At 40.0% G+C, this 288,358-nt stretch overlaps 4 protein-coding genes across 10 annotated transcripts; 1 reads left to right on the top strand and 3 right to left on the bottom strand.

The window, feature by feature from the left end:
- Nucleotides 1-7,725: 7,725 nt before the first annotated feature.
- ACSL4 (acyl-CoA synthetase long chain family member 4) lies at nucleotides 7,726-44,665 on the bottom strand. 7 transcript variants are annotated; one of them, XM_082289194.1, is made up of 17 exons: nucleotides 40,680-40,704; nucleotides 32,120-32,221; nucleotides 25,422-25,468; nucleotides 22,644-22,883; nucleotides 22,160-22,337; nucleotides 20,318-20,427; nucleotides 20,095-20,233; nucleotides 18,567-18,717; nucleotides 17,313-17,436; nucleotides 16,479-16,550; nucleotides 14,723-14,862; nucleotides 14,119-14,291; nucleotides 13,855-13,929; nucleotides 13,435-13,626; nucleotides 12,821-12,935; nucleotides 11,976-12,133; nucleotides 7,726-10,157 (listed from the first exon to the last, which is right to left on the bottom strand). In XM_082289194.1, exons 2-17 carry the CDS (start codon nucleotides 32,145-32,147, stop codon nucleotides 10,000-10,002), a joined length of 2,100 nt encoding a protein of 699 aa, XP_082145320.1. In that variant the 5' UTR covers nucleotides 32,148-32,221; nucleotides 40,680-40,704; the 3' UTR covers nucleotides 7,726-9,999. The 7 variants fall into 7 exon arrangements, with proteins under 7 accessions (XP_082145320.1, XP_082145321.1, XP_082145325.1 ...); XM_082289195.1 differs by having other exon boundaries at nucleotides 22,644-22,880; XM_082289199.1 differs by lacking the exons at nucleotides 32,120-32,221; nucleotides 40,680-40,704 and adding an exon at nucleotides 44,573-44,665.
- Nucleotides 44,666-65,852: 21,187 nt separating this feature from the next.
- On the top strand, nucleotides 65,853-98,242 carry TMEM164 (transmembrane protein 164). Its single transcript, XM_082289638.1, has 7 exons — nucleotides 65,853-66,000; nucleotides 66,225-66,799; nucleotides 80,118-80,167; nucleotides 81,798-81,864; nucleotides 87,688-87,766; nucleotides 96,827-96,927; nucleotides 97,343-98,242. The coding sequence occupies exons 2-7, from the start codon at nucleotides 66,353-66,355 to the stop codon at nucleotides 97,547-97,549; spliced, it is 951 nt and encodes a 316-aa protein (XP_082145764.1). The 5' UTR covers nucleotides 65,853-66,000; nucleotides 66,225-66,352; the 3' UTR covers nucleotides 97,550-98,242.
- A 6,726-nt stretch (nucleotides 98,243-104,968) lies between these two features.
- On the bottom strand, nucleotides 104,969-180,451 carry AMMECR1 (AMMECR nuclear protein 1; the record flags this gene model as incomplete). Its single annotated transcript, XM_082289220.1, has 6 exons — nucleotides 104,969-109,296; nucleotides 112,169-112,265; nucleotides 113,918-114,008; nucleotides 121,305-121,419; nucleotides 146,212-146,322; nucleotides 179,991-180,451. 6 exons carry the CDS (start codon nucleotides 180,449-180,451, stop codon nucleotides 109,182-109,184), a joined length of 990 nt encoding a protein of 329 aa, XP_082145346.1. The 3' UTR covers nucleotides 104,969-109,181.
- Nucleotides 180,452-243,563: 63,112 nt separating this feature from the next.
- CHRDL1 (chordin like 1) lies at nucleotides 243,564-276,182 on the bottom strand. Its single transcript, XM_082289353.1, has 11 exons — nucleotides 276,065-276,182; nucleotides 274,238-274,350; nucleotides 270,240-270,333; nucleotides 255,377-255,522; nucleotides 254,528-254,621; nucleotides 252,375-252,442; nucleotides 251,481-251,655; nucleotides 248,079-248,273; nucleotides 246,219-246,386; nucleotides 245,007-245,096; nucleotides 243,564-243,747 (listed from the first exon to the last, which is right to left on the bottom strand). Exons 1-11 carry the CDS (start codon nucleotides 276,159-276,161, stop codon nucleotides 243,617-243,619), a joined length of 1,371 nt encoding a protein of 456 aa, XP_082145479.1. The 5' UTR covers nucleotides 276,162-276,182; the 3' UTR covers nucleotides 243,564-243,616.
- Nucleotides 276,183-288,358: the final 12,176 nt, after the last annotated feature.

The raw sequence follows: 288,358 nt of genomic DNA, 5'->3' as shown, positions 1-288,358 counted from the left end.
TAGATGTTTAGTTACTTGGCAGGAGGTCTTGTGCTTTCCTTATTTGTGAACTGTGTCATGCGGGGCAAACTTTTTCACATGGGCAGCCCTTGGTTTTAGGTAGGCTCTAAATACAGCATGTTGCACGTACTTTGCAATTTGAGGGAGTAAGAGAAATGGATTATGAAGATAGTGGAAAATCTGTTGAAGGAATCAGTGGTGCTTGGAGGGACTGCCACAATCTTCCTTTAGATTTGTCTATGGGATGAAGCAGTGGAAAGCAGGTAGTAACCAGCTGATATTAAATAAAATGTGTTAAGCACACACATTTTAGTGTCCAGTGCATTGAAACTTCAATGTGTGCAGATCTCTCCTACTCAGAAAACTCTAACGGTCCTTCCCCTATTTGTGTCTAATGTAGCTGAGTTCAGTGGTCCTGAGTACTTCCTAAGCTATTAGCCTCTAAGACCCCTCTCAGAGTCCTGCTCATGGACAGTGGTCAGGTAGAAAAAGAGAAGTTAATCACTGAGATAGAATAAATAAAAGGTTTGGGATATGCATAACGATCCCCTTATACTTACAGGGGGAAACTTTGGTCATAGCATAATTCTGATTGTACTGAAAGGAATCCTCACAGAATCTGCTAATGGGACTGATACATTGTTTTAGTTACTCCAGTGTGAAAGTTCATTAGACAGTCGACTTCTGCAGCTGTAAATATTTAAAAAAAAACAAAAAACAAACAAAACATATATATATATATATATATATAGCTTATGACTCTTCAAGAAGTCCAGGTTGAAGTTAGCACTTCCATTTTCCAGAGATACTGTTGGAGTCCTGGCAGATGGAAATAGCTGACTAGAACTTCTGCTGTTGTCTTAACTGCTTGACAGGAGATTTTAAGAATAGTGTTTGTTGGTTTCTCTGACATCCTTTTCCCACATGATACTACTACATTTTCTTTGCTGAACTAAAGACTTCGCATATGTGTACAGATACAATGCTGGCAGTAGTACTATGGCATATACTCCCATTGAAATAGTTTCTGCAACTTGAATTTTTTCTCTGTCCCATACTTTTTGATTATTAGAAAGTCTGGGTATATAGACTGGGTATTTAGACGCAGTTTGGTATTTAAGGATATTTTGTAATTTGGTCTGTGAACATTGCAGTGTTTTTCTGCAGTGACAGCATTGACTTGGTAACTGTCACTCCTTCCCAGGATTTTTTTTTAAAACTCATCACTTCAGGTATTCAGCTTACAATGATGCCACACAAAGTCAGAGATAGCAAGATGCAATTGTTGCCAAATACAAGACAACTGTTCTTCTGTTGGAAAAAAATATTCACGAGTGTTTGGAAATTTAAGTGGATTAAAAAAATCTCCCCTCCTTTGAAGTTAATGTCAAAGCTGCTTTTCTTAGCAGTGTGGTTTGGATAAAATCCAAATGGTAATTTGTATTGTGTAGTGCAGAATTCCTAGTGACAGCATTTGTTTCTTGGAATTGTTCATTAATCTTTATCTGAAAAAACCTCACTCCAAACCCAAACCAAGAAGGCACAGACTACTGACATGGCTAAACATGAACATCTAAAACAACCTCTGCCAGCCCCACTTTTTCTGTAGAAAGCATATGCTGTACATTGGTTTAATTGCAAGGTTTAACTTGTACAAAGGTACTCTTGGAATCACACATTTCTCTGTGTGTAAGGATGTTTTTGATGGCTTTAGAAGTTTCCATGTATCATCAAAGCCACAGTACTGGTGCTTTTTTCTAAGCTCTTTTTGTTTCAAGAAATGCTTCCATGTAAGCCAAACCCATCTTACTTTAACAGAACGAGACCTCACCCTTTCCAACCCATGACACAGCTGTCAATGCTCCAGAGTGACAGAAAGGAGCATCCTACAACAATGGACCTGCTCGTAATTCCATGAAATGCTGCCCCAACCAACAGCATTGAGGTCAGATAACAAGGTGTAATAAAAACAGATTTTAAAGGAAAAGGTGTTAAACTAAGACCTAAAGATGATTGATGAGAGAGGTCTCTGTGCATAAGTAATCATAGAATGGTTTTTGTTGGAAGGCACCTCAAAGTTCATCTAGTTCCAGCCCCCTGCCATGGGCAGGGATGCCACCCATTAGATCAGGTTGTCCAGGACCCCATCCTTGAACACTTCCAGGGATGGGGCATTCAAAACCTCTCAGGGCAACCTGTTCTAGTGCTTCACCATGCTCACATTAAAGAATTTCTTCCTAACAAACAGTTAAACTAAATTTCTCCTCTTTCAGTTTAAAACCGTTCCTCTTTGACCTATCACCTTCCCGTGAAAAAACTCACTGTCCCTCCTTTTTATAATCCCCACTGTAAGTACTGAAAGGCCGCAGTATGTAATGCAGGTATTTATTGCAGAAGAGCAATACAAATGGATCCAAAGAGTTGAAGAATAGCTCTCACCGCATGACAAGTCTTGAGCGCCGTACAAGCCACTGTACAAGAACAGAACAATTTCTCATCCACCGCAGTCGCTCGCTGTCCGCAGTCCCCAGGTGGGAGGGCAGCAGAAGCGCTGCCGCAGCCGGACGGACCCTTCCTGTGCCGGGCTGCGGGGCCGCAGTCCCGCTCCGTGTACAGGTGGGACGGGTCGTGCTTGGACTCCAGCTTCCGCGAGAGGGTCTCCGCCGGGATGAGCGCCCCGGCCCGGCAGCCGTAGAAGATGATGATGAGCAGGATGTAGAGCGAGCCGTCCGCCCCCGCGCTGGTGTTGCCGGCGCGCCGCAGCTCCCGCAGCACCGCCCCGAGCAGCGCCGGCAGCCGCCGCGCCCCGCTGCGCTTCACGGTGGCACCGGCACCGCGCGGCGGAGCCACCCGGGCACAGCCCCGACAGCGCCGAGGCTCCCGCTGCCAGGGAGCGGACAAGAGCTGAGGAGAACCTCCACGGCGCTCAGAGCGGTGCGACCTGACATCGCTTGTCAGGCTCCTTGAATGAGAGATGCGACATATTTAATGCTTAGGAAAATGCAGCTCTACCAAAATAAAGGCAGGAAGGAGCTGGTTCTAGTCACAGAATCACAGAATGGTTTGGGTTGGAAGGGACCTTAAAGCTCATCTCCTTCCAACCCCTTGCCATGGGCAGGGGCACCTTCCACTAGACAAGATTGCTCCAAGCCCCACCCAAACTGGCCTTGAACACTTCAGGGATGGGGCATCCACAGCTTCTCTGGCCAAGCTGTGCCAAGGCCTCACCACCCTCCCAGTAATTAATTTCTTCCTAATATCTAATCCAAATCTCTCCTGCAGGAGAACAGCACCCAGCTGAGAAAACGAGAGCAGTGAATAGCAAAGGCCCTGGGCAGGCTCCCGGAGTAGGTTTGCTGTTGAGGAGCACATAGAGAAAAGCAAGGAGGTTTGGAAGGAACCGTGGTGGGGTATTGGAGCTGGAGCAGCAGCAGCTGTGGTGGTCAGATACCCAGAGGCAGAATTAATTGGGGTCACTAAAACAATTGGTAACCAATCGGCTGCAGAGGGTCTTTTCCTTAATCAGAAAGGCCTGGAAAGACCAGAATGTTACCAGGTGAGTTCTGGGTGGTTCTCAGTCTGGCTGTGCTGGAGAGGGTCCTGAGGCTGCAACAGACAGGTGAGTTTTCTTCATATTTTTTTTCCCCGGACAAAGCTCTGCCCCCATAGTTAAGGGTTTTTTGAAATCCTGTGAATGCTCTGAGGGTCTCAGATTTTTCCCTGCTCCCAGGTTGTTTATCTGGTAACTCTAATTTCAGCTGTCATTATTCATATGGGTGAGTGTGGCAGTTGCATGTGTTAGAGATTCACAATCTTGCCAGCATTTAGAGTTTTTATCTTGCGCAGCTTCCTTGCTCCTTCCCAGGAGGTGGCTGGGGCTGATCATTGTAGTCTATTCTATTTTCCTCTCATTTTTTTCAGGGGAAAAGATATGTTTTAACAGCAGACCAGAATGAGTACCCATTTGGAAAGGCAAAATGCTGCCCCACAACCACGGCACAGTGGAATTTACACTCTCTAGGACATGAGTGAGAGGTTGCTGTCTAGTCAGGAAGACATGGGGGTTTTGGGCATATAGGTGGTGTTTTTCACTTGAGTCCTACAATTCATGTCTCTTAAGTGAAGTTTTTGACTCTGATACATTGCAGACATCTTGCATTTTCCTTGTCTACAGGTGACCTTAAGAAAGCGTACTGGTGGCTGGACATGGAAATAAAATAGAAAGTACAACAGATCATAGTTTTTACCACAGTTAGAAGGGCTGAATATCGATTTAAAATCTCAAGAGAGCCAAACCCCAGAGTCTGATGAATATCTCTTCACTCCGGACTGTTTTAGTTTGCTTTTCTGTGGTATGTTTTTTGTTGGCATGAACAATTTTCTTGGTATCTTTCCTCTGAAAGTAAGGAATCTGCTTGCCAGCAAATGCTCAGAATGAGCTGCATGTAGGTTAAAACTGATCCAGACTGACTCATTAGAAATTCAGCTTGCGTTGAGGGGTAGTGTTTGTTTGCAGAGCTCCTGGAGAAGTCACTGTCATCACCTGTGCATTTCCCCTCCTCACAGCAATATAGTTCTTGTGCTACTGCAAGTGTTCAGAGCTGAGGTCCAGGTTTTAAAAATAACAAGAGGAAAAAAAGTCCCAAGGTGAGAGTTGTCCCATTACATAAGAGGCAGGGATGCTCTGGGCTGGAGGTAAGGGCTTTGGGAAGTTATTGCCATAAGCTGTGTAGGGAGGTGGGACAGGTGTTCTGTTTTGAACACAGGGGCAGAGGGGCCCTGGTTTAATGAGCCTGATTAAATGCCATAGAAATGGGCTCTTTGGGAGAGGTTGTGTTTGCTTTGACGTGAAAGACACAAAGTAAAGCAGGGCAGGCAAGTATAGAGAACAGTGATCCATTCTTCATGTTCACTCCCTGGGGGAGTACCATAAGTAATAAGCTGATTTATATCTAGCAGGAAAAGTTTAGGTTCGTTGTTTAAAACAATTAAAAACCCCAGAAACAACTTCCAGGGCTGGAACAACATGTGGCCTGAAGTCATAATTTCAATTGATCTGTTAGAAGTAGTCCAGTACTGTTTCAAATTGAAGTATCTTTTCTGTGTTTTAAAAAAGTAAAACTTATATGACACCTTCTTGCTTTAGCATTTTAATGATAGGAGGTCATGTCTTGGGGTGATGGGCATTCCTGCTCAGGGTCTGGATGCTCAGAAATAACACAGATAACACAGAGGTGGTGGGCAAACCTCTGTATTTGGAGAAATGTAAGGGTAAATCCAGAAATAAGCAGGTGTAGCAAACACGTAGTGACCTGTAGCATCTCTGGTAGTGTTCATCACTAACCAGGTTACTGGGGTTTCAAAATCGGAGAATAAGGGGAAAACTCAACAGTTTGTGGCATGTTTTTGGTTGTGGTTACATTTTTTGTTTGGTTTTTGTGCTTTAAAAGAGTACATGAAGTCTGTGAGGATCAGACACTGTGCCCAGAGCTCTGTTTGTTCAAATTAATTAGCACTGGTCTAATGTCAAGGCTACATACTTCCAACCAAAGACAATTTTGGGTAAATTACCTGTGATAATCAGCTTCATTAGAACACTTTATCAATATAGAATGGGTTTCGTTTTCTTCAAAACGTGTCTCTCCCCAATAAAGGTGTAGCAAGTAGCAAAGCAATAGTGCAAACATCACCCCATTTCTGTTAGAACTCATTCCATTTAAATTATGTGAAAATGATGGGCTAAGTACAAATGTACATTTAGTGTAGTCAACCCAGGTCCTCGATGGCTGATGTACTCCTATCATACTATAAAGCAATCACTAATCTATTTTGCAGCAGCACTGAGTTCGCTGGAAATGTGTTTTATTAATCCAGGTAAGTTCACACAGTTTTACTCTGTATAGTTTGCAATTCCATGTAACCAGTGACTGCAAGTTTTGCTGATTGCATGTTGTAGCTCACCTTTGTACTGTCTTAGGCAAAAAAAGCACCAGATTTGTTTAAGTTTCAAGTGTATAAATTTTAGCCTTCAAAAAGGAAATTGATTTACTATTGTGTAAATAAAGCTTAGCCATTGGGTAGGCTCAGTAAGAACCAAAAAAAAAAAACCCCACCACAAACAAAAATAACCAAAAGGAAAAAAAGCCAAGGTACAAACAAAAACTCCAAAACACCAAACCCAAATACATAATGAGAATTTATTGCAGACCAACACTAATTTATTGTTAGAATACAACATAGTTAGTTGAAGCTATTGTTCTGAGATGGGGGAGATTGGCCTTTTTTTTTTTTTTTTTTGCTAGTGAAAATGAGTGACCCACATTCTGAACTGGTGCTCTGTTCCTTTTATAGCTTGCCAGTGTGCTGGGAATTACAGCTCGTGCTGGGGGAGCTGGCAGGCAGCGCCCTGCGTGTTGGGCTCTGAGTGTTGTCGAGGGCACTGCGACTGCATGGGGTGGTCAAACATCACCTCAGCTGCGCCTAAGGGAGTAACTCCTTCCTCTCCCTGTTTAGACTCTTTTTTTCCCCTTTCAAGCCATTTAATGACATCTGCCTGTTACTGGCAGCATTCCTGTTGTATTATGTGCAGGACCAGTCCCTGCCTGCCCCACCCACAGCTCTGGGCCAAGGCTGTTCCTCAAAGGCTTTGCTGAACTGTCATTGACTCTCAGGCTCTGAAGACTTTTCAGTGGCAGAGATCTTGGGCAACTACTTCAGTATTTAGTAAGGAATTGCTTTAAAATCCTGTGTTTCTTTTAAAATACCATATCATCCACGTCACTTTATGCAAACTTAGACCCTGTTCTTCCTCCTTCCCTGTGGCCTTTCTTTGTGCCATTTTAAGGGTAACTGTGCATGGAGTTGAAGGTTAATCATCTCGAGGCATGTGCCATTCCTCCTCAGGCCAGCTGAACAACTCTGATCTTCCTTCACAGCTGAAGCTTTCTCCTCCCACTGTTGTGGTAGTTACACTCTGTATTTAGGCCCCCTACCTCAAAAGACATGGTCTGTCTGAAGAAAGCCAATCTTGCACCAGGGTATGCCCAAACTGGATTTTGTTTCTCTTTGAACTTGTTTCTCAGTCTTAACAAGGATGATTTAAAATTCTCAACCTGCTTTTTGAAGAACTTGTATCTACTTTGAGCATTCTAGAACCCTCAGCAGTACCTGAACCTCTCCCTCACACTTTAATCCCATACTGTATGGCCGTTCAGCCCAGCACAAGATAAAAGCATCTGTAATATCTGTACCTATCACATAATGATTTTGAAGTGATTTACTATCCCTTCATCTGCATCGTCATTCCTTCTTTGTAATGGCAAGAATTAAACATTCTTGCTCATTCTGTTTCTCCTCCACAAGCTCTGTCACAAAAAGGGTTTAGAATTCTTTAAAACAAAGGATAAAGTTCTTACCCAACTGCAAGGTATTTGCAAACAATACCCACAGCTGAAGGCAGCCTGATGTAATCCTTCCCCTTCTCCAAAAATGCTTGAAAAGCTGATGATGTAGCAAATTCTTTTGTAGTACATCCAGCTTTAGTTCATTCCTTACAAGAAGGACCAGGCCCACTGGAGGGTTGGTTTTTATTACCTGTAGCACAGACTCATTGCTGCTGCTTTGGAGCAGTCCTTGTAAGGTAGGCTCAGTTTCAGACAGAATGTGAGGCACAGAACAGGAATGAGAGACAGCTTGTGCAATATAAAGACCTTCCAAAACACAAACTTGTTGAACCATTTAAGTTGTATTCTACTTTTGAAATGTTAATATTGTGGATGTGTGTATATATATTTTGAAAATAGCGATCCTCAGTCAACCAAGACACGGAAGATAAAATACATTTCATATAAATACATTCATGGCTTAAAAAAAATAGTCTTATAAACTGCTGACAGACTTAAGTGTATCTTTCCTACACGTATTTCACTTTTGTGATGCTAACAGGCTGACTAAAGGCTATTTAATAGCGACCAGTTTTAAAACATGGAAGAATTGGTAACATGGCTCCAGGACCAAGGAATTTTAAAAGTTGCTACTGATACAGGAAGTAGTCCCTGTTGTCAAAAAACAACTGTATGTATCTTAAAAAAAACCCAAACCAATTTGTTTAGAAAAGCTATTTCCTTGTTTCTTTTCAGTGACTCTTGTAGTTCCATGCACAACTAGATACCATCACCTTTATATACCATATTTTCTTTCTCTCTTTCCCCTCAGGGTTCTTGGAAGGTGAGCTAGCAGTGTTCTGGACTAGCCAGAGAAAGTTATGCACGGTGAAGTTTGAAGTTGGTCCCCAGGAGAAGGGATGGTTTACTTGAAGAGTGTAGAGCCATGATTTATTTTTGCCAAAGTCTACTTTAACTGGAAAATAAAAATACATATACATGCAGAAAAGGAAAAACTTGTCCTGAAATTGCAAGCTCGTGTGTTCAAGAGAGGCAATGTACAAAATCTTTTACTTTCTGTACAGTGACAATACCAAATATTTTTTAACCATCATATACACAACACAAATATTATGAATAGAAATCTATAAATACTTTCAGATGAATTTGCAATATAGAGCAGTTGAGGGTCACAGCTGTACAAAATGTAAGCAACATATATAAAATGATTAAGAAAGTGCAAAGTAGAACAGTATCAAGAGCCTCCACTTTTTACAGCACTTATGGTTCAAGTGTGAAGAGCTGGCAGGGATGCAGGAGCTCAGTTACAATTCAAAAGAAGACAGTACAGGATTCAGCACACAAAATGATGAACTATTATTAAATTATATCTTCCTCCTTCTTCACATCTATGACTTCCAGTTAATAAGAGAACATTTTTATAATGAATTTCTGTAAAGAGTGATTTGTCCCTTTTTGTAAGTTTTCAGGAAACAAAGATTCCCTGGCCACAGACTACTTTTCTGTAAGTAAACCAAGACTAGACAGCGAACCTCCTATTGGTTTCTGGTTGCCTTGTCATGCTCACCACAGTTATAAGGTGAACGGAAATACCTTCCACAAAGGAATGCAGACATTTAAAACCTGATCCTCTACATTACATCCAGGTACTGTGCCAGTACTCACGTGTATGTGAAGGTCTAGAGAATCAGTGCCTTAAAAACACCACCACCTCTCAAAAAAACCCACCAAAACTGCTCTGAGTTTCAAATCTGTTTAGAGACCACTGCACAATAGTTTCACAGTTGTTTGCCAGTCCAGATGCAAGTTCTGCATTCGGGCACTGATTTCTCATCAGCGTCCCTGGAGCAGTGCAAGTCTTTCTTTTCTTTTACACTGTGTCCAGTGGAAAGCTCTGCTTGAATTAAAATGCAGTGGCAATTAAAAACCTATTTGGTGAGCTGGAAGTTGAAATAGTTAATTCAATGCTCGAGTGAAATTTCTTATAACTTGTTTTTAGAAAGCTTTTCAGTTCACCTTTATTTCAGTAAGTGTACTTTCTATTCTTTTGTAGGCACTGTAAATATTCAAGATATTGATGTGCAGAAGAATCCATCCATTCTCAAGCAGTGCATTATTAATGATCTCTAGCAAGTTCTTGACTACTGCTGTCTTGTTTTTAAATGGAGAAGGGTAGACATTAGATACTCCTTTTCCCTCCTTACTAAATGTCTCATTATGTAGAAGAATCATCACATTATTTTTTCCTCTTTGAAATACAGGCCAGACTTCAGCATAAGTTAAAGAGAAGTTGTGAGCAGTCTGAATATGCTAGAGAAACAATAATAAAATTACCTGGTCATACTGCTTCACATAATGATGACTGTCTCAAAACTGAAGATGATCACACAAAACTCTATGAAGACCATCAGTGTCTAATCTGCTAAAAATTAAAAATTTGGACTCTAAGATATTCTGTTTCACTTGATAGAGATTACAGAAACAGTCATCCATTTGGTGTGTTTTTTGAATGTGTGATATCTACAGCATACACAGACATCCAAAGCTGAGGCATGAGAAGGAACCACCTGCACAGCTGCCTGGTCAGCAGAGCTGTTTATTTGCCTCCATACATTCTTTCAATGTCGTTGAGGTAATGGTTTTTCAGTTCTTTCCTTTTCAGCTTAAAAGCATCTGTTACCAGCCCGGTCTCCGGGGTCCACGGTTCAGGGCTTAACCGGACCTTGATGGGTATTTCAAACCTTTCTAATTTCACTGCAGGGACAAGAACAAAGAACAGCATGACTGTCATTACAAAGCCAAATGAAACATTCATTCATGCTCCCTAAAAATCTGGTCAGCACCCTGTAGCTTGTATAATATGGTGTCCTACTTAATGAAATAACCTTACAGAAGGGCCACAGGCAAATTTCATCCTGTCCCAACACTGAGTGCTGGTTAGTGTGCAAATACTCTAATAACACTCTGTGCTTACAGCTTGTATTGGATGTGACAATGCAAAATCTAAAGCTTGAAACAAATGACTGAGTAGCCTGAAGCTCTGAAACTACTGCCACAATCTACACTGAAAATCTACAGTTGCACTGAAATCTACAGTTTTATCTTTGTTACAGGAATGGAGTGATAATTAGGTTAACTCAGACTCACTGGACATGCTTCATATTGAAATGATAATGAAGTACACTTTCCCAGGTTGAATGTTTCTTTCCTGTATTTTTCCTTCCTAAAATTCTGTTTAGAGTTCAAAACAAAGGGATTTCTCTGTATTTTTGTTACATTAGCCACTTATTTTCCCTTCAGCTGGAAGCAGTGGCTTGGCACATACACAGCCTCACTGCAACCAAGGCTGCTTCTCTCTCTTGCCCAGGAGGGGTGAGCAAGGGAGGAGACATGGAAATGCTTCAGGGAGAAGGGCAGGAGCAGCAGGAACAGCACAGGGAGCTGCTGCATGTGCCCAGTACTGGATGGAGTTTGCTACCAGCTCCTGCACGTTGGCTGGGAATGGGATCCACAGACATGGACTTGTAGCTGAATTCCAGCACAGCCTCTGGGGGGGCAGCAGAAGTGGGACCCAGCAGCTCCTCTCTGCCTGACTTCAGCTCTGTCAGGATGTGCTGCTGCCTCTCACTCAGATGCGTGCCTGCTCATGATGAGGGTGCATCATGCTCTGCTAACAATGAGAACTACCTCTTTAAAATAGTTTTGAAAAAATATCACATTAATTAGTTGTATCTCAATAGTAGATTACTATCTAAAAGACAGAAAGAATGTATAAGCAAAGGTTTTAAGTACACAAAGCTATATGGATAGTAATTTGCCCAATTCATGATAAAAAACCCCAGGGATTAAAGTGTTTAAATGCAAGCCTAAAACCTATGGATTGATTTACTTTTTTCAAGACAAGACTTAATAGTGCCTTTCATTCTTGTTTTCTCATTTTCCAAAGGCAGATTCTCCTCTCTGTAGTTCAAGAGAAAGTGCTTAGTGTGTGCTTAAGTCCAGATTTTACAGCTTCCTTGTATGAGGTGCAACTGCTTTAGAGACTTTTCTTCCCCTGTGAGTTTGTTCATTTTTTTGCCCCATAAAGGATTGATGATACTTTTGATCATTCAGTACCACAGCACAGAGTAGCAGGCTTTTAAGCCTCTACAACCACAAGGACCGTGGTTGTTCAAAGCTGTAGGGAAAAAAGCTGTATGGGGAAAAAATGCTTTGAAATCTCTTGCTTAACCAGTTTCCTTACCAGCAAATGTCTTGCAACTTTTCTTCCAAACTGACAGCTCTTTTGGACCTTATTTTAACCATATTAGACAAGCAACTTGTCTCTAGAATTTAGTTGAAAAAAACCTTCAGATCTTTTTAAAAAAATACAAGCAGTATAGTAATTAATACAACCAATATTATGTAAATTCCTGGGATAATACGCAACAATTTCATGTGGTCTTTGCCTTGATCCAAGTATTAAGCCTGGCAGATACAGAGAAACTGGAAGAAGGAGGAGCAGTTAGTGAGGAGAACTGAGTTTTTGCTGGATAAATCCCCATGGCCAGCAGGATGTGCTGTGGTACTTACTCTTGTTTGCAACTTCTTTAATCTCTTGCAGTATTTCTGCTTCCATTGTAGGATTGTTACAAATGTCCACCCAGCTTCCACTGATGCCTTTCTGCTCAGCCAATGCTGTCAGCTTCTTCTGGTTAGGGACCACAAAACTGATCACGTAGGACTGGTCACTACACAGGGTGGCAAGAGAAGGAAGGAAAAAGGGTCTAGCCAAGACTTTCATTTCAGGGTGTAAATTACCTGCTGTTGGACCCACAAATGCCCAGGCCTTTCCAAACTGGAGTTATTCCACCATACAGAATCCTTCTATGCATTAAGTCTTCACACATCTGATGGCTTATCGAGAAGCTATTCAAAGATGGTTTACAACATCAGGTCTGACAAGAATCTGGCTTTGCTGTCATTTCACTCATGCACATCTCAATTTAGCTCCCCAGCTAGAACTGGGGTTTAGCCAGTTCTCTGCAGTTCCCCCTCACAGAGGGAGAGAGAGGAAAGATTGGGACTATTTCCAAAACTCACTGGAAAGCTTTGGATCAGGTGCAAAGTGTCCAGATTAACTTTTCACTGGTATTCTGACAGAAAGCCAAAACACATCTAATGTAATGATACCCATTTAGAGAAGGGATGGGATGGAACAGAAGTGTATCTGGATAGGAGGAATGCCAACAGAAAAACAGCCCATTTCTTCAGCTTTTAGGGAATCTGGGAACCTGTGCTACTTCAGACATGCTGTTTGTAACTTGTGCCCTGGTGGAGGGGGTTATTAGAAGGAAACCCTGGAAAACTATAGCTGGATCAGAGCCTGTACTTCATGTTTACTCTAAACAGAGTTTCTAAATTAATACCACTCTTACCTTTTGGCATAAGCACAGATATTGTCAATTAATGGGCAGTTCTTCAGTGCTGCCTCTACTTTCCCCAGAGATACATATTCTCCTGCTTGTAGCTTTACCAAGTCCTTCTTACGATCTACAAGTCAGGAGAAGGGAAAAAAGGAAAACCTTGTTTCATTTAAACCTTAGCATTTCCACAGACTGATTTGCATACATACCATGTATGTATTTTGTGCTACACCAGATTCTTAATAGACAAGTTCTAAGGCAGCTAACAGCTCCCCAATTTATAAAGACTTCTGTAAAAGAGTGTTACAGCACTGTACTTGTCAACCAGCTTGTAGGAAAGGACTCTGATTTTAAAGCTTTGTAATTAATACAAAAGTTAATCTTGTATTTATTCTTTAAAGTCCATGTGCTAAATTTAGATGATGGTAATGTCACAGGAAATGGCATCACTTCCAAAATTTTACTACAGCTATGAGGACTTTTGGAAGTGTGTTTTACACTGATTCTGTAAGCAGGTAACCTTAAGCAGATTAGCCCAGGCAAAGCCAACGGTTTTAGTAACACGTTTATAATTATGGTTAGTCAGTGTCTTCTAATATATTAAGGTATCAAAAACTGAGGCCTACCTATGATCTGCAGACACCCATCTGGATGAAATTCCCCAATATCTCCTGTACAGAACCATCTCTGACCATTCTCATCAGTGGAAAATTCTTCTGTTGTCTTCTCTTCATTTTTAAAATATCCCATGGAGACGTTGGGTCCGCCAATTATAATTTCTCCTCTAGGATTAGGCTTGTCTTTATTAGTATATCCCCCTGAAAACAACATAGTCCCAAGCAATTATTTTTAAGTCTAAGTATCCTTCTGACAAGAAAATACTTTGAAACTTCAGCTTGAAGTTAAAGCACACTAACTGATGACTACTCATAAAGATAAAGAACAATTACTTCATATGCTACACCTAGCTAAGCAGATAGGCAAAGATATCGGCTAGGCAGGAGCTAAATTAATTACTCTGAAGTCAAAACAATTACTACTCTCACCTTCTTGCCAGTCTCTCAGTTTTATTTCACAACAAATAAGAGGAGCTCCAACTCTGCCAGTGCTGTAATCAGCAACTTAGGGAGAGAACAAGAAAGAAAAGGAAGATATTTTGTTATTTGAAGTATGAATAGGGTGTATCTTATCTCAAGTTACTTTACTGTGGAACTACAGTTATTTTGACTTGTTTTTTAAAAAAAATTAAATATCACCAAGCCTCCATACATATCTATATCCCAGCTTATTTCCACCAGTGTTTTAACTACCTTCTGTAATGGTTCCAGCTCCACACGTTTCTGTCAGTCCATAGCCTTGACCAACAGGACAGCAAAAACAGATGTTCATGAATCTTTGTGTTTGAGGTGAGAGTGGTGCTCCTCCAGAAAGCATCATACGGACATTCCCTCCCAGCAGGGCCTTTACTTTTTTAAACAGCAGTCTTGAAAGAAGGCAAAAAGCATTAAAAATTATTCACTTAGCTCATTCTTATATAAAGACACAAACCTTCCTTCCTTCCTATGTGGAACACCTTAAAAATTAACTTATTCACAGATTTTAGTACACAGCAGGGCTAATCCAAACCTGTTGCCTCTTGTGTAACATTTGAAGAGGCAGACTTCCTGTAGCTTAACAAACATTCCAATTTTATCACTTAAAAAAAGCAATGCAATGAAAATGGACCAGTCAGCTGTTTGGAAGATTAGTCATTACCATGAAATATCTTACCCGTTTCCAGTAAGAGCTTGGACTACTTCAGTTACTCATTAAGTGTTATTTGCATGTCAGATGAGAACTCATAGCTCAGAGGATCATTCTTTTCCACTGTCCTAACAGATCCCAAGGCACACTTGGCCCATGAACTCTACTTACATGTTACACAGAGGTGCATCATATCCTCTCTTGATCTGTTCCAATTTGTAGTCATAGCCTATCTTGAACAGAGTTCTCTGAATATAGTTCATCTCTTGAACTTTACTCATGACATTTTTATAAATTCTGTCCATTATTTCCTACAAAGTATTGAAAAAAGGAAAATTACCACATGGGATAGATCAGCACGTGTAAATTAAATTCCATGTTCTAAGTACCACCCCCCTGCCCTTTATTCTCCCTTTAAAATGGATAATAAGAGTGTGAATCTTTGCATTGTGGGGTTAGGCAGTGCTTCAGTGCTGTGCTTTTACCGTGTGATCAGTGAGCCAATTTATAGACCATTATAGCTTGGAGCTATTTGCACCTCAACCTGTACTTAAACAGGTGACAAACTGATTTAGAAAATTTTAAATTCAAGTTTAACTCAATCTCTTTGCTAAAGGTTGGTATATGCCCCTCAAGATATGTCATGCTTGGGAGTGCTGATGCTGCACTTATCCACAGCAACTGGTAAGTGCAAGGGAATGAACCGAGAGAATTCATTTCACCATTTCCTTTTCCAAGAGTTCTTCAACTTTCAAAGCAACATGGCTGCAGTAGCCCTAATTATCTGACAAAAAGCCACAATTCTGTCACAGACCAGAGATTAATTTCCATTAAAATAATAAGCTTATGGTCACCCAAATACACAGAACCTAAAATACTGTTCAGACTGGTGAAGTATTTAACAGAAGTTTAAAGACTGGCTCCTTCAAGTTTGTTTTGGAGCACAATGCTTTGAAGTATTTATGTGCTTTCTCTCCATGAAATACATTTAAATGGGTATTTTCCAAAAGGTTGGAGCTCTCAGACATATTAATTATCAGACTGTTAATTATTAAGAAGATGACCAAGCCTCTATATGTGCTTATGATTTTATAAAACAAAAGAATGCAAGTGACTAAACTGATTTTAGAATTCTTAGCTATTCTAAGATTGTGCAGAACAACCAAATCCAACCAAAACTTACTGTTCCTAAATTTGATTAAATCTTCCTACTCACTCCCTACCACCATGTGGCACCACCTGGTGCTACCAGTTCTATGAGCCACAGATGTGACAGGATCCTAAAGCAGCACCTGTGAAGGCAGCACATGTGGGGAGGGCCTTGGCATCAGAAAGACACAAACATTTGTGGAGTGTGTGGATAGCACCACAGCCTTGTGGAGTGCAGGAGCCTGGTCACTCACAGAGCACTGTAAGCTGCAGAAGCAAGAGGAGTTACAGTCTCCTGAACACTCTTTCCTCTGAGAGGAGGCTAAGCCTGGCCTGCTAACCCTGAGAACAGCAAGAGAGACTCAGCTTCAATGTTACCTTGACTTGCTAAGTCTGTGACTGAGCCAAATGCCCATATCCTTAACGTATCCCTCTTGGCCAAAGCCACCCTGCTTTGTCCCTGTGCACAAAGGAGTTTCCAGACTGTGACTGTGTCCTATTGCTGTGTCAGTAGCCCAGTAAAACACCACTTGTAACTACTGAAGCATTTATAGGTTTGGATCAAAAAGGATCTTGGCTTTGGTACAGGCAGACTCTTGTGCTCATCTGCAGCATCAGTACTCAGTTTAATCAATAGCTGGACTGTCTGTATTTGCTCTTTTCCTATTAGTGACAGTTACTTACATGTGAAGAGAAAAATCTGTTAATAAATACATTTTTCTAACATGAAAAAGACAAAACATTTTTTTGCTGGACATATCTGCTTCTGCATACTTACAGGCACAGCTGCCATCAGTGTAGGCTTAAGTACAGTACAGTCTCCTTTGCTTCCCTTCTTAATTTTACTTGACTGTAATATGGAAAAAACATCAAGTTATGAAGCTGAAAACCAAACAGCTCTTGAAAACTAAAGGACTAACAAAAGAAGGAGATATATTAGCACGTAACTTGTTCAAGTATCTTCCCCTGTTCCTGTGTCATTTTCCCCCCATTGTTATGGAAAGGGTAATGATTAGCAACTATTTCAACCAAAATACTCAATCTTTTACAAGTTCACTTTGTTTATCTTTCTCTTACTTCCTCCCTCTAGTACTTGCTTTCTCCTTCATCTTCCTCTGGGAACTTGTTTTGCTTGATGCAAATCTCTCTACCAGCAAAACATGCAGACATATCTATTATGGCTTAATTTACTCTTATTTATCTGAATTGTTACATGGAAAAAGGCAAAGGACTAAATAGAAGATCTGCAATGACTGGATAAAGAACTGATAAAGAGAGATCAAAACTTAAAACCACTTTAAACAGTTCAGTTGATCTATTAAGAACTGTTCTTACCCTATTATCCAGGGGATAATGCTATAGGCATTTATTAGGATTGCTTTTAGATTTCCTAAGTATCATAAAAGCAAAGGTTTTAATACAATTTATATGGTACAACCCACTGCTGCTATTCACCAGTAATGTTAATTTGCATCATTTTCTGAAAAAAATTTACATTTCTGAAGTGTGCCATATACATCAGCATTTCTTTACTGAAGGAGGAAACTGAGCAATGAGAGCACAGGCTACAAAAGCTGAAGTTTGCTCCCCACCTTGCTCTGCCAGCCCTCACCTGATCTGAGAGAGTGAGAGGAGAGGAGTAACCAATCCTGCAGCCGTAAGTGATGCAGGAAACTTCTGCTGTCAGTTCTAACACATGGGCCAGAGGTAAATAACCAATGTAAGTGTCCTTGGGTCTGGGAAAAAATAATTAATTAACCATGAGTCACAGGTGGACTGAAAATACCGTACTTAGTTATTACTTTTTGATTGACCCGGATCACAAGTGAGCTTACTCTCCTACACACAAGACAGGGGTGATTTCAACCACAGTATATCAACAAAATGGAGAAAATCTGACCTTACTGATACCAGTATGAATTACAGGATTTGCCTTGTTTTCTTGGAAATTCAGATTCCTTAGTCCTTTACTGCTATTTCTATAGCAGTATATACTATATTATATACTGCTATATCTCTTTGTGGGAGGTTTCATTCCAGTTATGAAATCAAGGATGAAATCACTACACTTTGAAATAATGATCAGTGATTTACAAAGCCCTGTCAGTCATCTTCTTCTAGGATACATTACTAGAAAGAGAGCTGATCACTGAAGTACTGATGCTTGTTTCAGGAAGTAATTGCTCAGAGATTTCTCAGCAAGGACCTCAGAGCTGTCACTGAACAGCAGCTTTCAGCACCCAGCCAAAACTGGGTTTATATCCTCTCACAAGAGGAGTCTGGCAACAGGGCTTATTTCAGCTACTGAACCCTTTGTGAATGCAGGGACAAATACACTTACATGAAAAATTTCCTCAAAACGTTAACATGAGGGAATTTGCAGTTGGTTTTACTGTTGTCAACACAATATATTACTTTTCTGCTCCTTCAGTGAATTGTACTTGAGCAGATTCTGCAGCATGTGCACCCAAGAGTGATGTCTCCAGGTCATTTAAGTGCTAGGCTCAGACATCTGTGCTTCCTAAACTGATTCTAGCTGCCTGAAAATGTCTAAAAACATTTCCCAAGAGGAATCTCTTATCTAGTAGTATCCTCTGATACCACTCAAAAGTGCAAAAATCCATCACAGACCTGGAGCTAATAATAATAAAAAAAGCAACAGCATGTGAGAAAAGAGCTAGAAGGGCCTATTTTTCAAACAGGGTAAGTTCACACACACAAGACATATTTCTTATAAATTAAAGAGTAGTGGCCTCACAATAACATGAAGAAACTTATAACACAATGCCAGCAGCAGACTCTATAAATGTGCACACTTTTGGAGGTTGTTTTAACTCTGTACATGAGACAACAAAGTGTTTCTTACCCCAGTCCAGGTATTCTCTCACACTGTCCTGTCATTCCAGCTATTAAGTTTTTATGCATCATCATCACTCCTTTGGGTCTCCCAGTAGAGCCACTGGTGTACATTACTAAAGCCAAGTCTGTAGGAACAGGTCTGCTTGGCAGAATGCTTGCTACAAAATTCAGGAGAAAAACTGTTATTTATTCTTATCTTCTGTAATTCATCAGTGTGAAAATGTCTGCAATCAGTGTGAAACAGGTGCTTCATGGAAGGCCAGCACAGTGAGCTGCTGCATGGTCAGTGCTGGAGACAGTTTTAAGAGGAAGAGGGAAGGCCAATTTTGAAAGGAATTATGAGTATCTGAGCATCTACACAATCTGGGTGACACTTTTGTCATTGTGGTTTATAGCTGACTGAAGGAGCCTTCTGAAGACCAAATAAAACTGTCAAAGGCAGCAAAGGGGAGAAATACAGTACTGATGTGTCTTGGGGTGACGTACCGGTACATGATGATAAACAGCAAATCGAGTAAAAAACACCAAAAAACCAACACCCCAAAAAGCTGCAAGTCAGCTTTTCTGTCCATCAGTCTTTCAAAGCCAGGGTTGTAGAGGTAAGATTCCTTTTTTTAACTCCTCCCCCCTCTTTTTTTTTTTTAATTTTTAAATAAACCTTCCTAAGGCAAGCCACAGGTCTAGTAAAAAAGCCGTAAGCTTAGAACACTTGACTTCTGATTTTTGTTTTAATCCTCTTTACTCTTAGGATGAAAATCATCCATTTTCGTGGCTTCCACAGTGTCTGCAAAGTAAGCAGGTTTTTTAGGGACAAAGCCCAAGAAAAAACACCTATCAGGGTCACTGCTGGTCTGTGTCAGCACCTCAGGCTGATCAGATAAGCAGCTGTGATAGATGTGTGTTTCCCAAAGCTCCTTTACCAGTTTATCTCCTTCTTTATTCCAGAGAGAGGAGATGTGACTAATTACAGACTGCTGATGTAAGGAGAATCGATCATCAGGGTTGGGTTTTCCTTCCTTAAAGCAGATGTTTAGATCACTTCTGGTTGCCCAGTGGAGCAAGGAATGTAACTGTTATTCCTGTAGCCTTAAGTGCTTTTCAGCTACAGCTAGGTTAAGATAATGAACATTTCCAAGCAGAAAAAAAAAAGCTTTAAGTGCTTTCTCCTCTTCTTAGAAAAAATAGTGACAATAAGATAAATTAAAGGTAAGAGTAGCAGAAAATGAAACATTACACCAGCTTCTATTTCATTTCCTAAAAAAGATGGAGTATTAAATTATTCTGGTTATGGTTTAGGTTATGGTTTGGAAGTTAAAAACAAGGTTTTATCCTGACATACATGACACATGAACAAAAGATATAAAACAATTTCTTTGTTTATTTAAAGGGAGCTAGAAGATGAACTGTCAACCTGCCACTCCCTTTGTTGGCAACCTGCACGGGTGGGGGGTTTTCTGCTACACATCCCTCTTAACCCAGGTCTGATTTCACTGCTAACACTGCTTCATTAGTCCTCCGTGAAGTGATTCACTTACAGTTTTCTGGTTTGGCTCCCAGCTCTTCTACTGTCTGCATACTATGAATCTCCATGTTTTCAGGGTATTCTGATTTATTAACCGTCTTCTTGTCCACATAAATTATATGTTTCAGACAGGAGACTTGTGGCAGTGCAGTCTACAGAAGAGAAATGAAATTTTTAGCAGAGTACCGACTGAACTGTAGGGTTGCTTATAGCAGGTGAAGCTGATACTGAATTACCTTAAGTTTGCTCTCAAGGAGTTCCACACTCGTGACCAGATATGCTGCTCCACACTCGTTGAGACCATAGGTCACTGCCTCTTCACCCAGGGTGGCATACAGAGTGACAACTGTCACAGGGAGGGGAGAGGACACAAAAGAAGGGTTAAAGTAATATTAAATGCAAAAGCTCTTTTTTTAGCTTACTGGAAAGCACTCAATTGGAAAATTTCCAATTTGGAAATAAAACAGCTTTTAATTTTTCCACATCAGAAATTTTATGGCACAAGAGACCTCTGGAACAAGGAGGACAGCTGGACAGGAGGCATGTCTTTACTAAGAGCATGGTCAAACACTGGAATAGGGTTCCTAGAGAGGTGGTTGATGCCACGAGACTGTCATTGTTTAGGAGGCCTTTGAACAATGCTCTAAATAACAGGCTGTAACCTTTAGTCTGCCCTGAAGGGGACAGGCAGTTGGAAGGAACCTAGGTGGTCATGTAAGTCCTCCTGAAATAATCTATTCTGTTCTATAGCAGGAAAGAAACTATCAGAACAAAGAGATGCACCAAAACCCAACAATAATGCACAAAGCAATCCCAGAGTAAGCAACTGAGAGCAGGTGTTCTGCCCCTGAGCTCTCTGCAACCACAACTCGGATGGAGAGGTGACACTCAGACATTGCAGGGCACCAGCTTACAGCTGGGCACGGCTACAGGCAGCTCTTTCCACACTGTCAGCTACTTTCCTTGCTCCCAGGAAATTAGTGATGGGGGGGGGCAAGGCAGAGAATCAGGCTAAGGAATCAGACTGTTTTTCATGCTGCTAGATTATTTTTAACCCAGAATGGCTACAGGAATGCCATTAAGTGCCTCCCAGGCACAATGGAGTTCACCTCTCCCCATCATCTCTCTACTGAAAAAAACCCTTCCTTTAGTATCATTCGCTATCTCAAACTGGAACCTCCAAAGACCATTGAAGGAATTTAATAGTGCTGTGAAAGAGGGTTCATGCAGAAGAGGCAAAAAGAGTAATGTTACACAACTATTTCTTACTGCCTTTTAAAGTATAGGGATTCAGACCAAATTAACCATCCTCTCCTACTTCAGTAGCAAGATCATCTCTCTTCCACTACTGCCCCTGAACACCCTGCACACTCTGCCGGATGAGCTGCTCCTCGTACAGGCAGCTCCTGCTGGTGCTGGGAGAAAAAGAGACAGCCCAGTGCAAGCAGAAACACAAGACAGCAAAAAAAATGGGCTGTGGGTCACAATGTGTTGTGTGCAAAATGGGCACTGGAGTGCTCAGTAACCTCTGCAGCTCACCAAGGAGTCTGCATGAAATCCCATTAGAGATTTCTGACAGCTTGAAGAAAGAAAAACCATACATAATTGTAATGAACTTGAGCAGCTTACAAATGTCACCAAAACAGACTATCTCATGATTTTGTTTACCATTCTTCTCATAACCATTTCATCTTTTGGATGTATAAGTCAGGATACAGTCAGAAAATACTATAAAAACATCCCACATTTTGGGGGGAGAAATGCAACTACTGACATCTTCAGAGTATTTAAAATGACCTGAATAGTAAGTGTACTATTCTGCCATGTTAACATCTAGAACATTACTACTATAAAATCTTAAAAAACAGTTTCATAAATATGAGCAAGTTAATTCTAGGGATCTCCACAATGCCTAGAACAGATTGAAAACTTCTAAGAATCAGACAATCAGCAGAGAAAGTTTATGAAATTCTTACACCTCCAATGACAAGACTGGCAGAGTCAAAATACTTAACAGCCAAATCTGTGCTGAGAAATGGTTCCAAAATACACTAGAAGTAACAAAGTTGAGCACTCACGAGGGAAGTTGTACTTAAAGCAGGTTAGAGCTACAATCATCCATTCAGCTCGGGTCTCACAGAATATGACAACAGTACTTTTCGGGGTTAGTCCCAGGGCAGTCAGTCCATTCCCCAAGCGAGTAATTTTCTCATTTACTTCTTCATAGGATAACCATCTGTAAGTTCCTAAAATTAACTGGAGAGGAAAAACAATGAATTTTCATGAGAAAGAAGCTTCTGGTACAGCTCTACCAGCTGATGTGAGTTGGTGCATAACAGCATAAGCATGCACACTGCCATTCATTAAAAAATTGCTTTCATTTTTTGAAGTAGAATAAATAGAGCATCCTGTATATTCTGTTGCTCCTGAACTACCATAAAATGAATGGTTTATTAGATGATTACTGAGGAAGAGCTCTAAAGGGACGTGCATTGTTGAGGTAAAATACAAAGCAGCTCAAAACCAAGTATTAAGAGTTAAATAAAAATTTGTAAGTTTTACCTTTTTGAATACTTTTCCATTTGGTTGCATTTCATTTTCTTCACTCAGTATTTCCCTAGTTCCAAGACAATCCTTCTTCCCAAACTTTGCTAAAGCATGGTCAAAGAGCTTGTCCAGTGTGTCAGCTCCAGGGATGTTTATGTTTGCTAGAGAGTCCAGGTGAGTGACAGAGCGGTAGGGGCTCCCAGGCTTGTCCGAGATGGGTTTAGCTTTTAACCGCTTTGCCATAGCCTTTTTCTTCTTGGCATTGGTAAGAAAATACCAGGGAATAAATACCAGCACACTGTACAACCAGATCAACAAGTACACAGGCAGCAAGAGAATGGCACACACTTCTAGCCTAAGTTTCATTGTGGGTATTTAAAAAAGAACCTCTCTCATGGAGTTCTGAAGCAGCAAGAGCAAAGCAGCAGCACAGAGTGGTATAGGGAGAAGCAGCAGTAGGTGAAGCTTAGGTAGTGCTGATTCAGAGCAGCTGCAAAATTTTAATAACCTTTGAGAGCCAACAGTGGACACCTGCGGGCGAAGACCAGTGCCAAGCAGAGAGCAGGAAAAAAAAAAAAAAAAGAAAAAATAATTAGATTAGTAATATTACAGTCAGTGCATTAGTTTTAGTCTTTCTAAGAGCTCACTTCAAAAGCATCACTGCACAATAGAGCAGTGAACTGCTCTGGGGATGAAAGAGGATGAATCTTTTCCATACTTGTTTCTTGCATCCACAAATATTTACTTTTCACAGACTTTTCCCCGCTATCTCTGTTTGGATAGTTCAGGGCTGTTGAGATGAAGTCTGTCCTTCACAACATAATATTGTGTTTAAGCTACTTGAGTAATGACACAATTGTGTAATTATGGGAAAGGTCAATGCTTGTTTTCCCACTAAATATTTGTCCTACAGAGAAAAGGTACAGCAGATTGCTTTACTGCTTTTCAGAATATTCTATCAACTTCTATTCAGATTAAAAATGTATCTTGATATACTCAAAAATAGTATATAGACTCAAAGTCTACATGCTGTAATCTAAAACTATATGATATTCCAAAACTGCTTTATTAACTTTGCCCCAGTAACTGCACTTTTAATCTTCTACGTCTCAACTACAAATGTCAGACTCTTGGAAAGGGATTATGCAGATCTGCTTTTCCCATTTCAAAAACTACTTCAATATATGTATTTCCAACTCCAAGTATGGAAAACTGAATAAAATTGGACCAATTTAAGTCAATTTAAAATAAAGCACAATTTGGCAAGATTTTGTCAGAATGTCAGAGATCTTTTCTCATTAAGGAGAACTGGGCCTGAATAAGGACTCATGGTGAGTGGGAGAAAAACAAAACCATCATAGCGAACCCCACTTATGGCCAGCCCACTGGCCTGGGACCAGTCTGCACTCACATGTGAGAGACATGGGTGGTTATCTTTACCTGGCTGCTGTGCAAACACAGCTTAACACATCACCCATGCTGCCACAGTGGGAAAAATAAAAGGCAGAGGTGCATTAACCAAGAGCAGAACCTCAGACAGGCAGGGGAGCCAGTGATGCTGACACTCATCAGAGCCCAGGCTGTCATGGACACAGTCTGACAAACACAATGGATGAGAATAGGGAAATCCTAAGGGCTTCATCAAGAATTAAAAGAATGTGGGCACACCTCAAAATACATCTTTATTAATATATTTACCACCCTCAGGTGATGAAGGAGGCTACAATTAACATTTCAGGTTAAACAAGACAGCTGCTACTAACAGCATAACAGGTTGGTGGGTTTTTTAATGAGAATTCCAACATATGCAGTTGTGTTGTAGCCAGTATCAACAGCTTTAATGTATGTAAGACTGAGAGATCTGCAGATATTTAAAACAACATGACCACCACATTAATTTCTGTAATTACAACTACACAATAAAATTACTATTGAATGATAGTATAATAAACTAAACTAAACTCAGACTTGTATGGATGAAAGTATTCTGCATATTTCTTTATATAAAAAAAATGAATGCTGCATTCTTTTCAAAATGTACATGTTTATTCTGCTCTGGTGAACCTCACCATCATCAACCTCAGCAGAAAAGAGATCAGTTTACTTCCCAAAGCTCCAGTTCTCTAAAATCAAAGATTATTAGTTTATAATAAATCTTGTATGACACTTTCATTCCAGTTAATTCAGTGCTCCAAACACAGCAGTTGAGCTTGTATTTCAAACACAAGCCAGCCATGGCTCTAAGACACTGTAAAGAAACATCAGGGCACACCCATGGTTCCATAAAATGCTACAGGTTAAAATAAACCCCAGGGTTTATAAAATAAACCCTCTGGCTGCTCCTCACCTTCCAACAATGAGCATATGACCAGGCACAGTGACTTGGATAAAAAGCAGAGTTGTTGGACTACAGCAAACTATTTAACATAATGAGACAGTACCACAGCTTTTCTGTGGGCTGAGTAGGAGCTTGTTCAGAAGTGGTCCTACTGTGAAACACTACAAGTCTAATAATCAAGGGAGGAGAGGAAGGTTGCCTTTCTTTCATTTTGGAATTTCAGGTTAATTTGAAATACTTTAAAAAGTGCTTATAAAAACAGAACACTTAGCTAATTTGTACATATTTGTAGTAATTTAAAAGAGAATCACATTTCTATCCTAAAAAAAAATCAGTTGCAATTCTTAAAAGACATCAGTTGGAAAAACTTAGTGAGTCCCAAAAAGACAACCTTGGCTTTTTCCTTTGAACATGCTCATGCAAAACCTGACACACGCACACACAGAGGTACTTACAAGGGATCTGACAGTGACGACTGAGGTTTTTTCAGTGTTGATGAGATCTATAGTGAAACAGAAAAAAGAACATATTGGAGTTTGGGATGTTTTTTGCCTGGCAGAAAGGAGCAATCTTTAGAACTTCCGCCCTACTGCTCCTAAAAAGCACAGGCTATGAATTCAGACAGAGGTGCAACACAACCCATACAAGGGAGAGCAATTACATTACTGGAAAAGATTAAGCTTCCAAACTACACTGGACAGACAAGACATGAAGCCACCAAAAAGGAGCTTAATTTTTATGTGATACTACTCCCTCCCTTCTCTATTTAAACATGTTCTGAATAAAATTATGAACAGAAGCTTAATGTATTTTAATTACCAAAAAACCCCAAAAAGACAAGGAAGACTTTCACATTGCATATAGTCCATTCTTCTAACTCAAGGCAGAAACAAGAAGCCCTCTGTCACTCTTGATAGATGAGTATCAGTAGAAACACAAACTCAGGACTACCCATGGCACACACTACCCCAGAGAACATGAAGTGGATATGGGGTATTGAGGTAAGAGACGAGTTTCCAGAACAAAAGCATGTTTATAGAAGCAGTGAGGTCTCACTGATCCCATGACCAGTGCAACAGAAGATGGCTCTGTGTAACTGCAGAGATAAGGCTCCAAGAAGTCTACTGCAGAAAACTTTAACTGACATTTAACCTAGTTATATTTTAATACCCTTCCCCATAAGTCTAAGATTTTAATCAGTTTTTACAGACTGAAACCAAGTTAGATGTCCCTTGCAAAATTCTCCTACAAGGATTTTCTCTTGAAATATAAAGAAGAGGTGCTAGAATGTTTTTAGTGTTACTGGCACTTGCATGTGGCTGTATAAGATTTTGATCCATTGCAGGATCAACCCAAACTTGTGCTAAATAAATATTTATCATATCTTAAATATACTGCATATAACAGACTGACCTACTCAACATGCAAAAGTACCTCCACACCAGTTGTATTCAGTCAGAAGCCAAACTTAGCTATTCAAATGAAACCTTATGCCTTCAACCTCCTACTTAATTAGACTTTAAGAGAAAGCATAAGATGCAATGTTCACATCAATGCACCATCAAGGACACTTCAAGGTAAGACAACTACATATTACTAAGTGTTAACAGTTACGTTTTCCATAAATTTCCTCATTCCCTACAAATAAAATTTAGCACTCATGAAAAATTTCACAGTAACAAGATAAAACTGTTATTTAACACCGGAATATTTAGAATATATATTATTTTCTATTGGTTTACAAAGCTCATTATTTCTCTATTTTAGAAACAGCAGAGCTTCCAGTTCTTGATGCAGGTAATGCATGTTCCCAGAAAGAGCAGTGTGCATCAGGGATGACTACAAGAAAAAACCAAACCAAACAAAAATAATGTTGTTTCTCTCCTAGATAGCTGGTTTTCAGCATCTCCAAAGGATTTTCTTCAAGTGAAGCAGTTTCTATCAATTTTGAAATGGTCTGGAGTTCATTTAACATTTGCAGTGACATGTTCCAGTGTTCATACTAGAAACCTCACTCATGAGGTAATGTTTTCCTTACAGCTGTTATATGCTGGGGGTTTACAAAAATTCTATAGTCCAAGCTTACTCCTGACTGACACTGTACTTTATGGGCTGCCACAGATGGAAGAGATGTTATCTGAGTATAATCTTTTATATCCTTAATTGAAAGTTTCAGACAGATATACAACACTCTACTCCTGGCCTGTAGCCAGGGCCACAGAACAGAGTCTGAAATCAAAGCACACATTCTAGAACAGAAGGGAAATTCCTCTCTTCCTAATTTAACCCAAATCTAAGAAACAACTGGCAATTATATTTTTTTAATATTGAAAAATAGCTTTTAAATAGTCACTAACACTTATGGGAGTAAGTAAGAGCAAAGTGTGTATGGGGAACAGAGAGAGGGTTTATGCCTCTGGAAGTGACTATTCTTAGAGGAGGAAATGCCCTAATCTTCTCTGCATTTGACTCTCCAAACTGAACAGAATCAACTTACTCAGCATTTACACACACCACTAGAATTTTTAAGTGTAACTCAAAATCTAAAGAGGTACCTGTAGCTAGAAATTTTATTCTATGCAGTTTAATGTTAATAAGGCACCAAATTATGATCTTCACTAGGAAAGGCTTTAATTAGCCCAAGCCCAAAACATTCCAAAGGCTTAATAGTGAAAGTATATGAACAACACTGTTTATTACCCTTCTTCTGGTGTTAAAAAGCTTGCCAGGGATCAAATTTACTACAGAATAACATGATTAGAAGAAAACACAACTTCTTTTTCTGTCTGCTCCAAACACTGTGCTAGGAAAGTCATTTAGTAAGAAAGATGACATTAGAGAGGAAAAGGGTTGTGTTCTAGTTTGTGAAGAAAACTGGAATCTGCAAAGCAAGTTGTTTTTAGTTTAAAAGCAACACCAAAGGAAGTCTGGTTCCTCTGCACCAGAGCCCTTGCCAACTTCAAATGGAGACACAATTCTGGCTTTAGTGTAAGTGCTCAGGCCTGACTCTTGTCAGGAAGTTCTGAAATCTTCCAAAACAACCCAGTATGAGTAAGTAGCAACTGTCTCTAGAATTTCTCAAGCATGCAGGCAGATCCAAACATTTTGGAAACCCCAGTGAGCATTCAGGATTTGTAACTGGAAAAGTGGTTTTACGCAGTAAAAAAAAAAAATTGAGTTGACCTGAGTAAGTATGTGGGTGTTCAGTTAGTCAGTTTTCAGAAGGCTACTTAGTCAGTATTTAGCTGTCCTTAATTTGTTCCAGTACAGGACAGAACAAGGCTGGGATTTCAAAAAGAGATTACACAAAGTCTAAGAAATACCACATTGCCAGGAAGATGCAGCACAATAAACAGATGAGTGCATACTGTCAGACTCTCTACAAGTTTTGATCTTCCAGATTTATACCTAACACACACAATAATGAGAGAACATTTCTACAGCTGAGAAGACTGTGATGAAATGCAGTAAAAGTTAGAAGAATCTGGTGGCTAATTACAACTTAATTTGGGTTAGAAAGATTGAAGGAAAAGAAACTGAAGGAAATTATTCAGTTTTTACATCATGTTGGTGTTTTTATAAAAAAAACCAAAACTCCAGCAGTATTAATGCAAGTTACTCATGGCAGAAAAAAAGTTCATGAGGTCTCATTTTTCTTTCCTTCTCACAGGCACATTTCTACATACTTTCCTCTTGCACATTTTGGTACATCACAAACCACAGTGAAAATTCAGAGAAAGACTAACCAAACCTAACCACTTTTCAGAAGTACTTCTGTGCTCTGGCAATGCAATAGAAGCTCAAAGCCTAAGAGTTTGAGAGCTCCCTGTACTATGCCCATACAGGGTAAATACTGGTACCTATGTCCTAACAAACAGGAAGAGGGGAAATCAGTTGTTCCTGATACAAGTTTAAATATATACATTCTATTTGAAATAGCAAGATCTCAAGTGGTGCTAGGAAACGGTTTCTCTTACTGCTGCTTAAAAAATAGTTAACACAATAGTTTACTTAGCTAATAGCAAAGGTAACATTTATTTTTGGTTTCAAGAAAAATATTATTGTTGTCCTTTATATTCATTGCTTCTGCTTACTATCTCAGAACATATATGCATTTAAAGTCAATCAGAAAAAAACCCCCATCAGTTTGTAAGTGTCAAACATCTATTGCTGCAGTAAGTACTGTAGTGGAAGCCAATTATCTAAGAGCCAGGGGAGAAACTGTCTCCTAATTTGTAACATGAGGGCAAGCAAATATTTGGTGAAAGGGCAAGAGCTGTTTGCATGCCCCAAAGGTAGAAAATGTTAAAGGCCTAGGCAAGATTCCACAACTGAAAACTGTCCATTGAGACTACACTGAATTGGGGAAGTACTTCCTCTGACCCCCCTGTTCCTTTGTCTCATTAAATTCTATCCAGAACCTGCCTGTGAGTACCTGGGGCTCTCTCGCTGCAGCACTGCCTCTCCCACAGGCCGCACCCAGCCTGGCCTGGCTGTGCTGTGTTCTGGCCACAGCCTGGGCTGCAAAGGCTGTCAAGTCACAGAACCACAGAATCATAGAATATTAAGTGGTTGGACTGGACCTCAAAGCTCATTTCGTTCCATCCCCCTGCCCTGGGACACCTTCCACCAGAACAGGTTGCTCAGGGCCCCAGCCAGCCTGGCCTTGAACATTTCCAGGTGTGGAGCATCCACAGCCTCTCTGGGCAAACTGTGCCAGGGCCTCACCACCCTCACAGTAAAGAATTTCTTCCTATTATCTAACCTAAATTTTCCCTCTTTCAGTTTGCAGCCATTCCCCCTTATCCTGCCACTATGATTCCTCACGATGAGGTCCTCTCTGGCTCCCTTGAAGGCCCCTTCAGGTAGCAGAAGGGGCAGTGGGGTCTCCACACAATCTTGTCTTCTCCCAGCTGAACAGCCCAGACTTTCTCAGCCACAGGGGAGGTGCTCCAGTCCTCTTGGCAACTCATGGCCTCCTCTGGACTTGCTCCAACAGCTCCATATCCTTCTTATGTTGGACACACCAAAACTGTATGCTACTCCAGGCTGGGTCTCACAAGAGCAGGGCAGAGGGGAGAATCACCAAGTCAGTCTGAGTTACACACAGCTCTGTGAATGCACTCACTGTGACTGATGGCAAACAGCTGTTTCAGTATCTTTTTTTGTGGTAAGGGAAGTGAGAGGCATCTTTTTGTTTCACTGGCATTTTAGTTAATGACTGGGCTAAAAACCAGTAGCTTGGACAGAAAGTATTCCAGAAGAGGATGGAAAAGGAGAAAATGTGCAACTGAAAAATACTGTTATTACCAACAGCTACAAAATATACTTGGACTACAGGGAAAAAAAAAAATCAAAAAGAAAATGCATATTCTATACTAATAAAGAAGTATTTCAGTCTGATCCCCCAACATACACCCCTATCTCATCAGGCATTAAGGCAAATGTTACTCTGATGTTCCAACAGCAGAGGTAAATGTACTGTTTCAACCCAACTTTTTAAAACATGGACACAAAAAGACACAGTACGAACAAGGACAAATTTCAGAGGACATGTGGCCATGGAAGACTCCAGCAAAAGCTCCGTAAACAGCCAAATAAGAACTGATAATCTTCCCTTCCACACACAATAAATACACAAGGGACAGACTAGCTAGTTCTGTGTTTAGCTGCACAACCATTTTGCAGTGGAAAGGTTGTGACTTTTGTGGCTCTGATGATCCAGCTAGTGAGATTTAAGTCATCATCATCTTTTACTTTCTGATTCTTTCTCAATAGCAAACTGCTTCACAAAGAGTGGCCTCTCCTAAGACTGGTGCATTGCACAGTGTAGAAGATCAAACCAATTTGAGACTCACAGATGTAAAGCCCTATTTCCAACATCTTCCCCTGTGTTTCAGGGCACACTAAAAGTAAGTAACTGATGTACAGTGTTTACAGTCTTCAAAGCCAGATGTAATATTCCTGTTTCTAGAATAGTACTGGATACTGCAGCTTCAAGTTACATTCATACTTTCCAACTAATTTTTTGCTTCTAATTGCTAGGTGCTTCCCTGGGCCTGGTGATAATCATTTTTATCTGTTTTCAGATATTGTCAGCATTAGAAACATAAGCATTGATGAAGATTGTTTAAGAATTAGGGTGCTCATCTCCCCTCTTATGCTTCCGATGATCATTTCAACAATAGCCTTTGACAATGTAAGGAAATTAGGGTGCCAGGTGCTTTTTGTTTTGCAAATAAAGATGGAGAAAACAATCTTCCTGGGTGTTTTTCAGAATGTGATTCACAGAAAACATATTTATGCTTGTCCCAGTTGGATACAGCTGTTTCACTGACTCATGGGGTGCATGCATTCAAGTTCAGACCCTGATGAAGTTACAGTATTAGAGTTGGGTAGATGTTAATGATATTTTCCTCAACAAGCCAAAAAACTCATTAATGAGGTTACCCTAGTTGCACAAATATTAACACATTTCCTGGCCCTGAATCTGGTGTGTCACCAAACATCTGTCAGCACAGCCTAAGAAGAATTCTATGTACCCTTGTTATGACACAATAAAAGACTTAAAATGGCATTTTCCAACATACAACAAAATAGTAACATAAGTCTCTCCTAACTCTTGCTCTTACATAGTAAGAAAGTAAACACTGAACCATTCTCTTTTAAATAGCATTTAGGTAATAGATTTGTCTGACCAAAGCTTACATACATGAACTCAAGAGAGGCAGTCATCAAAAGCCACTTCCTTTATTTACAGGTTTCCTGCAATCTAGCAGCATGGCTCTGTATTAACCTTTCTGTGAAAGGAGCAATTCAAGCAGTCAAATATTGACGTGCACGAGCCCAAGTGCAGTCTGGCAGGGAAGCAGGCAGTGTAATGACAGTGTAATGACAGGGATCATCCCACTGAGAGTCCGGCAGCATTAACCTGTGCTCTGCTGCAACCCGGGCACAGCAATGGACTGCAGCAGCTTCTCCTTTCGCTGCACTTACTCTGATTATGAAATTCTCTTTAAATGTCTTATCAACAGCAACTGTTGTGCAATTTAACAGACTGAAGTTCTAAACACATTCTTTATTCCTTCTGTGAGCCTGACTGGCTTTCAGCTTTCACTTTTGCAAGAAATGCTACCATTGATTTTACATTTACCTTCCTTGCTTTTCAGAAACTCCATCATCTCTCATCATTCACATCAGGGTGCCTTCTTCTCAGACATGAGTCATAATTTAGGTAGTGAAATTAATTACATACCTAAAAATGAAGGGGACAGAGTAAATGTTCCTCCTTGTGTACTGCACTAGTAGTCTTTCATCTACCAAAAAGTGTACTGCAGGCTGGGAGAGACTTTCCTAAGGTTTGTACGGGTTTTTCAAAATTCTGGGGGGACAGTCAACAAGAAAAGCACTAGAGCTGGAAGACACACCTTCCTTTTTCTCTTGGGAGCTCACATTCAAATATAAATTATTCCCTTTTTTGACTAAGCAAAAAAAAAAAAAAAAAAATTAGGCTTTCTTATTTACATTTTGAAGGAATTCTCTCCTTGCAGACATTCTGATATACAGATGACTGGATATGCACTTAAAAAAAAAACACAAGTTAAAGAAAGCTGCCCCCACCCATGGTCATTTGAGATGGTAGCCCCTGAGATTTCAAGCATGAGTCATCTCTATTTTTCATTTTCATTGTGTAATAAAAATGCTTTGAGGGTCAATAAACAGTAGGAACTTTGGGAGCAAGCATAGTTTAATCTTTTGCACAGATTTACAGTATCTTCCAGTGAAAAAGAGATTATGTTTTTTGTATGTTTAGATTTTACTGTAGTCTTAATGCAAAACTTCAGCAGTCTATCGCTTGGTTCATGTTGAACCTACCCCATTAGTTTCTAGCTAAACATACGTAGATTAATTTCTAAGTATTCATCATCTGTAGATCTACACGTGGAATTCCCAAGTTGTAACAAGACAGGACTACATACTGCAACTTTTTGCTTGAACTGACTTTAAACTTTTTGTGACTGAACTTGCTTTCTGCTACTTTCATGTGCTTTATGGTAGACTGAGATATCCTTAGGGTACATTTCTGTTAATAACATTATTTGGCATTTTCTATCAAGGAAGGCAATTTTACTGCCTTACTGTGTCATAACAGTTCTTTGATTTTTATCTGCACTTCAAAGAGGAAGTGATGTGACCAAACAAATCCCACTACATTTTCTCCTACAAGGCAAAGTGCACATACAAGTTTTTAGACTTAACAGCTCGAAACACTATCTTGTTCAAAAGTACTCTGAACATAAACATTCATACTAAGACAGGAGAACACAGCAGAAACAAGCACAATTCTTCAAGACTTCTAAAAAAAAATACGCAGGAAAAAAATACCTCTGAAACAGTTTTGAACACCAAAGTTTTGAACTTAACCACCCCCCAATAAACGTACAGACACATTTATTACGCTTATTTACAGACATGAAAGTATTTAAGGTGTACAGTTTCAGAGGCAGAAGTATTTGATGTTCTTAGTCCAGAATACCCAAGTAGCTTTTGCAAAGCAGCAGAGGGGTAGAGGATCACACATTCCAGGCCTGAGCTGGAACCGGGTCTGGCCAAGGAGCTGTGTAACCACATTATAGTGGTACTACCACGCCCTACCCCTCAGCAAAACATCCTGCACAGGACAGCTGGGCGCTAGCACAGCCACAGAGCTTCCTGAAAGGAATTTGTTCAGATCCTGACAGTCTGGAAGAAAAAAAAAGTGTGTGACTATTTGCAGCAAAGCACACAGCTTTGATGGCATGACTTTTTATTTAGCTAACTGGATAATTCTGAGTATGAATAAAGCAGCAATCACAGTAGCAACTGCAGAAGAAAAACTCTGCAGCCCTAGACTAAACAGACAGTAAAGTGGTCTCAGACAAATTCTGAAGGAAGTTTCAAGAGGAAACTGATGTTGTTGACCATTCTTTCAACTTATTTTTAGGAACTTTTTGTTCTGAAAAAGGGACAGAAAAATCCTTAGCATGACACAGCATATTGCAACAACAATTCATGCTAGTAATTAAAAAACCCTAGTAATTTAGTTTAATAACAAATGCAACAATACTCAAAAAGCTAACATTGTCAGAAAATGTTTCTAATTCAACTTAAAAATACACAGTCCCCACTTCAAGTCTATTAGATTGATCCTTACAGTGATAGGAGGACAAAGTTCCCTGTTGGAAGTTTTGAGTAAGGGTTATTTAAGTGCCCACTCTCCAGTTATTGTCAATCTTGCTGCTCACTAGCAGACACAAAAAACAAGTCACTTTACTTTGAACACAACTGCAATTCAAATGTTTCTAGGTAAGCAGGTTGATAAACTCACAAAAAATCTAAAAAACCCCCACATTAAATAGTGAAAGTGCTAGGCCCTCTAAGTTACAAACAGACCACTCAATCCAAAACTCTCCTGGCTCGGTAATATGAGCTTTGTCAGCTGTTGGTTGTCAATGCCATTCGTACAATTGCAAAACACTACCTGCTCCTTGAAAACATGGAACAGGGCATTCAGATGCTGTACTTTAGGTCAGGGGATACCACTAGAAGTTACATTATCATTTTCAATTTTCACCTCAGTTTTATGTTCTGAGTACCTTCAGGAGTTTGAATGATGTAACATGCCACCAAAAGCATGCCAGACAAAAAGTTTTCATGTGTACTCTTGGTTAAATCTGGGATCAGACTGCTTTTAACAGCCTCAACTGTAAAACTTCAGCAACCAAATATTCAAAGCTTACCTTTCTGAAAGATAAATCTAGTTAATGCTATGCAAGTTACCAATGTATTTCTCATTTTCAGGTACCTAGGAAAACTATAAACTAAAAGGGGTAATACATTACAAATTTATCCAACTGTTTGCTCTGTCTGAGGAACACCAATGAATCAACTTACAGAAACAGGCAACAGAAACCTTATCCACCATGGCCTTTCAAGGAATAATACATCCTCCCTTTACCTTTTCATCCAATGTCTGAACACAGACCATGACCCAGAAAGGTGGGAAAACAGCTGGTGTAATAACATGATCAGGACAGAGTCTTACACAGAACAGTCAAAAATAATTGTATGTGATTATCATTGATCAAACCACCTTTGAGCATTCAAATAACCCGAACTCATTCAAGGCTGGAATGAGGTTCTTTCTTCAGTTATGCCTGACAGAAACTGCCAGGTGTTTATCCTCTCTGCTCCTAGTCAAGTTTATGGAACACTCCACAATCACCATAAAGCATTCTGCATAGCTACTGTTATTGAAAGACATGCAAGAAAAACAGGCCTGAAAGACCAGCCAGATGGAGAACTGGCAATCCCAGAATGGCAAAAAGTAGTATACAAGGAGGAAAAAACTATGCTCTGCATAGTTTTCTAAGGCATAACCTTGCTCTGAGGCCTGTTCCAGCTCCCACAATCTCACCCTGCTTTTTACTTAAGCACAGCAAACGTAGTTTCACCTTCCAGTTGTTCCTCTTGCCTGTGGCAATACATTTCATAAGGAAAGCACTTTTGACCATGTTGTTCAAACAGAGGAGCTCATAAAAATGCAGAAGTATTTGCATGCTTATGAAATAAGCAGATAATCCATTTTCATAATGAAAATTAAACACACCTATCAAACAAAGGCACAAAATCAAGGCTATCAAGTTCAGTATTGATTTACTCTAAGTAAATACACAATATGAATAAGCAGCACATAAAATTGCCTTCATGGAAAGTAATGTGCAAAATGACAAACTAATGGGATATTGTGAGCAGATAGAAACTACTCCATCCTTCCTACTTCTACATCTGGTGCAAAAAGACCACGGACACCACAAACAAAGATCTCTTCCTTCTTTTTAATTTTTCTTTATATTTTTGTATCACTTTGCTGTTAGTTGACGTTACCACTAACTGCTTACTCTTCTACATAACATTCAAAGCTATAGAAAATACTGTTGTAAAACTACATTTTACCTATACAGTATTGCAATTCTTTTAGTATCTGCATTTTCATTGTGTAAGAAAACCACAACAAAAAGTGCCATATTAGGAATAGAAAAGAGGTTAGAAAGGTTAGTATTCGAAGCAATTTTTAGGACACAACAGAACTTCAACAAATTACTTCACTGATTTGACATAAACATGACCTCAGTGTAAGTGAGACTCCAAATGAGAAGTGAACAGGGCAACAAGGGGGTTGGTTCCCTGAGTCTTCAAGTTTAGGCTCATGGCAGGTGACTGAATGCAGATCTGGACTGTGGTGATCTCACCTGGGCTGCACTGGCTGTTCCCCTGGGCTGCAGAGTCTGCAGGCAGCCGGTCACACACAACCTGTAGCTGCACAGGCTGTCTGACACCGCTCCCGATTCAGTGCCACAAAGTACCACTGCCAGGAGGAAGTGGTCGCCTTGGTTTAGTTCTGCTGACACACAGTTCTGTTCTTTGCAAGAACTTCAAGTAAGCCTGAAAACAGAACTACAGCACAAAAAGGAGCTACTGCTGAACAAAGTAGCCTCTACCTATTTGTTGCTGCCCCAAGCTGTCCCCTCCTTTTGCCAGGAGCCAGAGTGAGAGTGCTGGCTGCAGCCTTTGCAAGCTTAGTGTGTCCATGGAAGTGTATTAATGGGGAAAAAAAAGGCAACCAGCAGCTGTACCATGGTATATAACCTCCTTTTATCTTTACCAAAAGCCAAAAAAACCCCAACCCAAGCCCAACCCCCATACCTAGACACTTTTAAAAATTTTATTGCAGATTAATTTTATACACTCCAAAATACTTTTAATAGTCATAAATTTTTACTCGTGGAAGGTCAGGAGTTTGTAATCTTCCTAATCCAAAGTGGCTGTATGGTAGCTGGCTGCCAAGTTGTCAGCTTAAGCTATGAAACAAACGCCCTCATTCATAAATTTTTGGGATTTTGCTGTGAGCCAACCAACATTCAGCTGTGATACGCTCTGTCCAGCTCCTCACACTGAACGGGTATATTTGAAATAGTGACATTTCATAGGCTGCTCAACTCCTCTGGCTACCAAGACAAATAAGAGAATGACTCACTGTGTATTCTACTTATCATGTGCTTTAGGTAAACTGAACTTAATATTATATTTTCCAAAACTATTGCACATATGACTGCTGGGGAGGAAACAACAAAGTACTCACTGGATCACTTAGACAAGGTGAAGAGTTTCAGTAAATCTGATCAGTTACATCAATCTGCCTTTTTTTTTTTCAGACAGATACTTGCACCCTCTTACCAGCAAGGACCACACAGGTTCCATGTATTCTTACCAGCTTCCTTCAGCCCTACCCACTCAACAGGACACTGATGTCAGCACACATTTAAATATGCAAAGACTCCTTCTGCTATATGTGCTACCTGCCATAAATATGTGCAATAAAATGGTGAACTACAACACAGGGTGAAGTTAGAGCAAACACTCTGTAGTACCTGCCTAACTTGACAGCAGTGAGTGCTCTTTGTATTTCACTGTGAGGAACTGACAGTCCTCGTTATTTACAGTCTAATGTTTCTCTAAATACATCCTTCTTAGCGTTCTTTTTGGTTCCAGTTTACAGTGGCTCCTAGTGCACAGAAACAGACCTAATAAATAAATTACTTTTTTGTAAATTATAACATCTCCAATCAAGACTTGTAGCAAGATAAGCAATCACTATATGAACACGAAAACGTATTTACTTTGAGAAAGTTCTTATATTAGCAAACACTGTGGAATAGGAGGCTTGCTATTGAGCTGAGTAAGCTGGATGTAGAACAGGCAACTCAGCTGCTCAGTCTCCAAAAACACAGCACACCTTTAGCTTTTCACTTTGTTTCAGGCTATTCAGTGCATTTTATCCTGAACCACAAGAGATATCTCTTATGTTACACCTCCTATAAAAAATTCAAGCACAGGAATTAACAGGTGTGTGTGGAGAACAGAGAGATGATGGAATGAAGGACACCAGGCTCCTCCAGTGGCTACAGCAGGCTCGTGGTGAGAGCTGCCTGCACTGGGCATAGAGTCCAAGGGTCTGTAGCCAGGGGCCTTTGGGTGCCACAGTAGAACATGGACATGCTGGAAAACAATCACAGGAGAAGCTATCAGATATATCAGCACAGCAGTGTTTCTGTCTGTAAAAGCATCTGTGCAACTGAGGATAGTAAAAATTCACTTGCACTAGCACACTGTTGAAGCAAACCTAACACAAGTGTTAAGGCTGTTCTTCCTGTGATACATGACAACGATTTTCTGGCAGCTGTGAAGGAAGTGCCTTAGGGCACACAGGTGCTCCACAGAAATCAGTTATTTGCTTTGTATTTCTTTTCCAAGAACCTGAACTGGGAAAAACAAAATAAACATGCTTAAAAACTACCAACAAAGAGGAGAATTTCTCTTTGTGGTATTACATACTTAGTATTATAATGTATTCAGTTCCTCTCTATGCCAATATTTTTCTTCTCTGAGCAGGATTTCTGCAATTAAGGCCCTTAAAAAGGCTTTAGGGTCACTTACCAAGAAGGACAGTTACACAGCTGTTTTAGGGGCTACTCTGACAATGAGCTGAGTAGGTGGATACAAGGGATGTATCAGTTACAGCAGTGCCAAGGTGAGCAGAGGCATGGCTAAAAATACAACTATTTGGGGATGGGAGGAAATACTTCATGAAATCATCATCAGCATGTGGGTTATTGACTTTTTTTTTTTTTTTAATCGTGATGTTTAAAGGTCAAAAATTTCAGCACAGAAATTAAAGTGTTCAAGCTCTCACTCCCCAGTAACCCCCACCCCAGTGATGCCAAACCACACGTGGGTGTGTAATGGGCACTGCTGACAGCACCAGAGCCCAGCCATGCACCCACAGCACACTCACAGACTGCCATAGAAAAGCAGCAGTCAGTGAGAACCTTAGCTAAAGGCACTACTGCCACTCCAGTTACTTCTCTAAAGTTACATAGTAAACAGCCAAACAAGCAGCTGTATAAACTGGATATTGAATTGCTGAAACTGAGCCACTGCATGTACAAAGGAAAATGTCAGTGAAGGTGTGGTGCAGGATGCCACCCTTTCACATTACTTCAATCCACTTCCGTGTCCCCCAGCATATAAGTGAATTATGCTTAATGAATGTGAAATTTAAAATGCTATGCAATTGGGTGAAGTGCATTGCCAAGTGGAAAAAAGATCAGAATACACTATACTACTACTACTTTCCCTTTAAAATGCGTTGCACTGTCTTGTAAAATAGCTTAAAAACACCCAAACAAAAACCAGGTCTGCTGTACAGATCTAACAAGTACTTTTGCCAAACACAACCATTAACTAAATGTCAAAACTTTTACATGTTGAACAGGCTTATACTACAGCAAAGGAAGGGGGTAGGGTAAATGTGTCATCAACAGGTATTTTAAAAATAAAGCATTCATTTAAGTTTAAATCATTTTTTAAAAAGAAATCATCTGAACACAAGCATTTCTGTAACTGTCTTGGTATTGCTCACTTACAATATTACTTTCTGTAGTAAGGGGAGTTAGAACAGAACACCACTTCAGTGTCATTAAAATGATAATTCAAACATCTCTTAATTAGTACAAGCTGTAAGAGAACAAGTACTGGGATGTAATGTGCTATTTTAAGTCTGTCCTTGCAATGTTAACTTGTTTCTAATTTCAGAGTCTTTCAAGCATAGGTTATTTTTTAAATTGATATCTATATCAATATTCTACCTGCCATCATACAACTATGCTATAAAACATTCCTGATTATCAGTGTTTAGAAATAAGGGCATTTTCCCTGTACACTAACAAAAGTGATGAGCAAAAATCATGAGATGAGCTGCAGCATCATTACAGTTTCAAGTAAAACAGATGTGCATACAGGTCTTCTGCTCTGGGTTTTGACACTTAACAGCTGCCATTGCCAGACCAATGAATTTATAATAAGAACTTAAAAAGAAATATAAACCTGTAAGGAAAGTTACAGGTATGCTTTTAAAAAAAGATGCTCTACTGATGAAGCAGTAATGTACTATAAGGAATCAATAGTCACATCAATATACTTTGAAGGAAATCCCAGAAATCCTAGTTCATTAGTTTTGTCCTCACTGAGCAACAGTGGTATTCAAGTATAACAGATTTAAGTCTCGGATTTAAAGTGCTAACTAAGGATCCACCTTGGATCACTTTAAATCCGAGACTCTTAATTCTGTGATAATTGGTGGATCACTTTATCTCTGCCTTGGAGATAAAGATATCTCACCTTGAAGCCTGGTGAACTCCCAGATGTACAATATCCCTTGATTAACTGTACTATAAAACCCATGCAAAAATTTATTTTTTAAAAAATAATTTCTCAATATCTAGGATTCCTTAAAATCACTTTACTGAGATGAAAAGTACCCTTCGATTTCAGGGGCAAGTTCAAGAGCTTAGTTCTATCTGAAGCAAAAAAAAGAAAAAAGGAAAACAATTCCTCACATCCTTCACATTACACGGCTGTTACTCCAAATGGAAAGCAAATAAAATGCACACTGACTTTTTGAAGCGGCAGCATTTGCTCCAACCTCACATCCATCCTAAGCAATTCATGCACTCAAACTTTAAAAATCATCCATTATACAAACTGATTATCTGACAACATAATGGCTAAAGGAAAACACTTCCCATCCCTCCCAGTCCCATGCCCACAATCACCTTTCCTTGCTTGTTCTGTCCCTCCATTTCCCAACACTGCCCGTGCTATTTATTTCCTTACTTAAAAATGGTTCAATGTGCCTTTGAGGTTTCTGCTATATTTGGGATCATCTTAAATAACTCTCCAGACAATTGTACCATCAGGCCTTGCACTCAGACACTCCATGTATCGCAGCTCTGCAGGCTCATGGCCTTAACCAACCTGGTTCTGGACATTGCCAGGGTTGGGGCATCCACAGCCCTCCTGGGCAGCCTGGGCCAGTGTCTCACCACCCTCACAGTAAACAAGAAGTTGATGCCAGCCCCAGCTCAGTCCTGACTCAGAAGCTACTCTGGGCTGTGGTGGCACAGGTCAGCAGCAGCACAGTAACCTGAACAGGAGACAGGCTCCCTATCTAGGGCAACAACAACAGCATGAGGAATTTCCACCCCCACCACTCATTCCTAACCTCTGTCTCACGCACTTGGTCAGGTAAATAATGTTATGCACACCTGGCACACAGTCGAAGCTGTATCTTGATTATGACTGCACTTCATATGCAGTACTAGGTAGGAACTGATAGCCCTGATAAAAGTGGGGCAGGGAAAGCAGAGCTGCTGTAGTTTATTTAAGTTCTGCCCAACCACTTTTGTTGATCCCAGTGCAGATCACACTAGGTACTTTCTGCAGAGAAGGAAACAGACAGCAGCTCCTAGGCAATACTGGCCACTGGCCAAATCATCTTCCATGCAGTATCTTTTTAGCTCATGTCCATATAAAACAAGCAAAACCAACTCTCAGCTCCAGCATGTCCAGGATTAAGGCAAGGTCCTCCCCATGCACCACTCAGACCACAAAGAGTGGTGTGAGAAAGGGCCTTGGTGCTGTCAGGCTCCACAGGCACCAGAGATCATTGGAGAAACCCGTCACACCACTTCAGTGTGTGCTCTACTTCCAGTGCAATGCAGGTTACCCCTAGTGAGTGGCCACAGAAAGAGTAACCAGTGCTGCACTCAGCATTCACGTGCATGTGCCTACCTACAGAGCTCAACATTTTGAAGAAACATACAGCTTCTAGGAGTGCCAGCAGACTATGGGCAATCCGAATTTCCCTCCCCCACCAGCAGCAAAAACAATAATGAAACAAAAGCAACAGCAAAGTACTAATAATCCCTATCCACTGCAAACATAGCTCTACCAGCAGAGGAGGAATACTTTCTTAAGCTTCCCTTCTGTACAGCTAGCCTATTCCAAATAGAAATGTGAAGGGCAGCAATCCCAGTTACAGGGAGAAGAGGAGGAGACTTTAGAACAAAGATGAACACCAAAGCAGTCACTCTGCAGCTGCTCCAGAAGGTAGGAAAATTAAACAGCGTGGACAGCTTTTGAGATAGGCCTTCCACAAAAAAGGTTGAAGACATTGCACCATCTAAACAACAATCCAATCTATGAACAAATGGAACAAAACCATAAATTTTGTTTCTCAGGAAATTGCTTTGCTCCTTCCATGCAACTTCCCTCTCTCCTGAGAAAACAAATGCCCTGAAGCACAGTGACCACATGCTTATTTGAGTATACAATGAGATTTCCCTTAATGATTAACTCCAACTCTTTTTTAGTTTAAGTAATGCCTTACTCAGAAGGGTTTTCTTATAAATGAGCACTCATTCATTTGTCATGTTAACTACCTAACTCTATTTATCATTAACTTCAATATATTTTGCATGTTTACTTCACTCAAGCTGCTGTTTGGTATTTAATTTGAGTATTAACTTCATTTACAACAGTGTAAAAGACTGCACCTATTTTATATATATAGATATATACCGTTACATCACCTGGCATATGTTTGTAACCAAAGCCTTGCCATAGTAGGTTGTTCCAAAGTGGTTCCTCTGGTTTTATAGAAGGGCTGAGGCATCGCCCTTGTGTTAGGAGATGTTGTCACCTGCTGAACTCTGCTAATTTATTATGCTGAAAATTTATAGCTGCTGCTGTTGGATTATTCAATGAGCAGCCAATGGGCAGTGCCATTGCTGGTGGTGCATGTTCCAGACGGCATTAAAGGTAACACACGAGCGAAGTATGCATGAGATGCAAACATGTAAATAATGAACACCTCCTGAAACCCCCACCATAGCAGGCTCTGGGGGGACATCGTCTGTTTCAAGTTTATACAGTTCTTTAGTTTAAGACGACAATGAAGGGGAACTGGTAAATACAAAGAAACGAGAGCTATGTTATAAATGCATTAAGTATTTTCCAAAATAACTTTTATGTGGAAATATTTAAGGCTTCTGTAGAATTGTATTAAAACACAAAATTTTTATGCATGCACAAAGAGCAGAAGAAATAAAACATGAAATCGAACGTCCTTTCAGAGACTGTGGAACTTCACAGTTAGTCTGAGATGATAAATTCCAAAGATTCACTTAAAGTATCACTTAAGTATCACTTAAAGAAAAAAACCCATATGTTTCTAAGGTCTATCTGCAGCTTTATTTGCTCATCTTTGCACTTGAAATTAGCAAGGCTACAATTGCAAGGTCGTCTATAATAGTAAATGACAACACCAATCATATTCTTATTTCTATGCTGCAACACTCCAAGATGCAAAACATAACCAAGCAAGGACCAACATTATCCTTACCCTGACAATCATCTTTTACCACCATCAGGGACTTCAACCATCCATTTACTTTCTATAAAACATTCCTTGACACCAAATTTCTCTGTAACCTCCATCTATATTTACTGAGCATCCTCACTGAACTATTTTGTACTATCACTCCTTTTTTCCCTAACATAAATGTTTCACATTTAATTTTTTTTCCCAAATGCTATACACTATAAAGCTAAATGCTACAATTATTTCATTAAGGGACTGGGCAAAGGGCAGCACTGAATCAGGAGAGGTCTGTGCAGTCAGGGTGGGGGAGCCAGGCAGTGCACATACACTTGCTTTTCAAATAAGCTTCAAAAATCCACAAAAGGGATGTTCTAGAACACCAAAAAGCAAAATATATCACAGAGGAACACGACAACAAAAATATTCAGCCAGTTTCTTGCTTTCCTTTAACAGGTGCTTTTGTGACGTCGAGCAGAGAAGCATGCGCTGAGCAGTGAATCACCTCTCCTGATCAGCATCAGCCCATCTCCCGAGCCCAGCCTCCTCCCCTGCATCCGGGCGGGGGGTGGGGGGGCTCTGGGGGCCGGAGAGCTCCGAGGGAGGCCAGAGCCCCGCCGAGGCACCGGGCAGGGCACCGGGCAGGGCCCCGGGCAGGCCCAGGGAGCGGCCGGGGATGAGTTCCCGCCCGGCGCGGAGCGGGAAAGTGGCGGGCGGCAGGTCCGGCTGCCGGCGGCAGCGACCGCGCTCGGCCCCTCGGACTGCGGGCGGAACGGGGAACGGCGAGAGGCGCCGGCGCTGCCCGGGAGCTGCGGGGAAGCCCTGGAGAGGAGCCCCAGCTCGGGGCGGCGCTGGGGCGGGCAGGGGCGCTCCCGCCCGGCTTCACCCCGGGCCGCCAGCACGACCCCCGCGCGGCACTTCCAGGCGGCCTTTCCCCGCCGCCACCTGCTCCGGGCAGCGGCCGGGCCAGCTCCTGCCCAGCCGTACCGGGGCGCCGAACCCCGGCGCATCCTCTCGGCCCGTCCCCCACCGAGCCACGGCCCCGGGGACGGACCTGACCCCGTGTAACCCCCACTCTTTCCCCGGCTGACCCGGCCGCCTCGGCCCCTCCGGAAGCCCCGCGGGCCCCCCTCGTGCGCGGGGCGACCCTCCCGCCCCTCGCCGCTCCCCAGATGCTGCGAAGGGGAAGCAAGGGGAGCGGACCGGCTCTGCCCCATCCCATCGCACCCCACTCCATCCCATCCCGTCCCCTCCCCAGCCTTCCCGCCGCGCAGAGCCCGCACTCACCGCGCCCAGCTCCGGCGCTGCCGGCAGAGATCACAACGGTACCGGCCACGGTACCGGCTGCTAAAATGGCTGAGGGCGCGGGGGAGGAGCGAGCCCCGCGCCGCCGCCGCCAGGGCCGCCCAATCCTCCCTCCCTCACTCCGCCACCGTGACGCCACCGGGGAAGGGGCGGGGGCGGCCGCGGACCCGGGCCCTGGTCAGTGCTGCCGGCGCGTCCCGAGGTGACCCCGGCGTTCGCAGGCTCATGAGGGAGTGACACGGGACCCTGGCCTGCGGGCAGAGCTCGGTTAGCGCGGCCCCGCTGGGGGCTTGTTACGGTTTCGAGGCTCACGGAACAGGCCGCGGGGCAGGCGGACCTACGGGCGCACGGCAAAAGCTACTCCAGGAACCCCAGCCCCGACCCCTGGGCACAGCCTCCCGGGCAGGCTCCAGCTGGAAGCAGCAAGGCCGCCAGCCCGGATCTTTCAGGCTGGAACAGAGGTTTGTAACCCAGTTTTGCCTCCTGACAGTCTGGAGACCACCAGGCCCAGTCGGAGGCCCCTTTGGTCTTTACTCAGAACACAAGAAACGGGTTTCAGCAGCAGTGCTGACGAGAGCAACTGGGATTACTCACAGTGCGGTTCAAAAAGCCAGAGGCTACAAATATCCCCATGATTCATGCAAGAGTTTGCCAGATGGTTTTAGCTGTTTTCGAGTCTAAGGCTTCTTCAGCAAAGAAGAAAATAACGTGCTTCTGACAACACCACTTCTTAATAAGAAGTGTAAGGGAAGAGGAAACATGCTATGCTCCATCTATGCCGAGCAGAAGTCCAGCAGGATCCTCCCCCGCCCCATATGGAGTGGGACCGAGTGTAAAAAACGAAATTGGCATACATTACTTAGTCATTGCTATATTTGGTAACAAGTTTGCTTCCATAAAAGACAACACCTTGCAGGAGTCGAAAATGTTCTGGCAACAACTGCATATGCAATGTGGATGTAATATTTAATAATTCTCAGAGAAGCAAAAAGCACATCACTTCCTTGGATAGAGGCTGAGCTGAATCACTGTGTGGGTTTTGCTGTTTGGACTTTATGACACTTGGGGCAGTCTGTTATACTCTCACTTTGTTTTAATTTGTTTCAAACCCCATTGTTTTTCTTAATGTTACGTCATCACTAATGAGAGAACCTGGATTGCACAAGATGCCCCAAGCCATATCTGTTTCATGCAGATTACCTTTTTGATCTAAACTCCCTAAATACTTAGAAAAGGTTGGGCAAACCAACTTGCCACAACTTTTTTTTTTCCAACTAGAGCACTGACACAGCCTATTTTCTAAATCTTTGTCATAAACAACAAATGGGCAAGAAAACCTACTTGTAATTTATTCCAGCTATTTTGTACTTCTTATAGTCTTAGATTTTGAATTAAGTGAGTATGTGGGTAAGGAAGCATGTCTTGTGCCTAAGCCAGCTGAAGCACTGGAATGGCCACACTGGATAATGCTGTTCCCAATGAGGACTTCTGCAGCTTAGAGACCTTTAGCTAGAAGTAGCCTATTTCTGCTCTTGATAAACAATGGAAAAGAAATCCATTCTCTTTCTTAGTCCTATAAGCTTCCAGCATCTACAGCTTGATGTCATTACACAGTCTTAACTTCTTGCTGGGTGGAAATCACTTCTGTATGTTCCGTGCAATCCGCCTGGTATTTCCGTATGATGTTCCCTGACTTTTGCATTTGTTAACCATTCTCTCTTCTCTCTCTATGCCACTCCTTGTTTTGCAACACAGATTTGCAACACAGATTCCTTGCATTACTACTGTATTCATCTCTCTTCTAGGCTGACAAGTCTCACATTTTCCAGGTGCAGTTTCACAGTACCTCCAACAAGTCGGAGCTTCCATCTCTCTGCTGCAGACTGAATGTCCTTGCTCCCACATGGATTTCAGGTGCTTCAGGTTGTGCACTTCTGCTGAGTGTAACTCTCCCTTGCCTCTCCCTTTATGCCCTACCTGCTGGAGATCTCACCAAGCCATGGGACTGCCTCATCAACCTCTTCTTGGCCCTGGGCAAGCTGGCCCTGTGTGCCACAGGAAGAAGCTCTGTGGGGAACCCCAATGCCTGCACTTTTTCTTGTCTGCTCCTGTCCCCAGGCCAGGCACCACTGACTGATATCCAGGCCTCAGTGGTGTTGTTGGGGATGCTCCACAAAATACTTTATCTGTTTCAGAAGGATGAACATCTAGGTCAAACTAATAATTTCAGCAAAGTTGGAAACAAATTTTGATTAATTACAATTAAGGAAAAAATATAACCTGCCATGTTATCATTAGAAGAATGAGTCCAAAAATTATACTTACTACAGACAGGGTGTCCAGGTGAAGAGTCAAATACGCCTTGTTTTGTTTTGTGGAGGATTTAGAAAGAGGACCATGGGAAACCTTTCCTGCAGCTACAGGTATGCAAATGCCTGCCTGATTTTCATAGGATTTACTGATGTAGAATATGCTCTTTTGTTTGTCATAAGATACATTTTCATTTAAACCAGTTCTTTGAAAGACACCAAACATTCTGTTTTGAAAGCAAAGCAGAAACAGATTTACTTGCTCTTTATAAATAAAGCTATGGTTAACTAGTAATTCCCTGAGGATGTATAATACTTCCAAAGGCTTTAAAACAGGAAGTTAAGACAAGGAAGTCTATGGTCAGGAAGCCGACATTCACTACAAGATGTGTAAAATGTCTTTGCAAACTTTAGGAGGAGTCTTCAAACAAAAATTAAAATGATCTTTGTATAACAAAATGTCACAGTATCCTCAAAACCAAATCTGACTGAAAGGATTCTCGTTGTCTCTCGTGTTGCAACTCCTTTGTATCATTCCAGTAAGAAACATCCACCGAAGATCTCTGTGGGATGTGATGAGTGTAGCAGCACTTCCCAGACAGTGAAGTCATTCTGTACTGATGCTGATTTTCAGCCTTATCACAGAGGTCAAAAGAAGAGAAAGGAATCTTGAGGAGAGGCTGAAGCCAAGGCCTAGAAGGTTTCTGTTTTTCACCCACAATTCAGTGCAAGCTTGAAAAGAGTAAAGAGCTTCTCACCTTGTTCCTGATATCAGGAAAGGGATTGCATAATCTTAGCACTTCTAATCTAAGTAATAAATCAATATCTGGAGCCTTGTGGGTTGTTTATTTATATTAGGAGCAGTGACTGATAAAATCAACTATTTCCTAAATACAATCCTGTTTTTCTTCACAGACTGTACAGTTAGAATCAAAACAACAGAAAACAAAATTTGTACACAAAGTGGGCTATTTTGGAGCAAGCAGTCTCTCAGAAAAGTTACCTGAATTTCGTCTCAGGCTGGTAAAGTTCTAGTGTTCCCCTTTCTGCACATTGGACCTCCACATGAACTCTGCCCGTCGGGAGTAACACACTTTTGTGCACTCCAGACCTTTTTAAACTGACTCTTGTGTTTTAAAAGAAAACAAAACCAACATAGCAGTCAGTCATACACATTTGGTGACACAAAGGCTTACTGATATCTCCAAGTAAGTGCATTCCAAGGAGGAATTTCCAGTGGGGGGAACTGAGGGATGGTTGTGAATAAAGAGCAGCATTTTAAGAAAAGGGACTGCTACCAAACGTATGAATTGGTTTTTGGTGCTTTTTGTTCAAACTAGTTCTGTTCTTCCCTTAGTCTTATACAGGAAACCAGATTCAAAAATTATCTACAAATCTGTTTATAACAGTTGTCAAAGAATAAAAATTTCTATATTTTTACATGAAAAATAAAAACCCCTTTGTTGTATCTCCATAATACTGGGCCTTTGGGGGAAGCAGCAGGGGGAATGTAGAGACAAAGTCTGATAGGTTCTCTGAACAAAAAACCTGCAATCAGTTTTGTTCCCCTGATGTACCCAAATATGACTTCTCACTTTGAGTCATTGTGTAGAAAAATGAACCGCAGCTTGCGAGCACTGAACATATACTTGCATGACATGATTAAATCATTGGTTTAAGCCCTATTCCGTGTGTGAAACAGAAACACGTACCTGCTTGCAGACATAGCATTTGTATTTTGCAAAACCATCAGCTTCATTACCTGCTCAGATGTGCGCAGAGGTTGGAGCTACTTTGCTTTCCAGAAGTAATGCCTGACAGTAACACTCTGCCTGCTTAGGCTTCAAGACATCAGAGCAATGAGAGCACACATTTTCTGGTTTTCTCTTTTCCCTGATTCTTTCCTCCAAGTGGGCACTTAGTTATTTACTGATCTTGGGTCAAATCAGCACTCACAGGCAGTTCCAGTGAGAGTGGTAGGGCTGCACACTACCCGAAGCCAAAAGAGAATGTAGTTCTCTTACTGTCCGGTTTATGACAAAACTGAAAAGCCCCACCTGAAGCAGGGCCTTAAAGTATTAGATCACAAATAGGATGCAGTTTGGACCAGGAATTCCTGACTGAAGAGTATACATTTTAAGGAAGGAAAGCAGTATTGACAGATTTCTGCTATGTACCACAATAAATCTAGGGAAAGATGTGGAACTCTAAATTAAATTTTGTTGGTGCCAATAGTTACATGTCTTATCAGCAGAACAATCAGTAGATCACCATAGAAAACAAAATACCTGAAAACAGAACAGACTTCAGAGGAAACTTTGAACAGCCATTGCAAAGAAGACTGAATAGTTAGCACAAAATGAAATATGTTCTATGCCGCTTAGAGACATTCAAAAGAAAGAAAATGAAGTGCTATGGAAATGAAATGTTTCATTTAATTTTTCACAAAATCCAGTCTAAAGTGCATAACCACAGCTAACAGTAGTCAGACATACTACAAAGAGTCCATGAGATTAGGATACATCATGGCTAAAAATATGGCTAAAAATTGTCTTCTTTCAGCATGTTCCATACTCTTCTCACCAGGATCTCTTGAGTCTTACAGTTTCCTTTAAAGGAGTCATAACATTTTAAATATGGTGCCCTAATTTAGTATGAAACTGTTTGGGGAATTCATTAGAGAAAAGACTAGACTTCAGTGAGGACCTTGACCTCAATAGTTTTTCTGTTTACATATGTGATGGCAAAAGTTTTTGACAGGAACAGCAAGGTCAGCTCCTGATACTTTTTTCCGCAATTATTTTTTTCCATTTAGAGCCTAGACAGAAAAAGAAATTACTTGTTCCCCTTAACTTTGTTCAGATTTTTCATTTGAGCTCAATTTTTATAAAAATACGATACTCTTTTTAAAAAAGTAGCAGTAGTCCTAAGCATGTATGTTTGTGGGCTGGGTGCTGCTTCAGCTGCATTTCTGAGGAACATGGAACAGGGAAGAACAACCAATATCCTCTGTGGTGCTCCTGTACATGTTGTTCTCACAGGGAGCATTTGCATGTGCACGTATTCCTCTGGATTTGCACAATGAGAAGTAATGTCGGTAAGGTTAGAATGACTCAATTTACTGCTTATCTGTTTGTAGCCATTCCTGTAAGCCTTGGGGGCAAATACACATCAGTAGATTGCGTGAAGGACAGACATCATCTTGTGTCCAAACCATATTTTGGTGCAGAAAGGAGTACTAAACTCATTTTAGAGTAACTGTCTTCCTGTATAACAATTCACCTATTACACAAAGATTAAATGGTGTGTTTCTTCGGGTTTTGATAGTTTATTTCTTAGAGCAAAAAACCAAATCAACACATAGTCCTTAACACTGACAGACAGAGCTCTTTTCTATACTTAATAATATAAAAACACAGCTGAGAGAAATTCCTAAAACTTATTTGGTGATAGACTGGCAATCTGCTTATATGCAAGCCTTATAAAGTCATCTTGTTATTGTGAACTGTGTTGTGTGATTTTTGGAACATCTGTTTCTGTGGTTGTAAATGCCTATAAAAATCAGTACAAACTAATCCTGCTTTCATCAGATATACTTTCTTTTTGTTTCAGAGATTGCTGTGCCCGGAGGGTAAAATTATGGAGTCACAACAGAGAACTCTAGCCCAAGGACAGAAGTATTGCATATGCTTTAAAGCAAGTAGGTAGCCTTCAAGTACTAAAAATATTCTGTGCATCCTGTCTCAATTCCAGCAAGCCGCCAGTCTGCCCTGACTTGCTCCAGGAGTTCTGCTTCAGCTTGTTCCTGAACTTGTAAGGGAGTCCTTCTACGACAGACTTGCAGCTTCCATTCTTTCATGATTTATGAGACACTGCACCTCTAAAAATCTCATTTACCCAGCTTGTCAAAAAGTCGGGATTTAGCTGGAATTCAAATTATATTCTTTTAATTCTGTCTTTGTGGCAAAGCTTCGAGTCATACCTTGTTTTTTCTAGCACAACCCCTTTCTTCAGAGGCTGATAGATCACTGCACTGTTTCCCATCAGCCCAACACAGTTACTTCCATAGCACTGTGGAACATTGAAAAAGGAACACAAATTCCAGGAGAAATGTCTTTTAAAATGTTATTTATGGACAGTTTGCAGTAGTGGTACAGACTTCTTCAGCAATTTCGACTATTACACTGAACAGTGTAGGAAACGTATATGATTATTTTTCAGCTGGTCACCTTTTTCAGACCCTTTAGGAGTCACCACAAAACATTCCCCACATACACTTTTACCTCTCCCATCCACTTAGATCTGTATAAGCTCTTGCTTACACGAACAAAGATGCCAGAATAACAAGTTCCTACATTTTTAATAGCATTTTTCAGTCAACAGGTCAACATTTCCTTTTCACAGTAACTTCATTGCCAAAATCTTTTGGGTCTAAATTGATCTGTTTCCATTCATAATATTTGTAGAACACAAAACATTTGTGCAAGAAAAAAACAGAAATGTCATATAAAGATGGGAAATGCAGCTTAATGTAAAAAAAAAGTATTTGAAATCTTACTTTAAAAAGTGCTTCCTGTGAGATGAAGGATTTGACTTAGCACTCAGATCTGTAAAGTAAAAGCATTTTTAATGAAGAGTCCAGGTGAAAGTCAGTCTATAATGCTGTGTTAAAGTTAACAAACAAACTCTTAAATGCTTGCACTTGTAACACTGACCTCCCTTTTAGCATCCAAACAGAAGAGAATTCTACTTGCACAATCAGTTTGTCATATCAGTGGCTGCTACCTACTTGTACATGTTGTTCCTCGGGTTTACAATTAACGTCATGTATGCAAGAAATATTAATGGAATATGCTTCATTTGCACAATACTTCTAATGACTGTGCTTTTGTTTCTGTCAGTAGTTCTACTACAGGTTAATTCCTGGAGTCAGTTATTTAATGTATTCACATGACACTATATATGCAAATTGTTTGCAAAAAATACTTGTTATTGTTGTAGTAGCTACAGAAGAAGTAAATGCTTGTGAATGAAGCTGAGTTCTGAAATTCACAGGCCCTGGGGCTGGGGAGGGGAATGGTTGCATTGTAAGGTGTTCTCTGCCCCTGCTACTCTGGTACTCAGAGTCCAACACTTCCCAAAAGCAGACCTCCCTGTTATCTGCCATGATATCTGGCTCCACCGGCCAGCCCAGGTATCAGTATCAGACAGCTGACAAGTACCCTGATAACAGTTTCTTCTTGTTCAGATGAATAGTATCATTTACAGACCTATTTTCTTACCGGACAATGATACTTAAGAAAGATAATGCTAGGGAGTTTCAGCTTTAGCCTGTGCTACCTAGATAATTTAACTCCTTCATTGGTATTCAATGGAAGCATCCTCACATAAAAGACTTGTAGCAGCTTGAGAAAATGAGAAGGCAGTGCAAAAATAGGCAGGGTAACAAAAGGTACATTATATCCACTGGACAAGCAGCCTGAGCAGCTCCATCTCTTTCCAAGTTTTAGAATATTATTTTTCATTACTTCATCCGCCTGTATTATCAGACCTAACAAGAGATGCCTTGCTTATCTCCTCATTATCAAGGATACAAACAGCACTAGGGCTGGTTTTCCTTTAGATGTTATTGATTAGCATTGACAGTAACACCCTTCAGGAGAAAAGGAAGGAGCAGCCCAAGTGTCAGCCCAGGACACCAGAGCACAGCAGTGGCAGCACCTTTTCTCCTCTCACGCACAAGTGAGGGTCAGTTCTGCCTGCAGAGGCTGCTCAGCAAACAGGTCATGTGCAGAGTGTGTAGCACAGGACCAGTGCTAGTTCTCAGAATTTAAAGAGTTGCTTAAAGCAAAGCAGTTACTTCTGTCTTTCTAAGACGTTTTCACACTGGACTTACACATGTTATGGTAAGATCTGAACTCCCCAAATACCAGCTACATGTTGGGCTGGCATAGTAAGTTCATTCCTTCTTATAAGCACACTTCTCATATTATAAGGAATTCTGTAATTTGGAGACAAAGCACATAATAGAACATAATTTTACTCTTTCCCCTTTTTATCTCTGCTGTCTATCAAAGTCTGTTTTATGCTGAGCATTTGACACAAACCTGCTGTGTCTGGAGAATTAAATGTTACACTGACGTTCACTTCCCTTCCCAGAAATGGCTGGCCACAGGAGAAAAGGCCTTTAGACTGAAATATTGCTGTGCAGAGTAAACCAGAATTCCTACGAGCAGCAGAGCTGACAAAACCTTCCAGGTTTTTCATAGACTTGAATCCCTAGCTCTTTTTCTTCCATGTATTCCCTGTTTCATAAGGATAACTTCACATTGCTCAACTAATGCTGTTACTATAAAAGATCATTCAACATTATTCACCATTTCCATGCTAAACCAGGTTGCCATGTGACTGCACATGAAAATCCTGTGTGTCTACAACTTTGACCCAATATCAAATTCTTATCAAAAAAGCAAATTTATAAGGTGAGACGCCCTTTCCTCATAGAGCTTTCATTGTCAAGACTTGAGTCTGTCCTAGTTATCCTGTGAAAGCAGCTTTGTCCAATGCCTCAGGTAGGAATTTCAGATAACAAAACTCACCAACTTGTTCAAGTTTACTCACAAAATTAGATTTGTAAGCAATGCTACTTTTTCATCCTTCTCTGTATTTTGTATAATAATCTCAAATGTTACACACTTTCATACTCTTCTGCAAAGTGCTACAACAGCACTTGAAATGCATGGAGTCCTTGCAGTGAAAATGAAGCACTACAGACAGAAATTACACCCTAATTTCTAAGCATCTCCTTTTACTTTTGCTACTCATTTAATGCTAAAACTATAAATTAATTTCTGAGACTTGTTTCCAGTTTTCACTTTTTTTTACATAGCAAACCCAGCAAATGCTCAATGCTCAATGCAATTTCCATTACCTTACATCCCATGCACAAAATTTAGGACCTTTCAGAATTTATCTTGCAAATAGACATAATTATCTGGGGAAGTTATCACACAAAGCAAAGGAACAAGAATAGGTATTTCCACAGAAAAAAAGACTCCATGAGAACTGCAACAGGCATTTAATGAGCTTCCACTGACTTCAGCAGCACAGGGCTCTGTGCTTACTTGGAGGGAATCAATTTAGATGACTGAAATATTGTGAAATTAATCTCCAGTATGACCCCACTGACTTCTCTGGTGCTACACTGGGCACAAGGCTGGCTCACATGCTATAAAAAGTGTTGGCATAAGCACAAGGGAGTTCAGCAAAAATGTTAGAGGATTTGTGATGAACAGGAGGCTTAAACAGTTTTAAACGAACAACGCAAGATTTAACTTTAGACTTATTATTTTTCCGTGGTGTAACTTAATGGCAATTCCTGCTAATACTGGATTAAAAAGTTTAAAATAAGCCATAATAAGCCATATTCAATATCACAGAAGGTCTACAGTAATAATACCAATTAAGCCTAATAATGATCTTAGTCTGTAGGTCTAAGACATTCCCCTGGGTGTTATGTGATACTTCAGCCAAATACTGAAATGTCCCATTCAGGCAAATAAATAGTTTTAGCAAATCAAGCATAAAATGCCTGCCACTAACCCAAAATAATGATAAGTAAATGCGGTCAGGTTTTTATCTCATGATCAACATATTCCCAGAAGGATTCCTGCTTTTTTTTCCCCACAGGCCAGGTGAGGAAATGGAACAAGGATGTGTAATATTCAATGACATCATGGTTTTTAGGCCTGTCTGAAGACAGAATTGGTGCAAATCCATCTGGAGCTGGTAAGAGGGCTTTCTGAGAGTTATTATTCGTGGTATCTCAAAGCAAACTGCCCCATTTGCAGAGAAGCTATGAACCCCCTCCTCCTCCTTTCCCTAACACACCTTTTAAGATTCAGAGAAGAGAGGAAGGGGTAAGAATTACATTTCAGGAATTAAATTTCAGAATCTGCTAGAGAATTTTACATCATTGGTTCTACAAACTTTAGACTACTACACTCTACTCCTTACAATTTAGCCAAAATATTTCAGATTATTCAGGCCATTCAATATCCAAAAATGCATTGTGGGAGCCTCTTGCTTCTGCTAACAGGCAGATGTATTGGGGTGGCTGTGGAGCATTACTCAGGCAGGATTATCAAGAGTTTGATTACTTATTTTATTTTGCTTATTTTGATATTGTATTGACTCAACTTGAATCTACACCACAGGTTCCAAATTGCTAGTGAGTTTCCTCATTTTATTTTCAGATTATCTTCCCTTGAACTGCTCTGCCTTTGTAGTATGGCAGTGACCAATGGCACAGGTAATCTCCACTTCTTTGCTAAAAATCACCTGCTTCCAAGAAAGGAAAGGACAGCTGTTTAATAGCAGTAACCACTCCAGTTCTGGAAGCCTGACTTTTCCTCCGAGGTGCAAACCAGGCTAAAGCCAAGCAGGACCAGGGCTGCCACCTGCTGTGCAAGTTAATTTTTGTTCTCCATTTCAAAAGCGAGTAATTTTGTAACAAAAGGTAAATTGAAGATGCAGATGTCTAGCCTGATTTCCTTCATTAAATTGTCCTCTAGAGGAGAGGAATTTGACACGTGGCAATAGGGAAAATAACGTCTTGAAGCACAGGCGTGTTCACTGGTGCACACTCCTAGGGTCTGCAGGTAAGATCACAGGGGTAGGTGCCTCACCTGAGAAGGTCACACACACCTGCTCTGTGACCTTAGTTCATGTGGGTACTGTCTACATGTGTACAACCCAATGTACTCCAACGTCTACAAAAGAAATAGCTCAAAATACCAACTCCTGGGGACATTTGAACTATTTGATACAGCATGTGAATGAATGCATAAGAACTATCTGCAGCCCTACAGATAATACAAACTTTCTGCTAAATGTTCACCAAATTGCACTTGTCTTCTTGACTGATGCTTTCTTTCCTGCTGGTTTGGGCTTTGTTTTGTTTTTTTTAAAGAAAAGCAGATTTTATATAGATACCAAGTATTTTTAAAATATCCTTGTTTCACTTACATCATTTGCAGATCAGAGAATCTCACTGCACTACAGAAATAGGAGAAGGCCTGCACTAGTATTGTGGTGAAGACTTTAAAGAATCTTTTAATGAGAAAACTGTACCTTATTCTGCTTGTGTGGCTGAACCTCTAGAATTTTCTTTGCTTATCTAGTGGCCATTTGTGCTTTTTGGACTTAATAAAACAGCAGCAAGCAGATCTGAAAAACAGGAATAACATGAAATGTTTCAAGCTGGAATGTAAGGATTTTTGTTCTTCTTTCCCCCTTCTTTGTATAATTTTTTCAATGACATGCTCCTGGAGCTCCTTTGAGCTGATGTGCCCACACTACAGTTTCAGCTTATCCCCTTTTCTCTGCTTTTTGTAAAGAAGGCTTTATAGAAATAATTTGGGCACATTTGTTCACCATTACTTAGAGTTCTAAACAGAAAAATCTGTTGCTGAGCACATATCATCTGCTGGGTAACAACCTGTACTGAGTACCATAGCACTGACCTCCCATCTGGGCAAGAAGGTATTGTGTCAGGGTTGGGACTGTGGAAGAAATCTTCCCAGTAATCAGCCAGAGGAGAAAACTCAGCCCCCAGCTCTGAAGCATGTGAATACCATCAGCCAAGCTGTGAAAACACTCACATGTACACAAGCCATGAATCCTGATAAATATAGGAAGTTCTGTGGTAAATATTTTCAAGATTTATGAAAAAGTCTAAGAGGGGCTGAGCTATCTGTAAATCACAGACCTGAAAAACGTTTGCATCCCCTGTTCTATTACGGGAAACTGTTAGCAACCATCCACTGATGTGGGATGAATAAAGGAGCCAATGACTACATGATTCATCTGGATATCAAGATGAGAACATAAGCTGAGACATTAAATCTGCACGAGATGCACATTTTCTTATTTCCTTCAAACACTGCACTACATTGGCCTCAGCAAATAATACAGCCCCCCCCGCCCCCCTTATATTTAAGCACCACCTCCTTTACAAAAAATGCAATCCTTACATATTTCAAGAAACCTTAGTTCAAGTTATTTATCAGTAAATTTCAGTCCAGTGATTGCTGCAGTTTAGAGCTAGTTCCTTTCTACCCATCTCATCTGAGAACTACAAAACCTATTTCACTCTTTCAGCTCTAACATGAGAACAGAATTCCTGCCTTCCTTCCTGCAAATGCTGACACCTTTTCCCAACCTCTGTTCTATCAAAATACTTTGTGTGCCTAGGCTCCTGCCAAGCTCTCAGTGACCACATGGCCATCATCCCTTTTGCAGAAAGAGGCACATATTCTTGGAATTTAAAACAAATCTCCCTTATAGAAGAGTATTGTGTCTCATTCAGGTGCAGCATGTATTGTTAGAATAAAACTAGTTCAATTCATAGAATAATAGAAACATAGAATCATAGAATGGCCAGGGTTGGAATCTTACTCCTTCCACTAGACCAGACTGCTCCATCCTCACAGGAAGAATTTCGACCTAATATCTAATCTAAACCAGTGCTTTATCAATTTAAAGCCCTTCTTCCTTGTCCTGTCACTCCATGCCCTTGTCAAAACTCCCTCTCCACCTCTCTTGGAGCACCTTTAGGCATTGAAAGGTGCTCTAAGGCCTCCCTGGAGCCTTCTCTTCTTCAGCCTGAACGGTCCCAACTCTCTCAGCCAGATTAATAATAGTAATTGTTACTATTTCATTTCCTCTGTGTAGAAAAGTAGTCATAGCAACATTCTCAAGGGGTAATACAACCAAACTTGTACTGCTACTGAAAGTAAAGTGTGTGTGTGTGGGGGGGGTTATTTTATTAGTTAGCGTTGGAATGAGAATTTCAGGGGGTGACCAACCACCAGAGGGCTCGCGGCTCCTCCCAGGCTGTTCAACGAAATGGTTAAATAAACCTTCTATCACAAAGCACTTAAACATGACCTGTATCCCGTGTGAGGCTCCTACTCTTTGTGAAATGCAGTAGCTTGCACAGAAAACATGCCAGTATACTCATTTTTTCTGCAATAACTCATTAAGACACACTAGGACATGCCTCACCATGGTCCTTAACACAGGCTGCAGGGGAATTTCTGCTCCAGCACCTCCTTCTTCACTGACCTTGGTGTCTGCAGCTGTTTCTCTCACATATTCTCACTCTTTTCTTCCACTGCAGTTGCACGGGGGTTATTTCCCCTTCTGAAATCTGTTACCCCAGAGCTGTTGTCTCCGTTGCTGCTGGGCACAGCCTTGTCCAGAAGCAGGTCTGTGCTGGAGCCAGCCAGCCTTGGCTCTGTTGGACATCAGGGAAGCTTCTGGCAGCTTCAGAAATCACCCTTCTAGCCCCCTCGGCTACCAAAACCTTGCCATACAAAGGTATAAGAGCAGCCTTTTGGTATTTTAAAGCATCTAATTTCATGGGTTATGTTCACAGAAATGTTCAAATGTGTGACTGATATCTGTGCATGCTAATAAATGATGAGAAGGTTTAACAGAACCCAGGTTTGGCTCAGAAATCTTTGTGGAAAATGGACACTGCTTGATCACTGAGGTATCCAACACCTCCTTCCCAAATATCACAAGACATAAAAATACACAGTGATAACACAATTATATGACATAATAGACCTGATCACATAATATTCCATGATAGAATGAAATGACACAAATTCCACACAACTTAATTAACCAGAGATTACATCATGTCATAGTTCTCCTTCCCACCTTTTGTGTTGTTTCTGAGACTGGCATTACATTTGTTTTACATTATGTTAAATATAGCAGTTCCCTGACTTTGAACACCAAATGTCACTGTGGTATTAATAACAAAGTCAAATTCCACACAGAAGGTTAGGGAAGACACAGTGTTCTGAATCTCTCAGGTTGAGGTTCACAAGCAGTGACAGTGTCTCATCATCTGAAGTTAATTCTTAGTTTTAAAACTAAGAACTCAGTTGTAGCCAAAAGGGTTTTCAGTAAGTCATCATGGATGTCAGTGTGCTCAATAAACTATAGCAAAACAGAACAAAAATAGAAAGCACACGTTCTTCTCTCTGCATATCTATGTAGATGTAGAGTGTGCCTCCTACGTATACCAGTCACAGCTTAAATCAACTCAACAAACAATTAGAGACTGAGAAAAGTGCTGTTAAGGCTCAGCTTCCAAGAGAAAGAGTTTGGATGGTTCTTTGTAAAATGCCTTTTATTATTACTTAGCAATAATATGGGGCTAGTACTGGACATGAAACAAAGCAAATGCCTTGAAAACTGAAGAATGGCTAAACAACACAGGACACAAACACAAAAGGGAGTGCTCTGAGGCATAAATGTTTGGTTGCTGATGTGTGAAAAGAGCAGTCATCTTTTTGTTAGTTCTCAAGATACTTCAAATTTAAGGAGAACATCTGGATGGAATCTTTAATTTTCTTAAGAACTCATGTGTTTTTTAGCAGATCCATTTTTTCCACACTCAACAAAAATATTTTTCCCCAAGCTCTAAACAACTTCAGAGAATGTGTTTACTCAGTGTATGAAACTACAAAGAAATATTCCCATTTTTCAGTTTCCTCCTCCACCCATATTGCAGACTGACTGTACTGTTTGACCTCTTAACTTCAACACAGGCGAAGTAATCAGTGTGCAGATAAACTGTCAACTATGATTGTCTCAGGGCAAACTTTGCTCATTTATGGTAGTTCTGTAGTTTCCCCTGCTTTTACCATCGCCCGGTTTTTGTGTCTATTAATACGGCAGCATTTTATGTATGGGAGAAACTAAGTCAAATAGTGCAAACGTGACAGAAATGTGAATCAGTGAGAAGCTGGTTCATGCAGTTGTCATCTAGCAAGTTTCTGTTGGTGCTTTATATTATTTTCAGTCCATCAGGTTAAAAAACATGACAATGTGATACGCTTTTTAAACTTCTATTTTGAATGTTTCTAGTTGACATTTACTTATTTTTTGGTATTGTCTAGCATATGTTCTAGCTAAATTAGCTGACAGGGAGAGATATGATAAATGCAACGGCCTTTCATCTTTCTCTCAAGAAAATTCCTTGAGAGGAAATCAGCAATTACACTACCACAAGCCTTTCTTTAAATTCATAAAAAATGCATGTGAGCAACTGACTCAATAGAAAGAAGTCAGAATAACTGATGGAAGAATCTCTATGAACCTAGATTTGTAGCAAGAAGAAAAAAACCAACAAAACAGAAAAAATAAAAACCAACAAAGCCACCCTGTAGGGAGTGGCTTGCTGTAAGTATTGCAGCCCCTGAGACCACTGAGGTGTCCTGCATGGCAGCTCGTAGTGATGATCTCCCTGTGGCAGGGACACCTCTCAGAGTGCCCCTCAAGGCTGGGAGAGCCCTTACCCAGTATCTCACATCTGCAGCAAGGTAGGAATGTTTGATGTCACATCTAAACGTGCATTATATGCTCCTGACATGGATCTATACCAGCTACAGCTTCACTATGAGGAGGGCAGCCAGCAGCAAGTGTTCGACTGCCAGCAGACAATCATTGTCTATTTCCCACGTTCAAAGCAAGTAATCAGCCCTTGACACAGCCAGTAAAGCATTGCTTTTGGTCCCACTGCTTTCACAAGTGATCCTCGGTTTGATTACTTTCTGAAAAGTGGATAAAATGAGAAGAATTTTCTTAAGACTATAAAAGCACTTCAGGAGTTAGTAGAACTCAGCCTGGGGTGTCAAAGCCATCCTAACAACAAAAAACCACATTGAAAATAAGGTCAGAGGAAGGATGTACATGTATAGACTTCTGAAGATTCAACCTCAGTAGGGGAGCAATTGTCCTAATTTGTGAAGGGAAAGTACAGTTGATTTAATTCCTGGGCTACAAGGAATGAAGCAAGAAGGCCAAGTGAAAAGTGAAAAGAGGTAGGATGTAAGTAGGAAGCCAAAGAGACTGTAACTTCTGTTTTGTACAGAAACAGCCCTTCTGGTTTACAAGTGTTGTTGCTTTCTGTATACATGACTTGAATATATCCATGCCCATAGTCTGCAAGTGCTGCCCAGAGGCTGTTCTAAGTCTCATTTTGACTGCTCAAAGCATTTTCAGACTGCAACTCTGTGCCCAGTACTGTTCTTCATAAAACAAAAAATTAAAAGCAAGGAAGACCTGTGAATATTGATATTCATCAGAAACATTGCAGAACTTAAAATATAATTTGCCTCGTTGCTCATTTAGCTTGTGGGTTTTTGTTGTTTTGGTTTTTTTCATAACACCTCCTATACAAGGGCATGAAGTGTCTAGTACACCTACAGGTGTAACTACATACTGATGTGTACAATCACATTTCTAAAGTACAGCAGCAGAGCTTGGTGCTGAGGAAAGGTCTCAATCTATATAATTAAATTCAAAGTATTTGAGGACAGGCTTAAGCTAAGCATGTGCTTAAATGCTCTCTTAAATAGGAATTAAGGTCTTTTAGTCCTTCTGCTTTGAAGTCCAACTTGTGATGCTTGTTGATGATATCTACCTCATGCAAGATTTCAGGCCTTGCCTTTACTTTCAGACTCACTTAAGATGGAATTTGCAAATGATACATTAGGGAGAGACAAGATGCAGAGTTTTATTTTCCAGAGAGAGCATAAGCTGCCTTTAAATTTCAGAGAGCAGCAAGAGTGGGGCTGCACCACGGAGGCAGTGATCAGGAGCCAGTGCCCGTGCAGGGGCACTGACTGGAACAAGGGCTCATCCCAGAGCATCCAGCCAGGCCAGGAGAACAGGGCTGTAATGGTGACAGGGTCTATAAGAGTCCAGTGATCATTAGGAAAATGAGGGGGGACAAGCCAGGTCCAAAGGCAGTCCAGGAAGCCCAGTCAACAAGTCAGGAACAGCAAAGGCCAGAGCTGAGGACAGAGTCTGCCTAAAGCCCAGCCTGGGGGAGGACTGGGGCTCTGGGTGGTAAAGGACTCCTGGTATGCCCAGGGCCTGGCATTTCTTCATGGATTAACATTAGATTGCAACATTTTTATATTTAAAGAAGCCACTGACAGAAAAATAAATCTCATGCTAGGTGCAAGAACAAGCCTCAGGCTCTTGTGCAAACATTTTAGTTGCAGGAATTTATTGCTTTTAGGGAACCATTGCTATTGACACAGGAGAAACGTATGTTTACATTGGGTCTTAAAAAGATCCTAACTTCCTTAGACAAAGGATGAGAAGAAATGGTTAATAAACAGAAAAAAGCAATTGCTTAGTGTTCAGTCAATAATACTAAATTGTTATTCACAGACTTCAGAGTGCTTTTCAAAGAAACTGAAGAAACTCAGAGAGAAGGAAGGAACTGTGCCTAAGACATTCAGCAGATCGAGATCAGAGAACCAGATCTTTTGGATTTATATTGGATCATATAAGTCTTGGATATTGGATCATTGTAAGTCTGAACATGAATGATCCATACTGTGTTGTTGCAAAGAAGTATCAGTTGTACCAGGATATTAAATTTTATATCAACTGTGTTCTTTCTTTCTAATGAGTGGAAAAATCCCAGCAAGACAAGAAACCAGCAGGTCACCTCACCCATTGCCACAACCCAAAGTAGGACCAAATAGATCAGCAAAGTGCTCCAGGTTACACCTAACTCTGGAATTATAAAGTTAATCAGCTTCCTCATACACTCAACCAGAGAGCCCCAGAAAAACTAATGCCGGCATAAGTCAGTGAGACAGAAAATTAGTAGCAAGGGGTAGAGAAGGCAAAGATGATTTATACCAGTACAATGTGTTGAACTATGATGCAACTTGATATTACTGAACATCTTCTGTATTTTTTACTTTAAAGTTATTATTTATTTTAAATGTTTCCTGAATGGTCAAAAATATTTTGAAATGTAATTCTGTGTACTCCCCCAGCTTTGCATCACCTGCAAAATTAATAAGAATTTTCTCTGTTCCATTATTTACATTGTTAATATCAATAACAAAAAGACCCAGACTGAAGACAGGCTCTAGAAAACCAGCAATGTACCCTTTCTTTTTGTCAGTGAACTATTGCTTGCTATGAACTACTCCTTGCTTTGCAGTCAGTTTTGTACAGACCTTGTAATACATTTATCCAGACTGCATTTCTTTAACTTTTTAAAGGAGATGTCATGTAAGTGTCATAAACATAATCAAGCTGACAACAGGCTCTGTCCTATCCATAAGGCCTGTTCCCTACTGGAGGAGAAAATCAAGTTATCTGGTGTGATTTATTTTTGACAGATCCATGTTGACTGAAGTTGTTCTCTGGTTATCATCTAGGTGCTAATAATAGTTTGTGAGGTTTATTTGTTCCAGGATTTTTTCATGAATTTAAGTTAGTAACGCTTAAATTGAGCTGTATTTCTCTGGCTCCACCCCCCCCCCCCCCCTCTGATAACAGCAATTTACAGTTGCCTCTTCTATTTTTCCAGCATCTCATTCACCTTTTTAATTCTTCAACTGTCTTTCAATCATGTTCACTAGACTCAAACTGTTTGAAAACATTTGGTTCATCTGAGTGCTCCTTATCTGTTATTTACCTGCTCTGGGCTGAGATGATTTTGTTCTCAGCATCACCAGTGCCAACTATCTGCTTGTGCATGATCGTTTTTGTAAGTCTAATACAACAGAGGCACCAATCCCTTTAGCTTTCTTCATAATTTGTTGATAGATTTTCTTCTCTGTTGAATAGGGGGTTAATAATTTCTCTATATCCTTCTTATTACAAATATATGTAAAGAGCAGTTTTTATCTGGTAGCTCTTGACAGTTCAGTGGTTTTGCAGCAATACTTTTTAAAGTATTTCTTTCTTATTCTTAGTTATTTGACCCATCTTCCTTTGTATTTTTTTCATGTGCTTAAGGTCAATAGAGACCTCACGATGTGGCCAAGCTAAGCCTACTGCTATTTCTGTTCTACTCACAATTGGGATAAATGGCCCTTTGAATTATTTTCTAAAGCATAATTCCTTTTCTTAACTCCTTTCTTAGACTTCCCTCCTATGAGATCTTAACTACTGATTGCTTAAATCTTTAGCTTTCATGACATCTGTCTTTATTTAACTGATGTCTTTCCTTCCTCTTCAATGGACAACAAGCTGTCATTTTGCAAATGCTCTTTTTTTTTGTGAGCAAAATACTGCCCACTTTTATGTGTTCAGCCAGTTATTCTTCACTGGCAGTCTCTAAAAAAAACACAACAACTCCAAACCACCCAACTAAGTCCTCATATTCTTGAGGGTAGGCCATATCCTAAAGAAATCACTACACCTGAAATATCAGCACCTTACAATGAACTGCTGTTCTAATGGAAAGGGTTTTTCACTTCACCAAAGATAAGCTCAGGAAAGAAGTCAGAGAAAACAGACGTCAGACACTGCCAAAGGTGAGAGACTGAAATGCAGAGACAAGGTATAAAACTGCCTGAGATTGCTTCTAGCAGTAGTACCTGTCCTCTTGTATGTGACTGAGGGAGTGGAAGGAGATGGATCTGTTCCAGGTTGTTCATGGCAGCAGGTAATCCAATTGGTACACCCCAAGAGAAAATACTGTGTGCTTTTTGAGCAGTAATCCTGTGTCTTAGAAACAGAGGAAGAAGAAAACTGCCAAATACTGGTGTTAGTGCTGAACTGCTTGTTTTGAGTATTCAGGCTGTGGAGCAGTGTAGTGCAGCAGGTGTGTGTTGCAGGTATGTGTGTGTCCAGTTAATGGGAGAGGCTTTTGCAGGAACTTTGTGCTGCAGGTTTAGATCAACAACAGGTGTTTTAATGAATGAGCAGTGACTGAAACCCCAGCATTTTGTAGAATTCTTATTAAGCTCAAATTATGGAAAAGAGTCCTTGAAGATTTTGGAAAAGCCTGGTGGGACCCCTTCTTTCCCAAAAAGGGAGTAATTTCTTCCACAGCAGAATGACAGTGACATACTGCCTCCAGCAGTATGACCAGGTGTTGCTGCCCCTATGTCTATATAGAAATCACTTTGACTCAGCCAGTATTGATATCTGACTGGTCTTTTCAAACTTATTTGTGGAACTAAGCTTTTATTTTCAATTAATCAGGCTCAACAGTTTGGCCAGTGATGGTGCTGTCCTAATGCTGTCCTGTGGAGAAAGGAAGCCCTGTAATGATCAGGATGGGGAGAGTGATGTGCTGTTGCGGGTCACATGAAATAAAATCTGTAGGAGACAGCTCTTAGGGGATGTCCTTGCCTCTGATTACCTTGACAATATCCCCTTTCTCTCTGGATCTCCACGGACCCTTGCCTTTGAGACACAGAGTAACATATTTGCAATACAACCTTTTCACAATGTCACAAATCAGGAAGCAAACCTGGACGCTGCTGCACAGGGCTCAGTCTCTCACTCATGGCAGTAAATCGTCTAAGCACAAAGACAAGTGGGGTCTGCACTCTGTGCAAGGCACGGGGCACACCTGGCTGGAGGCACCTGCCCATGTCCAGACCAGAGCTGGGCTGGAGCCCCGCGCAGGTTTGTCCCTTCCTCGCCAGACCTACCTATATCTGCTGCAATGGCACTTGAAAAACTCGTTTATCGAGTTAAGGTCGCTGCCTATCGGGTCGGCGAACAGGACCGCGCTGACGGGCGTGCAGAGCTGTGCCCGGTCCTTGCCGCCCTCCCGGCCGGTGGCACTGAGGGGGCGAACCGCGGGCAGCTGCGATAAGGAGGAAAAAGAGGAGGAAGGGGGGCAGCCGGGCGAAATCCGCGGCAACAGGCGGGAGGGAGCGGCGGACGGGGAGCGCGCACCGCCGAGGGAGCAGCGGCCGCGGCAGCAAAGGGAGGCGGTGGGGAGCGGAGAGAGGCGGGCACAGCCGTGGCGGAGGGAGGAGCGGGCGGCCGGGCGCAGCCAATTCGGGGGATCCGTCCATTTTTCGGCGTGAGTCAGGCACGTCGGTGGGGTGATGCTACGGCGCCGGGCAAGGGCCGGGCCAGCCGCGGGGAGCGGCCCGCTCGCTCGGGTCCGGAGTCTCGGCCGTGCCGGCGCTGCCACTGAGCGGAGCGGTGCTTCCTCCTTCCCGTCCCTCGCCGGGGCTGGCGCCATGGCCGGGGGCGCCGGGCCTGCCGCTCCCTGACACCCGCCCGCCCGCGGAGGTACCGCGCCCGCGCCCGGGGATGCGGGGGATGCGCGGGCGGGGGCTGCGGAGGGCAGCGGGGCGGGCTGAGGGGGCCGGACCCAGCGCTGGCCGGGGGTAAGGGCAGCTCAGGACGGGCAGGAAAGGGAGGGCGGTGGGCGGCAGAGCCGGGCGGGGAGAGGAGGGTCCCGGGGTTCTGGAGTTAGCGGGCTCCGTGCAGCTGAGGCCTCTGCCTCCCCTCAGGCTGATGAGCGCGGGACTCCTCTGGGCAGCGGAAGGGAAGTGCAGAACTGCCCCTGCCCCGAGCGGAGCTGCCTGCTTCTCCCGGAGCCTGGCACTGAAGGGCTGCAGCGGGAGCGTCTGGGCGTTTCATGCTTCGTCAGCCCGGCGGCATTTTGGCTTTGATTCCGTCTTGCTCCTACCTGTTCCTGGAGAAGAGGCACCGTCCCGCCATGTGTCGCTACAGCCTCCACAACCTCCTGGATTGGATGTATGGCGGGGTGGACCCAAGCTTCGCAGGCAATGGAGGGCCGGAATGCGCCGCCTTTCTCTCCGGCCAGCAGCGCTTGCTGGAGAGTTTGGTCTTCCTCACTGTGGGCATCGTGGAGATCCTCGTGTCCCTGTGGAAGCTCAGACAGCTGCCGGTCCGGGAGCTGGAGAATCTGCTGCAGCAACCCCAGACTAAGCAGGAGAGCCTGGGCAAGAACGTGCTGCTGGTGCTGCTCTGCCTCGTCTTTGGGCTGGAAGTGGGGTTCAAGTTTGCCACCAGGACTGTCATTTACCTCCTGAATCCCTGCCACGTGGTCACCATGATGCAGGTAAGGCTTGTGCAGGGTCACCTGGAAGTTTGCTTTTGTGGTGTACTTGCAAAACAGTTGGTTTTGGTTTTTTTTCCCGTAGTCGGTTTGTGGACCAAAAGTGCCTAGCAAAATTACAAATGCCAAGAATTGGTATAAATATTTTAAAACTTAGCTTTTTAGTCAGTTGAATTGAAATCTATCAAAAAACCCAAGTCAGATGAAAAGGTGAAATTGTAGCTATAACTAGTGTCCAAATCTCTGGTTGAAAGTGTGAATAATTAAGGCTTTCTCATCACTTGCCTTTGCCTGATCTTTGCTTCAAGAATAAAAGGTGCTGTTTTCACTGACATCAGTGCTAAAGTTTGCACCAAATCTAATGAAAACAAGATTAATGCAAAATCAGCTTTGTAATTTTTGTGCAGGTTTTTCAAGCAAGTCACTTCTGGGGGTGTGATTGTATTTTGTGAAGGTGTTGGAGAAACAAATTACTCATTGTGCAGATAATGTTGGTTTACCTTTCTAATTTTAGAGGCTGAACAGCATAGAAACAGGTGTTACCTGTTTCTCATACATGGGGTGAACAAACTGTTGTGGCCTAATATGTGTGGATAAACCATGTCATTTAATGACTTGTGGCATGGTTGTTGATGTGTAATAGTGTGCAGTGTGTGTAGATTTCAAAATAATTATGCATAGACAAACAATTATTGAACGGGGCTATCTAAAGCTTATAAGTTGTCTTTGTTAATAGTACTATGCATGTACTTAACTATCAGTTTCACTGAGCTTGGTAAGGAGTGTGGGAGATGTCAAAAAATATTATTATTTTGCTAATTTTGTACCCTCAACACTGAATAGCTTAAAAAATTTAAGGTCAAGAATTAATCGAAGAATATCAAAAAGGCTTTCATGAAAGTTGCCATGATAGCAATGTCTGTCTAAGATGAAAATCAAATCAGTGCTATTCTGGGTCTCCCATTGCAGCATGTGAGGTTATCTGGGCTGAATCAGATCAAGGCAGTTCTTGGATTCACACCTGGAGAGCATTTCCTAAAAGGAAGGGAAACATCCTTTCTGGTTGTACCAGTGGTTTGAGGGAGCTGGGTTTTATTTCAAGGGTGGGTGGGGAAACAAGCTGCAACAGCAATATTCAAGACCTTTACAGCAATTAATTTACAGTTCCAGAAATTAATTAGTAGGTTATGTAAATTCCTAGGCCGTGATGCCGTGTTTGCTCAGTAGTTTACACCACAGGACTCTTCCTTCTCGTGAAGCGATAAGGATTGCTGTGTGATCAGTCAGTCAGTATTGGGAGTGAAGTTATGCAAGAACTATGTAGAAATAGTTAAAATAATAGTACAGTTACATTCCATTTCTAGGCAATACTCAAATTAACTGAGAAATGTTCCTATTAATTCTCTGGAAAAGAGGTGAGGATATATTAACAGTCAGATTTGAAAGCCTAGTTGCCTTTATGTTATGATGTTAACGATAACTATTCAGCTAAATGCTTACACAAACCTGGGGGAGCTAGTTCTGTTCACCTCTTTCAATAATGGCCCCTGAAAGGGAGATGGAGACTTAAGCTTCGTAGTCAGGCATTGCCATTTCTGAATCTCTTTTTGACTAACTGTGAAGTTTTAAAAACAATAATCCTATGTTAATTACTCATTAGAAATGGTGTTCCAGCATTCATGAAATTGCGAAGGTGGGCATATCAGCAAAATGTAGAAGTCCTGCCCCTTCATCCTCAAAAAGATGTATTATAAGTAGGCCTGGGCTTAATATAGAGAACGAGAATAATGAAAAAATCAACGTCTTTCAGCAGAGAAAAAGGATTAGATACAAAGTCAATGATCTCCACCAGCAGACAAGTAATACATAGTTGGAATCTTGAAAACATTGTTTTTCTAGCCTGAATTTGCTGAGGGTAACAGATTTGTAAGATGAAATACATGAAAATATAGTTTGTCCTTCACTTCTGTTCTTGCAGTAGTTTGTACATAATCCTGCTGCTGTGTCTAAATAATAGAATGAACAAAGTAGAAGGTGAAGAGATGAAACATGCTGCAAGAATCAAGATCACTTCAAAGGGAAGTCAACAGTAGTTGTTGGTAAAGGTCTCTTCTTTCACTCTACTTCTGTTTTCATTTTCTTCAGCTGAGGCTGTTTCACCTCAGCAACAAAGGCTGGGCTCTGAGCCAAAAATACTTGGAACTGAAAATTATCCTTCAGATTTTCTTTGCATGAAAGCAAAAGTCTTGCTCTTAAAGGACCTAAGACTGAAATGAGATCAAAGTAAAATGGAAGTTAGATGTGTGTGCATTTGGGCAGACAAAACTGTGTAATATAATGGCTACTGAGTTTTACAAGTGAGTCTGTTTTGACCCGGTGCACCTAATTTCTGCCTATCATGCCCACCTGTGTTCAAGTCTTTTCATAAACTAGTTTAGATGTCACTGCAAGGATGAAGTGTTGATCAAGTGAATGTATTTAACTGCCTCAACAGGTCTCGTGGTTAATCAGCTTTCCAGAATTTGTTGCCATCCTGTCATCTGGTTGAATTACCTAAAAGCAGTGGTACTCATTTCCTGTTCTGGGTTTTGGCTTCTTGCATAGCTTTTGGAGGAAGAAGGGTGTTTCTTCACCAGTGTCCTGAGTGCAGCATCGCTGAGAGAGAAATCCTTCAAGTCTTAAAAAATTATATGTATTTTGTAACAAAGGGGAATGGAAACTGGTGTGGTTTTTCTGGCAGCTGTGGGATGGGGTTGGGGCTTGTTTGTGGAGCATGGTGTGTAGTTAGTGTGTGGTGCAGCAAGGGGAGAAGTCTGTGAAGGAATTAATATTGAACTCTTTCTTTACATAAAAAATGGTCTTTGTGAAAATTATTTGAATACCTCTGTTAAAAAAGAAAACAAAACCAAGCCACAAACCACTCTTCTTTTAGGACTGGTGATGTGATTGGGCCAGTGCGGGTGCAGACCTGGCATAAAAGGGAAACATTAAATCCCTAGGCTGTTCAAAACATCTTTGCCTTTCCATAGCAGGAAACCAAAATCAGCTTATGTTTAAGGAACTAGGTGTTATATTTTTCAAGATGTTAATCCTTTCTAGTATTTTAGGACACATCATTGTGTTACTGAAATTGACTATGTGAAGGAAGTCTTTGAAGTTTCTGATTGAACAGTGTGAGAGGGAGGATTCCCTCAAGAGCCAAATACAGCACTATTGATTTCTTTACAAGCTTTGTGAAGGAGACTTTTATCAGAAGCCAGTGTGCTTGTTGAGAAGTGTACATAAGTGTTGTGTCTCTATGAGCATTGCTTTAGTGATGTGAAAGGAAAATTTAATGTCTTGCAATGTCAAACCCAATGATTTCAAACCAATTTTCTTTATCTGTTCTGTATTCATTAAACTAAATTGTTTTTTTTTACTTTTCAATCAAGACCTTTGTGTTCATGTAGCAGTTCTTCATTTCACATTTAATGAAGGAGCAGTTAGAATTTATATCAAAAAAACTGGTTCTCCATTATTTGTTCCTGTACCCCCAGTTTGTAGTTTGACACACATATTTTGCAACCTGCTCTTGACAATCAAGATAACTTAATGCAAATGAGTTAACAGAGGTGTCTCTTGATGTCCTGAAGACACCCAGCTGGAGTTAACAGGCAATTAAGATTAAGTGTAGACAGGAGCCAGAGCTAAAATTAGTCTGTATTGCAAAAGAGAAATTTGTAACAACAAAAAAAAAAAGTAAGGAAAAAGCCATCTAAAGCAGAGGTTGTAGGTAACACTGGTAGGGTGAAGTGTTCTCAAAAGGTCCTTTCCAACCTTAATGGTTATGTGATTATTATAATGTTTTTCTTTTTAAAAAGATCTTCAGTTTTAAACACTGTAGGCTGTGACTGACCAGTCTGTAGAAATTTAAACTGTGTGTGTATAAGTTTGTTGAAACCTTGTTTAAGGAAGTGGCAGAAACACAACTGTAATCTAATCCTAAAATGATAGGTACAGTAGTCCTTCTTTTAAACTGTTGTAGATTTTGAACTTGACTTTAGTTTGTCTAGGCCTTCTTCCAGAATGCTGATTTAATACCAATTTTAAAATAAATTTTGTAATTTTATTTCATTTTAGAAAGAGTTTTGTAAGAATAATTTCTCAGTGGTAAATTCTCAATTGCTCAGTTGTAATTCTCTTCCAGTTCTTTACTGAATTATTGCACTTCAGCCAGTTAAGGACTGACATTTGTTTGAAATAAAGAAAATGTGGTTTTAGGAAACACCTGTTCTGCTGGGTGATTGCTTTGGTGATCTTTTTAGGCAAAGAGAAGTAAACTTAAAGGTGAAACAATAGGTGGAAAGAAGTATAGGTTTCATCCAGTGATCCTGGTCTGATGTTTGCATTAATAAAACCAGTGCTAGGTGCATCTGCAGTTCAGTAAATACTAAATCCTGTGTTCATTATTTCAAGTTCTGGCTTCTTTAGAGACCTGGATCCTTCCTGTCCTCTGCAAAAGAGGTTACTGTTTTTTGGAAACAATGGGCTGTTTTCAGAACTTACATAATAAACATAGCTTGACTGAATTCTGCATCATTTGGGAATATGCCCCAAAATATACGAATTAATTACTTACTTTCTCCTTTTATTTTGTCTTTTGATTTGCGCACACAGTTCCTGAATGCTTTGTAATATTTGGAAGAACCAGTTAAGTTGTGTCCATTTTTTTATATTCTGTCTCTTCAAAACCTTGAATTAAAGGGACAAAATTTCCTATGAATGTATATACATTTTTCAAAATGTAAGTCTTTGAACAGAAGTCTTTCTTTTTACAGCTGCAAGTTAACTTGCGATGCTTTCCCTTACAGCTGATGGCTAGAGAGGAAATTCATGCTGGTGTGTGGTGAAAAAGGGCAGATAATGAAGAATTAAAGCACTGAAAGCACCAGTGTTTCTCGGTGGCAAGCCTCATTTCTTGCAGAAGAGTGCATTTGCCTTCCAGGAAGATGATAGCAGCCTCAGGGACACAGATAGGAAGTGACAGCTCAGGAGACAATCCATCAGTTCCTTTATCCCAAGTCTGCCGTGCTCCAGAGCCATTGGTCTGGCCTTCAGAACACCAGGACATGCTTGGATAGCTTAATGTGCCCCTGGTTCCCAGAACTGTCAGGTTTTTTTCTCAATTTTACAATTTAGTTTTTAGCGATGATTTTGTTGTATTTAAAAAACAGTCAGCTGGAGCTTAGAGGCTTTTACTGATACTGCTGTTAATGTAATAATTACGTAATTACATATAGGACTGAGGAAAGGTTTTTCTGTGATAGTTTTAACACTGTATATAATTTGTTTCACCATTATGTTTATTTTTAGTCAATTGCAGCATATAGTAGAGAAAGGGGGAAATAGTAGTATGAGGCAAGGCAGGGATTCTTAGTCAGAAATAAGAGTAATTTTTTATTTAGTATTAAAAAATTTAGCAAATGTGTCCTAAGGCTGTGATTCAGTTTTATTTGTTTGAGGACGTCTTTTTCATTTAAACAAGATTTGGCCAGTGGTGCTTTATCCTAAGCTTTAGTCCAGGTGACAGGGACTACAGGAACATGTCATGGTGCTGGTGAATGTTCTAGTTGAGGAATTGCAGTCTAAAGCTCTTGGTTAAGCCTTTGTTTTGAAGTTGCTAGAACTTGGAAATACTGCTGTGCTTGAGGCTGTAACGCATTCTTAGATAATTCATTTATTCTGAATATTCTTAGGAGAAAAGAATATAAAAAGTGTGGAGCTGACAAGGGATATCTTGCTCTCTGAACAGGAGCAGGAACTGCATGATAGGAAACTGTGGATGAAAAAGCTTAACTTCCTCTGACCCCAAATATTTACACTGAGTGTTATCATCTGAAGGCCACTAGATGAATGATTAGGTAACCAGATATTGGTTTGTTTTGATGAGATCATCACAGATTTAAAGCAATTATCATTCGAAGTGTGACTTATGTAGTTTGAGCAACTTACTAGGGAGATAAAGGCCTATTTTGTTTCTTTTTTCTTCTGTTTAGATCTTTTTTTTTTTTTTTTTTTAGAACAGAGCTATTAATAATTTTTTCAGTATGCTATCCAGTGTTATGATGTATTGCTGCTGGCTGTAATATATTTTTAGGATGCCTTTTTTATCCTAGTTGGCAGTTCCACACACCATTCCATGTAGGTTGTTTGCTGGTAACTTGAACTGATGTTTCAGGAGTAGCTGCCTGAGGCCATTAGGAATTTCAGTGCAGTGGTGAATGAAAACAGCAGCAGTACCCACACTGGACACCTTATTGATTCCAGGGACTGGGATGTCTTTCATCTCATGATTTCTTGTCTAAGAAGCCCTTGTTTGCTGTCTCCTTGCCCTGCTGTAGGTGTTGATGCTCCCGGTCACAGATGATTGCACCAGCCACATCCCCTGCAGCAACTTGAACCGTGTCAGTGTTCACCAGGAGCAAGTCCTGTGCCACGAATTTGAAACCTGCAGAGTGCAATGGGACTCATGTTTCTGGTGGCACTTCCTCAGGGCTTTAGATTGATGTGGTGAGGGTTTATGTTTATTCAGATAGCCACGTAATTAATGTCAAATAAATTTAATGGTTTGTATTGTAATACTTTGTTGGTTAGTGGAAATGCCAACTTAAATTATCAGGAATACAATGTTGTATGTCTTAGCTTTTTATGGATTGTGTTACTGTTCTGTTGGTAAAAGTTGGCTGAAGTAAGGCTATTAGTTACTTACTATCTTGTGTTTTTACAAATTTCTGTTGTAAAATTCTACAAAATGAAGAATTTTGAACTGTGATGAGAAAAAAAGGTGATGGTGACTTGAGGCAGAGTAGAGCAGGACTTCTCTATGATGGTTTTGCTTCTGTAGGGAATGGATACAAAACATCCTGCTCAGGGGAAAAGTAACAAAAGTGAATATGCACGAGAGAATCTTCTTGTGAACTCATGTGTCACTGACAGATGGAGATGCAAGTTAATCTAAATTCAGTGTAAATTAAATTTTCTTAAGATATTTGACTTGCGAATTTATTTTTTAAAATTCAGCCTCTTTGTTCCTTTACCTCAGATATGTTTTTAATTGTCAGGTTTTGTTTAAGCACTGATTTAAGAATGGGGAATGAAGTAACCCACTACTAGGTGCAGACAGTAGTTAGAGAAAAAGGAAAAGTAACCTCAGTGACCTCTGAAATACTAATTCCTAAGGTGTGATAGCTAATTCTAATGCACTCATAGAAAAACCTGAGTCATATGTTAATAATTAGTCCTAAACTATGAGAAGTCTAGAAATTTTTCACCTAAGACTCTAAAAGGAAAGAAGGTGAATATAGGTTTGCTGAGTAAACAAACTAAGCCTGTACAAGGGGAGACTAGTCTAGAATGTCCCAATGAACTTATATCATTTACAGTACATTAGACTGCAGAGGATGGAAGCTGTTCAGCTTGCTACACTTCCATCCCTGGGTAGAACAGGGAAGCAGGGACAGGCAGCTCTTTTTGTTCCAGAGTCTGGTTTATGTAACACAGAAACTACTTTTACTGTAGTATTTCTTAATGCTCTGCCAGCAGTGTTGCTTTGAATCATGAATATCCTTAGCACGAGATTAACACAGGGCACATTAATCCCTGAACCTGTCTGACAGCTGCAGTAAGGCAGTGGTGATTTTTATGCTAAAATATTAAATACATTCAGCTTGCTCCTATTTAGAATGTAACATCTTTTGATATCTCTTCCTTTTTTCCCCAGATTTAGCAGTCTGAACTTGTCAAACCACAGCTATGATTTTTATTTTTATTTAAATTCCCTTTTAGAAGGCAAGTGATAGATGTTCTGTGCTGACTTGATAGTTTGTACAGAAAGAAATGTTGACTCAAAGCTGCATGATGGAGTTGTTAAATTGTTGCCTTCTGATAAATGATGGAATGATTGTTTTGAACTTACTTAAAAATTAATTTTAGAGTTGATTGACAAAATCTTTTACATCTTTTAAACTGTCCATCTGCTTGGATCTTCCTTGCCTTATTGTGAGGGAAAATGGATGATTTTCACAAGTACAGTAAAGTACACTTAAACTTAGGACCCTGAGGTAAGTGTACTTTACTATATCTTAGCCTTTTAAACATGCCTTTTAATCTCTTCTGCTCTGGAGAGTTCTTTGATGGACCTAACAGGGTGAAAATTTGTATTTGAATGCAAATTTATTAAAGTCTGTCTCTATCTCTTTTGTTCCTTTTGGTTTTAAATTCATTCCAGTTTCCATGAATTTTTCACATCGCTCTGAATATTGCCAGTAGAAATTAAAATATAACCTCTTCAAGTTTTCATTTTGAAATGGAAGAGTAAACCAATCAATTTATGATCTGGTTAAGTGATCATGACTGAAATATTTGAAAAGAAGGATGTGTTTCCAGTCTGCTGCAAGGAAATACTAAATCAAACAGGCTGCTCAGGGACAGACAAGCTGCTGTTCTGAAAGGTAAATGAAATATGTGCTGCAGGTGCCGGGGTTTTAGGGGTAGTGTGCTCAGCTGTCTTCTGCCAGCAACTACTCAGACATCTCTAAGTGTTCCCATTGATCCCATGAGTGCTGCTCTGATATTTCATCTGGAATGGTTGTATTTGTGTGACTTGCTCTGTTCTTCCCCACTACCTTTTGAATTCTCTTTTGTCTCTTTAGGTTTTTGATCAAACAAGATGGTCTTTGTTATGCGTGTTTCTGTCTCAGCAGGGCTAGGACTGGTAGAAGAAAAGCCTTTCATGACAGGTTATGACTGCACTCTCTGCCTCAGTGTACTGACTGAAAATTAGTGTCAAAATTAAAATACTTTTGAGGGGAGCTCTTACATGTAGTATTTTGTAGAGATTTGAAATGTTCTGGAGTAAAAGAAAAGAGGAGATCCAGCCAACTCATAGGACTAAACAAACAAGTCAGTGAGCTCTCCCTATTTAATGCCTGGAGCGAGGTAATAACATTCAATTAATGTATATTTGAAGAGATATTTTTCTTCAGAGAGAGTATTGCTATTTTACACTTCTTGAACAAAAGATTTTGTATATCTTTGGAGAACAGCTCTTGAGATTTTTACTAGTTTTTATTTTTGAAATGTTGATTACTACAACTAATGGTGAAATGTGGCATGCTAACATATCAAAGAAACTAGGAAATATTAGGCAAATGAAAATTTGCAGCTGACAAAACTTATGGAAATGGTCTCAAAGCTTTTGGAACCTGTAACATAATATATGTGTCTACATACATATGTTCTTGTCAGCCTCTGAGAATTTTCCTAGACACAAATCTAGCGTGTTCCACAGTCTTTCATAAGCTGTTTTTCGTAAGTCATGGTTCATAATCCATGGGAAAAATGCTTGCAGGCATTCTGGCATTGTAGATTTTAGCTACTGTAGGTAGTAGCTGACTACAGATGTATTGTAGAGGGACTGTTGGATTAAAAAACTGTAATGATAGAACAAGAAAAGTGTTTTCCTTTCCTACTGGCTTCAATCTAGCAGTACAGCTAAATTTAAAATAGGAAACGAGCCGTGTTTGATGGTTTGTGTTCTTTTTTCCACTTTTAAAGACTGGTGCACTTACCCAGTGCTGAAGTCCAGATGTGCAAATTTTAAAGCAGGTTGTATGAATAAAATGATTTCTATATTAACATAAGAAAATTATCAAAACCACTGATATCTCCAAATTAATGTGATAATTGCTGCACATGTAATGCTTCAAGTACAAGAAATGATTTGCAGCCCAATCCTGCATTAGTTCAGACCAACCACGAGTTCAGTGTCCCTAAGCTCTTGTCTCAAGGAAGGAATAGTTAATCAGTGCTGTCCTGGACACTGGTGTCCCCAGAACCTCCAGCCCTGCTGATCCATCATGTGTTCTGGTGTGACCTTTGTCTTTGGGCTTATGCAGGGCAGTGCTGGCCACGCAGTTCTTCGTGCCAGAAACATTTCCCACAGGGACGGATAATTGTACTTACGGTCTTGCAGAGCAATTGTTAAGCATGGTGGCAGAATTTCAGATTTTTCATTTTCATCTGGGTCCTCAAGGTTGAAGTGAACTTCACAGTGCATTAAGCAGTGTTAGGAGATTGTTTGCAGTTTACTGCCTGAGAACAGTTGTAGAATCTCTTGGTCTTGTGCTTCTGAAAGACTCAGCCATCCAGACTCACAGTATTGTCCCCATTTAGGACTTCTTATCTCGGCATGTCCTCAATGCCACACATGATTTTGTACTTTCTCTCACACCCGCTAGCCTGCAGTTTTTTACAGATATTAATCCCTGTGTGGAAGATATTCTGTAACTTTTTTTTTTGTGAGAGATGAAAGGGGAAGGCAGTGGTCAGAACTATGCTCATAATCCAGCCTATTAGACAATGTATATTTTGTAGTTTATTTTTCCTGTCTGAAATAGTTGATTTTGTACATTTTGGATTTCAGGCTAATTCTTTTGTTCTTCTTTCATCTGTAATGTGAAAATATAACTGGTGACAGATCTGACAGAAGAAGAGGGGACATTGAAGTTGTTTCCTAGTGTTTTTTCTAAACTGAAAGTTGAGTTATTCTGTCTTGGGCAAGGAGAACCCCTTTCATTGTTCTTTACCATACACACTGTCTGTGTTTCCTGGAGCTCTGCAGTGCCAGCTGGGCTGGGGGCTCTGAGAGCCCCAGGGCCTCAAAACTCAAGAGTTCTGCAGGAGAGCAGAGGCTGGGAGCTCTGCACAGCCCTACTGCTTGTTTAACTCAGGATTCTTTGGTTTATGGAACAGAGCTGTTCCCTCCTGCACAGCAAAGGATTGAATTGCCAGTATGACAGTGATAAGTAGTAGGATTATGGGATCAGTGTGGGAACACTTGTGTTGGAGCTTATGAGCTTGTCTGCTGTGAACTGTGTGTTTAAGACTGCTGATACTCTGAGTTGAATGATGACACATTTTATACAGATCTTTGAAAATCAGATACAATTGTGTCCTCTAAAATTTTCCTTTAAGAGGTTGAGATTTGTTTATCATGGCAAGTATCTACAGATGTAGAGAGAAAGTGTTGATATTAAACTGCTAGAGCTGAAGTATTTGAATATCTATTCCATGATCCTAAACTTTTAGCATAAACATTCTCATTATAATTTCTCTGCTGTCATAAAGAATGGAAGTCGGGCTTATTTTCTGAAAGATCCCTTTAACAGAGGGATTTTCATGCTTAAAAATGTTAAATATTTATTTTTCCCCTCATCAGCTTCTGAAACTGTTTCTTTCAATAGAGTTGAAGTAAAAATAATCAGCTGTGAATCTTATTCTCTTCTTTGCCTGTCTCTATGGTAGTGAAGTGATTTAAATTGGTATGTCCATCTTAATCCTTGTAACAGTGTCATCCTTTTAAAATGTGAACTGTTTTAATCCTCAGTGCTGACATTCAGACATTACCCAGACTCAGATCGAAGCTTCTACTCCACCATGTAGTAATTGAAGCACTCTGCAGTGTGTTAGAAAAAGAAGGGTCTAATGTGTTTAAGACATATTTATAGTTTATTTTGCTCATACAGAGAAAAAGGTCATTTATAGATTTAAAAAAAAAAAAATGTAGGAGATAAAAAGAAATGAAATTCTCTCTTGGAAGAGCAGAATTTGTTTAATGGAAGTATTAACTATGCTTTGACAGTAGCATGTATCTCCTGATCTCCTGTTGGATTTCTGAATTTAAGGAGAAATGATAAAATAATCAGATTTAAAACTCTACATGAACTGGTGGGACTCTAGGTATCATATCTCCGTTTGCTAGCACACAACATGAAGTATTTAAAAAGTTTGACTAGAGCATGCAGGTAGCATGTGAAAAAATATTTATCACAGGAGAGCTGTACAAGATATTTTTGGTCTCCAAAGAAGGCAAAATATAGTCCATAATTCAAGGAACTTTAGTTAGTAAACAAAGTTTATTCCAAAATATGCAACAATGGAATAATGAAGCATAATAAGCTAGACACTTTTCCCAGAAACTCTATGGGTCTTACGTGCAAGGTGATATACAGAGCTCTCATAACATTTTTCTGGCATGTACTTTTTTCTTTGTTTCCCTTAACATAGAAAAACATCAATTAGTTGATTCTAATCATGCACCTGTTATATTATCTTCCTCCTTAACCTGCCCTAATGAGTTGAGATTGCTTGTTTTTTAAATGCAAGACTTCAGAGAAACTCTGATTGGATTTTAATAGTATTCACTAAGAAAATGTCTTGAGGTACATTCCATTCAATTTAATTGCTGCCTCTCTTGCTGTGCCTTTGTTAGTGTTGTATGACTTGAGAAGAACAATTTGAGTGTGTTCTAAGCTGCTGTTGAGACTGACCTGAATGGAACATACAGATGTCTGTGTATTAAGAGCTTGACCCAGAAATAAAATATTTGCAATTTGTACATTTATTTGTATAGTAATGATAGGAAGCCCCTTGTGTATGAAGAGGCTCAGTAGTATGATCCAGATTTCAACATTTCTTCTTTTGCTGCAAGTACATGGTCTGGTAGTGATTAATTTCAGTATCCACTGGGGGCCTCTTCCCAGCCCTGCAACACTTGAAAGAAACACATTTGGTGAATTGTCCAATCTGATATCCACCATATCTCCAAATGTTATCACTTGAAGTGATTCAGTGATAATTTGTTTTGTTGGTTGGCTGTGAAATGATGTATTGTGACTTTATTTTAGGAGCAGCAGTAAAAACTGGGATCCATGTTTTGCTGAAATACTGAACAGTAAACCAGAGTGTCGTCTTTGCAGCAGTGGACAGCATAAACAAAGAGAATTTTTATTACTGAACATTTATGTTGTAATCTCCTCATATCTAGAGTAAGACTTGCTAATATGAAGTTTTTAAAGTTACTGTGTGAGGTTTTGGCACTGGTGAAGGGAAGGGCAGTGTTGTTGTAAATGCTGATATTTAGCACTACAAGGACCTCACCATGATTGAGGGACCTGCTGTAGAAGAAGATTGGTAATACAGTAATCTGGTTCTTGAGAGACCTTTTATAATGCTAGTAACAACTGGCTAGAATTTGACTGGTTTTGTAGGCACTGGCAGAAGCTGAACCCTCAGTGCTGCTCATACTGCTTAAATCTTTTTATATGTAGGTAATGGGAGACCTTTTAATTTGTTAGACTTAAAGTCTTTTCCAGCTCTGCTGTAGCACACGTCTTCTAGCAAGAAATGATTTGTGGCATACAGAACTGGGTAGGAAAGATTTAGAAAATGGGTTCTAAAAGAGGTCACTGTCATTAATTTAAATTTGTTTCTAACATTTCAGATTTTTCTTCTTGCCTGTCCCCCATGTCGAACTGCAATGATTCTCTTCAGGTAATACCTCTTCCTTACTGTATTTCTGTCTACTTGCACAATGTATTTTAGAAGTTAATCACTGCTTAAGTTATAAAATACTAAGTGAAATATTGAGTTGGAAAGGCATACTGGTTGAATTGGAAAATGACGCCTTGGAAAGGGTCAGGGCTTAAATAATGACATTTGGCCCCTTATCCTTGGTTCTTGTGTACTGGTGGGTTTGGTCTGGCTTTTGAGCAGGAATTAGCTCAGTAACAGTAGAGTTAATGCAGATTAATGTATGAGCTGCTGTAATTTGTGTCATGGGCCTCAAACCATTTTACCATCCACAGTAGGAATTAGTAACTGGGCCTCGCTGAAGGCCATGCAGACAGTCTGCATCTGATTTCAGAATCATGGCTAGGTAAAGTTAAGTAAGCAAAGCAAATTCTCACTGGCTTGATTGGGTATTTCTCAGATCTGTGCAGTCTTTTCTAAAGTATTGCATGTTGTAACTAACTTCAGGAACCACAAGGGTCTCTGCTGTGCAGGAGGCTCTGATGGGCTGCAGCAGCAGAGCCCAGTGTGCAACTGAGGGTGCAGCCAATGTGTTACGGGAAGGGTCAAGGCCTTCCTGGGCAGTGGTACTTGGGAATGGCTGTAGTTGCCACTGTGAGATTAAACTCTGCCCTTCCTTGTCTTAATCTAGGCAAAAATTATGCTAGGGGAATGCCTTAGACAGTCTTTCTGCAGCTTTTCCCTGCTGTTCCTTATTTGTGCAGAGATTATGCTGAACAGAGACCCTGTTCAGGACCTAATGCATCTCCATCTTGGAGAGTGTGAAAAGTGTGTCTCCTGTCCATGAAATCTTTGCTAAAGACCAGTTGTAGAGTGGAGGCCACAATATTTGTTGTTTTTCAGAATGGGTATTTCTGTTTTCTAACACCTTGACAACATATAAATTATGTTTGGAAATCTGTTTTAAAATTGTAATACCTTTTCATCCCTCAAGTCACTTTTAAATTCCTAAGAGTTTGACAGACAGTGGTGGGAGACAGTTTATTCTTTACTTTGTGTCTGATGTAAAGTAGACTGAAACAGTTCTGATACTAATTTTCTGTTCCTGTGATCCAGCAGTAGTTCAGAAAAAGATGGCTGAAAGCTATACAAAATACAGTGTATAATACTGCTTTCCTGCCTTCTGCTTTGCTTAGGACTTGCTGTTGCATTTTGATAAATGTAATTCTTTTATTTAAGAGATTTCTTTCAAATTCTTGAATCTTTACTTTGAAACTGTACATGCACAGCATTAAAGAGGCGTAAAACCCTTTATCAAAGATGCTATTTTAAGCTCTGGAGGACAAATGAACAGCAGAATTCCAACTATCTAGCAGCTTGCATCATGAACAGAATTACGGGCAGTCCAGGCTTTCTAGGAATCCAAAGCTCATTATAGAAAGCAATCCTACTTTAGGAAATTCTTTAAGTGTGTATTTAAAGATAGGGTTTTGTCCAGTTTGTTGCATTTAATAGTGACTTAATCCAAATTCAAGCCAAAATTGTTTTAAAGTTTCTTGCCACCTTTTATTGAAGAGATACTACATAAAATACGTGAAAACATTGCATTTTATTTCAATCTGTGAAAATAATATCCCATCTCTTTTCTAAGGTTGCAGATGCATATGCTGAATGGGGCCCTCTTAGCATTGCTGTTTCCTGTTGTGAATACACGCCTGGTGAGTGTACTGTGGTTTTCCTCCTCCTTTTTTATTTATTTCTAAAAGATTATCTTTGGAGAGATGTCAGATGTTTGCTCTGCTTGGCCTTCTAAAATTCATTTTACCAGGTGGTAGATTCCTGGTCACTACAGTGGAGCCAAAACACCCATCTTGGATTTTTGGATGTTTATAACTTGGTGTGAAAAAACAACCCTGCTGTATTGAGTGTTAGTTCCATTCTAGCCATTAATGGAGGGAAAGCTTGATGGCTTTGAAAGAGGCTTTCACAGGTTAGCCTTGTGGCCTGTGGTCAAAATTCAGTTTCAGATTTTTCAGACTCTATGTAAACGTAAGATTCTTCAGGCCTGGAAAATGCCAGATGTTTTTGTTGGCTGTCATCCCCTCTCCCCTAAGATTAGGCACAGCAGATTTTTTTTTTCCTGTGAAAGTTTTCGAATCTGCTGTAAAACTTCAGTCTCTTGGACAAAAAAATTAGCCTGTTGGTGTTCCTAGTGAGATTCTTAAAGCCATTGAGAGTTAAAGGTAAGAAAAGCTATTTCGAGTGAGAGTCAAATGAAGTATTTCTAAGGATTGTTTCAAGAGCTGTTATTCATGCATATGTAGTGGGGGTGTATATGTATATGCACATATGACTAGATGCTTTTAATTTTTTTTCATGACTTATCTGTAAAAACCTGTTGTTGCAGTTATTTTAATGCCTGTTTTAAGACAGACAGAAGTACTTTATATTTAAGCAAACTACGTCCATAATAGAGGGTGAATTAATATTATTAACAAAATTGTTGAGGGCTTCAGACTCCATTCCAGATTTTGTTGGTGGCTCTCCATTAGCAAATCTTGACTTCTAAATAAGATTAGGTATAAACTTATGCTTATGTGCAGTTTGCAACTATATTTTATTAAAACTTGGTACTGTTGAAGGGGCAACAAATGAATAAAACAAGTGTTCTTTTCCTGATAAGGAAAACTCTTTTTATTTTGTATTTAAAACCATCTAGTTTTTAAGTAAGTATAACCTTAGGCATGACAAAATTGGTCTGGGTAACCTTTGAAGGAAAAAATGTTGAAGTATTTTAGAAATCATTAGCTTGTATTTTCTCTGCCATTATCACAGATCTCATTCATATCAGGGCAGTGGTGGTTAAACAAGAAAGAAACAGACTGCTTAGAAAATTGTCCCTGTAGTTGGGAACAGAGGAGCCGAAAGATAATGTCCAAGAGTAAATATTTTTGGAATAATTACAACTTAGAGTATTTTTGGTGTAACAGCTGCTTGCCAGGCTTTTCACTTTTCCTGTTTCTTCTGACACAGGATAATGTGGTTGATGTTGTACAGCACTGCCTTGATCCAGAACCTCTCATGGCAGATGCACCTTCTGCTCCACAACTCTCACTGTGGTTGTTAACACCAGCATGGTCCTGAAAGCAGGAAATGTCTCCTAAAACCTAGTCGGAATTAAAAAAAAACCCCCAACCCTCAGTAATTTTGTCTAAGCTGGCTGCTCTGGTTTTATAATATTTAAGTGAAAAACTTTTGATTCAGTCATTCAGAATGAGAGACAATCATTGCTTTAACAGCTGATGGATGTTTAAGTGGGTATCAGGATTTGGGTTGTAAATGTTAACTTGTTCAAAGTAATTTCCAGAACACCTTTTACATTTTGTGGCATGGTCTGTAAGGGTCACGTGGTTTTGCTACCAGTTACATTACTGAATGCAATGCAAATGTCTTTTTGTAAATATGCTTCAGTGTTAAATTATCCTGAAGTGGAAGCTTTTGGCATAATTTCATGGTTTCCATTTTCTTGTAATGTATCTGTTAATTTGTTTTTTTAAAACCTCAGTAATTTCAAAATTCTTTTTAAATAGTAGTGTATTGCAAGTGGAAATGGAGAGTTGAGATATTCATTGAAACTACACTAGAAGGTTTCAACCTTCTGTTATTTTAATCTTTCAGTCAAACTATGCTAAACTATGGCATTAAAAATCTCATTGGACTATAACAGGCACCTGGGATAGTGTCCAAAAAAATGTAACCTGAAAGATGAGGTCAGTCTATTCTGTTCTTTCCAAGAAAATATTTTCCTGCCTTGACGTGAGGTTGAGGTGCCAACAATTAACAGACATAAGCAACAGATGCACTCACTTGTATTTGTTTGGCACCTAAATATTGCAGTTGTTTGCTACATTATTTGTCATGTGCCAATGAAATTAAATTCTGTGCATTGGAATAGGCATTGGATAAAGATAAAACTGTTCCTTGTCCAGTCAGTGCTTTTCTAAGTTCTTCTTACCCTTTTAGAAATGAAGGAGAAGAAGATACTGAGGGAATTGGCTTGTTAAGCTCCCAAAAGGGAGCCAGCAAGGTATAATAGGATACACAGGAGTAGAAATATTTCTTTTTACCCTGTATTTATATTCTGTGGCACACAGTGTAGGTCCTGATAACCCGGCTATGCATGTAAATTCATTTAACTGTCACAAAGACTCCACTTGGAAAGTAACTGGGTTTGCTTGAGCTTTCATGTTGCATTAATCAAATTTTAAAGGGAAGTCTTTTCATTGGCTTAAAAGTGGGGATTTTTTGGAAGCTCATGTCCTGAAAATGTTGATATAGATAAAGTAAAAAGCAGGACATGTCCCAAAGGTGTTGGACACATGGGTGTCAGCTCACATGGCTGAGATGGTGCAGTTTTAATGTTTCCAGAAGCTGCTATATTCTATTATTAGAACTATTTTGCCTGAGAGGTACACATTCTACATCTCTGTTAGGAGGAGAATCATACTCTGAGCAGGCCTTTGAGTGCATTCTGTGTTTGCTCCAATCTTTGGCTGCTGTATTGTTGTTGATTGTTAGTGTAATAATTCACTGCACTAAATAGTTTGCCTGTAATGGCTATGCCTGCACAGCAAAATGGAGTAGGTTGTGGTAGCATTGTCATCTCTGAACTGGCTTAATCTAACTGGCACAAAGGGAAACAGCAGGAACAGTGGGAGGCTGTTGAGAGATTGTGCTTGGGTGGCTGGTAGGTGATAAAGCCAAAGTTTCTGCCTGTGTGGGCACTCACACGTGCTGTGTGCATTAAACTGTTAACACATTAAATGTTATTTAGTGACAATGTCTAAGAAGGTGGTTGCTACAGTACATTTGGTGTTTATTAGGCTGTGTTCTAGATGTACCACAGGAAAGACCAGGGTCTGAGAGTTGAATTCCTTCTATTCCTTTTCTGCCACACTCTGCAGTCTTTATAGAGAATGATGGAGGAGGTGCTCTTGCAAAGTGCACTGCTTGAGCCAGGGTATGAATAATTAACAGAGGGAGGAGTGCTACGGTCAGGAAACAGAGCAAAGTGTTAACCTGTGAGCCCACTGAAAACCAACTGCTGTGTCTGAGTGTTTAATCTAAATTAGTATTATGTCCATACTCTTTTGGGGGGTGGGGGGATGACCTCATCTGAATATCTGACTTCTGGGCTCCACTCTACTGCTGCCTTGAAGAGATTTTTCTAAAGCTTAGATCAGTGCGTGGAAAGGCCTCGTTGTTCTTTGGGCAGTAGCTGGTTTAAGTTAGAATGTGAAGTCTTACTTGTTTTCACAAAGAGATTATTTAAATCCTTGATTGATGGGTGATCCCTTGTGCCTTATCTTCGTTTCCAGTTTTCCTTGCATGTGATAGGTGCTTATGCTGAGTGAGTCTTTTTGTTTATAAACAAGCAGTTTATAGACAAGGCACAAGATCCAGGTGAGTTAGTTGCTCATTACAACTTTCTTTTTCTGTTTATTGTAGCCTGGCTGTACAACTTGAGTGCTTGGTTGTACAGCAGCTCTGCAGCTCTCTAGCAGGAAATGCACTTGCATAATCAGCCAGGCTTCAGAACAAATCATCTTTTACAGTGGGAAAACGATGTTTTGTTTTACACACAAAAAAATAGTCAGCACTACTGCAGCATAACAACTGTTACTCTGTTCTCAGGAGTGTCCCAGCACAGTGTTTGTGTAACAGATCCTCACAACTCCATGGCTGTGGAAGCCCTTTTGACACCACAGATAAATGGAGAATGCTCCTTGGCAGGAGTGAGTGCCTCATGTTGTGGTGTTTATATCAGGAGCTATTGTTTCTGAAGAGGGAGAGGTACAGCTTTTTCTCCAGTTAGGAACACTGCTTTAGCCCCATTTTAATTCCCTCACTTTGCTCTCTGTGTTGTTCAATGAAGGACAGCAGGAAAGGTTCAGATTCAGGAAGCCTCACAATTTTCATGAATTTCTTGCTTTTGCATACTCTTACCTTGCTCGTGTTTGTTTTGATACAGAATACTTGGAATAAAATAACCCGACAGATTGTATGGGAGGGTTGTTTTAGCTTAGTCCCCCCAGGAGCTGGCTGACCACCTTGGAGGTTGCCATCAGAAGACAGACAGTGTCCAGTGGGGAAATGCCAGGACTTGCATAATCCAGCAACTCTACGTTCAAAATAGGGTATAAGAATTGTAGTTGAATTTAAAAGATCACTGTGTCATTTACCAGCTGTTTGCTTTTAGGGAGAAAACTGAACTCTCTTTCAACCTCTCTTTACTTGTGTTGATGCAGAAATTTCTGTAATGTTTCAGTTTCAAGGCTGTGATTTCAGTGTCTCAGAACAGTCATAGAAAAGGAAGGCTTTTCTCCCCACTCCCTGCTTCCCAACACACAAGCCACAGTGATAGGTCCTGTGTCTGAATTCCCTTCTGGCTGTAGAATGACAGAACGAGTCTGCATTTGAACCAAGGCTAATGACTTTTCATTATTCCCATGAGATTTCATACTTGTGGTATTGTCCAATTATCAATTCAGAAAAATAATGCAAGAGTGTGGCTTTTCATCTCTGTAAGTCAGCTGCAGTAAGAAGCTGAATTCTGAATTTTTGAGTGTTTTCTACTGCTGTTTGGTTTTGTTCAATTTTAAATGTGCTGCTTTAGTGTAATAAATAGATATAGGCCAAGGTACTTATAGATGGGAATAACTTTCAAATACACTGCATCCCCTTTTCTAACTGATAAAGAGCTAGAATTAGTTGGGTCTGGATTAAGAGCCTCAAACACAGTTATGGTTCAAGCTATTTTTAGTGTTATTTTAGCCGTCTGGCTTCTTAGAAATTACACTAATTCAAATAAGCTCACAAATGACTAATTGCAATTTCCCAAAAGTTGGCAGCAGGTGAGAAATACCTAATTCACTGGTAACTTGTTCTCACAAGCAGCTTCTCTTTAAAACCAATAAATTACTGGTCATTTTATATTTTAATTTATATTTGGTCAAGCGTAGCAGTTCTGTATATGCATGCAGGTTGCTATAAATGAGGTCTTTAGATTTTTTGCACAGTCCTCCTCAGTAATTGCTTGTATATATGTATGTATATACTTTTAGATATATCAAAGACCTCATTTATAGAGTTCTGTCACAAGGTAGCAAGTACCTTTTCTTTCTAAAAAGACTTCTATGCTGTGGGGTGTGCCTAGTTTCTGGTTTGATTACTTGAGGGCTTTGCATTGTGATTGGTAATTTATGCCAGCAAAGAAAGGGAAAGCAATATTACGTTATTCCTTCTTTGTTGTGCTTCTGGCTAATTTTGGGAATTGTCTACTAAAAGTGCTGTGTTTGTGTTAAGGGGAATGGAATGGGTTAGCTTCACTTTCAAGGCACTGACCATTAATGTTTGTTAATATACATAGGCGATAAGATAACTGGACTGAAGGCATTGTCATGGGTCAGAAAGAGAATTGTTCCTTGGAACTTGGTTGTTAGTGATGAAAAATACTCACAAATATTTTCCTTATTCCACAGCTTCCATTTGAAATGGAGATTTATTACATCCAGCATGTGATGCTCTATGTTGTGCCCATCTATCTGCTGCAGAAAGGAGGTAGGTTCACATATAACTCCATATGGATTGTACTGGTCTTATGGAATGAAAACACTGTGCTTACTGGATACTACCAGTTTTATTCTTACCTTTTTCTACTATTTTTCTCTGGTTTTAATTTGTAGTTTCTGATGTTCTAGTGTTCTAATGTTGGAGTTTTAACCCAGAGAATGAGTTGTGTCAGGCACTGAAATGAAAATTTTAAAAATGGCCTATTGCCTGAAAGGATATTTAGAATGTATTGGCATAATGTGCATTGCCTTCTTGAGCAGCATCTCTGCCATCTCACAATATTCACAGTTGTTGGTGGGATGTATTTTTAAGATTTTTATCTTCTTGGATGTCTCTTGAGAAGTACTGGAACTCAAAACGAGAAAAAAAATTAGTTGTCTAGTTAGTTAAATCCCAGAAATTCTGAAATTCTAGTGAAATGTAGCGACACATATCAGTGAAATGAACTAGATTGCTTGTTGTCTCATCTAAAAAGATTGCTCTCTTGCATTCACTTATGCCATAATAGTTCAGTAGGTCTGGGAATCCTAAGTTGTTGCCCTGACCAGTGATTTTTCCAGTTGTGGATCTTCAAATGGAATGAACTATGTATTCAGCTGGTGTGATGCTCTGCCCCCCTCTAGTGCTGACATGCCTCCACCTGCATTTTCCAGCAGAGCTGAGTTGTTCTATCCAGGAAATAAAACATGATAATTTATGATCCACATGTTTAGTAGCCTTTAGTGAAAGCCCTGAGGATGTGATGTCAAGTAATGGGATGCAGTCAGCCTCTTCCATCCTGCTGAATCTGTTGTGTTTAATGCCAGCAGTCACTTACAATCATTCACCCTTATTTCGCTGTAACCTTTGTGTTGCAGTGACCTGATTGCACTGTGACCCGCTGAGTGAAATTAAGAAAAATGATTCAACAGAAAAGTGAAGTGTCATACTTCAAAAGATGATTCTGTTTCTTTCTCTTATCAGGAAAATATGCCAGCCGTGTTTAATTTTAATCCACCCTTGATATCCTACAATTCTGGCAAGTAATGCCAAAGTGCCGTGTAGTTGTAGGAGTTAGACAAACTCAGTCTTTGCAGGAGGAGGGTGAGGAGCAGGGGGCAGAAAACATAAGCAGCCATGGAGTGAACTGTAGGCAGTGACAAACAAAGCCCTTCTGATGTCAATAAATCACTTGGTGGCCTTGGAGTTCCCATCTGAGGTCACTTTAAGACATGTGTCCTTTACTTTAAGGCTTGGCCTTGGATGGCACTTGATGTGTTCTTTTAAATTTTGATTGGTTGGTTTGGTTTGGTTTGGTTTGGCTTTTCGCTTGTTTTGAAGTAGAGGTTCTCAGGGTTCTTCAGGACCTGGGGCTGACAAGAACTGGATTTGCACTTTGAAGGGTTTGGTGCTGCACAGTTGTCACCCTGGTTCAGCATTCTGAACGCCTGCCCTGTATTAACTTACAGGTGTTTGCTGCCATCTAACGCTGACATGAGGGCAGTGAAATTGCTAGAAGAACTTCTTTGGCTAAACCTGTCAATTGAGATTGCTCTGGCCTGTTCAACTAATAACTGCTCCATTTCTTATGCACTTGGCTCCTTGTCACCTGACTGGCTGTAATTCCTTAACAAAACACCCATGAACTCCTGCCACAGGTGATCTAATGTATCATTTTTTGATGGAAACATTAAGCAACCTAAAAACATTTGTTAATATTTTGTCATTTCACTACCACCTCTGTTTAAAGTACCTTCTGAGTAGATCACACAGGTCTTTTTCCAAAGTATATCTTGTGAAAATTGCTTTTTCATCGCTGACATTGATCAGCATGCAGCTTGATTTCAGTATTGTAAACAAGAATTTCCACCAGTCAATCTGTGGATTGTGACTGAGAGAAGTAATTGAAGGGTAGAAAACTGAAAAAATTAAAAGGAATGGATTGTATTTGGAAAAATATGCTACTTTATTATTATATATGCTACTTTTATATTTATATACTTTACTATATATGCTACTTTTTATTGAGAATCTGCCTGTATTAATGGTGGCCTTGGTAGGATCCAGATGTTTCTGAAAGGCAGGGTGAGCCTCTGAAGCAGAGTGGATTTGAGGCTATAGAGAACGGCACCCCCGAGTTTTCTGGCACCCTAATCAGGTATTGCACTAGCCATGCACACACATCCAATGCCCTGCTGAAGTGTTTCCTCTTTGAAAGGAAGCTGGTGACAGTAAGCAAGGGCCATAATAATTTTTTTCTGTTTTTTCCTGGTATTTATTACAGTGGTGCAGACTGGTCATGCTGCACTGGCAACCTTAATGTCCCTCCTGACCCTCTAAGTGTGGGGACTTTACCAGACTTAGCAGCACATGGATGAGAGAGGCTTTTGGAACTCAGGCTTCAGTGTTGCACAGTGAACTCACTGGAGCTCAAGGACATGGATCCCTCTTGGGGATTAAAATCTCCTCTTCCTCTTTCCTCTCGCTCCCCTCTTTACTGAGTGAATATAAATTTCTATACTTCCCTTTCTTAATGTATTTTCTTTCCAAGTGCTTATATGCATGTATATATAGACTTGTATGCCACGCTAGACAAATTAAATGCTTTTACACCATCTTTCTTGGCAGCACTAAGAGGCTCTCATGCAGAATAGATGTAGTGGGGATGTAGCAGGCCAGCACACAAGATTCCTACCTCAAGTCAGTTCTTACATAAAGTATATCTGCAGTTGGCACTTCTATTTTTCTGGATGAATCTCACCTTGTGTCACCTGTGAATGCCTCCCAAAACTGCAGTATGCATCTGGGCAGGACACAGCATTCCAGAAACACCTGGAGGAGTTGAACTAGACCTTGTAGGTCACTGTTTTCTCTTGTCCTTAGGAAATGAGGCTCTTACAGACCTTCAGTGGTGGTCAGGACAGCTTAGTTCTTAAACTGTATTCTTAGGATAATGAAAAAAAATCTAGTTTGCACTACATCAGCTTTGGAGACCGATGATTCTGTTCCTGACTGTCTTAAGCTTGTTTGGTTAGGTTTTCAGATGGATTTGACAAGATTAGGTGTGCACCTTATTTCAGAACTTCAAATCATATTGAAAGCTAATCAAGGCAGAATTGTTATTTCCTTAGTTCAGTCATCAAATGATACTCTAAATTGCATTATTCCACAGCAGATTGAAATAAGGGTGAATATGTAGCAGCCCCATAGCAGCGGAGCTCAGGAGATAATCTGCCCTGTGTTTTGCTATCCCCAGTGCTATTTATTCGGGTTGGTAAGTGCGGTAGGTAGGAGAGGCTGTCGGCGCGGAGGCGTTCAGGGCTCGCTGGCCGCGGGGAGCGGCGCTGGGTGTCCGCCCTGCGCCGCGGGCAGCAGGGGGCGCTGCGCCCGGGCCCTCCCCGGGCCCGCCGGACGGGCCGTGAGGGCCTTGCGGCTGCTGGGCGGGCCCGGGCCCGGCCCCGGGAGCCCTGAGGGCCGGTTTGCCGCTGTCCCGCTGTGCCCAAGCGCACAGACACCCTACATAAATGCGTTGTTTGCTGGGAGTAGAGGCAGAATTTTCTTCTTAGAAGGCAAGTGCTGTATCTGTGAAGCAATGAAGAGCCAGTGTCTGACTCAAGTCCTAAAGCCCTTTTCTTTGTTGATCTAAGAGTCTTCAAAGTGGCATCAGAAGAGAAGTTCTGTGGCATTGTCACAGAGTCAGTTGAAGCTGTTGATTTTATTTTCCTTTTCTCCCTTCCCGTGGAGAATGCCTCTGTTGTCCTCAGCAGCTGACAGAAGCAGCCCAGTACAGGCAGCTCCCTCAGCGCAGGGCAGCGTTCCTGACCTCAGGGCAGCCTGGGCTCGTTGGAAGATGCAGAACACAGATACCAAGTACAGACAAAAGGATCATTTTTCCTTTGGTTGTAAATTAGGAAACTGCAATTAAAACACTAAACTTGTGTTTTCCATTGGCTGCTAGGACTTGCTGGCTGGAGGAGTGGATTACCATATTTAAAGACCTTTTTTTTGCTGTTGCATCCTATGTCAACCACTCTCCCACTTTGTGACACTTACTTGTATTTAGTTAATTCTTTACATAGCTTTTTAAAGCAGTGACAAAGCAGGCTTTGTTATATACCCTTAGTAGTAATCCAGGAGAAGTATCACTTCATATTTGGATATACTTAGGTAGTCATAAATCTAGTCTATCTCCATTGAAATACTTGATAATGTGTGGTACAGCTCTTTTGCTGAAACTGAATTACTTAGAGACCTGTTGACTCTTGTGTGTTATTTCCCTACTCTGCTTCTAGCAGTTTCGTGTTCCTATTCTGGATTTCTCTACCTGCTGAATGCCATGTATTAGACATAAATGTGTGGTTTGCTGTTGAGCTGTGCTTGTGCTGTGGCACCTTGAGCAGCAGGGTAGCTCTGTGTGCTGTCACTCCAGCTGCAGGCTCAGGCTGCAGCCTCTCTTGTAGCTTGAATAGTCCAGGATAATCTTGTTTGATGATTTGAGAGAGAGGAAGAGGAGGGGACACATCTCTGTCCTGTGGCCCTCTATGCTTTATTTACTGGGCAATTACAGTTAGTTTGAAAAATGAAATCTCTCTTCAGGAGATGGAGAAATTTAGAAGGGTAGGTGCCAGTATCTGGAAGAACCTGCTACTGTATGAAGGTAGCGGAAGAACTGCTGCTGCTGCTTTATGGAATATAAAAAAATGATTCCTGAGAAGCAGGTACTATAAGTGCTCTGTCTGAGCTGGTTCTGATGAGAGTAGCTGGCACTGAGGGGAAACAGAAACCTCCTGGCATAAGGTACTAGTTCGAAACCTACACATGGAGTCAGAACACCTGTAGGGGAAACATGGATTTCAGGATCATCCTCTTGAGAACATTTTTTTCCTGTTTTCCCCTGGAAAGAAAGTTTTGTCTCTAGGCTAGTTCAATAGGCCACTCAACTGGAATTAACCCTCTGATCAAGGGAAATAAAAGGATAATAAATTTGCCCTCACATTTTTGTAAGCTTGAAAATGAGAGAATTGTAATAGCTGCTCTGAGTTTTGGATTAAGCAGGTCTACTTGTAATTGTAAGACAACTGAGAGTGTGCAGCACTGGAAAACTCATAAAGCTCTATCAAATGTAGTGGGAATGAAAGCAAGACATTAAAGTGATTATTTTAAACCATACTAAATTAAAAATTTGTACTATATTTAGATTCTAATTCTCTAATTCAAACAGAGGAGTAATTTTCTCCTGCATTATGCTTTCACAGAAATACAAAGGGAGTATTGCTTTCTATTAAGTTGTGTTCAAATTTTCAGAAGCCTGTGTATTGAGAATTGTAAGTAAAAATAATAGTTCATTAGAGCATTTGAAGTAGCACATTGTGGGGATGGATCAATATAAAAGAAATGGCATCTCTTTGTTGGTCTTTAGTTTTTTAAAGCCATGTTTCCATTTCCTAGATGGCAAAGTGAACAACTTGACATATTCAAGGTCAAAAAAATCTTGTTACAGAAGCAGATGAAGGACCCCAAACTCTTCAGTCTATATGGAATCCTTCCTATCAATGCTATTGAAGTAATGAAGTTTTATCTAAACTGAGGTATCCCCTTCCATGCTGTTTCAACACAGGAGCAAACATGCAACCTACCTAGCTGGCCCCAGCTTGGAATGCCCCAGCTGTCTGGGGCATGCGTGTTTTGGGGAATGAGATCAGTGCCAGACTGGCAGGTGGACTAAATTTTTGTAAGTGTTTAATGTATAAGAACTGCCCATGATCCTTCATACAGAGAGAGTGAAACTCTCTGCTCCCACCTATTGAAATTGATTTCCTATGCAGGCAGCAAGTAGCTTTTGCCAAAGCCAACACAGGTCCTTCAAACAACCACTCAGCTGGGGCTCAATTTTCCTGCTCGTATGTTTCTGTTAACAGACTATATTATGGAAAATAGACCACACTGCTCCATTAAACAGCCATCTGTTGAATAGCAGGGCTGTAGAGTAATGAAATCTATAGTGAATATTTATCTAATGAGAAATGCACAGGAAATATCCCAGGTATGAATTTAAAATTAGTTTCCCAAAGCACACTGTGGAATATAGAGTGCTCCAAAATGTTTTTGTGTGGAGGTCAGTGTTTCCTTTTTGTCCTTTGATGTCCAAATAGTGCTACTGCTGAAAATCATACCATTATTTTCAGAATTTCAGAGTCTAACAAGGAGACTACTATTTTTAGTACAAAGCAAGACCAAAAATCTGTAGAGAGTGAAAGTTGCTGATATATTTTTTTTAGATTTTGCAACAGAGTGTGAGGATGTAGCAGAGTGAAATTCGTTGCTGGGGGAACCTGAACAGCTCTCCTAAGGGAGCTCTGAAATACCATTCCCTGACTAGATTGAAGCTGGACATGAGAAACCTGGGTTCAAAGCCAAATTGTGCCATGGATTTGTGTTGTCATCTTGTGCAATTTCCTTAGTCTTTTAATGACTGTTGTCTCCCTCCAGTCTCATTTTATAGTTGGGGTCACTTGCCCATATTGGTATTTATACCCTACCTGCACTGTAAGTCACCTGGATATGGAGGTGTCTGTATTTTAGCTTTCCTGGGTGCTCATCCCTTTAGACTCTGACCAGGCTTTTTCAAATACTTTTGGAATAACACAAGCAACTGCCAGCAGAAACCTAATTTGGTTTAGCACTGCTCAGCCAGTTCCCAGGAGCTGCTTTGATACCTTATTTAAATTTCATGTTGTGTTTCTTATCTAGGTTAAACATGCACCTAAAACTGCAAGGACAATATAAATAAATTTTGCAAGTCAAGCAGCGAGATCGCTGCCCAAAGCAGTGTTTTCTTTACAGCGGAGGAGGGAGCACAAAGAGTTTCTGTAAAGCTTGACCAGGTTACCTAAAGTTGGTGCAGCCAAAAATAGAGCCCTGATCTCTGCACTCTGACACCAACACTCATTCCTCCTCCTCTTCTCTCTGTAATGAAAAACTGTATTCAAGGTGGTGTCACCTATCTGATGTTTTCAGGCCATGGAGTTTAATGAATATCATTGCTATTTAAGTTAAGAATTCTGTACAAGACTTCTGTACTGTTTTCTAAATAGGATGCCAGCTCTTGGCTCACACTTACCAAGTGCATTCCAAGAATTACTGTTGGGAATTTTTTCCCTTTACCTGTAGAACTCAAAGTGATTCCTGTAGAGTTTGCTTTTACCTTTGGTTTTATTTGCTGTTCAGACACTTCTGGCTTTCACCTTCCCACTGGATAAGAAACCTTACAAGCTGCCCTGTGCTTTCCAAGTAGCTCTTGTGCTCAAATTTATCATGGGTTCCCCAGGTCCCAGGCTGCTCACTGAACCAGGGTGTGCAGAGGTACCTGGGGTAATGACACTGCTGCCATTCCTCATCAGAGCCAGGAGGGGTGTGGGGTGCAGATGTGCTGCTGGCACTCACACACACACAGAGCCTTACCCTGCACAGCAGCAGCACAGCGCTTGTGTCCTTGGGAGTGGGCACTGCAGGGATGTGGCATGTAGGTAATTTTGAATTTGTAGCATTCAAAAAATGTTATTTAATTGAACTTACTTCAGGTAGCTACTGCAAAATCAATTTGAACTGGCGTGATGGGTACAAACTATGGAAGGAAATTATGCAGAAAATAATTTTGAAAGGGCCACAGAGCTTGAGAAAGCATTGCTCTAGAGACCTTAAACCTGAGCTGGGATGCAGCGTTATACAGTGATGTGGTCACAGCAGTTACTTGTATTTATCTCCACAGGATGCCATACACAGGCACTTTCATTGCAGCTGTGGTCTGGTGGGTGCTGTGATAGCTACTCTGCATGTGGAGTTATTTAAGTTCCCAGTAGCCTTGTACAGTGTATGCTGAAGTCTTTAATTACTTCCTGGTAATTACTGAGTGTGCTGGCTAGCCAAGCCTAGTATCAATATTACACTCTGTGCTCTAAGCTGTCCTTCAAGTACTGGATACATGTTCCAGTATTTAATAATATCTAATGGATCAGAGAGAGCAGATAAAGGCAGATAAAAATTGCCAGTGTATTTTTATAATCCTCTGAAACTCTTACAGCAGCCAAACAGCATGATACCATGCATCTTTCCTGTGTTCTGAGGCTGTTATTAAAGTCATAAGTAATATTTTTCCACATATCTTACAGTGCAATTTTCATGTCTGCTAGTAAGAGTCTAGAGAACTCTGTAAGCTGGTTTTGTTCTCACCATATGAAATTTGAATATTTAATTCCCAAAACAGTCTTGTATCTACAAGTACTTTTATTAAATCTGATTTCCTTGGTACATTCTAGATCAGGGAACATTGTATTTTGTCAGTAAACCTGGTTTTGAGAGGGAAGAGAAAGGTTGGAATAATATATCTGCTACTTCATTTGAAGGGAAAAAGTATTTTACAGTATCTGTGATATCTACTGATTATAAAACTGTTTGTAGTGTATATCTGAAAATATCTTCACAGCAGCTTTCATTTAAAAGCACAGCCTGTCATTAATGCATTGACCACTTCATACATCTTTTCTGTTCCTTGGCATTATTGGTGCAACTTCCTTTTTAATAGTTGTTAAACAACCATAAAATTAGGAAATGACAATTAAGCTGTGCTCTGATATAGGCTGTGCAGGACTTGCTGCTACCCAAGTCAGTTCTGTGCATGCTGAAATCATAATCCCTGCAAGAAGCAGGTATTTAAGTATGAATAACCTGATTTTTTGAAGATTCATTGTACACCATTACTGTATTCATTACTTTTGTGGTAGAAGGAAGAATGAAGTAAAAATCATTGATGTTGGTGAAAAATAGGCAAGTTTAGTGAGGTAACATATTGTACATTTCACTGCTGAACAAGAAGGAGGGAAGAAGCTGATGAGGATGCTTTAGGTAAGAAATAAAGCTCTCAAATATTAATTACTGTAATGGCATTGAGGAGGTTATCAGCTCAAGCCAGATACCCTGACATCCAGAGAGCAGGAGAGAGAGGATTATTCATTGAGTGTGTGATGGGCACAGCAGTGCAGCTGAACATTAATGGATTCCTTTCTTTTCAAGGTATCTACACCCCTGAACCGCTCTGCAATTTCTGGTGGGCTCTTTTATCCACAGGGTTTATGTTTGTGTATCATTTTAGCGTCTTGCAGATCCTGGGATTGGTAAGTAAACACAGGTTAATAAATGGCTAGTCTGCAAGTACATTCAAAGTAAAAACACTGAGTCATTTGAGTGTCCATGTCTACATGGATAAGACTACTTGCATGCAAATTTTTGATAAGGCTACTTGTACGCAAATTGCATGTTCTAACGAGCATTTGTATCTTTTCCTCTTGGAAGTACTGGTAAAATATTTCATAGATTGGTTATGTACCTGCATAAATCAATTTATTAAATACACAATGGAATTTGGATCTGCCTTTTTTCCTGAAAGCTGCCCTACTTGTGTTGAGCAAGTATGTCACCTGAACATTTTTGATTATTATGGTAATTCTCTAAATTTTCACCGCTTTAAGTGTTTGAATCAGTGCAAGATAAAAATGTTATTAATTGATAAATTTATTGTTGCTTCCTCAGGTTACAGAAGTGAATTTGAACAACATGTTGTGCCCAGCCGTCTCAGATCCTTTTTATGGGCCCTGGTATCGAATCTGGGCCTCTGGACATCAGACTGTCATGACCATGACTCATGGGAAGCTCGTAATCCTGCTGTTCCACAGTGCTGTCCCCACCTTTAAATGGAGCATGGACTTGCTTAGACTCCCAGCTAAAAAAATGGACTGAAATTTCTCCCCATGGAGTTGTTTGTACAGGAAGCAGAGATATACTGGAAAACAAAGAGGAGGGATGAGAGGACAATGGCTTTATACTTCTTCCCACAGTTTTTTGCCTCAAAAACACCTCTGTAATCAAGTGAGGTTTTTTTTACCTGCTGTTTCTCACTGCCTATTGCCAATGGCAAAATTAGTGGCCTTATTCTGGGGAAGGTTCATGTTTTATACATTTTGTATAGATTGCAGTAGAATCTTGCTAAGTGACCATTTAAAATTAGGCCAGGACCTGTCCACATTCCAGCAATGAAAACGGCAGTGCTACCTCGTTTTGACTCATTTCCCATTAAAGAATAGTACAGTTGTAGGGTAGGAAATAATGCTGAATTGTAGCACTCCACTGATGTGAACCAACATGCTGAACTGCATCATCCTGGCTTAACTCTTATTAGAGCCTGAATGTTCCAAAATGGTCACAGGAAATGGTGCACACTTAATCTTCCAGTCAGAAGTGCAAAACAGTGAGGTTCTACTGTATTTTCTTTAAGCTGGTTGAAAACATTGGGGAACAATAACTCGTAAATTTTTTTTTTTTTTAAATCAACAACATCATTTCAAAGCTGCAGTGGATAAGTATCTTTCAAGTCCCATCATGATGCTTTGGAGATGCTTTTATTTTGGTGAGGGGGAAAAAAATAATGCTGAAACAATTTCAAAAGACCGTGTTATATATAAGTCGTAAGATACTGGATCCACTGTTCTGTCCTGACTTTGAACAAAATGTTTTTTTCACTTACCTTAGATTGGAGATACAAAGTCCAATGTAAACATCAGGGTTTTTTTTTTTTTTTATACTTAATAGCCTTTGAAACATTCCTGCTCTGTCTATGCTAATCCTCACAGACCAGACTGGTTGGTGAAGAAACAAAATGAAACTCTTCTCTCCCTACAGCTCTGATACATCATGTGCACTGATCTTAAAATACAGGTATAAAAAGGAACATCAAATCAGTGCAGGCCTCTACTGCAAAGAACATGTTCCAGTTTAGTAGTATGACCAAATCTTCCTATCAATGTGTCTTTTGGAGAACAGGATGTAGATGGGCAGAATGATCAACTGCGTGTACCTGCTCAAATTTTGCAGGAGGAGAAACCATTGGGCAGAAAGATGGGAAATCATGACTGTGTTCTTCCAGAATTGAGTCCATTACACAGACTGTTGTGTTTTGGGACTGCAGGTTTTTTTTGTACAGAAGTTTGTTGGAATTTATAGATTCACTGTGTTGTCAAAGCTGTGACTTGTAAGATAAACCAAAACCATCATACCTCCTCCAGCTGGATCACCTGAAGGTAATGTGCTGAAGTTAAGGTACAGACGTTTATACCTCAAGAAGCAAGCTTTTTTTTTTCCTTCCTTAAAAAAGAAAAAAATTTCATTGGTGAGAGAACAAGTGGCTACTTCAAATATTTTTACTCCATATGATTAAAAAAACTACACCTCAATCATAAATACATTGTCCCATATTCTGATTTACAACTGGTTTCTGGCTTTCTTCCATGCCTTGCTGTATGTGTGTGTATACATATATATAAAAAAACATACTGTATGCTCACAATTTGAGAACCTGCAGCATGTACCTAAACTATCCCTCAGGCATATGCAGCTGGTGTTAGTAAGCATTACAATAGAAGGATTTTAGACAAATTTTGCAAATACTATTTAGCATTATTATTTGCTTTATTTGCTTAACTTTCTTAGTTTTTTTCGTTCTGTTTTTTAGTTTTTCTGATTTCCTTTTTTTAAAGCATCTTCCCTTTTTTTTTTTTCTGTCAGGCTATTGTAGTTACTGGAAACACTTCTCTCAGTAGCAGCCTTTTATTTTTTTCTTTTTTAAACTGTAGCATTTCCTATCTGTAGTCATCTGCTTCAGGGCATTGCAAACAAATATAAACCAGCTGCTGTTTGCCACCATTGACTGCCTCTGGTCAATTAAAACTGCAGGAGCACTGAAATGAGCTCAGGTGTCTCACTCAGTGCAGGCTCTTTGCTTGGTAAGCAGAATTTGTGAGCTCTTCTGGCTGACTTAAAATTCAGTAGCAGGAATGTGAACAGAGCTGCCACAGGGCCATCCCCGGGCAGTGGGAAGGGATTCCTGGTACAGAGCTGCTGGGAGTGGTTGCCCCTGCCCTCCCTCCCTCCCTGCCTGGTGGTCACTGGGCTGGTCTGTGCTTTTCCCCTCTTCTGCTACTCTAGTTGTTTTGAGTCACACAGAAATTCCAGGTGTAATTTCACCACATGGAGTTTGCTGATGGAGCCACTCATCAGAGCCAGTGAGGCACTTGTACTGTCCCTTCCAAACCTTATTGTGGGCATGTTCTGGAGCTTGTTGAATCTTTCATGCCAATTTAAGCTGCAAAAATGTCTCACTGAACAAGGTAATTTAGCAAAAATGTAGAGAGGTAACCAATTACTGCACTCAGTAAGGATTTTAGAAGCATTGGAGCTGCAGTGAAGGAATCAAATGGTGCAGCTGGAGTCAGGTGGGAAGGCAGGCAGTGCAACCTTCACCTTTTTAATGTAAGCTGTTGCTTCTTTGTTGTTGTGCAATGTCAGTGAGGCTGCCTGAGTTAGAACAGAATTATTTAGGCTGGAAGAAACCTGAGTTCATCAAGCCAAGCATTAACCCAGCACGGCCGAGCCCACCACTAACCCTTAGCCCAAGTGCCACACATACAATTCTTTGAAATCCCTCCAGGGTTGCCGACTCTACCACTTCCCTGGGCAGTCTGTTCAATGCCTGACAACTCTTCTGGTGAAGAAATTTTTCCTAATGTCCAATTTAAACCTTCCCTGGTGCAACTTGACAAGAAAAAACAGCCTCATGTTGCTTTATTTCTTGGGAGAAAAGGCTGACCCCCATCCTCCTTTCAGGTAGTTGTAGAGTGACGAGGTCCACCCTTTTCCTCCTTTTCCCCAGGCTAAACACCCTCAGCCATTCCTTAGACTTATGCCCTCCTTGCCCATGCCCTTCTTTGAAGGCTTTTAGAACTTCATGTTGGTTAATGGTGAGCCACCACAGAAAACTGCATGAGCGTAGCTGAGACAGGCTCTACAAAAGGGGAAGGACAGGGCAGAATGGGAGCAGAAAAGGAACAAACTTTTGAAGCAATTGTCATGGAACTTCACATCTTTCATTCCTCACCTATCTCTGGGTCTCTGCTGGAAATATGCATCAGCCAGAGCTTGTTACATGTGCCGGATCTGGGAAAGAATAGGAGAGAAGAATACTGCATCTCTATAGCAGTTATTTGTTGTTTCCCCTGGCAGAGGCTGATTTTTCTTTTCCCTGAATGGTTTATTTTATAGGCAGTTACACTATACAGATTCCTTTGGTTGCTTTATGCTTATTTATGCTGGAAATGAAAGCACAAAACTCTACTGCTGTTCTTGGGAGGCGATTGCATTCTCTCCTGGGGTGTTACGCACACAATCCACGTCCACATAACTTGAAGCTGTTGCTCAGTACCTGGTGATGAGATTTTACAGTGCTGCTGTGCAATGCACAATTGAAAGGGTTGTCCTGGGCCTCCTGGTCAAATGTGCCCAAATCCTTTGTCATGGCACCAGGAATTTCAGCAATAGTGGCAGTAGCTGTGGGGCAGAGCAGGAGTGGGGCTGCACAGCCAGACCTACAGAGTGTGAAATTTCATCCCAAAGTGGCTTCATTTGCTGGCCAGAATACCCCAAAAACTTCTTGTGCAGTGTCACTGCCTGGCCTTCAGAGATGCTGGTATGGTCTGAACAGAACCCTCCAATTGTTAGTAGTGTGGGCATTTAGAAAGAAACAAGGAGTAAGGAAATTCATGACTCCTACTGCCACTGGCTGCATTTCCCTCCAAGGGTAGCCATAAATGAAACATTATTAGCTATAATAAACCTGTTTACTGATGGGTTTGTTTATGCAGCCTTGGAGTAAGTAGCCTTCCAAAGCAGAGGTAACATTTCTGCTCCCACCACCTTCTGCCACGGCTTCAGCTGTTCAGGATCCCTGCAGTGCTATTTTTCCAGGGATTCAGACACTGTACAGTGTCTGAGCTGTATCTATTTGTTTAACTTCCTCTTTTAAGCACCAAAGGAGGATTTGCATCTTGTTTCTTTTGAAGAGTGCAAATGAATAGCTCTTGCCCATGTGTTTATAAATTAATGAAAAGCCACAGGCTATAAACATGCACCTGGAGCTGGTTTTGGTTCAGCTTCTTATGGTTCAAAGATGCTGCTCATAAGCAAAGCTTACATGTGCTCAAGCAGCTGCTGCCTTGGGGAACTTGGGGGACAGGAAAAGTCAGTCCATTTGCAAACCTTGAGGTCACAGAGTACCTAATTGTAGGTTTCTGTTTCTAACCACAGAATTTTGAGATTTCTGTATATTTGAGATCATTTTGTAAAGTTCAATTGTATTTTTCATAAATGGCTATTTGCAACTGTTAACTGACTGTACTTTTATGTCCTAAGTCTTGCATCTAAACCAGAAGCATTTGTTTTCTATGCATCCACAGCTAATGGAAAATAGAGTTTTTTGTGGTGTTTTCTTCAGTGTTGCAGTTCTTTCATTCTAGGTGATCCTTAGGAATGAAATTCATCCTTATAGTTAACAAAGCTCTGAAAAGGCCAAAACCCAGGAAGAGGGTGTATGTCAGCCCTGGTGGGATGTTTCTGCAGGCAGACCGGTCAGCTTTGATGTTTTCAGTTCTATGGTGACAAGACTCATAACAAATCTGTTGACTTTTGTGATCTCACACTTCAAGTGATATTGCTGTAAATCTGTCTTGCAGCTCTTGGTGTAACTTAGTCAAAGCCAAGCTGTTTTATAAAGAATTTCATTTTTCTTCAGGGTCAATTTTTTACTTTTAAAAATTATTTCTTCATTTCCTGAGTCATTATCCCAATGCTGCAGAGGATGCAGCAGGCAGAGCAGTGAGCACGCCCCGCTCTCCCCAACCACACTGTGCCAGGAGGCTGGGCTGGAGCACCAGGGGGGCAGCAGGAACCTGCAGGGCTGCTTACCCCACCCTCTACTCCCAACATCCAGGCATAGAATGGTTTGGCAAGGGCAAAGATGGATGTGGATGGGCTCAACTGCCACATATGCTGTTAGTTCTGAACAATTTGTAAAGTGTTACAAATTTTGTAAACTTTTTAATGTGCTAAACCTTGATTATGAGGTAACATTTACAAATATGGGGTAATTTGTGTACTTGTTTTTGTATTTTGGTCTGATGGGCTTTTTTGTTGTTGTGCCCTAAATCCAGATCATTGGGCAAATAGTTGTTAAACCTTTGCATTAAAATCAATAAATGCATTTTAATGGATACTGGGTAGTTTTGTTATCATTCTAATTGTGCCACACCTGAGTCTGTCCTGCTTAGGACTTTTTATAACTAGGTAAGAATCACAGAGACACATAGTATTAGCTCATTATGTATCAGGTAAGAAGATGGAGGTTCCTGTCTGAGTCTGTAAGCCTGATGTTGTCTACCTTGCAGACAGCAGTTCCTGGGAGAACAATGGGTACTGGGATTTCTGGAATTCTAAGCAGTTCAGTCTGACTTGTGCCTGTTACCTGTCAGTCAACAGCAGTTTACTTGGTAGAGCTCACCGTAGGGTATAAATCCTTTAATCACTGTTTAAATAGGGCCTGTCCTTGTCTTTCAGGTGCAGAGCACAGGGAATTGTTACAGTCCAAGGATGCTTTCTCCACACTTCCTCACTGCCTACCCCAGCTTGGGCAGTGTCCTGTAGTTCCCACTTCACTGCACTTCAGCAGAAGATGGCAGAACATGCACAGAATTTTTCAGCTCACACCTTTGTTCAAAAAGCTGCTGTAGCAGCTACAGGACTGCACTCAGCCCCACACCACAGGAGATGGCAAAGTAGTTTTAATACACTTCACAAATGCTTCTGGCTGTAATAAACATGATTGCAGCCTAGTTAAATGTATTCTTGTGACCCAGTACATCTCAAGACAAGCAGGTTATTGCCTTGTGTGCAGTTCTTGGCAAATACTGTTTCCTGGAAAAAGAACATGCTGGATGTGCCCACCTGTATTATTATGTATCCATTGTAGAGGATTCAATTTTTCATGCAGCTGGGGAAAAGAATCAATTCTCCAGCTTAATTTCTCTGGAAGAGTATAAAGACTGATGAAACAGCTTAAGTAGAAATCCAGCGTGAAATGCTGTATGGGAGCCTGAGCTGAACCAAGCAAGCAATTTCCCTTTGCAGGCACTGCTGATTATTTTCAGCAGCTCTCTATAACTAATTGGAAATCAGCCTTTCATTGTTTAATACCAACAAATATGTAAGAATAAGAAAGTTTCTACATCTGAAACACCCTTAATGCTACTGGCTTGGTTTGATTTTTACAGCATGGGAACTGAAGAGCTGGCTAAAGCAGTGCTAAGAGTGGGAAACTCATTGTAGGAAGTTGTAACTAGCTCTGCCTTTCAGTGGCCTCAGGGTTTTAGATTAGGTTTAGTATAGGTTTTACACAGTTCAGACTAATGATACCAAATCTGAGACCCAGCTTCCATCACTGCTTTAGTATTTACCCAACCTGAAGGTTTCCCTTCAGACGTTTGGTAATCTCCTAAATCAAAGCTTCAGAGCAAGTGGAGTAATGGCTTTATCAGACTTTAACATCCAAAGGTTACATGGATTCTATTGCTCTGTTTTCAAAGACTTTGCATCTACAGCCAGCAGAGCTATTAATTCAGCATGAGGCAAAAAAACCCCTTCTCAACTCAGAGCTGAGTTCCAGGGAGATGGAATGCTTTGTCTCAGGAATTATCTTACAGAGGAAATATGCTCCCTTAGTGCACCAAGAATTTGGCTGAGGGACCAGAGTTCTCTAACTTGCTATTGTCATCAGCTGCACTGTTGCTTTGCTAGAGATTCTTCAACACACGTTGGCACAATGTTGTGTTGAACAATCTGGCTGTAAGTGGTACAGGTGCTGTGTTGCTGACACCAGGATAACTCATTCTGCAAAGAAGTTTTGCTTCAAAAGATTGAAACCACCTCTCACAGGAGGGTGCTCAGGCCTGGACAGAATTCCATGTGTAAAGTTCGACATAAAAAGTATAAAACGGAACTGGCAATTGATACAAATACTGATAAATAACGGATGTAGCTGATATAAATGGTGATTTAACTGGGAGCGTTCAGTGAAAGCTGCATGTACCTGTCCCCAGTTTGTTCCGACACTAGACACAAAGACAGTTAATCCCAGGAAAAGATTTCTAACACACCATTAGCCTTTGACACTAGCACCAGGTATAAATGCTTCAATAAAAACATTGACCACGCCACACAATTAAACAGACAAACATCAAAAGAAATGGTGATTCTTTTTCCTTATTTTATTGGGTAAATGATTTAAAAGGTAATAACAATAGTGTTAAAACTACTACAATATCTTTCCACAGCCATATCTCACAGACCCACAGATAACCTTCTAGCATTTTTTTTTCTTTTTCCTCATTTTTCTCTTTTTAAGCCGTACTTATATTAAAATGCCCATTTCAACAGTTTCTTCACACTAATAGCAATTAAATGTGGAAGGAAGAAGGATCTAGTTGTAAAGGAAGGGGGTTCAGGTAATCTGTGATATTATTGTAATCAACTGAGTTGCTAAGGAAGGAAGGAAAAGACTGAGGCCTTACAAGCTACTCCAGGTAGCTCTAAGCCCACTGTGTATCACCATGACATTGAAGATAACTCAAGATGCTGGTGAACAATTTAAAGTAAGTTTGTTTTTTTTTTTGTAACATATAAAACACTAAAATAACTTAGAAACTAGATCCAAATATCTTGAAAAGAATCAACTTTGATATACAAAAACAGTCATAAGTTGTTACAAAAGTTTCAAACAAAAGTTTGTTTTCTCAGTGCGTTTATGTACCAGCGCAATTACTGGGTCCAGAGCAAAGAAAGAGGTTTTTCTTTTTTATTTTTTTCTTCAACAGTAATAAAAAATGAGGAAAACATATCTTTGTATATAAAGAATCATTGCTGGTCTTAAGAATAAATGTAACCAGAAACCCTTAAATCTGAGAGGCACACTTTGGGTTTCTCTTTTATTTTTTTAATTTTTTTTTTTTTAACATAAAAGGAAAGTCACCAGTTTATTTAAATGGAGGAGATACTCAGACTCCCCAAATAAACTTAATTCAATTAACATCACTAGCAAAAATCAGTTAGAAACTGTACAAAAATAAAAAAGTTAACACATTTAATCCTGCAGGGATTTTGTAAGGACTGGAAGGCAGGCTTTAGGAGCAGCATTTGGGCATGGCTGGAGGCTTCTTTGGTTCGATCTAACACACATAAGAGATGTAACCTACTCCAGACAACAGTTTTAAAAACCCGCACAGTTGAAGACAAGTAGAGGTCCATATACAAACTCCAGGTGTGCCAGGGCTGTGCCCACCTTGGTTCCAGAGTGGGGCTGAGGTCAGGACCGAGCGTCCCCCCCTGCCGGAGCAGCATCCGTTGGGATGGCAGCAGGAAGGACACTTGAAGCATCACCAAGTAACAGCTTCATGTCAAGTCTACGGTTTGGTTGTCTTAGCTCAGTTTACAGAACAGAGTTTTTAGGAACATTAAGCAAGAGAATGAAAAAAAACACCCCAACAATCTCTTCAATGGAATAAGGCAAACTGAGTAGTGCTCATAAAAAAAAAATCAGCAACTTAACAAACAGTGAAATAAGCTACTTGGTTGTACCTTAATTTCTATAAAATACCCCAAATGAAAAACAGATCTGTAGCTAACCCCAAGAATACAACTAAAAGGTACTAAATGTAACTATGAGGGAATGACATTTGTGAGAGTAATTGCTGATCAGCTTTAAGCAAACAGACCTATTCTGTGCCAGTGCATGTCACAGTGAGCTGCACGTTTGGTACAAAGAATCCCACAATTACAGAGAAACAATCTGCAGCAGTTCAGCACAGTGTGCTGAGGAGGTAGGTGCCCTAGAAACACTGTAGGTAGACTGATTATTCCAATCTTTAAAAAAATATCATACAATCTGATTGACCACAGACTCTGTAACAGTTTTTTAATTAGTGATACAAAACTCTGGTCCAGAAGGGTCTGGCATGAGCTCGGTTCAAAAGCACACCTTTACAGTTTGTATAACACCCTTGAACTATATTTTTAAGCAACAGCTACTAAGAGATAGACAAAAATGCATTGTGCATTATGCTGTATACAAAAAGGAGACAAAACTATCCTTTTCTCCCCCAAGCCATGGTGGGAAGTATTGCTGACCTTGTCCTTAAAATCCTGCAGGATTGTTTATTCATCAGTATATCATTATTACACTGGTAAGAAATTCTGTATAACATCTGCATATATCGAAGATTTCTTAAAAAATCTGATATGATTTTAGATCCGCATGACCAGTCACGTGACCTTCTTGAGGTTGATTAGCACCTTTCAATACATATATATTTTTATATATAATAGATCTTTTTAAAAAACTTCTAACAATGAGCTCATGCAGAAGCACGAGCGAGCTGTAACGAGATGACAGATAAAGATGGGGTTGGATGACTTTTTTTTGCAGCAGAATGATTCAGTTTGTGCTCAGGTTCCCTATAAGGGCAAGAAAAAAACCAACACAACTCTATCAGGTAGCCAGCCACTTGTTCACATTTCCACTTGAAGACTATTAATCTAAAAGTGTTCCCCAAGTAGAAACAAGATAACAGTATCATCCAAAATAGCCTCTGTATAAACATCTACTCATTTTTGCAGCTTCTGGCTGGCATCTCTTGGCTCCTGAAATTTCAGGCCCTCTGCTTAAAAATTAAGGCATCGCAACTGAAAATGGTAATATTTGGACATACATGCTGTGGATGAAGGAATACCAAAGACCTTCTACAAGAACCTCCATAGAAATTAAGTGGCAGACCTAACCTTATGTAAGGGATGAGCATAATTTATCCTTACCTGGTTTTGAAACCCTATTGAAACATTTTTATGGTTAATCTGATTTTTTTTTAAACAACTGAATTTTATCGATTTGATTTTTATATATCTATGTATTTACAAACATTCATTATTCAAAATAACTGGAATTTCTGCTTACTGTGGTTTACTCACACAGATTGGGAAGGTCTTTGCTGTAACAGGCAGTCTGTGCTGCAACAGGCAGCAGTGGGAGTTCTGCAGGCACAGGAGGGAGGAGTGAGCTCCTGCCATCAACTGGCCTTGCAAATAGACCACACATACCTTTTACTAAATCTTATTTTTACAGCAGGAAAAAGTTCCAATTGGTTTTCTTTCTTCTACCATGTGGAGGGGTATCAGAATTATTACACAGTACTTACAGCTCTCAAGCACTATTCCTGCAATAGATGAAAACATGTAACATTATGGCATATTTGTCCTGGCTCTCTCACAAGAGTCTTTTTCTTCTATTAAACAAAAGTTAACTCGATCCAACTATTCATGACTTGATAAATCTCAGTTAGTTCAAGAGCAGATGAAAGAACAAAACAGGGATTTCTCTTTTCCAAAATAAGTTTGCTAATAATAATAATAATAGAAAATAAATCTCACTTTAAAGGAAAAAAAAAAAAAGTGTCCAAAACCCTGATGCCAGAGCAGCCTCAACAGGGTCTGCTAGAACGTCTGGAATACATGTTTTCTATGAATTTTATATATAAGTATATAATTACGTTATAGTCAAAGGCACTAAAATCTAAATCCATTTTCTTCCTAATATGACATCTGCTACTCACCAATCTGTTTTTAGGACACAAATGTCACTCCTAATTTGAGTCATCAGAAAGGCATCATCTCATTACAAACGCATTCTTGTGACTACTCCTGACAGGGCTGGGCTGCCCATGATTCCCAGCACAGGATGGGACACAAAGGGGTCCTGGATTGGATTGTGTCCTGTAATTTAGGCCACTTGATTCTAAAAATGCTGCCATGTTAACATCACCTCTCGCTGTACATGACTTGCTTCTCTTCATCCCAAAAAAGCATTCTGTATGTCAGCCTTGGTGTCCCGGCTGTTTGTGCTGGATCTGGAGATCCTGTATAGAGCCACATGGAATCTTTACTGTGAGGGTGAGATATTGTACACACAATGTCATTAAGAATGTTATGAAAATGCAATTCATTGTCTACTTTAATACCTGAATCTGATATGTTTCATTCCCTGTCACACCTATTAATGCAAAAGCCATGAATGCCTTTTTGCTAAGCAAAGCATCCCTAACTGCATTCCTTAAACTCTTCCTTCCATCCACAGTCACAGAAAGCCTTGATTGATATAATTCAATGTTAATGAAGTAGAAATTTAGATTTTCATATAAAACCCAAGGGTATATGCTGCAAAAAAATCTGCAGTGAATCAATAATAAAAAAGTATGGGTTCTTTGTAGTAATGCAGTTTTCCCTCCCGTTGCCACGATGAGCTGAACCAACGAAGGAGCCTCAACATGGCAACGGAAACTATCATCATAAAATGGTACAGTAATAGAGATAGCTAGACCAAGAAGGGGCAGGGTCTCCTGGGAAGAGGTCTGCAGAGAGGTCCAGTGACTGGTCATGCGGCTCAGTGTCAGGAATAATGGTTGTATGGTGGAAGGGGGTGCCCAATACCATTCTGGAAGTGATGGTGCTGACGATGGGCAAGGTACTCTGTGTAGCTCATCGTCATCTTCTCACTGCGGTACCTGGCAAAGAGCAGAGAGGCCAATTCAGGAACTGTTACCAGGAAGCTGCAAGTATCACAGAAATGCTGCACTGGTGGCTTGTTTAGTGATAAGAGCTCTGTACTTCTGATGCTGGGAGTAAGACTGACTTCAGCTGCACAAGGGAACTGCCACAACCGTCAGGGTCATTTCCTGGATCATATGGCAAATCACAACATAACTGCTTAGGAAAAATACTTTAAGCAACTAGAACTGTTAAAAATGGTTGCCTACTATGTTGGTTGAAGTAGAGAGAATAGAGAATGTCCTGTGTCTTCAGCCAACTCTCTACAAAAACCTAGGAGGAAAAACTGTAAACAAGCACTACAGATTTCTGAGCTGTTTTTAAACAACCAGTATCAACTGTCTGCCAAATTCTGCTTTTAAAATTACCCCAGCTACATTAAATGTAGTTACATTCTTTTTAGACTAGAATCACAGAATATCTCCAGTTGGAAGGGACCCATCAGGATCATCAAGTCCAACTCCCTACTCCTCACGGAACTACCTAAAACTAAACCATATGGCTAAAAGCATTGTTCAGACACCCCTTGGCCTCCAACAGGCTTGATGCCATAACCCTGGACAGCTTGTTCCAGTGCCTGACTACCCTCTCAGTAAAGAATATTTTCCTAATGCCCAGTCTGAACTTACCCTGAGGCAGCTTCATTCCCTTTCCTTGTGTTCTATTGCTGGCCACCTGAAAGAGATCAGCAGCTCACTTCTACCCCCGCCTCACGAGGAAGCTGTAGACCCCAATGAGGCCTTTCTCAGCCCTCTCCAAACTGAACAGAACAAGTGACCTCAGCTACTCCTCCTGAGTCTTGCCCTTGAGGCTTTCACCATTCTGGTCACTTTCCTCTTGTCACACTCTATAGTTTGATGTCCTCCTTAGAGAGAGGCACCAAACTAATTTTGCAGGCATTGAAGTGAGACTGGCAGGTCTGTAGTAACAAGGATCTTCCTTCTTACAAATGGAACATTTGCCAGCTTCCACTCGACTGGGACCTCTCCTGACTCCCAAGTCAGTTGAAAAATAATGAAGAGTGGTCCTACAAGAACATCGGCCAGCTCAGTGTTACTAAAGGCAGAATCCAGGCCCTGACAACAAATATTCTGAATACATCTGCATCAGTATTGTCTGACAACAAGGGACATGAGGAATCAGTGCCTGCTGGGCCTTGCTGAGAGAGCAGCAGCTCTTCTGGAATCCATGGGGATGGTACGTGGAACTCAGCAAATGGAATTCCCACCCTATGCAACCAGCCAGGGGCTCTCAGGTTGGCTGAGCACGATCGGGGGGGCTGCACAGCCCCTGCACAGCTCTGCAGATGGGAGAGAACCCCCAGCTGCTGACCCTCTGCATTCCAGACTCCTCTGACTGCTATGAGTCCCTCAGTGCCACTATTGTTTAGTTCTCTCTTTCAAAACATGGCCAGAACTGCTGGGGGTGAACCTGAAGGGAGTGACAGACTTGTTGTGATCAGCCTAAAGCTTTCTTCACACACAGGATGTTTACTTTAATTCAGAAGACTTGAAAAAGAAGTTAAAAGCCTTATTCACTCCAACAGATATTTTTGTGTATGACAATAAATTACTAAAATGGGGTTCTAAAACAGGTTGTCTAATACTGGGAAGCAATTAGTATTTTAATAATACTGTTTGTAATCTGTCAGCAGAACCTGAGATTTTAAGTAAAATAGGCAGTCAAAAAAACCCTTTTTCTGAACATTAGAAAAATTATTGTTTGTTCATTTCACTTATCAGGCAACTGATTTTGCTAGCAGTTTCATTGTTGTGAACTTAATTACATTAAACACATGGCTTTTTACTGGGTTTTTGTGGGGTGTGGGGGTGAACTTTGGGGGTGTTTTGTTTTGTGCTCCATGCCATTCCACAGTAGTTGAGTTTCTATAAGAATCCAGAATCCCAAACACTCATTGAGACCCAAAGTCTCTATCTCCCTGAAGAAGACAAATGGTCAAAACTTCCTTATAACATAAGATTTTAAAAAATCCTATTTCTCCATGCATGACCGAATAAGTGGAGCTCAGCAGTCATTTTACACTGAAGGCTTATACAGATAAATAGCTTTAGAGCCATTCTGACAGACATTCACTCCTCTACCCATCACCACTTAACTACAATATTATGTGCAGAGTATTATGTGCTGCTAATTCTGAAATACTTTGGCTGCCACACACTAAGGAGCCCTCAAGAACACGTTTTATTAAATTAGCAAAACCAAACTAAACTAGTATGAAATAAAATATTAAATTCTTGTCCCCACTCTTGGGAATACCCTGATACAGTTTCACTAGTAGACTGGCTGTCAAAGCAGTGCATTGCCTGATGTCTCACACCTTAAGATTATAGAAACCTGCACTCCACATGGCATAACCCAAACGTTTGTCTGAGGATCCAGAGGATTAGGGATCTGAGGGCCTCCATGACGTACAGCAGCAGCCCCACCATGCACCATCTGCCCAAATAAATCTGACAAGAGCAAGTAATCCCTGTTAGCTACAGCCCTGAACACCCACTACAGCCAAGGAATACTCTGTGAGAAGCCAGAGCTAAAAACACTGCTGAGAACGTGCAGAGTTATCAACCCAAATATGCAGGTACACTGATGCATCGTGCCCTGGTATTGAGCAGCCAGCTCTTACTCCTTGCTTAGTGCCACTAATCCCTCTGCAAGGCTTCTCCTAAGTCAGTACTGCTCTTGTGGAAACAAAGGAATCATTAATGATATATCCAGGAGAGTTTACTGTTACCATCTGCAGGAGCACTTACCAGGAAGGAGCACCTCCCAGCATTACAACAGGGCTATGTGCGGTATCCCGGTGCATACCTGGTTAGCTTTATTGTTTTCCTGAATTCATTAGTAATCGGAGCTTTGTAGCCTCCTTTCCTCAACAAGGAATCTATGGTTTGAATGTGGTCCCATCCTGTTGAATTTTACAGTAGCACAAATTAGTGAGAAACGCAGCAATAGGAACAGATGTTGCAAAAGCACAGTACAGTGTGTGGTGCTGCTGAGAGCGCAAGAGCTCTGCTGGCGCTCGGGATAAACCAAAACGTTCCTCCCTACTTCAGAACAGCTGAAGGAAGTACCACACGTAGGATTTCTTTACATGCTCAGTTCACGCTACAAACAACGTGTATTTTTCATCTCTTAGTTGAAATATATTAAAAGCAAACCCACTGTACCCAGGTGTCCAAGACTGGGCATGAGATACTAAATGAAACTTTTCCAAAACATTCAGGTATGATCATGTATCACAGCCACTTAAGACATTATAAATGATTATGACAATATGGAAAACTAAATTTCTGTATAACATTTAAAATAATTATTAGTGAACATGTGCAGAGAACTTGAAATCAGACTTCTTCATAAATATTGCTTAACTTTACAGATATGGCTAATTTTAGAAGGACTAGATATTACAGGTGTCTGGATAATGAAAGAAGCGATGGATTAAAAATACAGATTCATTACTGCTCTCAATAAAATCTTCATGCTTTCCAAAACTCGTATTTGTTTAAAAACTCTCATACTTTAAATAGCTGTTAGACATGTTATTTCCTAAAGATGCAATAATTAGTCACATTGTTACATTAAAAAACCGGAAAAAACCACAGTAGGTTTGGGCACATACAAAATACAAATGAATAGTTCTGGAGACTTTAAAGAATCTGACTGCAATTCATGGTCTACTAAAATTATTCAGAAATTTAGACACATTCCCTCCACAATTCCTGAATTTTAAAAAAAGCTTGGAATGCCTCTAGACTTTAAAACAACTATTTGGAAACAGAATTATCAATTAAAAAGGATCCTCAGTAAAGGTATCAGCTGAACCCTTTGTCAACAAACACACATAAAAATGAAAAAAAAAAAAAAAGCAGCAGCAAAGAAAACCGTCAAAGACTGAGACAGACTGAGACACACTATCAACCTTGGAAATAAAAAACACAGTGAGTGCTCAGAGTCAGCAAAAGATGACTGTTCAACAAAATTGACTCTAATTTTTTAAATTCACCAACTTAAGTCTGTGCCCCTATTAAAAAGGGCTTTAACAACATTATTGTGTCCTTTCATATTGAAAATAATTTCCTTCCATTCATTAAAAACCCATGGGAAGTCAGTGTTTGTAAAAGGAATTGAGTACTAGCAGAAAGTACCTAACTGCAAAACAACTTGATCACTGGGAATTCAGGAATAAATCGTGGTTAGGATAATTGCCCAACACTTAACAGAGCTTCTGCATCTCCCTTATATCCCAGCCTAAGAGCCACACAAAAACTGGCAGCTTTTAATAACTGTTAGCCTGGCTGACAGCACTGTACCACCCCTTCACATTATATTTTCCTACAGCTACGCTGCATTTGTGACTGGCTTAAAAAACAGCTACGGTTTACTGAATCCCTCTAGGAGACTGACACAGGCATGTAATTGGCATTTATATAAGAGTCTTCTTACAATTAAATATCGCTCCATCATCTGACATCAGTGCAAGGTCAAATATTGCATTTTAGATTTATAGGTATGTTTAAATTCTTCACCAGATCATATGAAATAAAGTGCAACAATGACCTTGCTCCTTCGCAACCTCCGGTAGGTAGGTGGCCGTGCGCTTTGATCCTTTCTCGTTGATGAATTCTATTCTAATGCCATGTACACCCACCTGCAAGAGATTGGCAGCTTCATTAGTACATTACCAGAGAAAAGATCCAACAGCTTTCTGACAGGGTGAAACCCAAAACGTGAACCTTTCAGTGGTTAACAGCATTTCACACAGAGTTTCAGGAGGTGGCACTGCAGTGGGTGTCATCTTTTTGAGAGGTGTTCACTTACAGCCACGTAAGCTCAGCAGCAGCACAGGTACACAGGATGTTCCTCTGCTCCCCACCATGGAGCTTCATTCCTGGGCTGGAGGAAATCCAGCTGAGGGGCTAAAGTTGTTCTGTCTCCTCTGACACTGTCACCAATGTTGTTGCTGATAAAATCACCTGGTCACCAGCTATAATCTGCAGGCAAAACAGCTGCCAAATCTAATGAGGCTTCAATTAAGAGCATTAATTTTGTTCAAAGCAACAACTGAATGATCAAAGATTTGTCACACTATGGACTCGAGCCTGGAGCCTTCAAAATTTCTGCTCGCATATGAGGAGGAAACAGAAATATTCCAGAGTACCCAGCCTCAAACTCCTATTTCTGTGCTACTAAGAACTGTAAGGTGATAAAATGCCAGCATGGAAACCAAGATTACTAATACCAAGGAGCTGGATGCAGATAAAAATCAAAATGCCAAAAACATTAGAAAAAACCCAAAGAGGCTGGACACCTTTCCAGGGCATTGTTTAAGGTCCCCTGTTTTCAGGTTACAGTAATTCTGTGGAGAGTACCTGCACTGCGATCAGGCCATAAAAGATATTCCATTGCCAGAAGTTTTCAGTTACTTCTGGATTCTGTGCACAAACAAAAAGTATTAGTAGATGGACATTTTTATGCCCACATAACCAAGATGATTTTTCCATTTGAAGCCAAAGGTCCCACCACTGTATGTGAAAACGAAGAGTTGATGCTTAAAAGGGTACCACGTTGCTCGGTAGGGCACATCCTTGTGGACACAAAATTAATCGAAAAAAGCTGTAACAGTTTCTCCAGTGACAACTTACTTATTTTACCATAACTGCAGGGCAGCCAAAAAGCAAATAAGGAATATTTACAAAGCTCTACCACTTTGTCAATTAACATATTTGCTTATATTAAGACTTTAATTTTTAATATTTTCATTCTTTATATATAAGCGGGAGATATGGGAGGAAGAATCACTTGCAGCTGGTCAGGGTCACAACCATTTTTCCCTATGAATCTAACATTGTTCATAAATAGGAAAAATTTAACTTTGTGACTAACAAATTTAATTCTCTGCAAATTTTAACATATTATTTCATTACCAAACACTCCTAAACACCAACTTTCATTGCATGGATATATATAATCACTAGAGAGATCAAATCTGTATACTCAGAAGATATAATTATGAACCCAAAGGGCCTGAAAGTAAAATGAAATTGTATTAGAAGCTGAAAAAAGCCTAGAGAGTTTATCCCCAAACCAGTAAGTTTCTGTTGCTGGTGATTTTATAACTGTCTATATTCAGTTGCCCGACTACTAAGATGAAATATTTCCAGGGTTTGCAGAGCTTTAAATCCTGCAGAATATGAGATTCTAAATGCTACACAAGTGTTTTGCATAATAGTGACCACGTAATATTCATGAGCAACTAACCAGGAGCACTAGTGATGTATTAAGTATGATGCAACATTCAAGTTGCTTCACTGCTCTGGATGTTCCCCATTAACCATTTTAATGGACTTTTATGCCCATGTCTGTAGAAAAAAGGGATGAACAGCAGGGGAAAATTTCATAGCATCCTGTGGAGCATGAATTCCAACTGCGTAGCTGAGCCGGACAAACAGCTTTTCATTGTTCAACTTCAGTTAAATCAAAAGCAGGCTTGAGTTAAATAAATGGAAGCCACACACAAGCAAAGTAAAAATGATCCACACTAAGAGTGGCATGGGCACAGTGTGGAATTCATTTTGACTTCCTCAAGAGACTGGTGTTCAACTGATGCAAACTTCTGTGAGGTCTCCCAAAATAGCCCACTCCAAGATGGGAGGTAAGGGCTGGCTCTGTGGAAGGCATTAACTGCCCTGCTACCAGGAGCAGCACACACCTTCCTACACAGCCTCGGGCCTGCTTCTCAAACTAAAAATACTGATATACTACAGGCAACATTCTGTACAAGAACAACATCTGTCTGTGCAGTTTAGAAAAACAAACCAATCTTGTGCAGATGGAGCTGGAGTTCAGTCTCGCCTATTACCATTTATTAGGGAAATGACTGCCTACAGGTATCCTCTGGAGCTGAAAAGGGACCACGCAATCGCTGCTTCAGCCTCCCACGTGGATAGGAATCTATTTAAATTGTTGCTATTGGGAGAGGAAAGCAAGACAAGGAGAGAGACTTAGAAAGGCAAAAAACAATCTCTGCCAATAGAAATATTTCTATGGGGTTTTAGAGCATGAAATACTGTATCCTATGTAAGCAGTACTTGTAGATATAAACTTTCTGACCAGTTGTGTAAGTGGCCAAAGGCTACCTAAAATTAGGTTCTGTGACAATATTAATTAAATTAACAGATCTTTCATTAAATCTAAGGATTTCATTAAACTACATTGTTTTACTTCTGAAATGACCTTAACAAGGCTTCAGACTTTGTTGTGTATTTAAACACATTAATATTAATTTATACACTTTTAAAAAATGAATTCTTTATTTCCATACACTTTGGGATGTGAGAAAACAGGTACATGCCACATTTATTGTTTTGCCAAGTGCCTATGGCACTTGCCAGATTACTGCCCACAATACCCCTTCTCTATACATATCTAAGAAAAAATGGTTCCAAAACCCTCTCTGACAACAAAGCTGAAGCAACTCTCCTGATGGACTGTTCTGCCCCAAAGCTCCAAACACAGTTCATCAATTTGTTCCTCATGGACTGACTCTCCAACCATACTGAGAGGAAGAAATAACACTATTCTCATTAGACTGTCCATGGGGAATTTGGGTAAGCACCTGAACATTAGGCCTTGTTGAGACTTAAGTTTCTGTGCACTCCACTGTATCATCCAGTAATGGTTCTGTTCGGTTCCATCTACTGCACTGAAATCTTTAAGAGATTTGCATGCAATCATCACTAATTAGTTTAAGATTAATTCATTGTAAAACAGTTGTTCAGAAATACATTAAAGCAGGTAACAAAGAGCCTGTTACAGAGAACCCACATGGAATGCTCCAGAGCTGGAGCAGTGCAACACCCCCTTGGTGTCAGGAACAAGCATCTACACCCAGACATGCTGCACAGCCCATACCACCACATGCCAGTGGCACTGTGACTCCCTGCTCTGGGTTAGGGACAGCCCTTCTACTAACTTGGGGTTTGTCAGCTCCATCTCTGAAGAGCAGCAACCTAGAAACGTTTTCCAACAAAAAAGCTGGCTGGAACTTGCACAGTATTCCTTATGATACTACAGAACAGTAACTTTCCCCTTTATTTACCTGACTAATACTATGGAAATAGTGGTACACAAATGTGTTTGGAAATGGAAACCTTTAGATTAAGTGACTATTGCTACTTTCTTCAAGTTGATCTCACTTCTTATTAGCTGAATTCTACAGCTGTTTAGCCCCACATTAGCAGCAAATATGCTGGCTTCTTTCTGACCATCTTTAGTAGCATCTAAATACTACATTCTGATTCACCAACAGAGGCAAGACTCCTCAGGAGGTTTGTTCTCTACCTCATGGCAAGCATAATCATTCATTTACATACATGGAATCACTGAATATTGTCCAAAGAGAACAAAATATTGAGATTCAGACTATTTTTTCTCTGCTCTACAGAACAGAAGCTGAGAGCCATTGATGTCGCTGCACTTGCAGGCAGGAAAGAACTTCTGCAACTCTTGAACATACCCACTTTGTCAACACTGAAAAGCCACCTTTCAGTCAAAATTACTGGCTACAACTATTTAAGCTAATATTTAAACCAGTGCACACAGGCTAAAGGCCTTTCCTATCAAGACAGCACACACAATTCTGCAGATTTTACTTTGCTGAAGAACAACAACTTCAGGGCAAAGACCTCTTTCATGGTATTTTAAGGAAGAGCCACTGCTCAAGTCTAGCCAAAACGTTATTCTAAGTACATACAATTGCAGAGCTTCAGGATCTTTTCATAAAAAATGAGGAGAGGATCTGAATCAGCAGGTCTGAATTAGTTTATAATGACTGCTATCAATAGCAGATATGTTTAAAAATAAGTGGTCTTTATGACTTGTCTTGTAACTAGTCCTTTGTTGTCTCATCTTTAATAAAAGAGCAGTACTATCACAAAACCTCCCCATATCTGAGCTTTTCATGCTGTCCATTTCTCTGAGGTGGAAAGGCTGTGCAACTGTGCAACTCCACCCCAGCAACAAGAGGTCTCTCATGGGTTCTGTGAAGCAGAAATGGAGATGCAGTTCCCACACTCCAGAGTTCCTTTCAAAGCCCTACATCTGTTCAGCCACTGAAGTGCACTGCCATTCAAACTCACGGGTATGTAAGGATTCTAAATTGTATTTTAGGAAGCATCCTTGTGAACATGGCTTTGAAGTGGTCCTTTAAAGATGTGTACTTTCCCCTAAATACTTTTATAAAAGGTGAAAATGGCAGCAATTTGAAAAATCATATGGGAGCTAACTGCAGTGAATTCCCACAGATCTGTTTACTTGATGGAAGTTTCTGCTGCAAAAGGATCTCACATTGCTTTTTACAGCTGAAATATTCTTTTATTTAGTTTGGGAAGGTAATTCCTTAATGAGAGAAAACATCCATCACTCTGCTTCAGGATAGAGAAGACACTCCTGAGCTGTCTTCAGACAGCTTCACTCCTGACTTTAGATAACCTTGTCTTAAGCCCTCAGAGCAGAGTTGTCTGAATTGGCAATTCTGAAATATTGGGGCCTATGTCAGCAAATTGCTGACCTGGCTCCCACAAGATCATCAGTAGCACACCTACAAAAGCAGGGTCTCCTAACCAGGCTGATGATATTCAGGATGATCTCAGCACGACAGGAGATGAAACATGCAGAATCTCTCTTTACATCATACTCTAGACATCCTGAAATGTCCTTTTGCCATTAATATTGCATAACTGCTACTCCCTTAAAAGACATATGGGTGACATAAGCTATCTCACTGACAGGCACGCAGTGATGAATCATTCTTTTAAGGACTAACAATTACAAATTTTATAATCTCATATTTAGATGTCACCCCCCTCCTCTGGGCCCCTTTGCATGGAAACCTAGTTTGTGACCATTTCTTGGAATTGTAGGAATTTGCAAAGGTTTTTAAAAACTTATCATTAAAAAACCTTAAATGAGATAGAGAGCAACTAAGCAAATGGATAACACAAGGACTTTCATATTTTTGACCCCTGCATTCTTGCCTCCTAAGTCAGGGCTTTCCAATAAGAACAACCATGAGAATCCATAAAATCAATCAGAATTCAGCAACGCTAGAGCTCTGCATTATGCTTACTTACAGTGTTGTTAAAGTCTCACAAGTTCTACACAAAACATAAAAAGAACATAGGAAGTAAAAGCCTCCTTTTTTTCATATGAGTTATGATTCAGCAGTCTCCCAAGGAACAAAGCTAAAACCAGTCTTTCCAAAGGGAAGTGGATTTCTGAACCCAGATTTTGCTTTTAGTTTTTCCTTAAGGATGAATATTTGGGCCATCTTAGAAGTTTATTTATTGAGACAATGAAACAGCACCTAATAACACTTACAGACTATGGCATGCAAAGAGCTAAATGCTATTTCATTATGCACTTCACATTTTCTGAGTCTATTCATAGTCTGATTTTTATTAAATTATAATAAATGAAATTTAAAACATCACAGTGATGGCTACCAGAAGTCAACCTGGTAGAGGAGAAAAATTCTACCATTTTGATTTCTAGCTTAGTTTAATATTAATAGTCACTAGTTTGATTGCTTGAAAACACTGTTTGAAGTGTCAAATGGCTGAGTGACAAGGCAGACTACTCCATAAAAGCTTCTTGTTGAGAATGCACACAGAGTTTCTGCTAAGATTCATTTTTGGTCTGACATTACCTAAAAAAAAAAAAAGTATTTCTGATAATGGTGAAAATGCTCATAAACCCTAAAGAAAACCAGGATTCATCTCATTCAGAATTATGTATCAGAAGGTAAGAAGAACAGAAAACACATTTTTGTCAATTTTCAGCTACTGTAAAATTCATAATGCTGAGGTTACTGCTGGATACCCTCCTTCTGAGACAGCGGGGCCTCTTACTGTTCTAACAAGTGCAGTTTCTATTCAATATATGTTTTTAATGTATATTTTTAATGTGTAAATACAATAGAAAGCCTCTTTTTCTCCTAAGAAGTTCTAAATATTTAGTCAGGTTTAGTTATTATTAAAAGGAAATACCGTAGCTTTTGTTGTATCTCTGGTATTATTATTTCTGCTATCCTACGACAATTTCAAAATTTTTCTTATGTCCACTCAAAAATAGCTTCAAAGAGGAATGTAACATGATGACTGAGGTGAGGAGTTCATCTTAAGTCAAGTACCTTGTTTTTTGCAAGCGTCCAGTGCCAAACAATTATGGGAAAAGAACATTACAGACTAACACTTCCATCAGTATACACTGTCATACACACGTCAGCATTTGCTTCTTAATCTCTTTTATGCTGCTGTTCCAAGAGGATGCATGCAGGTTTCCTAGAACCTGGCAATTAGAATAGATTCAGCTCCATGCGTAAGCAGCATTGAGAGCAATGATTTACGTGCCCTCACTGTATAAAGGCTTTGTGGGGTCTGTGCAGGACACTCACTCTGAAAGCAAAGTTTGGGGCAAGATGAATGTCTCTACAAGCTAAATAAAGCAGCTTATTCTGGGATTGCAGTTTTGTGCAGTGCTTGTTTCCAGAAGCATACATCAGACTGTTAACCTCCATACTGGAGCACCTCTTTCCAGAGTCAGCGGACTGATCTACCACATAGATCCAGCAAACGAGGCCTCAGGACACCTTTGCTCAGACAATACCTTCCTTGATGGAGTCTTAGACATCAAGACAACTGTGCAGACCACTCCGAGTGCCTATGTGGGCAAAACTACAACTTCATTCCATTTGCATGGCTCAGACTTTTGAGGTGACAACGGTTTCATCAAAAAGTCTCTTTTGAATCTATGCACATAACTATGTGTACAGAGTGCAAAATAGTGACAGCTACACTAATAGATACAAATCATTTAAACAGTGGCTTCAGCTATAGACGTTCATAGTATCAAAATCATTTCTGTAAAAGATATCTAACATTCTTACCTCCCAATCCATGTAGTCACACACATCTTCAAAGTTAGTGAGTAGAGACACTGAGCAGAAAAGCCGTGGCAGTTCATCCCTCGTCATTGGGGGGAAACGACTATCTTTAAGGGCACTGTTGGAGACAAAACAGAATTTCAAAGGATTTTTTTTTTTTTAAATTTCAAGGATCTAATCTGAAGAGTAGAAAGGAAAAAAAAAAATCCTGATGAAATGATAACCAGTTTGATAACCCAGTCACCAGTGTAACACACTGATCAACATTCCCAATCTTTTCCTTAGACATTTGTTTTGGTTCTTGGCTGGCCAATCAGATGATGTTCTGAGGGTCATTCCTTCCTGAGCTGGTTTTGCTACTGTGACAATCTTATTAATGAACCAGCAGAAAACTTTTGCAAAAAGTTACAAAAGCAATAGCTCTTCCACTTGCAACATGTAAACCCCTTTCAAAAAGGATTGAATTTCACAACAGAAAGTGGAGAGGTAAGTTCTATAGCCGGCAGTGATCAAACACTTAATAGAGTAATCAAATTGTAGAACTTAATTTTTCAGTGGAAAAAGAAAAAAAACAAACAAGCAGAACATTCTCTAAAAACGACTGGTATTCATGCTTACTAGCAAAGGTGAATATAAGAAGGTGAAAACATCCAAGGGCTCTACAGACCTGTAAACCTACAGGACTCAAGGAGGTTCTGCAAAGCAGATGTCATGATTAGTAACAGGGAAGCTTGTAAACAGCTAATCCATGGCTGACATACCATTCTACAGACAAACACACCTAGCAGGGTAAAATCCACACCGAGGGGAGCTGCCTGTGCACAGGCCAGCACGCCTGGAAACACACAGCAGTTAACAGACAGCAAGCAGTGCCATAAGTAAGAACATTTGTAAAAACCTACTTGCATAAGTTTGGTTAAGAACCAGTTAAATTGGCAAAGGGAAGGTTAAAGTGAGGATGGCATCTCAATCTTTTATTCTCTTAAGTTTTGAAGCATGGTGTGAATACAAACATGCTCATCTCCAACAAAAACAGTGATCTGCTAACTGAGCTTTTGGATGAGTAAAGAGAATTTAAGAGACTTACTGAAATACTACCAAGCTCTTCATGTGTCTCATTGTTTCATCTAACAATTAGATGGTTCTTAATCGTTTTACTTGGCCTGGAGCCAGTGGCTGCCATTAGCTGATATAATCACAGCCATGGTGTTAGAATAATGGCTGCAGGCTCTGCACCAGAAATCACCATTTTGTATAAAGAGTAATAGAACTTCATTAAAGCAGGCCATGTAAGGACACATGAGGAAAAAAAAAATCATGTAAAGTATAACTAAAGGAAATCATCATATGTATAACTAGAAACAGTTTCCCATCAAGAACTAATACCATACACTGCAGAGTTAAAAACAGAACCTACATTTTTCTGGGGCGGGTTGAAGGCAGGTTTTTTGCAGCAGATATGCTACAATTACAAAACACAACGTAGTATTGAAACTCAGAAGTCTTTCTCTACACAGACCTGTGAAGAACTGGGAACACTAAAGAGATTTAAAGCATAAGGCCAATAATATTTAACTAATGACTTCCACTGAAGATATATCTAAAGTAGGTAATTCTAATGGGATTTTCCAGGCTAGCTTTGAAATTGCTGGAACCAAGCAGAGTTACCATCCTCTGCTCTCTGATGGCTCAGAGCAACATCAGAGATAACTCCTATAGCCACAGCATACCAGCAACATCCCAAAATACCAACAACCTAATTCAGCTTTCAAATCCCCCCACATGGTAGGGAAAATAAATAAATAAATATATATGTGTAAAGGGAGGACACTCAGAACACAAGGACAGCTCAAACCAAAAGTCTATCTAGATATAAGTCATAACCAACAGCAGTTAGCAAAATCAATGAATAAAAGAACATGGTCATAGCAAATGTCCAGGGGTACCTTCCTAGAATACTGTCCAGGAATCCAGTTATTTATATCTTAGGTATTTTGAGACAGAGCTGGGATCTCTGTATTTTAGAGGTCTTCTGAATTTTATTTAGTAAGTTCATGTACACATACTTTTAACATTTTACCCCCTTTTATAATTAAAAAATTATGCTTGGAAACCCCAATCCTCTTCAAATCCATTGCTATTACAAGTTTGCTTATATGCAGATGGCTCATTTCCCCAAGGTCTGCTGCATCTCTGTCATACAAACAATATTTGTGAACACTGTACTGAGAAACACCCAGACAGACAAGCATTAGTTCATCAACAAACAACAAATCCAGTTATCTTAAACAACTGTACGCACAGATATTGCTAATATTACTTTAAATCTATTTCTCATAATTTATGCAACAATCTTACCAAGCAAAACACTTCCCATATTGCAAGAATTTACAACCTTCAGAAGATATTTTTTTTTCCTTTTCTTTTGTACAGCTTGGTACTAGGAGCTTCTTTGAATTCCACTCCCTCAAGCTGCCAAAATCCACTGTGGATTTCAACGTTTTGAGGCAAAGGTTGTGTGCTGTGGGTGTAAGCCTGATCCCCACAAAGCTAGCAGCAAGTCTCCAGCAAATTCCCACTGACCGAAGATCTGCTGCACTGGCATTGCTAGATGAGAAACCATCTGTAATTTAACATTCATCAAGTTGTGCAGAAACAAACCTCACCCCATGCTCATGTAAGCCACGTCTCACAGAACCATAGAATATCCTAAGCTGGAAGGGACCCATCAGGATCATCAACTCCTGGCCCTGTGCAGGACACCCCAGCTCAGCTACTCCACTTAAATGCTGAGCTAATAATTCGAGACAAGATGAGCGAGGTCATGACAAATTTAAATATTGATAAAAAGCTGAGATTTGAAACCTTCAGGTGAACACTGTGGGAGCAGGAAGATGCACAAAGGTGTAAAAGCCTCAGGCACACAGAGGCAGCCAAGTGGTTCAGTTCCAGTGAAAGCAGTGCCATGCAGAGTGACCAGCACACACCAAGCAGCAAGCTCAGCTGGCCTGCTCCATTCTCCAGTAATGACACTGGCACAAATACCTTGTCTTCATGTAACCACCTCACAAGAACTAAAATATTACTATCAAATGATGGAGTGATTTCAGTTATAACTAACTCCTGCTGAACTGCTAGGTGCTATTCCATCTGTACAGCATGCTGGAAAATTCCTCCTCGACACCTCCAAGACTACAGACACTGGTGCACAGATCCTGCCTCAACACTCCTGCTGCTGGAGGTAAGCGAGATATCTGGCAGAATAAGACCACAGATTTGAGTAACAGCCTCTGACATCACTGTGACTACACAGAGTATTGCTGTTATTTTATTCCTCCTGTCCCTGTCTTCAAGCCCTTTTTGTCTTTCAAAACAGCTTGGCCTCCGTTGTTTCATAAGTAAAACCAAAATTTACCTGGAGAAATTTGTGCTGATAATCAGCAACTGGAAAAAAATGTACTGAAGGGAAATGCCAACAAGAGAGCATTTATTTATACTGATTAGCTACACATGAAATGCCATCTGCTAACAATGAAATACTGTCTACTAACAAAATTTATGAGACAATAATTGTATCAGGTGCCAGTTTTAGAAGAACTGCCTTAAAACCTTGTAACCTTTTCCTAATGAATTTGGGCACCACATACTATTTTAAAACTTGTGATTTGTTTTAATGTGCTCTATATTACAGTTAGAGTACCAGCCATCTCAGTCATTCTATTATTACTACCATGGCCCCAACTCTACAGTAAGTTCCAGATACCTTAAGAAAACCTAAAAGCACACCAGCTTCGTATCATCTCATCACAGATGAACTGCTTTCATTTTTGCCTTTCTCAATGCCTGGTTAGCAGGAGACATATGGCATTAGAGATGCTTCCCTTCAGGACTCAGCCACTATCCTTAAGTTTAAACTTCATCTCTGTGGGTAGCAAATAAATCACCATCTATGGCTGTTCTGACAGTGCCAGTGGAACAAGCGGATGGTGCCCAGTAGTTCCTCAAGGGCAGCTGTCCATGTTGTACAAACCTCAGCTCGCAATGCTTGACAGACTGACATCACTCTCAGAAGTGTCAGCAGATGTCAACATTTAGTCCAAGGATAAAAATCCTTGCATGACTTTTACTTTTGCCATTCTTGTTCTGGGAAGAAAGAGTATCAGTTTCTACAGGCAGCAGTTTAGCACTTACCATACACCTCACACACTCTACGAACATCTGGATGGAAATTCAGACCTGGGCCTCCCCTGACATGTCACTGCACTTGGCATGTATCTCCTGGTGACCAACTCACAGTGAGCAGAAAACAAGACAAGGCAATGCTTGCCTTCCTCAAAAGCTCGTCACTGGTCTGAGCTCAGAATAAAAAATCACCATATAACTGTGTGTCAACATTCTTAAATGGCACAGGAGACTTAGGTGCCTGTACTTTCACAGCCTTAGAATTTGATTTTACTGTCTTATTCAATGCTGTCTTTTTCTGTCAATTCTTCTTTTAGAAAAAGGAATGAAATCTGCCATGTTAAATACCAAGTTAAAAAATATGAACTCCACAATTTTTATGTTAAACTTAGAATTAAGGAAGGGCAAGTGGAATTAACTAGCAAAAGAAGTTGGAAAAATTAGGGGAATTAAAAAAATACTTTCAAAGAAAATGCCCCCTAATTTTAAAAGCATTTTCTAGGCTGTCTGTTCTTTATTCCTCCATGCCCAGAAATAATTTACATATACTGCTGCTGACTAAATGGAAGTACATGGTACTGAAGAGTTGAAAAGAGGCAGTGCCAAGCAAGGGGAATTCTAGCTGGCCAATAAAAGGGCATTAGTTTTTCCACATAACACTCTGCTCCATGTTAAAAGTGAAGCAAGCAAAGTCAGAATTGAATCCTGTTCAAGGAAAACTATTTTTAGACACAAAATGCATGCACGCACACGCATGGCCTTTCTAGTTAAATATTTATGCAGTCTTGGATGTCCTAAGATCAAGTAATTGCCAGTTAAGAAAAAAACCAGAACAAAGTGTTACTCAACTATCAGTTTTTCTTCAGCTGAGCCCTACTATGACAAATTTCAGCTTTTCTTCAAATGAAGTTTATTTGGCTATAGAAAATGTTTATCAGTAATCCCATTTCCAAGGATCACCCCTCCTTATATGGGATATAAAAAGCTTGCAAACACTTTAAAGACACTGAGACTATAGAAAGAAAAGGGAATTGTTTGAATTATTTTGAGTTGCTATGACAAACAGCATGATGGTTAGAAAAAAAAATTATATTCCTTATATATTTATGTTCCTTAAGACTACATCTTGTTTTCTATAAAATACCACTAGAGAAGCTCTTAGAATAGCCTGAAATGATAGTACATTCAGGTGAACTAAAATGAAATACATCATTGTGTTCTCCATCCATAATTTCTGTAGGCTAAAAAAATGCCTTTAAAAAAAAAAAAAAGCTTCAGTCTTTAAGAACCTAGGGCTCTTACATGTGATGTAGCAGATGGGTAACAAACAGTAGAACATGAATTGGGGAAATAAGCAGTAGTAGTGGAGTTTCACTTCTCTGTTTAGAAATGCCCCAAAATCCTTGATTGAATTTAAAAGATCCTTTAAAAGAGTTTGATAGCATATAAGTATCAAAAATAGTAAAGAAGGATTTTGATGCAGATGAATGGAAGCATTAAATGAATTAAATTCCTAGTATTTTACTCATTGTTATTTAACAACAAACATTAACAATAAAATTTCTCACTAAAGCTCTTTTTAGGGGACAGTCACATCTACAGACCCACGCTGGACAGAGTTTAGATAAAATTAGATACAGTTTGGTACATTGCTGGAAATGACTTTGAAGGCTTAAACATGACACGGGAGGAGGAGATGCAAAGGAAGCTGTCAAACACTGGGCATGATGTAAGTAATACTCACTTTTATAGGAAGTGTGAATGAGGCAGAGACAGTAAGTGACTCATGCAATTTAGGAGGCTTACACAGTGAGTCAGTGACAGAACTGAGAACAGAATCCAAGATCCCTGACTCCTAAAAATCTACTTTTTGTGACAGCCTCTCTTTCACTGTCTGCTCAGCCTACCCTGTAGAAACACAGCTCCCAGAGAATTAATCAAAACAGAACTGATAAATTTAATCCAATTTAAAAATTAATTTTCCGTTACTTTTTTAGTTCACTCTCTTACAGTCAATTTTCTCTTAACCGGTTTCCAATACCGAACACAGTTAAACCAAACCATAACTTTCTGGCACCTAAATCATTTTTCAAATATCATCAGTAGACATACGAAGAGTAGGCTAAAGGTCTTATTTTACAAACTATTACCCTCTTCTCATAAACAGTACCTTGGAACAACTTTCAGATGGTAGGGAAAGGACTTAAATGCTACCAGCTCTTCATTTAGATCAGTAAGTATAACCCTGAGATTCTGGAACTTTTTCACTGAGTGAACTAAGCTTAGTAGAATTACCTTTGAAGATGTATTTAACAAAGAAATGGCCCTGTGTCAATGAACTCAGCCCAAAGGGCCCACATATTGTTCTTCAATTAATTCAAAACAGCCTGAAACTAATGAGTGGCAAACTCACTGGACTTTAGGGAACAGTGAAGAAATGACAACAGCAAGAGACACTTGGTCCCAGGGTTTCAGAGGGAAAAAAAAAAAAAAAGGTATTTATTGTTCCATTGCTGGGTTACTGAGCAGTGAAGTTAGTTCAGATTTTTACTTTTTCATTCAGTAACTTCAATAAGGAACACTTAAGCAGACCACCAGTATTTTCCTAATGAAAATCAGCTCTCATAGCTTGGTTTGGCAGAGACCAGAGAAAACTAACAGCTTCCAAGTCATGACATGCAATTGATTTTTAAGCCAGAAAAGCAGGGCAGAGTGTGCTCTACTTCAAAAAGTGAAATTATTATGAATACAATCCTCCTAGCTGTCCGCATAAGGCATCAGACAGCCCAACACAACCCCCACAGGTCAGCCTTCTACCGACTTTTATTTATGACCAGCAGAATTTTGCCAACTTAAATGGAGATTTCAAGGAGTGATTTACATGCAACAACAAATCACTTGAATGCAAGGAAAAAGAATTTATTTATATTGTCTTTTTTTTGGGTCAGACTGGAAAAATTTCCAGGAAACAAAACAACTGTGAATGACGTGTTTTTCCTGAACCCTCCCTTACATTTGGGAGACAGAAAGGGAAAGAACAACATTTATACTTCCTGCACATTATGTTGCTAAGTGGTAGTCACAGGGTAAAAAAAGAAATACACACTTGTTGTGGGGCACAGAAACACATCTCTGAAGTTCTAGCTGATTTTATCAGCACTGTGCAGCAGGTAACAGCAACAGCATTCCAGGTGGGACAAATAAAATACTGATCTGGAATTTTGGCTCTTGAATCTAATTATTTATTTTTTACTCCACAAAAGTGAAGTATGCCAGAAAGTCTCTCTTCTCCCAACCTGTCTGAAATCAGACATGTAACTTAATAGGAAGAAGGAATATCCTGCTACTCTATTTTAGACAGTTACTTAAGCTTTGAAAAGAATACCATTCTTCTAAAAGACAAAGCGGAGCACGTATATAAATTAAGCACTTAGAAAAGCTCGTCAGAAAAGGCAACCTACGTTGGCTACATAAGACAATTAAGACTCTATTTTAGACAGCCAGAGGCTCCTAAAATAAGCTGTCTGTATGTTCTCCTTATTTAACAGCTTCAGTTATATTAAGAATATTTTTATGTGCACACATGTATTGTGGAAAACATACCCACAATTAAAAATTAAACCATACTGGTATTGCTCACAATGTTCTGGGCCCTTGTTTTTCTACAAAAAAGTACACGAGTTGTTTAAATCTAAAGACACCTTTACAGAATATTTCTAGGGGTACTTAAAATTTCCAAACAAATCCTTATTTAATTTTTTATTCTAGCTACATGGTACAGATCCACTCCAGAGCACAAAGGACTGACATGGTCTGAGACGCTGCTCAGGAATTCTGTAGTCATTCTGAGTATCTGCTAAGACACAGAGCTAATGCGCACCTGCCCAGGGACAATGGGCTGAAATTCCTGGGAGTTTAACTACTGCTGGTTCTTCAGCTGGGTCTGTCAGCCTTGTGTACGTAGCAGATGAAAACTCAAACTCCTCACTGACTCACTGTTACAAAATTTAAGAAAAGAAAGCTCACAAGCATGAAGCTGTAAAAGCCAACACTCCCATAAATTCTGGGCTTTTTAGCAGCAAGAAACAAAGATGTTTTTTCTACTGCTCTGACAATTACCCAGAGAAATATTCTATCACACTGTACCAAATAAATCTAGTTCATCATTATGCCATGATGATATTACACTGTGTGGACATGACGCCTGAAATGAATTTCTCTTTCTTTCTGCCATAAAGTACCAAGGAAACAACAAAGGTTGCATGAAGAGGTTCTTGAAGTTTAGGAGAAATTTGTGTATGTGCTGGCATAGACTTCAAGTGGAAAAGTATGATCACAGAAGTCACAGCTGCTGTAACCTGTTCCCATTAAAAAATTCAGTTAAAACTAAAAAAACCAACAAAGTAATACTGTAGGTTCCTGATTACATTCATAAGAGTCAAGTTTCTATGACTTTAACTTCCTTACTGTTTCCTGAAACCAGAAATCTTACACTATACTGCTTCTGTGGCTCTAAAGGACTTATCAACCTTTCAAAAGGCCAAATAAGGTAAAGACTCAATTTTTCTCACAGTTTTAGTCCTGCAGAGCATGAGGGTATCATTTTGCATTACTATACAATATACCCTATTACACCAGAAAAAAAAATTAAAATCTTAAACTATGCTAACTTCAAGATGCAGCAGAGCTTCAATAACACTTCAGAGGTACACCCTGACACAGGTGTGCTAAATCCAAAATCTTCCCATCACACAGCGCAGTGAGAGAGGGAGGCAGCTTGGAGCACAGCACAGCCCAGAGTGAGCAGTTACTGTGCATTTGCCCAGGGGCAGGCAGAGAGCTGTAACTCCTTGTTTCATCTACCCCATACTGTAGAAGCTGAACCAAGGCAGTTTGGGACATCCACTGCCCCACAGCTGCCTGCACTGGGAACTGCTCAGCATGGACCACAAACAACATCTGACTACAAGGGAAGATCAGGTCAGCAGCTGTATACAGGACTTTCTTCATAGGGGGCAGCTTCTTTTCTGCCTTTACCTGTATTGTCCCTCACCTGTCCCTGCATCATACATCCTGTTGGGATAAATGACAGTGGAATTCACAAAGGCATGACAGTTTATGCCATAAACATTCAGAAAGCTGAAAGGTGTCAATTGCCACAGAAATGGCCTTGTTTTGCTACATAAAAACCAAAGCCACAGCACTTAAAACAATCTCCCAGCATAACACAGTGATTGTCACAGTGACTCCAGACGCTTGTTTAAAAACTGAGCGACAAAACTGACCAGGGTTTGGTGTGTATGTTTTTGTTTGGTGAACATATGATAACAGACTAGTCAGAAAACTCTAATTGAGCTCCAACTGGACTAAATTGTAATGTCACTAAAAGGCTTTCCAGCAGATGGCAAAGTTTAGATAATCAACAAAAATGAACTGCTCAATTACACTTAGAACCACACAGCTTGAGCAATGTTAACCACCCAAATCCCTAGGAACATAAAAAGAAATCCCTAGAATTCTCTACATCTCCAGCATGTCTCTCAATATTGACCTAAGATCATTATTTTACCCCAAAACAGATACTGAAGTCAACACAAAAATCTTTAAGGCCACATAATCACTGAATTCAATTCTCATTTAGGCAATTCACAAGATATTGCTCCCACTCTAAAGCCGCATTCAAGTCATAATTTTATAAAAGAACAAATTAATGAGGTATTTTTAATTTATTATGAACTTTAAAAAGACCTCATCTTAAGAACATACAGAAAAATGTTTCTAAATGTCACAGCAATGCAGTTATATGTAAATACAGGAAAATAATTTAAACATTTACATCTTCAATTTCCTGCAGCTTGCAAAAAGAGGGTCTTTTTTAATTGTGCTGCTGAGATTCTACAACAAAAGAGTACTTCACTTTCTCAACACTTCTTTTGTCACCAGAAACACTATATTTTTATGTAAAAATATGATAGTTGAATTTTTATTGCTCAGTTTCAGTACTGTTTGCCACAAACACTGAAGCTGTGTTTTTTTGATCAGGACTTTGAAACCACAGTGATGGACAAATTAAATATGCATAATCAGGTTAAATATAAGGAAAGCAACAGGCATGGTAGATTATGCAGTAAATCAATTAAGAAGGACAAATATCATAGAATCACAGAATAGTTCTAGGTTTGAAGGGACCCTAGAGATCATTTCATTCCCTGCTGTGGGCAGGGACACCTTCCACCAGACCAGGTTGGCTCAATCATATTTGCTTACCTGAGGTATTGCAGAAAATAGTTAACAGAAAAAGATTAAGACAAGAAAACATGCTGGAATATGGAGGTATTAGTAAATATAGTCTGAGAAATGAAAGGTGACAGAATTCAGGCTTGAAATTCTTCAACAAACACATAAACTGAGAGTAACCCAAGGTCCACACTGCTTTACAGTCTAGAATATGACCACTCAAAATACAGAACACAGAATAATATCCTGGCTTGTTTCCCAAGATTTGTGTTTCATCAGTATCTCAACTCAACTTGGATTATGTTTAAACCAACTGGTTTTTGGCTAAATGCAATCTCTTACACATACTGCGAGTGCATCTGCAAAGAGTTGCAGATCTGACTGTTGTCAGTGTAGAGGATGATGTATGAGCTCATAGCATCTTACTAATTCTCAGTGTTTTTATAAATATAGTAAAAGACAGGCACAAGATGAATCCCTTGTGGCACATCACATGTAACAAGACCTCAGGGAAAGAAAAGGTCCTTCCTTATTTCGCGAGAGTTTTTGTTTCTATGCACTTGCTCCCGCTATCATGAAACTATTCTAGAATGCAGCCATCAGAACTGCTGCATCAACAGAATTTAATTCCTATTTAAGGCAACAAAAAAGGCTTAACATTTTCTCTGTTCCTTTGGTATGCGTGCACATTTTTATTTCATATATGAATCCCATTAACAGGTCAAGCTATGACATTACTTCTACAAATCCCCAATTAAAAAATAGAGTAAGTTTTAGATACATAAACACATTCTATATATCTGGAAGCTTTGCTTTCTGCATTTCCTTCCCTTTATCTTCCACACACAAAGAAGTTGTCTCTAAGCCATCTTCTTATTCTCCTTTTAGCAACTCTGCCACTTCTCTCTCGCTCACGAGAGCGGGTCACGATTCCATCCTTTTATTCCTTCCAGATTCCTGTCACAATTCTGTCTGCCTGGGGTGGCACGCTCTGTGCCACCTGCTACCTACTCAGCTTACAGAAGTGCCTGGATGGGGCATTCGCAACTCACTCTTATCTAAGGTCAAGATGCCCAAGCAACAGAACATTTGCAAGCTCAGATAAACAGTACATTCAGTTCCAAGTCTGCCAGCTGTCACTCTGTATATGTTTTTCACTCTAAACCAGGTTTTGAGTAGCAAATAAAAACAGCTGGAGTGGAATGAAAAGGAAGTTCTGAAATGAAGAAAAGGCAAAAGGTCCAGGTTAGGCTACATCTGTCTGTGACCTCAAAAAACTGTAACTCAAGTATTCAAGGAATGCATTTGAATCAACAGCATTATATACATTTGAAAAGTCTGCTTATGAATTAAATATTTTAAATAACATCTTCTTAGAGAAACTACAGGCCAAATTCTTCTGCCTTTGAAGGTAGTAGAGTTTTGCCATTCACTGCAGTAATGTCTAAACGAGGAAAGGACTGTTGTGTCCATGTGTCTATTCAGCTTTTAACTACCATGAACATCTCACATTGCTACATATGTTTAACTGAGGGAACAGTACCAAGAGCAACTGAATCCCAACTACTCAATGTTAAATGAGGATACAGTGTGGATACATAAAAAATCGTTTAGTCATAATCATACCATTAGAGATACAATTCAACACATCTATCTAAAGTGGTTAATATTTAAATGGAAATAGATGTCATCACCTTTCTAAAAAGCAACTCACGAAATGTTTCACCTCCTGAATGTCAGGAATGCTTTAGTCAAACACAGTCTTGTGAAATCATATGTAACAGCTCTTGGAAATTTACATTTTTTGGGGAAAAAGAAAAGATCATGCATTGTAGACTTCCACAAACCTGAAAAGGGTTTTCTGAGCAACAAACCAGAAAGTCACCCTTTTAGTAATTGGAAAAGCCAAGTACACAAAGAGGGGTGGCTCTGGCAAACGAGGCTGCACACGGTGCAGAGACCTCCACAAAGCACAGCTGCTGCTCTTTGCAATGAGGGATTAGCAGTCTAGGTCAAAGGAAAAAAGCCTCTCTGTAGCTAAGTGAGCAAACTGCAGAATGCATCCTCAGCACAGATGAGAAAGGGCCAGCTAACCAGCTTGCAAATTGTGCAGAAGCTTCTGGGAACAGAAACAAAATCAGCGTCAATTTCTTGACAGGGCATGTAAAATATTTCTGGTGAAAAGCAGTGATGCCCTGCTGTAGAACTGAGGTTTCAATGACCTCTCAATTACTTTAAAATTACATTTCTCCTTTCCCTTGTGTTCACTTATATAACAAGCACTTTTTCTTAATGGGAAAACGAACACATTACTTGTGGGGCTTTAACAACAGCATCTGGAAGTAACTGGCCTAGAGATAGCAGCTCTTTTAACTCTAATTCCCTAACAACTGAAGCTGTTAAATGCATACACATATGCACACAGAACTTTTTTCTTACATACAACATTTTAATCTCAACTTTTGCACAATTGAGTCATATTACATTTTGGCTTTACATTGACACTTCAGTTAAATGGGATATAAGCCAATATTAGAAGAAAATAATTGCTAACCTTTTATTACATACTAAATTTAGTTTTATTCTGCATCATTCACTTTAGCATCACTAAATAAAAGAAATGAAGAGTTTCCTGAAGTACGAAACACTGTTTTAATGTATCAGTGTGAATGTATTTCTAACCTGGCTTTTATTTATCACTAAAGCACTGAAAAAGTTACTCACAATTAGGCTGTTATCTAAAGTAGCAAATTATTGCACATTACCAGAACCTTGATGCCTATTTCAGTTTGTGGTATTATAGAAGTCATCAAAATTATTTGAACTAGAAGTACCAGAAAGTTGTACTGGTCAAAAAAACCCAGGAGCTTTTCTTCTTTTCCCCTGTCAAATCAAAACCAAGGGAATTTTAATGAACTGAAAAATGCAATAAAAATAAAAAGTCACCTTTCCTTGCTGGTAAAGAGTTTGCAATACCTGATTTCATATATAAATTTACACAACTGTTAGTAATTGCCATTATCACAAAGGGCACTTTCAAAGTGGCAACTTCTGACAGATGGGAAGTTCCCAGGAGCTGTGCCCAGGCTCAGCAGAGCACTTCTTAACATCTGCACCAGTTCCCCAAGTTCTTGTGGGAGTTATTTATATACTGTACTTCTCCAACCTGAGAGACTGCTTGCGTGACAACTGACCCTTTAATGCAAGTAATCTGCACTAAGAAATAAAGATTATACCATTGCACTGGAACAGCAAACCTAAATTTAAGTATGTGAGCTGACACTTTGTAGCCTACGTATTATATTTAAGACACAGGCACATGTCACCATTCCCCCACAGAGAATATCCTTGCTTGAAGAACTGAGTGTTAGCAGTCCTACGGAAATTTGTACTGATGGCCAAAAAAAGCTTTTCTCCACCATGGTCAAAAGCTATTCTCTACATGTAAATTACAACTATATTAAGAAAAGTTTTAATGAAAAATTTTGAAAATTCACATAAAAGTAGGAATCTTTGAGATTAGAAATATTTTTGGTTCTACAACAAATATTTCTAAGTAATGGTTTATTTACATACTTTTGTAGCAGTAGATGCTTTGTGAACTGCATCAATACACAGTTATTTACAGAGCTAAAAAAAATAATCTAAGTACATTCAGTTTATTTCTAAAATAAAGCCTATCAAAAATATACACTTGTTTAGAGTGTATATAGCACTCCATACATTTTCCTAAGGAGTACAGTTGAAAATGGCAGAATCTGGAAAGTGCATCTGCAAGTCAAAGGAAAGAGACAAACCTGGAGTGCTTCTTTCCCTAATATTATATTTTTAAATTAATGTTAGAAAAGAAAAACCTGGTTATTTTCAGGCAAAGTATATATTTTCCCGTAAAACGCAGCAGATAAACTGGAGTAAAACTCCAGTTATTTGTCAATGATGAAGTTCAAGACAGTCCTTCAAGACTTTCCTGTGTGTTTTTTCTCCCTCCCCACTCTGAGGTCACTTCCTCACAAATACACATGATATGAGTTGAAACAGTGCAGAGTGATTGGGCCTTTAAGACTTTAGGACTACCTCAGAAATGGTGCTTAACTTTAGAGGTCTTCAGACATTCTTCAGCATTTTATATGGCCGCCTGTGTTCCAGCAGTGGATAGGCTATTTCTTCTTCTTCCAAGAGTTTTTATACCATCTTAACTGCACAGCTCTCGTAAAGGACATAACTTCTCTCTTCCTAGTGTCAACAGGAACAAATTTTAGAAACAGGTATCTGTCAGTACTATTTAAAAATACCAGAAAACTCTGCCACAGTTTACAAGAGCATTTTAACTCTCACTACTCTGATCTATGGAAAATGGTAAAAAACAATTTCAAAAGCTTCAACGCCTCTGTGTTAAAGTGAACAGGGATAACAAGGGCTTTTGGAGCCCAGTTCCCCACACCCAGTTTCTGCTATTTCTTCTTTATAGTCTTAAAAGGAAGCATCAGAAAACACCTAAATGGAGGAGGTGCTGACAGACTGAAAACTTTAATTAAGACTCCTTTCCCACAGTGCCTCCCACACAAAGCTGCAGAGTTTAAAGATTTTAACAGCTTATAAGCATGAGACAATTCTTTTTCCTGTGACCTTGCCTAATCTCTGCTAACTGGTATTAAAACATCAGATTTCAGTAAAAATCTTTGAGCCAAAGTATACTTCTACTGGGCAAGGTATCTAATATCCCACAGCTGCACCTTAATTCCCAGAGTCATACTTATGATGTCTCATATTTAGCACATATAAGCACTGGTCAGTCTGTGCAGTGGGATGTTTGACTGCCCTCACAAGAAAGTTGTGGAAAACATCCCTTACTCTATATTAAAAATGAACACCTACTGATAAGCTGAGAACTGCCAGAGAAAAAAACTCACTCAGAAGCAGGTAACTTCTATGCCAACTTTTTCCATTCTGTCCTGTTTCCAAGTGGACAAATCCTTTCTTTACAATGGAAGTGCTCTGAGACACACTTCACCTACACCTCTGCCTGCTGTGAGCACAGTCCTATCTTGTGTTCTGTAGCACTGGCCCATAACTCAGCACATCTTCGTAACACTTCAGAAATCAGTATGTCACTAAGAGTCTCAAAAGAAAGCAAATACCATTATAATAATGTTTTGGTGATGTTCCCCTTAAGACTATTACACAAGAAGATTAAAAAGTTGACTAAAACCCATGGAAGTACCAAGTATCTGTACTAGTAAAGGAAAAGCACGTTACGGCAATATAGAGCTTTGCTAGGAAAGCCAGGGTGGCCAATTCCTCTGCCTCCACCCTCCCTTCCAAACACTTCTGTCAAGTAATATTCAAAGACAAATAAAAATCTGAGTTAGAACCAAACTAGTGTTTCAACTCAACTAGAACTCTGTCTTTGAACTTACAGGGTGTGTATCATTTTGTTCACATAATAGGAGACTGTGTGGGAAGAACACAAAATGCAAGAACATCATGGGAAGGACTAGAGTCACAAATGACATGGCTCCTCCCTGAAACCCATCTGGAAAGTCTGAGTAACTGCTGGGTATCACCAGTTAGTCACATTCAATCAAATTTCAGCAACATCTGATTTATTCCAAATAGCACAAGTTACATCAACTAACGAAAATTATCTTGCTTGAGCATGTCTTTTTCTAAGCACATATTTTATAAGAAGTACATTTTTGAAATTCCCAATTTTTAATGCATTTTTTAAAATAAGATGAAGAAATAAGTATTTCAAATCTGGCCAGTTTCTTTAGTTATACCAAATTCTACTGCTGAGACCTTAAACTTAAGACAGTCTCAGTAAAACCCTCACTAAACTTCATGTGGAACCACTTTATACAGATACAGCAATTTTGCAATAATTTTTAATAATAAAATTTATTTTTCCTTGATTTTCAGGTACCTTTCATGAACAGTCAACTCACAGAGTAAGTTTACTCTACAAAACACAGCAAGGCATTCTCTTGTGCCAAAGCATTCATATTCTATAATTCAGTTTTCCCAGCAAAATAGTAAAATGGTTATCAATATTTGATAACCCTGGATCTATTGAAAAAGCTTTGGGAGAGCATCATTATGCTCTCCTCCTTTCATAAAGATAATAATCTAAGGACTGTCCTTCCATTTGTGGCGTTTTCCTTTGCTTTCTTTAAAGAAGTGTTGCTAAGGAAACAAGACTCTCATCTACCATTAGGTCCAAGGGTCTAGCAAGGTTTTTCTCAGAAATAATAGACCAACAGTTACAAAACGAGTATTTTTTTTTGTTTTGTTTGTTTTTAAATAAAGAAAAAAATTAAGGCAGAATTATTACATTCCCAACACACACAATATGCAAAAACATATATTCCCTAGGGCATGCTCCTCTCTTCTAAACAACAGGATTTTCCTTTCATAACAAAATAAGGAGAAGCATTTAACCAATCATTAAAGCAAAAATTTGGGGGTTTTTTCACTTAAAGAGCCAGTATGGTATTTAGCTTTGCCCTTTGAGAAAAAGCAGCAGACAGTTTTGTTAAACAAGAGTTCCCTGAAATAATGACCTGGCACTGTGCGCACAATATCATTACAGACCTATTTACTGAACTGACTCACACAGAGTAACTAAGCTTGGCTCAATAAATTCAAATTTATATACTTCATTTAGACTTTCTGGTATTGTGGGTTTCCACCACAAACCATTTTACTAATAAACATATATTCCACCAGAACAGATCTTAGGATTTACCCAAAATAAAGTGTTTGTTATCTGTAAAGTCAGTGTCTACAAGTAGAGTCAAAGCAATTAGCTTTTATTGGCTTAGATAAAATTTAAAATATGAACAGCTCCAAGTTTTAGTAGAGTCTCATCTATATACAGATGATGTGGTAGGCAAAGCCATGAGCCAGTAAAAAATGTCTACATGTTAAAATAATTTTGCCTCAGTTTCAGTAGAAGTAATCAGTAAATACTTAAAGGTCACAGTGCTAATACCTTAATTTTGTATTTTAATAAAAGCATTTTTGAAAACAAAAAGGGGTTCTAAGATACAGTATTATTAATACCTCTGGAGGTCAACACCATCATAAATATATACATATCTATATACATCTTCTAATTTGTAAAGTGAAGTTGAATGCTGAACTGCCTTAATATACTTCAGCCCAGTTCTGACTCAGAACACATATGTGATGTATATTATATGCCATATATGACTATATATGTGTATATAATAATACGTGTGTTCAGTACTTACATATTTCCAAATCTCTTTCAAACACAGCTTTGGCTCAGACACCTCTTTCTTTTGCTAAGGAGTTTTAGTGATACGAAACTGCTAGAAAATGATGAAAATAAACCCCTCTCTCTGCTGCTGCCTGGCAGGTGAGCAGGACCTGCCTTATACTGGGCACTGGGTGATGCCCACGTCATGGCAACCAATCCACGGGGGCCCAAGTTAGCAGAACAGCAGCCCTGAAACTTCTTCAGCATCCTTGAACTCTCCTTAGGCCAGGGAGCTCCCACCCTGGAAGGAAAAGTACTCAGTACACCCTCTTAAGTGTCAGTTTGGCACTCCACATCCTACCTCCCCAGGAATGTAGGATGCTCTGAAATCACTCCTACAGAACCTTGTAACTCAGTAAGGGAAAATGATGGTGTAACACAGTTGTTTAATCTAGAGATGTTTAGCCTGGAGAAGAAGAGGCTCGGGGAGACCCTTCTGTGCTCTGCCTGCAAGGAGGCTGTAGCCAGGTGTGGTCAGCCTCTTCTCCCAAACAGCAAGCCATAGGACAAGAGAAAACGGCCTCAAGTTGTACCGGGGGCTATTTGGAAATATTTCTTCACCAAAAGTGTTGTCAAGCATTGAAACAGGCTGCCCAGGCAAGTGGTGAAGTCCCCAGCCCTAGAGGGATTTTGAAGCCATGTAGATGCGGCACTTGGAGACAGGGTTGAGTGGTAGGCTTGGCAGTGCTGAGTTAATGGTTGGACTTGATGACCTTAAAGGTCTTTTTTGATGTAAACAATTCTATGATTCAATATGAAAGACGAGTATCTGAGGAGTCCCAGCTGCCTGCAGTCTTACTGGTTCAACAAGCTTTGACAGCATGTGGGGCATCTTTATTCTTAAAACTTAGTGGATTTTATAGGTTGAATGCCCCCTAAAAATTTTACCTTGCATGAGTGCAATTTGCTGTTAAGTGGAGATAGGAGTTACACATTCCAGAGGGTTATTACCACTGGCTTCCCACATGCTCTGTGGTACACAGCTGTTGTCTGTCCAATCAACGGGACACAGAACTATGTTACCACCTATGGCCCTAAGCACCTCTTCTCACTTGGAGATCTGTGCCCTCTACCTCAATAAGGCAACCCTGAGAACTAGGAGACAACCTGAAGAACTCAGAGGTGACCAGCAGACACCCACTTTTCACAGACACGTACAAATGGAAAGGAAGCTTCCTGACATTAAAAACAATATTAAACATAGAAGAACAGCATAACTCTGGTGAGTTCAGGCTGTCACGAACCTACACTGCTCTCTGCGGAATTTAATTTTGAGCGTGATAATGTAAGCTTCCTCTCACAATTAATTATCAGGTGTTCTTCCACTGGTGGCCACCAGACAGTGTATTAGTAGAATGAAAAAAAGCTGACTTTCAGCAGTGGTCTACTATAAATCAAAGCCAAAAGTAAGACAGCCTGCAAAGTATTATCAGTGAGTGTCATAGGTTAGCAAGCACAGTCCCGGAAGGGATGTCCTTGCTAAGGGGTGCTTACAGTTTCCTCTGGGAACTGATAGAACCTATCAGCTGGCCAGTTTGAATATGGACAATTCTCTAAGCCACTTAAAGTTGTGACCACCTCTGTGATCCACATTTAAGAATAGACAAACTCCCCCCCCAAGCTCTCTCTCGTTTCCGGCGCTGGCACAGGTGGCTGCGGGCCCCGTGTGGGGGCCAGCGGGCCCGGCCAGGCCCTGCTTGGGCCAGGCCGGGCCGGGCCCGCTGGCCCCCCTGGAGCCATGGACCTGTTCCAGCCATGGAACCCCCCCCCACTGCCTTGCCATGGGCAGCCGGAGCAGCTCGGCTCTCCCCCCTCTCCACTTCGATAAGGAAAATTCAACACTCCAGCTGCAAAGCTGCAAGGCCGAGGTGAGATTAACCCTTTTACTGCTGTGAAGAGCTGAAAACCTGAGGGAAGAGAGAGAGGAGATGCTTAAAGCTGAAATTCTGTTGTGAAGCTATGATATATCAGAGTATCCTGTTGTAATTCCATGAAGATATGGGGGGTGGAGTGTTCAGCTCGTAAGCAAAAGCACCTGCACTGAGATAGGCAGATGCTGACACAGCTGTAATTTCATGAGAAGTTTGGACAGGGAGAGATGAACCAGATGAGGACTTTTGCTCCAAACGGGAAAGGAGAAAACCTCAGTTCCTAGAGATGCTCCCAGAGATAGTCCTAACGATGAAGATGATGAAGACCCTTTGCTCCCAGGGAAGGAGAAGGGCCTCTGTTTTTGTTTCTGAATGGCTCAACCTTAAAATTGTACCCCAAAAAACTTCAAGAGCGGACCCTCGAAAGCAGTTGCGGGAAAAGCTGCAAGTCGGGGGAAGGGACTCACACGCAGGCAGAGAGACTCCTCTTCCTAAATGGACTGAACAATATTTGGAAGTGGGCGGCTGTCTCGTTGTGATCATGTTTTCATAGCATGAGCAAGAAGAGACTTCTCTTTCTAAATGGACTAAGCAAGGTTATTATGGAAGTGGTAAACAGACTGAACATCTTAAGGGTTGTCTTTTCACATTGTCAGTGGGAGAAGGGAGGAAGGTGGGGGGAGCAGGAGAGTTCTGAAGGTGGTATAATTTTTTTTTTTTCCCTTCTTTTAGGTGTGTTAATAAACTTATTTATATTCTTTCAAGTTTGGTGCCTGCTTTGCATTTCTCCTAATTCTTATCTCACAGAAGATAAACAGTAAAGAGTATTTTAGACCAAACCACTACAGTGAGCAACACAGAAACAACAATATGCTCTGAAATATTACATGAAATATTATTTGCACAAATTAGTTCAACCTATGGCTTCTGTCAATAGTGAAGGTCACAAAAACAGTCAAAACCATGTAATTCCCCCAGCTCTGCAGTTCAAACAATTGCAGTCAGATAGATGAGCATGCTTTGCCCTGGATCAATGCTAATGGCTATCTACACCCATAGCAACACTGCCTGGTGATAAAGGTTTTGGGAAGTTAGCACTGACCTGCGGGACTGATTACAGGGTTAGAGTAGTAAACTCAACTGAACATATGAAGAAAGTTGTCCTGTCTGCACAAATACTTGTCACTAGTCTTTAGCAAATAAGGCCAGCATCAATCTTAATGTGATCAGTCATCAAATATTTTTCAATTTTACCCCTTAAATTAGCTTGCCATACTGCTGTCTTACAATTGTATGGTAAACTTTGGAACAGGAGGAAAGAGTTAGTGTTTTTCACAGAGAGCAGGCAATATTGCAGCAACAAGGACTAAGACTCTTGAAATTGCTGATGAAGACAGAGCAGTACTTGATGCCAGCAGCAGCGAAATCCTCATATGGAATGTACACCCAAATTCAGTTATGAGAAAATTGGGGTTTAGGTTTCATTTCCTTCCATCTTGTGCTTCTCATCCCAAGCTTTTCTTTGTCTCCTTTTCTTGATCAACCACATCTAGGCTGTCTGACAGCAGTCCTATTTCCCTCAGGTGGAGTGATAAGTAGAACACACAACAAAAAGACTGATTACATCATATAGTCAGTAGAGTAGCCTATGCTAGTTAAAGGAAGGTGGGTTACATATTATTTTAAAATTTAAACCCAGTTTTCAGCCATTAGGTTAATACACTTAAGCCTTGGAGTCCTCCAATTTTTCTTCACTACTTTCTTCTGGGACAGCAGACTCTGCCATGTAACATCTCTCTTTACCTGCCTGTTCTCTATCACCCTCCCCAGACGCATATTCTAGCCTTGATGGGCTAAACCAACATAGAGTTAAAAATTTATGCACCTACACTTTTACATAGGTATAAAATATTACTTCAAATTCTATGAAACAGGTTAACAAACAAAACTAAAATATCAAATGAAACCATTTTTTCCAGTATCTCAAGTGTACGAAAGCAGGAGTTTAAAACTTCAGTGCCAAAACCTAAGTCTTACTGCTGTACAGAATACATGAAAAAGTAATTTATCAACCTGTTATGAAATTCTGTGGTAACCTGCTTCCAAGTTCAGAGCATTTTCTTGAAGGAGCTGTAAAACATAAGGTGTTTTTCATAATCTGGATTGGTTTATTTTTATGCATTCAGGTGGGATATACAATTAACACATTCAGTCTAAAGAACTATTGTGCCCATGGTAAAATTTCTTCATTCTAAAATGCAATATTCAACACTGTAGAACATTTGGACATGGTTTACCTCCTAATAAAATGAAATAGAAATCACCAAGTCTGAATCTCTCTCTTCATAAAGTTCGGCAGAAGATTTTAATAATACACATTCTTTCCCCTGTGTTTCACTGATATAACTGCAGAGAAAATTTAATTTAACATGTAGATTTTTATTAGGAGTGCAGTAATAGCTTTTTAAACTATGGGTATTCTCATCCCTCCTCACAACTTAGGCAGATGCATCCAATTAATGATGAATCATTCCACACAAATTTCCTGTTTAGAACATACTGGCAATATCAGCATGACAACCTACAGAGCTCAAAATGGTCACAGATCACCACCATTTTGTTTACAAACCTGAAAGTGTAGGGTGGGAGTGTCCCAAGAAACAAACTGTTCACTCCAGATTCCCAGATGAACTATCATTATGGTACTTCAAAGGAACTACATGACTGTATGTGGATAGAGAGGTGTGTGCTACACATTGGATACAATATACAGCTAGAGAGCACCACTAGAAATGAAGAAATTTATTGTGATCCTAAGGACTAGTCAGCATATTTGCAATAAAATTATGTGTGAAGGGATCTGCGGATATTTTGATTGCTAAGCACCAGGGCATTTAAAAACAGCTGTTCTTTTTGTACCATTTTACTGACTGAAAGCTGGGCCACAATTCCACAGAAGGTGGAAAGAAAACCTTTTCAGAAGGTGCCAAAAAGGATAAGAATGAACTAGACAAACAACCTGGTTCAGTTTATCCATGTTGTATCTTCAAAATAACTGAAGAAAAGTGCCTCCCAGTGTCAAAGGAAAATAAAATCAGCAGAATATCTGACTGTATCCTCAACTGAAAGTTTTGCTCAAGTTCCACTTTCGGCAGTAGAGCCTATTCTCATTCTGCCTACTTTGTTGATAAATTTCTGCTTTCCCTGAAGAAGTTTTTCCCTTTCAGGAATTGTCACATCTTCTGCAGAAGCCTATTGCCCACATAGTGCTGAAGCAAGCTATAATGCCCCAGTTTCTGATCCCTCCTAGGGAGGCCTCTTGAGCTCCAAGCTCGCAAAGCCCATGGACATTTCAAAGGTGCTGCTTCTGTTCCTCAAATGCTCTCCTCTGGAAGGCCCATAGTTGAAAAGACTGACCCCAAGAAGGAAACTGATCACAGGTAACCCTCTTTTTCATTTTTTATATAATGACTGATAGAAGGGAACACCTTTTTTGTGCTTTCTGATATGAACTTTACATTTGAGTGGTCATATTTGAAGTTTGGTTGTTATTTAAAAAAAAGACCAAAAACCAACCTGGAAACATTTTAGGTACCAAAAACAAAAAAAAGATTTACTATAAAAGGTAACAAAATCAATATGCCACTAAATACTATAGTTTATTTTAAAACAACTTATGTGCTTATGAAGATTCTTTTAAAAAATAGGTTGGTATATAGTTCCATTTTTCTCATCTTGAAAATTACTGAACTATCTATCCTCTGAATAGCCTAGTATAAACTTCCACAGCATGTGGCCATCCTGTAAATACTGCACTGAAATTATTTCCGTTCCCTTTAATTTTCATCACTTTTCATGTATTTTGACTTCAGCTTTCAGAGTCAGAATGCAGTGACAGGTATCTTATAACCAGTTTTAAAGGTTAAGAGTACAGCCCTGTCTAACTTGTGAGAATGGAAAAATCTACAAGGAACAAAAATTATTTTCTTGAGCTATCACCTTATTCCTAGCCTTAGGGGGAAATTTTCTGTACAAGCTCACTGTTCTTAATCAGGCACTGTAAAGCATACACCTAAATGAAACACTCCCCAGTGCAGGGGGCAAGTCATTTTCCATTCAGTCTGGCTCACTAATGGTTAAGATTTTAAGCCTTTTAACCCTCAACAAAGAAATTGTTTTGAATTTTATTAAAAGCTTCTTCTCATTGACCATTTTGAATGCTGAGGTTTTAAAGGACACAAGCAGAAACATTCCAGAGTGCATAATAAATAAACTGAACACAATAATGGTAACTAGGTCTTTCGGAAGTCTGTAAGGACACCAGGAGATAGGCAGTTGATCTTCTTCAAACTGAGCAGAGAAGCATGAAATGAACTTCAGGTTGCAACTAACTAGGGAGACAGGTAAGAAAGAACATGTCTCATTCTAATATTACTTAATGCCATGATGGACAAGGCATTTTAACAGCAAAGAGGAAGATCCTGTAATGGACAAAAGCCTCAAATATAAAGTGATCTGGAAGCACTGATTATTTTAAGTGATGACAATTTTAGAGGTCTACACATGCCAGAATGCAGCTTCTATTTTAAAGCACAATAAAGTCTATTGTAACTGAGAGGAACAAAATTCCATTGATTCTTTAGAAAATAAACTTAAGAAAACTCTTAGAAAAAACAAGTAGAAAGCTTGCTACTAGCTCTAGTGATAAACTTATTAGTTTTCACTCTATGCAAAGGAAATGGAACAATATTAAGGTGAATGAATTTAGGTGTAGATCAAAACATGAAGGATTATGCTGCCAGGGAGCGAAGGATTATCATCACTTACCTCCCTCATCCAGAAGCTTCCCACTCAGGGGCTGGGATGTATCTGAAGAGTAACATGTAATGGAAATTTGTAGCATTAAATTAACTGCAGCTGATTGGAAGCACCTGATGGAGAAGAGGTGAGAATACCTGCTGTTTTAGAAGCGTGAATAGGATCATCCCCAAATCTGACTTTCTGGTCTTCTGCCCTGACATTAACTACTAAGGTTAAAATTTGTCTGAACACTGGAAAAATACTGTAATAATCAGTTACAATAAGCTACTGGAGAGTAGTTTCCAGACCAATAAAAAGAGAATAGGCTCAACTTATGGTTTTTAACTGAAAACATGGCCTCGTGACACCAGTAGTCAAATATCCAGGCAATACACTTAGCATCAAAAGGAGACACAGGTTTTCACTGACCCATACAGTGACACAGCCAAAAAACCCAAAACAAACCAAAGCACACCTATCATCTCCTCAACGGACTACTTAAATATGTAAGTCAAGGCTACAGAAAACAAATTCTTACCTAGTAAGTGTGTACTCCCTGAGTCCTGAATGCAGGTTCATGGCGGAAAAAGTACCTATGCATCCACGCAATCGTTTATCTCGACCGATCTTCCACGTTACAAACAGTGGGCTGTGTTAGGGAGGAAAAGAGAGACGTGATCACAGGAGCAATTTTGACAGTGTGAAATCTCAGTAACAGTGCCCTTCCATTTCAGGCAACAGGGAGCCAAAGCTCTAAAATAACTGTATCTGAACAGGCCAAAGCAGTTAGAAATGTCCTTCACAATTCTTTTGACTGTTCTAGAAACATTGTTCATCTGATATAACAGAAAATAAGATTACTGGAATAGTTTAGGGGCAGAATGAAACTGCTTGGTAACAGATCCGATATGCTCAGTGTACCTTACTGTTAACCCATTAACCTTCTTCTGTGAATGGGAAAAGCTTTACCTTAGAGATCTGTACATAAGGAACCCTTTCTGGAAGGCAAAAATACCTGTCACACCAGCCATCCCTCCTTCTGAAGATTAATATTTGGTCCTTAACACTGCTGGCCAGAAACAGGAATCCATGGAAGACAACAAAATTTAGGAATGCTCTCTAAACTTAAAGAACTACCAGAGGAAAGGATATTTTCTCCATGAAGTTAGCATTTAAAAATCTCAAAAGCAATCAGAAGTGGAGCAAAATCTCTAATATGAACACATGAGCATGACAGTTACAAAGAAATACTAATAACCAAACAATCCATACACTAAATTAAGAAGAAAGAGGCAAACCATACATCTCTTGGGGACCAAACCTTTCCTTGCAGTTCTAGAGCATTGCATCAATCAATACACGAGCAACAGAAAACCACACTAAATTGAATTTCTCAAGGGAGTGCATGTAGCTCCTGGATACCAACCCTAACAAAGATTTCTAATACTGAGATGAACAGGGATGGTTTGAGAAGAAAAGCATGTAAAATCTACTCTTTTTCTAGAAAGGTGATTAACCAAAGTGTATTACATAGAGAAGAGTGCATTTAATTACACAAGCAGATCAGTCATTGCACAGCTGCACAGTGTAACAGAGATGGGTTTAACTGTACAGGGGTACATACATAGGAATGGGTGCAGTTTGGGACTCTCAAGGAACAGCTCATATTCCTTTTCTCCTTCCACACCATTCATTTTGCCTGGTGTGGCACAAGATACTCATCCTGTGATAGCAGTGAAGGATATGCCTCAGTCTGCAGCACTAACACAGCAGCATTCAGTCCTCTCCTAACTTGCTAAAACCTGTTATCACCTGCTGGTACAGCCACTTCCTCCTTACTTGATTGATCTGGACAAGTTCCCTTCTTTCAATGATGATGAATAAAAGAGGAAGCTGAAGTCATAGTTTTCTTTTGAATTTCCTTTTCTTTTTTACTGCCACCCCCTCTCCCCTTTTCAAAGTTGTTTAATAAATACTGAAAAGCATAAAGCCAGAAGGGTCCATTACCAAACACTTAATAAAACATGGGCTATTGCACTATTTTCCATTCAGATCAACAAGTGGCATTTTACTACATTTGCAAGAAAGGTATCCCAGTCATCCTTAATGGTACCAACAAAACTATTAGATCACAATGGCTGAAACTACTCTCTCCCCTTAAACAGAAATAAGCATGAGTAAGACTTAAAATGGACTTTAGCACTATTCTCTTGACCTTGGATTCTCTTGGATTATGAGATTTATTACCTGTAATACACTTAGGTGAGGGCTGTATTTCAGGGAAACATATACACATTTACATTCCTGTCAAAACTGAATTCCTTCTAAAATGCATCATTACTGCTACTTTAAAAGGCCAAGAGAAGACTAGAGAACTTCACTGAATGTCAAATAGTACTGAAACATTTGCATACAATTTGAAGGTCCTTATCAATGAGTACCAAGAGAAAATGTCAAAGTTTTATACATATATTTTTGTACTAGTGGTAAGTAGGAGTATAAACATACTGTTCACACTGAGTTCGGTAAATGAACCACCACTGGTAGACATTATTACCATACAACACAAAGTCTGACTAAAGATGTTTTTCCAACCTTTCAACTTCTGTATTTCTCCCCAGGTGCCACTAAAGGTATGAGGATGTCTACACAGGAAATCTAAGCCTACTGAACAGAATTACTCAATTACCATCACAGGTGTCTTCAAAGTGTAATATGGACCACAGGTTCAGAACAGTCAGTGACCCAAGAGGATTCTAACTCTTAAGATTCAAGAAATATGGCTCAAAGAGACCTTCAGGGCTCCTGCATTATAAGGAATAATTATATAATTCTGTTCATAAATGACCCACATTCTACTGTTAGAAATAGAAATAAAGGAGACAAAACCCCCAAAATGAAAAATTTGAAGGTTGCCTCAAAACCCTGCTGAAGTTCAGAACCTCTGGAAACATTGTGATTTCCTGCCAAAATGTTTTCCCAGCCAGCTTGTACCTAGCTATTCTTGTGCCAGCATTGTCCTTTAGTTTAAATAGTTCTTTCCTTTCCTGGTTATTATTCCCCCAAGTATTTATAGAAATAACTCTCATGCCTCTCCAGACTTCACTTTGCTGAGTTGAGTGGGTTGTGCTCATTCAGTTTCCTCTCAAAGGGGACCTTTCCATTCTGACCATGACATCTCTTCTCTACACTTTTTTCCAGTTTAAATTTGCCTTCTTGAACATCCATGTTTGGAACCGCAGACAGAATTACAGAGGAGGGTCTTGCACCTGAATTGATGCTTCCATCTCTGAACTAGCTGCTCAACACTGACTGCTACATTTTAGTACTAACTCTTACAGCCCAATATGAAGTCCAAGTCTTCAGAAAGCATTTCTAGTCTTACACTAAACAAAGACCATCGCAAACATGCTCATAGAAGCTAGACAAGCTATGGAGAGAAAAGAATATTTTTCTTACTAGGGATGTTATTTTGCTTTTTATTGGCATCCTTGTTTTCAGATGCCAGCCTATGTTCCTCAAGCCTGCAATTATTTTCTTGTGTTTTAAAGCCAATAACCCACAAATAGACTTGCTATCTGATATAACTGCAAATCTAAAGTACCAACTTCACAGATACTGATGTCAAAAGCAGCTAAGTAAATTGGTTCATTTTCAACTTGAAAAAAACCAACTTTTTCATCTGTTACCTGTTTTTCTTAAAATAAAAACAAGGGGTTTTTTGAGCAACACATTGTTAGACCTAAAAGTCTTCAGCAAAAAGCAGGAAAGATGGCAGATGCTTGGAGACCTTGTTATCCAATGATGTACAGCAAGGATATGCATGGCATACTGGAGATCGGTCTTCTTTTTGCCTGAGGAAGTTTGAAGCCACATATCCCACAAGAACCAAAGAGTATGCTGGGTGGAGTGCTCTCACCTTTTTGTCTGGCTCCCTCTTGATGCAGTCAGAAAGCTGCAGATGTGATTGTTGTTTGTTAGTTTAAAAAAAACATTCACAAAACCAGACACTGCACTTCCCTGGGAGGTGCTCTAATAATCAGCTTCAAGCAGTTCTCTTACTCAGTTTAGGATGAAGCATAAAAGCAGAACAGCTCCAAGCTCGTGAGTGAGCTGGCTTGAACCAACAGACTCGGAAACTTATTTGTTCAGCTTCTCTTTGTGGTGCCAGGAACCTCTAACATATGCTACTGACAGTGTTAGCAGGAGTGCTGCAGAGCACCCCCAAGTATCAGTAGCTGAAAGATGGTGGAAGATGTTTCAAACCATACAGGAACAGAAGAAGAGACCAAATCCACACCCTCTGAAGCCCTGTACACGTGACAATCATTCTTCTTTTATGAGAGTCTACATTTTGATTTCTTTTGTTTGAGAGCCAGACACTGAAAAAGTATTTCTATCCAAAACTATTTACAGGTGCCACAGCAAATTCACAAGCAACCTGAAGACTATAAACTCGCCATCTAAACATTGCTTAACTTACTATTTATTGAAAAGTCTTGCCCAGCTCTAATCTAAATAGCAGGAACTGTTTCAGTTATTTGCTATAGAGGTTGTCAGGCACTACCCCATGAAATCCAGCTGATCATGTATATTGTTTTTCCTTTCAGCTGCAAACAGTAAGAGTTTAAACTGATATTGTTTCCTTATATATAACTGCAGTCATCAAAGGGGCATACCTACACAATCTGTCTCCTTGTTAGATTCTGAAATACACGCATGTATCCAACACCCTGAACACCGACTTTAAAAGCAAGCCAGAAAATGCGTGGCTGAAGCCCAGTTGCTTGGGTCACCCGATCAGTGCTGCCCATGTCACACTCCAGCTACTATTACACCCTTTTCATTAATGAAAAAACTAGGACAGTGCTGTACTTGAGCATTAATCTATTACAACTCCTGGAAAACTGGAACAATTCACATGCAGGCCACAATGTATAAACCTGTCTAAATATTGAAAGCAAGTATCAGAATAGTCTCTGATACATCACACTTAAAAAGCGTGCTTATGGCATTGGTAATTTTGCACAACCAAAATCGCCTAAACCAATAACTGACCTGTTGCTATATGTTACTGAAAATATTTAGACTGAAAGCAGAAGTCTGCAAGCTATTTTAGCAATCAGTCAGCTATCACAGTTAAGAGTCATCATGCCAATAACTTACACTGACATCATGCAGAATGCACTGTTAAAAATATCTTCTTTCAATATAAAGCAGCGCTGGATACAAGCTGCCTCTTATTTACCAAGAAAGTGAAAGGATTCTTTAAGTTCGGGTGTGGGAGAGAAAGCAAGAACTATGAATAAATTGGTCTTGTCCTGATACCACCAGTATGAAAAGTTGCTCTTCCTTGTTATGGATATGGAGAAAAATAAAGGGGGGGAAGGTGAGAAGAACAGTGGAAAGAAAGGGTAACAGATGAAGAATACTTCTCTACTTTTATTAAAGATGAGTGAGAAATGTTTTTGTTTCATTTGAAGACTTTCAAGTAATAAAAAACTTAGAGGACTTTGAAAAGGATTAAACTTGATGAACTGGAAGGTAAAATGATACTTAGACAGACACTTTAATTATAGTTATTTAACCACTACCTTTTATAACCAGAGAAGATAAGAAAGCCTCTACAGCCCTCATGTTATTTGACACCCAGAGCTGCAGGATCTGACACTTTGAAAAGCTGCACGCTCACCCCTTTGAAAGACCAGAGTGCTTCCCCTTTGGCTCTGAGGATCTCCAAGCTCTTCACATGCCCAGGAAGCACTCAGAACACACAAAATGGCACTTCCAGCATTTTCCTCTTTATTTCACACAGGTGAATGAGCTATTGCTCCCCAGTTCCAGAAATTTTAAGATTTATATTTTTTAACATAAAATTACCCTGTCTTATTTGTGATCATGCTACACCTTCTAATAACACTAAACCTTCACATAACACTGTTTCCAACTAGAAGCATCTGGAAGAAAAGGAATTCAAGTTTGTCACTGAACAGTCTGCTGCGACTCCTCCCAGGTGCAGTGCCAGCCCTGTCCAGAAGCACAGAGCAGCCTCCCTTCTACAACTGATGCACTCAACTCCCGCACTCTCCAGGCTGGGGTATTTCCAGCTGTCACAATTCCATGGGCTGAGTCTCATTACTCGATATAAGAGAATACAGCTCAGGAGTGAAAGAAGCAGCATACCCCCCTCAACAGCTTTATGAAGGGCACCCGCACAGACCTCTGCGGCACAGGACGAGGGCAGGTATGCTGGAAGTAACTGGTTTGTGATGAAAGGGGAAACTCAGTGGATAAAATTACGGAGCTGGTGAACAACCACAAAAAAAGTCTGGTGTCTTTCTCAAACAGTCATCATGCAAACACACAATGTGGGTCAAGGACATTTTAGGTCACCAGATATATTCCAGATAAAGTCTGGTAAGACACAAGAAAGTCAAGACAGGAGTTCGTGAGTTACAAAGGAGAATAAGGGAGAACAGCAATAGCCCTCCATCCACATTTACAAAGACAGAATTTGGTAAATGTAGACAATTAATACATAAAGCTTTCTGGAAGCCAAGAGAAGCAACAAAAGGAAGAAGTCAGTAGCTTCTCACAGGAGCTCCAAGCTCCTTCCTCAAAGGAAAATGGCACAAGTGCATGAAGACTGACAATCACAGCAATACAGCCACTTGGAAAAACTGGAGAAGACAGAAAAACAGCAAAGCACAAGAAGAGGTGCAACAAAGACGATCGATTTGCAACATATGAATATAAACGAGTATAAAGGAATAATCCCCACTCTTCTCATAAAATCATTTATGAGAAGAAAAAGTAAGACAAGGTAATTGTTTGCCAGCTACTTAACTCAGAGACTTAGGGGAACATCAGGCAACAGAAGATGCTAAGAAACCTACATTGTAAGATGTCCAATTAAAGAAAGTCCTAACAGTAAGAATCATTAAGTGCTGGGATTGACTGCCTTGGAGGATTTACAGCTACCATCATCAGTGTATCCTCAAAGGCCTCCAAAAACAGGCCACTGTCAGGAATGCTGTAAATACATTTGATTCCATCCTTTAACATGAGAAAAGAGAAAAATGGCCTCCTGATGTTCACTGCAGCCTCCTTTTCTGATTTTGTATGATGCAAGATAAGGTAACAAAGGGACAATTCACACATGAAACTGTATAACACTGTGGGAGAGAACTGTCATTACAAACCCCCCATGTCAAAACACAAAAAAATCTGAAAAACCCACATTCATATTATACTTCTGTATGTTTCCTTCTAACGTAGTAGTATTATGGAATTGAGGAGAGAAAGAAAGATATAAGATATGTAATATTAACCATATTTTAAGGATCAGAAAACATTATTAATTGCTTCAAGGAACAGAAAACTGAGTGGCTTCCTTGAGGTTCAAGGTGCTCTTCAACATTTTCTGAATACAGAATAGAAACCAGTTTCTTCATCTCAAGTTCACAGTAAATTCTAAAGCAAAAATTTAGAGAAGCCCATACATAATATTTTTCCTGTTCTGAAAGCCAATATAAAGAGTCTTTCGGGCTAGTTGCAAACAAAAAGTTGGTTTTTTCACTACAGTGCCACTTAACACATATTTTAACATTAGCTGTTAATAGCACAATTTACTTGACTAGTTTTACACAATCAAAAAAGGAATTAGCTACCAAGTAAAGTCTGAAATCCGTTCCCCAGCCTGTGTCCAGTCACATATACATAAGAAACCTCAACTTTCTAGGATAATGATACCATCGAGCAAAATCCATAAAGACTGGAGCACATCAAGCATAGATTTCCCCAAACAGAAGGAAATTTATTCCATAACTTTCTTCTTCCACGTGGGAAACATGCTGAGCTTCTTAAAAACAGTCTGTACTGCACTACTCCTTCAACACATTTAGTCAATGAAGAAGGTTCATTACTGCCAATGTATGGTGATCCAAAGACAATCACAACCTACTGGCTTCAGAAGCCAGAAGAAAGAGCTGCAATTTTTGAATTTAAAATACTATACAATTACTGAAAATGTTACTAATTACTTCTGAGGGTACAGCATATTCTTTCAGTCATTCTCAGGACTAAATGAGCAACTCTTCCAACTACTGTATTTCAGGAATCAACATTAGAGATTGATTTCTCTAGGCATATAAACCACTCAGTATATTCAGTGATTTTCCCAAAATGATCATGTGCCCTGAGCTGCTAGGTGTGAATTTGTGAGCAAGTTCTGCTTATCTAAGCAGCTAATCTTAAGGAAGGTCAGAAAGCAGCTACTATTTTAAGAATATCTAGTTTAAACAAGAGCATAATCAGGGTTAAAAATGACCTGGCAGGTCGTTTTCTAGAGTGAACCTACAACACCTTAATTAAGGTTGCATTCAAAATTTATTTTAAAAAACGACATGAATTCACAAACAGCCAGACTATGTGTCTGCTCCTTCAGCTGCAGCCATCAGAACTGCTATTCTTGTACACTCTATTGCACGAGCTCAGGCAATATGGGCAGCATTCCGGGAAAGAGAAGGTACAAGTAACAGTTCATAAGGGGACGACAAGAAATTTTCGGTATGTTCAGACTGGATGCTTAGTCAGACATGACTAACAAAACATCAAAACAAATGACAAAAGTCATTATTTTGCACCTTCTCCCTTTAATTCTCACAAGAAAAATCCCTCAAGTTCATGAAACAAAAATTGAGTTTCTATGACATATGTTCCTAAGTTTGCTGTTCACTTTGCTAAAATAAATATTTACATGTAACAAAACCCAGAATGCCTCAGAAATCACAGACGTTGACTATGCATAGCTTATTAAGCATTGCTAAAAAAAGTTTGAATGTCTACAGTTCCTCAGACTGCACTTTCAAGAAACAACTTTCAAAATCATAACATTCTCCATAGTGATATTTCTCAGGGCAGTACAGGTGACAAGTCAGAGCACTTAAGCCTGCAGCCCTACAGGTCACAATGCACCTGGAAATTCCCCAGGATGGCACCTTCCTTACAGGTGAACTAATTACTCTCTTCATTGCTCAGTTACTGATGAATCTTTAGGCCGATATATCTTGTTTTAAGGTGAGACACTTGAACTGTCCTCTGAAATGGAATGTTTCTTCCCCAAATTCCCAACATTATAACTTCAACTGGGTATAAATTGAGTTTGTACAAGGGACTGATGTGTCACACACCTGAGTATGCTCACACTAACCAAGAGGACCTACCAGTTCATCATCTCAGACTGCTTCAAATTACAGCACTTAATGTTCCAACCACAGCTCTTGTCTACCACAAACTCCAAGATCATCAAGCTGTTTTATACCTCAGTCAGCAGGTATCAGTTTTATACATCTGGATAGGTACTAAATCATTAACTGAAGTCATCTAGAATTGACTATCTTTAGAGCATCAAAGCCTACGGCTGTACTTTAGTCGCTAAAGCCATTTGTATCTCCTAGATAGTAAGTTAAATTAAGTATCCAACAGAGATCCTCTGCAGTTAGGCCAGACGGGGTATCGACATGGCTGTGTTATTTAATTGAGAAGAATTTTTTAAAATTAAAAAAAATAAATAAATCAAGCCTTAAAAATATTTCTAACCCATACAGCTGTGAAGAAAGCTTTCCAAGTATGACCCAAGCATTAGCCAATGCAGTATCACAAGGTTATTCCAGCACCTTGGCTGTTGATCTTAGCAATAGTAAGGCTAGTACAGTCTTTATGTTTACTATTTCTTGTCAGAATCATCCATGCAACAGGGAAACCATTAGTCACTTCAAATTGAAAATACTCTTTGCAATGATGAAGAACAGTGGCACGAAGCCGGCACCCACACAAAACAGGGAGGGGAGGACATGATTAGGGTGTAGATAGGAGGAATCAAAAAGCAAGGAAGAATAAAACGGAAAATTCACTGCTCTTCAAAAGATTATAGAAGTGAAGGAACTGTGGGGAAAGAGAAGAGTTTTTCACCTTCCTCTGAAGGTCGAGTAGAACATGTCTCTAAGTTTTAAATAATAAAAGCTAACAATGTAGAATAGAACTATCACAATGGGACAAGGGGTTACAGCCTCTTTACAACACAGCACTTGCGATGCCAAGGCTCCTCACCAGGATATTACCACAGTACTTTCTGTGATCATGCACACCATGATCCCTTGCTCTTTCATATTTACCTCTGACTAGGCCGTTTAGCCTTCTATCTTGTAAACTTCAGCTAATCCTATCCAAGTACTGACCAGCAGGGTAAACACACAGAAACCTGCTCCTCAAAACCAACCAACCATCTCTATTTCAACACCAAAAAATTAAAAGACAGTAATTCATCAGCTTTGCTTTTTAAAAAGGCTTATTGTTCCATACATACTCTTTTCATTAAAGATGCCTACAAGTCTCTCAGCACAGGTCTGGAGCAATGCAGCTTGAAGACAGACATCCCTTGACTAGCTCCAGGCGAGCATGTTTATCTGAGCAGCGCACTGCCATATGTGTGAGTGCAGATAGGATGGCTCTGCACTCGGCCTAGATGATTCTGGCTCTCATTAAGCACTAGATCAGGAATTGCTGAAGTGTACACTGTTCTGTAACAAAGCCATAAACATGTAACACTCCTCTGATGAGCATTATCACCCTCACACAATCTGAGATGTGACAAGGTATTACAGAATAAGCATGCACTCCTGCCTCCATCACACTCTGAACTTTCAAAATTCAATCTTCTGCTCATTGCGCCCATTTCTGTATTTCGTGTGTTTTTAGGCTTTCTTTCCCTTCTCCCACTCCTTCCAGCTCCTCTTCCATTTCTGTCCTCCCTCCATCTTTTTCATACTTAAATCTCCCTTTGTAACCAGTTTTTAAAAAGGAGGGTGAGAAATGTAATACTCAAGTTATTGCATTCCACTTGACCATTACAAATCAGGGAGAAAGTCCTCAACCCTCACTAAATAAGTGTCTATTTGTTTCATAAATTCTGGAGCCTTCATTTTGATTAAAACTTCTGGAGCATTCAGCATGTTCCCAAAAAAACTCAGCAAAAAGTTATGAGAAAGTGGGTTTTGAATTTTGAAATGCAGACTTTAAGGTTCTTTGGAACTTCTCTTATCAAAGTAATACTTAATCTTTCAAGACAGTTCACATGCTTATTAAACACATCCAGGGAAAGGACTGTAACTCCAGATAAAATTCTGCTCTAATGTCAAAAGCACCCAAGAACAAGTGTCACCATATTCTAGGTTATTATGGCACCATAATTTGCAATATTTAATAAAATTATGTAACAATATATATACATTATAGAACTCTTCACATTTATGCTCTGACCTACTTAAGCAATTCTTTTTCCCCAATTGCACAATTATGAACCAGAGCAGAAAAATCAGACTTTATGAAGTTAATACATCAATTCAGTGTCACTACGAATTATTAACATTATTACTTCAGAATCTGCAGTCACCTGATTATGATTTTCTATGGGACATATTAAAACATTCTGAAGAAATATACTTTTGTTTCCTTGATACCTTTACTATTAGTCATCCATTATACTTCTTTTAATCAAATCAAACTAACTTCAGATTATACATTGAAACTACTGATTTGTTAACAAAAACTATTCACAAAGCAAAGCTGGTATTTCCTCCCTGGCTATTTCTACCTTTCTCATTCCCCAGAAGACATCACACTATTTTATGTTCCCTTGGGTAGCTGTTGACAGAAGCACCAGGAAAATACTGCATCTGAGCCAATAAATAATTTGCATCAAGAAACTCTGGCTACATTTGAAGTGTTTCAAGGTAGAAAGGTTCCAGCCAAAGTCACCTCCCCACCCAAGTTTCAAAGAAAGTGAGCAACTTCAAACCACACACAGCTCTCATATCTCAAAATGAGCTCAAAGCACATGTACACATTAACAAACTAACAAGTCTTCAAATTAACAAGGACTGGAACTACTTATCCTCCCAAAGCAACACTGCGGAGACTCCTCTCCAGAAGGAGGAAGTAGAGATAGGTCAAAGAAAAACATTTTAAAAGGGGCAAAATAGTCAGCCTAGCAACATAGCTGGACACTTTGCAAGTCAAAGTTGAAGCAATTTCAGGACCACCAAAGATCTCAAATATCTCTAGGTACAGACTGGAATTGAGACAAAATATTTCCATTTTTTTGCAATTAATGCTTTGAAAGGATTCAGCAGAAACCTTTCCTAAAATTCCATGAATGTATCCAAACCCACATGTTTTAAGAACACCACATGCAACACATTTTAGAAAGCTGTGTAAAATCCCCAGAGCTTCTACTCCATAAAAGACCAGAAGACAGTGCTAAAGAAATCAGGTAAGAATAGCTCCAGCTCCTGTAATTTTATTTCCTTGGAAGTCACTAGCAGGAATGCAGCAAACATTAGTTTTGAGGCACTGGTATAATGTTTCCCCTTTTATCACTAGCAGAATGACTCAGGCATAAAATTAGTTTCGAAATTTGATAGAGAAAAAGCATTCTCCAAGCACTAGAAGTCTGGAAGCTATGTGCCACAGCATTATTTCCATTCTTTTAAGAGAGAAAACAATTCCATGCTCACAAGTAGTTTCTGCATATTTATTACAAACCAGGAGCCAGAGAACACTGTTTTGCATAGATTTCAGACAGCACCTTAACAAACTACTCCTACCTTTACAGTCTACACAAACTACCTTAAAAGAGAGTCAGTTCTCATTTCCAGTGAAGATACTGAATTTTTCACTCTGAATAGACTTGTCAGTTTTGCCCAAATTGCCAGTGACCACTGGATTTTCATACACTGTTTTTCTTGTTCTGGTGAAACATTACCTGAAGCATTTACACAAGCCATCAGTGAACAGCAGGAGTTGCAGTTAATAAAAGGTCACACAAAATTTTATTAGAGCTATAACTGGGATTCTCCTGCTACAGACAAATCATAACTTAGGTTTTAATGAATTTCAGCTAACTGTGAGACATGCTGTTCTTCCAAAATATTAGATCAGCGAGTAGAAGCAGGCAATGCAATGTATGCAATTTGTTCTGGAAAATAACTTTCTTAATTAAGTTCAGACACTTTATACATACAAGACACTAGACACAGTCAAAAAGGCACATTTTAAAGATCCAAATGGATTTCTCTTAGTTGCCAAATGCACAATGCCTGCTGAGACAGAAGCACCTAAGGGCACAACATAAACAGATGAACAAACAATTTATGCCAATAACTTAGAATTTGCCAATCCTGTAAGAAATTAACACACAGGAGTTTTCTGCTTAAGTGGAACATGGTTCAAAGGATTGAGAAATATTTAAAGAAACCTAAGGAAAAAATTGAAACTACACAGGATGCTTTATAGCAATAATATGCTACAAAACTTATATGCCAAGGTATCAGCTGACAGGAGAGACTGCAGTTCAGCCAAACATTCAAAATTATTCCTTTAAAATCATTGCTCCTTTTCATTTTAAATTACCTGTTTTAAAGGTCCACTGGATAACAGTAGCTTGCAAGAGACTTGAAACACTAGGAACCATACAACAAGAAGACACATTAGCATTTACTTTCAGATTTTCAGAATTTATTTTAAAAACGTTTAACTTTGAAAATTTAGTAAACATTAAATTATTTTGGAAGTGGTTTTAAGAAGCTCATGATAATGCGAGAGGAGCCAAAAAACAAGCCTCAGAAGAATCTGAATTTGCCATCTAATTCAGACTTCACTAACTCAACAGCTGGAATAAATTAATTACTATTAAATCAATGCATTCTAGATTGTACTATTTGTATAGAACTTAACCATGTAATTTAACCAATGAGATGACAGTTTAAAGATAGTCTAAATACAGTGCTGGAATTAGAGCCAAAGGGAATTTATATTTTTGATAAAGATGTAATAAAAGACAGCACTTTTAGGATGGACAAAGATGATTCAAAATCACAGAGTTCTCACTGGTTTGAAGGTAATGTCTATGGAGACTGGATGTTTTTAAGGACGACAGACATCTCTCTGTCAGCATAGGTATAGAACACAGGATATAATGCCTTCAGATGAACTAGATGATCTGTCAGTGTCTTCCCACCCCTTAAATCACTAATGACTGCATCGAGGGTTGAGTAACAGTGAAGTCCAGAGCTGTTGCTTAAACAAATACAGACTCGCCCTACCCTCCCATCCCCAGATAGCCTCCTTGTTCTGCAATGAACATGTGTGATAGAGGAACTGATCTGGTTAAAAATATCTCTCTCCTTTTTGCCAGTTTAACCTAGACCAAGTTTGTTTCTCTGCTCTGTTTCACACTGCAGGGGCATACACAGGGATTTCAGCTCAAAAAGAAGAGAGGTAAAAGGGGCAGTGAAAAAGGGCAAGGATGATGACTGCTTACATCTGCATCTCACAAGAAGAAACACATGCATTACAGCTTAAACAACAGGGAATAGCAGTAAGATTATTAAAGAGAGGTAATTACTTTCATGAGGGCAGACTACTGCTGGAAAAAGCAGAGGAGCTTTCAGACACGTTGCTTTAGCAGATTATGCAAAGCACAAGGCAGAACAAAACTGGTCATGAGGTAAACATAACCATGCTAACCTTGAACAAGAACACACTCAGCACTTAGGCAACAGAGAAGTGTGTTAGCAACAGACCAGATGACTGGTCACTGATCCCTTTGGAAGAGGAATACACTGCAGTTAGTGACACAGTGATGCAGTAACATGCAGAGCCAGTACTGAGGCCACAATTTTCAGAAGGCAGCAGACATGGCTTAGTTACTTTCACACAATAAAGGTAACAGGGCATCATTTTCTAAGCAAGTATACTGGTTACTACATGCTATCACCAGCCATACAATTAGACAACCCATAAACACACAAACACCAGCTCTAGCAGAGGAAATTCCTGGAGGATACAGAAACATGTTTACAGGATTTCCCTGTTGTTACCGTCTTCCAGTAGCATCTTCCACTGGCCATCCCTGGGACATAACTAAGCAGATCCTCACTGGGGACATCAGTTCTTCCACTCTCTCTTACCAAACAAGTTCACACAAGTGCAGAGATGCTGTCTGCAATTTTGCTTCCCAAAACCACATTTTTTCCTATTTGAAGACTGACAATTTTAGGGTTATGCCTTCATTATGAGGGAACAAATCTAAAAAGCTTCAAAAAGCCCATTACCTGATATGAACCTCTCTGCAGTTTTGTAACAGATAACAAGCAATGTCACTGAAAAAGGCTCTTGTGTTGCCTACTTGTTTTCTCTTCCATGCATCATCATGCCTTTTGCCATCTCTAGCATTCATGTGGACCTAGGATGTGTCAGAGTTAATCTCTGGAACAATCAACCCTCTGCTTCCTGTTGAGGTAGGAATCCTCCTTGGAGTAGACAGACTTAGGACTAGAAAGAAGCAGGTGTGGTTATCAGATGACTTTACTCGACACACAGCTTGCTGTATTTGTGACATCTGACAATCAGCTGGCCCAGTACACGGCAGATGGAAAGGCAGCAACTCCACAGGGCTTTTACACTGAACATTGACTACTTGGTGATCCAGCAAAAAAAAAAAAAAACCAGAACAAAAAAACCCCAAAAACCCCCAATCAAACAAGACAGTAATCCACCAAATCCACACTAGTAACAAGCAGTGTATGGAATCACAGGATAGATTCTCTGGAAAGTAAACTCAGGTTAATGGACAGAAGAATTATACTCAGGATTTCCACGGTTTTACTTTCTCAAATGCTGCCAGATCCACATGTGAGGCTGAGAAAGGAAATCAGTGATACAGACAGCAAGGATTTAGGCACAATGGGAACAGGAAGAACTTGTTAGGCACGCGCATTAGTCATGCCAGAGTCACCCAGACTGGCATGCTAATATGAGTTTTGGAACTTAAAAACACTTCTACACTACTGCTAGAAATTTCATAGGTAACACATGGGAAGCCCAAATACTTGGCCTCACCTGACACCCTCAAAGTAACAAGGATCTCCAAGATCTGGCAGAAGGAGGACAAACCAAAACAGGATAATACTGAGAGCCTACCAGCTTACTCAGCAATTCCAGTGGGAAAGACAAACAACACGCAGGTGGGGAATGGCACTGTCTGTGAAGGTTATACAAACATTAAATGGCATAAAGTGTTACAGGAGAAGAGAAGCCCAATGAACTTCTTATGGTAGAAGTCACACAATCAAGTAATAAAGATGCATGATCAACTACACTACCAGTTCAGGAAGATTACAGAGTTTCAATTTTAAGAAAGGTAATAACAACGGGCATCGGAAATCTCCTGAAGTAAATGAACCCTGTGACTCATCAGAATGGCATGTTGAGATTTTTTTTCCCTCTAAATAACAACTTCTACCTTGAAAATTAGTGCTAGGACCTACATGAAAGGTCCAATTTTTGGCTTAGTTTTGAGTGGTACACAGGACCTAGTTAAAGGATAGGAAAGCTGTTCTGTAACTGTGCCTGCAATGCAATTATATTTCAACATCGCAGTTGAATACAGTGAAACAAAAAACCATCGGCACATGGATAATTAATGTTAAGGGAACAGTGTAAAAAAAAAAAGTAACTAGTAATCCTCTCAAACTTGTTTCCCCTAAAAAACAACACAATCAAGCAAACAAACCCCAGAACAAACAACCCTAAAAAGAGGGGAAAAAAATTACAAAAAGTAGCAGACAAAAGCAGACAAAGTTCTGTATTAGGAGATCAGGTAAAAACTTCTCAAAGTTGGAAGCAAAACAAGAACAGTCAAAGGAATACATCAGTCCCTGCAATAAAAGCCTACATACTGCATGGTTAAATGGGGAAGTTAGGAAGCAAATCTGAGAGGTCAGCTTTTGAAAACAGAAAGCTTGCCTAACGAGAACAGAAGAGATTAGAAAATACATGGTAGGTCAAAAGTAAACAGGAAACAGAACTTTAAATGTTTGGGTAGCACCTTGCAGTTATTTAACTACATCAAAAGCAGGAAACCAACTAGAAAAACCAGTGGGATCTCTTGCAAATAAAAATGAGAAAGGGACAGAGAGCTGACAAGACCGGTGTAGAGGAGCTCAGTGGAACACTGTTCCCAGTATTTACCAGTGGAGCAACTGGGGAGACATCGACACCTATCTTTACAGTATATAGGTCAGAGGGATGAGGTCAATTTTAATTAAGTACAGGGGAAGCATTTGGCTGAACAGAAAAGTCAGACATAGTTCACTGGGGCCAGCACAGGCCTTCACAGGACAGTTCTGAACCTGACACTGAGGAACTGCTGGGCAACAGGTTGCCATTGTAACTCCAGAGCACCCTAAAGACTCTAAAGGGACTGACACTACAGAAAAGCAAATGCAATTTCCATCCCTGCAAAGTAGCAGCAGATCAGATCACTGAGCACAGACAACCAGTCTGCTGGAAAGAGTACACATAGCTTCTCTGAGAGAAAATCCTACTAAGACCACAACACTTCCCCCCCATGATGATGCCAACTTATCTGTCCCTCTGAATGTGGGGACCGAACTGTTGGATCCATTGAGTATTTGGGCTGGACTCCAGATAGTCTTGTGGAAGCAATCCAAAAAGGACTATTTTGAAAAAAAACAAAGAAAAAACCCCCAACTTGTAAATGTAATCTTCAGCTATCCAAAAGGGGCTCAAGACTTTCTGTGACAGCCTGCACACAGTTCTGCTACATATTGCAGGCTCCTTCATCATCATAAAATCACGATGCAGACATATGCTGTACATTGCAATGTTTGCAACTATGTGCTTAAAAGCACCATGATGTACTCAGATGAACTCAACAAGGGGAAAAAAAAATCCCATAACCCTGTTTAGCCTTATAGTCCAGCCTGCAAGCTTTGTTCTGATGACTGGGGAATTAGATGTAGGGCAAACAATTGGCAATGCTGTTAACAGCAGAGTCATGAAGGAAATCTGTTATGTGATTGCTTTTTCTTCCACAGCCTCTGGATGTACTTGCAGGCACCAATCTACCTGCTCAAGGTGCCAAAAGCTGGAAAAAGTCATTGAGGTGAGTCCACCAAAAAAACCTCAAAACACAAACCAAAAAAAAACCCCAAAAAACCAACCAACCCACCCCCAAAACAAACAACCAAATAAGAAAAAAAAAAAAAAAACAAAAAAACCCCAAATCAGGTTGAAACACAAATATTTCCCTGCACTGTCATCTTCAGCACTGCTGGGGACAACAGGAGGCTTACAGTCTCAACCAGGAGAGCAGTTACATTCTCAGAGCAGAAGACAAACCCAGGTTAAAACAACTTGAGCTACAGTTCTTGTCAGCCTAAAATTAATATTGGCTTGTTGCAAGGGTCCCATCTCTCCCCATGGGAAGACCCTATCCCTTAAGCCAGCTCTGGCATTTAGCATGCTACAAGACTCAGCAAAAAAAAGTCTTAAAACTCAGCAAAAAAATAACCTAACAAAAAAGCTGCAGAGTATCTGCTGCTGACTTATCAAGCAGAAACAGCACAGCCAGCATACACTAATCAATGCAAGTAGTTCAAGGGAGGGTGTGGGGCACATGTATGAGGATGTTTTGTTTGCCCTGGACATGGAATCTTATCCAAAGGCTGCATTTAACTCGCATTACTTCCCCAAACCAGCAAACTATAGTCAGAGCATTAATTACACCCGCAGTAGTCTTGGTATGTGAGTGAAGTCAGATTCAGAAACTGCACTCCAGTTCTATAATGTCATTCATGTGGCTCGCAGGACACAAATACACTGCATGAGATAGTCAGTTATTCAACACTAACAAGGCTAAAGGAAAACAAAATTCTGAAAGACCTGGAATTAATCTCAAAGACACTAAAATGTTCCCACAACAAAGCTTAAACATTTCTTTCTAAAATTAAATATTCTCTCAAACATCGCATGAGATGCAAACAGTCTCTCATAGCTACGTACAGAACACCTTCAGTGAGATACCTTCAAATGTCAAAACAGAATTTCAAAAATCATCCCATCAGACTGAAAACTCTGGAAGATAACCAGAGTGCATTTTAATTTTGATGCATTAAAATCTGTGGGTTCATGTTTTGTTTTTGTTCACTAGATATTTTGTGAAAGCAAAAAGCTAATGACCAATCAACCTTGAAAATGACACATTTCTGAAGCTAACACAAAACTACAACTACACTGCACACCAGCAAAGTATATATATAGCCTTTCAAAAGTAGTACCAGGAGTCCTCTGAAAACACTGTATCCTACAATTATGCTGCAAAAATATGTATGATATTTAATTTAATATAGTATAAATTTGCTAGTTTTGTTAAAGTTATTTGGTATACTACCAAAAAGCCCCAAACCAACTTACCACCTATGAGCAGATCCCACACAGCCATGGTTCAATCATTCTAGGAATTAGCTAAAACAAAACAGCTGCAGACCAAATCATTGACCTAAAGAGGAATATCATTTTGTTGCTATTAAATCTGTACATTGGCTAATCAATGAAGTTTCTAAAGGTCAAACCACTGAAGATTTATCTTTATTTGTAAAAAACTAAAGACTCAACCAAGCTACTGCCTATTTGTTTTTAAAATCAACACAGGTAAACAGATGGCTTTTAAAGGACTATGAAAAAGGCTATACATCCCTTGAAAACAATAGTGTTGCTCCTTTTTGGATTTCCCACTGCAATGCTTCAAGGTGCCAAATCTCTTCCAAGGCAGAATAATTTCACTTTTGTGGCGTCTTGCTCCCTGACCTGACTTCAGGCTGCAACCTCTATTTACCAGATCTGACAGTCAGAGGTTGGCACCAATTTTTTTTTTTTAGTAACCTGGGAAAGGTGGGTCTACACCATGATCAGCAAGTTTTACTGAAAACTAAAGCATGGGTTTACACAGTTGACTTTGCTCAGATACAGCCACTGGCACAGCATCCACCTCATGAACAGCACTCAGCTCTGTGCCAGACCGCACACGAGGTGGTGGCACGTTCCACCTCATGGTGTGAGGTCAGACTTCCTCTGACCATCATTTCCAGTTTTAGCCCCATAGAGGCTGCCACTCCCTAACAACTGCATCCAAGCCTAAAACACAGGTAGCAGTGGCCATACTTCAGCTGATGGGGGAAACCTAAACTGAGATGAGGAGGAACAGCAGGATAACCATATAAAAACACCAATAACCATGTTACCAGCTCTAGAAGCAATGATCACCTACTATATCACTTTATAGGTTTGTTGTTTTGGTTTAAAAAAAAAAAAAATAAAGCCACATAAACAACCCACCAAAATGCAGCTTTGCTTTAAAAGTCCTTCACATACCACAATTTCAAAATTATCAACTTGAAGTCTTCTGACATTTCAATGTAAACATGGGAGCCTCAGCTTTCCCTGACAGCTCAGGGTGAGCCTGTCTGTTCGCTTCCCTCTTACTCCCTTTCATAGAAACTGTGCTCCTACACTGCTCCATTTCTTTGCTGTCATGAGATCCTGTGCAAATAAAAATCCATTTTATTAGGTGGCTGAAGTCAAGCAGGAAAGTCTCCAGTATCACTACTCCAAAAAAAATTACTGCTTAACATACACTTTGTTTGCCATTTGAATCCTTTCCTTGAATTTTATTTTGGCAACCATTCTTATTAAAAGATACTGTGTTCAGAAAACCAATACCCCATTCCCTGTTTAACATGAACAATTGCTGAGTTATGGTTCAGTTCCAATCCAGTGAAAAATTATTTATACACATAACATTCTCCAAGTTCATTACCTCCAGAGATCTGTTATTGACCAATGTTGCTTCTATTCATCATTACCTTAAGAAAGTCATAAATCTTAATCAAATCAAAAGCAGGGTGGAAAGAAAGGTAGAAGTTTCTCTGCCAAAGCAAAACAATTTATTAGAGACCAATCCCCACTAAGTAAGTTAGTTATTCTGCGAGACCCAACCAGATCAGAAAGTACCAAATTGGGCATCTCTGAACTCACAGTGAAACAAGTAATCTGCTCAAAAATAAGTTCTTTCCATCCGAAACTGCCTACAGACAGTTAATCTAACAGCCCTTAGAGATAATAAACTTCATCTATCACCGCTATTCTCTAGAAACAATCTTCCTTACACAAGAAAAGCATCAGTGCCACAGTTTAAAAGTTATCCCCATATTCAGATACAGAATTCATTGGTGACAGCACTTAACTTCACATCAGGAGTACCAGTGGATCATTACTAACTACCATGGCTGCACATGAGGACATGAACAATATGGCACTGATTGCCAGAGTCAAATAAAAAAAACCAAAAGAGCAGTTTTCAGGCAAGAAATAAACAGACAGTAAGATATGGAGAAGACAAGCTCTGCCACATATCTTGATAACCTGAGACTTGCAATGGCAAAATTACTGTCTTCATTCTTGAAAACTTCATCACCAGAAGATTTCTTGATCTAGAACATACTACCAAAGCAAAACAACCAAAGACCAGGATTATTGCCTTCTACCACTCCCCTTCCATTGGGGGACCATGAGAACATAAAATGCCACACTGATGCCTAAAGCCCAAGTCTACTCCAAGGAACTCAGAGGGACCTTTTAAACTATCAAATCTAGTAAGCTTACTACCAAAGGCAATGCGTCATATATATATATATATATATCTTATCAAAGTAATCAAGATCTATCTACACTATTTGGATTGCTTGCCTCCACTAATCCTATTAGTGGTTACAATAATGCCATATTGCTCCAGAAAGCAGAAACCTTACACTCTAAATCTAAAATTTATTCACAGTCTTTTTAATATCTTTTTGTTCTTCTAACAGTACTGCCATCTGGTTTAAAGAGTTACTTTTTCTTTCTCTTCCTATACACACATACATATGCACATACAAAGAGAGACAGATAGAAAAGTATGTACACACACATACACACCTCCCCTCAATCAAATTTTGTACCTTTTAGTTATTGTTCTGATCCTCTAAAGCAGCCCAGCTTTTCTCATCTTCCTCTGCAAGCTGATCTCACAGTTCCAAGCACTCTGGCTGCCCTGCTCTGCAAACACAAAATGTCTTTCTCCCAAGAGCAGCAGAACCATAAACTTTTACAAGTAAGCTCTCAGCCACTCTCTTTTACAACTGTATTTAATATTTTTCTATTCTTACTTATAATTACTCTTTAAAATAGCCACTTGCCCTTTATATATCTACAGCATAATGAAACCTAAGCAATAACTGACAGCCAGCTAGTAACACCAGAAAACCATTAAGGAGAGAAACTCCTAACTTACAGAATCAGTTTTTATGTACTCCTAAAGTACATCACATTGTTCTAAAAAATACTGATTTTCATTCCATTTCTAACAGTATAGCCCCTGAAGTATTTCAATCATTCCTGCAGAACATTCTCATCTTCCTTCCAACTTCACCTCAATAAAACTTCACTAGAATCTACTCATTGCTAGTGGGGTGGGTGAGGTGTTGGGGAGAATTACTGATAAAAGACAGCACCTCTGGTTCCAGATATCCCAAACTACAAGTTCCTGAAAACTAGAAAAATATTTAGGCAGGTATCATTATACGATCACTTCTTGTAGTTCCTTGCCAACCTTCCTTTTCTTTCTGCTCATCTCCATTTTCAACACGCAGTAAATCAAGAGATCTTGTCTCTCCACACAACCATAACTCACTGGCTTTAGCAGGGCATGGAATGTGTAACCATACCCTCTTCACAGTTTCAAAATGTTGATAAAAGAATGATGTTCACACAACTTGAACAGAAACACAAGATACAGTATGATTTTTGGAAGGTCTTGTCTTCAAATTATATTAGCAGACTTAAAACTGCCTGAACTATTCTCAGGGAAAGGATTCACTGAACAGTAGCCAAAAACATGAAGGAGGATACTGTGACTATAGAACTCCAAATGAAAAAACTATTCTAAAAAAAATCATTGCAAATTCTGTGACTTAATTGAGAAGCAACAATAGCCTTTAAAGGAGTCAAGCTAACATGATTACAACTGTGATTCATTTCAGATATAGTGGATTACAGTTTAGAAAAAAGGAAGAAAAAGGAAAAAAAGAGAAGTGTATTCCTCCAAGTTGCCAATTTAGGCAAAAGTATCCTGAGCCGAGTCTGGAGAGCTTCTTGGCAGGGTAATCCAGCCAAGGGAAAGACCAATTGGAATAATAGCCCATTTCTCTCTATACTAACTTGACAAAGAAAAGCAGGTTGAGGTGCCTTATTTTTTACATTAGGTACACAAGGTAGAGTAACTGAAGATTTCATCCAGGTTTGTCCACCATAATCACATGGCCAGGAACAAAACACAACCCTTCCAAACCCCACTGCAGTGATTGATCCTTAAGTCCCACTTGCCTCCTGTAATAACCTGCATACAGAGAAGTTGGACAGAACCTGCAAAGCCCCAGAAACACTCAGAGGTCCAACAGCCATTCAGCGTTCTTATGTAAGATTGTCTCTTTCTTTTTTTGACTAATCCAATCACTTAAAAACAAGTAGCAGCCTTATCTGTGGAACTGATGCCTTTTCCTGGTCTTAAAATCAAGAGGCATACACGGTTAGAAGGGGAAAAGGGATTTTACCTTGGTATTTATTTTTAAGGATCCTTAGGTGTACACATCCAGGTCACATGCATCGAGATGCACCCCACCGAGTCTTTCCCTGTGTCTCTGTGTCTCTCTTCCTCCTCCTCCCCCCAACATTTGGTATAACATTATAGGTTTTACTAATTAGCATATCTATCAAAGATTCCCCAATGAGAGGCTCAAGTGAGCCCCCCCCTCCCCGAGGAACCTTCCCCTGGATGGTTCTATCTTGATTTACAGAATGTGCTCTGGAGAGGACCTTGGGGTCTGGGGCACACTAATCCCTAATTACAAAGCTTCTAAAATGTTTAGTCTCTTAGCTTGACAAACAAGTCCAAGAATGTAGGCAAAAAGCACTAGGAATACAGAAGTTGTAAAAGGTATAACAGGGGTATAAAAGAAAAGGCAAAAATCTTCATGGCATCAGAACCATTGAACATTACTGATCTCTCTGCAATGACCTCTTCCAAGAAATTTCTGGCATCTCCAAACCCCTAAAATTTAGTGCCAAGATGTCAGAGACCATTCTGAACTGGCCTAGTTTTCTCCTCCAGAGCAATTTCCATTAAACATTCTACATAAAATGACAACCAAGGAAGTGTATTATGCTTATGTTGCCTAACTCTTGGATGTGTATCTGTGATCCATACATTCATATAACCACTGGTCAGAGAAAGAGTAAGTATCTCACACTGTAGCAGCAGAGTGCAGAGTGCTTGCCATGTTCCTCTATCTCCATCTACCCTAGTTTAACTATTTCAGCTCAGGACAAGCAAGAATCTGCTGCTGCTGAGCATCTCAACACATTTAAAAAGGAAGAAAACATACTTAAATTAGCAGGTTGGCATAGGGTAGTAGGTAGTCTTTGAGTAGGTTATTCCACGACATTTATATTACATATGTGAAGAAACTTAACACCTTGAAATCCTCCAAGAAGAAAAAAAGGGAAGGAAAAAAAAGCAGCTGGTACCAAACAACCTGAAATACAGATTTCATATTCTCCCAGAAACAGGTACTGCTGGGAGCTACTTTTTGCAGTGGCTTAGATTTTCTACCTTCAAAGCTCAAGCTGTCCAAGCACAGAAAACTGCAATAGTTCATCCTTGAAGTGAAAAGAGACTACAGTGGTTAGATGTACACAGGAGTATTTGTTTCACTTGCAGCTTTTTCCTGTGAATTAAGAAAAAGGTAATTTGTGTTCCATTTACTTATAACACTTCATTTTTAATGCTTGGGTTTATCCAGTGTTCCTTCCAAGTGAATAGCCCCAATCTTTATACATTCTCTCAACTTTTAGTTCCAGTGTTTTAGAGGAATTCAGGTACTATAGTGGGAAATATCCCATGTGAGATTTCTGCCGCCTGCCTCTTCTCTACCTGTTTATTTTTCAATTTCAGTTGAACTGAATCAGAGCCAGAATCCTGCTCCTATTTCTTAAGGAAGAGTAAGTCTCATTACTACAACTTCATATTCTATCAGCATCTTAAAAGGGATTAGTTTTAATACTACATTACCATTTGGTTCTTCAGAGTTTGGATAACTGCTTGTACAACACTGTACGAAAAGAACTTGCCTTCTATTGCTTGGCTTGCAGTTTTTCATTTGGGCCAGTGGCTTACTGGAGTTTTGTTCCCCTCATGTTTAAGAGATGCTTCAATTGCAATTACTCACCTCCCCTCAGGCACTGCAGCACTCTTTGAAGAGGGCTTCTTTCCTCAATACACCTTTTCTGTGGGTTTTTCAACCACCCGCTCAGCCTCCAGCACTCTCTCTGCAGAAACACTACTTAGAGAAGGTTGGTGCAGTACTTTCCTTGCCTACTTAATGTGGTAGTCAAATAAAGTACTGAGGACTACAAAAATATGCTTTTTCTTCCTCATAAAGGTCCTGACAAGGCACCTCTGTCTAGCACATCATCTTTCCCAAAAGTCAATCTTTCAGCAAGTTTATTTATACAGAAAAGAACAGTCTTGCAAACTTGCCATTCGCTGGCAGCCAAACTTACCCTTGTGCTCAGTTACTGAGTAAGGAAAACGGTGTGGCACCCAATCCTTACATTCTTAGAGTCACCTGGAAAAAGGGGCTGAAAGTAATCAGATTTACTTAGCTGGCCCACACTGCTGTCCACCACTGGAGAATCACACACTCTTTTCCACCTAAATACACCTAAAACTCATGAATTCTTGAGTTTCACCAATACAATTCTTATCTCTGTACAAAGCGCCACATGTAAAACAAGGAAAGTCTTTTAACTTTCCAAAAAGATAAAGCAGAAGCAATACTGATGCTAAAGATAAAAACTTGTGACAGGGATCCTTCTCTTCCTTTCTCTTCTGTCTCAAACACGGCCTCCAAGTACCACTCAGTAAATCAAGCAGCCTCACAGATGCTGGAACCCATCCTGCAGCAATAAAGCCTGGAGAGGATACATCTTTGCTGGCAAGAGGGACAAGAGATAAATTACAGGCATATGTCTATGGCACATACATTACAATCACTGCAGACCTAGGTCCAACCTTGCCAAAGGTGCCACAGATTTCAACCTAACGGAAAGAAAAGCATAAGGTGAGATTTTGTATACCTTTAAGGATTGTGAGAACTCCATCTTTATAACACCAGAGTGCTCTGGGAAGACATACAGATCTCTGTATGGCTGCTGTCCCAATGACCTTGCCACAACTCTGCGGAGCTGTTCTGCGTTCCATAAGATGTCATTCTCATAAAATTAGCACTTTAATAACCCTGGCTGCAAGTACTCTGTGTGGCAAAGCAATATCCATGTACTCACAACAAGCACTGCCTTCCAGGAAGCTATCAAAGCCCAGTCAGATTACAAAAACTTCAGGCATATCCTGCAAGGCATGGACACAGACATGCAGTCTGTTAGGGGAGACCGGTTGTAAAGGGATGACACAAATGCAAAAAAAAAAAAAATCTCAGCAAATATGTTTCTGACTAATGGAACAGGAAGATATCCCACTTCAGAAATTAAGCTCTTTACATTGATTCCTTTAGCCAACACCCCAGTCATGAAAATGAAGGGCTTTCAGAAGGTCATACAAGTAGTCCAGGAAAGATGCTGACTTGTTTATAGTGCAGAACTAATAAACAGCCCAGCTTTTAGTCAGTCAACAGACACTACAGTAGTATCAAACAGTGACGAAGTGCAGCACTAGGACCAGCTCAACAGCCGTATTCCATTTGAGAGCTATTGCACTCCCAACATGCTTTGTTAGCAAGGACATGTTTTTGTGAATTTGTCAATTAACCACAGTAGAGCTGCCCCATCTTGTTATTAAAATGCAAACTTTGCAATGCTAAGCTGAGTATCAATCTTAATAACCCACTCCTTAGGAGCACAAACATCATAAAAAAGTCAAGCATTTTCATAATGCTTTGCTAATGAGGGTCAGGGCCTGATTGGACTTGTTTTGGCCTCCAGCCTAGCAACAGTTTCTGTATTGGCCAAACTCTGGTGAGTCTACTATTATTTTTAAATATTTGCATATTTCCTGCCTTCCATGGAGACTCTTGCCACAAACCACCACTGTATGGCTCAAACAACTAACACTTCTACTTCTGAAGACAATAATTTGATGCTACAGAAAACCTGCATGTAACTGTAAACAGCTACTTAATGCAAAAGCAGCTTTGCATACTGAGTTTGCTCCATTAATTATGGCATGAGTTTTGGGAGAACCAAAAACTAAGGACTAAATATATATATATTTCATTCATTGACTGGTCACAGTCTAGATCTGTAAACTAAGCAAAATGAGCTAGCCCAGGGTTCCAAATTTTTATTTTCTGGTTATCTCTTAACTGTCAGCAAGCAAAAAGTGCCAACACTAAATTTCTCTTGTTTTAGTATTCGATGCTAGATAACATTACAAATATATTTAACTCACAACTGAAGAGAAGGCAGAACTGCCTACTCTTTCAGCAACTCCAAATAAAATACTTGCATTCTTAAATCATTAACTTCTCAATAATTTCTAGCAAAAAAATATTAAAGTTAGATGTACATGTGAAGTAAACCAAATCTAGACACAAAATATATTTTTCTGAAAGTCAGAGAGCTTAAATGCCAAAACCAATATTAAAATTTGAATTTCCATTAAAATCTTTAGCAGAAAGATAAAGCACAAGGTAGAATAAAGAAAATATGATAAACAATATGAATGTAACTAAACCAAAGGAGGCAATAAAAATGAATGACCAGACTGATGGCACAAGGAGAGGTGGTTGTTGACTCCTCATCCTACAAGGAGTAGGAGAACAATTAACTTCCGCAGAACTGGTACTGCAGTGAATCAGAGCACATTATAACTTTGTGGTGACTGCTTTTAGCTAAAGAAACAAAACCAGGGTCTATCCTTGAGACTGCCAGTGATTTGATTTCCTGTACTAACAGAAACTACTTTATCTGCACATAAGAACAGCTCACTAAAATGAACTTACAAAGGAAAAAGCCCTCAAATTACAGTTAACCTAATTTGGAGTTTATCATAGCATTATTTTCTCAATTCACCAATCATATCAGAAGATGAACCTACTGGCAAAGGCAACTTCTTTCTGAAACCATGCAACTTTATCCCTTCTGCCCCTCTGCTGCACCAAGACGCATGCAGCAGATCCGCTTTCAAATATGCTGGGAATTCCCTGCTGAGCACTGCCAGTGCCAGCCAAAATACACATTCTCTACTGCACTGTATTTTCAAAGCATCTACCACAGAATGCCACTCTGAAAGAACCATCACTTCATATTCCAAGGTTTAACATTCAACAGTAAAGACCCTGCTAATTTAGAAGAAAATATACTGAAGCTTATACAAATCCACATGACATACCCACGAAAACCAGAATGAAGTCAGACACACAGATGTGAAAGGATGCTTCCCTGTCTGTGTTTCCTTGTTGATCTTTGGCCATGACCAAGCAATCATTATAGCTATTGTGTAATGTTGGAGTGTAAGAATAAATGCAAATTATTGCTGAGTCTGCCACACAACAGTGTAAATCTCCACTGCCATACAACGAAATCCTGCAGAGAAACAACGAAATTTCGTATTTCTGGCATCAAGAACAGTAATGACAATAGTTACAGCTCACCTCTGTGTAGGGATTGCAGAGAAAGAACACTGCTGTGTTTTTTAAGACAATATGAAATCCTAAGCTTCCAGACAAAGTTTCAAAGAAAAGCTTGTAAAGAAACATATACCAAAGCAAGCAAGGAGTTAAGTGCAAGGTTCCAATATTACAGTAAGTTGCAGAGACTAAAGCAGGAAGTCAGGCTGCAGCCAAGAAACAAGAAATTGAGAAAAGCATGAAATCCTATCAACTGCAAGCCATAACATTTTTATTCACGCGTATATGTAAGCATATGTACGCATCTACAGACAAGCTTCATCTTTCTTCAGTGCCTTAATAAAAAGCAGACAGTTAACACTGTGGGAAAAAAATCAGCTTTGGGGCTGTACAGGAAGATCTTAAGCTATTTCAATCTAAATCACCAGCAATTCTCCACCACTATTACCAACATGTTACCAAGACACAGTAACTAAGGAAAAAACTTGGATGTCCGGTAACCCTAGAACCATTGCTATACTACAAGGTTAAGTTACACTCACACTGAGCAGAATCACAACTTACTTTGAGTGTGAAAACTAATGGGCACAAGACTAGCTAACTCTGTATTTTTAAACTGTATTGAATTGAAATATTTCCAAACTTCACTAACAAAATATTAAGGTAGGGTAGTACTGCTACCCCATACCCTTTCAGATTATGTAAATTAACAGACCTTACACCTGAAAACACAACAAAATACAAAAGTTGGAAACATCAACACGACAGCAAATCTGCATCTCTGTCCTGTAGCCAAACGAACAGTTGCAGCAAAATCGATGTCATCGATGAAGAAAAGAACAGATAAATTTCTGAGCTAAGTCTTTAGGTCAAAACTGGCTATCACCTGGATAATATCTTAATCCAGAGGTCTTCAATCACAGAAGATGGTCAAGCCATACAGATTATTCCTGTGGCAACAAATGTGGTAGCCAGCAACACTTCAACATGCGCACAGGGCTCTCAGCTTTCCTAAAGCATAAGAACCACCACAGGTACAGAGGTCAACTAAAGACACCACCTAATGCCTCTGGCACAGTCCCCTGACAGATGAGGAAGATATGAGCCAGTCTTCATGCAGGCATTTGAATGCAAGACACTCATGGTAAATATTTTTCCAAAGAGCTGCTCAGACAGGTGAGAAGAAGAGCACAGGCCCCATCACTCATTCCAGCTGCAAACTCTTATTCTTGGTCACCAAGTACCAGATGACAGGAGGAGAACAAATGATTCCCCTTACAAACTGTATCAAGTACAGGTGGTGATCACTAAAATAATCCTGCTCACTAGCAGGAAACCATCAAAAAGGGAGTACAAAAAACAATTGGCAAAAGAGTTAACCTGCTGGACTGCCAGACAATGTCTTCTCCACAAAGACATTGCTATTAAAATTAAGTAGGCAAGATGAAGAGCTTGAAGCAGACACTGTGCAGGACAACAACTCAGAAAGGTGATTTTTGTGTGTCAAGGGAAATCATTACAGTGAGCAGAGACATGAGATTCTTTAAAAAAAAAGTCCTCATTCCCCACAGCACAGCTTCAACTGAACTCCTCTTCACACATTTACCCTCCCTCTCTTGTAACAACCTTCTTGCACTTCCACTCACTTTCCTACTAGAAGGAAAACAGCAGTGAGCAGTGTGAACCTTGAGCTCCTTCACACTGGTAGACACTTCCTTTCCACTTCCACAATGGAAAGCAGGACATGGTATTGCTTCCATTAATCATGATGGCCCATCTTGCATATTGCACAAGACCAAACCAGAAAGGCAATAAAGGGATAGGAGTTATTCATCAGAAAGTCAAGAAACACAGGAAAAAAGGCTACTCAGTTTTCATTCTCCTAAAATGAGTGGACTAAAATGCTTTTACAACTCTTCTTGCATCCCCTTAAAATTAACTTCTACGGACACTTCTAGAAAACCTGCTTTTAAACAAGTCCAGTGTTCTCTAACCTTACGCATCAAACTGAGTTTCAAAAACAGTGTCTAAATGACACTTTGTCTAAGAGACAATTTTGTCTGGGTCAGCAACTTTCAAATTTTGTATCAGTGTTTACAAAGCCAGGATAATTTCTGCATCCCTTCTGCACCTGCAGTTGGAGAGCCACCACACTGGTAAAAGCAAGGCACATGCCCTGCAGGACATATCCTGTGAAGAGGGGAAAGGGTGGCTTAGAGAGCAACTCAAAGTGAAAAGAAATTACAGATGTGAGAAAGTTCTTCAAATAAGAGTGACAGAATAAAATGTCAGCAGATCAATGGAGCCTGTAAGAGGAGAGGAAGCCCATGGCTGGAATGACTTGCTCAGCCTATTCTTGACAAAATACTGCTGGAGAGATTCAGTGTCTTCCAGCTATCTTCTTTTGACTCCATGAGTCACCGCCCTCCCCAACCCAACAACTCCCTAGCCATATCCTCGACACCCTGTTCTCCATGCTTTAGGAACTCCAGAGATAGGAAAATGCCAACTATTTCATCTATGTATGGGCTGTCCTGGAGTTCAAAACCCGCTCCCTTTCAAAACAAGCTTTTCCACTCATTCCTACTGCCTCAAATTTGCTGCCCTGACGCTGTCCTCATCTTGACATCAGAAAGTCAGAAAAATCCAGGTGTCACAAGCAGGTTTTATTCTAAAGACAACATGCCAGAACTCCTTGTCCAAGTGATTCAGCCACCTGCTTTTCTTTGATCATGCCCAGTTTCATTGTTCAAAGACCTGCAAGGATATGAGTCATGTTTGGGTGAGGATACCTGCTCACAGGTCTTTCATCCTCCCTGTAATTAACATAGTTTTCAAAAATCATTCTATACTTTACATACAAACTCTTATTTTAGGCTACTACTCTTAGACCAGATGTTTCAGTCTATGGACAAAACCTCCAAATGAATTCGAGGCAGAAAGCTGCAATACACATTCACTGAAAAACACCAGTTCTCATTCAGGTTGGTTTTTTGCCATACAGGATGAAGCCCAGCTTCAAAGTCAACTTCCTATCTTTGTGAGTTACCCAGTTATCAATAAGACTGCCTGCAAATCTTGTGAATGCTAGAAATCATGCTGCCTCTGAACACCTAGCAGAAGCAATTTATTCACCGACCTAGAATTTTACATGTAATACTGAACAACTTTTTCAAAGTTGCATCCCCAACTGCACAAACATAATCAGCTCACAAGGCTGCTGAAAGCAGCAGTTCTGCCATCTGTCTGCTTATTCCCACCTCACACTTGTACAGGCACAAATGTTTGTGAAGCCATGCAATGATCCAGAGAGAATCAAACTCTGAAACCAATCAGGGAAAAATATAAAATTATCATTAGATCATTTCCTGATCTGTACAACCATGCATGCTGGCACAAGCATGGGAATAAACAGAAATTACATTACTAATTTTAATGGCAATGCCATTTTTAGAAGTCCAGAAGTTGATGCAGCAACTTTTCAGCAGGTCTATCAACTAAATCTGAAGAACACATATGAATATCAGAAAAATTGAAATAATTTTACTTAATTTTCTATTGTGTTCTTGTTAAAGTAAGAAGTGGGAGAAAAAAGCAAAGTGATCTACTGCTTACTAAGAGGAATCAAAGTGCTTGCTGGAAAACATTTCAGTGTTGAGATCTTTACCCCTGCCTCCCTTTCCTCCACTAATAAAACAGACACAGTAGCACTAACCTGTTCAACAAAACATTCTGCAACACAAATAAAAAACCATTAATACCAAGGTAATATTGTTACAGAGAGACACAGACAGAATTCAACTCCTACAGCAATGAAAGAGTGAAACAGAACAAAGCTGATGTTACAACCTACAGTGGTCTGGGATGGAGAACAGACACAGGACAATGCACAGCAAAATGGCTACTCAGAGCAGCAGTTGCTAACAGTTGGTATCTACAAAAGGACAGACATGGATTTGCAAAAGACCTGGGTAAAGAAACTCACAGTGGAGTCTCCCTGCCCTCCTTTCATTATTGGTACTCTGATGAAATCACATAGGAGTTATGAAGAGCATATAGGGAAGACTTGCTGGGGTGGCAGGTTAAGTAGGAATCCACAGAGCTGGGTTGTCATGACAGCAGCTGAAAGTATGCAAGAGTTGTATAGATCCTGGGTGTTAGAACAGCAAGGACTACAAATAAGATCATTAATACATTACATTTTTAAACACCAAAAAGCATACACTACATCTCATTAATGAAACACAGACTGCATGATAACCGTTTGCATTGGTGAGGGTGCACGAGGGCCCAGGACATACACGAAAAACTTGTAATTCATTAAGTACTGATAAAGCACAGGTTTTCACAGACTTGATACTCATGCTATACATTAGAGGCAAGAAGTGACATGCACTCTGGTGGACCAATGCACTCGAGTCTCAGCTGGAGCTTGGAAACACCACATGAGCTCCATTCCATTTAAAAGCAAAGTAAAACAGCGGAAACTCAATTTCAACAACCTCTTACGTTAACTTTGCAATCAAACGGACTTGGATCATGCAGCAACTCAGTAACTCATCCCAGCTGAGAGGAAGTAACTTCCTGTCAGAGAGAAGTTACTCCCTGAAGTGTCTGAGCTCTATCTGCAACAGCACACCCGGCTTCCCGGCACAGGCAGGCTGCAGGTGCTGACATGCTGGGCAACACTGTCCTGGAGGGTCACTTCTGAAGGCAGTGGGGCACAGGATTCAAGACAAACACTGAACAACACTGGCCAGGGATGGGAACGAAACAGGCCCTTGGTGGACACTCTTGCTTTGGAAGCTTGGGAGGGAGAGGGAGGATAGGAGTAACAGGTGTTTATGTGATCTGTTCAAAACTCTGGGAATTTGGTGTGGTGGATTACTCGGGGACTCGGGATGTCTAACACTGGGTGATCTTCAGGGGTCATTACAAAGCAAGGACTCTGCACGACCTGAGACCAAAGTAGCGTTACAAGTGCCTGGCACAGAGAATGTACAGGTACACCAGTGTTCACAAATCCAGGACTCGCACGACAGGGCTCTTACACTGGGTACTCACCATCCAGCACTGGTGAAGGAGAGGCCCGCATTCATGCAGAACACATGGACAGCGAGAGGCTGCCTAGTGAAGGGGTCCCAGTAAGGACTACCGGTGAAATGAGCGGGAAGCGGGCTACGCGGGCGCTGCTGAACACAACCCAGGAGCGGGGAGAGGACACTGCCCAGGGGGCGCAGCAGCCGAAGGCGGCCGCAGAACCCGGGGCGCGAAGCCCGGCACAAAGGCGGCCGCTCGGAGCAGGGCGCTGCCAGAGGTGTCAGGGACCACGGGGGAGATGCCACCAGCGAGCCCCGTGCGCGACGGGCCAAGAGGGGCCGGGGAGGGCTGAAGGAGCCGGCGGGCAGCGAGGCGCTCCCCGGGCCGAGCCCGGCGCGAGAGGGCAGCGCGGCTCCCAGGGAGCGGGGGCGCCCGCGGGCCGGGCCCCGGGACAGGCGCGGGGCCAGGCGAGGACAGCGGCCGGGCGGCGGCAGCCGGGAAGGTGCCGGGCGGGAGGCGGGAGCCGCGGGGAGGGAGGGAGGGTGCCCGGCCGCGGGGAACCGGGCGGGACGGGCGCGCACGAGGCGCCCACGCGGGCGGTCGCGGCGATACTCACTATGGGTCGTTGGTGAAGCGGGGGCTCCGCGGGGGCTGGTATCCGTACAGGTGACAGTAGAGCACATCGAAGCAGAAGCAGCACATCTCGGCCGACACCACCATCTTCCTGCAGCCGGGCCCGCCGGAGCCAGCGCCGGGGGAGGCGAGCAGCGAAGAGGCCGGCGGGGAGAGGCCGGCGGGGCCCCCGCCGCAGCTGAGCGGCAGCGGCGGGGATAGGGCGCAGCCGGCGGCGCCCCCCGCCAGAACCCCGAGGCCGTTCATGCGGGGGCCGCCCGACGGGGGCAGCGCCCCCGGCTCGCCCCCCGCCGCCGCCGCCCCGCCGCAGTGGGAGCCGCCGCCGCCACTGCCCGGGCCGGCGGAGCCCGAGGGAGGGGAGCTGGAGAGTTTCTGCTTCTTCACCCCGCAGCAACCCGCCGCCATCTTGGAACCGTCTCCCCCCACGCAGCGCTTCCGACCCATGGCGGGGGGGCCGGCCGGCCGGCCGGGGGACGTGCGGCGGCCCGCTCCGCCTCCTGCCGCGCCCGCTCCGCCTGCACGGGGAGGGGGCGGGAGAGGGGAGGATGAATGAGGAGCAGGAGGAAGAGGAGGACGGGGGAAAGAAGAGACAGAGAGAGCTGTGTTAGAGCGACCCGGTGAGCGGCCCAGGGGGGCAAGGTCGGGGTTGAGGGGGCAGCGCGGCCCGCAGGTGTGGCGGCCTTTCCCCTCCCCTCCACACGCCGAGCCACCCCTCTCGCCTTCCCCCCGCGCTTTATCTCCTCCTTCTGCCAGGGAAGTGGAGCAACTCCACCTCGCGTGCTAAAAAAAAAAAAAAAAAAAAAAGGAAATAAATAAAATAAACCCACAAACCCGAGCTTTGCAGGCGCCGCACGGCAGGAGCAAAGCTCTTGAGATGGTTAAAAACACCCCGCTAAATAATTCAAGTGACCTGAAATGCCTTTCTCTGGGGAAGAGAAGGGGAGGGCTGTGTTGGAGCCGCCAGGCTGGGAGCCTGCAGAGAGTGCTTGGATGCAGCTATTAAGCATGCAATCGTGATGGCTAAAAGCCACGGGCTTTATATGTATGTATGTATATATATATTTTTTAAATTATAGCTTTGGCAATTACTTCACAACCAGTAAGTAGCAGCTCAGAGCGTAGGCCCGCAGCTGCAGAGCCAGCAGCCATGACCCGGTGAGACCACGGCCCCGGGTGCCGGCAGCCCGGGGGGGACCTGTAGGGAAGGGAAGTCCAGAGGAAAAAGGATGTGAGTGCCTGCTGTCCTCCAGGCATCAAAAATTAAGCTTATCAAGGAGGGGAAATGTGTTTTATATTACTGTTTTACGTTAGCCTCACATATAGATATATCTGAATATATGGAGAGACTTGCAAACAGCCATGAAGTACTTCAAAATCTGTGTGTATGTATATTTAGAATATAACACCTCACCCGTCAGTGTTATGCAGCCATCTCTGGCATGGGATGTAACAGCTGCTTAACATAGAATAGCAACACTACAGTATCAGGGAAGACAAGGGGGTGAGGGCTGCCACATGGAGTTAAAATAATATCACAAGTTTAGAGGGACAGTCGTTACACAAGCTGAAATTCTGTATACAGAAAGATTTCAGTCTCAAACTACTTAGAGACTCAGTTTTACATTTCTTGATGGAAATGGTTTCTCCAACCTCCTCGTGATACTAATTTTGGCTGCATCTTAAATTATGTATTTGAACAGAAAATCCCCAATTATTAGATCTCTAATACTAATGGGTTAAAAGGCTCTTTGAGGGCTTCTGTCCAAATACTGGCCTAAACTCCTCTTGCTTTGACTGTGAATCATAACCTGAAGTGAAACAGCTGCACGGAATAATAGCAAATAGAAAGGAGAATTAGATGGTGTGAAGCAGTCTTTTCCATTTTTAAATGTAATGTTTACATTTGGAGCAGTAGAATACTTGAGAAGGGAACTGGGTTCCCTTCTCAAACAACTTTCAAGTTTCTTTCAAAACAAAGGCAGCGTTTTCCACTTAGGGATTCATTTGTTTAAAATCAGCAGTGACACCTTCTGTTGCTTTTGGGAAAATAGTTTCTCCAGGTATTGAATTCTGGCTTTTTCTCATTTTTTTAACATCCTATGTTATTTAACACCAATATTTATAAAAATATTCAGTAATTGCAAAGCTTATGATACAGACAAATATTAATTGTTCACTCCACTGGGACAGATATTTGGAAGGTTCATTGTAAGGCTCAGAGCTAGGACTGATATCCTTATGCAATATCAAGACTAGTGACAGTGCATAGTGATAACTTTTTGATTAAATATGGTATTGAAATGGTCCCTGATTGAAAGGATAAACCAAGTATATTACTTAATCATGAAAAACACTTTACTTTTTCCACTTCTGCTGATATTCTTTGCTGTATTTGCCTATAGTTGTGCTCCTATTTTACCTCAGAGCATGTAATGCATACCAAATCGGTATGTAAAGACAACAACAAATATATGAATACAACTGTGGAAACTAGTGGAATCAGGAAAACAGAATAGTATTATCAAATATCTTGAAGTGGAGAGAACTGCAGACTCATGAAATGTTCTTCATAATTCAATGGAAAATTTCCATTTATATTTGAAGGAGCATTTATTCTTTGGACAATATGGTTTTGGTTGACTGTAATACATGTTTCATTGGTCCTTTGTTTCAGTTAAGTATCAAGGACCTCTACATTTCTTACTACAAGAAACCTTGAATGTGTTTAGTTCCTTAAAGTACTTCTATACTCTGCTAACTTTAGAAGATTCTCTCCTGTTGGTTGATGACTGTGCTGTGCCTCATATGCAGTCAAATGTCCCAAGTGAACTCTGGATGAAAAACAAACTCTTTAGCAGTACCAGTGGAATCAGAATGGTCTTGCAATTAGGTCACTTCAATTTTGGAGTGATGCAGCTCTCCTTTATGACTTCAGCTGTTTAGCACTATTGCTCTCCTCATGTTCTAAAGCCCCAATGGTTTCAGAATAGCCACTTGTTATAAGTAACAGATTAAAATTAATGTTTTAATTAAAAGTCACAATTCATTATTCTTGAAAAGAGCTGTTAAAGAAATTATTCTGAGAAAAACAGAATTATTTTCAGAAGATATTTCTCAGTGATCTGAGCCTGCTCTGAAGGATTGCCCTTCTTAAACAAAATAATCAGAATGCTTAGTGTCTGGGGGAAATGATATCCTAACAGACATGGTCTAATTCCTTTTGTATCTGAGGTAAAATTTGCACTGACTGTAGTAGAAGTTGGATTGTTCTCAACTGGGTCAAAAGATCATTTATGTTTCCCAGTATCCTACAATCTAATTAGAAGACAAATCAATCAGAACAAGGAAACGAGCCAAAATTTGGCTCCATCAGTAGGCAGGAGAGATCTAATCCTTGCCTTATTACTATCAATTCTTTTAATAGGAACTGTGACAGGTGAGGGATTTAAAAGGGTACTTAAAATAGCACATTTAGGCTGTGGTTCCATGTGCATTTCTGCAGGAGTAGTAATTTTGGTTTAAGCAGCTTTACCTCAGCTAATTGTTCTCTTTCCTGCCCCACCCATACTGTTGTGTTCATGCAGCTGTTTGTGCAGATGTGAGGCAGAAGATCAAGTTTAAAAACACTCTTTCCCCTCAATTATTTTTCAGCCAAATCAGTTCTCCAGTCTGGTTTATCAGAGGGCTGCACAAAAATCTGTGTTGGCCTCTTGGAGTGGCTACACAAAATTGAGAATTAATGGCCTTGGGCAGCTTAAACAGTGCTGGCAAAAAATTAGAAGATGCAGCCTAAAGCAACATTTCACATATTTATGTGGAAACTGTCAGAAATCATAGAAACGTTTGAATTTTAGGTGAAGAAAACCAGTCGAGGAAAGAGCCTTGAACGGGAAGGAAATTAGTTTGTGCTTGAGACTGTAGAACAGGCAGAGCCAGGCAATGAAGGAAAGGGAAACAGAAGGTCCTCTTTTCAAAATACATAATATTCCACTTTCTGAGAACTGAAGGAAACATTATACTACAAATAATTCTGTAAAAAAAACACCAAACAAAGCCCTTCACAATTTGAACAATGTAAACAGCTAGCATGTCTATGGAGTTGTTAGTTACTATTCAAGAGAAAAGTCCATCTTCCATCTTCCAAAATTCAAAGTTTAAATTCTATCTTTGTATCTTCCCCTCATAATGAGCTTTTTTGGATGTGCCTGCCATAAAACTGGAAGATTTACATGCTGAAAATTCCTTTGGTCTGAGTTTCCACCCATTGTAGAGCCAGTCTAGGCAATTCTTTCCTTGTCCTGCAGCTTACAAGGCATTAAGGCTGTAGCTAGAAAGAAAGTGGGTTTGCTTGTATTACTTTCTCACATTATTCCCAAACTGGTCTATCACTCTTGAGGCTCATGTGAGTTTTCCTCAGTATATTCTGCTTAGACGGAATAGTTACTGTGCTTCACTTACACTCTGTGTCTCAGCTGTCCCCAGGAGAAATTAGATGCCAGATCTAGGTCAGAAAGTATGCACAAAATCTAGTAAAGTTAATGAAAGTTAACTTTCACATGTCTGAGAACAGCAATTGTTCCTACCAGTTAGAGGCCATATCCTGCTATTGTTCCATATATCAAACCCCTATTGAAGTCTCTTCTAAAAAATCTTGTACAAAAAATCATCTCCGGATGTGATACCAGCCAGCAGACAAAAGGTCCCCACATGTTATTTTACTGGAATCCTGGCCCTGTTTCATATTTTGGGCTATGTTATATTTTTACCATACTGTGAATCCAGTCTGTATTATTTTAAAATGAACTTTTTTTACAGGAATTTTTCACTCTAATGTGAATTTAGAGTCTGGTCCTGTTAAACCATCTGTGCATGGAGCTTGCACTGCAAAACTGGGCATTAGTTTGTTAAAAAAAACCCACAACAAAACAAACAAACACCCCATTAAATAAACCCTCCAAAACAAACAAGTAAAGCAAAAAATCACCATGCATTCTAAAATGTTATTTTTCAAAGTAAATAATCTAGGACTGAACAGTTTCTGAAGTAGAGATAAAAACATTGTGTGTCAATGGAATCAGAAAAATTATTTAATTTAAAATCTAAGGTTCAAAGCCATTTGTATTTATTATTTATAATAAATAAATGGAAGGTGAGACTAGTAGTAGCTTTTTAATGATATTCTTTTCAACTAATTCTGTGAGCTGCAATGTTCCTCAAATATTATGTTAATGCCATATCCTATCCTTTTTGAATGTATTTTTCCATTGTACAGTGATAAAAGGAGATGTAGCTTATGTAGCTGTATTCTCAATATAAATTCACCATGGCTTCATTGAGGTCAGTGGAGCTACAGTGATTTATGCTAGCTGATACATTAATAATAAGCCTTAGGATATATTTTTTTGACATTGCTGTTTGTAGTTGGTCTCCTTCACCAAAAAAAATGTTTGCTGCTACTGTGGAGAACCGTTTTTATTAATAGCATTTCCCACTTCTGAAGAGTCAGAGCTTTAGGAGCTGTAAGTTAATTAGACAATATAGGTGTCTGTTTATCCAGTTCAGCCATATGGACACCACTAATGAGCCCCAGCAACAGTCAGAGAGGACACAACAATTGAGGTGTATTAGGAAAAAAATGTAATCATTAATTTTCAAGTGTATGAGTGAATTAGGAAGATAGAATGCATGGTAATGTTTTGCTAAGGATTAAAATTTGATCAGGACACCACAATTACAAGCCTGCTTATTCCTAATAGTTGCGCTAAACCTTTAGCCATCCCAAGGGGCCAGCACTTGATTTTGTATCTCATCTAAAAATACCAAAATGAAACTTCCATATAAATTTAGTTAATGCAAGGAGCAGTAATTTCAGAAAAGAGGTGAATGTTAATAATACTAATTGATTATTAATGATGTTAGTTGATGAGGATGACAGAAATGCTCCATGTAAGTAAGACAACAGGCATAAATTTTGATCTTCCTTTTGAGACTGTGTTGAGCTTCCTTTTTCAGATGTTATTTAATTTTCTTGTGAAATGATTTGATTTCTTCTGGCTGCTGCTTTTTCTATCTTTTTGCACATGTTATCTAGCTTTTGGTGTGAAGGAATTTCACCTCCATTCTTGTAATGTCCAGTTCTTAGCTCAGGTTCATGCTCCCTTGCTCTGGTATTTTACACTGCTAAGATAGCATTGAAGCTGTCATCTCTCTATTCCTTTCAGAGAAATGAGATATACTGTTCTTTTCCCAAGAGACTGAAGAACTTTTTTCTTTAATCTTTGTGAGCAGTGAAAACTCAGTGAATCCTTCTGCTGTCCTTTACTATGCTCAGTTCTATAAAAGAATCTGTGAATCTTAAGATGGCCAAGGATTACTTCCACTGTTCCAGGTGGAAACATCTTGTCACTTGATATTGGATGGGTTTAGTTTCTCCTTAATGTAATATTTTGGCTATTGTTTTGAAAGAGTGTTCATTAGCTGCAGTAGACTATTGCAGCTTCTAAAAATATGCAAGCAGGGCACTCAAGTATTTTTCCATCTTCAATGTTGTAATACATTGCTATTTATCAACTGTGGTTTTTTCCTTTCTCCCTAGAAGTATCAGCATTCTTTATACTCAATGCCTAAATTACTTAACTTTATATCTTCAAGGGCTTCTGATGTGTACATGGCACCCTGAATGATATGTTGATCCTCCTTTCTGTGACTGGTTTGGTAAAATCACCACTTGGGTCACTTTGTTGCACTTAACTTCTTTTTCTGTGCAAAGTAAAAACTGAAAAATGCCAGTGTTTTGCCATAATGGTACTGGTTCTTCAGCACTGTCAACTGCTAAAATCACTAAATACATTGTCTTAAAAGAGACTTGATATAAATAGAATATTAGTTAATAGCAGGTGTTACCCTCTGTGGCAAAAAGCCAGCAGGGTTCCAGAAAAACCCTTGTCATTGCAATTGTTCCATTCCTCACTGGCACTTTGTGAGGGCAGCCCCAGTGTGGCTGATGCTCAGCTTCACCCTCACCCCTATCTGCTTTCATATATTCAGTCCTGCAAATTCCTCTTTTCTTTCTTGTGGGTAGGAAAAGCCAAACAACTCATGAGCACCAAATCCTAACTCCTTCTTGTATCTTTATGGCTTTAGAGGGGACTAGCAATCCTGAACCCCAACCCCTGCAAGTTTCTGAATAAAATTGAATCTGTTGGAACAGGTAGAATTCGGTGCCTCACTTATCCATAGTTACATATTCATTAGTTTTATTGCCTCCTTTCTGTAGAATTCATGTTCTCCAACGTATTTTCTCATGTACTTTCTATTGCAAAAGCCAGTTCTCCTTTCAGATGTGTATAAATCAAATTACTCCAGTGAGGTGAATAGAATTTCATTGTTACAGAATGATGAGTTCAAACCCAGGCCTTTTAAACAAACTGTAGGTCTCCTTGTAAATCTATGAATGATTTGTCAGTTTCTAGGTCTCCTGAGCTATCATCTGTTTTCAAGGAAAGTGATATTTTTATAGATCAACATCCATCCCCACAAAACTTTATGTCTTCCCATTTTTCTTATCTCCCACATTTGTATTCTCACTCTAGGGAGGGGCCTTCAGGCTGCCTGCTGGTGGTGATAATTTCTGTCATAGTTGTTCAATGTATAAAATAAACACATTGCATTAATTTTGAATAAAAAGCAGCTGGTAAACATGCAAGCTTCAAAAGTGTTCCCTCTCTTGTGCCCTCTTCCTTTCATTCACTAATTCTGATATTCCTTTTTCCACATTATCCATATAACTCAGTCTGCCATTACAGCAAGTAAAAGTAGACGTTTTGTTTATAACGTGATCATTATTTAAATAAAGTAAAACATATTTTAGAAGATTGAAATAAATAGTATTTCTTCAACTATGGAAGAAGTCATAGCATTCAGGAAGCACTGTTGCTTATTATGTTTTCCTGCTAATCCTTATAAAAGGTGAAGTTACAGTTTTTAACATCTAGAAATATCTGTGATCATCAAGACTTGTGTCTGAGCTTTGATTTGCATGTTTGTTTTTCTCAGTGGTTTCTTCATGGTTAATCTAATAATCTACTGACTGCCAGAGACTGCACAAGAATAACATTTTTTAATTTAACTACAATACATATGATTTGAGGAAATTATTATTTCCATTCTTAATATTAAAAACATATCCTTGTTACTTCAAATGAAAAGAAAAAAGAACATCTCTCCTTGTGTATTTTAAAGTAAATCTATAAGTATATTGATCTAGAGGCTCCAGTTATAGGATTTATTGCCATCTCCCTTTAAACTGCATCTCAATAATAATTCATTTGTTTTGATTTGCATTTCTAAAGAGCATTTCAAGATTAGAAGTATCCCTGTGACACAGTTGTGGAGAATCCTAGCACAACATGTCAGATCTAAGGCACTGAAATATTTCAGGGCTACCTGTTCATGTACTCAGTTCTTCCAGCTAACCCTCATTTTAGATTAGGGATATAGAAGAAATTTGAAATAATTTTATTAAAAATCCTTTGTGTTTAACTCTTTAAAAAATCACATAAGAGTTTGAATTCTCTGTTTTTCCCTTGCCTACTCTGTGTTTGTTTTCACAGGTCAAAGTCCTGCTGTCCAGTGTCATCACATTCAGATTCTGCCATGACCTTAAGTCTCTCACCTCTAAATTTCTATTGCAATAGAACAGCTGCCTGAAAACTGTTGTGGAATACTGAAATATGTCTTTCATTGAACCATCATTAAACTATGTATATTGGATATGGCTTGTCTTGTTATGTTAAATCCATGTAGTTCAAGCATGTATGCTTATAGCATAATATATCTCCTTTTTAAAATACTAGTTTATGATAATCTCATTCATTGCATTTTAAATGGGAGACTCACGGCTTATCAAATCTTCTTCTGTTTCTAGAGGTACCCTTACTCTAAAACTAGTAGTCTTTCTAGCTAAATCAGAACTAAAAGTTCTCAAAGAAAAATATTAAATTTGCCCTTTGATGAACAATTACCAAGCATTACATGTTCAGAGTAAAAAATGGGTAACATTTTATTTTATGAGTCCACTAACTAATAGTGAATTAGAATAAAACTCCCATGGGAACACATTTGACATTCACATGAATAACAGATGAGTTCATTATGATCCCCTGCTTATAAAAGGAATGGCAAATGAATTCATAATTATTAAGCATTTAAAAATAACATTCCCCCAAAAGATAAAATTCTGCATTAAATACCCGGCTGTGGTTCAGCTGCAGGGCTTTAAAGAACCTGAAATGAAGTGGTACTACAAATGATTTGGTCATTTGCCACATTGTTTAACTACTTGGGAGCCAAAGTAAAGAAGATTTGTGTGCTAGTCAATGCCTTTGAATTAATTCTGAAATTTTGAGATTAATCTTGCTTCCAAAGCAGAGAATAGAGATTAGATACATGGTGCATGAAAGGATTATGCTGCGTCTATGTATAAAGAGGAGGGTTGCAGCACATATGGCTACTGACATGTACTCATGTTATAAGTGCCTGTGGGCATCTCATTTGAAATACATATTAGAGTTGAATTTTGTAGGGTTTTTTTTGTTGATAGATGTGTGGTTTTATATATGACAAATACCATTCAGGACAGTTATTTTGCTAGAAGTGACATTCTCAAGTACTTGCCAAGCTGTCACATTAGCATACAGCTCACAGCCAGGCAGGAGACAGCTCTTCCATGAATCGAACCTCTGCCCTGTGATGACACTAATAGCACAGGGTCCCAAAGGTTGCCTTGTCTTCCAGGCAGAGAGGGAAATAAGAGATGCTGAGAACAAAGTCAAGAGAACAGCATAGAGGAGTTGCACAGAAGGAGAAGGGGCATAAGTAAAATCCTTTTCTTTGCTCTACCTGCACCAAGGACATAAACAGAAAAGGGATGAGAAGCAGACCCAGTTAAGACTGTTCTAAGTGCTGTCACTACTAAAGGGATGCAAAAGTCTTGTGTCCCCAAAACTTACATAGATCTAAATAGCATTGATGGAGTGAAGAAGAACATTATCTTCTATATAAATACTGACCCCATGTTTATCCAAGGAGTAGAGAGCAGGGATTACTGCAACAAGTATATTTCAAACCAGGAGTCCCATGGAAAACGAAGTATATATGGACAGATTCGTGGTAGATGTTTCAGAGATGTTTATTTCTCCAGCCGCATGGCCGGGGCTCAGCTCAGGAACTCCCCGGTCACGGGACCCCAGGGTCCTTGGCGTTATCAGGGAACCCAAAACAACCAATGGGGAGCAAAGGTGACCAGGGGCAGGGAAACCCCGTGTCTCCCCCCAGGGCCCCTCTGCCGGGGCTGCATGGCAGGGGAGGGACCCCAACAGGAGAGAAATAATGCCATATGTGATATATTATCATTATTATAATGCCATGTTCCTTTTCCCAGTATAGAGCTAAGGAGATGTGCGAAACACCTTGTGTACATGTAGATTTTGAAGTAACATTGCTCCCACATTTTTCCGAGCTCCCTTCTCCTCAGCAGCAGCCAAGGCTCTAACACAGTTGTGTTGCCATTGACTGTGTCGTCATGCTGATCAGGAGAGAAAAAAAGCCACATCAAATGTGCTCATATTTTGTTTCACTCAGAGGTCTGAAGCTGCAGTCTGCCATCAGGTGGACTCCATGAGAGACCTAGGCTGTGGGCTTGAGAAAAAGTGCGGTAAAACCAAAAAGTGCAGAGCAGGGAGGAAGTAGAGAGGGAAAGGTCTCAGGATTGTGGAGGGTGAGGGACATGCTGCACAGTCATGAAAATGGTCATGAAGACTAGAAATACATTAACCAAAACAGAATTCTGTAACATAATCATACACTTTTCTAGGCCAATTGTTACTACTAGGGAAAAATTAATCAAAATATCAGAAAAGCCATTTGTACTGTACAAAGCTCGTGGACAATTGTGGGCAATTATTGGAGAAACTGTTAAATAACAATAAAATGGTGTCTTTCTGCTTTGGAACAAGAATCACCAGATGAGCTTTAGAAATTGCATAGCTGCCAGTGGAAGAATATGATTTATGCATTGCTGAGTTACATTGCTCTTAATTTTAAAAGTCTTGGAGCTGTCTGATTTAACTTCTGATTTGATCTGTGTGGGTAGAGTTTGGATGTATATCAAGACAATAGGGCTGAGCTGATGCTTCAGAGGTAGGTGAGAAATACCCAACCTAAATCCAATAGAGAAAAACTAAATGTGCCTCAGAGAAACTAATTGTGCATCAGGGAAACTAACTCCTTCCTGAGCCCTGTGAATTGCTGGGTGAAGCATGTGGTTTGATTACAGTTATTGCCTAATGCAGACCTTCAATTCTTATGGACCCCATGAGGACAAGGCAGGAAACCTGTTCTGTGATGTATGAAGTAAGGGGTATGAACTCTTGTATTCATGCATTCACATCATACATGATTCTACATTTCAAGGAATTGGGAGATAATTGAGGAGATAACAATAGCCATGTCTGCTAATTATGCTACATACAACTTTTTTCCTTGAAAGATAAATCCAGGTTTGGAGATTCATTTGACAGTTTTTTGTTTGGTGGGTTTGTTCTGGCTTTTTTCCAAGCTAATACATTATGAATCTATTACTTATAAAACTTTTAAAGTTTCTATTTTAAAACATTTAACATCTGTCAGAAAGATAGTTATTTGTTTATACAGCCTTTAATATTATAATGTATCTATGGTTGTCAATATTTGAGGTAATCATTATTATAAACAAGGGCACAATAAGAGAACTGCTGTGCTAGTTCTCCAGATGATGACAAGGGAATATGTCTGTACTTTTTAGTTACAAAAATCAGATGGCACTATCTTACTGTAACCCCTTCAAAGACATCAGAAGACAGTTTGCTTTCAAAATGTTGGATAAATCACTCAAGTCAACGTCACATCATGACTGTTCCAACTATATGCTCCCTCACGAGGTCACTGCTGGTCATCATCCAACATCAGTGTGCAAAAAATTGGCATGAAATACCTTATCAGGTAGGTTTCTGTTCATTACCAACACGTTAGATTGCAAGTAAGTTATTCCAATGTTTGCTTGTAATTTGCTAGGTGAAACAGGATGGCCTGTTGCACCACCCTTCTGTTGAAAAAGGGAATTCACTTCACAAAGTTTATAGAAAGCTGTAAATTAGATGCTTCTTTCAACATCAGAGAACTGTGGTCACTAGGAGTCCTTTTGGAAAATTAGGAAAGGAAAAACTGGTAAAAAGGATTGGTACTTGGAATGAGTGAGTCCTGACTAAGAGAATCAGAGGAACAGCCATTGCTGAGAAGAAAGGGCAAATCCATACGAGGTTATTTTTTAAAAAAACCAGGTACAGTTGTGAGGAGGTATGAATAATTTATAAAGATTCAAGTCTAGGCTTCAGAATGTACTTACAATAAGACAAGTCTCAATCTGAATCACTTCAATTTGTGGTATGGTATCTTGCAGCAGATAGCAAAACATGCTTGTTCTAAATCTTATGAAACAATAATTATAATAAGTAAATGCAATTGGCAGTGATTGAAATGCTAATAATACACTGCATTTCATACATTTGTTTGAAGTGACCTCAGCCTATTACTCTACTGCAAGAGACAAACCTCTTTTAAATTGCATTTTTCTACTGCTGAAATGTTCCGATAGTATGGTACCCAAATTAGGAATAATTGTTAATAATTTATTCACCAGAAGGTTTGCTATTATCAGCTTTGTTTATGTCAGATGGAGATTAAAAAATAGTTCTCTTTCTTGCAAACTGCTGTGCAAATTTCATCTGCCTTATTAGATGTCATTATCTCATAGGAATGATATGAGATTCTTCTCATAACAGAAAAAAAGATAACCAAATATAATATAGGACTTATATGAGTTTTAGGGTTGTAGTTGACAGAACCTTATTTATATGTATTGTATTTGTAATATCCTATAAGCTTTCTGTTCTACTTGCAAGTAATGTTGCTGTAAACATTCATGCCAAGAAAGGATAAAGCTTGTGTGTGTAATATTTAGCAGAAAACATGTGAAGAATTTTAAAATTTATTTTAAATTTTGCATTACCCTGTGCAGTGCTTTTTGCTGCTCTGATTCAAAATGTTGAGAACTCAGAGACAGGTTTATTAGGAAAATAGATATATCCACTGCATCTCTACACTGTATTAAATAATGTAAAATTACTTCTTAGCTCTTGTGAAGATATGCTGTTTGACATTTTAAAGAGATTGAAGGATGTGAATAGCTCTAAACTATTCCTTTTAGCTACTATTTTGATAATTATCTTTTTCTTTATAACATATTCGCTGGTTCTCAGTTTTACGTGTTTCAAAGGATGGGGGGTGTCTCTTAAAACGTGGTATTTCTACTTAGAAAAATTAAAAGAAGAAAAAAGATAAAAAGCTGTACATCATAAAGTTCAAGCTACTTGCTGGCCTCTGGATGGAACTCCTTCCTTGTCCACAGCATTGTCCTTTTTCAGTGCTAGGAAATGTGCAATACACTACTTGTAGCCAACAGAAAAGATACAGAGAATCCAATTAGTTTCTTTCCCTCTGTAATCTAGGAGTTACATTCACTAGATGATTAAAATTCAGCTAGATACATCATTACATTTATTAACATACAAATTCATTTACATTTCTTATTTATGACCTTGCACATCACTGCTTGTTCACCAGTGGTACAGGAAAATGTAGTTTTATGTTAGTTTATCATTAATTTGTTCTTGCTTGCAAGTACTGGAAATGTGGCACAATGTTTTAATTTCAAACACTGCAAGAGAATTTTAAAATCCAAGTAATTTCTTTATTATAGCAGGCTGCCTGGAAACATTTACTCTAATATTTTTTATTCTAAAAACTAGAGTTTGTTTATTCAAGCTTTTTACTGATTTTCCTTCCCTACACGTGAAAATTAAATGCAGAGATTTAATGGTTTAGGTCATGTGCTTTCAGGCAACTGCATACATGCATCTACATGTATGAGGCATGTATGAGTAAATATAATGCCTTTTTCAGAGAAAAAAATCTTGAGGAAATAGACATTTCTCTTCCAGAGGTAATTTCACAGTTTTGGCACTTTGCTTTGTTTTCCTCATGATATTCTGCAGGGATGCTTGGTTGGGTTCTGTGCAAGGATTTCTGAAATCAATGGGAAGGTCATGCACTTTGGACTGAGGTCTCAGGCATGGCAGAATATATTCACAGCTGTGTCAGAGCCAGACCAAAAAAAGGAAGGAAAAGGATCCCAGGTGTCCATGGTTTGAATAACCTCATCTCAGCACAGATTAGAGATGTTTGGAGACAGTATGTGACTGAAGGATAGGGCATGGGATCCATCATAACCATCCCATTTTTCCCTCATCAGTATGTTGGGACATGAGTGGAGTGGTAGATTCAGGAGTCAAATCCAACCCTCTCCAGAATTCCTGTGGCAATCTGCGACTGCCCAAGTGCTGAGGGGTCCATGTGGTGCCTACCTGAGCAGAGAGCAGGCTCTGGGAGCTGGGCTGGGGAAACCCTTCCCATAGAGCCGTGCCAAGGGCTCGCAAGGGCAGAGCTCCGCCTGCTGCTAAGCTGCCTTTATGTTCAAACACTGTCAGAGTCTGGTACAGACCAGTGCTGCATGGCTGTGCCTGTGCAGGCTTTGCTGCATAACTTCTAGTCGACTGGAGAGATAAAAATAATCCCTGACATAAATCAACTTCATTCTGCCTCAGGACATAGTTTAAATACCTTCTCCTGGGTGTTCGTCTCTTTCTATAAAAGCAGCAAGTTCACTTTCCAACCTTCACACTCTAATTCTAGAAAACATTTTACACGGGACTGCCACAGTGAAGGTAGAGCTATTGCTGCATGAAGATACAAGGAATATTGGCTAGGGACACAGTGGTGGGAAATGGAAAGGTATTTTAGAAAGGCTCTTGAGTTTTTCCTTTCCCAAGATTGTAGGGCCAAATGTTGCTTGAATTTATGAATAGAGGTGGACAAAAATTTTGAAAGATTTTAAAATTCTTAGAATTACAGAGGTTTGAAAGGACTGGGACCATTCTTGAGATTAGCTTGAACTAAAATAGTTTCAACTGAAATAATAGGAAAAATATGAAACATTTTCTTAGTTTTTAAAGGAAGTATCTTAACATGCTGAAAATGAAATTTTTCACCTTTTGAAACTGAAATACCATTTTCCACTTCCAAGTTAATACAAATTAAAAAGTAAAATATGTGTTTTTTTAAAAAAGTCACAAACCATTTTATTTTTAATTAGATGCAATATTTCAGATTTACCCCAAATTGAAATTACTGGGGTTTTATTAAAAAAAAAAAAAGTATTGTGTGCATTCTGTATGAACTGAGGTTTGTGCTTCCCAATTTCTGACATTTTCGTTTTGTTATTAAACTGGAGGAAACTTCACTTGCTCAGTTCTCTTTATGAAATCTTCACAAGGCACTGTCCTGGGAGTTTTCAGGTGACCCGTGTGTTCTCAGGTGACTGTTGGTGTGTAAGGGTGTAGCTCCTCCCTGTACAGTACCAGTGCTAGACCTAGAGCCTTGCAGCATGCTCTGCCTGTGCTGTACTCCAATTCTTTGGGACAAAAATACAGTGGGTAGGGATTTGTGATTTCAGCAGCCTGTTCATGAAAAGCAGGTTCTCTTCATTCTAATGGGATTGTGGGATACCTGCATGAGGTATCATTAACTCAGCATACGCTGAGTAAAAGAGACCTTATTGGTCACAGATCTTTCCCTTCTACTTTGTGTTCCTATTCTTTCACATTCCTTGTTCTCTTGTCAGCCATCAGTTCATTTCAAATAGATATGGTGTTCAAAATTTTAATCTTTACAGAGCAGGTGATGAGAACTCCAGATGCCCTATCAAACTCTCATTTTCTCAGGCTGATCTGGGCAATTCAAAGGCAGAATCTTCTGATCTGTGGCTCTTCTCCCATTGACCCTATATGCCTGACAGGTGAATGATTAGGGATTTCAGAAGATGTTCGGCTCAGTCATCATTGTCACTAACACACTCTAACAGTGTCAATCTTTGGAAGCTCAGAAAGCTGCTACAGTCTCCAAGGAAGGCTTATCAGACCTTTCCTAGGAGAAGTAAAGCAGGTGATGAAATCAAGTGCTACATGTCTCCATTCACAACATCACTTGAGCATGTATATGAGTACAGACTGGAAGTAGGATTCCTATCGCTCATAGGTAGTTGTTTGGATGTTGTTCGGTTTTTGTTTTGTTTTTAATGTCTTTTAAAGAAAAGTTATTAGGGTTGTTCTGGTAGCTAAAATCTTCAGCATGGAGGTGACATTATGGACAGTGAAAAACTTTTACTGAGAGAGAACTTCTGTAGTCAAAACAGCTAATAAGAATTTGCAATCTGAAGAAACAAAAGTGAGCAAAAAAAGAGAGGAAAGGAAGTGCTGTCAGTGCAGTTTTACAGATGGGGAAGGGGACAAGCCTTGATTCAGAAAAGTATGGAGGCAGATCCTGATTTTTAGTGTTACCAAATGTGTACATTTCAACATACTCTGTTTGATCCTGGCAATGCTTTATGCCTACGCATTTCTAATTTTAACTGTTCTGAATTTTTTTACTATCAAAGAGAGGGGCTTTTACAGTTTCATTTCAAACTCATTTTTAAAATACACCGGAGCATCCCTATTCTCAGCACAGATTTTCAGTATATTTTCAGATTTTCAGCAGTTTTTGTATAGGTATGTGGGTTCCCCCGCACTCCATTTTACTGCAACTGCAGACATCCAGCAGAGAGAGAAGCAGGAAAGGACAGATTTACATACATTGACTGTCTGTGCTGACTTTTCAATACAAAATAACAGGGTTGTTGTACTGCATCAAAGTAAGAGTCTTAGCCTGGAAGGGATATTTCATTGACATTGAACTGAAAACACAGGCACAGTGTAATGGATCCTAAAATTGGCTGGACTGTCTCTGGATGCCTGTGTTGTTCAGTATCTGTATAAAAATCCTTGTGCACAGCATAAGCAGACTAATGAGATGAGACCTTTTCCTAATAGTATAATCTTTGGGATGAGTTCTAGCAGTCCAGCAGGAAATCAGAAAAATGGTACATTCAAGCTACTTGTCTTTGTCCAGGGCTCTGGTAATAGTTTGAATTGAGTGATACAGCACGTGAAGGTTTAGTCCTCACATATGCCTTGACACACTCTAGTGGCAAAAGCTCGCAGTGCCATTCATTTCTTTCCTTTTTGATGTGAAGCATTAGTTACCCTGGGTGAAAATTTAGTTGATCAATATTGAAAGTAACCTAGCAGCTCAGAAACTGCCATTCAAGTCCTCTGTTTTTATAAAGCTTGTATTTATTTTTCATATTTTAATATATAAAGTACTGAATGAGGAATTTTGCTTGTTTGACATTTGTACAGAGTTTTGAGCAATACACCCTGACCTGAGTCATTGACGCACGGCCATGATAATTATGCAATATATGGTAGTCAATAAACAGCACCTATCCGCAAGTCCTCAACACTTATCCTTTAATCCTAAAGGATACAGATCTTGGCCAACCTCATCTTTTAACCAACCATCATTAAATAGTAAATCAATAACCACATTAAAAAATGTATTTATAGATAAGCTTTAAAATCAGTGGTTTTTCTGATTGAACTTATCATAAATGATTCACTGTTTTGTCTTCTGAGAAGACATAATGGACCACTTGGCTGCCTCAGTTCTCTCTTCATTTTTCCTTCAGGGCTACACTGTGGCAAAATCCCTCTGGTAATACAGTAAAGAATCTAAATATATATTTTATCATCACAGTCCAACCTATGGTGAAGTGTTTTCTCCAGAATCAAGAATCTTCTGTGGCAATACTTTTGGTCTGACTGTGGGCTAGTACTGATCCTCTGGCCTCATTGCTGATACCATTTGAGCTGCAGATGGACAGAGTATCTCTCTGTGTTTTACTGCAATTTACACACTAACATGACTCAAGTATTTCACTTAGAACAACTCAAAATTTCCCTTCCTCAGGATGATTTGCTGTTTTGAAACTCTCAAATGGCTGTGTCACAATGAAAACAAAAATCTCATTTTCCACGAAACAAAAACGTAGAAGCATCTCTTTCTGGTTTAATGTTTGAATTTATTATTGTTGCTTAAAAATACAAGCAGACTACATGTATCTAAGGCTCTGCTTGTTAATTATATCTCATTATTCTCTATTTCAATGATTCCTTCTATTCTTTCCTCCTTGAGTGTTGCTTTCTGGTTATCTGGACATAAAAGAGCCACACATATTTTAGACTGGATCTTGCTGCTATGCCTCTGAAGTTTTTAAATTTTTTCTTAATAAATTTTTACTTTATATGGGAAAGTTACTCCAATAAGAATAAATCTAAATGTACTGTCTAGATGAACACCCTTACATGAAAATATGCCTTTCCCCAGCTCACTGGAGGTTCTTGCTTTGGATTTAAAAGTGAGTACTTTTTAGGCTAGTGCAACTTAATCATAAATACTGGAAAGATGCTGACTAAAAATTAGAGCTGGAGTGAACTAGTAAATCTCTCATTGAAATCAATGGGAATGCTGCCAATTTACACCGGGAATGAATTAGACCTTGGGTTTTTTGCATCCTTGTCTGACCTGTTGTCCTAAAATAGCATTGTCAGACTAGATCTATCATAAATTTGTAGTTATGTCATAATAATTATGCCATTATTAGTGATTAGATCAGCTTTAGAGGTTTTTTATTCCTTGTCCTGTTGCCAAGTTCCATGAGGACACAAGCTATGAATTAGGCTGGAGCTCTGAGTTCTTTTTTCTTGTGGAATGGACAAGGTGCTTCCAAGACCAGGAACTTGTTGTGCGTTCTAACATAACTACATGTAGCCTTATTTGGGCAATACATTATTTTTTCTCACTATTCTGTAGTGATATAATTAGCAATGGGATGGCATTTACCATTCTCTGGTAGCTGTGCTATCACAAGATCCATGCTCCTGGTTAGCACAGCTGAAAGGGACTAACTTTGGGAGTAACCCACTGCTTGCTTAGTACAGCAACACTGGTCAGCACATGTCTTGTGTATCCCAGCATTATAAGTATTCCTTTATATTAAAGTCCATTCTTGATCTAGGCCTTAATCCAAGCAAAGAATTAACCAAGTCATAAGAAAAAATAAGACAGCAATGGGTGAGTGAGCATCCAAGAATACCACCTTGAAAGATTCAGTTGCTTGTATCTAATTAGGCATCGGTTGTTTGCTGGATGTCTGGGCTTTGTAAAGCTGCAGCACCCACTGAAGCAATAATCAGTGGTGAACTATTCAACTTTCGATAATTAATGTGCTTGCTTTGTTCATCTTTGCATTTTAAACTAATGTCAGATGACTCTGTAATTTATTTTTGCATCTTTAGGCTTCTGTTACAAATAAATGAACATTTGAGTACTGCATGTCAATACCTTAAAAGTCCCCTTAGGGGCTGCCTTGATGGAGGGGTTTTTTGTCTCCTTAAGATGTAAAGGGTTAGACTTGCAGCAGAGAAGTTATATTCTAGAGAAAATTTGATTAGTTTCAATGGACAACAGGAAAAAATTAACTGAGCATATAACTAACTTGATTAGCTTTGGGCAAGTCATCTCAGCCACATGGAGGATTTATATCCTCTGGTGTAGTCAAATGAATATGACTCTCTTGTGCTCAGAGCCAGTTTAGATTCCAAAATAATACAGCTCTTTCACTGCCAGTGTAATAATGGACGTTGGTTGACAGATTCTTCCATCCATTATGCCCAGACCATACTTTGCAGTGCAGATTTTACTAACTATGTGATCTGTTAATCTTTGCATGGTGCAAAATTAAGCTTCCTTCTTTCTTCCCTCTCCCCTGGACAGTAAAGAGATTTTTTAAAAACATCAGATAAAGGTACTTTGGTCTGTGAGGTGACAGGCTGTCTTACGTGGCTATGGTTCCATTCTTTTAGTTCAAGGTACTAATCCTAGGAAGTTTTAATTTGGAAGTGTTAAATAGTTCTTCTTTCTGTTTATTTAAACACTTCAGTTGCCTTTATGAAAAAGGCAAGTTTATGTTAAAATTCAGGAAATATATTATAAAAATGCAGAAGGGAAGCCAGTGTATTTCAATTTAAAAATTCTGTGAAGTGACTCATTTATTTGCCCCATGACTCTGCAAAGTCACTAGATAGACAAATGCATTATGCAGATAGAGAACTGGAGACAGAGGTTATGTGATGCCCAAGGCCATGCAGTGAGTCAAAGCTGAGCCGGGGCAAAGTTCCCATATTAGTGTGCCTATTAATAACACCAGCACAGAAAAACTACATGAAAGAACTAAATTTGGGGGCCATGCGATGTCAGCATGCTCTGCAAGACTGAGATATTGTTTGTTTCCATCTAACTCTAAAATGGTGAAATTATTAGACATAAATATGAATGGATCAATATCTTATCTGAAGGCTTTCTCATACTTAGGGATAGGGATAGTAATCTCTTTCCTCCCTCCTGACTGAGACCTTTTGTTTTTTCTTTGGCAAACATAAAAATGATTTGTTTACCTTCAAATTTTGTGTACTGACAGGTTAATACTGGGTCTGGCATCAAAAAAGACAGTCATAGCATAAAAGATTTAGGGATAAATGTGAACCAGTGCTAATGAGAGCAAAATTTTACTTGCATTTGCTATCCTTGTTAAAAGTAGTATTTGCATTTAGTAGACCATTCCTGCATTGATATATTATATTCTTTGAGTTTGTGTATTTTATCTAGCTTCAGATAAAGTTAGTGACTTCAGTTACTGAAAGGACGTGGCAGAGGAAAAGATATTGCATAATGAGAAATTGGAGTTGGGAGCTGCTGTATATCATTAGTATCTGTCAGTGACTTGCCTTAGTGACTTGGGCTTGGACTTTCAAGTATAAATATAACTTTTAGGTGCCTTTGCTAGTAGTTCTATTTCTTATGATTGCTAGCTTGATCACTAGGTGTAGTAAAGCAAAAGTCAATCAAGAATCAGCAAGATTATAGAAATATCCATGAGAACTGACTAAAGAAGGGTTGACATATTTGATGGGGACAGTTAAGGAATCCATTGCAGCTATATTTAATTGGAGCCAATATCTAGAAATGCCAAAGATGGTATCAGGAATTATATTTAACTTGCAGTCTACAAAGCATTATCATGGAAATTCATGAAACATTAATGACAATGGTCAGGTCAATTTGGTTTTTGAGCAATAGAGGAAAAGCTTAACATGGAAGTAACTTTTTGGTTCTTGTTTACACTTAAAATACATTCAAAATACCCTAATCTATGCAGCCTCATAACAGATTTCCAAGATTCTTCAGAATATCAACAAGAACCAAGATTGCTTCATTCATTCTTCTTTAACTCTAAGTGCTAGTTTTATTTGTGTACCTGAAAGAGGCTGATGTTACTGTATTTGTTATCTTAGTCTTTGTACATAGTGATGTCAAAAGGAGCAACATTTCTAAAGTAAGTTATAGCACCTATCCATTCATCACACCCAGAGACTGATTTGTATCTCACTTAAATTAACATGTATGATGGTGACCTAGAAACAGTCCTGGAGCAATTATAATGTTGCAGCAACTTGCAAAAACAGGCAGTGCTTTTGGCATTTGATCATTCTTCATCATAAAAACCTGATAATTAGGTTTCTTGCTCCCATCTCACTGCTTCAGTGTATTCTCCTAATTCTAATTGCTATATTTGATTTATATCTGTTTGTTCTTGGGCCAACATTGTCATACATCTTAAATAATTAATTTCCATGATGATATCTTTACCAATAGCCTTCATACTCCTGCCTCATTGTTATGATATACATTGCTCTTTCTGCATTGTGAGTGACAAAGGCTATATAATATTTCAAATAGGCACTCACCCATACTTATAGGATGCCATCAGTGCTGTACTGTCTCTAGTGTCTCTAACTTTAGTGGTGTATTGTAATATGTTACAATATTACCTCAATGATCTTAGAGGTCTCTTCCAACCTGGTGATTCTGTGATTCTATGTTTTTGTCTTTTTCTCAGCTCTTTTACACTCGGAATGTTGGGTGGAAGCAGCTGCACTTCTGTTTGTCTACCTGCACACTCCTCCAGTATGTCTGTTATCTCTCCATTCCTCTGGTACTTCCATTCAGCTGTCCAGGCCCTGTAGCCCCTCTCAGATCCTTCCCAGGTAGCCCTTACTACTTCCCGGTGCTTCTCTAACTGTTATCAGAGGCTGAGGTCGAGGTTGAAATGAGATCCAGAAATGGGCCAAGGCCTACTCCTGCTGTGGGATGATGTGGGAATAAGTGGAGGTGGGAGGATCCAAGAGAAACAGGCTGCAGAGCATTTTCATCCTGCTGTTGCCATCTGGGAGAGGGCTGGGGAGTGCTGGTGCTGCCAGGGCTCAGCAGCTTCAGGGAAGACAATGCCCAGCCGCTCGGACTCGCCAAGTGTGTGCCTCCTGCCTCCTCACACACAAGTCTGCAGCCTGTCACCTCGGCCCCCTTGTTTGCTTACTCCTGCCTCCAATGAGACCTTAATTTCCTACTGCATTTTCTCTCATTTCTGCAACTCTGTGATATTCCTCCTCTAAACTGATGCTGCCTCCCAACATACACCAGCACACCACTAAATTTGTCAGTTTTTTGTTGCAGAGCCCTGCTCTGTATGCGTATTAAAATTCAGACACAGTCCTTGAAGAATTTTTACTATTCACTTTTTGTTGATGATTCCTCTTTCAACACAGTCCCTCAACTGGATTTAATAGAATTAATCTGGTGCAAAGTGACAGCCAGGAAAAATAAAACTGTCCCTTCAATTTTAATGAAGGGCTCAGCCATCTGATTGGGTTGTTGCAGTGTAGTAAGTTACTGCATGTCAATGGAGCCATTGAAACTATGGGTGCTTTTAGCCTAGCCAGTTGCAGAGTAGTACAGGACCAATTAACCTTTTTTAAACTGATTTTTAAGCTAAAATCGTAAACTTAAAACAACCCAAGTAAGCCAAATGGAATATAACTGGCCAGTTACCATGGCTATGTTCATGTGTAGTATCTTATTGCAGCTTTCGTGTGTGTCTGAGGATGTCACTAAAATTAGAGGGACCCACTTCCGTGATATTCTGAGGAATAATCAAGTTTTTGACTCATGTTCTGACTCTAGAACAAGTTGTACTTTACATCAGCATGGGTTCCAGTTCAGCCATTGCCATTATTGATATCCATTAGCCCTTTTTATATTCTGGTTTCTAGGCAAGAATCATCAAGCATGAGTTATGGAGTGCCTGGCATCATAGCCACTGCTGAATTATAAATTAGTCATTTATAGAGTCAATTAATCTTCAGTGTCTTGTGTGTGACTGATTTAGTATATATGCACACCAAAAAATGAGTGTATTAACATGGCATGAGTATATGCTCAGTTGGGAAGGTCTGGCGAGTTGCTAATATCCATGGTCTATATTCCTCCTCTAAAAAAGATGAGGTTTTCAATTTCCAGAGAGCTCCTGTATGCAACAGTTTGTTTTAAAAATAAACAGTTATATATGGCATCTGTTTTTTCATTATTCAGATTATTTCCTTTCTGCACATCTTGTGAAACAACATGCATTGTCTTTCTAATGATAATTTTTATCAATGGCACAATTTAGGACAGCATTTTCTAAAATGAGCCCTAATAAGCACTACTTGAATGGTTGTCTGTACAGGTGTAATCCCTGTACTGCGTTTATCTCACTGAATTCCCCAAACACTCAAATCTGCACAGACCTGTCCTGTTGGTAAAACTTCCTTCACCTGACTTCTGTTTGTGCTGAGAGCAACACTGGGTTTTTTGAGAGAAAAATGTGTGATCTAGCTTTACATGTGTGCTCTGTAACTTGTCTAATGACATAACAGTTTCTCTGTTAACAGTAAATAATCTTTCTTCCTGTGGTCCCTGGGAAATGTGTTGAGTCTCAATATTTCAAGCAATCTGAGTACTAACATTTGGGATTGAGTATAAAATTGAACTAAGGATTAAAGGATTGCTGCCTATTTATCATTCAGCTAATTTAGTATCAGTGACTTCAGTGAAACTGAGGCAGACTCACCAGCTGGATGAGAGAGCCAGGCTCAGGTATCAGCCTTATGTTCAAAAGCAACATTGAGAACATCATAGAAATTGCCTCTAAATTGTTAAGAGACTTTCAGAAATAAAAATACCACCTTCAGAGCCTGATCCTAAATCTACTGATACCAGTTGAAGTTTTCACTTTTTGCTTCTAGTTGTCTAAGTCATTACATCCTACATGTTTGTTTGGGTTTTTTTATTTCTTTGTATATCGACACCAGAACTTTTCCCACACTGAAAATTAAAGCTTAAAGACCTTAATTCCATTCATATGCACATATAGCATTTCTCCCATCCCTCCATCGGTTTTATAAATCACTTAAGAAACATCTGCAAACTAGAAACTAATACGTTTAGTACTTAAACTAATAAATACTAAATAAGCTAAAGAACTGTTTCAAAGATTGTGCTAACTTTTGTTTCTGTTGCAGACTGCAACATCTAAGCATTTTGATAGGAAGTAGTGTGGGTTTGCAATTGCTCACTATGCTCCTGTCTGTCCTGGCAGCAGACACAGGTAGTTTTGATTGCTTAGTCTGTCTGAAGGCCACCTAGCTCTAGTGCAAAGTCAGCCTTTCTAAAACCTCCCCTAACAGGACAACAAACACTAAGTTGCAATCAAATATGTGGATGATGTACATTAAACCCTCAGGGGAAGTCTCTGCAGTCATCATATTACTGCACATGAAAGCATAGAGCTATTCCATTTTTCCTAAGGAGCCTGAAATAAAAGGACCAAAAGAATCCCTTTTCCACTTTCTTTCACCAGAGATTCACAGAATTTGGTTTGTACATTGATTGTACAAGACATGAACTGTGTGTATAAGTAAAACGTCCCCAAGGATTGTTAAACTATTTTTACAAGTACTTTAATAAATGAGTATGTCCTATAAATTTGAAATTTCACCATTCTTGCAGAGGTTACTTGGTGCATTTCTTGGTGAGCAAATAAAATAACTGCATGATAAAACCTTGTCATTTTTAGTACAGCTCTGTCTGCTGCATTGGTTTTATGCTGTCAGTCCCTTTGTAGTGTTAGTGTACTGCTCTGTGGCAGCCTCAAGGTATTTGAGCAGAGCCAGTACACAAGACAGGAAAGCAATGTATGAAACCGTAAATCAGCAGGAGCAGGGCGTTTTTATAATATTTCTATCTACCGTACATGAACCATTCCCTGATTTGAATAATTTGCTGAGCTAAATAACAAAATTAACAATATACCTTCAACAGGGAAGATCAGGCAGTAAAAATATCTACAGTTTCAATCAGGATTGCAAATTACAGATGTCCAAAAGATAGTAAAACGTAAAGAAAAATCCCCGACCCCTGAAACTGATCAAAATTAGTGTCAGTCATTGATTTCTGCAACACACAAAGACACGGTGAGTATAAATGTGTTACTTACAAGTGCTGAGGATTTTAGGGAATGAAAATGGAGACCAGGAGCTGGAGACTGCCTGCCATGCCAGCAGTGTTGATTTGGAAGCAATGGACACAAATAAACGTTCAGCAAAGCTTAAAAAGCTGCAATGCAAGGCTAGCCAAAAGTGTCCATGTCCTTACCGTGCTGTGGCTGGCAGGCAATCCGTGTCTGGGAGCCTTCAGTCCCTCTAATCAGGCTCCGGGGATTTTGTTTGCAAGAAAGATTGTCCTTTAAGTGATGAGTGCAGGAAAACAGAGAAATAAAGAGAAATGAGCAAATTGTACAAGGCAAATAGCTGCAGGTCTTTAGCATGCTCCCTGCGTTTTCCTGAGCTGCATCTGCAGTAGAGAAAATATCCCAAAAATAGCTCAGGCTGCCAATGACTTGCTGAAACCTGAGAAAGAATTGCTGAATTTAAAGATCTGGGTTGCTGTGGGTGTATGATTAAAGTGAGAAATTGCTGGCAGGAAGAACCTAGGATGAAACCACATGCTTAAGGAGTAACTTGTGAGTTCACTGATATCAGAACATGAGCTGACCTCTGATTTCCCCCTCCTCCACCCAATGCCAGTTAACCCTTAAGAGTTCATAGTGGAAGAAAATTCTTCAATAAAAGGTGGAAAAGGAAATATGATCCAAAAATAAAGTTCTTTCACCTGTAATGGTAGTGACAATATTTTATAGCAGTGCCCTATTTCCTAAATTTCAAAGCAGTCAGGGAAGCTGATGTTTTGCAGATCTCTGACTTCTGGAAAGCTCAGTCTGGTGTAGAGTCCATGCTAAATACTCACTTTAAACTGTTTGTGGTCCCACAGAGTGAAAGGAATTTCAGGTAAAGTTTTGAGGGAAGGAGGGAGCTAGGAAGTAAAGAAGGGAGGAAGGGGAAGGAGAGGGGGAAGGGCAAGGGGAAGGGCAAGGGGAAGGGGAAGGAAAGGTAAGGGGGGGAAGGGGAGCAAGGAAGAGAGGAAGGAAGGAAGGAAGGAAGGAAGGAAGGAAGGAAGGAAGGAAGGAAGGAAGGAAGGAAGGAAGGAAGGAAGGAAGGAAGGAAGGAAGGAAGGAAGGAAGGAAGGAAGGAAGGAAGGAAGGAAGGAAGGAAGGAAGGAAGGAAGGAAGACATAACATTTAGGAACTTTTCTGCAAACTCTGACTTATGAACAAAATAAGGAGTTGCCAGAGTGGCACAGTCTTGGAGAAGACACTCATCTCTATATGGTGCCCAGAACAAATTACAGTAGCTACTCCAGATTCTGGTCTGTAAGTGCTCCCTGTGGATCCCTTGTGCTTACACAGGTCACCAGAGCGAAGTGTACTTTAGCCAAGTCCTCAGCTTTCTCCCTGGCACTTTTTAATGGTGCTTCCTTGGTTTAGAAGAGAACAAGAGGCAGTTGGCACAAAGCGGGGTAGGTTGGCTTGACATCAGTTAAGTTTCCCAAGCAGTGCCAAAAGTAATCCTCAGTAACCTATTTAGGCCAGTTTTAAAGCTGCCAGAGCATGGATTAGGAGCTAGTCCCCAGTTTTCTTTGTACTGACACTGAAAAGGGAAAAGGTTTCAGTGCTGTAAGTGGGTTAGATTCAAGCCACATGGGACTGGATTATGAGAAGGTGGTTCTTTGGAAAGCAATTGTGTGTCTGAGAAAAGAGCTGAATATCACCATTAATTCAGGATGTGCTTTTGGTTTAACATCAGGTTTTTAATACATGTGAAAGAATAGTGGCATCACAGGGAGAACAAAATATTTACTGTGCTTCAACCATAATGGTGTGCGATCACTTAATCATTCTGGTAGGACTGTCTGCTTGATGCAACGATGTGCTTCTTCAGGAGTGTCTGAGCACTTTATCTTGAAGATGCCATGAATATGTGAATGTATTTCATATATACTGGTAGCTGTAGTTCCACACTCATAGTGGCATTCTCTGGGGCTGAGGATTTAAGCATTTGTCCTGTGACAATAAATAGCCATTTAAGTTGTACATGTACAAGGGCAGCTGAGAGTGCCCCACTATGAACATCCCTTTTGTAGGTGCTTTGGAGAAGAAGGCCTATTACCAGGTCTTTTCACTTGTCTTCAATTCTAACTGTTTCAATCATAAATGTTTTCCTAGAAGCTAGAAGAGTAGACAATCCCTGAAGTAGGCTGGTCATTTCATCTGTATTTATACTCCAGCAGGAGCTTTCTGAAGTACTTCTGCTGACCAAAAGGAATATCATAGATTATGGCCTGAATAATTATGACTCATGTTGCAGCATTCACTCTGAGAAAACAGGCAGGAAGCACTTACACATATCTAGTGTTGGTTTATAAATATATCACATAAATTTCATGGTGAACTCAGGAAGTCTGATTACTAATCTCCTACAAACTCCTAATGCAAACCTCTGTTCCTGTATTTGAAGCAGCAAGTGATAATACAAAAGACTTCATAGACACCTTTTCCATGAAGTAATAGAACCTAAATCCAGTAGTAATGATGGCTATTAGATAACCTATCATTTAATGTGCACTGCTAGTGGTATATCAGCATGAGACTCTCATTAGTGTCTCAGATGAATTGTGTTAGCAGATGAACTGTGCATTAAAAGATGAGATTCTTTCCCCCCCCACCAATGAGGTAATTAATTCAAACACTTTTTGTCTCTCCTTGTTATGAAGAGGTTGCTAATGCAACACAATAAAGCAGTGCTACATCTCAAACAATTGGAAACTTAGTATTCAAAACCATTCTCTCTTTGTTCTATTGTCTTATTGTTGAATTTCATTAATACTGAGAGTCTAGATCATAGATTACATGTATGTGATAATGCATAGTTTTGTATTTTTAACTTAAATATAGCATAGGGCAAAAGTGAAAAGAAAGGAGTGTGACAGAATTCTGAGCAGAGAGCAGATGGATGGTTTGGCATGGAAACAAAAGCATTAGCATACATTCATCATCCTCATAGCGGAACACTAATGCTTATGGTGCTTATCAAATAGATGTATAGAGAAAGTACATCTTCCTGTAAGCATGATGCTTTAGTTCATGAATCCTCTAAATTATCTAAATGTGCTCCTGAGAGTTAAATGTTTGAATGTTCTTGTTCTTCTTTTCTTCATCTGAGTAATTTCTTTAATATCATATAACTTAAGTTTTGCCTGAGTACCCAGTGTGAGCTAAGTACTGGCTTTTGTCTTTGATTTCCTTGGAAAGAAGTGGCAAAATACCTGGAACTAGTGCTGTCCTATCAGGACTGATTTATCTGTGAGCCTACCCTGGGTCTAGCGTGAGCCATAAACCATCTGCCATTGTGTCTGTCTGCAAATCAGGGTTTGGATTGGAGCATCCAGGAATGTGTGAGAGACTTTGCCTGTGGGTGTTGGTTGATCTGGAGAAACAAAGTCCTATTTCCACCAGTGCAGTCGAGTCACCAGACTGGTGTGGGTGTAAATGAGAATTCCGTTACAGAAACTTGTTGAGCAAAATAGACTGGGAAATGCAGATGAATGTTTTACACGCTTCACTGGGCAGGATGTCACCAATTGTTTTTCTTATGAGACAGTCTCTTGTTTAGGGAGTTCTTTGTAGCATGAACTTCAAAATTATGTCTGGTGCATGTAAATCACGGAAGTAGGAAGATTTCCACTAGATTGACAGATAATTATCTTTTGATGATGATGATAGAATTGGTACAAAAATGACACTTTGCATTATCCGAAGCTGTGACCATAATTTGAAATTAGGCCTCGAATGCCAGCCCTGGTAAAATCAGTAGGAAGAGAAAAAGCACTGTACCTGACACTGCAGCATGAAAACGTTAAGGACGAACTTACCTGAAGTAAGTTGGAGTTTAAAAAAAAGCCTAAGGAGTATCATAAGTATTAGTGCCTTGAACACTCTGTCTATCTGGATTGTTTGAACAGTAAGGATCCAGGTTTGGTAGCATAGGGAAACCTGAGGTTAATGGCCTTGATTACTGCAACTGTCTTTCTTCATGTTACAGTACGGGTTCCATAGCTAGCCATGTTTCTCTAGGCAATGTGCAAAAATGTGCAAAATACATCATTTTATGCCAGGAACCTGAAAAGTGAGGCCTCTCTTTGTACCTGACAGCTGATTTGCAAGTGCCTGTTAGAATATATTTCCCCTATTTTAGCTAAGGCTAATTAGACATAGGCAGTTTTTGCTATCTACCAGAGTTTCTTCATTTATTTTTTCTCTCCTATTTTTTGCCTTTCTGCCCCACTGTCTGGGACATTCTCCTTTGTGTTTTAAACCCAATTTAATACCTGTTTCTCTTGCCAAGTGCATTCTGATTGTGGCTCATCCCACTCTATTCCAGACCCATTCTGTTACCCTATATTTTGGTTTTCTTCTTTAGTTGGAAACCTATTGTTGGAATGGATAAGTCTCATTCTGTATAACTACAGGAAAATTGCCAGTATAATAGAAACTGTTTATAAAATTGATTTTCTTTTCTACAAGGGACTGAGTGAAAGATTTTCCCTATAAGGATTCTATAGCAATCAGTAAAAAAGAAAATAAAAAAAGCCAAAACAAAATCAGAGGAAAGCCACAACCCTCCCTCCCTCTAGGCATTGAGTTTCTCATCAGTTGTCATTGCAAATTTCCACAAATGCTTTTGGCAGCATTTCAAAAATTTTAACTCAGAATTATTCTTTGTTTGATTAATGACTAGTTCCAGAGATTTCCTTTGGTGATCCTCACATGAGACATAAAGAATTATCAATTGCCTCAGCAATGTCTGGAAGCAGAGTATGTCAAAGATGTAGTTTGCTTCCCTGAGTTTATAATGAAACATCACATTGTACTCCTTGCCCTAAGTTACTAATTTGATACATTCTGCATCTGCCTAGCCCGAGCATTGCAGGTTTGCCATAGCAAAGTGGGAGAATATATTAAAAAATTGCTATTAGCAGCCATCAAATCCACACTTATCCCCATTCTATGAAATGTTCACTTTGGCCTTACTGTATTTGTTCAGTTTTATATGTATGATAGGATAAACTAGAGTACTTCAAAGCAACTTACTCCTGCATACTAACAACTCCATTACCAAAAATTTTATTCCAAATGGTAGGGAAAATATTGAGCAAAATAGTCCTGGTTCTACTCCATTGCACAGCTATAAATCCAAGTAATTCTTTCTCAACTTACACATTTCAGATGTGTGCAGAAGTTGTCAGATAATTGGTACATCCTTTCTTGAGATGAGCTACACAGTGAAAGACACTTTATCTCAGAGTTGTGATTAACCCAGTTTCTAATGCATAGGCTCCTGTGACAAGAGTTAGGGCTTTATTGTTGAACTTGATTTCACTCTGAAGTGTACAAATCAGGGAAGGTTCCATTAAAATCAGGTGCAGCCTGAAGCCCATCAGTGTCATTCTGTCTGATATTTTAACTGTGAGGAAAATTGGCTCTTGCAGCTGCTGCATTGCCTTTCCCTTCTCTCACCATCACTGTCTCCATGCAGTGATTCTGTTCCAAGATGGTTTAGAGGTCCCTCTTCTTTAAACACACTTATAATATCTCTGCTGCCTGCAGTTAGACTATCTAAATATCCTGGGAAAGTATGCATAGCAAAACAGTATGACAATAGGCCTTTGATATAGGGTAGTGTTTTTATAATAAAGAAGAAAAGGAAAACTAAGAGGAATAAAAGGCAGTGTTCAAAATTAGGGTTTCACAGTGTGTACCATAATTTCAAAATTTCCCTTCACCTTAGAGACTCCTTGCTACCTTTTCTTTCATTTGGAGCATTTTGCTCTGCATCTGATTTCTCTATGGAAGAGGTATTTTTATCAGATCATGGTGATTTTCCTGTGAGTGTCAAACATCTTCTGTGGCTACAGGTCCTCTTGAGGTTTTGTATTTCTCAGTTTAGAAAGCACTTTTAATAGAAAACATTGTGTTCATTAATATCTTGAATCAGGAAAGCACTGAAGCATGTACCTGAAGATAAGTATGCATTGCAGTAGGACTTTATTCAGGACTATTAGGACTATGTTTAACCATTCTTTTGAATCAATATGATTTTCATAAGTTTTTTCAGTACTAGGGCTTTCTGGTGTCCCCCTACATATGCAAACTTTTGATTTCCAGAGATAAGATTTTGCAGTAGGTGAACAAGGTCTAATTGGGTTTTTCCATTCCTGTCCAAATAGCCTGCCAGTTCCGACACCAGTTAATCTCATGTGTAAACTGGCCAGGAGGGCTTCATAAAATTATTCTTTTCCTTCAACAGTTTTAGGCCTTGGTCTTTTCTCAAGAAGGATTTCTCATGACTACAGTAGGAAATTTGCCTGAGGCCTGTAGAATCCTATTTAACTTTGCTATTTGACAATTATTGGTTGTAACACACTGAAAAATTATCCAGTGTGAATCCCTAGTGGATCTAATTCTGACCTTTCAGCAAACTGGGTGTGGACAAGAAGCTGAACATTTCAAGAAATGTTGTTATTTATATTAAGCAAGGGAAATAATTTGATGATATTTAAAGAATGTCCCACTGGTTAGTTAGAAAGATAAATTCAAAAGTAATATTTAAAAGCAGTTCCACATAATCAGCCTCAAAGACTGTGGCACAGGATTCCAGTGCTATGGTTAATGGAAAAGAGTATTTGTTTGGAAAAATAGAGTGGAGACTTTAACCTCCTGATTTGTTCCATGTAACATATTTTTGCACTACTGCAACATGCTTTTCAATAGTGTCACTTATAAACCCCTCCCAAGGTTTAAATTTATGGGGAAAAGGTTAATGGAAATGCTTTGAGTTTAATATGAAGTTCGCAGCAGATGCAAACCAGCAGCTTACTCTAAAATGAAGTGTCAGTACACTGCTGTCCCTAGGACAGATGCAGATACATAACTGTGCCTTTACCCCTCATATGTTTATTTAATGTTGGACATGTAATGATCAAATTTTTTGTCCTATTTGGGCAACACAAAAGCCTCCTCAAACACACAGCTGAGCTATTCTAGTGCAAAGTGCTATCCTGGTAGTCATAACCCCTCCACTTCAGCTGTCCACAAAAGACACTGAAATGAAAGAGGGGAAGAAGGACATGTAGGTCAGTTTGGGCATCTCAAGCCCCCCAGCCTGTGGGTGCTATAGCTGTGGCAGCTAATTCAGCTTGGGGTAATAGCAGGGAGAGAAGCAGGGAGTCAAATGCATCTTACTGATGTCTTCCTCTCAATGTTTCCTCAGCTCAATATGACAGCAGTGATCTTTTGCTAAGTCCTTAGGGAATATACTCTGTAAAATACAAATTTATTTGCCTTTTGAATTATGTTTCTGTTGATGTCTGACCTTTACTTTGCTATAACTTTCCAACTATGCATAATTTCAAAGAACTGTTTGGTCTTGCAGGTAGCTGAAGACCTCACTTAGCCCAGTGGCTGCCAGCTCGCCTTTGTTGTTTTGTCAGCATTTCTGCTGCTTTCCCTCAGATGCTTTTTTTTTTTTTTTTTTAAACGGAAAACTTGTCATTATTTATTGCTTGTAATCATAGAAACCATTTAATCAGGATATTTAATTATGTTTCTCTCAAGTTTAGGACTGGAGCCAGTTTGGGTTAATTTTAATTTGAACAAGATTTTCTTAATGAAGCCCTTTTGCAGTGGTTTGCAACTCAATTAGAGATCAGAATCTTAACTCCAGTTTAGGTCAGGCACTTCGAAAAGTCTGTAAGCCTGTCTTTAGCTCTTACTGACTTCACTTCAAGGTGCCTTAGAGGTGAATGTGCTCTGCAATGCCTTGCTAGCCTACGCCTGAATATCAACACAGGACTTGGGAATTTTCATGTATTTTATCAAGCCAAAGAAGAAATGTAATGATAAGTATACGTTTTATAACTTTCCTTTAAAAATAATAATTTATTTTTTTATTTCAATGACATTTTCATTTATTACAATGTGTATTTTATTGGCATATCAATTCCCAGGTAGATTGAGTTAGCAGCAGAGAGTGATCATAAATTTTGAGGGGAAAGGTGTAGGAGGGGCAAAATGGGTTGGGATGTGTCAGACCTCATGAGTGCGGTCTAATGTGCTGGGGGTTTATAGTTCCAGTCTTGAACTGGAATGTGCCCTTTACAAGTTGTGCTAGAAAAAAAGCCAAGATCCTGCCAGGTTTTTGGAGATGTGGAGAGCCACTGTGGAGTCCACCATCACCAGACTCTTTTTCATTTAGTGCAGTTTGCACTGAGTAAGAAAAGGCTGGAGGCAGCTTCCCTGATAATACATCAGGGATTAAGGTGGTCTAATGGAGCAAAAATTAGTCAAGTATATATATCTTTATAAAGCAGTAACTGTCTCCAAATATATTTAACCATTGCAATTAAGTAGCCAATTTTTCTGTTTCTATTAAAATAATGAGAAGATTTACCAAATAGCAGCTTTAAGATGCAGATTAAAGCACAGATGAGGCAAACAGCAAACATTTTTTGAAAGGGAAAAACAACTTGTGTTCTGAGAAAACTGTTCATGAGTGCTGTGCACTGGTTTTCGTTGCTAGAGGGCAGCCTGGTATAAATAATAAGAGTATGAGACCTTAAGGTCTGTGAGCATGTAATCTCTCTGAGTTTAAATCGGGTACTTTTCAGGGATATTAATGGCTTCTTAGCTTTATGATCATTTTTTAATTAAAACCCCTTATTTCTACTTTGATTTCTGTCTCAGAGATGTTAACATTCATGTGTCTACATTTCTCCAGCTTCTTTTTGGCTCCTCATAAATGCTTAAGAAACGGTTGCCTTGGTCACTCCTCCTGTTGCAACAGCTAACAAAAGTAAAGAAATTATGAGATTTTAAGAACAGTTTCCTAATTTATTTTGTTTACTACAAGATTTTCCACTCCCCCTGTAGATGGCATCTGCAAAATAATTATACATTGGCCCCTGAAAGAGAAAACTGTAAGGTATAAAATTTGTGACCAGTTATTTATTTATTACTCATGGGTGTTGCTTTGCATTGTCTCAGGAGGGTGTGCCTCTGGTTTATGTTGCTTCTCTTTGACTATTTCTTATTTTGTTAATGTAATGCTTGCTGTACATGCATTTTAAACCGATTATAGACTCAGTTTTGTGCACAGTGCTCATAAATAACCAACCATTAGAACAACACTTAGAATAAATTTTCATTTCAAATACTTTTACAACCCAATTTTTGTTTATAAACTATTACATAATGTAAAGATCTGAAACTCCAGCAATTTCAGTAAAATTATTCAGCTTTTTATGGCTAGATAGAGCTTTTTGAGGTGTAGGAGCTGGCATAAGAAAAGCAATGTTTTGAAATGTGGCAAATGGGGCTTCTATGTGGTACATCTTTCTCAGGCATCTAAAAACTAAGAACATCTCCAAATTGGGAGCTACTTCTGATTATTTGACTGTAATTGGTCTGGATCCTGCTACTTTCAACCTCCTGTAGAGATTTATTTTGGTTTGGTTGTTATTCATTTAACATATTTCATAGAAATAGGCAAAAGCATCTACAGGGTGGCCCTAAGCTTCCCTCAGCTAGGCTGGCTCTCAGGGACGCTCCCTGTGTCTGGGAAGGGCTGGGCTTCACATTCCATCCCCGACCCTGACCGTGCACTTTGCACTGCAAAGCTGTCAGCTCTCCAGCTTGATGTGGACCTGGATATGAGTGATTGCTTAAGCTGAGTTTATCTTGCCAGAAAAACCACTTTTCATAGGAGAATCCTCGATATCTTTTTAGGGAAAGTTTATGTACTTTTAAACTAATATGGATCTAAGTGAAGATACCAAAAGTAACATCAGTCACAAAATTTCTTCCATATTGTCCTAGATGCTGTCCCTGTGTCTTTAATCTCTACTGATGCCTTCAAGAGCCATAACGATCTGAGAAAGGAGGTTGTAACCAGGCAGGGGTTGGCCTCTTTTCCCAGGCAGAAAGGGACAGGACAAGAGGACGTGGCTTCAAGCTGCACCAGGGAAATTCAGGTTGGACATCAGGAGGAATTTCTTCATACAAAGACTTGTAAAGCACTGCAATGGGCTGCCCAGGGAGGTGGTAGAGTCACCATCCATGGAGGTGCTCAAGAAACAACTGGACATGGCACTTTGTGCGATGGTCTAGGTGACAAGGTGGTGATTAGTCAAAAGTTGGACTTGATGATCTTGGAGCTCTTTCCCAATCTAATTGACTCTGTGACTCGGTGACTGGGATTGTCAGTCCTGCTGCTTGGGCATGAAGTGCTGCTGTGCTGAGGCAACCTCCTGTGACCTGTAGCATCTCCTTCTACAGCCAGCAGCTCCATTTCCTCCCATTTCCTACACTGTGAGCTGGAACAGCTTTTTGGTACCTCCCTGATCTCATGGGTTAGAATAAACATTCCCAGGGAAAGTCACCCCATCACTGTTGTGTAGTTTTTTCCTTTTCTCCCCTGTACCTGCCATAAACCAATTTATGCTGGCAAGAGGGTTTTGGAGTGGGTACTGCACCATTTCCAACATGTTTCTGTGGGGGGGAGCAGCAGAGTTCAGTCTCTGCAGGCTGGCAATCTGCTTCCTTTCCCCAATACTACAAACAGTTCATTTTTTAACTCTATGCCTTTACTTGCAGGCTCTTGGTATGAAATGTCTTTTGGTTGTTTGTCTAGTTTTTAGTTTCAAAACTAAAGAACAAAAAAACACTTTTAGACCTTCTTTAAAACCTGGGGTTTTTTTACTGTGAAGCAAAAAGCAGCCAAAAACACACAGTTCTGAGTAAGTCAAATTATACTGCATTCTTGTGGTTGAGTAAGACACAGAGCAACCAAAACAAACTAACATAAACAGGGAAGCCAAATTAAATACTTACATTTGTATAGTGCAAGAGGATCCTGGGCTCAGGAATGTAATTCAATCTTTATTTATTTTTTAAGTAGGCAGTGCATAAAATAGTTGAGGATCTCTGCAATGCAACTCTAAGGTAGTGGAATATTTTTGACTAAAGAATCAGCTCATACAGTATTGTAAAGGGACTAAGTGTTTGCTCAGCATGCAAGAGAGTTTTCACAAATCTAAAGAGAGAATCACTGAGTCAGCCACAGCTCTTCATAATGCAAAAGCAAATTATCGAATGGATACCTGACACCAAATGGGGAGAGAGCATTTGGGTGTCTAATGGGCACATACACAATCTGCTTAGCATTGGAAGTGTGAAGTTCTGCTTGAAGCAAAAATGATTGTGGTATGTAAGGAATGCAGATGTTTATCTATATATCATTGCCACTGGGCCTTCTCACAGCTCTCCTAATAACTCCAGAAAGAGCTTTTGGGCTTTTCCAAAACAAATCTGACCTTTCCATCACTCCGCAGTTCAATGTGCTTTGTACAAAAGAAGATACATGAAAAAGTAGCTGCAGCATAATATGGATGTTAGGAAATAACTGCAGCACTTTATTTTATGGCTGAAGATTGGGATAGAAAGATTCCATTTGTAGGCACTGCAATTCACTCACAGATTATTCACTCTCTGCCAGTAACTACTGTGCTGCTTCTGAGCTCTCCCAGCATTTTATCAGGTGCTGGCAATTGGTCCCGGAAGCACTGACAGAGAAAATGGCTATTTCCTGAAGCTAGGTTGAATTGAAGAAGATGCAATATATTAAATACTTTACTAGTTACTTTTCTGTGCACAGAAAGCCAGCAGCCACCAGTGGGACATTTTGGAAATTAAGGAAATGTGATACACATCCACAAATGAAATTGGAGCAAATCATAACCTTCATTAAACAGTGGCCCAGTTAAGGGATATGTGGGTGACTGGTACTTTCAGATTCATCTGCCTTTCTGAAGGGTTGTTAATCTCAGTAACAATATTGTCAGGAATTCCAAATCTGTGAAATCCACACCCATCCTCCAGATTGCAGGTGACACCAAGATGAGTGATGTGGTTGACACACCTATAGGATGGGATGCCATCCAGAGGGACCTGGACAAGCTTGAGAAGTGGCCCATGAAAATCTCAGGAGGTTTAATAAGATCAAGTGCTGGTGCTGCACCTGGGTCAGGATAACCCCTGGGATCAATTCAGACTGGGGGATGAAGAGATGGAGAGCAGCCCTGCCCAGAAGGATATGGGGGTGCTGCTGGGTGAGAGGCTGGACATGAACTGGCGACAGGCACTCACAGTGCAGAGAGCCAAACGTGTCCTGGGCTGCATCAAAGCCCCGTGGGCAGCAGGGGAGAGAGGGGATTCTGCCCCTCTGCTCCTCTCTGGTGAGACCCCACCTGCAGCGCTGCATCCAGCTCCGGGGGTCCCCAGCACAGGAAGGATGTGAACCTGTTGAAGTGAGTCCAGCAGAGGCCACCAAATATGATTAGAGGAATGGAACACCTGTCCTGTAAGGAAAGGCTGAGAATTGGGACTGTTCAGTCTGAAGAAGAGGCTTTGGGGTGACCAAATTGTGGCCTTCCAGTGCCTGAAGGGAGTCCACAGGAAAGATGGAGAGAGACTATTTAAAAGGGCCTGGAGTGACAGGACAAGGGGGAATGGCTTCAAACTGAAAGAGAGGAGGTTTAGATTGGATATGAGGTAAAAAATCTTCCCTGTGAGAGTGGTAAGGCGCTGGAAAAGGTTGTCCAGAGAAGCTGTGGATGCCCTGTCCCTGTAAATGTTCAAGGCCAGGCTGGATAGGGCCTGTATAACCTGGTCTAGAGAAAGGTGTCCCTGCCCATGGCAGGGGAGTTGAAACGAGATGATCTTTAATGTCCCTTCCAATCCAAACCATTCTATGATTCCAAGATTTTCTGTGTTAGAGTTGTGTATGGAAATGTTTGTGTGGAATTTAAAAATGTTGTAATCCTAAATTATTTCAGCCTATCAGTCAATCAAAGGAATACCTGTTTTCTCTTGTTTCTCACACCCCAAGTGGCTGCAGCAAAGAAAATCTGTCAGGTTTCTCTAGAGCTTTTTCCTTTAATATTCAGTCTGCACAGTCTTCACGTAAAAGGTTACCAACCTTGGCTTTTGCTTACACAATTAATACTGGGTTTATGTTGTAATCCCACTTCAGTTTACTGATCAGCCTTACTCCATCCCCAGCTGTTCTGATATGTAAACCAAAATATCAAGATGTTCTTGTTAAGAACAGTCACCCAAATTTAGCTATGCTGGTGCATTTTTAGTCCCTCGTAAGAGACTAGATTTCTATACAGCAGTTTCTACAGAAACTACTGGAGACTCAATGGTTTTGGAAATCAGGCCCCTCATTAGAGGGGTTACATATGGATACATAGGCACATTATTACAGCTGAAAAAAGGAAAAAAGTTAATATTGGAGTTATTACTAGGTATTTCCCCTCTTGCCCCTCTGTTTCATATTATGTGTTGTTGCTTTGGCACCTGTGTTACCCAACCAGCTTCAGGGCCTGAGTGGCTTTCCCACTGAACCAGGCCAGAAGTGAGCTGTCCTTTGGAAGTGAATCACTGATGACTTTTAAACAGAAGCCAAGACTCTGGACTGCTCTCACCTGTCAGCTGAAGTCATGCTGTCTGTGTATGTGTACCGGGGCTACTCAAGTGATGGACTCCAATGTGGATTTAGAAATAAGGCAGTTTTGCCTAGACATTGTGTAGATCCCATGTAAGATTTCCCCCTGCTCTTTTTTTTTTTTTTTCTTTTGGACTGATTGTGAGAACTTCTTCCAACATGGATCCTTCCCACGGGCTGCAGTTTTTCACAAACTGCATCAGTGTGATCCTTCCCAGAGGGTGCATTCCTTCAGGAACAGACTACTCCCACATGGGTTTTCCATGGGGTGACAAGTCTTGCCAGCAAACCCACTCCAATGTGGGTTCCACACATCCACAGGTCCTGCCAGGAGCCAGTGTCCTCATACAGAAGTTTCTGGGGCTGCTGCAATTCTTGACAGGATTAAGAATTTCCCCCTTCTCTGTCAATTTCTTTTTGAGGGCCAGGGTCTTCTCATGCAAGTAATCTACACTGGTGGAGTGGGAAAGTCAATGGCTGGTAAGCATTCATAGAGTACAAGACTGCATATGGACCATCACTCAAGACAGGAAGGGAAATGTTTTACTGTAGTATATGTTGAGATATAAAAATTCCTGGTGTAACCACCTTCAGATCCAGTTAGACTCCTAGAGCTGAGTGGAGCTGATGGCATGAAGTGCATTGCACCCCTTGACACTGCGTGTGCAGTGCATACGATGGGGCAGGCCATGAACACTCCTCTGTGGATACTGAGAAGTGCCAGACATTGTCCTCTCTGGAGGGCATATCCTTATACACAGGCTGAACAAGCTTCAGACCTAATGGACTTGCTGGGCCTCTATAGGTAACACACTTTTTATACTGGGTTTTGCTGTACGTGGTTTTGCTGCTGCCTGAAGGAAAAGGACTGTGCAGCACCTGCCTTGTCCAGCAGCACTGCTTCCTCTACACTGACCTGCTTCCCAGTAAGGAAACCTCCACATTCGACCCAGTGGACCATAGTAAAAATTAGCAGAGTGAATTTCCTCCTCCTCCTTGGCAGCATTCCTAGAAAATTTGGTACCTGAATTCCTCAAGGACTCAATTCTAGATATAATTACCAGTTTGTAGGGGGCTCACAGGATGTCCAGCATAATCAGTGCTCAAGGGAAAGCCATGGGAACATCTGGAGCCTTGCTCAGAGGGGGAGAGATCTATTCTGTGAAAGGTAATGGAAAACTTAATGTTCTCTTTTGGTGCTGAGGTACTTGATCTCTGTGATTATTTTTATTCTTTTCTGTTTACATTCTAAGTGCCCTTTTCTGATTTTTAGACATATATATACTTTTTCCTTCTCTCTCCTATGAGCTCCTCTCCTGTGAGGATAGAATTCTGCCGAAACCCTTCCCTCTAAAACTACAGACAAATGTAGATTAAAGGTATGTGCTTTTGCAAGAGGTCTGTATTCACATTGTCACTCTCTGGATTAAGATTGCTGTGGTTTATGTATGTACAGCTGCTTTCTAATTAAAGCCCACATCTGCCCCGGCTTTAACACCAGTCAACTGTAGTGAAACCATTAACCCTCTCTGTTACTTCCCCCCTTTGTCCTATGGGCACATGAAAGGATAAGTAGATTGAGAAATGAAAACCCAAAAGCACAGTTCTCTCTCTTGCTGGGGTTATGCTCAGTACATAGAAGAAGGAAGGACATGGAAGCCAGGTCTCTTTCTGTTGCCTCAGTCTTAATACGATTCTGACTTTTAGTCTAGTTTAGCACACATTCAAGGCTGGGCTGCAGTCCTTTATTCAGCTGCCCAAAGACTTTTTACATTATTATGTCTGCTCCCAATCCATTTAGTTGCTTAAAACTCCTGACAGGCCCCTTCTGGGAAGGATGTGCATTTGTTGAGTAAAGTGGGTTACCCTGCCATCCATCCACCCAAAGGATCCGCTGTGTCAAGGGAAGGAATCCGTGGTAATTTTGCACTTGCTCTGTGTTTCTTCAGCTGTACAAAAGGAGAACCCTGTGGTCTGGCCCTAGAGACTGTGGCCTTTGCTCACAGCCAGCTTGTACAATTCAGGAGGCCATGTCATCCAGAAGGGATGTTTGTATGATTCTCCTAAATGACAGAGAAGATAAATGAGTACCGATGAAAGTTTTCTCTCGTTTCCTTGGGACTGAGCAATAAAATAGGGAATCTGTAATACAAATTAAAAAAAAAAAAAACAAAACAACACCAAAACCCTAGAAGAACTATGGAAAATTTGGCCTCTCTGGCTCCTTGAGCACTGTTTAGGCTTTCAAAACTGAATCAACCCAAGTTCATGGCTTATTACTCAGGCTGCTCTTGATAACTTCTGAAACTCCATCCAAATGAACTATTCAGATCCTGGGTGGAGTAACACTAATGGTGATGTAACAGACCTGAGGTCAATGCATCTCCTCCCAGTGTGTGGTCTGTGAATAATATGTGGGCCTGTGGGTCCCAGAAGCAGTGATCTCTTTGTGAAAGAATTTGACAAAAAGGGTAGCTGTATCACAGTTAATACTCCCATTTCCTCAAAGAATCCATTCACTGCAAAGAAGGAAGAAACAAGCTTTTTCAACATGTGTCTTTTCAAAAGCACTCAAAAGAAAAGGCACTCTGGCTGACTGGAGTTGTGTACACCTGAAGAAAGTCTTTTTGGAAATGAGCTCCTGCAAAATATACTGAAGTCAATATAAGATGCAGGTGGCTGATGGTTTCTAAAGTCAGGTTTTTGTTTTGATGCCTACAAATGGATTTAATTGTAGCACATGAGGTGTGATAATCACAGACTGTAAGAGAGGGTATTGAACAATCTTTTCTCTCTAAATATACTGAACTGATGGATATTTGAATTACAGAGTCAACAATAGTTTTAATGAAGAATGCAAAAACACACCTGCTGCCTCAGTGAGGGAACCCAGACTGGAAAGGGCTTACTTGTGGATAAATCCACAGACCTTAGGAGAATGGCCACTTGTGTCCCATGAACAGGGATCCTGCATGACCAGGTTTTGTGAAATTTTGATCGTATAGCACCCTTTGAGAATTTGCTAATACCAGACTGCAAACATGGGGATGCCTTTCGCCCAGGTACAAACACTTAGAGGAATGTGAGTCAGTGATTAATAAGATTAATAAAAAGCATAGCAGCAAATGATTTTCTTTTCCTATTTTAGATAATAAAGCATAGCAGCAAGTGGTTTCCTTTCTTATTTTAGATAACAACCAGATCAGCCCCCATTGGGGCTGGTATTTATTTCAAGAAAGAAAAGTTCCTAGAAATTTGTGATGCTTTAACTAGAAAAATTCACTGTAAGTGTTGCTAGTATTGATTTTTTTTGTCTATTGAAAGTATATTTGAAGATATTTTCCAAGTCATGTTTTCAATTTTCAAAGGCTTGTTGTTGCTCTTGGTTCAAGTCTTGCCTCTTTATTGCAGACTGTCAAATAGTATATCAAATCTCCCATTCAGTGTATATTCACAGACTGGCTTTGGACCAAAAATGACCCCTTTATTTGCTCATGACACACCTTACTTATGCAAGAAAAGTGTATCATTTTCCTAATGAACAGCTGCATTTTAATTGCACGTTCTGGGAATAACCATCAACTGATGAAATACAGTCTGCTCAGCCTTCAGTGCGTGAATGCAATCACCACTCTGGTCACAAAACCCCAAATTTTCTTGCATCTCTTTTGTCTGGAATGGTTGCAGCAACATTCCTCAAAAGAACATCCCTAGAGGGAACTAGGTCACTAAACTTCCTAACCCAACAGAAATAGCTAATGGCTTTTTGATGATTTTCAGTATTTTTTTTCCCCTAAAGCCTTAGCTCCTAGAATAATTTAATTCTGCAAGCATCTTAGTTTTCAAAAAAAATTTCTCAAGCCCTTTGTGAGAAAAACTCAGAAACACAAACCTCAAAGACTTAAAATCTGTTTTAAAATGTCCTAGGTCAATGAAAAACGGTGTTTGGATTTGACTTGTTTTTTAAATGCTTGAGACTGACAGTCCTTAATATCTCTCACACTTTATTACTGCTTAATTACGTCCTTTCTAAAATTGTAAGAGATGCTGGAACAGTAGCAGAATGTAACCACTGCCTACTAAAACCTGCTGGCTGCACAAATAGTCTGTTCATATATTGCCATGAGCAGTTGCTTTACTGAAGCAGGGCTGACTCACGGAGCTGAGACACCTTCTTGCAGCTGCTGAATGCAAAGGCAAATATCCCCATAACACTGCTGTGTTTTATGGGACTCTTCCAGTGCACTTACTGCCAAGAGCAAAGTAAGAGCTCTTTCCTTTAGCCTTTGATTGAACTAAGTTCTCTTTGATTCAAGAGTTAGTTTTGCCTGAGCAATGAGTGCAAAACTGGGCCATACAAGTAGTCCCAGTATAGATCAAAAGATTACTGTATGTAGATATTAGCAGCTAACATTATTGATATTAATGAAGAGACAGACTGTGCTTACCATCTGCAGATGTTGGAGTGGGTGGGTAAGATTTGGGTTTTAGGGAATTGGAAACATCCTGGGTTTTTTTTTTCCATTTGGTTAATTATGAAATGATTAAAACAGATAACAGTGACTAATTTGGCCAATGAATTTACTGGGATGAAAGACAAGTTCAGAAACAAAGCAAACAAAGAAAGGAGAAAAAAAATGTAGAAGCTTTAGCTTGTATTTAATGAGGTGTAATTGTTGTTTGTACTAGAATGAAACATTTTCCCCTACCTATTAAGGTCATTTTTCAGTTTTAAATGTTCAAGTTTCAATCAGCATTTGAACACATGATAACAATCATTGGCAGAGATTGTTGACTTGTACAAGGTGTAGAATACTTACGTAACCTGCATCAGCCAATAAATCTGTGGTTCAAAGAGGAAAATGTATCTATGGCTGTTGCTACCTATCTTATACATAACTAATTATTTAATGTTTTCTGTCCATAGGCTGTTGCATTTTAAAATTTTTAATACAGAAACAAGTCTTCATGTTGTCTTTTGTTTGGGGAGTTGCATAGATATTCTTGGTATTTCTTTTTTTTCTCTGCTGCTGTGAGAAAAATCTTCAATGTATTTCTTTATGTGCTAACTGTGGCAGAGTAGCTCTCCTGACATTTTGCCTGCTTCAAAGAATGGAAAAGTCCCAACCCAAGGAGAACACCTGTTAACCTTGGCTGCTGCTAGAGCAAGAGTCTTCTTCTAAATGGAAAGCTGACTGAATTTTCTTGGTGTTAGAAATCATGTACCATCAAACTTAGATTACAAACAGGTTTCTTTAAACACAGATAAATAAGAATCATAGCTAATTTGTAGCAGTTTCTGGCACACAGAGCCAATTTATCATTATGATTGTTTATGAGAGATTTTTGTGAACAGAGTCCACTTTGTCTTTTTTCTCTATGATTCCTCTTCCATCATCAATCCCTCGTCTTTTCTGGACAGCTTCCTTTCAGCTCCTTTGTCTTTTCTTAGGTTAGGTATCTGCTGTTTTGCTCCTTCCTAGATCTCACTGTGACTGTGCACCCTTGGGTGGGAAGGACCCACTTAATGAATACAGGTATTGCCTTGCTGTATTTTGCAGAGAACCTCTCAGTTGTAGGAGAGAACCAGTGCTGTGGTGACAGAGCAGCAAGTTGTGTCCTGGTTCTGCAAGGAACCCGACATCTTCCAGAAATGCTGGGACAACACAGCTCAGTTCAGCTTGAGCTTGGACTTTCCAGTTCAGTGAAAAATGTGGGACACTTGAGTGTATGTGGGACACCAGTTTTCACCTCTTAAATCTCACACTGTATCCAGGACTTTTCTCTCCTCCTGTACCAAGGTGAATTACCCCTGTACCTGCAATTGTCCAAGTAGACAGCTTGGGTTATTCAGGAATCACAGAATCACAGGGTCAGTGAGGTTGGAAAAGACCTCTGAGATCAGGGTCTAACCTTGGACTGATCACTACCTTGTCATCTAGACCATGGCACTAAGTGCCATGTCCAGTCATTTCTTGAGAACCTCCACGGATGGTGACTCCACCATCTCCATGGGCAGCCCATTGCAGTGCTTTACAAGTCTTTGTATGAGGAAATTCCTCCTGATGTCCAACCTGAACCTCACTGGAACAGCTTGAGGCCATGTCCTCCTGTCCTGTCACTAAAGGAGTGGCACCAACAGACTCTGCAGAAGAGCAAGCCAGGATAGGAAGGCAAACACAAGATGTACCGTGCTGTAGCATTGTGGGTCCGAGGAAAAAGCAGCTCTTGTTCATGTCCTGAGGCAGCTGAGAGACCTCAGCTAAGAGCAAGGGCCAAACCAGTCCCAAACCAGCAGCAGTGTGCTAGAACCCTTCCATTCTTGGTCTGCACAGCACAAAGATGTCACAAAGATGAAGCGACCTGCTCGAGACTCCGCAGAAAATCAGTGATGGCACTGAGCACTGACTCTGCTGAGGCAAATGAGTGCTTATGCTGCAAACCATGGTGCTGCTTCACAGGCCTTCCATCAGCTCTTTACATAATGTTAGTTAATAACAATGACTGTTTTTATCTAATCAGAGCCAAGGAACCTCAGACTGCTTCGGGGAGGAGGGATGCATTACATGGGAATTACAGGATGCTAGAGCTGTCCAAGAACATTTTAAGTTGAATGTATTTGATATTATGCAGAAATAAAAAGACTGCAGGTGGCTGCTCTCTCTGCTTCACCTCTTGACTTTTGGACTGTGCCGCTACAGAGGATTTTCAAACACTCCTATGCCGCTACATCAGACAATGGAAAGCTGCCCAGATACAACTTGTGTCCTACTGGGAGGAGAAGAAATGACCATCTTCGTGTTCAGCTTCTCTGTGCATGACTATTTCATTTTGGCCAACAGAAATGGAAAAGAAATAAACAAAAGAGCTACACTTTCAGTAAAAACTCCTACTTAGATATCTTGTCAGAACAAAGGGCTTTGAGCAGTATCTGTAATAAGCAAAAAGCTACTGGTTGACTGTAGGAAAAAACATTTACAATTGTGGAAATACATTACTCTATATTAGATGGATTTTTAGCTGACCTACCTAAAAAGGCACAATATATCCATTAGGTTTTATTTTCTTTTAGGACTGCTAGAGGAGTGGGACTGGGAAAAACTGCTTTGCATTGCCTTTTTAAAAATTATTCTCATCAAATGTGTATGCTTTTATCATACTTTATTGTAGGAATAATTTTAAATTTTATATTAAATCTTCTTATATTAGACTAATCCAGTCTAGACATTTATTTCAGTGGGCATTGGAACTTTCTTAAATAATTTCAAGAAAGGTTTCTTTCATCACTGGTAAACTTGGACAGCAGACAAATGAAATGGATGAAAAATATGTATTTAGAGCATGTCATGGAAGAAAGAGATCTCAATGCAACAGCCTGTCACCAAGATACTTGCTTTTGAAGTAGTTATTTTTTTAGAAAATACTTAATTTGCTGTAAAATGTATTATTAGTGAGAAGCTTCAAAGCAAAACATTCTTGCCTCCCACTTTTGGCTATTTGAGAAAGGAGTCTTAACATAATCATATGGCTGAACTGATTATGTAAAATAGCTTTTTAGCAATTAATATTTGCGTGAATGCCTGCTCTAAAGGGAAACCATAATGGATCTTTGTTGCACTCTCAAATTTACTAAAGAGACTGTTTAACTAAGCTTCTTCTGTACAAACAAAACAAGTGTGTAAAACTTATCATCTTAGGACTCTTCTGCTGTGAAATAACAGTCTCTTTGCTGGTACCGGGGCAGATTTCTCTATAATTCCCAATCTTTTATTTTGAAATATTTTAACATACTCAGTGCATTTTCACTGTGATCATAAGGTTTCATTATTTTTTTTTAAAGAAGTTAAAAGAGAGAGTGGTACCTTCGCATGGATTTGCAACAAGCTTTGATGAGTTCCAGAAAAGTGACTGTTACACAAATATACAAGGAATGAAAAGAACTTGTTATCTTTAACAAGAGCTTGATTGGATATAATAAAAGTTCCTTGTTAATTTACTGAAGTTAGCAGCTATGCTGGTAATGAATTTATAATCAACAACATTTGATCTTCTGCGGAAGCTTTTGCCCCTTTCTCCCCCTCAAAATGTTTCTGGAGAGAGCCCAGATAATTTCCTTTAATAGGGATTAAAACTTTAAAGGAGTGTTTCTTTATAGTGACCCTTTTTGGCAGTTTATCAGAACACTTATGCAGCTGGTAAATGTAACTACAAAATTCTGTGGAGGGATGACTATTTTTCCTTAAACAATCTCTCATCTCCCTCCCTGCCATGGGCAGCAAATTGTTTACGGCAACACTGACAAAATAAAGAATTGCAAAAATGAGTTACGTGAACAGGAAAGCTTTGATTCTATGGGAAGAGCTCCAAAAATGTCTTGTGTAATGCATGTTAAATGAAGTCATTATCCTAGAACTTTGAAATAATTCTATCCAAATAGACATAACCTGTTTTTTAAAATAATAATGTTCCATGTAGAGCTCTGAGAAATTGTCTGTATTTTTAACGTGAATTAGGACTGACATTCACATGGGTCTCATACAAAGGCTGTTGAAGTGTTGTGCTGCATTTGTAGAGAAGTTTTCCTGTTGACTCATTTTGATTTTACAGTTCTTACAAACTGGTATTGTTGGAATCAGTGTTTTAGTGGAGAGGTGGTTGTATGTCTGTTTTTGTTTAGTTATTTTTTTAGAAGTTGCTCAATCACCTTTGTATTTCCTTAACTTCCAACCCCGGCCAAGTACTATCCTGGTCTATGGGAGTGAACACCAATAGTGCCACAGATGGACAGGGTAGACAGACAGCCCATATAATCCATCCTATGCTGCTTTTATAAGTCTATAAAAATGCAATAAAGAAAAGAGTCTCATTAGGTAGAGGTAGGGGGTTGATCGATTTGCAGGCCACACTCAGTTTATAGCTGCCTTCTGTGTGAAAGTCCACCTTAGAGTGTGAGTTTACTCTGTTTGCCATAGCTTATTTAGTTAGACTTAATTTACTTCTGGTAATGTTAAACATTATTCATGTTTGTGTGGTGACTTTCACCCCAATTTGGCACCTAAGAATGCACCCACTCTCATTTTGTTCTTTAGAAACAAAACCCCTTAAGCCAGAGGTCAGAAGAAAAAGCTGAGTGAAATGCTTCTACTAAGTGTGGGTTGTCTGGAAGGCAGGAGATATTTAGTTGAAAGGGAAACTTAATACTGTCAAAGCTCTCGTTTCAACTCCTGTGTATTTTTCTACATTGCAACAAACACCACCTCCAAGTACTGAAAGAGGCTAAAAGAAAAAGACTTTGTACATAGTCTCAAAGCAAGCCATTTTTTCTTTTGTTGTGGTAGTCTTTCCAGAGAAGAGTTTTTTCCTGTAAAAAAAAAAGTAAGAGCATGTGATTTTTAAATTAGAGTTAATTTTAAATCTCTCAGTGGGGCTGGGAGAGCTGGCTGCAGCAGTGCTGAGGTTTTCTGCAAACCAGGCCCATTGTTCTCAATGCTGCCAAAGGCTGCTGCAGGTGGATTCAGGGAGAGAGGTGAATGTGATGCCCGTACTCAGTGTACTTTTTGGGAATCACACCTAAATAAATGACAACAAATTCCTAAATGTGAACTGTTGATCCAGCTTATGAAGCTGTTGATATTTTTATTCACTTATTTAATATTTCAGTAAATCACGTTAACCTTTTTTTTTAACTATGTCCTATGCCTGTAAGTTCTAGTGATTCTTTTTCTGCATTAAACGTTTTTCGCTTGTAATTTTTTAAGTTGCTATGTCTAAGTTTTGTTACAGAGTCATAGAATGGGTTGGGTTGGAAGAGACCTAAAGATCATGTAGTTCCAACCCCTTTGTCATGGATATTACCAATTAGTGGATAATACCAATTCATAGTAAGAAGAGCAGTTCACAAACATTTGTAATAATTTAAGGAAAGGACCAGTCTTAAATTAAAAATACTTTATAAATTCAGCTAGTGGAAATTATTTCAAAATGTTTAGGGTTAATAAAGTTCATAAAAAAATCAACCTTAATCTGTCTGTCATTTGGATAGCTGAAAGTTCTCACCATTTACATTCAGATTTTAATTTTTTTCTTTCTAATGACTATCTAATAGCGTGTCTTTAACCTTAAGAGATTAAAATAAGAAAATGAGCAAACTTAAAAATAGGTAACTGTATTCTTTCAATAATGATAAACAAAATTGTATCATCATACCAAAACAGATCTGAGTCTTGATTTCAGTCAGAGAATTCCAGTTACCATTATAAAACCTTCCACAACTTTTGAAGTCCAAATCTATCTGGCTTTTTAGTTCAATCTCTATTACTATTATTATTATTATTATTGTTGTTGTTGTTGTTGTTGTTGCTATTACTGTTATTACTGTTATTATTGTTGTTGTTTTTGTCATCCTTCTCCCCAGTTCCTTTTTATTCAAACAAACATACAAGTGACTCCCATGTGATGCAGTGAACCATACAACTCATCCCTACTCTTTGATACTACATATTACTCCCACAGAGCTCATTCTTCAAAGCCATTGACTGGGTTTGAGGAGCCAGTTTCTGTTAATTTTAATGGGGATTAGACATCCATCCCCTAAGGCAGCTTTGAAAAATCTCCACCAGATTCTTTATGGCTCTTCTTGGAGGCAACAATATGTTTACCTAGTTAGGTAGCTGCGTTTCCATTTAATTTCTACTGAGTCCTCTAAATGACACAGCTTCAAAGGGATTAGTAGATTATCATTTTTGCATGCAAGAAAAAATAATACCTTGTATTTTGATATGTGCCTTGTAACAATCAGTTTATACCCTGTTCTTCTTTCCTGGAGAACACTGACAGCCTTCTTCAGAAAACTGATTTCTTTCCAACCTGCTCCGAATGATGTATTTAGAACATGTGTCACCTTAAATATGCAGGCTTTCAAAACAAAATTGCTGAGTGAGTGGGAGAGAAGAGGAGAATTACCTTTTCCAACAGAAACAAAAAGCAGCAAATGCAAACCCAAACCCATTATCCATTCATTGACACACATCCCCCAGCAGCAGTCTGGATTCCCTTTCTCAAGCACTGCTACCCTATCTGAAGATTCTGGGAAATAATAAGAGCAAACCTCAACTCTTATGTTATGCAGATACTTAGAAGTATCTGCTCTGCAAACATTTCCTTTGAAAAAAGTAAGAAGTTTGCCGTGGATATAAACAGAAGTGTTCTTCGTTATAGCAACATGGACGGCTGCTAAATTGCATTTAAATTGTCCTTGTTTAATTTATGTTCTGTGCTGTCTGCCTTGTATAAATCCCTTAGATACGTTTTTGTCAGTTTTGTTTCTTTAAATTTATTATAAATTTGTATTTCCCTCATAAACCAGTCTTGAAAAGGGCATCTGTACTGGAAACTGGTTTTAGTGACTTGACACTTTGGCTCTTTTATGTTGTGAAACGAGTTTTAATTTTCTTAACATAGGCCAGGCATGGTACATAAACCTCTACCCCCCCAGGGAGGCTTTTATGTTTGATTCCTTTAGTGGCAAAGCTTTTGAATTTCTCCCCTTGATTGACTTGATTATGATCTTCCCAGTATATATCCTTCATGCTGATGAATTCCTGGTAGGGATCCTCAAAGGAGTTTACAAGCTTCAACACTAGATGAAACAGAAGAATTAAATTATCCTTGCAAAGCTGCTCCTAGTGAAAATAGGAAGTTGAATATTAGTGCTGCAGATTTATTTATTCTTTGAGTGTCTAGTTTAGATACTGGGGAAAGATTCATTTTTAAAGAATAGGTGCACTGAGATTTCTGCCAGGTGACTGAATCTGCACAACCAGAACCCAGTTTGAAAATGTAGGACAAAACCCCTGTGAAAGTTCTTCTGGGTTACTCTGCTCTTGGGCTTTGTCAATGCTGGGATGGAGTGGATCTAACCATCCTTGATGGAGGTCTTCTCCTCACTTAGGAGGAAACTGTTGGTAGAATCTCACGCTAGATTGAGCAGCTACTGCATAATAGTCCATAAGAGAACTATGTACCATGTAGCCACCATTTTACAACTCTGAAAAAACCATTCTGCCAGAAAGGATCCTGCTTGGAGTATATGCATGGCAGGCAATGCTTCTGCCTTGTGCTGCTCAACATGCTCCATCAGAAGAAGCTGGATTTTGCCCTGGGAGATATGTTTAAAACTTTGGAATATGTTCGGCTTCCTAATAATTGGTTCTTGGCAGGTCATTGCTGCCCAGTTTCCATTTGTCTGTAAACATTACACACAAGAAGGCAGCTCAGGTGTGTGTGTGTTTCCCACCCTCCCCTCCCCCCCCTTACTTCTTCTCCCCAGTTTCTAGGGTGCCATTTGGTCTGAGATATCCCTTGGATCAGTTGGGGTCAGCTGCCCCAGCCCTGTCTCCTCCCAGCCTCTTGCTGGTGTGGAAAGGAAAAGGCCTTGACTGTGTGTCAGCACTGCTCAGCAAAAAGGAAAACATCCCTGAATTATCAACACTGTTTCCAGCAGACATCCAAACCACAGCTCCATACCAGCTACTATGGAGAAAATTAACTCTACCCCAGCCAAAACCAGTACAGTAAGAAAAGAAAACCAAGTGGAGAAAGGCAGGATGAATGTAATACTTTTCACCCCTCCCCCCCCTTTTTTTTTCCTTATCAGAAAACTACAGTTGGGGTTTTTTCAGAAATTAACCCAGATAGACTGGAGTTTTTAAAAAAGAACTGGGAAGGCAGGCAGGAGAGACAGAGGTATAAATTTCCTGAAAACAGGCATAAATTTAGGAATGGAGGTCTGTGTGTATAAATGCTTCTATAAACATGTAAAATAGAAATGATACAGAAATGCAAATACAGGAAAGCATGAATCCCTCAGTGCAGAGCTCTCCCTCCCTCGTACACTGGCTTTAAGGCTCTCAGCTGTCATTTGTTGTTGAAGCTGGCTGAAAATTGTCTAAATTTTATGAAAACTATCATGACCTTTTTTCCCAACTTGACAAATAAAAGGATGTTTTTTCAGGGTGGGGAGAAGTGTTATTATCTGTAGTGAAAGCAAGTTTATTTTTTTTAAACTGTTTTAATGGTAGTTGTTTCTATTTTGGTAGATCTGTGTATGGAAACTGATGCCAGAATGCTAACACTGCACATTGCCAGAAATCAGTTCAGATTTTCTTCTCTCTTGCTGTCACACTATAAAAATGATTAGGGGTTTTAATATTGATTTTCTTATTCACATAAGTTTCTAATCTATTTTTAACACTCTGGACTCCTGTGTGGGGTCTCCTGCCACAGTGGTTTCAAAGATTGATGGCAGAAGAGATTTTCTATTTTACCAGTTTTGAATTTGCTGCTGTTCTCTGGATCAAAGAAGGAGAGAAGCAAGGTTTTGCTAAGATCTTGGGGTGTAAATAGTTCTTCGTGGTGACTGCTTGACATAGTGAGACACTTACATCGCATCCATACCCGTTGTCCTGGGGATTCTCTTGCTGACTTTTGCTGTGTATTGAGGCAAATCCACACTACAGAGAACTGGGACTGTTCTTCCTTCCAAATTGAAGGTGATTAATTCTGAATTATAATCAGAACATATCTAATACAGAGCTGTATTTTCAGATGCCAAGATTAATAAATGATTGTGGATTACATAAAAATAACTTCAGTGGGAAAACTCTTTCATTAGCCAAATTTTTTTTTTAATTTGTAAGCCAGAGAAATGGACAGTATGAGAAAATATTTGTCTGTGCATTTTCTGGTGAGGTTCTGATGTTTCCAGACCTCCAGAGATAATTCTGGAGCCCCCCAAAATGAAATCCAGATAGATTCTGTGATTTGCATTTTTGGAGTGAGACCACAATGAAGTTCGAGATGTCTTGTTTGTTCTTCTCAGCATGTGCTGGGGATGATCTGCTCAACAACAGTGAAACATGAGCTGTAAAAGCTGGGGCTTGGCCCAGTATAGCTCTTATGATAGGACTGGTAGATATCTGCCCTTCTCCCCAAGGCATCATGCCATTACTATGCCATATATACTGACATTTGTGAACTGTTTAGGGAATGGCTTCTTTTGTTGTAACCAGTCTTGTGGCTGTGAATATTTCATAGTCCACTCTAATGGCTGTGGTAGGGGAAGTATGTTTGGAAATCAGGTTCACCCTACCCAGAACTGTGCCAAACATGGGAGCCAAGACCACAGCTTGCATGAAAACAAACAATAAAGTGCGGCACAGGAAACTGCTCAAGAATTTGCAAAGTCAATCAACCACAGTTGTGCAGCAAGACACAAGACAAGACTGGTGTGGTGGTTTCTTTACCCTTTCTTTTCCATTACAGAGCCTTCCCTCGTGTTTGCTCTCTGCACAACTGGAAAAGTTTTACTTCCCTCCTTCTCACCATCTCCTATCAGGAGTGATTATTCATGTCTCAAAAGGGCAGATGTGAGGAAAGCAGACTAACCACTCACAAACAGCCAGCTCTCTAAAACCACAGGTGCGTCGTAGGGGTTTCAGTCATTGTTTTGCCTCATTTTATTTCTCCTTTCATTTTTCAGGCTTTTTAATAGCAGCCCTTGCCAATAAGATGAGAGAAAAAACCCCACACTGTTCTCCTGTAGCCTTTGGCATTTCTGAGTTGGTGGCCAAAACTAATTGAATTTGTGGAAGGAGAAAATAATGAGGAAAAATGCAGATTAGGTAGGGGAAAACCTTCAGGGACTGGACTAGAATATAGATGAAGCAAGTAAGATCCTGGGAACAGTCAGCTCTGGAATGGCTTTGACTTTATTAATGAGTGGGAATTGAAAAATACATATTTATTATGGCCTTGTTTAATGATGTAACTTGTTAACAATATAACTGTCACCTTGAGACGCTTTCCTGAACAGCAGGATGGGCTCATGGGGCTGGTGCCTCCCCCCTGTACACTGTGACACCACTTTCTCCCTTCAGCTATGCTCACTCTTTTTGGCACCGGTTTATTCAAGAAGACCATGCATCATCACTGCCTTTTCACTGATTAGATCAATTGCATAAGTAAGATGTTTGAAAAGGAATGTGCTCTACAGTCTGAGGGGCAGAGGAATTGAAAAGCAAGGAGAAATGGTAAGTCTAGGGAAAATGATAAGGCCTGTTAGCAGGAGTGATAGGGCAGGGAATGAGGGTGAATTGTACGGGAATGAGGCAGCTGGGCAGCACAAGAGGTAGATGGCTGAGTGCAAAACAAGAACACACATTCAGGAGTAACCTGTACTGAATAGCAGAACTATCAAATTGATCCACAGTGAACATGTGATTGAATTAGCTGTGCTGGTGACATGGAGATTCTTTAGTGCTACAGCTTCTGCTAATTCACATAGATGAAACATATACTCCACAGGGCTGCCTTCAAGTACAGTAGTCCCCCTATCGCCCCCAGTAAATCTGTCTCTCATATAATAAGTTAACAGGTTTTTAGAATTTCCTGAAGTCTTTCTTGTTGGTTATATCACAAACATTTTGGTATATTTTGACAGGAAGGTTCCTGTTTCATTGAGAAAATGAATATTTGAATAAAAACTCAACATAGAAATTACATAAATTCCCACCATGGTACTGGATGTCTCTTGTAGTTCTCTTCCCCCCATCGCTGATCTCAGTGGGGCAAGTGAGATGAATCTTTCAGAAGCAGCATGGACAGGTGCTCCTGTAGTGTGTCTTCTCTGTGAGAGCAGGTTCTGTGTGATGGGCAGTGTGATCTGATGAGGGAGACTTAAGGAGGAAAGCAGGATCAGAAAGTACTTGGACTTCAGCTCTCACAGGGTACCACAGAGATCCTCCCATGTTGTAATACACCGACTGTTGGTTTTCCTCCTGTGCTTCCAGATTTTATGTGGAAAGCTTTTATAGTGGCAGAATGTTTAGCTTTTAAACCAAGACATGTGTCTTTATTATTTTTGTGTCTTATTCTGTACAACTTTCTAGCATTCTTGGACTCTCTTTTTTCATGTATGTGGGTAGGCTCAGAGTGTTTACGTAGCTACCACTTATCTGATTCCTGGGACCCACTAAAAAAGGGTGTATTTCAAAACAGTCAGCTTCTGTTGGGCAAAGGAGAAATTAATGGTAAATCCTTCAAAAAGTGAAAGCTTTCACCCTTTGGTCCTTTAAAACCCAGTCTCCATTGGTGCTAACTTCCCTTTCATTGAAAGATAATGAACCTTCATTCTGTGCTGTGTCCTCACCTTCAGCATGGGTTCTCTGCATAGCTCCCGTCGGGGTCAATTATCTGGCAGGAGAGGCCCCTGAGAGCAGAGACTATTGCTTAATTGTTACTATGGGATCCTTGGGCAATGTGCACTTCTGGGGCTCATTTACAATTCTAACACATCCAGCACACCCTGCATCAGGAGCCCTGTGAACTGGACAAAAGTTAAAAAGTGGCAGCGCTGTTCCTGGCCAAAAGCTCATTAAGATAGACATCTTCTGCTAGTGAACATCACACAGATGACACAGACAGCTCACTCCAAACGAGAAACATTCTTTTGTTCTGTCTTACTAGGGCTTTCAGATAAAAAGAATTTGAGGCCAGCTGTAATATGAAGGGAACAGGTTTAAAATAGCTCTCAGGGGCAGTAAATGCTTAATGATCAGATCTTTCATTGCTCTTGGAACATTTGAGGAAACTCAGCCAGCTAAAATTCTTGTTGATTACTTTAACAGAGACCCTTTGTTCATATTATCATGCAGAATAATTAAGCCAATGCAAGCAAATCCTTAGCTATATACATAATTAAAATGTTAGGCTGTGATTAAACAGACAGTATTGGCACAGACAGAACCTATTCACTTCATAAAAGACTTCCATCATTACCTTAAGCTTGTTTTCACCCTATTTTATTTATTATTTTTGAAAAATAAATTTTATTAAGAGTGTGGAAGATGGTATGTTTCCAGTGAGGAGTTAATGAGATTTTATAATGGAGAAAAACGATACAAACATATCCAAAGTAGTTAGATTATAGGGCAGAATTAAAGTGACAAAAAGAGCACTGAATCGGTTTTAACTTACTTAAAAGTTCATTTTTAAGGGGTTATGTCACATTTTCTCATTTCCTCCATGAGTTTGGCATCTCTTGTGCAGTGGTCAAATCTTCAAATTGAAGAGTTTGTGTGGCACCTGAAAGTTTGTCAGAAAAAAACCCCTTTGATCTATAAAATTTTTTTTTTGGAATGCACTTTCAACTTATTGGACTACCAGTTTTTAAGTCAAAAGTTTATTGTCAAACATTACATCATTCTGAGCTATCCTAAGCCTAATCACCAACTTTCTTTTGGGATTCTCTCTCAGATGGCAATTGCTGACAATAACAGTTTTGCTGTTGGCAGGGGCAGACTGGCTTTTCACAAGCTTTTTTAGAAATGGGCCAGGATCCTTTGTAATTTCCCAGGCAGCAGAGATGGAATTTTACAGAGTTTCTCCCAGTGAGGTCATCAAAAGTTCTTAGGAAGCAGATTTTGGCTCTTCTGCTTTTTTGGGTCACAAAATCTTGTTTTACCAGGATTTTTTCACAGTGGAATAGGTGTCCCTAGCTCTGGGACTAGAGGGAAGCTGATAGAAATATGATTATCTGATAGAAATCAGGTTATTTTGATGCCAAGGAGCAGTCTATAGTTCTTGACTATTTTTTGTTAATATATGTTAGGTAACATATTCCAGAACAGTAGCAGCAGTCAGGCAGTCGATACACCGGCTGATTGAGGCAGCCCCAGCAGTGATCCCGGGGTTCGCCTTGTCTACCTTTCATCTACTGGACCAGAGCAATCTTTTTTCACAAGCAAGGTCTTTGGATGTGATTTCTGAGATGGAAATAAAAGTTAGTCTGCTGTGTTCAGCCCACTGCCCTGAAGCAGAAGTCAAAGTGACTGCTGCTCTACTCTCTTTACTAATCCTCTGGGCTAAGCAGTCCCCTGAGAACCTCTGTTTGGAAATCTATTAAGATTTCACAAGTTGTTCAGTGGAAGTACCAATTAATGATTTGCAATTTAAAATGAAAATGGGAAATGAGAAAAGTCTTTCTCCTTACCCTTATAATAGACAATGTCATATTTTCCCTAATTTTTTGTGCCTTCTCTCCAGATTGAAGTGCTTCTTCCTCTGTTGGGTCAGATGTCCCTCTAATGTGCAAATAGACTGATTTGCACAGAATTTAATCTAATAATTTCGTTTGAAATCCCACTTGATGTATCTTTTTCCACTGAATTTCACTAAAACCTTCAGAGGCTATTATGTGGATTTATGGAGAAACGTATCTTAAGGGAACAGTGGCAGGCAGTGATTTTCTGGTATATTTGAGTTGTGTAATCTAAGGATTGGAAACCCCATTTCCCTGTTACTGAATTCTTGGCTTCAAGACTCTTCCAGTAGATAGATTTTGCTGGAGCTTCGTTCTAGAGGTATTGTTCTAGCAGAAGCTCCTTGCAGTATTTTAATCATAGCAAAAAACCAGTCTCTTAAGAAATGCACTGCTTGGTGGAGAGGCCAGGAAAAAGAGCTGCAGGTTGCAATGTTCAGTATTCAAATGCAGTTTTGAAGCTGTCAAGAGTTTCTCTGCTCCTCAGTTTCTCCAGGGTTTGCTTAACTGCTTGCTTGAAAAGTCTATTTTCCTAGACACTGTATGCATTACTGTGAGCCATAATCATCATGAGCATGGTGGTTATGATAGTTTTATCTTAATAAGAGTGATCTCATCATGGACATCGTTTAGATGGGGTAAATAATTCCCAACACGTGCAGACTATAAAGACATTGGGAGCTTGTTATACACTGATGTCATGGGAAGACTCTTCAGCAGGGACTCATCAGTGCGAAGGTCTCTAAAAGATGTCTGACTTTGAAGTAAGAAGAAAAATCAGGGTGGAAAAAGTTGCTGTAAATTCTTAAGTCTGAGTGGACTCTGATCATTATTATCAATTGAATATTTCAGCTCCTTATGATGGCAAAATAAAAGACTCTAGGCTGAATTAATAAAAAGTCGACTTTTTTTTTGTTTTGTTTGTGAAAAAAATCCATAATTTATAAACAGAGTCTTTCAAACAAAACAGCAGGAGGAGTTTTGTTTCCAGAAGTCTAACACATTTGCTGAAGTTCAAAACCACTCCTTTTTTCTTTTTTTTTCTTTTTATTTTGATTTCATAGTGTGAAGTGAGTGAGAAGGGCTACTGGTAGGATTGATTGCATAATTTTACACCTGGTTTGCATTAATATAAATGGCGAAGTTAAACAGTGGATAATCAGTTATGATTGTAAACATCCTCTAATGCTTTTTGGTGTTGTCATTGGACCATTTTTGAAAGGATGCCACTGCCTGGCTAGATCTAAACCCGAAGATTTAATGAGACTTAGCTTATATGGCTTTATAATATGGCACTCAAAGCAAGGAAATATTTTCAAATAACACAGAATTGAAAACATGATCTCAGATATGGAAATTCAGCTTTCTGGAATGTATCATCACTTGGATCTGTGTATGTGTCTCTAAGAACATTTTTTTTTTGTTAACTAAATAACCACATTTAGAATCTAATCTTCCTTTTTCTAGGAAGACATTTGTGAAGATTGATTAGTTGGTGACTGTTGTCTATTAGTTTATGGATAGCTATTCAGCCATAACTATAAATACTTCTACATAGTGTCTTTTTACTTCACTAAGGATAAAGCTGGCCCAAGAGCTCATTTTTCTTGTTTGATGCTTCTATAACACTTCCCATTCCACCCTAAGTACACTAAGAAAAGTTTGTGTAGAAACTATTTCAGTCTCTATTGAACTGCAGCTACCACAAACTGTGTTTTTAACAGCATAAAACCTGGCCACACTGTCCAACACTTTAGTACAGGAAATGAAAGTAAATGCCATGTTAATGTCAAGCTCGATGTGTTAACTGGAACATCTGGCTCTTCCCTTTTAGAGATGTGGAACAGAAATACCCCAGTACATAAACCTTAAGCATCACTAGACTTCTATTTAAACCTCTATAATTAGAACTCAAATTCATTGTCCCATCCTAGCTGTTGGCAGAGGAGAGAACTGAGCTGGGGAGAACCAGGCTAGAGCAACAGTTCTGGCTAAGGAACATGAAGTGACTGGGAATCTGTGAAAAGTATAAAATACAACTTTGGAATTTCTAGAGCACACTGCAATGGGTTTAATGCCAGTACAGTATGTATCAGTATGACCCCTTCTTAAAGAGATTGGAAGTTTTGCTGTTTCCATCAGTGGGAATAGAATACAGTTTTAATTTATTGTGGCCTTAACACACCTGATTTTGTAGTGGTGTGATCCTGAAACAAACAAATAAATTAGAGAGAAACAGGAATATAAATCTGTAGGAGATAGATTTGATCTTGGTGAAGAGATAACTCTCTGTGTGTGCTGTTTGTAGTAGTTAGTTACATGTAAATCTTAGTGTGATGTACTATCTCTGTCTCTTGAGCTGAGGTCACTTGAGGACAGATTGGGAGTTTTTACTTTAAGTGGTAGTGCAATCAGGCTCACTGCATTTGCTGAACATGCTGAACTATCATCCAGTGTGTCTACATTAAAAACTGTTTTGCCGGGTGAAGATCAATTATTTGTTTTTGCTTTGGATGCTTTGCATTCTTGCTCACAGTTGGGTTGGTGTTATGTGAGAAGGGAGGGTTGTGGGTTCATACTCATATACTCATGTAGTTGCAGACATACTTTACCCAAAAAGTAAAACAGTCCAAAACCTCAGATCAAAAGATGAAGACATTTTTCAAACCTCAAACAAAAGCAATAAATGGAAATAAGGATTAACTTTGTCAATTTTCACCCCTCCCACAATAAATCACCAAAATCTTGGCTTTTATCTTAGATGGATAACACAATAGGCACTAGAGCACACCAACATTACGCAAATACTTCATGTGCTATCAATTATTTTGGAAGGAGTCATCATCTGAATTGTGAAACGCTTTGACCTTTTTTTTAATGAAGAGTGTAGGAAGATGAGAGTGTTAGTTAGGCTGACACATTGCTTCTCTTGTATTTGTGTGGGTATATTTCAAAGTATTTTCAGAAGAACACAGCAGTGAATAGGGCTCGCATCTCCATACCCAGCCCGTCCTGGCCTGTGGAGTCATGTGGAGCCAGAGATGATCCCTGTTACATGAGAGGAGGATAGGAGTGAAGTGAGAAATAATATTTAGTGGGCTGCTAAAAAGAATTTGGTTGTTATGAAATCAAGAGAATACATTCAATGGGGATGTAGCTGTGCAACCCTGACTGTTAATGACTTTTCAGTCTGCAACTAGTAGGAAGGTGAATGCCCCTCATGGAGTTGGGAGGGCAGAGCAGGGCCATGTGCCTAGGGTGTGTTCTCAGGATTCTCCTAACAGATTTCTTGCTAAAATGAAAAGATGGTCAAAATGAATATACAGGGTGTGATGAAATAACAGAAATTAATTTCATTAGAAATTTCCAGAGATATCCTGGATTTCAGATTTGATGTACTTCCTGATTCAAACTGATTTACTTCGAACACTCATCTTTGCCAAGGCTGATACTCTCCATTTTAGTTACACTGCTAGCTATGTGTGAGTTACATTTTCTTTTCTTATGTTTCTGAAAACCATCTCATTTTTAGGCAGTAGCACAGATTGATTCCATCAACATTTCCCCAATTATTTTGAGCTTCAGAATATGTATTGCTTAAGAAAAGAGTAAGTCCTGTACTGTTCTCTCAGTTGGCAATGCTTGATTTCTTGTTTAGTTGGTTTCCATATATGGATGTCAATGCTTTGATTTTCAAAATTAATCTTGCTGGGTAGGTGAAAGCTGAATTGAAACAGGTATTTCCCAATCTGACTCTTCCATATCTCAGTATCGATTTCACAGCAGGCAGCCATGCACTGCACCCAGCTGGGCACATGGCATCAGACTTTCTCTGAGGTGGCAGCAGCAGGACTGCAAACAGGGAACTGAAACCAAACATCTTGACCAAACAGCACCCTATGAAAACCACTGTATTTTATTATCAACTTCAGAGTTTATTAATTTATCAAACCAGGTCAAAGTGATACAAGTACATAAATAAGTACCATAACAGACATACATCTCATGAAGAGAATGCAAAACATGACACTGTGTATTTCGTTGTCTTTAGTGACCAGAAACTGCAAAACACAACACTGCATTTTATTAAATGATGCTTATGATTGTTTTTTGCTTTTCTTAAGGAGTGTTTATTATAAAATAAATACACAATCTGGATTCCACCAGTCCTGTCACAAATACAAAAAACAGGTTGCCTTCTTTGTAAAAAAAATTACAAACACTGTACACTTTCCACTTAGTCTTTTTTCACCAGCTACTTCTACAAACAGACAATGCCTGTTAGGTGAGAAATCAACTGCTGGTCTTCTCACCAGAACACTACAGTTCCTCAGAACCTCTTCCTAAAGATTTATAATAAAATTTTACAGTTTTGCAGCACATTTCAACCCATTAGATGCCATGTGCAATCAGTGATGCTCATGCCAAACTGCTTCTTCTACAGTTACACTGCAGCTCTGGTGCAGTGAGGTCTTAGGGCCTTGGTTTGGATTTGCTACACCCCTTTCCAACACCAGGACAGGACTTATGGAAGCTACAGTGCCCAGGAAATGTGGCAGGACAGTTCACTTAGCTCTCTTTTTAATGAACAGTGATAGAGGACTTCTCTTAGCCATGTGTTCCTGCGTTTCAACTTGCTGTGCTTTCAAATGGCCAGTATGCTCAAATATTATCTACTCTCTGTCCAGGCCTAGGGACAGCAGGGTGGTCCTGAGATCACCCTGTATGTTTTCTCCTAATTCCCTTCAGACATTCCTTCACCTTCATGTCTGTTCTCCTCACTTGCTCCTCTTCGTTGAGAAGCCCTGCATCCCACTCGTCCCGAGGCTCGGCAGCACAGGCAGGACCTGGGTGCCATGGAGAAGCCAGGTCATGAGGCCTGCACTGCTGATGGAGACTGCCAGGGTCTGCTGCCCAAGCCAAGGATCCCCTCACGATGGTGAAGCTCTGCCTGAATAGGCTTTTGGCATTCAGTACCAACCTCTCCCACAACTTCATCCCTTTAGGAATGTGGACACCCTAGAGTACTGTCACTGGCAGAATGACAAACCTCAAAATCCTTGCTGTCACTGTTGATTTCACTCCCTGTGAAGCCCCAGCCTACGGTCCAGGCCATTTCCATAAAGCTTTGTTTCCTAGCATGTGTTTAAACAGCAGTATTCCTGTCTGCTTTTGGAGTAGAAAATGGGAGCAAAAGCAGGCAGAGTCACTTGCATCTTGAGATTTAATCCAACATTGCAGCCACAGGGAAGTACAAGATTTTGGTGAAAACAGTTTTTAAATTGTTACAATTGTTCTGCAGATGAGAGTCACCTGTCTTAAACACACTGTAGATATGCTATACTAAATTTAACAGAACTGCTTAGATTTGGTTTTTTTCCCCAAAGATAACAGTTGTCACAACAAGCAGTTTCTTGTTGTGCTCTAGAAGCCTATAGCTGTTTGGTGTTTGTCATGGGAGAGAGCTGTCCTTGAAACATGAGAATTGAGAGGCCACTCTCAGAAAAATGCAGATTATGTTTGTAACAAATCAGAACAAATAAAATAAGTTCTGTCACAACTTTTAAGGCATTATGAATTGTGAGTTTTAATGCTTTAGGTGTTTTGAAAACACTGCAAGTACTTCACTACCTTCTGCCACGTCACTTTAGAAGGTGGTTTACCAGCCAAGAGCATGTGTAAATAGGACCCAGAAGAATGAAGTTATTACGGCTGTGATAGGGAGCTAACACTTTTAGAGAAGTGGGTGGAAGAAAGAGTGAAAACCACTTAAAAGTGAACATTTGCTCCAATTGCTACAAAAATATAGTGATTGCCACTAACACCTGCTGTTCAGATTATGGACTTTGTTTGCTCAACTACAAGACATCATCCCAAAGGCAGGCTGCTAAAGAGTGTGTTAGTTTAAATCTGGTTTTTATGTCTCCAACATGAGTATTGTATCACTTGTATTTTTCCTCCATTACTACAAGAAGTCCATGAGTAATTTCAACATTAGAAATGGTATACAGTCAGCACAGGATAAAATGCTCTCCATAGCTCCTGCACATTTATTAGGTGTCCTTCTTTTCATTAGTTTGAATAACTTGCCAAATAATAATAGTAAAAATGTTCTGTTTTCTCTTTTTAACTTGTAAAGAAATGCAGCTCTGGGAAAGCACAGTCTCTCTTTCTCCTTCCCTCACCAGTAACACAGAGCCTTCTAGTCTTTTGGAGGAGATATTTGAATGGTTGACACAGGCCACTACACATAAAGCAGCAAATTTGCTGTGCATGATGTGAATAATTACTGCATTATAGTTTTGGGTTTAGGGCAACTGTTGACTTAAGCAAAATAAGCCTGCAGTCCAGCTGCAGATCCAAGTTTTCATAAGTTTTCTTATGTTTCTCCCTCCAGTGCTGTCTCCCTTAACAGTGACCCTTTTCAGACTTTTCAAGGTACAAAACCTTTACCAAATCCTCGAGTTCAGTCCTGCACACTCTGCTTTCACACATTTGGCTGATCTGAGCTTCTCCCTCACTAAATATTTTCCACTGGCCTGAAAACAAAAACACAAAGGAGAAAGATATTGACTTAGAAAAGGGCACAGGGACTTTGAAGACATTTATAAGCACTCTGTAAACCAACTGATTCACAATGGTCAAAGAGGGAATGTCCAATCCTCCCATGGAAAATATTCAAAGCATCTTACAACCCTGTAACATATTCCATGCAAAATAACTTTGTAAAAATATAAATATGGATCAGAATATTACTATTTTCTTTTAATTAAGTTATCCTGTAAGTTGGCTCTATATATTCAACCCTTTATTGGCACTGGATACCCTGGTAAACCAAAGTATTTAAAAGTTGGGAAGCAACACAGCTAAATGTTTCATGTGCTGTGAACTCTTCCTACCTGTGTATAATACAAAGTGTGATGGAAATTAACATTTCTACGCATTTTTGATAGTATTAATAGAAATGCATGCTGTCCTGGTAAGTGGAATACTACATTACAGATAACAGTGACAAGCTTACAGAAGGCTGACAGCAAAAATTTAGGGAATTTTTAATATGAAGACTTATCTGTATCTCAATAAGTCTGTAACGATTAAGAATATATTATTTCTGGGAAAAAGACTTCTTAACTAGGAAAAAATTATAGAAAAAAATTATAGAAAAACATTACAAGTTGTAATGCAAAAGAACTAGGAATTAAAAATATCTATATCTTAATTCAAGTAGCAAATTATCTGAATTAGTAATTGTTAACTACTGTCACAATCCCAAACTGGATGAAATACAAAAACAAAATTGAATCAAGAGTGATAAAAGAAGTACATGTCTTTCATGAAACACTTTTCAATAATGAAGATATTGTTAAGAACATAGGAATAGTCTTTCAAATATAACATAAGTGTATGTAGAACCCCTTTAATAACATCTGAATTTTCTCCCTTCTAAATTACTTTCTAAAACACTGCGGTAACTTGACCATGTTACATAAATAAATCCAGATTTTGCTGATGTGCTGACGTTATTTCAGACTTATGCTAGCATGGACAGAAAAGACCCTATATTGTACTTTATCAAAATACAAGAGACTAAGACAGCATGGATATGAACTACTGTTATATGTATCTATATTTTAAATTGCTGTATTTTGATTACTTAAAACTAAACTTATCAAATATTGTGATCATGTACTGGAGGAAAATCCAGTACATCCATTTGACTGTGCTGAGTAAGAGAAAATTTTTCATGGCTATAATTATATGGAGAATATAAACTTCAATAGGTCAGAATTTTACTTACTAAGGGTTGTTCTTGTTATCAACTTGAAGTAAGGAAGTTCTTCAAATTCTCTCTTGGACAGTTTTTCAACATAGAAGTGACGCAGAATCCCTTCAGCAAAGAAATGAGAAATGCATGTTACTGGAAATGTGCCCATTGTTCTAAAGCTGGTGTGCTGGCCTGCATTTTTGTAAAATTTTCAGTCTATTTTTTTTTAATTCTGTTTTTCCATCCTCACCCCCCCCCCCCCCCCATTTTTTTGCTATTCCCCTGTAAATCCTCCTGTGAAATTAGGATTGCAGTGAGTTTGTGAGGGGTGTGAGAATTAGCCAATTCTTTTCCAAAATAGATGAATGCTTCCTTATTATGATTAAATGTAAGATTACAACAGAAGCCAAAAGTTCCAATGTCTTGGAGAAAAACAGTATAATTTTGCAGTCAGATACCATTTTGAGCCAGCAGGCAACATGACTGTCAAATCATTATGAGGCTTTGTGGCTTCTTAAGACACAGGGTAGTTGTGAACCATCCAAAGCTCTGTGATTTCTTTTCTGCTCCCACTTTGGCCTTGGCTTTCTCCTTTAAAGCATCTAGGGATGTATCACTTCCATGTAAAAGGAAGTGATACACTTTTCCTATGAGGAGCATATGCTTTTTGCTTAAAGTAGATAGAGGAGAGAGGATTTTTATGAGGCTGGAGATAATTTTATTACACTGAAAGTTCACAACTTGCAGTAGTGCTTGGGCTTCTGAATGCTTCTCTATTTTGTTCTGATTTTACCAGTTAGTCTAGTAAAAAATACTGTTTCCATCCTTAAAACATTTTTTGCCCATATTCAATATATACCATCATGGGTGTATCATCAGTATGGCAGATAGGGCAGACTGATTTCAGTGGAAAGCTTTTTGGGTCATCCTAAGTAACAGCCTCCAGGCACTTGGTTCAAACCCTACTACCCATTTCTCTGCAATAAATTACACAGAGTAATACTGAAAACCTGTTTGTCATTGTGCTTTTGCTGCCAGTGAAGGGTAGGAGTTAGCAGAACTACAGCTTTGTGTGTTTCTGATGGGTTTTGTACAGAAAAATTAGAGTATGTTGGAAGTGGCTGTAATAGTGATATCCTAAAGAGCCAAAAGAACAGCAGTCTCAAAATCCTTGGATCTGTAAACTGTCCTGGGATTTTAATGGAAGATGATACACTGTTTAAAGAAAGAACTTGCTTAACTCACCTATTCTAATTGTCCACACATGTATTTCTATTTGAGGTGGCTTTTCAATCTCTATTGCAATTTTCCTGATGGTTTCTCCTTCCTCTGTGAAAACAGATTCATAGACAGGAAATGTCTCTTTCCCACAGAAGTAATCCTTGTTGTCAAAGGTTTGACTTGGCACATCTTCTGTTTAAAAAACAAGAAGGACAGAACACATACTACAGCTATAATCGAGTCCTCCAGAACTTACTTGGCATCAATAGCCAAGCATGGCTAGTTTGAAAGTAGAATGTTCATTTGTATGGCCACACAAATCCATCTCCAGCTATTAACACAGACAATTAACAGTGCTCTGTTCTGCCAGGTTCTGACAGCCTGTCCATGGTGGCAAGACAGTATTTATACTTCTAATCCAGTCTCCGAAGGAAATGAGCTGTGTGGTCTGGGAGACTCCTCACAATTTTTGAACCTGTTGTCCATGTTTCAAGCACATTTGAAATAGTGTTAGAAATCTCAGGGTAATAAAATAACTAAATTAAAATTGGTGGTTGGTTAGAGTGAAGAGACCCGAATTAATGTTTTGCTGAGGAAAAGAATCTATGAGGTTTGCATTTTGCTTGGCAGCAGCCATGTGGCCAGTGCAAGCCTGAACCACCCACAGTGCACATTATCTCTTGCCCACCTGGTAAAGCTGTAGAACATATAAGCAGAAATTGTAATTATTCTGTTTGCAATTGGAAGCTGGACAGGAATAAAAGAGAGATGATACAACTTAGAGGCTCAGACCACTGTTTGTGGAAACACCTAATAATTAATACATTACATATACATGAGACACTTCAGGAAAAGGTTCAGCTTTCTTAAAAATGGGCACATAGGATCTCAAAAAACAAGGCAGTAACTTCCTTTTTGCCATTAATTTTTCTACTGAAGCCTGTTAGCCAGGTTTTGTTGACTGTTTTACCAATGAAAGCTGTGGATCTCTGCTTCGCAAGTATCCAGAAGATCTAGATACACACCTCCTGCCTGCCTACTGTCACTGCACAGTGTTTTTTCCCACTGAGCAAGACTAGCAAGAGAAGATGGGAAGTGTGCATTCTACGAATGTTTCTACATATGGCTGAGCAACTCATTTCCTTAGAACATTCGTACCCAGTGCATCACCAAACAAACACACAAATGGGTACATAAGGGAACTGTTTAAAAGCACATAAGGGAACTGGACACTCCTTTACCTTTTGTATCACATGAAACATGGCTTGTCATTTGGCAAACCATCAGCAGAATCCTTTTAGCAGATTTTTCAGTAGCTGTAGGCATTTATTTTAGTAATGTCTACAGAAGTTTTATCATTAGTGCAGCATAGACACAATGCTAAATCTATGATGTTAGTATTTACTTTAAGGATTAAGTTATGTAACTGACACCAATCAGAGTTTTGAATCCTTCTGGTACATTTTGAAAAGCAGATATGATGTTATCTCCATGTGGATTTCCGAAGCTAGAAAAATGATTTGAAGGTTCTGCGGGCACTCTGGTGGGGGAAGGACAGGAGTCTTTTGGCAGTAATGAACTTTCTGTATACATTTCTGTAGTACTCTTTGGAAATGAGCATCAGGAAGTCGTGTTAATAGCAGAGAGAAAGGCAGTGACTGCTCAGAACACGTGCCAGCAGCATGTCCCCAGTGTGAGGAGCAGCAGCAAGAGGAGAGCTGGCCAGGCAGCTCTGCCTGTCTCACACTGAGGCCTCTGCACACACACACGGGAACATGGCACAGCTGCTGCTGTTCACATCAGAGCTTAGTGTGATCAGGAGGCCTGAGCCGAGCCCTTTAACATGCAGAGCAAAAAGGTGGTCTGTGATCAACTTTGTTTTACCTGGACAAACTTTACAGCATTTTCCTTCTACTTTCTGAGGGTATTTGCAGGGATATTGTTCTGGACAGTGAATTTTCTTACATTCTTGTTTGGTGATGTTGCAGGTGCACAACACACACTCTACAATTCCAAAGGCCCGGAGATTGGGATGCCAAGATTCACCATGTGAGTATGTTTTGCCATTTGAAACACAAACTGCAAAGGAAAAGAAAAAGAAGAAAAAGTACAGCTGGAAAAGGTATGGTCACTGGCTACCTATCTATAAATATTCATTTGATTCATGCATATTTTAAAGATATGCATACATACTTTAAAGCAGTGTCTCTGCACATCATCTGTGAGCGTCTCAGATCCATTTCTCTGCTTCTTAATTTTAACTTGGAGTTCCTTTACTTAAAATACTCTGAGCCCATGGTCACCTTTTTCTGAGCAGTTTTGCATTGATTCCAACTCTGCTGATGTCCATTATATTTTGAGGAAAAGAGTGAAGGTGTCTGACTCAAGTGTCTGACTAGCTCCCCCCTGGTTCATGCATTTCAGTTGTGCATTAACCAGCTTATAAAACTCACTCCTTCCCCTCGTATTCTCAGTCCACACACAGGACACAGCCTGCTACAGTGGCTTTGGCTGCATTTGAATTGAATTTGCAGATGACAGGTTCATGTCATTTGCTACTGAATTCATCTGCACAGCTCCAGCCATTAGCTGAACACAGCCTTTGCAGTGAGAGCAATGCTATCAGCTGAATGGATTAGTGCCACCTGGGCCTTTTATTGCTTTTGCATAAGAGTTTTGCTACGTAGAACACAGAACAAACCACAGAATACTTGCGAAATGAAGTTTAACTCCTTTGTGGAAATATAAATGTCGATAGGTATATAAAGTAATTTGGCTTTTGGAATCACAAGAAAACATTAACATGAAAAGATGCATACGGGACTGAAATCTCATTCCAACAGCTTCTAAGAACTTCAGAATATTTATTCAGCAGAGCCCCTGGGAGTCAGAGAAATACAGCTGACACAAAGAGAGTGGAAAAATCCATGCCTGGTAGAAGCCACTTTGGGTCACCCAGCAGTTGATGGGAATTATATCACTTTACACCATGTTTGCATTTGTCCTATAAATCCTACTTCTTTCTTTTTAAATATTTTATAAACACAAAGAAAAATGCAAACTAATCCTAACAAGGTGAAAGAAAGGGCACCGCCTGATTTCTAAAAGCAACAAAAGTGAAGCTGGGATATGTTGTAAATATTTCCAATTCTTCTAATATGCCATCATTTTTATTAATGTTTTTATTTGTGAAATGTGTTCCTATTTTGCCTGTAACTTTCAAAAGCCATTTAATTTTTATCTGTAATCTGAAATTTATATCTAACTGGTAACAGATGTAACCAACTGGCTTATACTTTACTGAGTTACTGAGATTTATGGGGAGTGTTTTTTGCAATGTCTTTTGTGAGCTTATGCTATCACTTAGCTCATAATTTGTTGCTTTTTAACTCTTTCTTAAGACATGGGGGGTTTTAGAGGTAGGAAACAGTTTTGTTTCTCAAATAAAAGGGAAGTTTTATTTGTATACTTAGAACATGGGAGAAAAAACTATAAATGAAAAAACTGTTAAGTACTCAGCTGCTCAGTAGGCTTCTTACATGCTCAAATAACATATTATTGCTAATTTCTTTGTTTATATGGACCTCTTTTCCCCCGGCCAGAGTTCTCCAGATCCTTTATGGACATAAATACTGTCCAAGTTCTCCCTGACAGGGGAAGGGATGATACACGACACTGTGTGGATACATACTCTCTGTCTTTTAAGAGTTGATTAACACAGAAAAATTAAATATATACTCTGAGGTAGCAGATGAAGCCTCTAGCACAAGCCAAATAATGGCAAATAACTTCTGGTTACCCTGTTTTTAGTGCTCTTCATGTTTAGAATAACAGATAAATCTGTGTCCACACAACCACATAGTATTTGCATGTCAGGAGAGCTGTTGTGTGTTCATTTTTTAACTTGTTGAAACGTGTCTCAAGGGACAGGTGCATTAATTAATAAAACACTTGTTAGTTGCGCAGGAACAAAAGAAAACAGTTGGTCAGCATTCCTTTTTCCGTCATGGGGATCTCTCAGACACTCTCCAGGCAGTGAGTGAAGTTATACTGCATCCAGAAATATGCTGTTCATCTGTACGTTCTTTATTTGCTGAAACAAGTCAGTTAGAAACTCCTTTGATGATGTCTTCATGTGTGAATTACATGTCAAAGACATTGCACTGCGTGGAGATTCCTGCTCCTAGATTCAGCATAAAACACTGGCATGATCTGAATGCTTTTTCATGCTTGTTCAGGTGGATAATAAAGATCCTATAGCCAACATTCCTTCTGTTAGTTAATACCTCAAAAGATTAGTTGGCCCTAATACAAGGGATTTTAACTCTTTGTGGGTAGTTTCTAAGTGTATGCTGACTGGTATTTGTGGCCCCCTGTGGGAACTGAGCATCCCACCCTTTTTACTGTACAAAACCTGCTGTCCCACTAACTGGTGAACTGGTATTTTCCCTTCCTGTAGTGCATGAGGAATGTGACTTGAATATGGTTTGCCACATGGGCTTAAAATTCTGCTGTCCCCAAAATGTAGCATGTCCTATATTCTATTAGCAGAAGGCCCTAAAGGTTTCTTAGAGTAAGATTCATTACATTGGTTAAATTTGCCTCTCTGCAGCTCAGGCATCCAGTACAGGCTAATTGCCTACTCTGCCCCTTGTGTTAGTCACAGGGGAGGAAAAGCAACCCTTGCATCCCACTGTATCAGGAAACTAGTTTAACCTGAGGATAGACATGAGACTCTCTTTCATGAGAATAATTTCCTAAGTCTTGGAGGCAGAAAACCTCCTAATACTGTGGCAAAGCTTTATGGTCTGAGATTTGCAGGGCAGTTGAAATATAAGCTGTTTAAAGCTATGAAAGTTACAAAATAGGAGAGAGTGTAAAGAAAATAACCACAAACAATTTCCTCCAGGACAAGTCACTGTGTGAACAAATTAGTGAATCTAAAGGCATCAAAGGCATCATGGTGTCCTTTGTGGCACAAAGCACCCTGGCAGCCACTGCACGAGCTCTCAGAATTGTGGGGAACAATCCCACAAAGTAACTCAGAGAGCAGTACTGCCTTTGCAGAGTGAAATGCACTGTTGTACATGTAGCCAGAATTTATCTCACTCAAGAAGGAATTTCATATCCTCAATAGCTTATTGCTTTTGCCACCCTGATTTGCATTGGATTTCTTAATACCAGTGTGAATTTTCAAGATTCTGCTGTATATTTTGAGAGGTTTTTTGAGCTCTAGGTGATTGATTCCTGACCCAGAGCAATACTGTAAGAAGTGCTTGTCTTTACCTCGTCCATGCTTATGCTTGCTGTTGATGACGATTTGTACTATTGTTCCTGAGGCCTGCTGGGGATCTGTTAGGACTCCGCGGTTACTCCTGGCATTGGCAAATCGTGGAATGTTGACTACCTGCCTGGCAGAGCTGGGTGACAGGTCGTAATGGGAGCGATGGTATGAGTGTCTCTGTGTGGGGACAGAAAGAGAGCACGAGAGTAAATGTCTCATTCCAATGGACAAGGGGAATGTGTATTGCTGGACTAAAGTAGTAGTAGTAAGAGGAGGAGTAGTAGTGCATAGCATGTTTTCTAGAGCAAAAACACTGGTTTTTTTCACAGAATCATTTTCCAAAATGCCCATGAACCTGAAGGTTTCATATTACAGCCCCTATTTTATAAGACATGATTCTTCCCACTCATCCAATGATCTGCTGGTTCATTTATTTAGGTAGTGCCCCTAATGCTTAAAAGCCCTTCAGATTCTCTCCAAATGCTGTTATAAAAATCATCTCTTGAGCAGTAAGTTGTTAATGGATACTTTTAACCACCAAAGACAGTGATGCCCTAAAGTAAATGTGTATGTGAACTGGGAAGCTAGTGTTTGCAATTATTATTTAAAAGCAATTCTTCCTTAGCAAACAAATACTGTCAAATCTTATTCTTACAGAGCATACACAGCAAAAACCAAATCCAGAGACCTCAGGAGCTCCTCCTGACAATTTCTAATTCAGCATTATTCATGAATTCAGGTTGAGTGAAAGAAACCTATTTTGGGCTAGATTCACAGAACCCAGGATGAGGCAGTAGGTATTTAGCCCATTATCATCCTTTTCTCTTTTTTCCCTGATGTACTGCCATGCACAGCACAGCAAGAAAGTATGTCTTTAAACTGTAGGTCCCACTTACAGCTTCCCTGTTGGCTGGCTGCCGGAAGATGTCTCCGTCAGAATGTTCCCATGATAATTCTCCATCTCCTGTACATGAAGTAGAACAGCATCAGTTAGAGAAGTAACTGTGCAACACCTTGGGAGATACAGAGGGAAAAAGTCTCACCTGGCTTTACAGCTATATTTAGGGTCTAGTCAGTAGCAGAGGAATGAATATGAAAATCAGCAAATTTTAATATTAATATATTTGGCCACGCAGGGAGCAGAAACTGACTCACAGTTTCCTCCCCATGAGCTGTGCTAAATCTTTACAATATTATGTTTAGGTTTGCATTTCATAGAAATCACAGAGGAGAGATAAAAGAGCTTCTGCCATATTGAAAAGGACAAGCTAGATTATGAGATAAATTATCAATTTGACATTTTTAAGTAAGAGCAGTAGACAGGAAAATACATTTAAAAAGCCCTGCATCAGTGCAGACAGTGAGTTGCCTCTGGTACATAATCTGATGTAATCTCACCTCTCATATGGAAATGCTAATGAACTGTTTTCTCATTAGTGACTGTGTCTGAAGTGACTGATTTCTCCAGTGTAAGGCTGGTTTACTGCATAGCTATGTCTGATACTTTGTACTTAGAAAGTCAGATTGATTTTTGTAACTGGAAGAGGCTGGTTTCAAATACAGCTCAAATAACTACCTGGTAACTGACATCATACAATTGACAAGGATTTACTTTAATTAACTGTCAATGTATTACATTTAAAACAGTATATCACTGTATTTCACCCTGGGAACAGGACTATCACTTTGCTTGCTAGAGATCAGGTGGCTTCACAAGTAGTTTGCCTGGCAAAAAGTTTCAAGATTTGTAAAGATACTGTGGAGTAATATGGCAAAGCAGCAAAGAATGAGGAACAATCTCTATGCAAAGGAGCACTGCAGAGAGATCCTCATCCTTGTTTTGTCTGAGGTGACATGTTCATGCAGCACAGAGCACTGCCCTCCTGAGAGATCAGCTCAGGTCCTCCTCCATGGTGCCACGCATAGGTTAATTACCACTGCATGTCCCCAGGGTAAGCAGCTTTGTCAGCCTGCTGCACTGATGGGACTACACAGCTTCTGTGCAGGACCTCATTCCTTCAAATTGTGCAGGGCTTTCTGCACCCTGCTGCTTTACTAGCACTGATGCACTCTCAAGTACCTTCTTGCTGGCTCAGCCCTCTGCTGCTCAGAGCTTTTGATCCATTTTGTGCACTCAGTCAACTCCTCAGGTCAGGGGCTGTGGGACTATGCTGGTTAGTGTTTTGCAACTCTTAAACCAGACAGAAAATTATACAACCAACTATATAATACTCCTTATTTTTACCATGCAGTTGTACTGAGTTCAAACAAGCAGAATATCAAAAGAATACAGCAGCACAAAGGTGCAAGCAGGAGAGTTTTTCAAAGCATCCTGGCATCACTGATATCAAGAGTGGCACTTCTGAAAAGTGTAGGTACCTTTAAGTGCCTGTCTGCATCTTTGAAAACAGGTCACAGATGCTTAGATACCCTGGGAGTGGTGATTCAAGTGCCATTATACTAACAGTGAGATAAAATTTATCCAGAAATTCTCAGACATTTTGGACTTTTAGACAGACCATTAGGTTTAGATATTCAGAAAGGCTGGGAAGGCCCCTAGAATCAAGTGTCCTGTGTGTACAAGATCTAAAATGCAATTGCTAGTAAAATCCTGAAGTCATATGAATATTGTCTGACTCATTTATATTGTAGTAATTGCCCTTGCCTCTCAATTGAAATTCTCGTGTCTTGCACAACTTGAGTAGGTCTGGTAACTTGTCAGAAAGAAGCCCATCTTTTATTACAAAGCTTCTCTACCCAGAGTAATGGCAGCTACTTCAATACCTCATTTGAAGCCTCAATTTACCTCATTAGGGGGATGCAACTTCATTATCAGTGCATTCTCGCCTTATTTCAATTTAGGAAAACAAAGGTAACAATGTTACCTTGCAGGCACTCACAGGGTAATTTCCCGATGTGCATTGGATTGTAATTACATGGAAAACTTGCAGACAGTGTCCTGAGTGACAGTGCTGGTGCACAGACAAGGCTCTGAAAGGGGAAGGAGTAAGTTTAGAGCCTGTCCTCCTGTGGCTGTGCTTGAACTTACCTCTGCAAACTGGACAGCAGGACTCCGGAACAGAAACTGGGAAAGAGCAAGTTAATTTGGGACAGGTCTTCAATCCACAGTACACATTTCCTTCCTGCCAGTAAAACACAAAGGGGAATTTAGAAGGAGTTGTCGACTGTCTGGTACTGTATATTCATTTTTTATGGACATGCTTAAATCTGTGTTTACATAAATGCCACTCTATGCAAAAGCAGAATATTAGATTAGAACAGTCTGTTCAGTACTTGTATTAAATTCTTAGTTCATGAAGAATATGATGATGATGATGATGATTTTATGAGAGGAAGTACAGAGGTGCCAATAGTCGATACTGAAGAGCTGGTGGGATTGAGAGGGATGTTCTGGTTCAGACACTGTCTCAGAAGAGTCACTGGGTGACTGCTCAAATATACAGGATTTGAATTGTGACATCTCAGGAATGGCTCTGTGGCCCAATGCCAGTTCAGAGCTGTCCACTCCTGGCCTTGGGGCTCTTTACTTATCAGCTCAGTCTAAATGAAATCAGTCATTGGCTTAGTGCTATGTTTTCCAGTTAGGTTGAAGGGAAATATTCTATATATGCCAAGCAGCAACATTTTACCTGCTGCCTCTGCATTGTAAGCTCACTTACAGCAGATGCAGAGTATGCTTTGTGCACTGTGTTTAAGAGGTCATCTGGCATTTGTTTACCAGGTGCTGCATGCTGGCTCTGAGCACTCTCATGAGTTTCAGCATTAATTCTCAGTTCCCAGCCTTTGCTATGTATTGCTTATATTTCAGTGTCACATCTTCTAGAAAGAAGAACTGGAGCATAGACCGAGCAGGGTTCTGTCAAATCGTGTTACTTACTGAGCAGCTGCACTGGGCACACTGGTTTGCTTGCCTGTTTTGGAAAAGGCCCTCAGCCACAAACATTTCGCCATGGTGGTAGGTGGTGCCATTGTATTCACAGGATTTCCCGGTGATTTTGCTGCTTACTGAGAAAAGGGAGTCTTCTGGAAACAATGGGAAAGGAACACTTCATGCAAATATTCTTGATAATTCACAATGTCATAAATAAAGGGGAAGAAAATCTTCCCTTCTCCCTCATTTCTCTGTATTATATAATGACAAGTTTTGTCATGCTGCAAAGTACGAGTGATATACTGCTACCTTGCTGAACTTTGGTAATTCACACTTTGAGTTGACTGTTGCAGTTAATCCTAGGATGCTGATGATCAACTGCAATGCCAGCACTAATGGCCCTGTCTCATGCTGCAGTATTTTCCCTTGTTCTGTAGCATTTGGTGTTAGGACAGAGGGGTGTAGTTATGTGCCTGTTACATGTACGTGGCTCTTTCATGCTGTAATGTAAAAGGCATTCTGTGCATACACAGAGAATCTCACTATCAATAGCTCTGTTCTAGCAGGGTTTCCCCCTTCTTAGTACTGGGTACTGATTTTTTTTTTTTTTAATGATTTCTAGTATTGCAGCCCAGAGAAGACTTAATTGCAGGTTAGCAAGTTGTGCCACAGGGCATGCATGATTCCATGCCATGCACAGGCACAAACCCTCTGGTAGAGGAGCAGCAATACTGATGATGGGACTGCCAGACTAAAGCTATGTACTAAGCAAGTGTTTGTTCCTAGTGGCCTTCACAATTCATTGCTGCTGTTGTTTGCAAAATGGGCAAAACTTGTCAAACGCAGATGCCAAAAGCTAGCCAAAAGTTGATTTTTCTCTGACATGCATTTTAATGTCAGAGGTGCAACTGAGTGAACTTTGTTTGCAGAACTTGGTGCATATGACAAAGTGCATGTGATGGCAGTGTCAATTCAACTCTGAAACCTCCTGCTTCAACTCAATATCATATCGAGTTCTGCACCACAGGGGTTAAATGTTTTTCTGAGACATAAAGCTATCCATACCTTATGCTAAAATATCCTCTAGATTATTTAGCTGTTAGCAGTTGATAAACTCTGCAAAGGGATTACACTTTACCCATGAAATGCAAGTTACCTGATATTGCTTGGGCAGTGAACCTGGCACTGCATACTTACATTCACATGGCTTTAGCATCTCAGCATGGGAAAAGACATTTCAAACAAGGGCTCTGTGGAAGTAACAGTGGAGTGTTTGTTCTCTGGAACCCAAATCACTGCAAATTTCTAGGAATGCAGCTGAAATTTCAATCACTGGGTTTGGGCTTTCATGTAAAAGAAACCTGACCTGAAAATTCAGCTTTTGCTACACTCCCTTTCATTACCTATCAGATAAAACCAGAGATTTTTTTTTGTGAAATCATGACACCACAGAATGTACATTTTTCAGCTGTGAGCTCAAGTGAAAGAGCAGTTTTCTGCTGGCATGCACTGGCATGAAACACTGTCATTTAGTTTTCCATAAAAGCATACATTAATTACATTGGTCCATCAAATATTAATATTTTAAATGGTAAATGTCAAATCTGTCTGTATACATGTACTACAGTATTTAAAAGTGTATGGGGTCAGCAAAGTCCATTCTGTAGGAGACTGGCAGAAGTCAGCTAGCTAGGGTTCCTTGCCTGACATTTCATTGCCTGACACACTTGGTGTTCACACTTCCACCTTTGAAGCACTGGATACATCATTAGTTCAGTGCAATCAAGAGAGTCTAATGATACCTTTCCAAAATCTTATAAAGAGTACAGAGCCCTGACAACACCTGTGTTTGGCATAGAAGTGCATTGCTTTCAGCACTTTCTGTATGGCTTGCTAGTAATGCACAGTCTGAAATGGAAAGATGTATGCTCTAATTAAGACATCCTTTGAAAGTCATCAGCAAAAGATTCAATTGACAAATTCAGCTACTATTTAGGCACAAATATTGGAAAACGTGGATAAAGAGACTTCTTAGGACTGTGCTGCCTCCCAAAACTTAAATCTCCTTCTTGGGCTTTCTGAGAGACATCTCATGGAAAGCAGGAGGAAAGACCGACAAACCTTTCGTTATGTCCTTGCCCCTTGGGCAACTGGAAGAGCAGAAGAACTGGAAAGAAATGAAAATGGAAGGAGAAGTGAAAGGATAACACAGATGGTGCTTGACTGGATACAAGGCCCTGTTCACACAGCCTCTGCAGGACATTGCTGTGCCCATGTGGGATGCCTGTCCAAAAGTAGTGTGTGGCTTGTGGTCTGACATTTGCAAAGACCAATACCTGAATGACTCACCATGACTCTTCAGAGTGTTGGATGAAGAGAGTAAATTTTACAGCAGATTTACCTTGGTATATGCCACAATACTCAAATCTGTAGGAAATTACCAGATGCCCTTAAACTGTGGCTTCTAAATCAGGAAGGAGGATGGTGAAACTTTTATTGCTTGGAAAATGATGGCAGAGAGGTGCACTATGTAGTTGTTTTCATCTGTTTCTTTTAATTGATCACAGAGTTGGGCCTGTAACAGCTAAATCATAACATGCAGCCCAAAAACATGTACATCTGCCTGTCTGGAATATGGGATGAAATTCTATGGCTATTTTAAACCAGAGAATCACAGCATCATTAAGGTTGGAAAGGACCTTTAAGATCATCAAGTCCAACTGTCAACCTAGTACCACCACCATGTTCACCACTAAACCATGTCCTCAAGTGCCATAGCCACACATTTTTTGAACACTTCCAGGGATCAGGACACCACCACTTCCCTGGTCAGTCTGCTCCAATGCTTCACGACTCTGTCTGTTGAAACATTCTAAACACATCTAACGTAAACCTGCCCTGGTGCAACTTGAGGCCATTTCTGCGCATCCTGCCACTTGTTACCTGGGAGATGAGACTGACACCCACCTCACTACAACCTGCTTTCAGAGAGTTGAAGTCTTATTTGATGAAATAATTTTAAGAAAAGTCAGTTTCAATTACAGAACCTAAGACCATGGTTTAAGTCCTATGCTGCACAAACCTGTCCATATGATCATCTGTTATCACATTGACTGGACATATTTCATTATTGCACAGTTAGGTCTAGAAGAGGTTTTCAGATCAAGACCACATTACTTGTTTTTGCAAAAAATATATATAGTCATATATTGGAGATGGCATATTGGAGAGCACAACTGATCCTCTCCAAACACAGTATTTGCCTGGAGCTGCAAGGAAGATCTGTTTATATTCTGTGTCCAAATATAATTTGTCTGGTGCAGTTTCTCTCTCTCTACTGGTGTGTGACTGACTTTCTTCAACTCGGACTTGGTTTCTTTCTAATGCTTTTTAAATTATGGCTAATTAGAGGAGTTCAGACTCCCCCACAATATCATATTCTCCTGTAGAATGTGAAATCAGAGTCATTGTGGTTTGTTTTAATAAGTGCCACGTTTGAGCTTTGAAAAATCTTGTCATTAATATTGATATCAGCATACATTATTCTGTGCCTCAGTGAAGACTTGTTAGAATCAGACTAATTAACTGCAAATGTACTGCATTGCTCAAAGCTCTATTTGTAAACCTTGCTTCCTAATCAGGATTGTTCCCTAAGCTTTATCTGGCATTTTAATGGTGCTGACTAACATTGCTTTAATTAGCTGCCTCTGTAAAGTACCAGGCAAACCATCTGTGTGAATCCTTTTAATTAACTGGGTTCAATCTGAGCTTTTTTTTTCTGGCATTCTTAGCATGTCAGTGGAAGCAATATACAACATAAAGATATTATAGCATCAATTGAAAAGGAATTATCTCTGTTTCTGTGGTTGGCATTTATTCTCTAAGGGCTCAGACTTCCATACAGAAGTTGAGAGGCCATGCTTATATTTGCCTACAATTTTAGCATGGTCAAGATAAGACCATGAGTCTGCAATATGGATAGCAGTGATTTATCACCAACATTAGCATGAGGTAATGGCAGGGGCCAAGATGTACAACCTGGGCTTCACATGACCTGATATCGATTTGAATTTATCCTGTAAGTAACTTCAGAGGTTAAACCTGGCTGAAAATATCCTTCAGATTTTAAAAACATACCACAGAATACAACTGTATCAAAAAATCATTAGCTTCAAAAGAATTATTTTATAAAAAGAACTGGAGACTATGATGGCTATACCTGAATCCTTATATCCAAATATTTCTCTTTTCCAAACACGGGATTCTGTCCAGCTTCTTTTGTTTGCCTGGGCTGTTTTTCACTGATGTCTCATACACACAAGGTAAGTTCCAGCCTCGATGAAGCCAATTCCAGCCAAGGATTCAGCCAATGTATGTGCTTGAATGCTTTTTAGAAATTGATGCTTGTACTGTGAGGAACTGCTGATCTATAAAAACAGGCTTTGTATCAACTAAGAACTGTAGTACACCTCAATGTGAAAGTTCACTATGAACTAGAAGTGCATACAGGTATAGTTCACAGATTCCATTAATTGTGGTTCATTTGACAGAACATGTGAAGAAACAGTATGGCAAAAAGTTTGCCATGAAGGATGCTACCTCAGTGTGAACTGCAGCACCAATGCTTTCCTGATAGTCTGACAAAAAAGTGTTAGATATGAATTTCATAAACCATAGACATTATATGGAAATTTTCTGCTTCAGTGGAATCTGTTCCAATTACATATTTTTTCATGGAAGCCTGTCTGGGTTCCTGATGGTCTGCCCATGACTTGAGGTGTCCAAGGGCCAAGGTTTGAGGAAGAGTCAAAAATGTACGTATACCCGGCCTTCCTGGATTCTGGAGCTTTCCAGCCTTCTGGGAGAAACAGATGCTGTGTCACATGGATGACAGTTTTGGAAACATCATCTTTCAGCTTTTTATGTTTACAATTCTATTCCTTCCTGGATTGTTATAAAAACTTGGTCCTGAGATGTTTTACCCTTACTTGGATATGAAGTAGAAGAGCATCAGTTATTTGCAACTAATCCCTTGAGTAGCTTAGGCAAATTCCATGGGCAGTTCCCGGTGTTTGAAACAGTGGTAACTTCTGCAAAAGTATTTATGTGCAGAGAGTGAAAAGCAGTAACCAGCTAAGAGCAATCTAGCCTTTTGGGAAATGGGAGCTGATTTATTTGAGAAATGGCTTTAGGATCCAGTCTTAACTACAATCAATTAAGCATTGAACTTGGATCCTTCTGGATAAAGACAAGAGGTGTAGGTATAATTACTAACAGACAATTTAGGATGCTGCCTAACATACTGCTAAAACCACGTCAGAATCAGTACAGTCATGCCATGATAATCAGTGAAGCAGTTATGATGTGACATCTGAAAGACAAGAAAATCAGCTGCTTATGGGCAGTCCTTGCCAGTGGGGACAGCGAGACCTCTTGGCTTTCCGACAGTCATTGTGCTGAGTTGTATTGACCTGCAGTCAGTAGCAGGTTGAAGTGAGTGTACTCCTGAAATGGAGACTGCACACGTTGGCCAAGAAAGGTGCAGGCAAAGCTCATGCTAGTCATAACCCTCAGCAGGATCTGCTGGGACCCTGTACAGCCCCTCAGGAAGGGTCTGTGGGGTTTTATTGCATCTCTATGAGGTGCTTTCTCGTACAATATTCTGTCCATTTGTGTTAGTACTTAACACTCTCACTATTGCTTATTTTAGTATCAGAACATCTGGCAAAGAACATTTTTAAAAAATTCTACAGACTCTTGGCTTGCTGACTTAGAAACTATTTTTGAACTGCAACATTCAGAATCACCTAGTGTCACTTACTGAAAAAGATACGCTTTTAGTGTCCAGCAGAAAGGCTGGGTGCCCAGCCTGGCTTGGGTTTTACGGTTTGTCTATTTTATTAACCACCCTTATAAAAACAATCAAGTGCTAAACAGTATGAAATTAATCAGAAGGTCTAATGCCTTAAGAAACTTACCATACTGGGAACTGTTTTGCAGATAGTCTGGTTTTTTTTAAAGCAGACAGATGATAGATTATGAATTTGAATCCAGAGGGGATTTTATTAAACATGTTTTCTGAATCAACACAGAGCATAAGCATGTACAGACCAAGAGACTGAGGATTGTTTTGGAACTGTATTCACTAGAGAAGCAATTGGATTCTGCTCTAACTCCAGGACAACTGCTTGCACTGACATCTCTTCTGCACATTTCTTTGTATTCTCAGTGAGTTTTGCTACTTAATGTACACAATTGGAAGTGTCAGTTTAGTTGCAGTGCAGACTCTAAGCTCTCTAGGCTGTATCCTGGTGCAGGAAACTGTCTTTGGACACCAGCTGACTGGTGATGTCACATGCTGCTTTCTGTACATCTCAAGTTGTAACAGCATAATGCAAGGCTGCATTACTTTCCTTGTAACTTAAAATTTGCCTAAGAATTATGAGTTACCTATTCAGAAGCCACACATAAAGAGCCATTATGAAATAAAGCACAATTCTTGGAAATGTGCGGACCACAAGCATTTCTAATGCCAGAGGGGAACAGGACTAGAGTATCAAAGTACTTCTTCTTTCTTTGCTTATCGAAAATTCCATGAAACCTGAATCAACTTAGGCACACACATGGCCCAACGAAAGTGGGCAATACTTTGATGATCTGACATCTGCTTTTGCAAAACTCTTTGCTGAGGTAGAACTTGCACATACCCCTATGTCTCTGTGTTAAAAAAATAAAGTTAATTCTCCTCTTTCATGGAGTCCAGGTTTTTTCCTAGAAACAGACTATTCCGTAGGGTAATGTACATGTAGAAAATATAGGGATGATTTTTGCATACCAAGTAGTTTTCATAGCAATGTTAAAGGCTACAAAATAGGCTCCATGCTCCACTGCAAAAGCTTCATTCCAGGAGGCCCCAAAATACTACTACCTGAAGTAGTCTGGAATAACAGTAATGAGATAAGTTATTCATGTGCAGATTCTGAATGGGAAATGGATTCAAACTGAAAGAGAGTAGGTTTAGATTAGATATTAGGAAGAAATTAATTACTGTGAGGGTGGTAAAACCCTGGCACTGCTTGCCCAGAGAAGCTGTGGCTGCCCTATCCCTGTGACTGTTCAAGGCCAGGCTGGACAGATCTTTGTGCAACCTGGTCTAGTGGAAGGGATTGGAACTGGAAGACCTTTAAGCTTCCTTCTAGCCCAAATCATTCTATGATTGTGTGAATTTACTTTTCTAGTTACTTTTGATTGCACAGACAGTTGAAACATGTTTGGATCCTCTGTCAGCCTGAAGGTCAAGAGGAAAACACAGAGTAAGTCTAAGTACTTCAAAATTCACTTTGTGAGGGGACCAGGGCTAAACTCGTCTCTCCATCTTTTAAAATGCTGTATGCCTCTTCTGGTTGCTGGAACAGCCACTTTGACAGCTAGATAAGCACGTAAAGATGTTAACAGTTGTTGAGCTGCTCTGAGTAACAATGTCTGAACTAGCCTTCTTTCACCTATGGAAACAGAGCTCTGAAAAAGTGGTAATGAGTCCTTTGACTTCTCCAGCCTTGGTGATGTGTTCCAAAGGGTTCAGCCAAAGCTCTCCCCAGCCCTGGAGAAATCTAAGTGCTAGTAAAAGATTCCAAGTAAAAGATAAAGAAGCCTGCCTCCAGGCAAAAATCCTCTATGTTAGGCTCTTCCCTCTCCTACATACAAAACAATAGAATATGGCTGTTGTATATAAGGAACAGCTATTCAGTATGAGACATATTTGGAACGGAGGAATAAATAGGTGTTGATAATCTGATCCTTAAAAATTCAAACCAGAGTGGTCTAAGACTTAAAAGAGGTGAGAGAAGCATCCTGCAGAGATTATGCATCTTTCTAGGAGAGTGACAGTGAGATTTTGATCATAGTTATGTTGAATAAATCTGGAAAAACTCTGTTGATTGAACTAACCCTGATGCTATGTGTACAAACCAAACCATATTTTTAAAATATTTCTTAAAAAAAGATCTTCATGTTTATATGGAAAAAAGATCACATAAATTATACTCTTCTGTGTTTATGCAGTGCATTTCATGCAGAAATAGTAGTACTTTATATAACACAGAGCACTTGCCTATTTTCCTGCAGTTCCAGTGAAACTAAGATACAGTAACAGCAGTTGGTTTGCTTTGTACTCAGAGATCCAATTAATGTTTGTCTGCTGACCCATTTGTACCAGAAAGGCCAGTGCAAAGAAGCAGATAGCTGGCTCATTCTGCTGCTGTGGTTTACATCCCTAAAAAGACCTTCAGTGCAGGAAACGTTCTGTGACCATATTTTGGCCACTTGGGTATGAGGTGCTATGCTGGGGTTACTTGGTGAGAGGGGCCAAATGCAGAGGTGCTAAAGAAAAGAGAGTAGACAGGGAATCTCTGTCTTACAGGCAGTGAGGGACATTGTGGAGCACAAGTTTCATGGTGACCTGGAATAAAATATGCTCTGTTTTTTCCAGAAATTTTCCCATCTACCAAACTTTCCTCAGTATCTGCAAAAGCCTCTTGCATACCTTTGCCTCAAAAAGGCAGGAAACCTGTCAGCACCATCAACTCAGTTCTATGTATTCTGGACTTGCTCCTAGTGCAGCTTCAGGGCTGGATATCTAAACTGAGCCCAGAGAGCCAGCAGCACATGGGGAACAAACTGCTATTGCAAACTGGCTGTTTCAAGGTCAAAACCACCAGCTGCTGAAAGGAGACATTTTTTTACAGTGGTAAAAAAGTTTTTACTACTGTCACATCAGGTAGGGTAAAACGCAAATATTCTAGAGCTACTTCATCACCAGGACTAGGTCTTGATTCGTCATAAAAATACAGGAACCTCAGATAAGAAAATCTCTTACACTGTTTCAGTGCAGGGTTATCTTCTAGGGGTCAACTAGGACTATTTTAAACAACTTTTGTGGCCGGAGGTCCTTGGGGATTTGTAGCACAGCATAAGAGACCAAATGGATTTCTTTCCTATTAAAAATCCTTTTTTAAAATTTCTTCCCTCTAATTTTGTTTCCACTCTACACAAATGTGTCACCTCAAGGTCTGATCTGAAGTCCATTGAACTAAATAGATTTGGAACCTGGCCCAAACACCTACTCTGTGTGGCACAGCAAAGAGGCAGTTTCCCCTTTCATCTTCTGTCTCGTATTTCTACCATATTCCTTAGTATTTCTAGAGAGAGGGACTATATCATAGTCAGTAACTGCATCTGTTCTCATAGAAGACTGAGTCCAAAAACTATCAAAGTTAATAGAAATCTGTTGATTGACTACAGTAGAATGTGGATCAAGCCTCAGTCCATGTGCATTTAGCCTTTTCCCTCAGTCATGCATCACAATCCAAATTATTACAAATCTGTGATTTAAAGAAACATAGATGATGTGTGAAGGTTCCTTTAAAAAACAACCAAGGCTGTGCAATGAAGTCGTCTTTAGAGTAGTGGTGGAAGCTGACAATAAATGTGGATGGAAAAGTTGTGCACTATCCAAAAACTGCAAACACAAGCTCTAAACAAAATCCATATGTGCCTCTTGGAGGTGCAGGTGTCAACGATATTAAGCCACAAAATGCTTTACATCAAAATAACTTCAAGGACCAGGTTAAGCTCTAAAAACTCCAGGGTAATTCAGAGTTAATCACCACAGCTAGTCTTTAATATGGTCAGATGGCAGAAAGTGTATGAAATTCATTGCTTGAAGGAACTACTAGCACCTTATCTAGACACTCTGAACTTCCATACAGATTCAAGGCAAAGATGTAGTTTCAGTTTAAACATTCAAAAGGCTGTTGGTTGTGTTTTAGCTTTCTAGGGCTAAGTCAAGCTCTTCACATTATTTTAATATATTTTCTGCAGCTTAATTTCCTGTGTTTTCTTTTATAGTTGCATAAAAAATTGCCCATCAATTGCCCAGCAACTCTGAAGGACTCATAAAACACTTTCTAGGTTGCTCTACTTTAATTCCTGCTCTCAAGTTAAACGATTATATGAATCCACCAATCACTCCCCTGCCAAGGAAACAAATTAAATGAAGCTTTGGTGTATTCTGAGTCCTCTCTGAAGCCTCTTTGAAGGTCTTGGAAGTTATCTTGGAAAAATTCTGAGCAGCTTATCCTATCCTATCATGTCAGTCCAAAGAATGGAAGTTCTGTCACCCATGTGGGAAGATATGTATTCTTTCAATGCATTTTGGATGCTGATATACAGATAGACTTTTTTTGAATTTTTATGGTCAAAAAAGCAGAATGGAAACAAGTGATAACCTCAATCTGGTTGTGATAGCAAACATTCCTTGTGAAGGTAGTGACAAAGGCAAATCACAAACCAATACAAATTATCTAAGAACACATCAATAGGAAAGAATTAGACATCTCCTTGGAATGCCTATGCCATTATATTACTAAACCAAATTTACTTCCAAATAAATACTTAATTTGAACTATCTGACAACTACCCGTTGTTAGGACTCTCACTTGCTGATGTGAGAAGGATAGATGGTAGCAAGAAGAGTTGCATAGAGAATGGAAGAGCTGGGCACAGTATGCCTTCCTCCATCCCAAAAATGTTTGTGAATGGAAGGGTAAGAAGACTAGAACTGAGAGCCTGGGAGCTCTGGTGTGTGAGCTGGGTAGGACCCAAAGCCTCTTCACCAAATGGTTTTATGTACATTCTGCAATGGAAAAATCACCAGAGCATTCCAACAGTCAGGGTTGAAGATTTTGGTTGTAATTCAGTGCGAGATGCGCTGCACTACACACGCGTTCTGTATTTACTTGTAAAATGTCTGTCAGGTCAACAGGTGCTGTACGTGCCCTGCACCTTGTAAGGCTGAATCTTTATCTACACTGCAGAGTGCAGGGTGACACCTGGACTAGCTCAGTTACTGAGTGAAGGTAGCACTGAGCTCATGGCAGGCACATTTTTCCTGCTTCTTCGGCAAGTTTTGCAGTGCAGTGAGTTGTGCACTGTTCCAGGATCTAAAATAGCTAGTTCAAAGATTCAGGTATTACTGACTCATGCTGCAGTCTACCCTGCAGACAGAGCCTCACTTATTTTTAGGTGATGTTCTCAGACCACTGTTGTGAGACGCCTCATCTGGTCCATCTTTAGACCAGCTATGTATATAGGTACCACCTGGCATTTCTGTATCTAAAGAAGAACAAAAGTACATCAGAAAAGTGGTTTGAATTTGATAAAGAAAAACCACAGTACCAAAGGAGCTTAAATTTAAACATGTTACTAATAATGAATGTTCTTGGAAGGCAGTGTGTTTAGTCGGGGCAGCAAGCTTAAAAAACACTGGAGCCAGATGGGCTGATTCATACATCAGCATGCAGCCTTATCTGCTGAGAAATCAAACCAGCAAGTGGAATGTGGAAAACTGTTCTAAATCCTGCAATTGTCAATCTTTGCTTCTGATGTAAGCTTTTCTTAGGTTTACACGTTTGATCTTCAACTAGACTCTAAATGCTTTGATTCATAATTGTTGAATGTAGAAATGATACAATTTACAATAGATGTTCCAGCTTTAAAGGCACTGTCCATAGAAGTGCCATAAATGACAGCTAAATGCTCAAAGAACTTGTACATGAAGTTTATTTTCATGACAGCAGTCAGAAGCTCTGAGGTCCACTCTAGGTAAAGAGCTGATCCAGATCTAAAAATGACAGTGAATTATCTCCCTGACTACAAATCACCTCCCCTCTGATGATGCCCGGAGCATCCTGAGGTGGAAGGAAGGAGACCAAGCTCAGAAGCATGTGATGTCCTTTGGGTCTCACTGATGTGCAGAAAGAGTCCCAGTCATGTGACCCTAGTATTTTTGCTTACGTATGTGTGGTGATAAGAATACAATTCAGATGGTAAACTACTTTTCAGAGGTTCAAAAGGAAGGAATATCTAGATCTTAATAAGACACAAGGTCTGGATTTTGCCAATGCTAGAAAGAATAGGTTTAAAAAAAGAAAGAAAAGTTAACAGTGAATCTATGGTAGAAGCTGGTGAACCACTGATGAAAGTAGAAGATGCTTCATAACGTATGTCTAAAAACTACTTAAGATTCATGGTATCTGGTTCCAGGGAGACAGGATACAAACACTGCATCTCTTTGTGTCAGCAAGTCCAGTGTCGCTATGGATGTAGGAGACATTAATTCCAGGGGGAGGGCAGTGCCAACTTTTCTCAAAGGAATCCCTTCAACAGCTCCTCCACTTAGGTAGCTAAGAAGTTCAGCATCCAATGAAAGTTGCTGCCTCCTGGCATTACCTCTACTTCATTAAATAACAAGGCAGTGATTTGGGCAGTTACACCCTACAAGGCCTGTAGGCAAGAGAAGAGCCTCAGGTCACTCTGACTAGCACTACTCATTTCTATAATGCAGCTTGAGAAATGGAGGGGAAACATATGTAACAGAATATAATGAGCATTTATGAGAATAATTCACATGGATGGCCAATGGCCAAAGCTCTCACACATTCCATTAAAAAATAACCAGGAAAACTAGAGAAGTGAATTTCCTGCATATCATGGCATGTTGCACAAAAGACATTGTATGCCAGACACATAGGAATGGAAAGCTGGCCTAAGATCTCCAAGAATGCTTGAGATCCTATTCAGATCGAGCATGAACATTTACCACTGAAGATAGAGCACCAAATATGATACACATAATCACTGCAGAAAGCAGAATGCAAATAACCCCTGAAATCACAAGAGGCTACGCATTCTCTTTTGCCTAATATTGTTACAGATTCAATTAGGGGAAAAACAGACCTTAGTGGGACTCTCATTTTTAATGAGATAGTGCACAGCTAGCAATGTAATGGCCTGTCATTTGTAGCAGATTGATTACAAATAGATTTTAGGAGCAGCTAAGAGAAGATAATAGATCACAATTCAGGAAAGGCTCATTCTGATAATTTTCCATATTTATCAGTTTAAACACAGAGTACAAAATTCCAGCTGAAATCTATGAATAGGAAGAACTTAATTTGATAAGAAGGATTTGAGAGTTTACAGGGGGCCTTACTCTTCCTTACTAGACCACTGTAGAATGTTTTGAAATCTTCATAGGTATCATGAAATTTGCAACTCATGAACAGAAAAAAGCCAAAACAGTTCTTTGCCAAGGAGCACTTGAAGCAAAACCAATCAATCTAGAAGCATTTATGATTCTATAGTAGATACTGTACAGAGATACTAAAAAAAGAATAGAAAACATTCCTGACTGAAGATGCCAATTATTGAGTAGGACTTCTGTGATTTAATTTAAACTGTCAAAAAGTAAGCATCCAGTGTAAGCTGTTTTCCTGTACTCCCTCAATAATCAGTGGAGAGTGACAGGCATCTCCAGGGAAAAAGTCTTCTCATTCTGGGTAACAGGATGAATCACCCTCATGTTTCCAACAGCTGTAAAGGGCATCTGGATGATTGTCTTGCCAACTGAAGTTTAGATTAGCTGAAAAAACAGACCAGATTTTGGGCACACCAGTACACCAGTCCTTCTTTTGATCTGGAAACAAAAGAACCAGCACCTTACCATTTTACTAAGTTATAGTTGGCCAAAGAAAGCATTCTGCCTTACAAATTTTCTTTCCCACGTATTAGACCACCATAGATAAAACTCCAGTCATCAGCTGGATGCCAAAGAGTTGGATTTAAAGTTGGATGGGCTCAATCTCATCCTAGGACACCAAAGCAGCATCACAGCATCAGATTAGTTATATGCTCGAAATGGTTCTTCCTTGTCACTGGTTAAAAAAGGCTTCTAGATACATAGATCAGATATTGATACTCAAATCTGATAGAGAGTGCATATAATTGTCGGGGAAGATGAATCCTACCCAAAATTGATGTGTGGATGCCATTTATTATCCAGTAAGTGCAGTAAACACATCCATCCCAGCTGAACAGCAACCTTTTGTGCACTCATGTTCCTCTGCCATTGTGCACTTACTGCCTCCTGCTCACAGGCTTTGGTCAGGGAACAGCTGTTTTCCTCAGACAATTAAACTCTCTGGAGAAAGTCAAATAAAACCCCTTTCTATGATGCTGCATGAATACTCTTTTATAAGTGGAAATGTGGGGTGCCACTAAGACAGACATTTAGGGAAAAGCTCCAGTCAAATCTACCAGCCATTAGGCCATGTCGGGAATGCTGGAACAGGCTCGTGAAAGATCCTGCTTAGTCTCTTTCATACAGTGGCTCTTAATAATGAGCATATAATAAATGTACAGTCTGGAGAATTTACTATACAGTATCCAATTGGATTTATATAGTCATAAACTTCTACAGCACTGCTTCTATGATTTACAACACTCTACTAATTATGAAGCCATGCCTGGACCTGAGATGTAAAAGGCAAATGTTACCAGACTGGTTGTACAGTGACACTATACAAATTCATGCTTGCCACAGCAATTTTGAATTGCTTGTTAACAGAGAGCCATTGCAAATAACCATATATTTTGGTCTGCTCTTATGAAAAGTACCAAAACCAGAAACCTAGGAAATTTGTGGGATGGTGTTTTATTGTGATAGAATGTAGAGACAAGGAGTCAGGAATGGACAGTCGATGAAACTTCTGCTACTTTCTGCCTGGATTGTAGGGGATTGGACTTGGCAGCTCACCTGATCCCTTCACAAACCTATATTTCTGATTTCCTAAACAGAAAACACCATGAGAAATACTGTAACTTACTGTAGGACAAGCCTCTCATGACCTAAAGGGATACAGGAGGATGTTTACTTCACAGAAGTTTTCCAGCACAGATATTTAATTTTGTTGTTACTCAGCATATTAAATAACTATTTCAGAAAGGACTACTTGTCACTAATAGGAATTACCTGGGCATCGTGGGCAGCACAGCTGTGGTACATGCACAGGGGAAGCACAGTGTAGACTTGGGCATCTTATTCTGCTGCACAAAACATTTCCATTCTGTAGGTGGAACATAGTACATAGTATTTTAATGAAGTGGGCTGTCTTACAAATCTCTGTGTTCTCTATTCTACATCCAAATATTTTTTTTAAAATGCCTTTTTACAGCATTCTGGTTTCACTCATACCAAGGTAAGCCCAGATACTTCTATTGCCTTTGAATTTATGCTGGAGGTCAGAAATCCTTACAAACCTTAAAATCAGAGGAAGTGCCTAAAAATGGATGGCAACAATCTCCATTTCTCTTTTAATTTCCATTTGTCTTTTTCTTTTGAGCAGATTATGCTTAGGAATTGCACTTCCAAAACTAAGGCATGGATAAATGGTAGGTCCCTGAGATATCCCCTACTGAGGGTTAGTTCAAGACCGCAAGAGACAATAGTGTCTGTAATTGCTCCTGAAAACGATGGAGAGTCTTTTGTTTTCATTTTATTGCTTTCCCAGTAGACAAAAAACACCAGTTGGTAAGTAGCCATTTTTCTAAGAAATATGAGTTAAGTCTTGGGAATAAGGTTCATTATTCATGTCATTAACATAATATTCTATTTGACCACATCTAAGTTTGATTTATAATTAAAACACAGGGAATTTTCATTATCCAGTGTCTGTAACCAGAAAAGACCATCCATTTCAAATTCCCATTTCCCATCTATAATTCATCCTCTTAATTTACCTCTGAGTTGCTCATGTTTATAGCAAGAAAGATCTTTCAGCATGAACACTGACATTAAGTTATGACTGTAGTTTTAGGTCGTGTCAGGACTAAACCCACTTTATTTTCATATGCCTTCTGGAGCACTGAAATGTTTTCAGTGGATGTGCAGACTTCCATAGACAGCAGATATATAGGCCTTTCTAGTCATCTCTTTCAAAATAATTCATTGACAAATATCTGCAGACCACAGGCTGGAATTCTACTATTAGATCATTGTTAGCCACAAACTACAGTTGTGCATCTGCTTTGGAAAGAGACACTAAAAATGACATCACCATCTGTTTCCAATGAGAACTGAAATGAAATATACTGATTTTGTAGAAGAGGAGCAAATTTTAGACTGCAGAAGCTTCACAGAATAGGGACTATCCCTGGTCTGCACAGCTCCTTGCCCAGCAGACATGGGAGCCTGTGAAACACTGCTGTAGAAGAAAGGCTGGCACTGCCTGCTGACCTGGCTCCATGTTGCTGACTTGTCCAGTTCCATGACCTCACTCTTTTTCAGTTTAAGTCCTGTGGAATCTCCTGAGGGGAATGTTTACTTTCTGTACATGGTCAGCTGTGATAAAATTCTGCAGGCCAACTTTTCTGCTCTGTGCTGCCGGCCAGACTCCACTGTCTGCAGCAGGACAGAACTATTTTAACTGATCTTGTGCTTAGTGAGACTGATCTTATGTCTATATTCACAGTGATATTTGGGAGAGCAACCCCACTGACCAGAGTGGGACTCAAGCACTGGTCAGTCTCTCTGACCCAGGGCCAAAGTCACATTTTTGCATCAGGAACCAAAGAGTGTTGATGCATCTCTCTCCCCAAGCTGGGCTATCAGTGCTTAGTGTGGAGAGCAGTCATTTAACCCTGCAGATATGACTATGAACACAAGCAAAAGCAAAAAGCTGCTGTATTTTAGGAGTAAAATAATGATCTAACAAATTGTGAGTGCTCAAATTTACTTGACAGTAACAGTCAACAGGCTCCACTGTGAACTGGGGGGGAGGAAGGGTTGTAAAACGAAGGGGGAACAGGGCGAGAACACTGAATTATGTTTAGTTTTATTCTGGTTTAAGTATGTAAGTTATAACTTGTAAAAATACAATACTATATACACACAAAAACAGGAAAGCTTTTTTAATGCCAGGCTGAATAATTTGGCCTCTGTTTAGTTAATTTGTCTCACCTTTTTCTTAAACATCCGAAGTGTGTGTGCTGGGGGGATGGACAGACAGACTGTTTAGAGACAGAGCAGAGATCTCTGTCTGCTGCCTGGCTGATGTGACTTGTTTTGTGCAGACATCATGCAGATCACAATGTTTGTGGTGAGCAAAGACATTTTGATCACACTGGCCATGAAGACCTCTAGGGATTTTTTTGCTTTTCTCTGCAGTGTGAGGGAATCAGTCGCTGCATCAGACTCTATATAGATCCCTCGCCTACCTGACAGGGAATCATACATGGTTTACACTTAGGTCTCTCTTACTTGCTATCTGTGGCACACTTTACTTTCCTCTTTTATGCTGTCATATTTGGTTTATGGTCTGTGCTTGTACTATGTCATGACATGTCTAATGCCTTTATTTTGTTAAAATTTTAAATCATTGAGGGTTTCCTGAAGGAAACCTCATGAAAACTAATGAAGCTTCAGGAGCTTTTATTGTAGGTCAGTGCTCTGAGGACATGACTTTGGCCAGGACAAAGCTCAAATGAGTGGCTGGATGCTGCAGTTGTTATTTGGAATCTTCCTTCAAGACAACAAGAGTCACATGCAAGAGATCCCTCAGCATCCTCACTGCTGAAATAATCCCAGGTTACATTTTGCACCCTCATGGTACACCAAAGGTAAAATATAGCAGACAAGGGAGTAGAGTCCAGTCCACTTCTGAGCTGCATGTACTGGGAACTACCATAAGCAGTTTCATTCTTTACTAAACCTGCTGCCCTAAACTATCACTTTGTCTTCCGTGCCCAAGTTAAAAAATAAAACAGACTTTTTTTGGAGGCTCATAATGTGTGGGTGTGTGGGGGTGTGCCTGGGTTCCAGCAGTGCTGTTCTCTAGAGGAGCTGACCATGCACTTTCCCATCCCTCCAGGCTGTATAACAGCTCCCTAAAAATCATCAAGCAATTATTTATATCCAGATCTCTAGGGCTTCCATTTAATTTTTTCCCCACCCAAGACACATCCTTCCAGTGATTTAATGAGTGTTTTACTCCACACAGACTCTGAGGGAGTTTTCAACTTTGCATATACGTCAACAAAAGTTGACTGGATACTCCTTTTTGCTCTAAACAAAGACTTTTCCTTTCTTCCTACTACATTGGTTTTTCTCGCACAGCTGCATTCTGCAGCCAGACTTGTGGGACTACTGTTTGTGCATCTCTGCACTGAGTTGTAGTAGCAGATTCCCTCAGAGCAAATGCTGCACAGGGGCCCAATATTTTACACTTGCAGGGAGGGAAAATAGCCAGGAATACTTTATTCTGCATTAAATACAGCAGACAGAACTCAGCATCTGGAGTGTCTCATGTGTTAGTGATTAAGATCGCTTATTGTTTATTTTAAAGTACTCTAAGGGACATAAACTGCCCTCATTTTTGTGCCTCCCCCCAGCCATATATGACATACTATGGGGATCTCTGACTGCTGTGTTTTTGCATCAGCCATCAACTGATGGGAGCCCTTTCATGTTTTATCCAATTCTCTCTGCTCCCCATAACCTTTTCTCATGTTTCATCATCTCATTCTTCTTTTACTGACTTTTACTAACAGCTACATCCAAGCCTGTTCCTTCAGCACTTTAGGGCAGCAGATGCTTTGACTGGAAGATGTTGGCACTGTACACAGATCAAAGTACCAAATTCAGGTTCAGCATAATTGTCCATATTGGTGGAACTGCAAGGATTATACTTAGGTAGTGGGGCCTGATCTGTCAAGATGTAATGCCCAGCATCCACAAAGCTTCTGGCTACTTAAGGAGCTGTTTTGTCTATGCTATGTGAGTATTATTTGCCAGTATTGGCCTTCTCTGTTAGTATTTTCCCTTCACTAGGATCACCTGCCTTGATTTCCTGCAGCATGACCAGGACCCATGAGTGAAACAGGTTTGGGCTTTGTCAAATTGTAGCTACAACAGAAAGGATTATAGTCAGTGAAGCAAGTAGAAGTTGTAGGATAATAACTCAGCAGTCCTACCTCTGAGCAAAGACAATTAACGCAGTAAACAAGGCCATAGGGTTCTAGATAAGGATGCCATCTTTCTCCTACACGGTACTTCTTATCTTGGAACACACAGTATGTATCTGAATCTGTAAAACAGTAAAGAATTGAAAGAGCTATGAATGAAAATTTCCATTCCATGCTTACAAAGTGTATTTAGGTGTGCAGAGTTTTCTGTAAACTAGTTTTTCTTTTCCTGGAGAATCACACAACAGAAACACCCTTAATTTCACATGCTGTTTTTTTCTAACCTCCCAAATCAAAATAAATGACATGGCCTCCCATTTTTCCAAAATTGCAGCTCCTGAAATGATGATAAAATGGCTTTCATACAGGTGACTTTATCCTTTCACCTGTTTAGGTAAGAAAATTAAAGTGCCTGATCACTCAGGCAGGCTTATAGGAAACAAAACCTTTTCATTGCAAAACCAAAGCAATTGGTCCAACTGAGGAAAATCCCAGGTTGTACTGCAGAGAGATGCTGAAATAATTGATGCATCAGCTTTCAAAATATTTTAAGATCTTTTTGTTCACTAAGCACTTTTGATCTTGCAGTTGCAGATTTGCAGAAATCCACATACCTGTCAGACATTGTTGTCCTGTCTCTCCCTGTCACATTGAAACCTTCAATCTCTACAATAAAAGGGTGTTTCTCATGTGATTCTGTGTGGGAATTCCTTTCTGTTATCTTAATGATATCCAAATTCATTTTCATTCATTACCCTCAGTATAGAAGATGCTTCAGGATATCTTAACAAAATACTCATCTTCCATGTGATAATCCAAGCCAGGGACATTCTTCACATTTACTGGGCTAGAAGAAGCTATCAAGAGCTAGGGACTGTTAGTAGAAACTGTGATCTGCTTTCCCTTCACACAGAAGCATGACAAATGGAACACATGATACAAAAAAGCAGACAACTGGAGTCTGGTAATTTCTCACACTGTTCTTTCTTTGAACAAGGTTCCTTCACACTCACTCACTTCCCTGTGGGTGAGATCAGTGGGGCAGAGGGCCTTTCTGGAACTCACTCTTCTTTTTTTTTCCTCCATCTAATTCTTTGGAAGCGGAAGCTGCTGAGACTGAGGCTAAAAATTTCAATGACTTCTCAAGGGCAAACAATGTCTTTTGTAAGAAGGAGGCCAAAACCCAGCCTGTGCAGGTAGGGAGAGCATTCCAGAGATCTAGTAACAAGGCTGAAGCAGTCAATAACTCCTTGACTTACTTGGGTAGCTATTCCTCCATGCCATGATTTCTGAAATGTGTTAACATCTCCCACGGATGACAGGCTTTGCAGAAACGCTCCCTTTATTTTGTTTGTATTCTTTTCAATTCTTCTCATCAAGTTTTTGACAGTGCTTAGACTCTTAATTTTCTCAAGGGAGGTACCTAATCCAGTTCATATGAGGTTGTTTTTACAACACAAGAGAACAGTCTTGGACGAGCTTTACACTAGCTGAAAACTTCAGCACAATAGTCTTACACATGGGACAGATTCCAGATAATCTGTCAGATGTTTACAGAGGTTACTAAATGGAATTAAGCACACTCTTGACTCAGGATATTTGAAATAAAACAGATTCTCCAACTGATGTGTTATGTTCTTTACGATGCACTATAACCTGTACAGCTTTAGGAAAATGTACCCCAAATGTGGCTGTGACCTGATTCCACTAAACACAGGATTAGAAGGAGGAAGAATGTTAGAAGGTTTAGGACATTCTTTCCTGAACCACATCTGAAAATAGAAGGAAAATGTCTAATTTAGGTGAATGTGACAGCTTTGTTTGAAGTCTACTTACGTTTTATTTGTTCTAGTTTACCTCCATCTATGAAAAGGAGGCAGACCACACCAAAAAAGATAAAATTAAAATCCTCCAATATCCACTTTCTTTTCATCTTTATCGTCAAAAGGAAAAGAAAGAGCCTCCAAGTAGAGAATGTTGAGCTGTTGGGAAAAAAATATTAAATTAATTAAAGTAAAATCTTGTAAGATACTTAATGATTTCATCCAACACACAGAAATCCTAAACTGCCAGAACAAAAAAAATACGTCTGTATCATGCATCTTCCTTTTGTGGAAACAGCTTTGCCTTCAGATCATTTAATTTCTTGAAAAGGAGACACATTCCTATTCATGAAAGCTGAAAACTGGATATTCCTTCTAAAAATGTCCTTATTTCCAAGCAATCTGGCAAGTAAGCAATCTAAATTCTTAAAAGTTCTCTTTCCCAAGAAACTAGTTTGAGAGATGTTCTTGTAGAGCATCACTTTCAGATGTATCTTTGGTGTCATTTTTAACGTTTGCTTCATCCTAAAGTTAACCTTGGGTGTCCCTGGAGTACTGGCCCTGCACTGTGGAAATCCTGGGTGAGACAGTGGCCCTGCTGCAGCCAGTGGGAGTTTTCCTCACCACATCTAATAGGCTTCCACCACTATTCAGCTCGCCCCTTCGCCCCTCTCCCAACCACTATTGTTCTGGGACTGTGTATAATGAATTTTTCTAGAGTTAACCCTTCTGCTGCCTTGATAGCTGAGAGCAGAATGGGGGAATGACTTGTCATCTTCATTCCTGTAGATCTTTAATGTCAAAATCTTGCATGTGGGGCAAAGCTTAATGTATTCTTCTCTATGTGGTGCAGAACTGGTATCATCCTTGCTGCCTGTGCCATTCTATTTATCTTTTTCTGGTTTTTAACAAGTGAATTATTTTAGGGAAATAATTAACTAATTAACTAAAGTACTTTTTTTTTTTAATAAACCCAACTTAAGATTCTACTATTTTTATGTGTCAATGTTTATGAGCATTCATTACAAAAGGGTTATCTTCCCAGAGTGTACTTGTCCATAACTTACAATGTTGGAAAGATTTGGGTGTTATTTTAAAAGCCTTGATATGGATTTACTATTGGTTTTACAGAAGTTTAAAAAACACAAAAAGAGTGACTATTGGAAAAATGAACAGTCTGTTTTGTAAACTAATTTGGCCTCTTCAGATCTCATGTAAATAACACAACTGTACATAAATACGTTCAAACTGTCACATAATCAAGGCAAAAAGAATAATTTATATATGTATATTGAAAATTAAGTGGTGGGTAACTCAAAGAAATGAAACAGTAAGTTAAGAAGCCCTTAAAATGAAAATCTTCCTATTAAGACTGTTGAGACCTAGGATACTGTAACAAAGAGTGTGTGATCTGATTTTATCAGCGGCTTCATTGCCTTTACTGTTCAAGAATTCTCTGTATTCCCAAACCGCAACCACAAAGGACATCTTCCTTAACTAATCAAACCTGTGCCACTACTCTGTACTCAGTAAGCTCATTCAAAACAATGCAAGTTGCCTCTGAAAATGTTTTTAAAAAAGCATTCTTTAAAGCACACTCCCTATTCAGTAACAAAACATAACTTTCCATTTATTTTGCAAGTTGAGAATAATATTTCAATTTCAGAAGAAGAGTTTAAGTAATTTTTTCCTTTCAGCATATTCAAATCACATAGGACATTTTTGAAGCCAAACATCCTTTTAAAAACCTGTTTAACATGAAAACTTTATAATTTAGTCCCAGGACATCATGCATGCACTGAGAACAACAGTAGCACATCGCTGGGGATAGCAGAAATGTGAATGTTTAAGTATTTCAGCCTTCTTAGAGATTGCTTAAGCAAACAATAATTATAAATGGTGCATGATTATCCTCTGTGCAGCACTTTATCTGTTAGCTACGTTGGTTAGTTGGAACAGAAAGGCTCAGAAATCCACCCATTTTAAATGTCAGGTCTTCAAAAGGAAGAACATTATAAAACTTGGACTGCTTGTGCTCAGAAATGCTGCACAGTAACATGAGATGGTGGAGTTAATAACAGAAATGGGATGGAGACTTTTGATGTCTTTCTTAATTCTCTTTAATTTCTGTATTGTTGTTACTCCAAATATAAACACATACTTCTCACTATTAGCACACTCCCTTTATTTCCCCAAAGGGCAATGTCCTAAAAATATTCCTGGATTTAAATAATCTCAGTTAGGATTAACCTGTTAATTATTGGTGTGTTTTCTGCGTTGTAGAAACAATGGAGGTGATCCACATCTTACATGAATTAGTGAAATAAGGCAGATGGGGCTCTGTTTAACGCCTCGCCCTCCAAAGAGCCCGGTTTGGTAACTACAACAGGCAATGTCCGGCCTCGCCACGTTTTACTATTAGTGAAAAAAAACCCGCAAAAAGCAAAAATGGCAGTGCCGAGGGCAGCTGGCAGAGGCTGCGAGGCGCGGGGCTGCGGCGATGCAGCGGCGGGGACAGCTCAGCCCCGACGGCCGCGCTCCCCCTCCATCACCCGCAGCGCGAACCCTCTCCCTCCGCTCTTCCCGAGGCTTTATCCCTGCGGCGCGTGCCCCCGCTGCCGTCGCGGGGTGCCTGTATGCGGACGGGTCTCCCGCTGAGCCGCGGTCGGAGGCTCCCGGCTCTCGCAGCTCCGACAGAGCAGCCGCCCCTTGGGCGCCGGCCCGGGGAGCGCCCGCCGCCCCGCCCGGGGCCGGGACGGGAGCTCGGCTCGGGGCTGCCCTCCTGCCCGGGGCCGGGCGAGGTGCCGGCGCTGCCCCCGAGGACATCGGCCGGCGAAACGGGACAGACGGAAAGCCCGGGACGCGCTGGGCTGTCTGTGCCGCGGCCTCGGGCTCAGCTCCGGCAGCGGGACCGCGCCTTCCCCGGGGCCTCCCCTCGGACAGCAAAGCTCACAAACCTGGGCCAGGGCTGGAGGCCGCTCCGCTCGGAGACCGCCGCGAACAGCGCTCGGGCTGGGGCAGCCCCGCAGCTCCGCGCTCCGCTCCGCCGGGGTACAGGGGCGCTCCGGCCAGGCGGCTCCGCTGCTCACTCACATTGCCATAATCTTCTCCCGCGACTTCGGTTCGGTGGTGAGGGGGCAAGCAGGGGACCGACGGCGTCCTGCCGCCGCCGCCGCCAGCCCTCGACCCCCGACTGATGGACGGGAGCGGAGAGGGAGAGATCCGCTACGCCCGAGCTGCGGGGCCGCTGCCGGGCGGGCGCTCCGGAAGGTCCCGGGCTGGGGCACCTGTCACCGCCTCCTGCTCCGGCGGGGAGCGTAGCGAGGCCCCGCGGCCGGAGGATGCTCGGCGGCGGGTCCTGCCCCGCAGCCCTGCCGGCAGCGAGCGGCGGCGGGAGGCGGGGTGAGCAGGTCCGCCTCCGCCCCGGCCCCCTCCTCGCCCGCGGCCCGCGCCCGCCGCCCGGCACGGCGGCGTGACTGACACGGCCGGGGTGGAGCCGCTCCGCCATGGGGGGCCGCGGAGAGGGGCGACACCGGACACGGGGCTCGGAGCCCGCCCGCCCTCCGGGATGCCCTCCCGCCCGCGGAACCACCTGCGGGCCGCGGGACTCGCACCCGGGCGGCGGGGCCATGCTCCGGTGCCTTCAAACGAGCTGCGGGCTGGGTGACCGTGGCCACAGGTTCCTCTGCGGGAACAGAAAACCCCACGGGTGGCTTTCTTGGAGAGCGGACTCCACACCGAGACGGCTCTTTAATGGGCTTCTCCCAGGCGGGGTGCCCCCCGGAGCAGACCCGACAGAGTTAGCATCCACTGGGATCTGCCAGACACCTTCTGCTGATACCCTCCGGTCTGATTTATTGTGTTAGAAGGTTTCAAGGTCACATTGAGATTCTGGTGGAACTAAATTAAACCCATGACTCATTATATGCTTGGTCAAACATTCTTTTTCTGTCTTCTTGTAGCCCCTGTAACTAACAAGAAGAGATCAGTGAACTCTTGACAAATGATCTGAGAAAAAGGGTGAGGTACGAAAAGACATCATGTGGAGAAACAAATTACAACCTATTTCCCGTAGTTTGGGACCAGGGTGTTTGGGGAGCACTGCTGGGAGGTCATACACCTCTCAGACTTAGCAGATATTTTCAGAAGGCTGAAAATCGAGCAGAACTTTTGTTTCTTCCATTGTACCTTAGCTGTACAAAATACTGAAGGTACAGTGCATGGTGAAACCTTATACTAGCATGAGGAAAGCATGGATGACTTACTAAGGCTTTTGTAGTGTGACTTCATGAGTAACCAAGGCTGTATGTCAGTCAAATGCAACTTTATAACTCTAAATATTAAATAACGAAAAGAGAAAGTTCTGGAGGTAAGCGTTTTGAAAACACTGCTCCATGCCTACTTCTGTGTCACTCTGCCACTCTGTCTTGCTGTGCACAAGCAGTAATCCATGTTCCTAAGGAAAAATCATTGCTCAAAGCTCTTAGTCCCCAATGTGATGCCTCCTGCTGCAGGCTGATAGTTTTGGAAGAGACACTGTATGAAACAGGGATGGGCAAACAGAGAAAGAAATGGTAACTCTGAATCAGAAGTATGATTTTAATTTGCACATGAAAGCAGAGAACCTGCGCTGTGCAAGCTTCAGTCCCGCAGAGGGATATCCATGCTCATGGAGCAAAGAGTTAAGCACATGCATGTGCTTCTAAATTGTGGGGCTGTAGAAATGTTGCTCCTTTAGGTGTTGTGCTGTGTTAGACCATGCAGGCTCAGCCTGAGAGGCAAAATGCATAAGGATAACATAGACACTCAGATGTGTGACTGAATTGACCCTGTTGCAAATCTTTGTGAGTAGAAATCCACAGGTCTTTGTAGACAGGCTTAATAGTTTGGGTTCATAGCAGCTACGTGACTTTAATAAATGCAGCTTTGGGCCTGGGCAGACCTCAGTTTTAGAGCAGAGACATCCTCCAGAATAATCCACCCAACACAGCTACCCACCTGTGTCAGTCTTCTCTAGACACCACTTATCCCCTGTATTTTCTTCTCTGTGCTGATACAAAGTCCAGTGTGTGTAAAGACAACAGTAATTGTTGCAGTACTCTTTATGCCTGGTCAGTGTAGTAGTAATGAGAAGTGAAATATTTTCTATAGACTGTGTGACCTGAATTCTTTTGCAGAGGGACTCTTTGAAAATAAATTCCTTATTTGGCCTGAAGAGTGCTTTGGGAAAGTTGCTGGAGATGCCAGCACTTTCCACTGCATTCTGTAAGACTCTTTCAGAAGATGCTGCTGTCTGATGGTCTCTGGAGATACTAATTCAGGTGCAAGACCTTTGCTGAACATAGAGATTTATGAACTGGTGTTATTTTCCTGCTCTGGCAGATTTAGGTTGTAGAGAATTGGCTGAAAGAGCCTTTCTCTCAAGTGAGGGCTTGGGATTCACTGAATTGGCAACTTGGTGGAAACCCAGACTTCCAAAGGCAGGCTACTCTATTCTGACTCCTAGTCCTGGTCCTGCTGCTCAAGCTGTTCATTATTTGCTGGGGTGTCCCTGAGGGCTGTGGATCTGGCATCTCTCTTGGTCACATACAACGGTGGCGTCTGTTTCTTGTCCTTCATCTTCCCATGACATAGTGTTGCAGCAAGGCTTATGGTCGTTAGGCCAAAGGACATTGTGGCACATGCTGGACATTGTGCATGCATGGAATGTTCACAGGTGGCCTCTTGGTGAGCGACCCTTGCTGAGCTGGCAGGGTTTGTCTGTGGCCCTGGATCCTGGTAGTGCTGCACCTATGCCTGAGCTGTTCCTTTTCTCCCAGCTCTGGCCAAGTCTCACCAAGAGGAGCAAGGACAAGCCACTACCCTTTATGTGTCACCACAGCCCGTTAATGCTTTGCCTTGTCTCACAGCTAATACTGCCCCATGGTAGACATCTGTCTTACCCTCCTTAGACCACAGTACAGATGACTTAGCAAACCCCTTGCTCCGTGCTCTTGCTCAGCAGTGGGCTGTTACTGCATCTTGTGAAGTTCAGGGCTGCTGCACACGTGTGGCACTGAGAGCTCTGGAGAAGCATCAGATCCACAGTTGTTACCCTTCTTGCTGCCAAGCAGAGCTCACTGCTTGAATATGCTCTGCATTCTGGTGTCCAGACAGGAAAGAATTGCTCCCAGTGGAGAGCATTAAAGATTGAAGGATGCCCTAAGTTTTTAAAAGCAGAGATTTATCCATGCAATTCTCACTAAAGGAAATGGAAACTAAGCAGATAATAATGTGACACTGACAGTAGAAGTCCATGTCCCTGTGCTGTGCCTCACAGTGACTGAGCAGCATGTAGGTATCCTGCTATTATTTCTCAGTTCTTGTGAGGGGAAAAAAAAACCAGGATAAAATATTCATGCCAATGCTAACGTGTTACACACCATGTGGAGTTTTCTTAATTGGAACAGACATTGAGGTCTGAGAGATATTAGACACACAACACAACACAACACCCCTGTCTAATTTTTTTTCCTTCTCTTTATCTATGGTCAAATTTTCACTCTAAAAATATATGAAAGGAAGTTCTTAGTGTAATGAATTCCTTTGGTTTTTGCATTCCTATAAATTCAGTGAAGCCCTTTGGAAAACATATATTAAGATGCTAAAAATTATTCCCAGGATTTTACAAAAATCTCTAAATTACTTTTTGTGGTTTGGATCAGCACCCCCAGATATCATACTGGGAATACAATCTGGATGTTCCCCAAGCAGTCTCCACATATACTGTTCAGCAAAAAGGGCTTCAGACGTGCGTGATTTTGTGATTATGGCATAGGACGGTCATGAGCATTCTCCACCCTCCTATTCATTCTGTAGCACAGACTTCATCCACAGTGGGCTGTCAGTCCTGTAGCACTAGAAATTAATTTATTTATTTTCCAGTGAGACAGATGGATGTAGTGACCCTGAGATTCCAATTCAGTTTGCTAAACAACAACAGCATTACGTAAAATGTCAAATTGCAGCCCAATTCCTCATTACCTTGTTGTGGATATATTCAGATGGGACTGAAGAATAGCTGAAAATCTTTCATTATTCTGTCAAAAAATGAAAATAAAATATATGTCTTTAAATTTCACTTCCAAATATACAGGTGACAAGAGTCTCACAAGACCAGCAGCAGTGAAAATACAGGAGAAGGGAACCACACAATGTTCCATTCCGTCCTAGAGTAAATGACACTCTGCTAGGTGGGATGTTGAGAATCCCAATGTGTAGGTGTAGATTAAATATATGCACTCAGAGGTAAGGGCCTCCTGATTTTCGCATGTGCTCATAGCTCATAATTTCCTCAAAGTGCTCATCTGCAGATGTTTCTAATCTAATCTAATCTAATCTAATCTAATCTAATCCATTACCACCACAGTGTGTGTACAGCTGTAATTATGATCCCATAATTCTCTTTCATATCTGTCATGTCAAAGACTTCAAGACAATTTGTAGGAATATAGATTTTTTTGGTATATTCGTGAGCTGCATGAATAGCAAGTTCAAGCCTTCAGTCCAAACTTTCATCTGTAATTCCTGTATGGGCAGTGTTTTGTGGGCAGGAAGCCCAATTAATGCTTCCAGCAAAGTGTAAATCCATATAACGTGCAACAGCATCTCAGTGACTATTTTCAGCAATTGAAAAGCAGCATCAAAGAATCTGTATAAGTGATTATTTCTTAGGTCTGGGATCCCTTCACCTTCATTGTTTTTTCACTAGCACATATTCTTGAAAACAGCAGAAGCTGGTATCATTCACATAAAAACAACAAACGTTCGTTCTTGCTATTGCAATTGTTGACTAGAATCACACTTGGTAAAGATTTTCAGGAGTTTAAAAGAATCCCAGTGATTTGCTCTTACTCCTGTTATGCATGAGAAAAACAGGAACAAATCTTACAGATTGATCATACCATGATAAAGATCCACTTGCTGACGGATTTCTTTGCAGCTGGCATCCACCAGATAAACCCAGTCAATCCTGTCTCCCAAAGCATGACAGAAGGAGTCAAGGCAGGCTGAATGAGGCTCCAATTGCAACTCAAATATACTTCTATAAGCCGTGATTAGTGCTGCTAATCTCGCCTTGGTAAGCCAAAGACAATAACAACGACATTACGGAACACCTCGGGTATTATGTAATTCTTTTGCTTAGAAACTTGCTGGTGTTAGAATGCTTTTGAAACCCATTAGTAAAACTGAACTTGCCAAATGAGCCTTCTCTAGGGAGAACAAAGTCAAATATGTGCCAGCATGGAGCCAGAGCCTGCCAGGGGCTGAGGACTTGCAAATCCCATTGCTACCAGTGAGAGCTGAGGACACAAAGTCCTCCGTGTAACTGAGCTCAGTTGTAAAATGAACTAATAGCTGTGGAGCTGTCTTTCCCACTGATAACAATATTATGTACTTATTCATAACAGACCCTAAAGCATTGACTTGCACTAAACTGTGATGCCAGCCTGCTGGATTCTGACTGCAGGCTTAGGAAAATCCAAGCTGGCCTCTGCCTCAGTGTCCAACTGACTGTGAGGGCACTCACCAGCACTGAGTTAGGCCAGAGGGGGACACCACTTCTTTCTCTTGTCTAGTTCATAAAGCCAGTCTTGAACTTTCCTTCACCAGAAGATGGTGATCCTTTCACATGAACAAAATTGTAGAGAGACAGAAAAAATAGCTGAGCTGTGTCAAAAAGTCACAATTAATTTTCAACAGAGGATGGGAACAGTGGAAATGTCCAAGACGATAATGGTGAAATTAGAAATGGCTCTTTGAGAATAACCAGCTACAGAAAAAAGTTTAAAGTGAGGAAAGGGGGCATTTCATTTCATCATTAAAAACATCAGTATAAAATACATGGAGAAAAACAAACAGTGAAGACACTGTTGCTAGTGGGCTGACTTTTAAAGTATTAATGGAACGTCGCAGAACAAGAGTTTCTTTTATTCTTTTTTATCCCAGCTCCCTGCTTTCAAGGTTCTTGTGTGAACATGCAGCAGTTTGCAAGGCTGTGAAATTATCAGACCTGGACCACTGCCAGTACAAACCAGTTTATTGGAGTCCAGCAATTAACTAAAACCTAGAAAGCTTGATTAGTTGTGGCACTGCTCAGCAGGGAACATTGAGAAAAAAAATCAGACTTAACTCCATGCAGTGTCTCTGTTCCATATACCAATCTACACAATATGTAAGGAAAAGTTTCTTCTCTGTAAATATCCCTACTATATTCTTTTGCATCATGTAGAAAGAATAATTACAATGCCATGTGAGAAAATGCTTGCTGATGGCTCTCTGGATAATAATTTCATAATAGCTGTTATCCTGTTACTTTTTTTTTGTTATTGAATTAATATCTCATTGTAACCCCAACAGTAGGATATATTATTTTAAAACATTTTTTCATTAAGCTTCTCTCTGGAGGGACTTACTGAGAATCCAGAGCTGCTCTGTTTCCTTCTATTTCCTCAAACATTGATGTGTGCAAGAAAGATGGGGGTTTGATAGTTGTTCAGAATTATTTAGGATTAAAAAGCAGCAAACAAATAGTTGAGCTGAGAATCAATTTAGCAGGGCAGAGTATGTTGACTGAAATGAAATCCTGTAGTCTGAGGAGGCAGACATGATGAGAAGCAATTACGAAGTGTAATTTAGGTGTTAGCTGATTTTATTATGATAGTATTAACAAATAGTGTCCACATTGTTTTATTGTAAGGCTTATCATAAAAGTCTATGCATAAGCCGGAATTAAAAAATCTCATTCCTGGATGCCTTAGTGGCACATGAATCACCTTTGGTATAGATTACTGAGAAGAAAATTAGTATTCCAGCTCAGTGTAATGTACTTCTGCAGCATATTGTAATCAGTAATACAAAACACAGGATGTGATTCATCTTAGTTCTTCTTACATCAAAATAATTCAATGGTTAGTACTGGGAAAAAAAGCTGTCTAAAGATAAAAAAAGAGCAGTAAAAGAATTGTCACCCCTGCCCAGTGACAAGGAAAAGAAAGATACAGGAAAATATTTTTACCTTTTCAAAATCATTTTGTATCCTAATCTGCATCCAACCGCGACACTGTCACATTCTCAGATTTAAAGAGTGCAATCCACAGACAGGGCTAAATCACATTAGGCAGCAGTGATAATAGAGACCGGGCATGCAGAACATCCAGGCAAGCCTCTAGCTGGAACTGTGGGGTGATTTGGGACATTCAATGAGGTAGGAAGGGCTGTCTCCTCCAATTTCACTGTATTTATTGGGGATTTAATGTATTTTTAAAAAGATATTTGCAGTGGAAATCAGTTTGTCGAAGGTCATCTAATTGAATCTACAGCCCTGGCAGCCCTTCACAAAGGCTGCCAGGAATGACCGAGTTGCTAATGCTTAACTGTGAATACCCAGCAGGGGTCCTCCACAGGCCTGAATACAGTCAATTATGTTATTTTTCTAAATATTAGTGACTCAGCTGTCTCTGCTTGTGAAGAGTTGCCAGGGTCACAGATACAATCAGACAGATCCTCCCCCTCTTCACTTCTAAGAGATGGGGAGAATCTTTTAAATATTGCACAGAATAATCCTGAAGTGGAGAGAAGGGTTCTCACAGGCTCTGCTGTTTCTCCAGGGTGGGTTCACAGGGTCTCCCTGGTTTGAGGAGTGCCAGGGGCCAGGCAGGGCACTGTGTAAGTGCTTGGGGGGAGCACTGCTGTGTGTGAGCAGCCTCCCAGCTCTGTGACATAAATACAGATTTCACAGTTTAGCTCAACAGGCACTAGGACTGAGACATGACAAAAGACACAGGTTCCACCAGCTTGTTTCACCTCTTTAACACTTTTTTGTTCTTTCTGTCTTCTCCTCTCCCTCCCACCTCTCATCATGCTCCAAATATCTCTATGAAAGGAATGTTTCTGTGTACTGTAACAATTCAGTTTTCCGTTTTCCTCTGTAGACTTGGAGGACAAGTCTTGGAGACAAGGACTCTTGGAGACACAAGAGTGGTGGCTAAGGAGAGCATTCATGGTCTGGAGGGCTCTTCCTTGACACTTACAGATGCCTCAGCAGCTGCAATCCTTTGCCCTCTACACAGAGCTCTGCAAGTATTTTAGGTTTTTGGTTGTAACTTCCTTAGTTTTTGCCAAAAAGGCTCTTTTCCAAAGCCCAGCCTTCTCCAGAAACAGCATCCCTATGCCTGTGGTCCATAGCCCAGCTTTTCTTATCTGATCAACAGTTTTTGGCAGAAGGGAAAAATCCCTCTAGAGCATTTGGGTGCCTGTGCATTGTTTTGGCCCAAGTTTGAGGTAGTGCTTTGGAGTTGGCAAAGTTTCCTAATTTACTGCTGTTAAATTTTATCCAATTTTAGGAATATTATGTGGATGTGGCCAATTTCCAGCTATTCTGAATCCATTGCAAATACTTTTCCAGCATGTGTCCAAGTATAATCCAATTTTGATGTTTTTAATTTTCCTGTACAACTTTCCTGTAAGTACCTTCAGGCCTGGCATCTGAACTGCAGTGTGTAGGGGTTCAGCTGCTTGGAGCCCAAGTCCGAGGAGCTGAGACCTTTATTCCTTCTGGTCCCTGTCTGTCCTAGAGGTGGAAAGCCCAGACTGGGTCTCTAGTCACCACTGATGTTGCATCTCTGACTTGTTGAACATACATTATTTCATGTGAGAGTGAGGATCTAGGCATCTTCTTGGAATGAGCAGAGAGTCTGGAGTCATAAGGTGTCTTCTGCTACTTGACATCAGTACGCTTCAAATCGGGGTACTGGTGTTCCAGCCGTGTTAGAAATACAGTGGCTAGATAAAACTGCAGTGAAAGCAGAACTGAAATTTCAAATGTTTCAGTACTGCAGAGAACTTGACTTTGAAGAGCTGGACATTATCGAAAGGGTGCCTTTGTAGCTTGTTCTTGCTATAAAAACAGGGAGGAAACCAAGCCACCTCTGTTATAGAGTTTCCCCTGGCTGGAGCTCCCCTAGGGAGAAAGAAAATAACCCAGCAAGGGAGAGGAGGCTCACTGTGTTTAGACAGCCTGCCCTCATCTGCATGTGCTTCTCAGGAGGAGGAGTGCCCTACGAAGGTTTTCATGTCTGGCTAATTACCAAGGCCACTGCCTCCCTCCTGTAGGAAGATATGGTTTGGGCAGCAGCTGTAGCACTCTAACTGAAGAAGAGATGGTTTCCTCAATGTTTTCATTTTTGATTCACTGCCTTCTCCCCAGGTCGTTGTCATGATGGGCGAATACATAGTGCTAAATGCTGTCCTCAGGCATTTATGAGGA

This window comes from Coloeus monedula (genome assembly GCF_965178545.1).
Source record: "Coloeus monedula genome assembly, chromosome: 12".
Taxonomy (NCBI): Eukaryota; Metazoa; Chordata; class Aves; order Passeriformes; family Corvidae; genus Coloeus; species Coloeus monedula.
Note: the sequence above shows the minus strand (reverse complement) of the source record. Positions and strands in the feature narration are given on the sequence as shown.

What these genes read in the sequence shown, in the direction of transcription:
- TMEM164 (XM_082289638.1), top strand. Translation starts at nt 66,353, where the DNA reads ATGCTTCGTCAGCCCGGCGGCATTTTGGCTTTGATTCCGTCTTGCTCC. An exon ending in ACGTGGTCACCATGATGCAG is followed by an intron (nt 66,800 to 80,117) that starts GTAAGGCTTGTG and finishes CTAACATTTCAG; the next exon opens with ATTTTTCTTCTTGCCTGTCC. An exon ending in CTATCTGCTGCAGAAAGGAG is followed by an intron (nt 87,767 to 96,826) that starts GTAGGTTCACAT and finishes TTTCTTTTCAAG; the next exon opens with GTATCTACACCCCTGAACCG.
- ACSL4 (XM_082289193.1), bottom strand. Translation starts at nt 22,994, where the DNA reads ATGAAACTTAGGCTAGAAGTGTGTGCCATTCTCTTGCTGCCTGTGTAC. An exon ending in CTCTCACTCTCTCAGATCAG is followed by an intron (nt 16,551 to 17,312) that starts GTGAGGGCTGGC and finishes TCCATATTACAG; the next exon opens with TCAAGTAAAATTAAGAAGGG. An exon ending in GATGCACCTCTGTGTAACAT is followed by an intron (nt 14,292 to 14,722) that starts GTAAGTAGAGTT and finishes CCTTCTTTCAAG; the next exon opens with ACTGCTGTTTAAAAAAGTAA.
- CHRDL1 (XM_082289353.1), bottom strand. Translation starts at nt 276,161, where the DNA reads ATGAAAAGAAAGTGGATATTGGAGGATTTTAATTTTATCTTTTTTGGT. An exon ending in TAAACTAGAACAAATAAAAC is followed by an intron (nt 274,351 to 276,064) that starts GTAAGTAGACTT and finishes ACTGTTTTACAG; the next exon opens with ATTCAGATACATACTGTGTG. An exon ending in CAAGCATAAGCATGGACGAG is followed by an intron (nt 248,274 to 251,480) that starts GTAAAGACAAGC and finishes TTTCCTTTGCAG; the next exon opens with TTTGTGTTTCAAATGGCAAA.